Raw genomic sequence first — 288358 nt, 5'->3', positions numbered from 1 at the left:
TTCTTTTAGTGTTGTCAGTTCTATTTAGACATCATGATGCACATTGCCACAAGAGCCATGAGTAGTATAGCAATACAAAAGAGAAAATCCACAATTCTCCAGACACTGAAAAGGTAAAAATGTCATGTTGCTCGGGAAAAGGTTTCTGGAAGGTAAAACACAGTTATGATAAAATCTTAAGGGTGCTGCAGGATGCTGAAAGGCCTCAGTGGATATGGCTGGGGCCATATCCAGTAACACATGCTTTACTCTGCGTTACCCAGTTAAGGGCATGAGCACAAAAAACCCACTTAAGTCCTTTCAGATAAATCTAAACCACAAGGTTTTATCCAGTCTCAAATACACCATGCAGTCATATCTTACTACTTTTCCATGCTTTATTTGAGTTGAGTGGGTAACCTAGACCACTATACAGTTCACACAGTGAGCAAGCAAAGAGGCATTTAGTGTCTCCCCTCCAAATCTGACATGGGAACCAGCCAGCCCTTGTGGTGCCAGAGCAGCTGAGGCATGCAGATCTCAGAGCCCTGCTTTACTTGTGAAAACACAAGCCAGCGTGGCTGCAGGCTTTGCTCCTTTTATCCTTCCTTCTTCTCCCAAGGCCGGCCTAAGCAAAGGTGAAGGTTGGGGAAAAAAAAAGGCAAACAAAGCAAAACCAAAACCTCAGAAAATAACAGTCCCTGATAGAAATATATAGGGGAGAAATAAAAAGTGTCCTTTCCTGTGCTCTTAAGAAGTGCTCATTTCCAGCCTCTTACAGTTGTCCTTCGACAGGCAACTGGCAAAGCAGCAGATAGAAGGGACAGAATAAATCTGTCCTCCAGGAAAGTGGCATTCTGGGTCCTGCAGGTTCACTCTTCACCCTTTCCTTTTTATTTCCTCGGGGGCAGCAGCGAAGGTTGATGATGCCCTGGGCTCCTAGTTCATGGGCCACTGGCTTTTCCTTCTGTCCCCTGCTGGGCCTCTGTCATAATGAGAAGGAGCAGTTTTCAAGGGTAACATTTTACATGCCATAGCTGTCTTATTCTAGGTACAGGAAGGTCTGCACAAGAAATTACGCTGTGCACGCATGGCTAGGTAAGAATTTCAAATAGTAAAAGTGATAATAATAATAATAAAAAAATACCATTCCTAAAGTATTAATTTATTTCCAAAGAAAACCACACTGAAGTTTGGAGATGAAAATGAAATACACTCAAATTTCATAAGAAGTGTATGGTTAATTCCTTTTTTATGAAAATCAAATAACAAAGATTTGCAGATTATGCACGTCTTTCACTGACACCAGTTGGAATTATTACGTCAGTGCCTTTAGAAATCTTAAATCTGTAAAGAATGTTTAAATTCCAATTAAAGGAAATGCTAGCTATAGTTAATTAAATGTACTAGTAAAAAATTTTACTTAAAATATTTTTTATTCATCATTATATATTTTTGAATCTCATAAAACAGAATTAGTCATTTTGAAAGAAGACTAGTCACAAAATTGTCTGTTTCCTTTAAATGGTTTATTAGTTTTCTGAAATTTGCCACTGTATGGAATTATGTTATTTTCAGAAATAAGAAAATTACCATCTAACAGTCTTTTATAGTTTTGGGTTGGTTTGGTCTATTTTCTCTTTCCTTTTCTCCTCCAAGGCAAGAGAGGAAACAAAGGAAAAAAAAGAGGACAAATGGAAAGAATAGGAATCTGAAAATAATTTTTACAAATACTGACACCCTCCCCAAGTCAAATAGAAAAATGTTTTAATTTTGAGAACAAACTCATTAAAAAAATTCATATAAACAGTCCTCTGAACCTTCTCAAAAGATGTCAATAATTACATTTTTTGACATTTTTGTCGACAATATCATTAATATTAACAGTATTTTAGAAATATCACTAGTCTTTTCAATCAGCTTTCTGATCTTTTATGTGGATGTTATGAGAGAGACAGTATTGCAATTGCATGTTAGAACAAATGGGAAATTTATGAAATAATTATCATGCTTTCTACCTTTTTCTATTTTTTTGGCATATAAATACTGATAAATTGTTTTCCATATTTTTAAAAATATTTTAAAACATTACCAAAATTCATTCTTAATTTAACATTTGATGATTAAAAACCAATAAAAACAATGAATTCATTGCAAGAATTCCTGCATGGTGTTGAATGCCCACAACACATTAATATTGCAGATTATATCTGAAAAACAAGCTAAAGTCTGGGTGCCTCTTCAAACCTGTCAGAAATGAACCTTCATTCATTGTTAAAGGTTAAAATAAAACAGCCAGTGTAGTCCTGAGCTAAGCATATCAGAGCAAGAAGCAGAAGATCTGGATTCCAGACCCTTCCTCTCCAAGACTAGCATACTGTATTGTTTTTCCATGATTTATTTGTGTTGTGAGAGCTCCTAATGACCCCCTGGTGACAGAGAAAGAGAGAAGGATTTCTCTAAGACAGTGATGGCTCTGAAATCCCAGATCTTCTGAGTTCTTGTCCAGCATTCCACACTGTCTCTTTTAATTATTTGTGAAATGTTGATTTCCTGCTTCCACATACAGGATAATATTAAAACTGCAATTAAAGGCATTTAAAGAAGAAGATTAGAGAGGCATGTGTCCCAGGAAATGCCATGCTGGCTGGCAATTTTATATTCTCAGAGCAATCAGATCATTACACTGTTACAGATCTGCGTGTCCACCGTGAAATTGGTTTTCCAAACAGCCAGCCTTCCTTCCTTCCTTCTTTCCTTCCTTCCTTCCTTCCTTCCTTCCTTCCTTCCTTCCTTCCTTCCTTCCTTCCTTCCTTCCTTCCTTCCTTCCTTCCTTCCTTCCTTCCTTCCTTCCTTCCTTCCTTCCTTCCTTCCTTCCTTCCTTCCTTCCTTCCTTCCTTCCTTCCTTCCTTCCTTCCTTCCTTCCTTCCTTCCTTCCTTCCTCCATCCTCATTTTAATTTCTTTTCTTTTTTCTTTTTTTCAAATTTCAGCAGTGAATTCTCCCTTGTCACCCATTGTTTGTCCTTAATTTCCCCTATCACAGTCCATCAGCATCAGCCAGGGGTTTTGTCTCAATAAACAATTTCTGAAGTTAAGATTCAGGCTCTACTTTTAGCTTCCAACACTCTGTGATTTCCATTATGCATAAGATGCTCCAAGAGATGTTCTTGGAGGGAAAAGTCAGAGCAGTAAAAGGCTGCACAAAGCATTTCTGTGCACAGATTCACAGCCCAAAGAAATACCTGTGCAGCCATGACATGAAGATGCCATAGTGCACTCCTTCTGAGGACAGTCCCACTCTCTCCTAGTGGCTTTGGCTTTACTTCAGGGAAGGAGTAACCTCATGTTTTCTCATCCTGGCCTGGCTTCCCGGTACAGAGACACTCATAACTAATTACTGGGACTTCAATTCTTGCCTTGACCAGCTGTGTCAAAGCAACGATGCCATGGGCTCCCCTGTGCTCTAAGATCTATAATTCAACTTCCATATAAAACAAGTCAATATTGGACAAAAGAATGACATTTTAAAATCATAAAATAAGTAGCTTGGTATTTACCTAAGATGCTCTTTTCTTCACATAGTTTTATATAACATGTAGTGGTCTGTTTATACTTCTTTTTACATGAGTGGAATAATTCTCCTTCAGTTTCAGAAGATGCCTGTGCAAGTGAAGAAGCACAGTCATCAAGAAGAGACAGAAGAGGATGGGTAGCCTCTGGATACACTGAATTTGTTATGCTCTGAAAGAAGTTAGGACCCACATAACTTGTGGTTTTCTCTCTGGTTAAAATAGCATTTAAAAAAAAATTCCTTATTCAGGCAGTGTAAAAAATACCCAGAAGTTAACACTCCCTGCTTCACTGCACCAACTCACACTGGCCCTGTGCAGGTCAGCACAGTGGGAATCACTTCCAATCTTGCAGCAATAACTAAATTCAAACGCAGTTGGGGCTGCAGAAGCTGTGTGCAGCTCCTCAGAGGCTCAAGCACCCACGCTGTGCAGCCCCTGCTGGTGGGAGTAGATAGGTCTGCAGGATCAGCCTTTATGACTGCTTGCCAGAAAGTTCTGAAGATACCATTTCCTTTAGTGAGCTCGGTGAGCCAAGAAAAAGCAGGACAACTTTGCCTATGCTATGAGCTGGCCTTACTGCTGGGTGAGTGCCAGCATGACCACTTTTTCCACCTTTAAGTGAGGAAGGGTTAAAGAAAAACAACTGAGTTGATGTATATGGTGCGTGAAAATATCTCTTTACCAAAAATTGAAGAAAAAAAGGAGGCATTTATTAGTAAACAGAGTAATGACATCCACCCAAAGTTACCTAAAATTAATGTCAATGGGGAAGGAATTACCACGTGATGCAGTGCACCAGAGCAAAGGAAAACACATAGGTGTCAACCTGAAGTTAGTGAAGATTAGGGTTGGGGTTTTTTTCCTTCTCCTCCTGTCTTTTGCTGCTGATCTTTTTGTTTCATTTTGTTTATTTGTTGGCTGAGTTCTGCTGGTTTTCCATTCATTTATTTTCACTATTTTATCTTGAAGTTCAAATAGTTTGTTCTGGCCAACTAATTCTGAAAAGCTGCTACATGTTCGCTTTGATCATTATCTGACTCTCTCTTTTTCCTTCCAATTTTTTCTTTTAGCTGTTGAAATGCCACAACAGAGGATATTGTTTTGGAGTGTAAAAGGCATTGTTTTCTACAACTCCCGTTTCAAAGACCACTTGCTAAACAACACTGAGAACTCAAGCAGAGAGGAAAGAGAGATGGTATTTAGATGATTATTTTAAAGATTTGATCTTTCACAGTTACTCAAAACACAAGGCCAGACTATTCAATTAGGCACTAAGCCATTTTTCATGGCTTGCAAATTAATTATTGAAACTGGAACCTGTCACCAACTCCTCATCTCTCCAGACTTTTTTTGAGGATCCAGAACAAAGCTGAGTGATAGCGCCAGGATCACCAGATTGCTCTTGATGAGCCAAAAAAAGGAAGAAGGAGCAGAAACCTTCCATGTTTCTGAACTCACCCAAGCACTGGGGAAAGCATTTGCAGAGAGTAATCTACACTGGCCATGTGCAAGTCAAAATGGGTTTAAACTGAAAGAGGGCAGGTTTAGATTAGATATAGGATGAAATTCTTTACTGTGAGGGTGGTGAGGCACTGGAACAGATTGCCCAGAGAAGCTGTGGATGTCCCATCCTTGGGAGTGTTCAAGACCAGACTGGATGAGGCTTTGCTCTCATGGAAAGTTCTCTGTCCATGGCAGGATGATGGAACTAGATGATCTTTAAGATCCCTTCCAACCCAAGCCATTCCATGGTTACATGAAAAGTTACTGCAAAACTAGGCTAATCACTTCTCCAGCTACAGGACCACTGTAAACAGCAGCCATTTCTGCTGTGAACTATGTATCCTGATGGATAAGAAGGAATTTTCTAGGATATAGGAAACAAAGTTACTTTGTTTTTTATTTTGGTTTGGTTTGGTTTGGTTTGGTTTGGTTTGGTTTGGTTTGGTTTGGTTTGGTTTGGTTTGTGGGGTTATTGGAGGTTTGGTTGGTTGGTTTTTTTAGGGCTTTTTTATTGCTGCTCTTGTTTGGGTGCTTTGCTTGGTTATTTTTTTAATAGCTATCCTCCTCCTTCTCTGAAAGATGTGAGGAGTTTTCTGCTATATGGGCAAGCTTCCCACTGGCTGATTGGAACCTTTTAAATGGGCATCAGCTAGCACCACATTGCCCAGCTCAACAAATGCTGTGGCACACTGACAACCTTGAAATATTCCAATGGTCAGCATTTGCATTTGTACTGCCAGCATATCTCTGATCTGCACTACCATTCTGACCCCTCTTTCCTGTTCTTATGCACTGTGACTGACCTTCACAAAGATACAAATTCCAGTTTACTTCACTTCAAATGCAAGAGTGTGAGTCAGCCCCCTGAGGGAATAGCAAGGAATTCATTATAGCAACACAAGAGAAAGATGTGGAGGAAGTAATGTGTTTTCTTTACACAAAAGGGAAAAGGAATAGATGTGAGAGCATCAAGCAAAGCCCAAGAAATCTTGAGATGTAATCTGACATAGTGGCACAGAACTCAATTCTTATTGTCTGTAGGTGTATGGCCTTATTAAGGCTTAAAAAGTAAGCCAAGTCTTGTCTGATCCCTGCTGCAGCCTGCCAAGCAAAGCGGCTGCTTCCAGAAGTGGAAATCTTCATGATCAATATAAAACCACAAGAGGTATATCCACACTATTGTGGATGAGATCTTTCAGAAAAATAAAAAGCCAAGATTCCTGAGTCACAGAAAATAGAAAAGGGCAAGACCTATTCTGTTTTCTTCTCTACCCCACTATTGGTGTTGTCTTAGACATATCTGCCATGTGCTACATCAGCATGATTGCTCTTCAAAAGGTCCTAAGGAAAGAGGCTTCCAATGGAGTGCAAGACTCTCCTGAAACCAAATATCTGTTAAGGATCCCATTATCTTTTCCCCAAGGACAAGCTGTTGGCCTTGCTTCTCCTTCCAACCGAGTAAATAGCATTCTGATTATTCTAATTCTTTCCAAAGCTAATTTTCCACTTTCCTAGCCTCCTCTTCACTTCCAGTGATATAATGCCAGACAGTGCAACACTGAGCTAAAAATCTGTCCTGATCCACCAAAGGTATGGCTACATTTAGAAAAGTGTCTCACATGTGAGGTCCTTACCAATAAAATATACTATACAAGGGACATATTTTACTGCCATACACACAAAATACAGTTGAAAAAAGGTAAAGGAACTCTAAAAGTTGACAAGTAACATGAGTATATTTTTGTACTGGATCCAGTGAAGATGGATCCAAATTAATTTCAGCAGGAATCCAGAAGCCTGTATTAGTGCACAGAGCAACATATCCTCTGATGCCTTTGTTGATAGAAAAGTAGAAATCCTGTGGATTTCTAAAACTGTTTTATTCACTCATGACTGGACAGAAAGACCTAATTATTAGTAATTACTGCCTAGCTAATTTTGCTTACAATTTAAATGAAAATTAAATTTAAAAATATTTTCTGTTCTTAACATACTTGTATTAAAAAACCATATTTTTTTCTGTATAATTTTTAGCATAGTGGTTTTGTGATCCAGAATGTTTTGAGAAGTAATTGGAAATAGTTGCAGTCTTGCCCATTTTTACTATTTCCTGTATTTTTTTTTCCCTCTAAGCTACCATTTACCACTCACTTTTATTTTCTTCTCTAAGAATGCTTGCATGCAACTTGGAAATGCCTTTAAAAAAGAATAACCCACCAGCATAAAAAGTGCTAAACTGTGGCTAAAATTCTTGCATAGATAGATAGATAGATAGATAGATAGATAGAAGATATGGTGTATATTTTTGTTTCAGAAACATTCAGCAAGATTCACAAAAAAGTGCTAAATCCTCAGTACAGTGCACAGATGGAATTAATGGCAGTTACAAACTCTACTAAAATCTGGAAAAGACCAATATCCATTACCCAACTGGCCCAGAGTTCCTATTTCTCAGAAATTAGGTTGTTTCTTCCAAGCATGGGACTTGGATTAAACATTCTGCTGAAATTGTTTTAAATACTTTTCACTGTTTGTTTTTAAAACAGATGTTCTTTGATACGGCGGCTTCAGGAGGGTGCGGATTTTCACGTGTTCTGCAGATTGCAGCTCTGTTTTCCTGCAAAGCTCTTTCTATCAGTCACACAGTATCTCAACTTATTTACAAGCACTCAAGGAAATGGAAGAACATATTGAGTTATTTGGCAGCCAGCAGGACTCCACTCCTCAACAAAACAGAAACAGGTACCACAGAATAGAATTCATAAAATCAAATAAGGTAGAAATGGAAAAGACCTTCCTTACCTCATTGTGACAGCGCTAGCCACTTTCCCAAGCACTCACACTCCTGTGTTCTGCCCTAGTATTACCTGTTCCTGAGGACAAGTGTCCTGCCTGTAATGCTACAGCTGTTCAGCTTCTCAGATTTTGAACTGCTGGGAGTTGAGCAAACCTGCTAATGTTCAGATCTGGGCAAATCAGTCTTGACTTAAGTTTGATAAGGTTTTAATGCATAAAGATATGGTTCCACTGAAGTCTACACACCTGAACCTGCCACCCCTCTTCAGCTTCCCTCTTTATAGGAGACATGATTATTCTTTCCCTCTTTAGCTTGGTGCCTTGAGGTAAGCCCAGGAGTACAGGCCCAGAGATTGAGGTCCCTTCTCACCTGAGGCATGAGGATGGGAAGGAAAGCTGCCCCTTGCAGCTGGGGAGCAAAAAGAAAAAACCCAGAGCAAAGCCCAGAACAGCAAAGGGCTCATGTAGCCTAAAAGAGCCATGACACAGACCTCCATGTTTTATTATCTCCATGGTGTATGGGGGTAATGCTTCCCACTGTGAGTTGCCCCTGTAGCAATATTTTCTGGAAGCCACTCCTGAGGCTAAACTGGCATTACTGATACCTACAGAGCGCCTGACCTCTCAGCTGAAGCCATACAATGGGAGGTTATTTGTACTCTGGCACCACTGGTATGGACACAAGAATGATAGGAAGCAGCCTAGATAATTTCATTTTATATACACCACAGAACAAACAGCACATGCTTGCAGCTTTCAGAAGTCACTAGAGATCTGGGTCAGATTCAAATCAGCAACCTAGAGGTGAAAGTCTCTGTATCCCATTACCAAATCCTGAGACATCCAGTCCCCCATGCACATATTAATAGTTGATCATTATGAATTCCATGTTGGGATAATTAATTACCGCATCTGAACTCTGCCTTAGGAATTATTAGATCATTTGGGGCCTGTAATTTATTTTATTTAGCACTGTATGAAAACTGTTGCTTTTTTTTTTTAATCTCCTATACTTTAGGCTCTGAGAAGTACATAGTGTTTTCTGCAAAACGCAAACCACAAAACAAATATATCTCTTATTGGGCCTGGAGTAGTCCTACAGGATTTGTTAGCAGGCTCTGATGATAGACGTGAGCAGCCATGCATCCAGCTAATGAGCTGGCCCAAGGGATAAAGAACACACCAAGCCACTAGCAATGGATGTGGAAAAAGAGCCAGGGGAATGATAGAGCATGTTGCCAAATGATGAGTCTTAAAGGTGGCTTCCCATATGAAATTAAAGGTTTTTGCAAAAGCAAAATCTGTTTTTCTCACTCCAAAATAAATCAGATAGTCAGACACATTCACTTCTGAAATGAATGTTCTCTCTGACTCCATTATGTTCTTAACAAGATGAGCTCGCTTGTAGAGAGCCAAATCCTTCAGACGTGATTTAACCTGCACTTTTGGGAGGCTTTGGTAGGTGTTGTGTAATGAGTCCTGAATAAAGACACAGTTGAGGACTGCAGAAATTTTGGTCCTTTGTGGATAGGAGTTATAATTCCAAAGAAGCTGTAAGGAGCCTATTCTACACATAGAAAGGTAAGGAAAAATATCTCCTTTTTTTTTTTTTGTACAGACCCTGCTTGCTATTCTGTTCTTCGCTGCAGGGATTTGTCTTAGTTAGGTCAGAAATTCTCTTCAATCTGAGGGCCAGATTCTGCCCTTCAGTACATGTGTGGAATTTATTCCTTGAAATATATATTTTATTTCTAGTAGTGTAGACTAAAATGCTGTCTATTGATTTTTTTTTTTTTTTTTTTGCACACAGAATACTTTGTGTTGTTTTTACTTGTGTCAACAATTGGTAGGTATCTAAGTATAGAATAGAAAGTGTCTCAGGAGATGTAAAAATACAATCCAGGTTTGTTAACATTTGTAAGCATCTATAAGGTTCAACCTGGGCAAGATCTGTCTGCTTTACCCTAAATAATGCAGCTAATTTTATTTCCCAGAAAAGCCTCAGGAAAATAACTGCATGAAACACAAAACAAGTATACTGATAGTTTTGTTTTCTAATGATTTCTTTCTTCCATCTTCATTCAATCACCTGCTGGTAATTGACCCTGTAGTCCTAGAAAATTCCCATGAATCCTACAAGAAATGCACTGGCTTCTCTGAGCTTCAGCTTAGACAATACTTAGAAAACCTCTGGTTTGTGTCCTGCAAAGGGTACTGGAAGAGTATCTTAATTTTATCATAATTTTCTGTCTTTCGGTGTTCTCAGTACTCACCTCTACCTCAGCTTGCACTGGGTGTCAGCTGTGTGTGGTACATGCTGTGCACATTTGGCCTGTCAGGAAGGTTTGCAACTGTGAAAGAGAACCACAAAATCATGAACTTTTCAAATGCGTTTTTGAGAGGAAGTGGATGTGAGGTTTACACACTGTGGATCCACATGTGTGGGGGATCCCCAGAGTGCTGGAGTGGGGATGTCATTTCTTGTAGGGAGCAGTTTGTGCTCTCTGGGCAGACACGTGGGATTTTGGGTTTATTTTTTCCTGAAAGGCACTGCTGGAGATATTCTTCTCTGCTGTTATTTTTCCAGTGGGGAGTTTAAATTTCAGGGAACCTCTGTTTATTAAGCATCAAAATGACCTTGGTAGATTAGGGCACCAAGACACTAGCAGGAGAAATGCCTGGCAAAATACAGCATGCACACTTCAGTAAGATAATAGCAGTTTGATATACCTGAAACACCTTGGGATCTCTTCTGCAAACAATGAATCCATAGTCACCCAAAGCTGCTCAGCAACTCTGTCTCACACCATACCACTGATGGAAACTGAGGAGAGGGGAAGTTGCTCAGCTGTTGATTGGTGAGGCTTCCTTTGATGTGAGGGAGCTGCCTGATATGTCTGTGTGATGGGATTTATACAGCCTGGGTACCAAGTCAGTTACGTGACCACGGTTAGCACCTCTGAGACATCCCAATCGGTTGTGCAAGAGAGGAGTTATCCTCATTGCTACTGCTGAAAGCATGTTTCATGATCCATTCATCCCAGTCACATCCTCCTCAATTATTGATCCCATTTGTATCACATTTTTGATGTGTCTACACTTCCCCTTTTCCCCATATATAGTGTTCTAGACTTTTATACAGCATTAAGACCTCTCAAGAGCCTCTGGGATGACTTCAGGCTCCCTTTTGCAAAGCTTTTCAAAGACTAAGATGGCCTAACCTCAGGTGTGTCAGAAGTTTAGAGTACTTGTAGCCAAACCTCCTCTATATTCTTACAACCTGCAAAAAGCAAGCCTGAAATCAAAGAGAACAAATCTTAGTGCAGTTGTGTTGCTTTCTTTGAGCAAGCCTCATAGAAAAATTAGCTAACAAGGCCTTTTTGAGTTTTGTAACTCTCATGGCTATTTGTTACAGAACTGCAAAGCTCACAAGAGTTTTAGAACAGTATGAAAATTCACACTATATTCTCAGATCTAATTGCAGGAATCTATGACTGACATTTCAAAAGCTTCAGATTCATTCTTACATCATCTCAGAAACATGGTCCCACCCTGAAACCAATATTCTGAATATTCAGCCATCTTTTCCTCCCTTTTACTACCAAGCGCAATAACGTGGCTGCTCATCACCGTTGCTCCAGCTCAGGTGTATCAACTGTGCAGCACAGAAGCCATGGATGCTAACATAGCTTCCTTTGGGAAAGTAAAAACTTTATGAGCATGTGTGGGTTGGGGTAGGGAACTGGATGCCATGTTTTCTGAGATGGATATCCACTCTGAATCCCATCTCCCATTAATGTAGAGTTACATAAATTGATTTTTCAGACAGGATGACACTCCAGAGCAAGGTGACAGGCCAGAACAGTGGCTGGACAATAAGATACTTAGGGAAGATAGCACAGGCTTTATAGAGCTCCAGGGGAGAGTGCTGAATAATATTCTTCAAGCCAAAATCATCTCTAGGACATAAGCACTAAATTATGCTTCCACTTCCCATACTGACAGGTCTCTGGAATCTGCAGGAATTCCCTACTCCTCAAAGGATATCAGAGTGCACAGTATGCAGCTTTCAGGGATTGGCAACCTCACATTTGTGATCTCCTGTAATGAATTTTTACCCATCATGCCATAAGAATAAGGAAATAGAGCACTTGGAGACACTAAAACTATCAGCAGTTCCCTGCTCAGTGCCTGCACTGCTCCTTCGCCTTTAACTTTGCTAAACTGAAACAGTTTGTTGATTTATACACCAACTTGTGAGGAGATATTTCCAATTATTTTGGCATTCGTACCTTGGACAAGCTGTTCTCTCAAATCACCCTGGCACTTTACAGCCTGCACCGACTGGTATTTTGTATGACCCTGGCACTATTAGTCCAGCCTGGCTAGTGTTTCAATCCACCATGGCACTAATGATCTGGAAGTTGTTCTTGTTTTCCAGATTAATGAGTACCCTAAAAACCACTTAAAATTGGAAAAGAAAGAATGTTTTCAAAGGGGAAAAACAAGGCAAATTGGAGCTGCTCACTACCTCTTCATCATGTTCTTTCTTCATCTTCCTCCTCTGTAGCTGCTTATAGACACTAATAACAGTGGTGCTTCCATGGAGGAGTGGCATATGTCCAGTAGCTCAAGGTGCCCACCATAGACACCTGACCCCAAAAAAGCCCTGTGGTGACCCACAGGAGGGACAGCTCTCTGCCAGCAGGTTGCTATGAGCAAGGAGAAATGACTGAAAGGGGAAAGGCCTCATTCTGACTCTCATTGTGTGACATGGTTGAAGCTTCCAGGTCAAAATCCAGCTCAAGATGGGAGCTGCTTAACCAGCACTTCCTTCACCAGAAGATGAGAGCTGCACCCTCATGGTGCTGCCACCTCAGCTCAACCTCCCTCTTCCCTGATAGAACATGGAGGAGGAGCACAAGCCAGAGCAGAGCAAATGCTCAACCCACAATCCCAACGCCTGTAGTTGCTCCCAGCAGCCACAGGTTGGGAAAAGAGGCAGGCTCAGGCCAGTGTCTCTCAACACGTAGCTCACACAGTGAAGTTCCCTGAGCACCATCTCCCTTAGGAGGTGGTGGGGGATCTGCTTTGACTCTGGCCTTCACCACCCCAGGGTGGTCCACACAGGCAGGGATGGGGGAGTGCAGCAGACCAGGAGAGGGGATGATGCTGTGGGATCCTGTTGTTTTATTAGACATTTTACCTGTGTGAGAGGGGCTGGCTTTTAACTTTATTTCCAAAGGTCCTTAGCAGATCAAAGCTTTCACCTGACGTACATGCAAACACTGCCCAGATGTGATGGACATTCCTAAGTTTACTGCAAATTCCACCCTTTTGTTTCTTTATTGTGATTTGAACTGAGTTTGTTTCTTTATTGTGTTTGAACAGGGCCTTTCTTACTTATCTTTATCGAAACAAGCCCTATCCCACCCTTGATTTTAAAGGGAGAAAGAGAGAAGAGGGGGGGAGGGAGAGCGAGAGAGAAAGAGAGAATATCAGGCAGCCCCTGCAGAAAGGTTTTAGAAGATTTTACATCTCAGCATTTTTTAGCTTCACTATGCATTTTCCATTGTACCCTATTATTGGTTCAATATGTATACTATGTTATTTAAATGTAAGGGGGAAAATTGACTAGCAGTTATGGGAGAAGGCAGAGCTGTCACAACATATTCCTGCTAAGCCATGATTTGTTTTGTGTTCAGTCACACATTGTTTGGATTTCAGCTCTTATTTCAGTCCTGGCCTTAGGGTTTTCTGAGCAGCGTTGAAAGTCAGATACACAGAGTGCTGTACTGAATTTAGTATTCTGTATTTCTAACACAGAAGATGGAAGAAGAGGGCTTTGTAGATGGAGGGAGGGACATAGGACAAGTTTGTCCTTCATTATTTACAGATAGGTAATCAAAAATGAGTTTGAGCTGTACAGAACACGTGTGTGCATGTGTGTGTGTGTGTGTGTGTATAGAAATATATCTGGCATCCAGCAGGCTGACTCCCCTTCTTGGTTGTCTTGGTCCAGCCCCACAGCCAGAGCTGCTCAGGGAAACCCCTGTGCCCACAGTTCAGGCATGTAAGAGTGGGAGACCAGGAAGGACCCAGGCAATCTTGGTCTTCCCACCACAGAGCAGCTTCATCTGTCCTAGAAACACCTGGTCCTCACATGCTCTAGCCAGGTGTTAGAGACACAACTCAGATGCCAGAATCAGGATCTGAATATATACATATATATATATATACACACACACATATGTGTATATATATATATACACATACATACATTTTCACTATAAAGGTGTTCATCTGGCAAATCTGACTGGATGAACCATCCTAATGGCCAGATTTTTCTGGAGATTTTTATCCTTCTATACAGAAGAATATCCATCATTAACTCTACACAGACATGGACGGGCAGAGGAACACGAGCCAACCATGCAGTTACTGCCATCCTATGATGTTTACGAAATGCACTTCTATTTGGTCGTTATGTAAGTCATTCTCTGAATTCACAAACAAAACCATTCTTCAGAGCAGTGATGAGACAAAAATGTCAACCCAGCTGCCGCTTTCCTAAGGGATCTGTCACAATGTGTCGTCCTAATAGATAGACTATTTATTGTGCTATGTCTCTGTTCATAAAGAAAAGTGCTTGAAACATGAAGGAAAGGAAAATATGAAACTAATTTTTGGACAGAAGGGAGAAAATGTGGTGGGACCTCTCAGTACTCCTGTTCAGCTTTCACAATGGGGAATAGAGCATTAACTTTGGGAAGGGCACAGCAAGGTCTTCACCAAAAATGCTGTGATTGTGCCAAAATAAAGCTTTGTCTGATTTTAGAGCTTTCTTTTGTTCTAAGTACAAATTCAGTGTCTGCCACCTTCTTTATATAGTCATCACCCCATCTAGCAGCTAGTAATAATTGCAGAAAGAATATCCTAATATCTTCTGCCTCCTCCCATCCCACCGAGCATACACAAATGCTGAGCAAAAGACACTTTATTTCTGACATTTTTTGAAAAGCCAAAGCAATAATAGATGTAACTTAAATGTTCTTCTCTGGGTCTTTTTAGCTGTTGCCATTTAGACTTACTGCCAGCCTGCAAGGACATTGTCTCTAAGTGATTATTTTTTATTGCCAATGTCAATGAAACAGAATAGAGAGGAAAGAAGATGCTGTAGCAGTTACTAAATCTGCAGAGAATAATTTTTGTTGCTGGTGGCTTTACTTGTCTTTTAATATGACTTTATTCACGTGGCATGTTCCAGGGAACAAAAGTCTTTTGGAAAGAGAATGATCTGGAAATGTAGTCATAATATAACAGCAAGGTGACCTCCAAAGGTCCGTATGCCAGGGCATCAGTGTGAGGAAACTTGAGCCTCTGGAATAGCAGCAAAGAGCTTCCCAGCACTGTAGAGCACCATTCATAGCCTCACCTTGTGATTCTGATACTGGTGAAGCCAATTAAGACACGGGATACTTCCCAGAGGACTCAGAAGCTTGCACAGGTGGTCTCACCCTTGACCTTAATGGCCTCTGAATCAAATTTACAGGACTTTATTAATGTTGCAAAATTATTATTTCAGTCACAGAAATGTAAACTGATGTAAGGCTGAGAGAGTTTATCCAAATCTTATTCATCTCAATCTAGACTAAAGGATATTCCCAATAATAACAACTGCATTTTCATAGCATAAAATCACCTCACAAGGAAAATTTCAGTCAGGGAAAACAAAGAGGCTCCCATAAACAAAAGAATAATTTTGATATAGTAACTGATATCCAGTTAGGGTTCTTTATCAATTAGTTAGAAAAGCCTACTGGCAAAAAACCCACATATCTTCCTAACTTACAAGTGGATTTGGCATAGAAATTTTCCAAACCGCAATATATTTGTTTGTCTTAGTTACTTGAAGGAAAAATCCTGATCTGTAGAGGACAAGATTACCCTTATCTATCTTATGATTCAGAAATTAGGCAGAAACCCTTATAGTCAAAGACTGACTTCTGGGATTCTGTATCTGCATGCACCTGATGAGTAGAATCAAAAGTTACCAGTTTTGGTAGCTTCTTAGTCCAAACAAAATGGGGAACTACACTGACACATCACCACCACAACCCCTTACAAACCATGGTGCCTGCTGCTACCCCTGAAATGCAATGCGAAAACACCAAACTGGAAATCTTGCCCACGGGAAAGCTGAGACACTGGGGCAGGATGAGCAGAGCACTTTTCCTCCTGATGGATGTTCAAAAACCTTGATAGTGAAAAGACCCTGTATCACATCTTGCTCCTATGGCGAAGGTTTAATGTCTCAATTACTGTTCCTTTTATAATTTATAATGTTACACAAAACACTGATGAAGAGGATCTCATTGCATTTCTTCACATGAGAAGGATGCAAAGGCAGAGATCCAAAGACAAGTTAAACTGCAGAGGTGATTTTATGTTTATCAATCTTATCTCATTTTTCTGTAATGCAATTCATCCCACAGTACAATACAAAATTTGCTAAGGCAGCCTCCAAAGCCAAAGTCCCTCATCTGAAATACTTAGATTAGAGATCTGTTTTGGCCATTAATTTAGCTTTCATTGTAGGTCTCTTCAGCCTTTAAAAATGTTCTGTGGACTCTTTTAGGCCATCAAAAAGACACTTAGAACAGGCTTCACAGTGGACTGATAGGAGTCCACTGCAATGCAGTCATCTCTGCAGAGCAGTGAAGAGAAGCAACACATGGCATTTTGCACAGCTGAGTAGCAAAAAGTACTCCTCAAGGGCATCAGGGCAACCTCAGCTTTCAAACTACTGTAGGACCTCAGTGTGCACAGAGGGTGAAAAAAAATGATAGCAAAGCTGCTACTGGTTTAAGACAAAGAAAAATTTATCCAACATCAGCTCCATGCCATCTAAAAATCTTACAGCACAAATCATATATTATCTATATAACAGGAATAAAGACCTAATCTGATTTTGCTACAAACTAAGCCTATGTTTCCAGCTAATCAAAGTATTTCTAAGCTGGTCCTTAGATGTTAATATAATTCCTGCTGAAAAACACAGTGATTGCTCTGTTTTTGTAATACATTCATCCCAAGGTTCATTTGTCCATCTGTTAAGTACTTGCATATGTTTGTTTTAGGGGATCATATGTATGTGTGTAGGTGATGGGAGAATTTCTACAAGGAGTTTTATTGCTGCTGAAACAGGTAAACATATTTTCCTTAAAATCCTGGGCATGATTTATCAAAAAAGATTGTTTTGTTTACTAATGACTCCTCATAATAGCAGGGCTTGATGCTCATATTTTCCTTTTTCCAGACATAGCAAGGTCTAATTCAATTGCTGCAACCATCCAAGATAAAGTTTGTAGTAATGGATAAAAAAATCATAAGGTGATGAGTTAGTACATATTGATGAACTCTCAGTCCTGTGAGCTAGTTAATAATATCTCACCAACCTTGATAAAATTGGTTAGAAGAAAAAAAAAAATAAACACAGATGTTACTCTGGTTTGTGAATATTCTTACAAAGAAATCCAGTTCACAGGACAGCAACCACAATCTAAAACACAACAGTGATTCCAGGCTGACCTTAGTATTCCCCAGCTAAGTCCCGTGAAGGCCTCGGGGACACGTGCATGAATAGCTGAGCACAGTACTGAGGAGAGCAAGGGAAGGAGATCTACCCGCTCGAGCATAAGGAAAGGTCCTTGCTGCCCAGGAGACAGCAGGAAAGCTCTGCTCAGTCTTGAAGCAAATAGCATAGTTGCCACTAGAGAGATTGAGACAACTGTGGGAAGACAGTGGAAGGATGTGTCTGGCACAGATGACCACATTCTGGTTTTGAAGTTATTCTTCTTGCATGGGAAACTTTGTGCAATTTCAAGAGAAAACTCAGACCCTATAATATTGAGAACCACTTAGTAGCTACACACTTGTGCCAGCAGATGAGAAACTCATTCCTCCCTGTGCCTTGGGAAGAACTGCCTGAGCAAGTTGTCCAACTGTGCAGTCTGGCTTGCCACAGACACAGCTCTAGCTCTGCAGGGAGAGGATTCGATAAACTTTCCCTTGAAAAAAAATAGGGAGCTTCACAGGAAACCAAGAAAATGATCGGGAGCTTGGGAGTTGAATGGATGCAGCAGGAGTGGTCCTCTCCCCCTGGCAAGCGCAGGAAAGGAAGGGAGGGCAGGGAAGCTCTGTGATCCTCTCAGCAGCGCAGTGAATCTAAACTAACAAGCAAAGAAAAAATTCAATCAAAACACATGCTAGTGCCTGCATCATTATTGTCCTGAGCTACCTCATGCTTTGCCAAAAACCCTTTGCCCTCATCTCCAGGAGCTTTGTTCACACAGATAGAGTATAAATAAAATTCCTGGATAGACAAATATCCACATTGTCCTCAGGTGACTTTTAAAATACGCATTTTGTACAAAGAATCTAACATTTTTTAAAGCTTTTTGGACCCATTCCTTCTGCAAACATAGGATACCTACGATGCTTTGTAGTACAGTTAGCTTGGTTAATGTTTTTTCATAAGGAATTCTAGCAGGAACCACCATTACAGAAGGAACTTAGTTCTTTGAACTGCTCTAAATAATATAAGTTTCACTTTCATCCCAAGAAGTGTTAAGGATGCACAAAAACACACAGGGAATTTTGTGCTAGCACCACTGATTATATTACTTTCAAAAGAGAAATAAAATCTTACCCTGAAGCTCAGAATTATTAGAGTGAACAGCCAGAATCTATTATACTATAGAAATATCACACAGAGAGAATTCATGAAAGAATTCACCAGTCAACTTGCTATGGTACGAAGCTGTTCATTTTGTACACACTGTCTCGTTACTTACTTTCCTCCTTATTAATGAAGTAGTCATAATATGTGGGTAAATTAAAAGTCTTTCTGCTGTAACAGAGAAAAATATTCCATAATTCATCTGCTGGGTCTTAGCTGCACTGCAGTTCTGCAACAGATTTGAGCTGATGGAGGTGGAGGTTCCCAGTGTAAAGGTTGGCTCCTTCCTTCATGCCAGCATTAGCCCCACACAGCCGTGACATGAGCCAGATGGGGAAACTGTTCTAGACAAAAATCAATTTTCACCCCTGGTCTCCACTTGCTGGATTAACTTGGAGCAGGTCAGTTCCATCACCCATCTCCTGTCAGCACACAGGAACAGACAGCCAAGAAGGAGACTTCCATTGGAAGCCTACACATTGACAGTACTTTGACATCAAGGGACCATGAAATTCTACCATGACGGGAAAATCAACAAAAGGGGTTCCTCATACCAGGGCAGCCTGGAGAGCATCCAGTGGGCATCAGCACAGACATCCACTGCTCTTGTTACAATGTGCCACTGCTCTGGAGAGGTTGGACCAGGCCTTTCTACAGGACCAAAGTGCGCTCTAGTACCACTCCAAGCGCTGCTATGGTGCACTCTTTAGCACCATTAAAACCCCTTCATCCAGCCAGGACTATCGCCTCTTTGCACAGTGCCGTTAATGTTATTTTTTAATAAGTTGCATTAAAAATGTTACAGCTAACATGAAAGGCGTTTTACATCACTCCCTCTGGGCAGTCATGCCCCAAGGATTGTGTGTCACTCTTGCTCTGTCTGAGCTCCCCATCACATTTCAAAGGAACATTTTCATTAGTTCCTGGGTGACTCAGGAACCTAATTCATGTTTTAGAAGCAACTTGGGAACTAAAATTTCAGCTAAAATCCCAGGAAATCGACTCTCAGTTACTGACACTTTTGTGTGCATTCCCACATGGTTTTGTTCTTAATTTGTCTAGAATATAATAGAAGCAAATTAGGCACTAAGGAATTGTGCCTTATAGAGATGCTTGTATTCTTATGCAGACTATGTAAAAACAAAACAGGCTTCAAGTTTTGTATTCCTCAAGGAAAAATAAATCTGTGAGACCTCTAAGAAACCAATTGTCTTTTCCCAAGCTCTAAGACCCAAGAGCACTTGCTAGGCAGTAGTTCATGCCTTGGCTCCACATCTGGACAAGATGTACAGAGGCAGTTTCCAATTCTTCCTTTAAACAGTAAGGAAAGCCTGGCACTCCAGCTGAAAGGCAGCCCTGAAACACTCTGGTCTTCCCTTCAGGCAAGGCACATTACAGCTAACATCCCCTCAGAAACACAGATAAAGCTTTGGCAAAAGCAGGACAGAATTTGTTTTACAATTAGGCCAATTGCCTCTTCTCTTTCCCCTCTTTACAACTTGCCTTAGTTGAACATAAGAGTAAATCTTCCCATTGTCAGCTGTTTTAAAAATGCCCTTCTATGTTTTTCAGCCTGTTTGAGTTTTTTGTTAATTCTACCATCTTTGTATCTCATTGTTCAAAAATTTAGTATCTAAAGAAAAACACACAAAAACCCCCATCTGAAGCTGAAGCGTTCCTTCTTGCATGGTGGCTAAAAAAAAGTTAATTTTCCTTTTTTTCTTCTTCTTCTTCTTTCTTTTTATTTTTGGTAATGAGCATCAAGTATTCCAAAGGCTACTGAAGCCAGTGGAATTTTTTGCACCAGCTTTGATGGGTTCAGATCAGCCTCAGAGCACTTAAATTCATGTCATATTTTCAATTCTCTTCTGCTCAGGCTGTTTCTCATGTGGAGATGAGCTGAAATAGAAGTAAGCCCATTAACCATTCTTCTTCCAGACCTCCTCAATACAGTCAGAACTTTGTCATGATTTTAAATACCACATTTATGGCCCTGATCTACTTTTTTTATTATTACTTAACCTTTTGGATGTGCCTGAGTTCACACAGTCAGGGACCTGCTCTTCAAAGATAAACAAATTGTTGGAGAACTAAGCAATACAGGAAATTCACGTGCTTCACCACTGAATTAAAGGGTGGTAGGCCGAAAAAAGTCATTAGTTTTAGTGACCACAGTGGGTTTTATATAGAAGAAAGGTTTCATTCCCTAAATTGGCTCACATGTTATTGCTAATGAATGTCTAACAAAGATTCCTCTCTATAAAATGTGATCATTTTACACAGGAGATTTATCAGTCGAATTCTTGGAGAGATTGAGGCATTGGAGTCTTTTAAAAGTCCATTTTTTAAGTCTCTACTCCACATACTGCTTTTATGACCTAAAAAGCAAAGGGACTCCACATGCTGTAGGGTTCAATTGAAATTATTGTTGGAAGGTAGGAATACAACAGTAGGACTGTATTCATCACAAGAGTTACACTTTCTGTTGCTAGAGCTCAAGAAAAGTCCACAAGGATCAGAGTTGCAAGCCAGCTCTTTCATTTGCTCGTTCTTTGTGCCACACTTTGTCTCTCCCTCTCTGGCGTTAAGAGGGTCACTTGGTGCAGGCAGCGCTCACGCACGTTCACCCTGCTAAAACTTTTCTGGCAATTTGTTCAAAGGTTTCCATGTCTTGTTAAAATGCTAAGGCACGTACAGCCAGCCTGTTTTTCATAAGCAGGAGCTCACAGGGCTGTGAGGTGCACACTGGGGCACCTGTGGGAGGGGGGAATTCATATCACCCGCTTTTGGAATTTAGGGTGGGTGCAGATCCTGTGGTCAGGGCAGTCAGCTCCCTCCGTGTTCAGCAGAGAAAGCTGGGCACCTCTGGAGGGCAAGTCTCAGCATCTACATCAAATACTATTCCTTTAGCACAAAGTATAGGAAATCTTTTCCTTGACTGAAGATCTAATAAGCCTTTCAAAATCCCTTTGGCAGGCTGCATGACTACAAACCTTAGCACTATCCAACAATAATAAACACACACACAGAGAAGAGGAACCATGTGGCCACAAGCCATACGGAATGCAGCAGCAGGCCATATCAGACCTCCTGCTGTATGCTCTGTGCTGAGGCAAGAGAGGTATAAATACCTTGCTCTTCATGCAGTGTACCACAGCACTCTGGCAAAGGAGTCTTGGGTATTAACAAAAGGGCTGTGCTGCCATCGATAATGGCAGCAGAGTGAGAAAAGAGGAAAAGGAGTAGACAAAAGAAATCATGCTTCGGTGCCAAATATTTGTAGCTGTGCTCACTCAGGACTAGCAGCTCTGTACCTTCAAAGCTACCCTGGGGAAGGCAGCAGTTTGCAACTGCTGTAGTTATCAGGCAAAAGGCATTGGGTTTCTCTTCCATGGCACACTGAGATTTAAGTCTAATACATGTGCAGTTTTTAGCAGCAATCCCATCAGCCACCCATCCAACCCACAAGTCTTAACACATATTGTCATCATGCAGTTGTGTGGAAGAGAAGGGGGCACTGCCTAAGCACTGCCAGAAAGGGTCAGGCAATCTTTATAGAGATCAAATTAAAATGGGGCCAGCACAGCCCTGGTTAGGCAAGAACACCAGATGATAGCCCTGTAGGTCTCTTCCAGTGCTGCTCTGGTACATATGAGCTGTTGCTGAGGGGCAGCAGCTCCCACCTTACACCTCTTCATCCAGGTGAGCTCCTCCATTCCTCACTTGCTCTACAGCCCAGGTAAGGGGTACTGATCATGTGCAGGATGCCCAGCTGCACTCAAGGAGATTGGGAGAGGACATAGTCCTACCTACAAACATGAAGCCCCAGGAGCTAGCCAGAAAAGCACATGAAAGGTGACATGTGTGAAGCCTTTTAGATGGGCGTAATTCATAACAACTTTAGCTGAACCACCACCAGCAACTGAGAGGTGTTTAGGAGGACTGTGTGGCATGGAGGCACTCCAGCATAACCCAGCCTGCATCCTTCCTACCCTCCAGAGCAATACAGTCTTCTGCAGACTGACTCTGAGGAACTGCCTCCATGCTGTGCAGACTCCCAGACAGCACCCAGCTCCTGTCTGGGCACCAGACACAGACCAAAATTGTGCCACAACTTCTTGACTCAGCGGGATGGACAGCAGGAGACAGGGAAGAAAGATCTTGCAATGTGCACACATCACCTCCACACCTGCATTTCCTGATTTTTTTCTCCCCTCAATAATAGTACCTTTAACACTTTTGTTTGTTTTGACAGAAATGAACCATCTGTGTGTTAAACCAGAACACTTGATAAAAAAAAGAAGACAAAATCATTATCAAATCAAACAGTCTTCACCAAAATGACAGTCCTTTTTGCTTCTTGTTTGCCCTGTAAGTGTTGTTGGATACCATTAATGAGTCTTTGGATTACAGGAAGAGAGCAGGAGGCTCTCTTAACCTAGAGTGGGAGGCAGTTTAGTTTCAGAGACCTATTCCATCCTATATCCATTAAGGACATAAGACAGGAGAGAAAAGGGGCTGTTGCTCATGAGCACATTCTACACAGTTTTCTTTTTGAAACTTAATTTGTAATCATTATCTTGGCTCTCTCCCTCTCATTTAACCTCATCTGCCTGCCTTTAAATTCGTGGAACAGATTTGTACTGCCTTGGACTCCGTGCAATTGGCCGCTGCAATATCCTTGGACTTCTTTTTTTTTTTAATTTTTATAAAAACATTTGATACCATTAATCATATTGCCATATGTAATAAATTGGCTGCCTGTGGTACGTTGCCTCAAACTGTCACATGGTTCCAATCACAGCCCTGCCAACTGGTTGCTGGAAAGTCTGACTCTTCCTCTCCGGCGTGCCGATGGCAGGGCGCGCACGGCTCCGTCCCGCGTTAATGACCCGCAGCTGCCTCGCGGGGAGCACCAGGGCCAGGAGTTACAAGCACACACATGTTTGTAAGTGCTGCTGTACATAAGCAATAATCTTCCTGGTATCAAAGCCACATCGTTACGGAGTCAGCTTTCTGACAGCGTTTGCGAGGTTTGAAGGCTAATTCGGCGCATCTCTAATTTGCAGCTTAAGTATCTGCCAGAGTGAAAGGTGGAGGAGTGGGGGGAAGTATTAAATTTAGCTGTGTAAAATAATTCAGGGAACAAGAACACTGCTCCTGTGATTTGGCTTTTGCGACTGTCAGGGATCTTGTCAAGGCACAGCTGGAATGCTGTGGATTTATAAGAACAATAGAGTTATTGGGGGGAGGAGGTAGGGAGAAAGGAATAAAATGCTATTTGTAGCTCTTCAGCTAACGCTTTGACACACACTCTTTGGATCTTTCTAAGTAGGCATGGACAGACTGGTTTAAATAGACAAAACCCTCAAAACACCATAGCTCCTGATCCTTTACTGAAGATGGTCTTGCTTTTTTGCTCAGAGCAATGATGAAAAGTCCACCGACTGTAGAGAAAGGTTCAGAAAAACATAAGTAGTTTTGAATATTGTGAACTGTCTTTCTACATGTCAGCTGAATGTGGGGAAGGGAAAGGACACTACTGTAATGAAATAATTAATCATAAAATAGTTTGGCTTGGAAACAACCCTAGAGATCATTCAGTTCCAACTCCCGTGACAATGGGCAGGAACACCTCCTACTAGACCAAGTTGCTCAAAGCCCCATCCAACCTGACCTTGAACCCTTCAGTTGTGAGGCATCCACAACTTCTCTGGGAAACATGTTCCAGCACCTCTGCACACTCACTTAGCTAAGAATTTGTTCCTAGTATCTAATCTAAACATGCCATCTTTCAGTTTACAACCATTCCACCCTCTCCTCACCAATTTTTCTTGGAAAAAGTCACTCCAGCTCTCCTGCAGGCCTGCTTTAAGGTCTCCCCAGAACTTCCTCTTTTACTGGCTGAATAACCCCACTTCTCTGCTTGTCTTCATAGGAGAGGTGCTCCAGCCCTCTGATCCTCTTCATGGTCTCCTCTGAACTCACTCCAACAGGTCACAATAATTTATATTATTTTAGAGCCCCAGTCATGGATCAGGACCCCACTGAATTAATTATGATGGAACAGCAGGAAAAAGACAGCCTCTGCACTCAAGAGATTTTAGTCTGGTCTCCAAGTTCACTGAGATTGTTCTCCTCTCTCAAACCTCTCAATTTCTGCCAACTCTTAGTTGAAGAAAATACAGATACCTCTACAGATGTAGGCAAGGTATAAAAGAGCACCACTGGGACGCCCGTTTCCACAGATCTGGGTTTAATCAGACCCAGAAAAGGAAGCCAAATGGAGAAAAGAAAAAGAAAATATTTGAAGAGAGCAAACAGTCCTCTGGCATCCAGATACTCAAGTTCTCTTGGCTGGATCAAGGAAGGGTGCCATCTGTAGTGATGTAAAAGTTAAAATGTAGACAGACCATATACATGGAAGGCTGATGCATTCATATTCTAAGGGCTAGCCAGCTTTGCGCTACTTCGTTTTATCTATGAATCTATCTAGGGTGAATAATTAGAAAAATAAATCTTGCCATTTTATTACTGTGCCCATGTAATGAGCTGATGAGACTTTATAACCACCATGCTGGAAGAAAATGATGATTTAAAGCTCAGCAACATGGGAAACTCTGGACTCATGGGAGCTGCTACTCAGCACTGGACTTTGGTCCTGAACTTCTTGACTTCAGTCATATATACAAACAGGCAGATAAGTGTGAGCCAAATGCAAAATGAGTACAGGAATTCAAATTTTCAAAGAAAAAACATTTCCCTGCTGATCCATTTTTTTCAAGAGACAGATTTTTTTTTCCAAGCTGTTCCTCAGCTTTGCTTGTTCTATTTTTCTTAGAAGATATCTCAAGCTATTGCCTCACAGGCTTTTCTTTCCTCAAAAGTTACCACAAGAGGATTTTTCCTCAGAGGTCTTGATCTTTCAGACCTTTCTACCTGTGTTTAACTCAACGTGTGATAAAAATCCCAGTGGTAGAATCATTTGTGAAAAACAGACAAGTATGCACAAAAATGCTTACAGGATCTCAGATCCACAAGGCAAAACTAAATAGTTGTCAAATTGAAAATGCACAATACTGAATCATGCTGTCAAAAAGCTGACACCTCTACAATGCTTGGTATCTTACTACCTACTGGTGACATTTATGAGGGGGTTTTGTTTTATTAAAAAAAAATAAAACGTTTCACGAGCCTGAGAACTAAAGCTCTTGAAAGACTACATGAAACATTGCCAGGCTGACTTTCATGAACATATCACTTTTGAAATTTATATAATCAAGGGCATAATTTTAGAGGTGTCTGTAGATGCCTTACAGTATTTCAGCTATAAAAACAAGATAATAGTTTCAATTCTGCATCGTACCCTGCAGTACCTTCACAGAGCAGGCTTGTCAGGTGAATTGAGCTATGCATACTTCCAATACTGTTTTGGTGTAATATGGACCAAATAAAAGACACTATTAGCTTCATCTGGGGAAAATTTTCCATTTTTTGGTCTAGACACCTTAAAAGACCTGATGCAAAAGCTCCAAGTATTTCTGGAAATATCCAAGTAGAAAATAACACACATATCAAGAAGGAATAAGCAACTACTACTATGCTGCATAGCCCCAATGATTTTTTTTATCACATGCTTGACCACTGCTGCACAAGGTGGTCCCAAAGACTTGCCAAATGCCTTACTAACAGGTAAAGAAAAAAATCTCACTGTAATTAAGCATAGTCTTAAAAACAAACAAAAACCCCAAACCAACAAACCACACATGCAGGAAAAAAAACCCACAAAACTTAAAATTTTATGTGATTTACTCTACAAGGCTGCTCAGTTATAACTCAAAGGAGTGAGACTTAATTTGGGGCTCAAATGAAGAGGGAAGAAAGAACATTCACATTCACCTTTCCCAAAAACAAATGGGATTGCCATTCAGCTTTCAGTATTCTAACAGATGGCTAGAGAAGGGGAAAAAAAACCAAACAAACAAAACCCCAAAACTAAAACAAACAAACAACCCCACACCTCAAATTTACAGACTCTGCAATCTGCTCTGGCTAAAGCAGCAGCCCTTTCCCAGTTTGAACAATTGCATAAAGCAAAAGTTGTCTGATTCTCTTTAGTGCAGCTTTACACACATGTGATGTTTATCTCACATATATACAGCCTCCGGTGTGAAAGGAGGAGACTGACTCAAGGGTAGGCATACTAAGTAAAGTCAAGAATCCTTTAGAGGCCAGGTGTTTCATTTGTCAGTACATTTCATAAGAGCACAATTGTCAGCAGAACCTTCATAACATGGACTGTCTTTTTTTCCCTTTGACTGAGGGCAAACCTTAAAGCAGTCCACAGCCCTTCTCTCTGGTCACCAGCAACAGGATCTGAGGGGACAGCATGCAGTTATGTCAGGGGACATTTAGGTTATAGATACAAAAAAGGTTCTCTACCCAAAGCGTGCTTGAGCACTGGAACAGGCTCCCCAGGGAAGCGGTCACAGCATCAGCCTGACAGAGTTCAGGAAGCATTTGGACAATATCCTCTGGCACCTAGTATGATTTTTGGAGCCCATCTCTGCCAGGAGCTAGACTTCAATGATCCCCATGGATGAGGTTCCTGAAGTATAGCCATTTTCCAGTAACCATGCACTAGCATTTTACTGTTAGGCTAAGGTATATACGCCTAAAATTTAGCCCTTAACTAAATAAAGGAAAAATGTCTAAGCCAAAATTTCTCAGCTGAGAAATCCAGATCATTATTTTCAGCTACACACCATCTCAAAAAAATAACTGAAAAAATTAATAAGATCCTCAGAATATATTTTTTATTTTTTTTATTTTTAATTCATGTGACAAGTTAACAGCTAAAGGGTGTGAAACTTTTTAAGCAGGTTGTGCTCTAGCTATCTCACATTATCATACATAACTGCTTATATATGAATAATCAAATATATGCAGCAGAATACAATTTTTAGATTTAGATCAAGTTAAAGAAAAAACACACACCAAAAAAATTACCAAAGCCTCTAGGCCTCTATAGGGTAAATTAAAGCATTTAGTGAAAGGAAATACTGGCATAAACAAAGGCTTTGAATTTCAAATATCCTTCAAGAAGCTATTAAATAGAGACTCTACTGCTGAGAAATAAAAAAAAGCTTCATTTTGCCTCTATCTCTCAAAATTGCAAAAGAAATAGTCATTACATTAGCTTAGACTCAAAGTAATTTTACCATTTTTAATGCCTTATGATTACTAAAGGTTTTTAAGCTCCTGAAGAAGGTAGCAACACATATCAAGGAGACAAAACTGGAATGCAAATAACTTTCTAGCTGTCTATCAATCTAAGAGCAATATACTGAGTTTTACTCTGCTTGAACCTTCACGGCTTCTCTGCAGGCTTCAGCCTGTATTACAATAAACTCTGCACATGATGACAGGCATTTGCATCTCCACAGATTTGGCTCCCAAATCCAAAATGGATGTGCCAAAGCTCAGAACCCTCTCAAAAATCTTTCTACCGCATCATGAAAAGTCTGGGCAGAATATTGCTTTCGTCTGCTTAAGGGAACCAGGGAATACTCTCTGCTAAACTCCTGGGACCATCATCGCTCCTAACACCAGCCCGAGAGCTGGCTGCCCCAGTGTCCCCAGTGCTGCCATCATGGTCTTCATCCACTGAAAATAATTCCTCTCTTATCATGGAGGTCAAGCTGTCATCTTCATCTAGCTCACGTGGCAGCACATGGCTCCTGGAAGGATGGCCTTCTTCTTGCTCAGCCTCTGCACAAGCACAAGCACAGCCTCTGACCCAGCACCGAGGAGTTTCTGGCCTCACCCAGTATCCAGCAGCCCTAGCCATCATTCCCATCACATCTCCATCATCAGGCAGTGCAGGTCTCCGAGAGCTGCCACCGCTGCAGTGCCCGCTCACAGGTGGGGCATGACTGCTAAATTTGTAGACTGTGGGGGAAAGTAACGAGATTAGATCAAGCAGAACAAAATAAAGATCCAAAGCCAAGAAATAGCTTGTGTCTGATTGGCCTTACATTACCTAACCACTAAATATTTTAAAGGTGTCTCATACCACTTCCCCCCAGCCTCACCCTAAGCCTTTGAAATAAATTGTTTATCACAAGACTCAGCATCATTTTTCCAAGGTCAGAATTAAGAATTAACTGCACTCCACTTTGCTGGCCTCTACTATTGTGAAAACAGCCCTTCCTGTCTTCCAGTAAGGGCAGAGAAACCGCATGCTCTGTTTAACTAAGGCTGAAACTAAAGCCAGGGAAAATTACCACAATGTTCTTGGATTTCAGTGTTCTCCCAGCACCATACAAACCATTGCAATAGTCCTGCAATCCATCTAACATGCTAACTTTAACAGAAGACTAGAGGAAAAAAAAATTGAAGGAAGGTAAAAACCTAGCTACAAACCTTTCTTGAGCTTCAATATTTTATTTTGCCTTTCATTCAAGAGCTTAACTCATTTGATTTACTCTTGACTCCTTTTATCACCTCTGCCTCTTCCACACCCTCCACCCCTCCAATATACCTGTTCTTGGTTTCTCTTTCTTTGTGGTGTTTCTATCATCTCAGAAGTACTAATGAAAGGGAGTTTTGACCTTGAAATATTGCTACACAACCTTCCCTGACAATCTTTATCACGGCCCAGCTGTAGCCTTTGAAGAGGGTTTGTGTTATGCCATCAAACCTGCTCCCAGGCTACAGGAACTCCCACCACTCTGAACGGCAAGCACAGAAGGGAGTTTGGAGTTCTCCATGAACTGGCCCGGAATTTTGTCTCCTTATGAGAGGAGATCTGTGTGTATAAAAAAATCTCTGCAATTTAGAAGTAGGCTTCCTGTACATGTAAGCTGGCTGTAAGGCCTGGAAGCTAGCTGCCTACCTGTTATAACTAAAGCACCTGGCAGCATCCTTGTCTTGCAGTTCTGCTGCAAAGAAGCCTTTGGGTTCCTCAGGACAAGAGCCAGTAGGAAATTACTGTGCTCCTCCTTCTCTAACTCCAAGCCACACTGGGTGGGTACAAACCCAGTAGAGCCTACATGACATTTGCTCTTGGTGAGCTGCAGAGCCAGTCTGCACAGTGGGAGGGTAACACTGCTGAGGCTGGCAAGAAACTCCACTCACACCATAGGGAACCAGCATGAACTCCAAGCACTGTATAAAGATGCCTTGAGTTAAGTTTCAAAGCCAGACATTTGTCACATAAAAGAAGGAATTCTAGAGTAAGCCCTCTAAGATGATATTTCTCTGTTTTCTTTGTAAGTAAACAGGAGGTTTTAGCTCTTGGAGATGAGAGCCAGAGCAAGGACACAAAACAAAATTTTGTGCAGATCAATAAACAGTAGCTCTGAAAATGCCAACAAGACAGCCATAGTGGTATCACCTCTTTTACTTTTGAACCATTATTTTGAGGGAGCTTCCTATGTGAATACAGACAAGAGAAACGAGGAATAGCAATTGAAATTAAGCAGCACTTATCCCCCTCCTCAGCCAATACTACCATCCCTGTATCACAGATCACCTTGAAAGGTCCTAGGTTCATCTTCTGCTCGGGATGCAGTAGCTGCCTTTCTATGCCTTCTCCTCCGGGATCTAACTGGCCGAGGTCTGGCAGGCTGCTGGGTTTGGCTGTCTGCTGCAGCATCCTCCTCCCCAGGGGGACCCAGGGCTCTCAGGCTGCACTGTTGAGCCATTTGAATAGGGTCCACCTAAAGCTAAGGGTAAAGGTGAACAAACAGGGGACCTATCATGAAGTTACTGGTTTCACAAGAAAATGGGAAACAGAATCCAAGAGCTGTAAAAGCTCAAGTTTACCTCACACATTACAAAGTAGTCTCAGGGCTAATTCAACAGCAACAGCCCTTCCCTAGCATGACCAGACCTTACCTTGCAATTTAGCTCTACTTCTTTTTGAAAGGGCCCTCCTTCTTCTTCCTTGGTAGGAACACAGTGGTAACTCCACTGGTAGGGGAGGTGGAGAGGACTAGGGCTATAAGAAGCAAACAAACCACTGGAGGAGGAGCTAACACAGCACCTTCTCATTTGTAATCAGCAAAGCCTTTCCAGGCCTGATGAAATGAGAAGAGAAATGACAAAACCTGTCTATGATGTTTGGGTCTTAAAGGAGCACACCCTTGCAACGTTTCCTTGGTCATCAAAAAGGAAGGGTGAGCTTCTCCTTTGGCTAAGGTATGCTCAGCACAGGGACAAAAGAAGAATAAATAACTTTTGCTTCTTTGTAACATATAAGCATATTTTTCATACTATTTTCTAATATTTTCTTTCAGTTTTATTCTATGGAAGTGTCTGCCACAGTTACTGGAGTAGGTACTTCTTCCTCTCTTCCAGTGGCACTATTTCCCAGATCTTGTGAAAATACAGTCTTCTTTCTGGATTATGTGACCAGAAAGAAAGAAGGCTTCCCCCCCACCACCCCCCTGCCCCCAGAAGGGGACTTGTACAGCCCTCCCTCTTAGGTTCAACTAGCTCATAGATTTTCACTAGCTTAAGTGTTTCTTAGGCCTCTTCTAGCACCATATGCATTCCTCTGAGACCTTTTCACAACTCTTTGAGGACCACAACACTTCACCAAAAAAACCCTCAGGGCTATAGTGAAGAAGAAGAAAATTATTATTTGCACTGCCTTCCATACACTTGGTGATGTACAAAGAGAAGAGGCAGATCTAAAATAAAGGACTAAACCAAAGAAAGAATCATCTCTGAGTCACTTGTCACTTGGTGTTTGAAAGGGCAAAGTTGCTAATGTCTGTGCATGGCAGCCTGTCTTTCTGCACACCCCCAGGCTAGGAGATTGTCCAGAATGGATGAGGGTGGGTATGCTTCCCAAAAGTATTGAAAGCTTGATGAACTTCCTGTAGACATGGGCTGTTTTGGTATTTATGATTATAATTATCACCTTAAAACCAAACAATGCTGAGCCCTGGGTTAGAAATGCAACTGGACTGGTAAATCCTGTGTTTTGTCTTTGTCATATTTCAGAAGTAGCTAATTAAATGCAGAGTTACTAAATGAGTAGCAGCAGACCACAGAAAGCTCGTTTCATTTCTGGGCTCTGCTATGTACGTGTTCAGCAATAAAATGCTTTTTGCCCTCCCGACCTGTCAAAGGCAAGGGCATCGTATCATGAGTTAGTGCTGGGGGATGTGGGGGTGGGTAAGGAATGGTGGCCCAGAAGTTGAGGTGGACAAAGGCTTGATGATCCAGCTCATATGACCTAATAGACTGTGTCACTGCCTTTGGGAAATACAAGCCTCCTGACACATGCCCTTGGCTGGAAGGTCAGAATAGAAAAGGCCAAGCTCAGAAAATGAAGCCCTCCAGCTGAGAAAAATAATCCAACCATAGACTGGAGAAAGCTTTATTTTTTTTCCTCCAACTTTTTTTTTTTTTTCCAAATTTTCAGACTTGCTGTAGTGCACTTCACATCTGATTAAATTAGCCACATTGCATTATGCCATATCAAATGTGACATGTTGCAATGGAATGTGAACAGCATATAAAGATGTACTGGCACCACAGAGCTGCTACCTGCTTCTGACACATCACTCAGCAGCAGGTGAGGGAGGCATGCAAGGTCCAAATCCTTCCTTGTTATTTAGTAGTGCTTTTGCAGCAAAAAAGTAGTTTCTTGTATGGTTACTTAATTTTGCATCAAATTAGTAAACAGTTACTCCAAGAAACTTTTAACTACCCCACACCTGCTTGTGATAACACACAAGGAAGTATCTAATCAAGATTAAGCCCATCCCTTAAAAGCATACAAAGTATGCTAACTAGAAGTAGGGCAGCAAAGTGTAGAGCATGTAGACAATTGCAACCTACAGAGAACAGGGTAGAGGCATTATGTTATTGCTTGTGTACATACAGTTAATATTATTTTGGGGCTGCAGGAATCCCACCATGGGAAAACTCTAACATGTAGCTCACTGGCTGAGCACCTTATGTTAGGCTGATATCAGTGCAGCTCTTGTGGGGCTCTGCAATGAATTGAAACTATGACACCAATGAAGAGCACAAGGAAAACTTTAATATGATGGTCCACCTTTCTTATGGTAAATGCCTGCCCCTCCTGCATGGCAACATAGATCAAAGGATTAAAGGAAATCCATACTAATTTGATCTCAACCAGACTGCTACAAATGTACAGCCCAATTTGTATTCACCCTGGACTTGTTGTTTTATCTGGAGTTCTTGCAGGATAGGTTGGAAGAGACAGGAACAGTTTCAGCAAGAAGGTCTATTGAACCACTTGCCAAAAAGGTTCTAGCTCATGGCCGCTTTTCTTTCATGTTCCTACAAGTCAATACCAGTTTCCAGCATATACTGAATGACTGAGCCCTCCTATGAAATGACTACCTCAGCAGTCAGCAAAGCCAGTTCATTGGGTAATCCTAAAAGACCAGAAAGGGGAAGTCCTGGTACAGGACTGGCTATACAGCTTATTTCATATGTATCTAATGAAATATATTTTTTAAATCATGGAGAATTCACTTTGTACTAATCATCTGAGGATGTAAGTTTTTTAGTTACAATTATTAATTGCAACTTTTTTCTCTTTTGCAGTACTGTGATTTTTTTGGACAATCCTGGTAGCCCCTGGCTCAGAGGTTTTAGGGAGCCACAGCACAGCAGAAAGCTCTCCTCACTTGAACAAAGCTCCTGTGACTAAAAGGGTTCAATGCAGTGGGGACTCCCACAACTCAACACCATGAGACACTACGTGAAGCTGCAGAAGGACGATGGCCTGGCTGGGAGCTTTGGTAACTCAGTCTCAGCGAGTCTAATTGCAGAGCTCATGCTCTTTACCGTGTGTTCCCTGGGGAAGCTGCATCCTGATTCTTTCACAGCATTCATCTTTCTTGTTCTGGGAAGAGAATAACCAGATTCTGACAACTTCTGTGGTGCTTCTTTGACAGTGGAAATCCTTTCGCCTAAGGTGTCTGGGCACTGCACTGTCAGGTAAGAACACAGTTACAATATATCTGTGAGAGGAATAGTACACAGGCTAGAATCATGAAAGTTGTACTCAACCTCTTAGCCACATTTTGCGGTCTGCTTTTCAGACACTCATAACCAAAAGTGTTCAATCCACACATGAATGCAAATTGATGTTCTGAATTTTCTGATGACTTTGTTCAGTACTCTATTTCTCATAGTTTCCAGTGTTGCCTGAGGGCAGGTATCCCCAAAAAGTGCATGTCTGTCATGGTGCTTAATGAAAAAGGTTTTTGACTAATTAAAATCAGGACCATGGCTGTATACTTAAGAAGCTAACATACCAGAGTGCCTGAACACACAGACCTTGCTTGGGATAATCTCCATTGTAGGGGTTCACCAAGAAGCCAAGCCCACTGAACTATTCTAGTGTCTCTGCAGCAGACCTCTGAAAGCCTCATAGAAAAAGCTGCAGCTGACAAGGGATGCATTTGTCTTTGCTTTTCCGATTCCCTGAAATTGGCTAGTTTTGAATCTTTTCCAGTGTGTGATCCAGAAAGGGAGGACCAGTCCCATTCAGAGATTGTCCTGGCTTCCCTTTTCTGTCTTTCTCTGGGCCCTCTTTCTTCTCATTCAATTTGATACATATTGAGCAGATGAAATGAATGACAAAAGGCAACTGTGTTGTAATTAATGCACATCTGTAAAACCAGTGCCTGCATAGCTGACCTTTCCATTTCTGTATATTTGTCTGGGTATGAAAGAATCTGCCAACACAATTTCCATTGGCAATGATGTGTTTATGACTCTACCAAACTGTAACACTCTCTGTTTTCTGGTAGATGAATATAGTAAGAATGTTGGTGATTGTGAAACCAGGTCTGGATCTGAGGTAACCCAGCAGAGTGCTTCTTCAGAAGTTTGAATCAGTTCCAGGATAAGTAAGATGTGTTCTCAACATTCCCTGGATTCATCTGCTCAAGTAGTCCCTGTTCCAAATTTGAGAAATTTGAAAGAAATACATCAAGTACATGGTAATATACCTACAGCATGTCTGATGGAGATCAAAGGGCTGATGTTTGAAGGAGACTGATGGGTGCTGACTCCCAAAAGAGAATCCTTGGAGGAGGAAGCTGTGCACACCACAAAAGGTTCCTCAAGCTCAAGAGCATATCTCAGGTTGGTTCTGAATTAAAAACACTATGGTTTTCCTCTTAAGCTATGGAAGATCTTACTTGCCATATGTTATCATCAAAAATTAGTACCTTCCTACCACCCCTTACTGGCTACATCCATGGGTGGAATAAGTCCTATACAGAAACCTAGGCAGAACCTTTTCTGAAGCTTCAGGGATAGGATCATACATGGGTGTATGACCTGGTCTTTGGCTGGTAATGACTTCACATAAATGTGGCATTTGAGCAGCTGCAGTCTGGTTTGGGATTGCTATAATTTACACCACAGATGACGCTGGCTCCTATCCAGTCCAGGATCTGGGAGGACCACAGCCTTCGTACTCACTGATTGGCCCAGTAAAGATGGGGAAATTTGATGCTGCCCCAGCAGTAAAACCAGGATTTTAACTGCTTGTTCAGCCATTTGATTTGTCTGGAGACCTGGTATGTGTATCTCAGTGCTGGGGAATGTAGAGGAAGCACAATTTAATACTGAAGCCACTGGAGTGGAAAAGCTGTGATGTTGCCCTCCCTCTTCACCTACTCGGTTTAGTCTGATAAGCAAGGAGCATCCACAGTGCTTCCAGGAGCACATGTTCACACACAGATGTGATGATCACAGCATGGCCACTGGCGCAGCCAGAGCCATGTGTGCCCAGCCACCAACAAAACCCCTGTGCTGCAGAGGCACATTCTGGTGGGCACAATGGGAGCAGGAGCTTCTGCCTTTGCAGGAAGAGTGGGAGATTAAAAAAACCTGTGAATTAGGACTGCTATTGCCGCTATAAAAGGATTGGGAAACTACTTTTTGGTCACTCCCAAGCTTCATGGTTGCCACTGGAGGGCTCAGGTGAATGGGGAGAAGGAGGAGTTGTTATTAAGCCTAGTTAACATGAGACCTCAAATTTAGGAGTGCAGATATCTTGGGCTCTGTACAGGCAAGAAATAAGAGTCAGAGAGGGGCCTCTTCAGGAGCCATTTCAGGTCCGCTGAGATCTGAATGGCTGCACAAAGCTTTTCTCCCTGCCCTGGCTTCATGGAGACCTCATAGGCACCACCCTGGTGACTTGATCATTGCAGTTTAGGTGAATCCAGCTCTTCAAGCTCAGACACTCTCACAAGTTACTGCAGGGCTACAGGGGACTATTACGAAATAAACTCAGTGAATTGTGCTGCAAAAAGGCATCCAGACATCTCCCTGTGTACTTCTAGGGCTTGTCTCTTGTGGAGCTGCCTGCTGTCTTCCAGCCCCTGAGAGTCCCTTGAAAGACAGCAAAGGCTAGTGCCTGCTGTTCAGGGGCAAGGAAACAGAGACAAGGGGAGGTAAGGGTGGCACAGGGCCGCAGGGTGGGCCAGAGGAAGGTTTAGGATTAATGATTGTGATTGACTATTTGTTTATTCCTCACCCTAACTGGCAAAGGCTGTTCTGACTGTCATTCAGAACAGACAGAAGCGTAAGGCAGCAGGTTCTTTGTGAGTGGGGAAAAGAAGATGCCTGAGGGTCACCTTCAGCTCCTTAGAGATGCCATTGGTGAAATGAGCATGGTTAAGAGGCCACGTTCCTTGGTAGCCACCTAAGTGTAATCTGAGGAGCACCCAGGAGGGCTAGGGAGCTCCCAAACCAGGTGCCCACCCCAGATGAGCCCACAAGGTCCCTGATGCTCCAGCTCCTACAGGAAAGGAACCTGGGCATGTGTGAACCGGACTAGAAAGGAGCCAAACTCTGGCACAAGGCCTCAGCATCTTGACATAGCCTCTTTCCTGAGGAAGACAGAGGGAAGGAAGTCTGTCTCAGAAGACTTTTCCTCAGTGTTTAGTAGAGCCTCTTTACGCTGCCACTGAAGCCCAGCAGCCCCTCACCTGTTATTTTGCACCTCATACCCAGGCAGCAGGTAACAGCTTTGCTGGTAGATATGCAGCCAGCTTGTGAGGGTGTTTTCCAGTTATCCACTGCCAGGCATCATAGCAGAGTGCAAGCTAATCTGCTAGCTACTGACTTTGCATATACACAGACTTTGCTTTATACACAGCAAGTGAAAGGCACTTTCTGTGAACTCTGTAGCTCTTATACAACATTTTCAATTAATATCTGCTCACTCAAGTTAATAGATTTGTCCTACAATATTTACAAGACTGTATGGACTCTCTCATTTGACTAATTAACACATCTTTAAATTCCATTGACTAAAGCTTTTTGTTTTCTGGTGAGTAATATTTAATTTATCAGGCTTTAGATCCAGCTGTTTGGGGGGAGGAGTCATAGGCTTATTAAAACAGTCTTCAATATTCTGTCCTCTCATGGTAAGAAAATGTAGCAAGTCTTCTTGTACTGCATCATTTGGTATTGTGAAAGCTTCCATTTTATGTGTGCTTTCATTTTAATGGTGCCATTTCACTTTATATGAGGAAGCCAGGGTAACTGATTTTTCCAGAGTTGATGGTTCAGAGGACTACACCTTCATTCCAAGCCTGATTCTGCTTACAAGAAATACACAGCACCATGAAAACTGGCATTGCCTTTCTCCCAGGAGACCGAGCACTGCTTTGTGATGAAAATGATCCTTGCCTGAAGCCAACAGAAAAAAAAACAAGACAGGATAAAATCCTCTACCATCTAGCCACAGCTTCTGTCACCAGAATTGCTAAAGAACTGGAGGCACAGTCTTCCATACTGGAAAAGTTACTCACAGCCTTTACAAAATGAATATATTAGAAGCTGATGCCTTCAAAACAGAGCTCCACACCTCCATAGCTAGAAGGAAACTAGATCTGGTTTTCCTCACAATGACACCTCAGTATCAACCACACATTTGATTTTCTCAAAGTGCACTTGTGTGCTCTTCTTGGAGTGCCTGCTTCTCATGTCATCAGGCACAGACATCTGACTCTTTTTAATTCCTCACTTCAGCACCTCTGTGCTACAATTAAAGTTTATCCACAAGAATAGTCAATCAAAGTAGATAGCACAGATCTTTGTAAGAGGAGACCTTTGTTTTAAGGAGCAATAAAAACTTTGTTTTAAAAAAAACACACAAGTGGCATCTGATTTAGCAGCCTTTGAACTCAGCAGCCTGAGTGTGGAAGTTCAGGGTGCATGGCTATTTGTTCAGGTGGATACCACTGACACTTGGGGGTCATATTTTTCAGATTTTCTTTCCTATCATAACACTAGGAGATTTCTTTTTAAAAAAAGAAAAAAATACAGCTGATGCCATAGAAGGAGTGAAGAGGACAATCTATCACTCTAATCCTTGCAGGGGCTTTCATGTTTAAATCATTCAACATGGTAGTCTCAGAATCCTCAAGAAGACGTTTGAGTATCGATATTCAGTAGTAAGGGTATCCCTACTAGGCAAATTGAAGCAGATTTCTGCTTTTTCTTTCTGAAAAAAAAATCTGTTTCATAATGCTCCAAGTATTAGTTAAAAAGCAATAAGTACTAAGATGCTTACACATAAAGGTAAAAAGCAACAACAACACAGACTAGCTTACACTTTTTCATCATTTTATTTCTATAGTGAAATTTACTTTCCCACATGGAAAAATAAAGCAAATAGTAATATAGGTCCCTAAATGTACTTTTCATAATGACCTTATAATAAGCAAAGCTGGTGGCCTCACATGTTATATAGTTCTATTAAAACAAAAGTGCCTGCTTATTAACTCCCCCTACCCAGACATTTTTGCTGAAGTTCTCAATACCAGGTGTCTACCCACACTGACTGGTTTTAAAAAGCTTTTTTGCCAATTTTTTTTCAGCTATTTTCCAATCTACTTCAGAAAACCAGCAAGGGTATTGTTCTTCCCAAATTTAAAATTCTGGTAGTCTTAACTTTGAGGCTTTTGAAGGCCTTATGCTTTAAAACAGGGATCTGATATTTGGCACAATGTGACCTTTCCAATAGGAGGTGATTTACCATGCAAACCCTTCAAAACATGAAGCACCAAAATTCTGAAGTGTGAGATTTTAAGAGCTTCATCTCTCAAGCTCTGGTTCCCATTAGGCATGGTCCTGACAAAGATCAAACAGCATTTTCTCAAAGTTTTCAAATTCCTGGCATGGATAGGTTGGAGCTGGGTAGAGACTCAATGCAAGCTCGTGGGAGTTCTTTCATGCTCACAGTGGAGTCCCAGCAATCACCAGCAGCCTGGCTCAGTGATAGTTGTTCTCATGGGTCCTTTGTTTTGCTGTCTCATTGGAAATATCAGAACACTCAGAGCTGTTGAGAGCTCTAATAATGGCAGTCCTTTAAACAAAATTCTCTGCTTTGTATAGTAGACTAATAATACTTATTCTCCTATGCACACACCTTATATAGGACTTGTATGTACTCATAGGCACAGACGCACATGGGGTGTTCTAAAAGTTCAGATTCTTCGTGCCTCAAATTCAGGACTTGAACTTCTTGAATACTTTGGATCTTTATTTCTGTGGGCCTTAGTTCACCGCTCATAAAGACAACAGTCTTTCTTTATTTTATATCAGTCTTGTGAAGTTATTCTTCCTTATTGTTTCAGGCCATCTAGTTCTACAATGAGGTGTACCATAAACATGTCCGCAAAGAGATGAGGAATTCTGTCTTCTGAGCAGTATTTGAATCTTGTGAAATACATAAAACACATGACACACACCGAACAGCTGAGTTGTTCGCTCTTTCAAACGTTGAGTCCTGCAAAGATCCACTGGAAGAAATGGAATTTGGTCAGGTAACAAAGACTCTTACTTAAACATGACATTCATTCAAGGACAGTCTGAATTCTGGGTTTGAGATCTCAATACATGCTTGCTTATCCAGCTTCTTTTTTATCTTGTATTCTATAACATTCTTTTAATTTTGTTTGTGTGATACAATCTGAAGCAAGAAAGGATCACTTTGGCAAGCAAACACTACCATCCATCTGTATTGTAGAATTAATTTCATTTGTGTCTGCTGAAAACAAAGCATGGTGAATATACTTATTTTAAAGTGTGTCAGTGTAAAATGACATTTAACATAGAAGGTATCTTCAATTAAAAAGAAAAAAAAGTAGTGAATAAGGGAAGAAATGAACAAAAGAAACAGTATGCCCAAGAAAGTACTAATTTAGACTAGCAGAGAGCTGAGAAGAGCTATTGAACAATTTCATTATCACATCCTTTTCAAAGAAGGAAGGCTCCTGCTTTCCTATTTCACGATAATTGGATGAAGAAATGTGGGTGGGAGCACAATTCATTGCAGAATTTGATGAATTATTTACTAATTAAGGAGAGAAACAGGATAGTGTGAGCTATATTACTTTGATATGAATGTTCCTTTTACTATATTATTTATGCACATGCAATTGTTGCTTTTATTAACTAAGAGGTTAATCACTTGAATGGGATGCTTTGCATTCTTTACAATTACATACACCAGCAAATTGGCTAATTTTATGTGAAAAAAACAACCTAGCAATTTTTCTAGTACTTATCTGTATGGTGCAGTTTAATAACATTTTTGCACAGTGTAAAATGAATAACCCAGCTGGTCCTGTGCTTTGGCAGCAGCGCTGCACATTGCACCGTGGCACACACAGGCTCAGGAGCACTGCAGAGGTGATGACACACAGCTCCCCCAGGCTGGAAGATGAACCTGTGCATCCAGGCATCCTGTTCATGGGGCAGGCTTAGAATGACTTCAAAGGTGACTGCCTGGTATTTTTCTGCAGCTGGGAGTGCCATTTTGTTCTAGGAGCGTTGTATCTGTAGCAAACGGATCTCTGGCTAGACTGGGTGAAATTAAAACTGCCCTGCTCTATGTGTTACACCCTGATAGTGCAGGGGATGCAGAGAGCCCCTCCTGCACTCAGCCCTCCAGTTTCTGGGGCTGAAGGACTCATCCCTTGCGCTGCTGCAAAGCCTCAATGTCCCTGCATGCAGAGCACGGGTGCCATTAAACTGCCCACAGCCACACTGACACTGACAATCCCCTTGATGGTAACTCCTCTCTGCTGCTGTTCCACAGAAAGCACATCCAGGGCTTTGCAAACTGGTGCTGTTCAGTTAAGATCCAAATAATGGAAAATGTGCCTGGAGGAAAAGGATTTTTCATCCGGACATCTCTTCATATCTAGATCACCTCACCAGAACTCCAGAGCCCACACTGTAGCTGTCCACACCACTTAATTTTTTTTTTTTTTACACACATACAGATTGTTTAAAAAAAACCCCAAACATATGGTCTCCAGATAGAAACACCTACCCCTATTTAAAATATATAAAAATATGAAAGAATCTCTGTTTAGATTCCACATTTACATGTCCCACCCTTTCTTCCCTGATGCATATAAAGACATTGATATGTTAACATCATTTGTTAGTCATTAGAAAAGTAAGTAAAAGTACATGGTTTGGGTTGATGATGTAATGAGTTATTTAATGATTTTTACTGATTCAATGAAAAAGTATATCTTATTGTTCACTAGAGATGGGGGATGGGAAGTTAATATACATTTTGCTTTAGATATGAAGCATTTTGGGAACATTAATGGATTTTTTTTTTCAATTGTAACCACATGGGGTTTTATTAAATTTTAAAATGAAAAAAAATGCAGATGGGGCAGTTCAGCCATCTAGCTCACTTTTCACATCTTCATAACACACCAGAGTGCAGCCAAACCAAGCATTCATGACTGCAGCCCTGGGAAGGGATGGGGAAAGCCTGAGCCCTGCTGTGAAGGAGTCCATCCTCCAGTGCCAGGAATAGACTTTTTTTCCATTTATCAAACTCTTCCCTCCTCAAGAGAGCACAGGAACACTCTGACTGTTGTGCCTGTTCTGTGCAAGCATCCTCCTTTTACCATGCATTACTGGGACACAGCTGAACATGACCCAGGAGTCCTCAACAGTTGAATCCAGGAGAAAAAAACATTCTCTTAACTTGTCCAAGATGACTGAACTTCCCCAGCAATTGGCAGCTGCATTCTGAAGAGGACATGAGTCAAACATAACTATCCAACATACCCAGAAGGAAATTAAAGGGTGTAGAAATAATAATGACAGTAGGAGAAAAGCACAGTTTGTGTTCTCCAGTTGTCCAAGGAAGAAAGCATCCTTACAGCACAGAAGCATGAAAACTTCAGATCATTATCAGGTTTGGCAGACAAAATTCCCTTTCAGAATCAATTTCATTTGAAAATAGTTATTCCACAAAGACAAACAAACCACACACATAAATATAATAAATAAAAACATTCTTGTAAAAAGTAGTGGAAAACCTTCCATTTAATAATGTCAAAATATGCTGAGGAAAAACATAAGTATAATGACTATACCAGCCATCTATTTCATGGAGCTGTGGATGTGCAATTAAAAGAAGTTTTCCTAGTGAATTTTCTTTTACCTTACTGAAATATTTAATTTCAGGAAGATTAAATTAAAAACTCCATCAGCACTGACATCTTTCTCTTAAACAGCTCATTAACAATATGTTGACTTTTTTAATGGAAAATCCATCAATCAAAACTTTTTTACTTGCCCCTACCTTTCTGTTGTGGGAAGCAGCCCTTATGTGTGTAGATGCACAAAAGGCTGTGGGGGGTACTGGGACCCTCAGGAATGGGCACCATCAAGCCTGAGAATCAGGGGGGTCTTGTCCCCTCAGGCACCACTGCTGATTTGAGCACAAAGCTGGGCTGGGGGCAGCAGCAGGCTGACCTTTCCTTCCTGGAGCCTCAGCATGTGGTATCACAGCACAGAGGCTGGAAGTGGGGGGAAGGAATATGCTCATTCCAGGAGTACCCCCTCCTCCTCCCAGATAGGCACAGATTCTCCTAACACACTAATCCAGCCATGTAACTCTGGATTTGAGGGCTTATTGGACTCAAGGCATCCAGTCACAGCCTGAACCTGGAGAGAAGCTGAGTGCTGAGCAGGGCTGCTGACTTGTAGCAAAGGCAGACAAAAATGAGCACAGTGGTAGTGATATCTCAGCTTGAAGGAATATGCTGAACCAGCTTTGCACCTAATCTAGCTTGCCTCATCTTGAATAGAGGAGAGGTAAATAACCCAATGGGATGTGGCGCTCTAATATCAGGAAAACCAAGAAGTCACAGTTTTCTGCACACACTTAGATGTCATCTCATGTTTTTCCCTGTCTTTCCCAGCTTTAAGAGTTTTGCATTTGCTTGGGTGCTATGTGAAAGCTGCATTGGTCAAGTGAACCCATTGTGATGCTTCAATATGGCTGGACTAGCTGTATCTGCACTTTTAAAATGAAAATTTAATAACAGTCCATATGGTTATAATTAAAGAAAAATCCATTTACATCTTAAAATGCACACGTTTTATTGAAACCAGGCTACATAAACACATCTGGAACACAGCTTTAGATAAAAAGCATATGCAGGGTCTGATTCTGTCATTGCTTATGCTGGAGTAAGTAAAAATTTACACCATCAAAGTGAGTTGACAGGTGTAAGGCCAATGAGAGATCAGAATCTGACCTTGGGCCTTTCATTTCAACAAACAGAACACTGCCAAGTTTCACTTCAATCTTGCAGCTTGGAAGAGAGGGGAACCAAAAGTTTATAGCCCATATGAAGGATTATTGTATTACGAGTAACTGAAGTTTATAGAAAAGTTATTTCCAATGGTTAGACCTACAATTCCACTTTCCACAAAAGCAGACAGAAGAGCAGGCAGTAACTTCTCAGCTTTAGTAGGGTTTTTTAATTGAGAGGTCTGTACTCTAAGCAATGTCTAGCATGCACTGCTACAATTTGTCCATCTTCCATTCTACCTTCCTGAGTTTAAAAGAAATGTAAGAGCAAATAATTGTATCATATTTAATCAAGTGGACTCTCCATTTTTTCATGGGCTAACCTTCTCTTTCAGGGGTGCTCCACCCACAGAAAAAGGATCTGTAGAGCTAAAATGCATGAAGTCCTGAGTACTTGCAACATGTTCTGAAACAAATAGCTAATACAATCTCTCAGCTCTGCTCAGAACAGGACCACAGCAGTGACATACAACCAGACAGGAGGGTTCACTAACTTGGAATTGCAGGTATCTTGGGGTTAAATATGTTCCCTTCCAAGCAGAATTCCAAAAAAGTCAGCCAACCCATTATGGCAGGATGTTAAACGTGCAATGTATTGCATTATGGGGCACAAAGCACACTCAAGATAAATACAGTCCTTCTTATTTTTCTCATGTATCTGTTCCACCACATGCATCCAGCAGGGCAGTAAATTAAAAACACTTCAGCGAGGTAATGGTAGATAATTTATTCTGGTTTTACACACTGTTTTTAGCTTCCAGACATGGGAGGAATGACTCTCCTTTGCAGCCAACCTTAACTCTTTTCTAGTGGGATTCACTTCTCTATTGATCAGCAAGGGCTCAGGATCTATCTGGTAAGATACCAGATTTTTAATTTTGTAAGTAAAAATTAAAACCTTGTAATTCTGGGCTATGTGCTTCCAAGTGTGTGAGTATGTTATTGTGCTGAGACAGGCTTGCTCTGTGTCATGTTGTGACCAACAGGATGAACACGTGTACCTGCAACTTCATTTAATCCACTGTTACAATACCATAATTCCTAGGATAGAATGTGGCCATCAGCTAGCAGCCTATCACTCTATTATGAACACTTAAGAAAACACAGTACTTTATATTAAACACTGGAGTTGACTTTTAGTTTTGAAGGCATTCAGTTACTCAGAATAGAATAGAATTTGGTCCTGAGACAAAAGCTACCATCTTCACCTTTTGAAGCATGCCATGGGATCCTTAATGACCGCAGATGGTCGAGGCCTCAGCTTTATGTCTCATCTTAGAGAGACAGAACAGCCTTTATAGATCTAGATGCAACTAACTGCTGGCAAAAGCTGAAACTTTTACATTTAATGAAGCTGAGGATCTAAGAGCAAATAGCAACTATTGAACCTGTTATGGACAAACCCAGAGTCTGATTAAGTCCATGGAGCATTCACTCAAAAAAAAGCAGCCCGTTGTGGTTTGCATGTCAACTCTCCTTCACTGTTAAAGAAATCACTAAGTTCTCTGTGGTCTGTGGACACAAAAAAGGCATCTACTCTGTGTATTAGGACCACAGACTGTGCTTCCAGTGAAGCCTGCGAGCTGTGCTGGGAACAAACTCTCATAGGACTGAGTATCTCATCTGGATACTCACCTGAGAGAAAACACAGCTCAAAACAAGACATTTGGCTTTTGCAATGCAATTACCTTGATATTCTCATTAACACAGCAGAGCCTGCTCTAGGGGCCTTTCAGGATGGGAGGCGTAGCCTGGAAGCTCCAAGTGACAGATGATTTTTGAGAGCCCCTGTGCCAAAGGAGGAGTGTTTCCCCAGGGATTTGTGAATTACCTTTCAAGTTACCACAATAAGGCGTGTTATTTTAAAGAGCTTTAGAGGGCAGGACTGTATGGCAAGTCTGACAAAACACACAAATAATCCAGGGAAAATAATAAGGCTGTATTCTTCCAGCTTATCTTCCCTAAAAAAAAAAAACAGAATAACAACAACAAAAAAAAACATTGGCATCCAACTTTGGGATTTTGGGGGGTTATAATTCAGGGCATTAGGTCGGCTTAATTAGCAGGGCTTCTTCTGAATTGGGCCTGGATATATTGAATTTAGAGCCCCTGAACTTGTTCGGTTTGCAGGCCATTCTACAGCTCCCTGATGTTTTTGTGCTTTGCAGTCATTTTCTGCTGCTCTGCTGCCTAGCTCCACAATTAACTGGAATGTACAAACATTTCTCCTGGGTTTGACGGGAGCAGAGACCTGTCTGTGTGCTCAAGGTCATGTGAGAAGTTTCGGCAGGGTGCGCTGTCTGAAGCGACAGCCTCTTGACATCCCCCTTGCAACCCAGTGTGCTCATTCTAGAGGTTTTTTGACCATAGTTTGGCTGCTCTCAGTGTTTATTTTGGAGCTGGGAACTATACCCAAAAGGAGAGCGGTGTTTTTACTGCCCAGCGGGAGGCTGAGCCTGCAAATCGGATCTGATCTGACTCACCACTGTAGGAGAGAAAACAAGCACATCCTGAGCCTCCATCCAAGTGCACAGTCCTTACCTAAACCCCCAGCCCCAGGGAATTCCAAGAGCTGGAGTTTGGCAATCCTTGAGTCTCTAAAGCATTATCCAGAGACTTGTTCCCATGCAGTCACATTTTCAGTGAGGAGGCTTCCTATAGCAATAGAGGAAGATAAGGATCACTGTGATTTTCCATAATTCTATGTAGTTTGAAGTAAGGGGCTTTTTTAGTAAACCACTGTGTTCCTCTTCTTGTTCATTGTGTTTAAAATACAGTTCTGGTTTATAATATTTTTTAATTTTCCTAACACATGAAAGCATATATTGAGGGATGTAAGGTGTATGATGACTGATCTTGCTAGGAATCATCCATATCTAAGTCAGACCTGCAACAGAGCAAAATAGCTCCAGTGGAAGGCATTGATGCTGACTCACAGCAAAGGAACCACTCAGGGTTGTGCCTCATGGCTGTAAGGCCCTGACAGGCTGGGGGTGGGGTTAAATTAGAAAATCTCTGTCTTAACTCCTGTGCTGGCTGTTCTTTGTGCCAAAGCAGTTTCAAATCTGAATATGAAAATCACTATAAAATCTATAGTATATTGATACTGTTGGGCACAGATAATGTTGACTTTGAAAGCAAAGCCTATTCACTTTTCACCGTTGAGAAAAGTGATATTCAGAGAGGACTGAAATAGGGCTTAACTGAAGGTTACATGAAAGCTATGAAGGGGGCTCCAAGGGGAGTGCTACATTTTCCCCTCTGTTATGGACAAAGGGGAATGAAGGGAGCAGCAAGATTAGCAGGAAGTCATATTTAAAGCTGGAGACATAAGATAAAAACTTGTCTGAAAACCAAGTCTCTAGTCAGCAGTATTAATAAAATGCCAGGTTCCTTAAAAAACAAGACAGAGTTGCTAATTAAAAGAAAATTAAATTAAATCTTTGTTTTTATTGCAACATTTAGTCTTTTGCTCTTCTAAATATGGAAGCTCAAAAGTTTGCATGTCAGTGGACAATCTCTCCATCTACAGTTAAAAGGGTAGGTTGGTTCCAAGCTGTGATATGATAGACACATGTAATACTGTATAATATTGCACAGGGGCTATTTTATCTTTCTAAGAACCATACAGTACAATACTGAACCAGTTTTGCTAGTCCCTCTGATGGATACAAAGTGCAAAGTGGTATCCATATGGCCCTATGGAAGTATAACATCACATTTTTCTAGCTTATACAAGTTTAATGGCACTGAATTAGCATGGGCTGCCCTTTGGTGCTAATTCTTTCTGCACTCAGGGGGTTAAAGGAGCTTCATACTATCCAGATGTTCAGTGGCTCCTGCAAATGAAAGATTAGCAATTTTTGCAACTGCTGCTCTTTCTTCTGCTCCCTTTTTAAAGCTGATATTTTCCTTAAGAACTTGCTTAGTGTCTGAGTCAGAGGAATCTCTTCCCTCAGGTAAATCAATCAATAGGCTGCACAAGAAAAGGAACAAAATGTAGGGGAGGTAGGCCTGAGTTGTATTAATTTGTTTACAGGAATTGCCTTCCAGGGACCAATATATTCATCCCAGGGTTTCATTTTCCTCTGTGAAATAGGAATCAAACACAGCATTATTTCAGGGTATCAAAATAAAATAATAAAAAGTAGCTCAAAGTTCTTCAAAACTCCCCATATTTTAGTGTTAGTCAATAAGTGTGCCTATTAATTTTTCAGCTTAGACTATGGATAAATTATACAGGTACCAGAAATACAGCTCTTTATTCCCACCTTCCACCAACAAGGCATCCTGGAGAGAAATAGGAAAAGTAGCCAAAATTCATTTCAATAAACAAATACCAGCTTCATATCTTCTAAGCCTGTCTTTTGTATACATAGGTTTACTGAGGTTCCTGCTGCTGCAAGAGCTGCTCAAGCATGGAATAAGTAGAGTTCCAATGAGACAAAACCTTCTGCCTCATCTGGCATTTTAAAACTTGTTTTCTTGCTACAGCTCAGCTAGAATTTTTCTAACCTTAACAGAATTGCTAGATTTCACATCTTGCTCTAAAATGTTCTTTTCCAGTGCTCCCTTTATGGTAGGGGAAGCAATGAATTGTCTGTGGTAGAAAGTGATGTCGGATGTGTGTTACTAGCGCCGTGACTGTGCTCTGTAAAACCTCCCTAATGAAGACATGCACCAGGCTGCTCTTGATGCTTTCTCTGCCTTTTGTGAAGTCCAGACATGCATTATGCCTGGGAACAAGCTCCTTCTCATGTAGCTCCACCAGCTTTCACAAAGAAAACTAGGTTGAGATAGCTGCACCTTGTATTAGTTAAGCCGATTTGGGGCCATGCTGGTAACTAGTTATTTCAAGAAAGTACTGGCATAAACTTATGACTACTTGAATTAATTGATTATTTTATTTAAAAGGCACTGATGTGTTTGTTTGGTGTTGATCCTCAGCACACTGAGGGCACTTCCAACCTTTCCATACTCAGCCTCCCCCAGGGCCACCCCTAGGCATGCCCATTGCTCCACAACAGTGAGGATCCTGGATCATAATCCCCCAATCTACAAGGGGCAGAGAACAGTTTGGGAGCACTGAATAGGATAAGAGGAAAGAGGCACTTTGAGGGAAAAGTTCTCCCACAGCAGAGGACTCCACAGTTATGGACTTGCAATGATTCCAGCATAGCCCATCAGAGATGCACCACTGCAGCCTGAGACACAGACAGGCTGTAAATGGATCAGCACTGGCATGGCCATAAGCAGGCTGGGCCATGGTGCACATGAACCAGGTCACCACACACTTACCCAGCTTTGCTCCAGGAGTAGAGGTTATTGGCAGGGAGACAACTGTGCACTAGGGACTCAAAGCTACAGTGAAGAGTAGCTGCAAAACAAGGAAAGAGAGGGGGAGACAGAAAAGCAGAGGGAAGAAAATTGAAAAAAAAGGACCTTCAATCAATTTCACCAGTGTAAGGATGGAAGAGCTGATTCTCTAGGACTTCTCCTGAACTCTTGTCCCCTCTGAAACATCTTTACTATGTTAGTGGCTAGCTATGCTTATATATATATATATTGAAGAGATCCACAGAATTTTATTGTAATGTGCTCTGTTTAGCAGCAATGTTTGTTGCAGGTCAGATTTAGGATCAGGCATGGTCCAGCTGCAGACACTTGACCCTTGTAAGAAAATGTTTGATTTTAACTCTATATTCCCACTTAACAAATGTAAATTCTCAGCAAGAGGAGAGCTAAACCTTAGCATATTTCTTTCTCCTAACATGGTAGATCCTGAAAACTGCTTTTGTAAACCTCAGGCTTTGGGAAGGTGTAGGGAGCTCCAGTGACTGGTTAAGAGTCTCTTACCATTCCAGCAGACACAGCAATTTGTAGATGTGGCAGGAAAGAGTTACAGCAAAGGGGGCAGGGAGCAATGGAGAAAGTTAATGATCAGATCGAAGAATCCCACTCAAACTAATAGCATTACCTCTGTGTTTGTAAGACCTACAAACTCAATCAGAGCATAGCAAGTGGGAGAGTTCACTACCTGGCACCATAGCCTAATTTGGGAATTGTGCAGAGCAGTGATGAGAGGCAGGTATTTGGAGGGCACTGAATCAGCAGCGATGACAAACTCACCACAGAGACTTTGCTAATCTATCAGACCAGAGCTGTTGTTGGCCAAGCAGCTAGATCAAATCCAAAGCCCTGTAGGTTGTCCCCAGTAGAGTGAGAAAATCATTATGATCTACTATTTTGGATATAGTTCTTTTTATTTCACAGAAATACATGAAGCCTTGCTTCCCAGAGCATGGGCAGAGAACCAGACAACAGGAGCCTGTTTCACTTTTATGGCTCCTGGCTTCTTCCAGTCAGCATTCAGTCCCCAAACTCTCTCTCCAGGTAGCTGTTTTGTTTCAGGGCCACATTAGTAGTACTCTTGCATCTGTCTTGTTTTACTTCACTGACTCTTCCCTCAGTTGCTCTGGTCTTTCTGCTGTTTCTTGGAGACACTGAATTACAGACCAGCCTATGAGCCCATGGTTTGCTGTGCCAGCCACCAGGGACATAGATTGGTTTGCAGGTAATGTGGGGTTTCTGCAACTTCTACTTACTTTTTGTGTTGGGAAATGGTTCCTTTCTTGGGATCAGATTCCTGACACAACAAAAGTATATTTGTGGTTTTCTACAGCCATCGGAGAAGAAGGTGAAAGACTTGTCTCATCACCTGAAATTCAGCCAATCTTGTGAGAATAGTCTTAAAGTCTGCATGTTCACTAAATATTTTGCTTTTGCCAATTGTCCAATGAAACAACTCCCTCACCCTGCAGGAAGAAGTACTTGAACCTCAAGCCAGTGTCAAGGGATGACATCATATCCACCCCTACCTTGCAGGCTAAAATTCACTCTTGCAAATCAAGTATTTGCAAGAGTGAATGTTCCCTCTGAAAAACCAGATACAACACGAGCTCTGTCCCATAGAACAAACCTGTGCAATTCAGGAAATATCTTGGGACAATCAAGTTCTACAAGGAAGTCATGGTCACTGGAAAACATCACAGCTTCACCTCCTCCCCACTGCTTCTTTCCTCTGCACAATGGGGACACAGCTTTCTCTCTCTGGCACTCTCTGCCTTTTTATATCTCCCTTCTGCCACTCAGCTCAGCCATAATCCCACAGCACACCGTGTTCCTCGTATCTAGTTGGCTTCCTTGAGTCTGGCTGGCATTGGATCACACTGTCCAAGGCATAAAACAACATTGGTGGACACCTCAGGGCAGGAACAGCATCTCTGTCACATCACAGGAGTTACTGTAATTTAGGCAATAAAAATGAGAATACCTGTAAGAAAAGTCACCTTGGCTGTCCAGCTCCTTCTCCCCTTGAACTCCAGTGGCTTCTTGGCTTTTGAAATAATGTAGCACAGAAAGCTGGTCTCCCAGGCACTGAGTTTCTTCTGCTGGGCTCTAGCCAGCTGCTCTCTTTGCCTGCTTTCTCTCTTCATTGACAATTTATTGGCTGCCCTACACCTGCTTTTTTTTTTTCCTCTTAAATTTTCTCTTTTCTGGGCAATCCTTGTACTTGACTCAGCTGGCAGTATATTTCCTCAGTACTTGAGTGAGAGTGTGTCAGCTGCAAGGGGAAAGAAGAGACGTCCCTCACTGAACCTGCCATAGCCGTGCCTGTTAACATCAAAATACAGCGTGCTTGGGAAATGAAACTGCTCTTCCATTTCAGTGCTGCCTCCTGCTTGTACCTTTATACTTGGTTTATTTGGATCATCTCAGAAGGCTCTGGAGGATGGTCTCAAACATCCCTGACTCCCACCTCACCTCTCCTTGCTCTAGGCTCAAAGCTTAGTTTCCCTATTCCCCCTTCCAGTTGCTGTGCCCAGTGCCTCCCATGGGTATTCATTTCTATACTCAGCTTCTGAAAGCATGTTTAAAATCACTTTACATTTAAATTAGCTAAGGGCCTTAATGTTTGGTTTATGACTAAAGAGCAAGTGGGTTGTAACTCTTTCCTCTCCATTGAAATTTAACACCTAGATTAAGGAAGGCTGAAATTTTTCCCTCTCCAGCTCTGCCTTCATCCTTTCTCCCGGCAGGTCCTCATGTCTAGCAGTAGTAGGAATAAACAGCCTGTCCGTGCTTGGGACTAATCGGGACTGGCCACAGGATGTCACTATTACTCCACAAACATGTGGAGAGTGAGGTGTTTGTTTACAGAAGGCCAGGGTCTGAGCTTCAGTTGTCTGCAGCTCAGATTTCACCAGCCTGCTCAGCTCTGGGTTGGAACTTGAGGAGACACAGCCCGCCCGATGCTCCTCAGCAGAGCCACAATCTCGTGCAGAATTTGGCGAGGTGCATTAAGACACAACTTGCTTGTGCATGAGCATGTGCACACATCAGGTTCAGTTTGTCCTAACTTTACACAGGCCTTGGATTTCACCTTGGATATGGGACACAAATGCCTGAAGTGAGCCAAGGATTGCTTGTTTCAAGCCAAAATCACATTAAGCCTCTGAGTATCAAATGGTTCCCTGTAAAACCTTAAATCAGACCAGGTCCCCTCCAACTCAGACAAGGCTCGTAAAACTTGGGGTAAAATTCAGTTTCAAGTTCATAACAAAACCCAAAGGCAGGTTTCAGGTTTGCATTTGGATTTTGTTCTGAATGTTTGTGTAGCTCTGCTCAATGCAAGGTCACAGGCACTGGGTGGGGGAAAGGTTTTTTGAATGTTTCCATTCTCCAAAACAGAGATAAACACATGGCTGTGAGCTGGTGCAGCCATGGGGTGAAAATTAAAATGCAGCAATAGATAGAAATGTCCATTCAGGAGAAGTAAATCTTCATAAGTGGAGACAGAAACCAAACTAAGCAAAATGGTCAAAAGAAAACATCCCTGTCCTGGGAAGCTGACTATCAATGTGTCAGCATAAGGACTCTTACCTCTTCAACACCTTGTCCTTTCTTTCTTATTCCTTGAGATATATGAGCTGCTGTACCTCAGATCTGATGTCTTGGGGAACCTCCTGCCAAATCCCTTCCAGGCCAGTAAATTTTCTATTCACATCTTGCTCACAAAACACCCTAGGTTCACAAAAATATGTCTTCTGATTATGTATTATCCTTGATTGGTTGGGTTCTGAGAACTTATTCCATGTTTACACCTCATTGTATTGAATTCAAGTGGTTTGTGGTTAGTGGTACCATTTTTGTTCTGGGGAAACATTTTATTGTTTGCAAAAAAAACCCATGTGTATGTACAAATGCTATTATGCCCTTCACTTTGTGCCTTTTGTTTGCTACCTTTTTGGTAGCACTGGGCTTAATTTTTACCCTTTGGATAAGGAGGTAGGTAAAACACCAGGGGTAGTCATATCCTATTCCTCTATAAAACAGGATTGTTTTTCTCAGTATTGGTTCAGGAATGCCTGTTTTGCAGGGCTGGTGCCATGATGATGGGTAATAGGCAGCAGGTGACTCAGGTGGAAGGGAGACCTCTACAGAAGGTCATTTTAGACAGACCTGTCTTAAAATATCCTACCAGGGCAGACTTCATGAAGGTTAGGCACATTATTTTGGGAACCAGACTTCACTGGTTTGACCATGGTGGGCTAAGATCAGTTGAACAAAAACTATTAGAAAAATCTGGAAGAGTATTTCTTTAGTTCCTGTGGAGCAGAAATATAAAAATCTATAAAATTGGAGAGTTTCTACCTTATCAGAGGTGGAGAGTTTCCACATCTTATTTTGTGTTTGTCTTTTTCTGTAGCTTTAATGCCTCCTCACCAAGTCCCATGGGCTTTAACAATAAACCTCAGGCCTTGGCATTTGCTACATCTCAGTGTTTAACTTGAAAGACTCTTGACTGGGACTGTGCCTGGTTATCTGGTGCTTTTTGTGCTGTCTGCTGCCACCAAAAGATAGAAGGAAACATCATTCAACTAGAAGACTTCCCTTCCAATTCCAGCTTCCAGTAAAAAAAAACAACGGACCAGAAAGGTGACTGCTGCCTCTGGGAGGAACTACTACCCCAATCTGGCAGAACTACAACTGTCCACCTGAATTTGAGTGTGAGCAAGCTTCTGATATAACCTCCCCTCTCTCTGTTGCTTTCTGTGTCTGCTTAGGCACAGAAGTTGAGCTATCAAAACAGCAGCTACAGCAGGTGAGAAACCTCAAGCTAGGCTGGTCCAAAGGTACACAGTTAATGAGTTAAAGAAAGCAGCTGTTGATGCATTTAACAAGGTAGATAAGAGCTTTGTATTTCTCATGTTATTAAGTCTAGGAAAGAATTTGTAACATAGAACTGGCTGCCTGGGCTAGTTTCATTTGCACAGAAACAGCAGAAGTGGCATACCTTGCCCTTAGAGCTGGGTAAAAAACTAGCTGGCAAATACCTGTACTGAACTGCCATGGCTGCATTACTAACACCACTGGAAACAGACAGCTTAAAGCCAAATGGAATATGTCTCATGATCTGTCTTTTCATGTCCTCAGCCTACCTTGTCCTTGCTCCACAGAGGATGCAGTGCTACAGGTCCATACAAATGGCAGTTTCAGTACCCCCTGCTCCAGCACCAGTTTAGTGCTGACAGCAGGAGGGTTCCAGCTTCCACAGCACTCTTTCCAACCCTCCCTTCAGCTCATGGCACATCCCTACAGGGAGGTTGGTGCACAGCATGTGCTTATCCCACAGCACACATCCGTTATTCTCTGTGCAGATATGGAAGGTCAAGGTAGGCAGTATGAAGACATTTGGCACACAGGCCAGCTCATATTTCCACTGTTTAAGAAAATGAGTTGCAGACATACCTGTGGTTCAGGTAGTAAGGCAGATCTATGTCATGTCTCATTGTTATCAGACAGTAATAAATTATTCTGAAGCCGCTATCATGGGGTGAGGAGTTACATCACCTGATCAGATCAGAGCACCATCGGTGTAATCCACAAGCCCAGTAGACCAGGCTGCTCTATTTTTGTGTTTATCTCTCATTTTCTGATGCAAGTACTTCCTGCAACAAGAATGTTCATCTAAGACATGTAGTACCCAACTCTTTATCTAAGTTTTGCATTTAATGCCATGTCCCTTGTAACAGAGCTGTAGCTCTCAGAGTAACAAAGACATTTGGATGCATCCAACAACTCCATGCCCTTTCTGTCTGTCCAGTTGCACTGATGATTCCACCAACCCTGGATCAGACTCAGAAGTCATAATTTGCATTACTTACTTTTGTTATTCCTACGCACATCACACAAAGAGCTCAATGTACATCAGCATATCAAGATGCTTCTGAGGCCTTATTCCTCCAGAGGCAAGCATGGCAGTTCAGGTTAGAAATCCCTGCACTGAAGCCACCTGGGTAGAGCAGAGCTATAAAGAAAATTAGACTTGTATTCCTTCTGCAGTAATTGCTGAGCTACACTAGGTATTTTATGTTGTGCCTTTAGACATGTGCCATGATATTTGAGTTAAATATCTTCTTTCTTCTATTTTGTCTATTTTACACCTCTCTCTGTGTTTTACACCTTCAAACTTCCTATGGATACTAATGTGCATTTGTTTGTTTGCATCCTAGAGGTCAATAAGGAATAAGGACACCTGACCAATATGATACTCTCTGTCCTGTCTTTTTTGTCTTTGGGACAAGCAGAGCTGCTTTGAGGTACCAGAAGAAAGCACAGCAAGGATTTTTAGAATCAGGCTGAATGCACAAATGGTTAGAGTGCTTTCAGGTGGCATTTCAGCATGTAATGGTTGCATTGATTTTATTTAGTTTAGCCATTCAAATCACAAAATGGGTTAAATGCAAATGTAATAATTTTACGATGTATCCACTAGATGGTAGCCTATCCTTATCCTTGCCATTTCCCAATTCCATAAAGACATTTTATGCAATGACCAATGATCCATTCCATCTCAAGAAATCTCATTGTGTATATTCTTGCTCTCAAGAAGATACTTGTCCAGTGGAATGCAGCACATGAGCAGGGAAATGCACCTCATACAAATTCCTCCTTCTCAGAAATGCATTTGCCTACAGTCCCAGTTCAGATGTGGTGCAGGTTTTAGTGACTCTTAGGAAGTATTCAAGCAGCATAAAACTACATGATACTGGCATCTGCAGTTACTATTATTATTTCTATTCTATTATTTCTATCATTTCAAATTCTGAGCAGACATTCCCATTGGTCAAAAATGGCGTTCCTGCTTACACTGGCACCTAAAATTATGATATTTTCTAATCTTAAGAAGCCTTATCTAGGGCATGATTAGCCTTTTACTAAAGGTCAGATTCTGTACAGAAAGTCAAAGGGGTTTTTCTGCATAACATTTTGGAAAGAGGTAATCAATAGTGGGTCAATGTATAAGTCTTCCTCCAAGCCTTCCTGAAAAAGATCAGGATAATCATGAATTTTTGTGCCTCCTAAGCAAGATGCATTTCTTTGATCTATTTTTTGCTTAATACATATAAGAAAGGAGAGGGAGAAAGGGAGAAACATACATTATTAAGAAGTATCTTCCCTCTTCACAATGGTATCTGTGTATTAACAAAGATAAATACAATCACCGAGGACTTTAAAGAAGAATTGACAACAAAAATTACAGTGCTTTGTGCTGTGTGTGGCATAAACTGGTTGAAATAAAAGCATGCCACACAGCAGCTTTTCTGCTGTGCATGCCTCTAATCTCTGTCCTTGCAGCGCTGCCAGGTAGGAGGGCACAGAGAGCAGCAGGTGTTTGACAGATATTTTACTTTAATGGCATTATATCAACATGCCACAAAATGTCACACTTGCCTTTAATTAGCTGCACAAGCATTTTATGCTCGTATGTATATACATATATATACTGTATATACTTATAAATATAAATATATTTCCAGCAATTCCACTCCAAGCTGGTTTCAGCAGCCCCTGTAAGGGACTCCAGATGTGTCTGAAGAGCATACTCACCAAGGCAGTTGACAGACTCAGACACTGAGGTTGAAGGCATTCAGGTGAAAACCTGGGACAGAAGACATCTCAGAGAGCCAGCGTGAGCCCTGACTTCTGTCCAGCACAGGGAGGTGACCATCAACCATTGCAGTGTGGCACAGATTGCAGGCTATTCTTAGCCTCAAAAACACCCTGACTCGATGCAAGGATATTTCCAGTGCTTTTGTGTCTTGAACTTCTCTACTAAAACTTTTTAAAAAATAATAAAATTAACACAAGCCTGCTTGGCAGGATTCCTGTGTGCAGATCTGGAAGTACATTTACACCCTAAATTGTTTTTACTCAGCAACTGAAAATGCTTCCCTAGTTTCTGCATCTCATTTATATGATACACGGCAGTTAATAGAACACTTAGGAGAGTTATTAAAAATGCTCATTCCATACCATCTTTGCCATTTTTATATTATACCAAGGGGAGTGAAGCTCACTAATGCAATACTAAAGCCCTTCAGAGTTCTTACTACTGTACTTTTCCTGCTTGGTTCATGTACCATGAGTTCATATAATGTGGTCTGAAGGAAAAGGGAGGAAATATTAAAAGGAAAGTCTCCTCTGACTTACATTTGTGCTGGGTCATTCAGTCAAGACCAGGTAGAAAGGAAGCTGACCAGAAGCACATGGCATTTTTCAGCTTATTTTCAATCCATTATCACAGAGGAGCCACCAGCACTGCTGAGAGGCTCAGCTTTGGGCAGCCCTGGGTCTATGTTGGAGCTGGCTGGACCTGGGTCTGCCCCTCATGGCAGCAGCTCCTGGTCTCACCTCACAGAAACCAATCCTGCAGCTGCCCTGCTACCAAAACCTTGCTACATAAACCAAATGCATTTATTTCTTCATCATATCAAAAAAACCTCCACACACCTCTATATTTGGGATTATTATAGTGGCTCACCCTACCAGACTAAAAAGATGCCTCGTTGTTCTCCTCTGATGCAGGCCTTATTGCTATTGCTGGATAATTCACAGTCTGGAGGACTGTCTCCTTCCCCTCCTATATCCCCTGCTAGACATATCAAAATCCCAGAAGAAAATAAAATAGAAAAATGCAGCCAATTGCAAAATGTGCTCATCAGTTGTTAAATTTTAAGTGCTAATATCTGACACAAGAAAATGCAGGGCTGTGTGGTGTGATCTCAGGCATTTTGTACTGGCACAGGGAGAATGCAAACACGCTGATGTTTAAGGAGAAGTCCCCAAGCAGCACTGTTGATCATTTAATGTAAAGATCTGCTCAGAATTTAATTGCCATTAAATGAAAAATAGGTGAGAACTATCCTGATTTTTAAAGAGAGAAAAAGAAAGTAGAGATTACACAGTCCCACAATAAGCATCAATAATGCTCATGCTGCAGCTACAGCATTTTGTACACCCAGTTTTGGAAAGGATACAACAGAGGCAGGAAACAAGATGAATAGGAGCCTGATATCATTTTGGTATGAAAGGAACCAAAGAGAATGGGACAGTTTAGCACAGAGAAATGAATGGGAATAGGCAAACTGCTGTACTTAGTGTGTTATAAAGCAGGAAAATGAGATGCTCATAGTTATCACAGACTACATTGAATTATTCTGAAAACCTGGTAAAAGTGAATACCTTCTACATACCCTGCAACTAGTTTTGTTGTATCAGATAATGTCAGTCTTAAGCCCTAGTATGATCCAAAAGAAGATGCTTCAGAAAGTCCAGCTCCTGATCTGAATCTGAATTTTATAGCTATAATTTTATAGAATGAACTTGAACGTATCTGTTAAAAATGTATCTGTCAAAACAGAATGTATCTGTTTGCCTTGTCAAAAAGTGAATATATGTTGCAGAAATAAGCATTCACAAATGACATCTGTATTTCATGTTTATCTGCTTCTCTGCACTATACATGAAGGTCACAGTTCCCACTTAACACGGCAACACTTATCAAAGTCTGGAAAGAGAATGCCATTTCAAAGGAAACATTTTCTCTCTTGACAGTTACAGTAGCTATAGAGCAAGCTGTAAATAGTTCAAGACTTATTTGCCTAAGAAAGTCCTTAGGAGTAGAACCTGTTCTTTAAATTAATATCTTATTTAATCCAAAATGTAGAAGGGTCATCAAGGCCAACCCTGTTAGGGAGGAGCAGCAGCAGCGGCAGTGCAGGGTGGACAGCTGCATCCCCATGCTCAGTGGATGCCATTGGTCACACCCAGGAGAGCCCACACCAACGAAAATCTTCACCTTTTTAAGACAGAAGGCGCTTCCTCGTGTGACCTTCCAGCCCAGTGCTGGTGTGCTAGCAGCACTGCACAGGAACACCCTCCCAGCAGAGTAAATTGCCAAAGGTGGAATGCACCCAGTGGCTTGGATTACTGATCCATGCAGTCGGGCAAAAGCAAATCCCCAGGGCAGATGAGCTGAGATCTATGAGGCATTCAGACTGGGTCAGGATGGTTTATTGGTAAGGCAGGTCAGTCAACTTGAAATTCATTTTGATTTGCACTCTCTTAAACACTTTACATTCAGACAGGTGTTAGCTCCATAAGCAGAAGGTGAGTTTCATTTATTAAAAATAATTTGCAAAGTATATTCCTGCAACATGAAAGCTTGAAAGAAACTAATTTCTACCCTAGTCCTTAGATATAGAAGCTTTCACCAGTTGTTCATATAGTATGAAGGGCAAACTCCAGCATCACTGGCAAGAGGATTTTTAAGGTAGCTTTTGATCCTTGGGGGGGCTAATGATCATTAAATAATGACATATAAACCCAAACCACATTGTGCTGAATAATCTTTCTGCAACCAGGCAGTTACATTCACATAACATAGTGATGTGACTCATTGATTACATTATAGGCTAAGCCACAGCTATTTAATTAATTTCTGTTGAAGTCTACTGGGTAATTTGCTGAGGAGTGCTCTGCAGGAAGCACTTTGACAGCTACTATATGTTGACTTCAGGGCTGATAACTCTGATAGTGACCAGCAGCGGTTCCCCAGGAGACTGGGATGATGTAAGAACATCCAGGACTTCTTCAGGACATCTCATGCCTTGGGGCAATCTGGGTGAGATTTACTCATGGCCCAAATCAAATTGAAAATCTGCTGTTGGGGTATCTCTGGTTTCAGCACTCACATCTTCTGCCTCCAGTGGCTCCTCACATTCCCTGCTTGTCTGTTTCTCTTCACATGCTTTCCTCACTTCCTGTTCCCCCCAAAGTGTGGAAGTGCTACTCCATAGAGCACCTTGTTATATACATTCCCATGCTACAGGTGAGGAGGTGCTGCCCTACACTGAAGGTCCATAAGCATGGGCAAGCGCCTTGACTCTATTGATTGCAGCAAGATTTATTAACCAAAGCTGTCAAAAAATCCATGCAGGGTTTTTGTGCTGCAGCTATTTGTGCCGAAATCCCACATTTGGATCATCCAGTCACAGCCTTCAAACCTTTCAGGAGTTTTCATTAGAATTGCCTACATCTTCAGTTTTAATTTCAATAAGAGCCTGGAAGGGCTGCCCTTGAGCACTGTACTCCTGACAGAGCTGAGCAGCTTGGCACCAGTTTCGTGCATCCACCTGGCTGTTTCTCATGGAGCAGACATCCATCCCCACCTCACCTTTTTGTGTGACTCAACTTTAAAAGTGGTCTGAGTGCCAGTCAGCGAGGTGAATACTTCATAAAGGCCACTGGAAGAACAGTGTGGTTAGTAAGGGTACCTGTGCTACCCTGTGCCACTTTTCCAAGATGTTATCACAGGGAGACAGAGGAGTAATCTATCCCTTCCTCTGCTGGAGAAACCTTGGAAGCAGCCTGGAAACAACTCTGTGATGGCAGAGGGATGGAGGACAGGAGAACTCTTTTCCTCCGGCAAAAGTTGTCTCGGTGTGGGTAACTATGTATGAAATAGGTCTCAGAGAGAAAGAAAATCATAATTTTAGGTATCATTCAGTGAGGGATTGCTTCAGGATGTTCTTCCAGCAAAAAACCTCACTAGTTGAATGTTTGGATAAGATGCATCCCGTGGAAAAGGCAACATTAAGTTGCCTAAAGGCAGCATGGGGAAGGAACAGATATGCACACCACCATGCACAGGGTACTGCACCACGTGGTAAAAATGACCATTCAAATCATCTAAGGCAGCCAAGGAAATGGCAGACAGATTATCCCCAGGGATCTGAGCAGGACAGTGTCTGTGCTGCACAAGAGGGAGGAGGCTCTCACTGGTCTGTAGAGAGGTTCCAGTGCTCCATTGCAGGGGAGAGTTGAGGGTTTGGACCTGTTACGTGTGAATTTTTTTTTTGTGGCACAAAGTAGTGTTCCTACATCCTGGAGGGGGTTGGACACCTCCCTGGCACCTCTTGAACAGTGAACAGCTCTGCTGGGCCACTGCTAACCCCATTCTGCCCCTGGGGAAGCGTGGGACACCAAACCCAGGGCTGCACACCTAATCCAGACCTAAGGACTGGGGGTGCTAAGGAAAAGCATGTTAGTGGAGTGAGAGCCCTGCTGTGCTTGCCAGCAGGAGCTCAGCTGCTTTGCACCCTCCCTGGGAGATATTTGGATAGTAAAATGACCTACAGGTTCTGAAAATTGGTGTTTGGGCTGAAAGCTGTGTGCTTGAATCCTGAGGAGCTTCCCATGTCCTGAACATGCAGAAAGTCTGCGGTGGAGCTGGGGATTTATCCTGAATCTCAAGCTGGAATGACTGAACCACTTTTCTTCCTTCTCAACTCACTGGAGACAAGAGTTTCAGACTCTTGTCATTTAAGTGTTTCAGACTCTTGTCATTGTCAAATGAGTTTCAGACTTGTCATTTAGTGCTCAGGCAGCCCCTGAGTTGTCATAGATTTAATTCAGGTACACCGATAGTCCACAGAATAAATTGCATCAACAATCTAGGGCTACTGAGGGAAGGTAGCTGCCATTTTTTCATGTTTTTATACATGAAAAAAAGATACAAAATTACAAAAAAAAACTTAGGTAAATTTCTTCTCCATTCTTTAGGAGAAAAAAGAAAAAAAGTCAATTTTTATCTGTCAAGTTTTCCTTCTTGACTTTTAATGTGATTTTAAATGGATTATGCAGACTTCATCCCAAGCATGCAATGATTCCTCTGTCAATGATCAACTTACAGCCAGGGCATTTAATCAGGAACTTTTAATATACATTCATATTTAAATACATAAATAAATAATCTCAGAAGCAGCAGAACTCAGTATTAGTAGCTGAAATACACTTGCATATTTCTGAAGTTCACAGTCCCGTTGCCTGAGGAAAGAGCAAGAGAGTGTGAAACATTTTAAAGCAGCTGAGAAATACTGAATTGGTTGGAAAAGCTGCCTCTCCCCCTTTGGTACCAGCTCGTGCTGTGACAGCATCCAGCAGAGCCTGGCTTTGGTACCAGAATGGCATTAAAATGTGATTGCTACAAAGGTGACCAGCTTGACATATGGACTTACATTGTGGGGATTTTTTTCCTTAGGACACAAAAGAAAAGAGGAACCCTTAACTGAAGCAAGCTGAAATGAAGAGGCCATGGTCCATGGTCTAGGCCAGCTTGGAAGAAAGATCATGACTAAAAGCCATGTGGTGTGAGAGGCCCCCTTTTATTTTCACTTTTCACCAGCTACATAATGACTAGTTAAATCCTCATGGGGGAAATGAACACATAGATTTTTTATTTTTTTTCTGGCAGCTGAAGTGAAATTTTATTGATTTGACAGATTTTCAGATAAATCACATACAGATCTAGAATGCAAGATTGACAAAAACTACAGTTTGAAAGAAACTCAAACAACTCCATCAATAGCAACTGATAGAGCTGAATATCCAGAGGGAATGTATAAAGTGATAAAAAGCTTTTGCGGGGAGCAGGTGGAGGCTGCAGAAGATTGCAAGATTGCCTTGCATTTATCACATGGAAGGAACATGTGATAAACGTAGATTTCAAAATGCCTCTAGATTTGATTGTGCACAGAAGTCAGCTGGAACAAAGAATTGGAGCATTTCTAAAATTTAAATATTTTATTTCAGCAACAAGTATTTGCTTGTCTGTCCAAAAGGGAGAAGTGGAGTGGCACAAGATTGCCTATAAATATTTGGAAGAGAGTCTGAAAATAAGTTCTTGGGGTGTCAGTATGGAGATTTGTAAGTTTTGTATGATACTGTGGCAGGCCCAGCCGAGGAGGCACAGTGGAAGGGAGAAGATAGGTCCTACATGGAAGAGCTTACACTGACCAGCTGGGTTTGAGACTCGTTTTTCTTTGCTATTTGGCCTCATAATGTCTATAAATGCATGAACAAATTCCTATTCCTATTACTAACAAGTTCCTGTTACTATTATCAGAACAGTTCCATAATTTACTCTTTGATCTACAATTCTCACTTCATGACTGCTCCAAGAAACGATTCTGAGGTGGAGCAGCAGGCAGAGTCCCTCACAGAGTGCTTCCTCCCTGGAGCAGGAAGTGTGTGACTGGAAGCCAGAGCCAGCTCCCCAGTCTGCTTCCCAGGGCAGACAGTTTAAACAGACCTTGTGCATGAAAACAAACAACAGTTTTAGGAAGCTGAAAGTAGATCACGTCTCTCAGTTCATTAGCTCTAGTCCACAGCTCTCTCAGATACTACTGCTTGAAAAGCCCTTCCAGAAGCTCATCAAGCGCCATCTTCCAGTCTGGTAGGATTTTTTACTTCATTGTTAAAGAGCTGATCCAGGACCTATTTTTACTAAAACCCTTTTTTTTTTATGTGTATGTGCTTAACTCCCTCCCAGCTTTCATTTTCTGATCATGAGAAAGTCAAAATCTTCCAGTCTTCTCTATTGCAAAGAGCTCCCACACTCTTCATGCCTTCATAGTACCAGTTCACAAGATGTTTTTTGGGCTGAGTTCATTCTTCTTGAATTGGAATGACCCAAAATGTGTGCAACATTGAAGTTTAAAACCTTTTCACTATTTATAAGAACTTGTTAATAAATAGCAGTTTACCCAACTGATGATTTGACAGGGAAGACAAGATATGCTCTCAGCTCCCAAAGGCTCTTGAGTCATTTCTTGCTCTAAAAAACACAACCAAGAATATATGGCAAGACCATTGGTGTGTAAATAATTACAACACCCTCACTGCTGAGCCTTTGAATTTGCATTTTTTGGCTAGGCTGATTGCTCATTGAAAAGGGAATATATGGGCTTATTTCTGGAGAGGTTATGTATTCAGTGACAGTTCTGAACTTGTGGATACATTCCCTTGATCTCTTCTTAGTTTAACCTGTAAACAGATTAGTTTTCTATTATGATCATGTTTGATTATCTGTCAATATATGTATCAGATAGTTTGTTCAACAGTATACTGACCATGAAAAACTATGAATTATGTCCATATTTTTTAGGATAATATTAATTAGCCTTCATGGTAAATTAAGACCTTCTGTCCAGTAGTGCCACACTGACACTTCCTCAAACATAGTATTAACTTACAAGTGATAAGACAGAAATGCTGTCCATCTAGTGTGTGGTCTCTAAGCAGGGAACCAGACAACAAATTACTCCAAGCTTGCTTGTGTATGATATAAATGATGCTTTTACCCTTCAATTGCTTTTTCATGTGTATTCTCTTCTTGCTTTCTCTCCTTCCATTTTGAGATGACTGGGGCAAAAGAAATGAGAAATGAGAAGCAAGTAATTTGGCCCAATAGCTGTTTAACTGTGGGGCAAAACTGTCAGTATGGGGACCCAAGAGCCACACTATTCATCTCTCATTTTATGTAGCACATTTTTTCTGTTTTCATTTTGGTTTAGTCTGATTCAAAGCACCAAAATACTAAGATCTGGCATAAGCCACAATTTCCCCTTTTCAATCAGCAACAAGTCCCTTTTTCTCTAAAAATATGCAGTTGGATATTTTTATAATTTTCTGCCAAACTTTTTGTTATTTTGGATTGTGGTTTTTCATGAGTAAATAATTTGGGGCACATTGGGCTTCTCCTTCTTCCTTCTTGAAATACTGTGAAAGCTTGTTGACATTTTGGAGTAAAGTAGCAAAAAGTGTTAAGCAACAGTAGCTTATTACACAGATTTTACTTAATTTACTTGAAATCTTCCCCTGGATTTGTTCACCTAATTGGTAACATGTGAATCTATCTTATTACACATTTTCTTTTTGCCATTAGGCATGGAATACTTTTTGACAGTCACTGTCACACAGGGTAGCATTTGTATAGAGTAAATGGAGGCCTAGCAATTGCATATCGTCCTCTACCCCAGAGAAACAAAAAAATGGTGATTCCTGATGCACACAGATGCTTTTTATCTTCAGGGAAATACCAAGCAACTCTCTTTGCACCAGCCTCTGATGCTGTTAATGTTCATAATTACTATATATTTTCATAATAGCATATTAAGTTTTTTTCTTCTTTATTAGCATTTTCATTAGCCTTTGTTTACTTCCTTAAATGAACCCAAGTTCATTTTAGTTTGCTTCCTTGCTTTCTTAACTTTTTCTCATACTAGTAATTACCAACAAGTTGCTTTATTTTAGGCTGGAATGTTAACAGCCTCGAGCTAAGTTCTCTTTAGGGCTGGAACCTATTTAAGCAGGTCCTGCACTTGACTCTCAACACATTGCTACAGGCTGGGGGGACAGTGGCTGGAAAGCTGGCAGCCAAAAAGGACCTGGGGGTGCTAGTCAACAGCTGGCTGAACATGAGACAGTGAGTGCCCAGGTGGCCAAGAAAGCCAGTGGCATTCCTGTATCAGGAATAGTGTGGCCAGCAGGACCAGGGCAGTGATTGTCCCCCTGTACTCATCACGGGTGAGGCCACCTTGAATCCTGTGTTCAGTTTTGGACCCCTAACTACAAGAAAGATCTTGAGATGCTGGAGTGTGTCCAGAGAAGGCAGTGGAGCTGGTGGAGGGTTTGGTGTACAAGTCTGATGAGGAGAGGCTGAGGGAGCTGGGTTTGTTTGGTTTGGAGAAAAGAAGGCTCAGCGAGGACCTTATCACTCTCTACAACCACCTGAAAGGAGATTGTAGCCAGGTGGGAGCGGTCTCTTCTCCCATGTGTTAAGTCACAAGGGAAGAAGGAATGGTCTCAGGTTGTGCCAGGGGAGGTTTGGATTGGATATTAGAAAAAATTTCTTCTCAGGAAGGTTTGTTGAGCATTGGAACAGGTTGTCCAGGGAAGTGGTTGAGTCATCACACCTGGATGTACTTAAAATACATGTAGCTCTTGGGAACATGCTTCAGAGGTGGACTTGGCAGTGCTTGGTTAACAGTTGGACTTGATGATCTTAGAGGTATTTTCCCAACCTAAATTATTCTATGATCCAAAGTCTTGGCTGAGTGGTACCACCTCTCTGTGAATCTAGAAGGGCCAGAGGTTCAGGGGTTGTAAAGTATGTGTGTCATTTGCCAGGGTCAGGCACACAGCAACAGGTAAAAGTTCCTGCACTTGCTCCTGCATGTTCAAAGTTTATATCTGCACAAAAGGCTGTTTGGTCTCAGAACATGTACCTGATCGTGTCTAGACTTTGTTGTTTATAAAAAGAAAACTAAAGAGTGAAAATAACCTCTTCCTTCTGAGGCATCTAAATGTAGGATGAATTTAGGTCATTTTCTTTACATCATCAAGACATATCCAGTGGTATATCAGATGTGCCACGCACACACCTTGTGAAAGCCTCAAGAGTTAATGCAAACCCAGGAGCTTACACATGAAAGCAGTGGGAACATTCAGAAAGACAATGTTTCAGCCTATCAGTCTTGATAAAGGCCACGATGGGTAAAAATGTCAGCTTTATGTGTGTTCCAGCCACTCTCAATCAATCTACTTTCGTATGTAGGTTACTGAGTGTGTCTTTCCCAAAGCCTTGAAGGCTTTAAATCTTGTGCCCAGAGTGATGCCATTATATTCATGATAAAATTGATCCGGGCAGACATCAACTTTCATTTTCATGGTACCAGACTGGTGGGATTGTACTTTTCAGCTCAATGGTTCTAGAAATTCACGTTGCAGTGGTGATGTATTGAGTTGATTCTCCTTTGCTTTATATATCACTAACACTGCACTGGGGAAGTGATTTTTTTTTCCTTTCTGCCCACATTTGGCATGATGTAACTGAATTGCTCAAAACCAGGGAAATTTAATAATCTTTCCACAAGGTCTTACAGTGAATGCAATTAGGGTGTTCTAATTCAACCATTGTATTATTAAATGTGCTGAAATGGATTCAGTGATGAAATGAAATGATAAAAATTGCATTTTAAGGCCTGGTGTGTAGTATGCCTTCCCTGTTTCCTTGTTTATCCCCACATTTGGTTCTGTCCCTTTTTTACTCTTGGAAGTTCCACCACCTCTTCCATAGCCTCTACTGCTGTCATGAGCTATATTTGTCTCTCATCTTAGAAATACTTTTTTGTCTCCTCATCTTTTCTCACTCTCTCTTAACACTTGCACCTCTTGTTCATCTCAAGCAGACTTCATCTGCAAGTTGTCCTGTCTTTGGCCTCTTCACCAGCAGTAACTTGCCAAATCCTCAAACAGTAGCACAGCCCTGGGCATCACAAAAGTGAACTGCAGACAAAATCACTAAATGTCTTCAGTGCACAAGAGAAAATGGAAGGAATCCTGCAAGCAGTTAAGAATGTCTGTTCAAGGGAGCAGACACCAGGTTCAAGCACAGTGTTGTCCAGTGTGGTGGTTACTTTTCACACCAAGCAGCATGCCAGAGTGGACAAGGCAAAGAGCAGCTCTCAACACTATCACAGGTCTCAAAACTCCCTGGGCATCTTCAGGCCATCAAACATTTTGGATTTATATCCATCTGCTTGTTAGACATTGAAATAACCTTTCCTGTGACATACTCTGTTCTTGAAGAATTTACCCACAGATTTAAACCTTCACAGATCCATAGGGTGTCATCAATGAGTGCTGTCATGTGCAATTCCATTCTCTGTTACAGATTCCTTCTCAAAAAAGGTATTTCATTTAAAATAATTTTGTAATTTAGCAATTAATTCTGTTTTAAAAGTTTAATTTTTCAACTTTCCTGGAGTATTTTATAGATGTAAACACCCACCTCCATATTTATATGATAGTGTCATAGCATCTTCATGCATCCATGATACCTAAAATTATTATCTTTGCTGCAAGGAGAATAGCATTCACCTTAAATCCTTGAGGCATTGAGAACATTTCCAGGGGATGCCTTTCAGTTTCTGCAGAACCCTGCTGCTTCCATCTCTATCAAAGTCTGTGACAGTTCTCCTGAGGATTTGCTTCTGCAGAAACACAGGTGTTAATTCTCAGCAACTCTGCATGTACAACCTGCTGTGAAAATTACAGAAACTCAGAGCTGTTCTAATTTTTTCTGTGCTTCTCACTGCCTCTGAGGGAGCAGCTCTCCAGCATCGTCCCATTTCTTCTCCCTGTTTCCTTCCCTGATGTCTCTTGGACTTTACAAGGGAAATAGAAGTCATAAGGATGAGTATCTACCAAAAGCAGGGAGTCTCTGAGTGCAACAGCCACATCATACTGTGAAGATCCACTGCCAATAAAGCCCCTCAACCTAAGCAAGTTAATACAAAGATTCCCTAGAGTAACAGAGTCTCAAGTCCATTTCTTCACAGAAATAATTATTTAATCAGCTCAGGAAAGTGTGAGTAAATGTTGATCTTCAATTCTGAAAGGGTAAAACGGAAAATTCCTTTCCTTATTGAACAATGTTTTAGCTATCCGTGCAGATCTCTTATGCTTGTCTGAAACATAGAGGAAGATTAGAATGTTATAAACATTTCTCATATTAAACATTTCCACTAGCTGTGTACTGGGGTGTCATAGCTAAACTTTTCCAGGCTAAGTCCATAATTTAAATAACACTGGAATATCAAAACAAAACAAGCTTTCCTTCCCAGGACCACAGGATGCCTGAAAGTGTAGATCCAAACTCATAGTTCCAAGAAGCTTAAGTGTGGCCATGTTATTGGTTAAAAGTGGAGTTTTTCTCATGTCACTCCCTAAGTCTGGTGGCTGCTTAGATGCTATCTAATAGACAGAATTATTTGAGTGGGAAACCATTGCATCAGGGGTACAGAGAGCATTATCTGTCATACTTGAAACAAGTCTATTGACAGGCTTTTCAGGCTATTCCAAATTAATACTGTTCAAATTAAGGGCTTTCTGCTAATTTATTGGTAGGAATATTCTGATCATTCATATACCAGACTCCATGCTGATGCTTTCAACACACACACCCTTCCCATTCTCTGGGATCTCCACCTCTATTTCACTTCTAAAGTATCAGTTTTCCTTCTGCTAGTGCTTTCCTTTATCCTGTTTTCCTTCAAAATTCTTTTTCCTTCCCTTGTTCTTTTCTTTCTTAACCTATTGAAACAGATATTTAACTAACATGACATTTACCTCTGCCATGGCATGTATCTTCATGGTGGTCTGCATCCCTTCCCAATACTATCTGGATTGTTTTTGTAGATTTATGGCATAGACTTTATTCTACTGTCTGGACAGTGTTACAATAAGGCCTGATTTTAAAGTTGCTCCTTTTGATTATAGATAATTATTATTCATAGTTAAGCATATTGAAATTTCCAGAACATTCCTTCTTACTAATCCAAAGACGACTGAAGCTAGAGGAAGGACTTCTGCTGATGTGAATGGTCCTTACTTTAGACCTGGGCACACTGCTTGGTATAGTTCAAAATGAAAACTCAACACTTGGGAAGTTAATGTGTACTAAATCAAATCTTTTGAGGATGAGTCATGGCTATACTCAGTTCTGCTCAGTGACATTTAATAATAGTGTTACAGATTTCCCAAAGTAGCCTTTTATATCTGCATAAAAATGTAAAGGAGCAAATACTGAACCAGCTTGTTGCATAACGAAGAGGGCAGAAATTGTACAGCTTTTACCACTGTGATTCTTTTATCCCCTTTCAATTTAACATTCAGAGTTGGTGCTTCTGAAATAGAAAGAAGTTTTCTTAAGGGATAACAACACCGCAGGGCTTGGAATTACACAACTGCATGAGAATATTGAGAAGGCTGCATACATCTTCCTCCCAGACAAACACTTCCAAGTAACCACCACTGGTAACCCAACATAGTCCCCCAGCCCATCTCAATGTGAATATGGTTTCCAGAAAGCACTGGTTCATGCAGCACTGTTGCAATAAAAATATTTATTTATAGACTTCTAATAGTTTCTCTGCCACAGTTGCAAATTCTGACTTCATCCTTGTGCCTCACTAGGGTATTATTTGCTTGTGGAGGAAGTACAGAAATACAAGGAAAAACAACCCATTAAATACAAAAAAAAATCTATTGGATTTCATCACTTGGTGTGTACTACTTTGTGGCTTTCCAAAGGATGATGTAAAGCATCAAACCACAGTTGTCTTATATATCCTGCAAATTCTGGGATTTCAGATGGTCTTGTAGGTGCTAACTTCTCCCAAAATCATGACCTCCTCTTGGAAGATAAGTTTTGCTGAGTACCCTGAAGTAAGCTCCACTGGGAGATAGAGCTCATTTGGCATTTTGTGGGTTTTGTGTTGGCCACTGCGCACAGAAGTCTCTCTGCCCAATCAAGCTCTGAGAAAAAAGACTTGAGAAAGGCTCCCAAACATTTGCTATATGAAAGAGCTCAAAAGTGAGATGATTTTTTTTTTCTTTTTTTTCAGCACAGGGGAAAAGCAGGAGGTGGATGGGCACAATGTAGGGAGATGTTTTATAGTGCTAGAGTGCTGGAGTCAGAGCAACTCCACAATTTAGGAAAGCAGTAAGACAAAAATTCACAATGAAGCACGATCTAACAAGTTCACATGAGACTGACTACATCACTACAGACATAATGATCACCAGACCACTGGTGAATATATGGTGACTGTACACAAACATCAGGAGTCTTACAGTGAAGATGGATGAGCTGAAATGCCAGGTTTGAAATGGAAGTATCCTTAGAGTCACACCTATTATTTAGGAGAACAAAGATGATCAGTGACCCATTGTAATGCTATGATTCAAAGGAAACACATCAAGTCAACAAGTTCATTCAGTTTTTAAAGTACAAGGGAATATAGGATTAAATAATCACCTTAGAAATAATTTGTGACGTGGCTTGGAATTCCACACACATTAAGCAGTGCAGATCTTTAGTCTTCCACATCCCACTGAGGAAGGGAGATAAACAAATCTGGGAAAGCACACAATGATCAGATACTCCTACGTGCTGCATCTCTGTGTCAGCTGTAACACAAGGGCTGTTTTTTAGACACAGGAAACAACTCCTCGGATTAGCTAGTCTGACCATTTGCAAGAAGAGGTGTAAACTGTAGTTTCACTTGGTTTTAAGTAGGACTTTAAAAGAAGGTTCAAGACACAGCTGTGACCCTATAATAGTGACTGTAATGCATTGAGATTCAGCGTCTTTTCAGAGGGAAAAATTTCTAAAGATCACACTAAGTAACACTTGATTTTTAAAAGTAGAGCTAGAGAAACATCAGCAAATATTTTAAAGCAAAATAAAGAGGGCTTCTATAATATAAAGTGTGCTTTTGCTGTTGTGGGAGGTGTCTAAGGACTACACATCAGAACCTCAGGTTAAAGATATATTATTCCAAAAGATTCAAACATGCCAGTACAGATAAATGTTAGAGTAAAGGAGGTTATTCAAAGTAAAAAGGCATTTTTCAAAAAAAAAGGGGAATTCATGCATAGGTGAAGAAACTGATAAGAATATGAACATTTAAATTTATAATATTCATCAAAAATTTATATATTTTCATGCTAAGATATACTAACGAAAGCAAGAAAGACTGAGAAGCATCTGCCTCTATAAAGAGGCAAAAAGAAAGAAAAAGGAAAAAAGCAAAAAGGCCTAGAAGAAAGTTGGTGGGATCAAAACTCATCAAAGGGAAACACATTGCAAATTCTACCCAACTTATTTGTATTAGCATGCACATCAGAAGCTAGGAAGTTTTCACACCTCACACATGGGGAATGAGCTTGAAAAATGTATTAAAAGAAAAGTATCGGTGATGATGTTTCAGGGAAAATTAGTAATTCAAATCACAACAAATCAGGAGGTAGGATTATTTTTAACCCAAAAGCTCTGAAAGGACTCAAATATGATCACCACCAAATTTAGCTTGAATCTTAGTTTATCTGCCAGTCCTGTTTTGTAACACAGGACTGAAAAATGGCAGCCATGACACAGTCTTTAGGAAAACTTTGCAAGGGTGATTTTCAAAAACTACAGAGCAGTAAGACTTACTCTGGAACCAGGAAAATACCTACAGCCATAGTAAAGAGGGGAATTGACAGACATGAGGCTAAGCCAATTGTGGAAAAGGTCAGCACCTGTTTAGTCTTCCTGAATCTATTTTGGAGAAGGCAGTAACTCACCAGTAAGTGGTGGTCAGTTCACTTAGTAGGGTTTATTCATGACTACAAAGTACTCTCAGACTTCCAGCTCACAAACCCACTAGGCTTTGATGGAAGATGGATATCTTTTCTGCTTTCATAAGATATCACATGAGGATTTCCCAAGGGTCTCAGTGATATCCCTGTCTCCACCAAAGCAAATAGGACTCTTGTTAGAAGCAGGATGAGGCTGGGAATTTTTAAGCATTTTCTGTTCTGTTTATGCATCTGCAGTGGCACATCTTTCCTCCTTCATTTATTATCTTTCTTGAGTTCCTTTTAATGAGTTATTTTTATTTGAATTCTATTTTTCTGTTGTTTATCACCCCAAGTGCCTCTGCAGGAGAGTGGGGCATACTGTTTCCTTTGTAAATTAAGTATTAATTACATGATTAATTATTATTATGTGCAGTTCCCTGGAAGGTCTTATACAAAGACGGTTAAAATGCATAAATTCTCCAAGGTATGTCTGCAGAGTAATTATGGACTTCACGCTTATACAAAGCTATTGATTTTTCTCATGTATTCTAGTCTATAATACCATATTCTGTTCCAAGTAGACACTATTTTACTATGTCCTTCCTCTTTATGATCAAGTTTTGTATAAAATTTTATGAAAATGGTAAAAAAAGGAAGCTGCACAATTTCTCACATATAGACAGAAATTTGTTTCCTGAAAAAAAAAACCTGTTCCCTTGGGAAGCTGGGAAATTGTATTTAACCTTTGTTTTCATTGCTTGCCCTATATTTCCATTTTGCTTTCACACTGCTATGACATTAATGAACCTTGCAGGCAGAGAAAGGATTTGCACTCATTGGTGAACTCATAAGAAACATTGCAAGTATTTTTAAGCAAGCTCTGCTTTGGCAGTGGTTATACCACAACAGCAGCTTGGGTCCATGGGGGGCTTACGTTCTAATTTATTTCGGAGGCACTTGTGACCCTTTTGGATTTTTGGGCCTCCCACTTTTCCTTCAGAAGCTGAAGAGCAGCAGCTGCATGTTGGAGGGTCAGTACAGCCCTCCCTGGGCTCAGGGATACCCTGCACTCACCCCACTCACCCCACTTCTGGGGGTTCACAGCACTTAAGAGGAACATCCCTCAGAACATTTTCTTCCATTCAGTAAAGATATGAAGGTAGAGGCTTCTGAAAACCCCAGAAAGACAGAGATTAAGTGATTGTCATGAAAACTCACAGTGAAAGAGGGGTACAGACAACATGGACTGGAGACCCTTCTCCATGGGGCTTCTCCAATATGGCAGGCCACATTCCTGAAGACCACAGACACAGAAAATGGGGCTTCCTGTGCCAGGGAGGGTTTACCTGCATCTTCCTTCTGTCTGACTCAGGAACAGTTCTCTTCCTTCTCCTCCTGATCCTCACATGATGGTGGTGAGGGGGGGGTGGATTTTAGTTAAAAGGTTCAATTTGAGAGAGAAATTCATATTCTCAGCAGTACTGGAAGTTTATCTAATCCTATCAATCCTCGCTGCTACTGTCATAACAGATGTTCACCAGCAATAATCTAAACAATACAAAAACACACAACATCCCCTCCCTAGGGAGAGGGGTGTTCTGATTTGTAGATTAGATTTTTTTAAGACAAATTGTCATCAATTTCTCTAAAAATGATCTGGTTTGACAGCATGAAAGTAGAGAATAGTCTCTTCCTCATGCAAGAGTATGAGTGTCATTTGCCCCATCCATAACAATTAGGCCTCCATCCTAGAAGAAGTCCATCTGCTTCTATGTCAGATTAAATAATCTGACATTGAACATTTTTCTAAAGCACCTCAGTCCCATTTGTCAATTGGAGCCTTTGTGTGATTCTTGTAGGCACATCAGGAGCCATATTAAAACCTTCTTCTGCCCCTCCTGTGGTCCAGGCTACGGACAAGTGACAACACAGTGATGGACAAGCACATGCTTGTAAATGTTGTTGGTACTGTTATTTTATTTTGTGTACAGTTTCTTTTATTAAAAAGCTTTTGTACAATCCTTGGTTGTGCAGAAACAACCTTTGATTAAGTTGATAATTTATTGCAAATCATGTAACTAATCTTCTCCACAGTTATTTGTGTATGGTTACAAGCAAAATAATGAATTACCTTATTAATAGTGTGGTGAGAACAGGACTGTCTGAGTTACCCTAGTGGTCCAGGGATCAGTATCCACCTCTGATCAGGTTCAGATGTAGATTTTGTACAGGCATTAATACCTGTGTCATATAAGCCTCAAGACTGTTTCTGTCTCGAATATGAGGCTGAGGAAAGTGAATGTCTGTGCCTATACCTGCACTCCCACTGAGACAAGGTAGAAGGAGAGAGCCAAGGGTGCACTTTCCTCCTGACAGATAGGATTACCACTGCCAGGCATCAGCCAGTGCTGAAATGGGGTACAACGGGCAAGAGCAACCCTCTCTAGAATGATGAAATAGCACAATACAGCTGCCACCACAAAGTTTGCAAGACCCATTAGAGAGATGGAAAAACACGGGCAGAGAGGAACCAAGTAAGCCATACTTTGGGTACTCGGCACACCAAGTAACCATCACTTGGAGGAATTGTCTCCAGTTGATATACTTGTGCAACTAGAGTTCTGAACAGGAAATCATGCAGGGAGCCAGGGCAAAAGCAAAACTTCTTCCTTCCAAGCAGCTTTGACACATAAATGTGAGTGCTGCTGGAGTTGGACACCTTCAGTATACAGCTCACTCTGTCCACCAGAGACAGTGTAGGGAAGGAGGGTGGCAAGAGAGGTGAGCACCAGGGCTCAAGTGTCAAGCCACCTGCCCTCACTTGCCTTCATCCCTAGATTTGAGGCACTCTCCCAGTACACATCCTTCAGTAGCACATGAAGCCAAAACACCGTCCCAAAACATGCAGGTGTGCTGAAAACAGTTGCCAAAGGCAGAAAGTGGCAGGAGAGGGAAGGTACTGCAGGCATTGCAACGAGGGAGCAGGGTGTGCGCTAAGTGACAGCAGCAATACCTCCACTGCCCTTCCATGGGGCTGAAGAGATCATCCTTAGCTCCCAAAGCTGGCAGTGAGACAGCCCAGACCCCTGCCCCACCTCTGCCCCTCGTGTCAGATGACCCCCCACACTGCAATGCCACCCAATAGCTCGGCCATGTCCTGGCTCCCACCACCACCTCAGCTGCACATCCAGGAACAGCCGCAGCCAGTGGTAAATAGCGGCTGTAAAGCAGGGATGTTCACGGACTCAAACTTTAAGTTCTGTCCCTAAAATGAATTGGGAGCATCTGGCTGTTTTGCTGTTGGTGGGTAATGATGCAGCCCCGTCGCAAGCCCAGATGTGATTCTACATTCCTGCAGCTGTTCTGGTGGGAGTTTCAACACCCGAAACATCTGCTATTGGGAATCAGAGGCACGATACTTACATGATCTTTTAGGGCTGTTATTTTTGTATGTTTGCAGTTTTGTTTTTTCCCTTCCTTTGGAAAATACATTCTATTTATGTAACATCGCTTCCTGTTCGCCCAGTAGTGACCACTCCCCCCGAGAGGGTATCCCCACATTCTACACATCTGCAGCGTTGTGCATGAAAAGCAACGGATTCACGTGTCACATATGAGGTTTATGGGGACTGAAGCTGCAGAACACTATGGTCTGTCATGTAAATATATATGTAGGGAGCTGCTAAAATGAAATCATTACTGTCTGCTGTATAAATATGTATCTAGACCATCTTAATAATACAGAAATGTCCATCTATCAGGTAATTGCATACTTAGCCTGTGGGAGAAAATGCTGTTTTGACATCCAGTAGTTACTTAAATCCATTTAAAAAAAAAAAATCAAGGCAAAAGAGATGAGAACCCCATACCATGACTTTACAAAGACAATTAAGGGAAGATTAAAGCTTTCAGGAGAAAGCAAATTCTGAGGTGTGGGGAGGTGGTAAAGCCTTATAATGCCCAGATTTATCTACTAAATTTTATAAGGAAAAAAACCCACCATCTGACTGGGACCTCTAAATACCAGGATTAATCCTGAATGAAAGCTCATTATTATATTACTCAAAGCCATTAGAAACAGACTTTCTAATGGAAATGCTGACTTTGCACTGTAACACGAGCAGTCGTTATTATAATTTCTTATTTCCTGTTACCATGGACAGTTAATACACTGGAAAGAAACAGAGGTCCTGGAAAATTTATACAAGAAATCATGTCATGCCACTTCTTACAGTGCTGTTAATTACAGTTTGGTTCCCGCTGCGCGACTTGGCGCAGGTTTGCCAATCCCCTGCATCTGGAAGTCATCCCTTGCCTTCCTGCTTCAGGAAGTTGTTCCTACACCTTTTAGATGCTGCAGAGGACGTGCTACCAAGTCTTCTGTGTGCTGATCAATGCCCACAAAAGTAGGAATCATTGTGCCTCTGGTCCTCATGTTATTGTAGAGAAGAGAGGGGCAGGGAGGCCATGGTGAGGGTTGGAGGGCTGGCGGGAGAGTCTATCCCACCAACCCAGGGTAGAGAGGAAAAAGCCAAAACAGGTGGTAAGAGAAGCTGAGGACACCAAGGACAAGGAGGCAGGGGCAGCAAAATCTTGGGGGCAAGTGTCAAGGAATAGAAAATGGAAAGGTTGGTCAGAAAAGGAAGGCAGGAAGGCAGTCTGGAAAACTGCTGCCCTCTGAAACATTGCCTTATTCATGCACTGCACAATGGGGATGTCTGGAGAAGAGCCACCTCTGGACAGGGTAAGGGCTCCTGGGACAAACTGGGAAGCCTTGAATTATCCACCCCAGCATAGGGAAGCAATGAGGTAATGGAGCTGAATAGGGAGACAGAGGAGTGGAGGCAAAGGCACATTAAAGACACCAAGCAGAAATATTATCTTCTTTTGCAGTATGGGACAAAGCCCCCATTTCACTTTTTCAGGTTTTCTTTGGATTGTTTTCAAGCAAGGCACCCTGGGTTGCTTGCTACCTCTCGAGCAAGGAAACTCCAGCAAAGCAAGCCCAGCTCCTCACTTTGGCATCTCAGTCAGCAGTAATTTATATTGCTGTTCCTCCTTAATAAAATCCATTGTGCACTCCAAAAGAGTAACTAGGACACTTAGTTTTTATTCCACATGCATCTCATTTGTCTTCAGCAGGTTCTTCCATAATCTCATCATTATTGCAATCACCCTCTGAGGACAGCTGACTTGCATTAATCAGCTAGGCCTCTCATCCCTCACTAGATTCTTTACAGTTTTACCGTGCCCTTGGGCATCCTAACTTTACTTGAAAAATTAATAAACCTCCCCTCTCTTATCTTACCTTATTAATGTCTGTCTTTGTAACCCATTATCCCTGCATCTCTTCAGTGACCATTTGAGGATGTGGTTACCACCAAAGGATTGTGCCCTGGTGAGGCAGCACACGAGAGTGCCCTACATAATTGAAAAAAAAAAAGAAAGAAAAAGAAAAAAAAAGGAGGAGTGGAGGTGACGAGAGAAAGAAGGAAAAGGACCATGAAAACTGTAAACCAACAATATTGTTTACAAGGGAGTATAAAAATATGGGAGATGCTAACACAATATAGATTATTCAGATTCTTCAAAGAGTTCTTTTGCCTTATTCCTCATGTCATATAAGCAGCCTCTTCAGTCCCTTCTGCAGTCCCTTCATGCATACCTCAGCTCCCACCCATCCCTTCCTGCTCCCCTTCCCTCTCACGCACCCTATTAAATCTGACTCACTCATTCTGGATGTTTTGAAATCCTGGTACATTAATCACTTGTGTTTGCACACACTTTATGTGGGTTGTTGGTCATGGTCTGTAGTTATACTGGCTGTCTCCCTTGCTTACTTAAAAGTACAATCCAATTGAAAATAAAGATTTTGCAGGTTTGCTCGTTTCACACAGCGATAGCAGCTGGTAAGTGTCTTTTGCAATTCATCAGAGGCCTCCCAGACCACCTGCTCTTGGCATCCTGCAAACAGCTGGCTCTGTGTAAGTACCATAAGCTATTATCTTATTTAATAAATAATGAAATAAAGGAAGAAAGCAGGACAAAACCACGTCTTTGTAAATAACACACATTCGTGACTAGCCATTTCTCCTGTTTCGGGGATGAAGAAAATCAAGTTAGGGTCTTTTGCTGGCTTTAGCAGTACCTTAGCATAGAAGATTGAGATAAATCAACACCAATACATAGGGCTCTGTATTTTCTTTCTTTCTTTCTTTTTGAAACCTGCTCTATTTCTGAAAAGGCCATAGGGAGCTTTTATGAAACTTCAGCTAATGTCACCAGATGTCCCACTATTGAGAGGTGACTCTTGGTCTTTGAAAGACTGCCCCACTTAGATTTTTTTTTTTTTTAATGAACTTTTGTCCTCTCTTTCTGGTCCCAAGAGTAGATACGAGGTCACTTTCTCTTCCCCAATGCTCTTCAGCCCATGAGGCTGCTGCCAGGTGTCCTCCAGGCTGGGGGAAGAGCTGCCAGCTTGTCCATCAGGAGACAGGCTGGAGCTAAGTTCAGAAAGGCCATGAGCTGCTGGAGCTGGAGCATGAAACACATCCCTGTGGCTGGGAAGCAGCTTCAGAGCTGAGAAGGAGGAAGTAGATGATGGGGGAATACAGTGCCAAAGTATTCCCTCTGAAGACAAATAAAGGTTTTAATAGGAAAATGCTGCATTTTGGGCACAAAGCCTGTATCTCATAAGGATTTTTATTTTTTAATCTATGAATTCTGCGAGGCGCATCTAACAGATTTCTTGCTCTGCAAACAAAGGCAATAAATAAATGCAATCTGTTGAATGAATGATTTATATCAACACAATTTAAATTTAGGGTCTGATTTATCTTATTTTTTTAAATGGCCTCCTGTTTTATGTTTGCCATAAACCGAGGATGCGAGAGGTGGCAGTCGGAGACTTGACTGCCTGAGCAGAGGAGAAAACTGGGAAGTTCAGACGGTTTGCAGACACAGAGCCACTCTTTCTCCTGCAGAGGAAATCCTTGCTCTGCAGGCTGCCTCATTCCCTTTAATGGCAGTCCTCCTGTAGGATGGTATTAATCACTGCAAGAAAAGACGTCTGACCCCAGCTCCTGCTATTGCAAGTGAGGATTGGGAGAGGAGTATTTAAAAGCCTGCTTTTAACTTCCTGTTAAAAAAAAAAAAAAAAACAACAAATTGTGATGGTTTTCAGGACAATTATTTCCTCCCCCTTGTCTTGCAACCACCCTGTGATATTTGCTACTGAAACTATAGCCCAAGGTACCATTCCCTTTCCTGAAATCAGATGGAGCAGCTGGCTCCAAAAGTGGGGTGGAAGAGAAGGATCCCTAGTTTGATCCCATATCTCCCAGGCAGTATGGCTGCACCAACAATGGGATATTTCAGTTTGCTGCCCTCATAGATCAGTGGTGAGTTAATACCTTCCTGACATGGCACCCAGCCAGGAGGGGGTGAGACAGGTACTCTGCTTCAGAGAGATGTCTGTGATGGGTCCCTTAAAATCCTGTGGCTGACAGGGCCAAGCCATACACTTCTAGTGAAACATTTAAATATCCCAGGAAGCATGACAAATGTTCATGACATCCATGCAAGTTTTTCTGTTTCACGGCAACCTTCCTGCCCTTTCTGGTCTCTCCCTTCTCTTGCTTTCAAGAGAAGTCAGCTCCAGAGACCAAGCCACAGTAAACAAAAAAACCAGCCAAGCATGACCTCTCCTTTTGGGTGATGCTGGGGACAAACAGCCACAAAGGAAGCCTTGAAAAAAACTCTGGTGTGAGCAGCACCAGCGGCTGGTTTCTGCTGATGCTTTTCTGGACTGATTTCCAAGCCTGAAACATGGCAGATCATCTCTTTGGACCATTGCTATTCCAGCAGCAGGGCAGCTCATTCAGGGAGCATGGTTTTATGAAGGGAACTACTCAGCCCAGCCTCTGCAGGTAGTGTTTTCCTGTTAAAATGGAAGTAAAGGAGCAGTGGGATTTGACAAGTGATGAGCAGTTAGGCTTCTTTGATGAATCTGGTGAGGTCTCAGGAGAAAAATAGCACGGTGGGTGGCAGCACTTCTGTGGGTGTCAATGGGGTCTGCAGGGGGTGGAGTGAAAGATCTAAGTCAGTCTCAGACACTGAATGTTTTGTGGCTCCTCTCTTGTGGCATTTATGTACTTTTAACACTATGAAGATGAATCCTACTGAACAGCATGTGGTATCTTGTGCTTGCACTGAGCTGGAGCCTGAAGCAAAAGCCTAGACCTAAATGTTCCTCCATTCTGTGTATGAGATTTTCTTTATGCCCTATATCTTCCAGCTTTTTCTCTTTTTGCCACTAAGCATTTTCTGAAACTTGTGGCTAGAAGCTATAGTTTTTATGATATTTTTAGTACACTGCAATGGTTGTTTAAAGTGCACCTTATAAAACTGCAGTCCTCAGCCAGCTCCCTATAAACTGGTTCTGTTTTACATCAGCCAGCTTCAAACTTTCCTTGCCATTTTTCACCCTCCCCTTTTAATAACAAGGCAATCTATAGCAACCATTTCTCTTGCATGTGGTGATGCAGCCTACTCAGAATTCAAGACAGGAGGCTTTTACTTTCCTTTATTATTTCACCAAGACTGAAATCCTCCAGATACTATTTTCATTTTTAAGAGCAGCCTGGGTAAACACTGAAGATGGAATTAAGAATTTTGCTCGTGACAGAAAGGAGCTTGAGTAAAATGAGCATGGGATGTAGCATAACCTAGCCAGGAACTGAAAAAAAACTAGTGATTCATTATGAGCACAGGCTCAGGTCTATCATAACTTCATAACTCGAGCTCCAAACATCCTGAAACACATGGGCAGTTCAAATCTCATTTCTGGTCTGGCCAAATCTGTGGTTGAACTGGTCTTTCAATATTAATTTTGAGGAGTTTGGCTTTGCAGCCAGCAGATTTTGTTTTTCTGTAGAGAACAATGATGGCCATTGCTGAGAGGGTATGAGCTTTGGTTTACATCTGCTCTTCAACAGCAAGGATATTTCTTTGAGGGATAAGTGAGCAACCATAAGACCTGCAGTACCATATTCTTCCTGATGATGTTGACTACTTTTTTTTCCATCAGGACAGAACTACAGCAAGTGTCATCTCCTGTATGATACTGATGCCTCTAATTAAGATGTTACAATATTCTATTGGAGACTGCCTGGAGTACTCAGCCAAGAGCAGAGCACCACTGCAGCAGGCACATGGCATATATATGTAATAAGAAACTTAATGCTGTGAAAAAATATCCATCAGTGAATCCCATTCATCACTTGTGTGCCAGCCTCAGTGGGACTTGTTTTCTGCTTGGATGGGGAACACATGCTTTCAAAACCTCATTAGGGACTAGACCGGGGATGCCAGAAAGAAAGTATTTTTACTCTTTCTATCATGGCTATTATTGTTATTTTCTTTCAGTGTTATTTTTGCTGAGGGAATGGAGTACCAAACTCTCACTTGTGGAAGTTACTGCCAGTCTCTTCTTATTACCAGATTCCACTCCAGCCCTTCAGTGCTTGTTTGTCTTTCTCCAAGTATCGTCATGCACATGGCAACATGTTTTTCAAGCTGCCTGCATCTGCCATTGAAATTCCCATACTTTAGTTAAAAACTAAAAGTAAATGGAGGATGTGGAGTATCAATGGGAGGTAGCACTCAAGCTGATGGTGCAGCAGTGTTAATTACACAATACTTTTATTGAGCAACTCACTGGTAATTCTTACTGCTATTCCTCCTTAATAAGATCCATTGTGCACCATAAAATAGTAACTAGGACACAGTTTGTATTCCACATGCATCTCATATCTCTTTAGCAGGTTCTTCCATATCCATAATCTCATCATTATTACTATTACCCTCAGAAGACAGTTGACTTGCATTAATCAGACAGGCAGCCATTCCCTTGCCAGATTTTCTGCAGTTTTATTGTACTTTTGGACATTTTAATTAACTTGAAAAATTAATTAAAAATCTTACCTTATTAATATCTCCTACCTTCCCCCTACTCAGTAATCCATTATCACTGTTTATCATCACTGACCATTCAATTCCAGAATGGTCTTGTAATGGGAGAGCACAGCAGAATGCCCAGATAATGCTGAAATGATGGGGTGACTCTGAGACATCTTAAAGTGCTCGATTCTGTCTTTTACTTAAAGTACACAAAGTACTTAAAGGCTGTCAGAGAAGCGAAACCAAATGGCTACAGCTCATTAAAGACAATTCCAATTCCTTCCCACTCACAATCCATCACTAATGCTCAGATCTTTCTTCCATGCTAGTACAGCTGGTTGGAGGTTGCCAAAGAATGGATTGAAGGAAATGAAACAAAAGCCAACTCTTTCAGAGATGGCCATGACACATCCCTGAAACGTGGTCACCAACCATACTAGTTTCAGTTTTACAATGTTCTTTATGAAAAAAAGAAAATTAAACAGAGAGCTATAGAAATTAATAAGGACTCCATGGAAATTACTCTTAAAACATATGCAGTTTAATAGAGAAAAAAACCTTTCTACTGGTATTTTTAAAATACGCTGCAGAACTCTGTAAAGAGCAGTTGCCTCAACATGAAATTCTTTAGGGTAGTTTAAAGTTCACAAGAGGTTGCAATTTTTTGTACAGAAAATAAAGTGCTTGTCAGAAAGGGTATTTTTTGTACACTTTTGTCTTTTGTACCACGCTTCCATCAATTGCCCAGCACTATTAATATGATTAAATCATGATTACAGTGGCATGAGCAGTTCCAGTGGGCCAGCTAGACTAACAGCGAAGAGCACACCATGCCACGAGGGTGCACAGGCTTGTCCTCAACACTTCTGTTGGAGGTGCCAGCTGGGATCTCACCACAGCTCTTCAGCTCATACACAGGATGATGCCCAGACTGAAAGATCTGGAAATAAACCAGCAGATTTTTGATTCAGTGCATCATTATTTTTAATTGCCTCTTTTCAGTGACCTTCCAACCGTATGTCAGTGGAGTCACAACAAATTACCTCAACTTTAAAGCTTACTCAATGTTGTATCTTGATGTCTGTTAAGAAGGGCCAAGACGCACCTGAGCCAGTTCCTCCAGTTTTAGGGGGAGTCCTCCAGCTGCTGAAGTGATAGATGATCACTTACCTTGGAATAGCTCATCTCCCTTTTCCCTGGGAAGGAGAAAGACAGCACCTGTTACTTTAGTCATCTACATAGGGTCATCTATAGGGAAAATTAAGAAATAAAACCAGGTTCCTACAAACATCACTTTTGATGCTGAACATCCTTCACAAAGAAATGGAGCCTGTTGGAAACCTGGTGAGATTCAAGCTTTACTTTCCTAACAGTAAGGGAAGCTTGTCCCATGGTAAAAGAGTTTGGCTCATGGCTTAGGAGATGTAGGTTAAATTCCACTCATGGGTATCCTGTGCATGCAAATAATTTTGATATTGCCTGTCATGTTGCTCACCTGTAGTCAGAGCCATGTAAGCAGCTCTAACTAACACTACTGCTCGAGGGAGAGAACTGACAGCAGGGGGAAAGTGAACTGATTATTGAAAATGTAAACCAAAAAGAAGATAATTGTTCCAAACAGATAAAATATAAATACTCTGAGCAAGTACAGCACACCTGCAAGTCCTTCCAAACAGGACAATTCCAAGAGCTCTCTGTAAATGACAATGATCCAAGAAAGAGATACCCCAACTGCCAGTGGTCTTACTCATTCTGAAAACAAGGAATTTGGGGTTTAATTCCTGTCACAGTTTCACACACAAAGACATTCACCCACTTTTCATCCAAGTAAATACTCACTACCAGAAGACAAAGGAGTGACCAGTATGGCTCAATTCCTAACAAAAAGCACTTTGAGATATTTTAAAGCCACACATCCTACCACAGCCAGGAGAGCTGCTTCTGAATTATTTAGTAACCTTAGGCCTTCCAAAAGAAGAAGAAACCCATTGCCTGGTTTCATGGGACTTAGATGAAGTTGTGTATGTAGGAGTATTAGATATTTATTCACCATGGACTTTGATAAATAATTTACAGTTCAACTGCAACTAATAAGTTAGCTGAATGGTGAAATCTCTTCAGTATGCAAATAGAAATAGAAACTCTGTCGACTGCCCAGGTGAGGACACAAATTCTTCCAAGGAAACTGCATTTTGTAAAAATCAGCCAGGTAGCCAGAAAACTTCATGGCAGGGGACAAAAGTATTCTGCTTCATAGTTATCATTGGACCCAGTCTTACCTGGTGTATGGTAAAATACAAGAATTACTAACATAAGCCTGGACCACTGGATCAGATGGGCCCTCTGCTCAGTACCACAATTCTCCCCACACAGAGGTGTCAGAGAGACAAAGAAAGTGTCTTGTTCTTACACTGAGCGAGTGAAAAATGTGTGAATCCTGCTCCAAACTCAGTCAGAGCACTTCCAGCCATGAGTGCAGAAGGGAAGGGAGTTCTCCACTAACGCTGCTCAATGGACAGAGGCAGTTTATGCACAATCCTAAATAGTGCATTTAGGATTTCTCATTCTTTTTAAATAGATAGTCCAGAGGCCTTCCTTAAACCCCCTGTCCTGCTCTCCCTTTGAACTAACCCCATTTACACTCTCAGTTGCCTGTGCACATTGTCAAGCAATAGTGACATCAAGTGGCCTGATCGCCAGCATTTTTGCTTCCCTGCTCATCCCGAGGGCAGATATTGATCGCCATCAATCCTTTGTGTAAACAGATCTGAAATAAATCCAGTATCAGACATTTATCCTGTGGAGGGTATTGCTCATCAACTTGATTTAAGTTATGTTTATATGTGAGTAAAGTGTGATTTACAAGACACCTTCCAACTTTTCACTGTATGGTAGTTTAAAAGTTCTCTATCAGAAATATAGCTGTATAATCCTGACAGTAAGAAGATTAAGAGCCACCCTCTCTCATCTGATATATAGCACAAGTAGAGCAATGCAGCAGGAATGAGGATTATTTATTGTTTGAATTCCATGAGTGCCTAATGTCCACCAGCAGAGATCAGGGCTATGTTGTGATAGACACTGCAAACACATGAGGAAAAAGGTTCCAGCACCAAAAGAGCTTGGAGTCTCCCCGATGAGAAATGAGAAAGGTAGAAGCAGTCAGAAGGTGGGAAAGCACAAATCTATGAAGAGGCAAAAGCAACATAGTACTGTAGTCCTGCCCCAACAGGTTCTGAAGAACAAGGAGGCACAAAACCCTCTTGTATGGTGATGCAAACCCTGAAGATATGATGGCAGTTGTGATGGCAAAACCATCACTGTTGGATGGAACATCTTCCTTCATGCTCTTTCATCAGTAACTGTGATGTTTTATGTGAAGTATATTTAACCACACTTTCAGGGGTTTCAGAAACCTTTGGGTTTGGGCAGCAGTGGACAAGGTGAAAAGCAAGTTGGGCAAAGTGATAAATATCACGAACATACTAGCTTTAACCTAGTAATGGCAAGCATGAGATTATGGAAGACACAGGGGAACTTGAGTAAAAAAATTAATAAGGGTGGTAAGAAGGAAAATGGCTCATGGTCAGGGATGCTTTTGCCTCTCACATTAAAGGTGGTGGCCACAGCCATATGATAGCACAGCCTCTCTCATCTGACTGCAGCTGTCCAACCTCCAAACTGGTCACCAGGCACATACCTGGATCCCTGGTTGCCAGAGGGGCTTGAGGCCTCTGCAATGCACCTTCAAAGATACTGATAGGCATGCTGGTTAACTGGCACCTGACACTGGTTCCTCATCTGGTGTTAAAATCACACCTTGCTGTGGAGGTGTATCCACGGGAGCACTTTGTTCCTTTGCACCAGAAGCACAATACGAGAGAGCTGGATTTCCTGCTAGGGGAAAGTTTAGGGAGCCAGGTTGACTATGGACTTGTCCCATATTTCCTTCTGTTTCCTGACATCTGAATAGCCAGATTCCCATTTCCTTACCCCCATATTGAGAAGTTACCAGGTTTGCATAGCAGTGTCTACTGGTAGAGCCCATGTATGGGAACTCAAGGCCCCAGGTCCAGATAAGAAGTGTCTCACGGAACACAGCAACAAGCTGCACATCCAGAGTGACATGTATGTTATTCACCATGTGTGCTCCAACACTCATTAGTCTCCTGTTTAACTAGAGTTATTCAAGTAAGGAGTAGTGACAATACCATATGACTTGTGTGAACACACACACTGTGAATAATGAATAGTGGATATCCAAAGTGAACCTCTCACTGGACTGAAAATGCTTCATACAAGCTGTTTAACAAATACTTATAACAAATACTTATTAACAAATATTTCCATTGACAGAAATTGGACGTTCTCAAGGAATAACTGATGCATGCACAGAAGAAAAAAACACACATCACTGGCCCTGCAACTTACTCAATTTACTCACTGTCAATAATCTCAGTAGGCTCTACTTTCCTGCAGCTATGGGAATCCTCCCTTGGATCCACAAGAGGAGGAAATACAGCTTTATATTTTTACACACTATTCTTTTTTGTTGGTGTTATGGCTTTTTGTAGTATTCTAGACAGTGGTAGTACTGAAATAATTTCCTCTGACAGCAAACTGTTATATGGAGGCACAGCAGAAAAGTAGGACAACATTGCAGCCACACAGGGGCTCTTTCACCTTTTCAGGCTTCAAAGGGAGGGATGTTCCTCCCAGTAGCAAGCTGCTCAAGTAGGATGCAGGGACTATGCAAAATGAATGGAGACTCCTGGGCACAGACTTGTTCTATCATTCAAGTCTGTTAGGGGATGACATTTACTCTGGCTTTCTCATGTTAGGTTGTCATATCACGTTGAATTCAGTACTTGACCCCAAAATGAGTAGTGGCAGAATCAGAATGGTGAGACAGCTAACAACGAAGATTACATGAGCTGGAAATTATCTCTTATGAAGAAAAAAAAATTTAAGAAAATAAAACAAGCTATATCTCTTGATTTTTATCACAGGTAGGCTGAGCAGATACTCACAGAATATGTATGAATGCATAGCAGCTTGAAAACTGCCCCAAACATCTTAGGAGCTGCTTAGGAGAAACTATTGTGTAAGACTTCCGAAGCAATCAAAACCATAGCATGGTCTGAAATGGTTGCACCTTTTACATTGTGTTCTACCACAAAGTGCTACAAGCCTTGAATTAAATCACAGAGACACAAGCTGAAAGTGAGCACCTGTAGCCACAGCTTGATCCTAATGTAAAGTTTACCTCACCTCACCAGAATGATCCAGGATAGTGCTATAAACCAAATTTTCACATCCTCTGCCGTCTGGCATAGCACAGAGCATGATCCTTGGAAAATATATAACCTAGCAGAAATAGAAATATATAGACCCAGAGTGCCAAAAGAATTTTCCCTTTGCAATCAGGATCAACTTTCATTCTTAACACACCTCTTTGGTCCATTTAATTTCATATTGCTCTGTTTTGTTTTCTGCACAGGAGCCATGGGTAGTGCTGCAGATAGAGGGGGAAAATCCCTGGGCTGTGTTAAAAAAATTCCAGATGTAAAGCAAAATGGATTAATACACTTTTCTACAAAGTGGTAAAATGAAAACACATCTGATGGACTTCCACACAGTTTGCCTCAGGCAAAGAGCATTCCATTAAAATAAAAATACATTTGGTTAGAGCAAATTAAATGTTCCCAAGAAGGAATAGTTTGAGGTCAAAGGTGAAGCCACTTTACTTGCACACATGTTTTCAATCTATTTGACCTCTGTGATTAGCAAAGCTCAGATGCGCAAAGGGGAAGAAGCTTAAAAGAGATCGGGAAGAATAAAAAAGTAAAATACAAAGAAATGTATAAAAGATATGCATAGTATAGTTGTAAACTCTCCATACTAAAAGAGGAAAAGTTGTGAGGAGTTTTCTGTGATCCTGCTCTGGGTGATATAGGACCTGGAAGATCTTGACCATATTGCAGAACGATGTTTCTTCTCATCAACTGGGACAGAAAGAATGACTCTTAAGCTGTTGTGGCAGGGGTTTGCGTGCCTATTGGTGAATGGTCATAAAAAGACTCTAGGGAAGTGGATCAAAAAGAAGAAAAAGAGCAAGTGAAAGACTTTCTGTTGAGCCAGTGCTCCATTTCATGCACACTTCCCAATGAATGTGTTCCGGCTTCTCTCGGGCATGAAAATTTTTGAGGCAGGATTTTGTCCAATAAACCAGGGGACTGGGGCAATCAGGCAGAGGACAGAACACTGATGCTTTGCTGGGTAGCAGCTTTTAACACAATTTTTGCTGTGGCTTAAATCCACAAGGGATGAGCAATACATGTCCTACCTCCTTTATGAGACCAACATAATAAAGTCTTTACTCCAGCAGTCTGGAGTGTCTCCTTGGCAGACAGAGGGGACAGGTTGAGCAGGAGCAGGGAGAATGGGATTGTGTGTTTTGCCTCAGCTCCCTCCCTTCTCTCCTCTAACCTCTAACAGGCACCATGAGACAGAATCTTCATCAGCACAAGGTGAATGCTCACCTATGTCCAAAGCGGAGCAAAAAAGCCAAACCAGCCTTAGCTAAGGTTTTCCTGGGGTTTGCTCCCTTCAGCTTTTATAGCCCATAATGCTACTAACTACAGACCCTTTTATTGCCAGCCATGGATTTACATATCCTGCTAACATTGCCTGTTCCCTGCCCTGCTGGCCAGCATTTAACTGATCATCCCAACTAGCTGTCCCCTGCAGCTCATGCTTGAGAGAGGAGCCTCTCACTGAAGGCTGTGCTTTGCAGGTGAGCCTTAGTCATGTCAACAAGAATGGATTTTGCTCCACATTCCCAATAGAAGGCTGTCACATGAGCATGGACTGGAAGACCACAGATCTTTTGGACAAACTAGACTCACCCAAAAGCCATTGTATTATTAGATTGCTGTTTCAAACCCAGTCAATTCAGGTACTTCAACTTATCTCTTTGCTGTGGGTTAGCAAATCCTTTAGCCCCTCTCCATCTGTGGCAGCTGTGTTACTGCCTGTATTGCTGCAGAAAAGAAAGGTGCAACCAGGTCTTTCCCTGGTTGTTACTGCGGATTGATCCGTGCAGAGTGCTGCAGCTGCAGCTTGCAGCCCTGGGGGCTCACTACCCACCCGCACTCTCGGCACCAGCGTGGCTGCTGCATCTGCTCTGCAGGGCCCCAGGCTCAGCTGGGGGGCTTGGGGCTCATCTGGGCTTGGAAGGCTTGAGAGGCATTTCCACAGGGACTTTCAGCATCCTTTCTTCTCCTCGGCTGCTGTAAAGCAGCAGATAACCACAAATGCATTTTTCAAAAGGAGAGTGTGTCTGCACCTCCACTAACTCCTGATCAAGAACAGGAGCTCTGTGTTTGCCACAAATTTGTCTCTCACTGCTCCTGAAATCCCAAAGCCAGTGTGAATGATAGGACCTGAGTAAAAGTCAACTTTACTGGTTATATATTGGTTAAAATCAGATGAAAATCTGGAAGGCAGGGTTCAGAATATGCACAACATTCTAATGTGTGCTTCAGCTGCAAATCAATCCCAAATTTCTGACCAAAATTAATCTTGCTTTGAGTCAGTCCCAAAGCTCACACCCCAGAGCTTTGGGGCAGTGGGGATCTTGAAATCAGGCTTGAATCATCAGCAAGATCAATGCTATTTACACCTTACTCGATGGCAGCAACACATCCAAAAGGGATTTGCTACACCTCTCGGAGTAGCCAGGATCTGGGAGGTCAGCCTTTTTATTAACAGGCAAGTCTGTGCCATGTGAGGAACAGCAGAATTTACACTTGCCATCTGCAAAATGAATTGCATGTTCCAGGCATCTGCAGCTTCATAAATTATAACACAGTGTCAACAGTGCACCTGTGAGGAGATTTTAGACAACAGCAGCAAAGAAACTGCCAGTGCTCCAAGGGGATGCACAGGCAGGAACGCTGGGAAGACATTTGGCTGCTGCCTCCTTCAGCTTGCCCGAGCTTTTCCCTCCTGCATGCCCAGCCGCCAGCAGATTTGCACCACCAAGAGTCACAGAGAGTGCACACTTTTATCAGCCTTTTAAACGCCAGGCTCCTTTCTGTAATTAGGTGTGGGGATGAGGCTCTACTTGGCCTTCCTCTGTGGTCTCCCCCCTGAGCAGGAGTGGTGAGGGGCCCTTGGGGGAGAGGGGGCAGGCAGGGGGCCGGGGGCTGGGGTTTTGCATATGAGATTAAGGAATGAAGATCCCGTTCATTTCGCTTTTATCTGTCTTTATGCCGTAGCGCTGAAGTCTCTGCTTTCCCTGTGTTATATTCAGCGAGCAGAGTGACTCATCTGCAAGCGCAAATTACCTTGCTAAAGTATTCTTAGGAGAAATAATTAGCCACAAGCACCTCCTCTCCAGCCTCCTGTATGTGCCTCCGGGGACTGGGGCGCTTGACATAAATCATTTAGTCCCGAGCCCTAGCACACACCTTTCCCAAAGGAGTCCATAATTGGCAAAGTAGTTGCCAACCGGGTTTAAAGTGATTTGAAATTGTTTTCCATACAGCCTTGCTGATAGCAAAAGGTTTCCCCCTTTCCTCAAGCATGAGTTACAGTAACATGATTGGATGTAACCCGTTATTCAGTTCAAGCTGTGATTCTGATACAGTATAGACAATATAAATTCCCCAGAGCTCTGTGAGGCCACCTCAATGGTCCATTTAAGTCCAATTCAATTAGGCTCACTATAGTTCTTAGGATTTCTTAGGTATGTTTGCAGCAGCCTTGGGGTTTGAATGTGAGAACAGTATTCATCTAGGAGTTTTAAATTAGGTCTCAGGTGTCATCATTCTAAATGAATTATTACAGTGGTGTGTTCATGCCATTACAGGTAAGGTTATGTTAGTATCTCCACTCAGCCATATTAATGCATCGAGGGCTGGAGCTTGGTATGTAAGGTCCTTGCCTTACAGTGTCTGTTTTAACCTCTTCCTCAAAATAATCACTGAGCTGTGTTTAAAATACATGTAAATAGGTTGTTTACTTTCATTTTCTGACTGGTTCTCAGCAATGCGAGTTAGGAGGTGCTGCTAAACCCGCAGCACTGCCAAGTGCACTTCCCTCCACAGAGAGCTGGGGGAAAGGGGCCCTGCCCAGCCTCACTCATCCTCACTGGCTATGGCAAATAGGTGTGCAGAGAGGAATGGAGTGCCAGGATGGGCAAAGTAACAGGGAAAGGACTGCAAACCTTGCTCCTGCCTTTCTTTCAGCTGTTGAGTTTGCTTTATTTTCCTAGCCACAGCCTTGTGGGGAGGGAAATTTGAAGATGTGCTTCATTTTGCTTTCCCCAGCTTTTCTCCATTTGTGTCCACATCTGATCTCCCTCTGGTTTTAATGCTTCTCTCAGTGCTTTCAGGAATGAGTGTGGTGAGGGAAGGGAAGCACTTCAGCAGCCCAAATGGCCCCTCCATATTTCATGTCTACAGATGTACACCATTTGGCTCCTATAACAAGGCAATGCAAATACCAGCTATGTAGATGAAGCATACTTCAAAGAAGGAAAAAAGAAGAAGCAGAGAAGATGATTAATTTTTAGCAGGGAACTCCAAAAGCCTAAACTGGCATTCGGATTGAATCCTGAGACTAGATTTAAAGGTCAAAGATAACATGTCTTTTTTGGCCTGTATGTCGAAATTATGTTCGTTGTTTTACTCTGGTCCCATCTAGTGGCTCCAAGAGAAAGTGAGAGACCTTCACTCTGTTGCTGTATTAACTGGAAGAGCCACAGTCCCACTAAGGCAAAACAGAGAAGGGGCAGGGGATATTTCACAGGTGGAGACCTGAGAAACAAAGCAATCTGTTGGCCTTTACATAGTTTCACACTGGCTGTCAGGTCTCCTGGATCCAAGCCTCCTGAGACCCATGCAGTACTTTCTAGAAGAGTATCCTACTTCTCAGAGCCATAACCTTTTATGATTGTTTTTATCGTAGAAATTTCACTTAGTTTATCTCCACTCTGATTTGCTACATCTTGCCCCTATGCTCCTGGGAGAAACATGTCAATATTTTGCCTGTGTTATGTAGAGGAATAGTCAGAAGAAAAGACTCCAAATCTTTCCTCTGCTCTCTGTCATATCTTTGCTAGGGCAGACTGTAGCCCTAAGGTCCTTCCAAGATCAAATAAATGCCTCCAGGAAGAAAAGATCAAAGGAGAAAAAAGCTTAAGAAGTCACTAGTCTGGGTATTTCCTTCTATTAGAGTGGCCCATCATGATTCAAGCAGTCTCCTGGGTTACAAAAATTATGGGGCAAAACACATTTCTCTGGGGACAGAGGCCCCCAGGTGAGAGAGAGCATCTGCAGGGCTAATCCACACAGGCAGGACTCACTTTTCTCACAGCCATCTAGAAGGGAGTCAGACCTCACCCAGAGGCCCAGTAGCAAGATGAGTACCAATTATTTCCCAGATTGTCAGCAGGGCCTGTGGGCAGTGCAGCACTGCCACAAGCTTCTGGGCATCTCACAGCCAGGATTTGGCTGAGCACAGAGACATGGGATCCATGGAGGTCACTGTTCCTCCAAAGGCATTTGGGGCATACGCTGAGGGATGGCTTTGCTGTTTCTGGACCTGAGCTGGGATATCCTGACTGCCTCATTATGCCATAGGAGTTTCTCTGGGGAATTAACACTAACTGGGGAATGCCTGCATTGTGCATAGATGACCACTTAACCAAATATATTAGGTCAACTGCTAGGTGCTGGATGTTTTCATTCATTTTCTTGTTGCCAGATTCAATTTTAATAGTAAGTTTTGTCTCTTCATTTTTCCTTGGCATCACCCTCACTTCTTTCAATACTGCTACTATTAAAGTGCAATCAAGGTCACTTCAGAGTGTCACTCCTGGGACTGTCCTTTGTTTGCAGATACCCAAGGGAATTAGATCCAAATGACTTAGTCACATATGCAAATATCTTATTGAGTCAAAGCTTCAGTGAAAGGGAATGTGATAAAAATAAATATCTCCTAAGGATCAAGGTTGATTTGCAACTTCTTACCTTGTTTACCAGAACTTTTTTTTCTGGGAAAGCCTATGACTTTCTGAAGTTTTATTTAAGTAATTAATTATCCAGATGTATTTTCTTTCCATTTAACTAAATTCTCTTGCTAGAAACACTTTTGGAAGTTTAATCAATGAAGACTTAGTGGGAAAACAACAGTTGCCCTCTTATCTTAAGAAAGGTAGGACAATTCACAGAAGAAAAGTCTTGACATCCCTGCAGAGCTAACCTAAAGCCAGACTGGCAACTGGAAGAAAAATCCTTCCATAAAATACAAATGCTCAAGAGCTCTCTTTTGGACTCTCAGATCTAGGAACTAGTCTTCATCCATAAGGAGCTTCTGTTTAACACAAGTATTGGAGAGGAGGAAAAGAAGAGTAAAATTCCTTTGCCTTTGTCTCTCTGCTTGCCCAGCCTTACAGTCTGCTCTGGCCTAAATGCTCTAAACAAAGAAGTATTCACAGGTTTCCCTAACATTGTACTGTCTGCAACCATCCTCTCTGGACAGACTCATTGTTCTGGGCTCACTGGTGTTTGTCAAATGTTGTTTGCATTGGGAGCACCTGAGGACACTTCCCAGCTCCCTGGCTGGGCAGCCCAGTTGCACCCAGCTGCTCATCTGGGCAAGAGCAGTCACACGCTGCTTTCCACACGCCCTGCCTGCCCCAGGAAGTGAGTGCAGGCTGGGGACGATGTGCTTTTCCTGGCTCCCTTCCTGGCATCCTGCAGCTCGGCCCTGATGCTCTGCAGGTCCACAAGATGCAGCCTTCCCATCCTGGCTGGACTCCCACTGCCCTCAGACCTTTGTATGCAGAGAAGAGATTAACTCTTCACTGCCAGGGGAGTGAGGCAGTGAAAGAGATTGCCCAGAGAACTTGTGGATGCTCCATCCTTGGAAGTATTCAAGACCAGGTTGAATGGGGCTTTGAGCAACCTGGGCTGGTGGAAGGTGTCCCTGCCCATGGCAGGGGGTTGGAACTGGATGATCTTAAAGATCCTTCCAACACCATTCTATGATTCTATGAGTCCATGAAGTGAGCAGCCACAGGAAATGTCAAAGACACTCTAAAGCTACTGCTGGGGGATCCTAATTTCATCACTGTTTCCTTCCATCCTCAATAAGTAGCTACCACAAACAATGAACAGCACCGACACCCAGAGCATCCCTACCTCACCCTCCCAGAATCCATATGGACGTTTTGCCCGAGACGGGGCTGCTGGGAGCCACTCAAAGCAGCAGATCCCGCAGTGGGTGTGAAAATCCGTGTTCTGCCACCCCATAGCTACCATCGCTCCTCCGCCCGTGGCTTTCGGAGGGTTTCCGCGGAACAACAGTGACATCCAGTGGCTGCATCCACCCGACCGAACCATGGGATTCCTGCTGAGGATGCCCTGCCCTCATTATGGGAAAAAACCGGCGTGCAGAGAGAGACCTGCCGGGCTGGGGAGAGCGCAGCCCTAAGGGACGCACAGGGCTCGCTTTCCAGCCGCAAACCTGTGCGCTCCTGAAGGCAGCTGGAGAGTCGCAGGTCAGTCAGGGCAAATCAGAAAGTGCCCGACGAATGAGGGCAGAAAGACTTTTGTGAGGGGGAGACAGTATTTCTGAAGGGGAAGTGGCCACTAGCCCCCCAAAACCACAAAAGAGATGGGGACTAGCCTCACATGAGTGAAATTGTCCTGGAGGTGTTTTTCCATCTCCTTGTTTCAAACCTCACAATTGTGCCTGTAAATTGTCCAGCTACAGTAAAGGGACTTAAAAAAAAAGGCAAATGCTGTGATTCTCCTGATATCTGCCCATCACCGGAACCTTGGCTCCAAAATAGTGAGTACAGGGAAACTGGCAAAATCAAAGGGTCAGTGATGCTGCAACCTCTCCAACTTTTTTCCCCCAACAGTCCAACTTTAGTGTAAATGATGACAAGAGCTACCCTTAAAAATCCAACCTGAGGCTAAGTCTGCACTGGAAACCTCTATCTCTGGAACCACATTGGTTTAAGCAGTGACATTTTTATTCCTGTTTTTTATTCCTGGTAAATCCCTAGAGCAGGATTAGCTGTACTAGCAAAAGTTCCTGTGAAGGAGTGATGGCAGGCGAGTTAACAGGCAGCAGTCTCAGCTCAGGAGCAGTGCCTGGGGCAGCCCCAGCTCAGCCTCGGTGGCCTTTCCTCCTGACCCTCCTCCCTCGGAAGCTCAGCCCGTGAGCTGTGGCTGTGCTGCTGGGCTGCACCAGCTCTGCTCTCCTGCGGCAAAGAGACCCTTCATCATCACCCTTGCCTGTAAGATCCCTCATACAGCAGCAGCCCAGCATTTCCAAGATTATGCATTTACTGGTAATAGAACTGATTACAAGTGCTGCAAGGTAATTTGCCATGACTCCTACACCAATCTTTCCTCTCACAAGATCTACAATAGTAAAAAATACTCAGTAGGTGGAAAAAATGCCATCATAAAGGAGGGAGAAGGGCTCTGTGCACCTGAGTCATTCTTTGTGCATTAAAGATGAAGGACTGGAGTAACTACATGAGAAGCCACTTCCCAATTTCATTATCCCTGGCTGCACTGTAGATATCATAGCTCTAACACTTAAATATGTTACATGGATGCTCAGGGAGGAATCCATGACCTATGAATGTTGAGAAGTGGTTTCTTGGTCCCTGACAGGAAAAAAATCCCAAATAATTAATTAAGGTAAATAGTAGCTTTATTTCTAGCTATCCCAGTTGCTCCAGGGACATTCAGGACTGCCAGTGAATTGGAAAACAAATCAATAACTAATTGAGAAGTAAACATTTGCTGTTACAGGTCAAGCCCTGTAACCTCAAGCCACAGAGAGAGAACCCTCTTCTTTAAATTTTCAGTGTCTCAGGCAGGTTTAAGGCATTGACAGGACTTTAGTAGACCACCTCGACCTTACACATGGTAGATTTCAGAGAGGACAGAAACTCTACAGATCTCCTGCTAGAGCCCCTCACAACAGTGCCTGGGACACCCTCCTTGCTCCAGCCCTGCTCCTGTCTCCTAAGGATCACTTTCTTTCTAGAAATACTGGAAGAGGTTTCCTCAATGGCAGCAAACATTTTGGGGATGCCATGGGCACATGGGCAGAGCTGAACCCATCCTGTATGAGACAGCACCAGGACAGGTGCCTCTTCCAGAGGCAACCCTCCTTGCAGGGAATACATGCCACTGATCTCATGACAATAAAATGACTTCTTACCACTGCCACTGTCATAGGATGGGCAGGCAGAGGGATGTGTCCCTGACCTCATCATGGAGCTACTGCCATTGCAGAGCACCCACAACTGTTCCGTGTGTGGAGGCTGGAGAGAAGGAGAACAGACTCTGCTTTTCCCCCCTCACACAGCAGCTGCAGTAAAAGCTGGACCGACCCGGTCTGTAAGAAAAAACTTTCTCACACAATTTGCTCGTGTAACAGTGTTGGCTACTGCTGCTGTAGGAGGCTTCCCCCAAGCCTAACAGGGAGAAGCCCATGGGAGAGCAGCTGCTGTGAGATGTGCAGCAGCTCCAGTGAGGGGCCCGGCCAGCCACAGTGGTGGGAACGCGCCAGGACTCCTGGAGCCGGGGTACAGCTGTCAGCAAAGATCTGGGTGCCAAAATCACACCAGCACCTCATTAACCTGCAGAGGCAGCTCTGTGCAGCACAGGAGGCAGGCATGGCCGAGGAGGAAGAGGCCAGGCTGCTGCTCGGGTGTCAGAGCACAGGCAGTAATTGACAGCTACATGCTGGCAGGCAGCAGTGAAGGAGAAATCTGTGTACTTGTCCTCCCAACATGAGGGAAGAGCCGCGTGGTTCTCTAACAACCCCATTTCGGCATCCTCTTCCTTTTCGTGTGTGTAATAGCTACCAGCAGCATCTCCTGTCAATTGCTGACAAAGGATCCCACCTGGCACTGTGCAGATGCTGCCTCATGAACAACGGGCCACCAGGAGAGAAGGTGAGCATTGGAAGATTTATAGGAATCAAATTCTTCTTTGTTAAAGGGAAAAAATGTGGGCGGCAAGAACAAAAAGGATGAGAATAGCAAAAAAAAAAAAAAGACAGGGAGGAAAACCTGCTGTGAGGAAATACAAGAGAAATAAACTTACAGTAAAGAAGTCAGACTGGTGTGGTGCGTTTGGTCCCCTCTTTTTGGTCCTCTCTTTTGCTTTTAACCTGTGTCAGGATTTTCAGACATGGATACTACCTTCAGATGGAGGTCTGAATTTGCACAGATAGTTCCTTCAATTCCTACAATTCTTCTAACTCATAAGGTTTCCAAGTAGTTGTCATTTACCTGCCTCCAGGAAGGGCCAGTAGGTAAGAGAAAAGATCCATGCAATGATATTTTACCCAGGTACTTCTCAATCCTTCCTTTGTATCAGTGTAAGTTCCAAAGGTGCTTTTCCTTGCCTCTAAATGTCAGTCAGTGGGGATGTCAGGTAGCACCATATCTATGACCACAGGCACTACTCTACAATTTGTCTTCATTTTTCACCTTTTTTGTTTTGTGGAGGCACAGCTTCTCTTGCTCACCTGGCAAACTGAGTCATCTGACATTACATTTGCACTTTCCCAGAGGCCAGCAGGCTTCAGCTACCAAGCCATGATCATCCAGCCTCCCCCTATGGACTTAATATGCTAATTTATACCTACAATCAAGCATCTGTGATACCATTTGTGCTGCAGATACTGTGGGGGGAATTGATGGTTATTCAGATCTTGTGTTAACTGAGGAAAAACTGATTTATTTCCCCACTGAGTGGAGCAGTTACTAAAACCAGTGTGGATGAACTCTGCTTTTTCAGTGTGCCTTGGCTGCATGCTAATAGTTTGGAGTCTAGGTGACTCATTCATTGGAGAAACTTTGCTCCCTGAATTATTCACTTATTCAGCCTACTAAGCCAGATAATAGGAGATGGCAGAACCTTTCCTCATCTCTCAGAGGGTATATTAATATCCTTTAAACATTCATACTCTGCCCAAATATATACATTTCAAGACTTTTTGCCTTATTTTTGCCTGTGTTCTTGATATTCTTTTATTCTAACTTCACCCGTGCCATGCACATATGGCTGGGAATAGAGCCATACTTCCACACAAAGAAATAAGACAGATTCCCTTTTTCACACAGGCATTTTACATGTGAAGATGTTCAACATTTATCACTTTTGAGGGGACACACCACTGCCCTCTTTCCAGTCCTATAGTCATTGTCTATATCTGAAGTCACTTCAAGTCTAAAAAAAATTTTAAACCAGAAACAACTCTATACATGTGAATTAATCATCATTTACATACGTTACAGTAGTTTTTCTCTGAGATAAAATCCAAGATACACATTATTTCTTGAGCATATTCAAAACAGATTTCATTACATCTTTCTAGCTGTCTACCTTTTCACTTACACTGCTCTCCATTTCAAATTCACCTTCTCCCCTAAAGTTCTTTGCTGTACCAGGTCCAGGCTCCCCAGCTGCAGACCCCTTCTGCCTGCTCTCATTTTCCTAAGGGCCCTGCTTCTCTGTCTGCTTTACTTCCCACACAAGCTACAAGAAGCAGATGAACCTACTACTCCCTCCTCTTTCCTTTTCACAACTTCTTCTGTGCTGATCCCTCCTCCTGGAGCACAACCTCCCCACCACAACACTGGTCACTCACCGTGTCCCCAGGCTGTTCCCAGCTCCTCCAGCAAGGATGAATCACCAAAATCAAGGCATCATGGAGATCCAAGCCCCAGAGGTGAGCAAGGTACTGGAAGGCCCTGCATGCTGGCAGGGATTTTAGCGTTGCTATTGCCCTTGTCTATAATTCACCACATAATTGTTTAACGTGGTAAATTCTGTTAATGAGGAACGATACTGAGCCCAACAACAGGCAGACAAGATAGGTGTGATCCACCATCCTAGATCCACCATCCTAGATCCCCCTTCAAGACTCATTTCTTCCAGAATCTCTGAAGTCTGGTAAGGAGTCGCAGATGGCTGAGATGCTTTTAATGTACTACTTTTATTTCATTCTGTTGCCTATCAAGGCTGGTAACTCCTTTTCAGGCAAGGACCAGATCACTCTGTGGTTATAAAGCACCTAGCACAGATAAATCTCAGTGCAGCTTGTCTGTCAGCCTCCAGTTATGCAAATCATGATAATATCTGATTGCATGCCTCTCCATTTGTCCCTCTCTTGGGGCTTCCAATACGAGAAAGTCAATCAGGCACCAGGTCATCCTGTGCATTGTCTATTGCAACAGACTCCTCTCCCAAGTTCCTCTACAAAATTAATATAACTTGATAATATGTAGAAAGTCTTCACTCAGACTTCCTTTTTTTACCATTTATTCTTACAATAGAAACTTAGCAAGGTCACATGTAATGGTAATAATAATGGGATTAAGGGTAATTTTGAACATATATAAGGACAGCTTCTGATCACAATAAGGTGAAACACCTCTTTTCTCCTGCTGAGGCTATTTGCTCTGAGTCATTATTTATCTCTGGCTCTTCACAACCCTGCTGTGCTAATACTGTTTCAACAGAGATTTTTAACATTAATGAAGGCACTATGTTAGATTTTAACCAACTGATTGTTGTATTCTGCATAGCTGAACCTTATTTTTCCCCTTCACTTTTTTTCAGGCAAAGCATTACATTTCATTTCAACTAAGTTGGTTTCTGAATAGACCAGATTTAAATATCTGCAAATTTGCTAGCATTTTCTTCACCTAGGGATAATAAAGCAGCACATGAAAGCCATGTTTCTGAAGTTCAGTGCTGAACAACACACTGGAAAAAAAATAATGTGGTCAGTAATGGGTGAAAGAAATGACATGGTGAGTGCTATTTTAAGAAGAATTAACATTTTTGAGGATAATAGGAAACCCACAGGGGCTGAGTGTGGCCTGTGGATATGAGCATGGGAGAGAACCAAAGCAATTCCTTCTTGCACAGCCAATAAGAAATGCCCTAGGCATAGAATACCCTTGGTGTGTGGTTGCACCTTGTAGGGTCAAGAAGCAGCAAAAATCCAATGCATACAGACACTGGCAGAATCTAAAAGAAGAAAAAAAAAAGTCTTGGAGATATCCAGAGTTCTATGGGTCCATTGTACTGTACTATCTATGCCATCCCTTTGCAGCAGATGAATAAAGAAAGAAGAGAGTTAAATTTCCTGGCATCTATTTTAACACATCTTCCATTCTGGGACCTTAATTATATCCAGGTGGTGTCCAGGTGCAGTTGTCTGGACTATCTCCACTGGGCACATTTGCTTGTAGAATAGTCTGGTTAGAGGCTTTTTTGTTTTAGAAAAATGTGTTCTCCTGGCCATTCATTATGGGCTCACACTCTTCCCAAATTTTCCCTATCTCCCCAAACTGAAAAATAGCTAATCAAAGCCATAAATAAAAGAAACCCACTTTGACAACTGAGAACACTTCTAACTAAGTTTATACAATACATTGAGCCTCACTCATTTTTCCAAAATCCACAGCAGGGGCATATTTTAAAGAGTGCAGTATTATTTCTGAGATGAATACAGTCTGGGTTTTTTTCTTTTTGTTCTTGAGAACACCGAATTTCACCATGAAATCTAAAAAATACCCTGGACTTTATGAAGCAGTATTATGAGAAGAAAGAAAGTCATAACAATAAAAAAATAAAAAATTGATGGCACCAACATACAAGTAGAGCTTGAGGACAAAAAAAAAAATAAAAGAAACAATATTTTTGGGAGGCAGAAGCTTTTTCCAATGTTCAGATACTAAATTTCACCACCAGATTTGGCTCTACCCTACGATCTCAGAGCTACGTGCTGTCAGAAATGTCATTATGGCAAACTGTGACAACCCAGATGTGGGTTAGCAAACAAATGCTTTTAATGGTAATATGGTCTGACATTAGCATTAACTGAGATGATCAACAAGTATCCTCATCCTCAGCAACCCTCATTCAGAAGATCACAGTCTGGACTTAATTTGGTTCATATCTGAGGTACAGTAAAAGAGAGATGATTAAAGAAAATATCTTTTAAGGCATTATTACAAACTGTTTCAGCTTAAATTAAATAGGAAACACAGGAAAAGAAGTTTTATAAGTAAAGTCATTAACTTGAAAGAACAAAAGTGCAGGTAAGGCAGCCAAACTAAATATTAAATATAAAGAAAATGTTCTGCTTCCCTAAGACAAAGGTGACCAGCATGCTAGAATAGGAGAGATGAGATAATATCCTGCCTTAAATTAGAAAAGCTTTGCCACAAGATTTTTCAAGTCTGTTAGCAAGTCTCTGGTAAAGTAATAAGGTTGTGGACAGTGCCATTGGACTGGGGAACAAGGGTATGACCTCAAATAAAGAAGGTGAAAAAATTGACCCATATTTACAGGTCTATTAGAACCACTTGAATAGCTAGCTAGGCTTTAAAATAGTGTTCTGTGGGGAGTCTAATTAATGATGCAGAGGTAAAAGCAATATGGGATAAAATGCAACATGGGTTTACTAAAGGTAGACCTTGCCAGACTCACTTAATTTCGTTTTTTGAAAAGAGAACTATGAGGGCAGCAGGGGAGGTATTTCCAGGAAAAATAGGGAAGCATTCATGTCTTTGTATGAGGCCCAGGTGATACCATATGGAAAACTGCTACAATCCTGGTCACCCATGTTTCAGGGAGATACCTTCCAGCTGGAAGAGGCACGGAGAGGTCAGTGGGAAGGTTAGGAAAATAGATGTGAGGTGTCTGGCTGTTCAGCCTAACAAAGGGTGGCTGACGGGGGATGTGTCTGCAAACAGAGACGTAGCTAAAATAAAGAGCACTGGGACAGAATGTATACTACAATGTGGTCAGAAGTAAATTCAGGCTGGAAGGAAAACAACCTGCAAAATTTTGCAGCTCAAGCAAAGGTTTCCAACAAGAGTTGAGACACAGAAAGCTAACTACAACTCAGACTGAGCTGCAGGTATGTGAGAAAGGATGGCCCAACAAAGTGACCAGTGTCACTTTGAAGACTCTCAATGAAGATTTCCTCAGTTCCCACTCAATGATTTCAGGCAATTGCTATGGTTTTACATAAAACACATGCTCTGAACTAACTTTCAAACCAACTTATTCAAATTAGTTCATGTTAACAAACTAGCAAAAAACTAGCGTTGCTATTAATTTAGCTAGTAGCAGGAGCTGCTGCTGGCTGTTGACAGGATCCTCCTGGCCATTGAAAAGTCCTTGTCTCGTTTTGATGGGGCAGGGTGTGATGAGGAGGTGAGTGGCACACTATCGTTGATCCCATTTTGCTGCCTCAGAAACATTCCCCTCCAGTTGAAATCTGTCTTGCTTTAGAAGCCTTCCACACAGGAAAACAACTGTGGTTTGTAGCACTCTACTTCCTCTGCTTTTACTTCCTCGGAGAATCAGAACTGACACACAGAAAGAAACTACTAAAAAAAAAAAAAAGTGAAACTTGTTAACTTGTTTACACATTTAAAGTGTTCTCTCTTGAGCTAAATGACCTTCACAGGTCACCTCCAACCAAAATTATTCTGCAGTTCTGTGAAGTGGTGCTACAGGCTTTGTCAGCCTCTTTTCCCAGCTGACCCCTGCCCATGGAAGCTGGAAACAGTTTGGAGCAGAAAGGCTCCATTCAATGCCAGATACAGTCTATCTACAAGAATGGCGCTGCAAGACCAAGCCATGAGAAAACTGCTCACAGCATCCCCAAACTCATGAATGTTTGAGGGACAAAACACTAAACTTTCGGTAACAGTAATTTCAGTGACATTGAAAACTTTGAGAGGGACATAATAATGTGTAACTGAGTCAGATTTGAAACCTGCTGGATTTGACACAAACTCTGCTGCATGAGGAAGGCTTAATATTTTTTTTTAATGCCTGAAGGATGGCCTGCAAATCTGCAGCTAAGCTGCGTTAAGGGTTTAAAGACCATTTATTATTTTCTACTGATCTAAAATCCTTAAATCACCTTAAACTCTTAGCTCACCTAAGATCTTAAAATAGAAGAACTTAAGCTCCCTGTGTCACTGTATCAAGCATTAATCTGATCAATATTTATTAAACTTATGCAGATAAAAGTCTAGGCTTTACATTATTAAAAAGTTGTGAGGTTTTAGAACAGTCATGACTAAATGTGGCTCTCAGCCAACTTTGCTAAGGCAATGTGCATTCATGTGAACGTTCACACTTCAGAGACAGTTTATTCTCTGTATTGCGGACACCCCTTCAGTTTGGGGACTCCTCTTTCTTATTTATGAGGTAGGGGGCCACTATAATAAAGAATAATCAAACAATACCATACCAGTTTTGTCTGTATGACTGAGGAATGCATCCCACAATATTTAAAGTTTGTATGGATAACTGCACTCCATCATTTTGTTGTCCTTCAGTGGAGTTTTAGTGGCACATTGCACAATAACCACACATATTGTGAAACATAAATAGGCTTGCAGCTACTATTTTGATGTATTTTTCAGATCTTAGAGAATCAGTAAGGTTGGAACAGACCTCCAAGATCATTAAGTCCAACCCTTGACCAAAAAATATCATGTCCACTAAAGCATACCCCAAAGTGCCACATCTTCCCTCTTTTTTTTGTACACTTCTAGGGATGGTGACTGCACCACTTCCCTGGTGAGCCTTTTATCATGCTTAATCTCTCTTTCAGTGAAGAATTTGTTCCTAATATCCAACCTGAACCTCCCCTGGTGCAAATGGAGGACATCTTCCCTCATTCCATCCTTTGTTGCCTGGAAAAAGAGGCCAACACCCACATTGCCACTGTCTCCTTCCAGGTAGCAATACGGTCTCCCCTCAGCCTCTTTTCTCTTCCCTCACTTCCAGAGAAACTTAACTTTCCCTACTCAGTGTTATGTAGTCTTTAACTTCCTTCTATCACATCTTTTGTTGTAAATTAAGGGTAGTTTTGCTTTTTCTTTCTGTTCCCTTAATGAAACCGCACAGATGGAAAGGTAACTAACTTTGCTTTCCCCAGCACCAAGGACACATCCAGAGCAGTAAAGATGAGAGTAATAAATAAAAAGGAAAGAAAAGAGGTTTTAAATGACTAGCAGCTCTTGTTACTGGAGCTGTGAACATTACAGTGGAGAGGGAATTAATGGCTCAGAAGAGAAAATGGGCTGCAGCATCTTCATATACCCCCAAAACTGTAGGGGCGATGGGGCAGCCTAAGGAGCCAGCCAAAATGTGTGCTCAGACAAAGGTTTTCCATGCTGGCCCTCATCTCTGCTTCACCCTTCCAGCAAGCAATTCAACCACATTCACCCTTGATCAGTAAATAAACAAATTATGGTCTGGAAACCACCTGTGACAAGATCCATAGCTTGATTTGAGGTATTAAAGATGAGTAAATACCTTTTGGCTATAAATTGCAGCAGGAATAAAGCAAAAGTTTTCAGGTGATTTTTTTTCTTCAAATCCTGACATTTAGAGACTAAAAAAAAAAGAATCAGAAGACATTGCCCAGCTTGGAACACACAAGCCCGAGGAAGATCATAAGTTAGATAAACCTGCCCTCGATGTTTGTCATTATTTGCAAAGATAATTTAGAATTGGAGACCCTGCAGGCTGGGTCATCCAGGTGCCTGTGCTCAGGGTAGCCAGCTCTGGAAAGCTGCTTCCTTTGGTTCTCTGTTGCCCACCTCACACCTCTGCCCTCCTCTCTCCAGGGCAGGGCATGGCTTTCAAATTCACCTCACAGCTGTGGAGCTGTGGAGCTTTTTGCCTCTAAGAAAAGCTAAATTGGAGGCTAAGTGCCCTGACTGTCAGCAAAGCACAGCTGATAGCAAGAGCCACCAGGCAGCCACTTCTCTTTGCAGGCTGCTGCCCCACCTCAGGCTCAGCTGGAAGCCCTTCAGGTGCCACAGAGGCAGCTTCCCTTTCAATTAATATATCTGAACTGGGAAGAGCCATGGAGAGGCAGGAATTATGCAGGGCAGTCAAAGGGGACAAGGCAAAGGCTAATGGCCTGAAGCAAGAAAGAAAGACAGTCCAAGATGAAAAGATCTTAGCAGCAAGGTCTGCCAGGAAGCACCCACAAGAACTCTTAGAATGGTTATCTTTGCTTTGGGAGGATCAGGGGAAGGAAGGAGAGGATGCAAAGGCTTCAAGTCCAAGAAATAAACAAACACACTCTAGGAATACTAATCACTACAGAGAGACTTCATGTTGCTCCACTGTGAGTGAGATAATACCCTCTCCACAACCTGGCCAGAAACCTGTAACATTTTCAGCAGCACAAAAGTTCAGCTCACAGTTTTCCCTCTCTGCAAAGCCAACATGTCAAAAATGAGGGGAAAAAAGCCCATTTTTTAAATGGGCAATCTAGTAAACTACACCCATGTTACTAGCATCCTTTTTTAAGGATCTAGCAAATTTGGAGGGAAAAAGAAAGACTCTATTTAAACTCTCAGAGCTTTTCCAGCCCAGAAATGGATATAACATAGCACTGAATTTCACTTGTCCCTCTGCTGGTTCCCTTTCTCATTAGAAATACATCCAAAGAAATCTGTTACAGCTCTCTATGGTAATTGATTCACTCAAACACTTTATAACATTTGAAAAACTATGTGAAATGAGACATCCAAATATGGCTCAGGGTCTTTACCAAAACCAGAGATGTATTTTGTCTGTTTGCTGTCTTAGTAGGCAACTACTGCTCCTCACATCCCCATTTGGTTCAAATTTCCTACTTGTGCAGATATGCCATCCCACCAAGGAGCAACAAAAACTCTGACTTCACAAGAAATAACTTGCACAAAAGCCAGGGCCTAAGCTCTGGGCATAGGAAGAATCTTGGAAAGATATGAAATCACCACTTTGCTTCAATTTTGGCATAAGCTGTTCTTTCTTCAGTCTCTTATATGCCCAGAATCAAGCAGCAAGGAAGACATAAATCTGAATGCTAGATGGGAAAAATATTTTAAAAAATAATACTGCCATTCCTTATCATGAAAAAACTTACAAGCATTTACATACAGGTTCTTAAAGCAGTCTAATTCCAGTACCTCCAGCATGGTAAAGAGGAGGAATACAACACCAGGTGCAAGGCTGTAAGAGGGGCTGCCAGTGCAGCGTCAGAGGCCAGTGCAATTTGCTCTCATTATACCTGATGTATATTAATGAAAAAATTATATTGTGACATTAAATAGTGTGAACAACCCAGCAACAGAGCACAGAGAGAAACAGTGCATCAGTATGATACCACAAAAGTCAGGTGGTGAGTTAACCTGAGATGGCATTAGTAGAACAAGCTGAAAACTGATCGATGTATATACACCAGAAATTATTACAGAAATAGAATACAAATAATATAAACTTCAGAGGCTATATCCATTAACTTCCTTGGCTTTATTCCAGAAACTAATTTGGCTTATGTCCTGTAAAGAAGGCATTTGCACTGACATACTGTCTTTGTCTATACCTGAGGATTGACTCTGCTTACAGTCATTTTTCAAAAGCAGCAGAACCAGCTGAATGTAAATGTCCCAGCAGGTAACTCCACAAATTTCAACAGTTACAAACAGTTTCCTGTGTACAAAAGGTTCAAGACAGAGTTCAAATTGCTCAGATCTGTAGAATGTCAGGGAAAGCATTAGAACCAAGGTCTGTCTTACTGGGGAAGTTTTCCATCCTCAAAAACTCTGCTGAGCTGATCCCCTTGAAGTTGTCCACTGTACAGATCCAGCAAAAGCCTTCCCCTTGTTCTTGTTTGTCACAACTTGGCTTTCTTGGTAAGTCCCCAATGACTTTAGCAAAGCTAAAACTCTGATCCATAGGAAATGGCTGAGAAACATAACCAAGTATTCATATCCAAAGCTGCAGCTTCATTGGTAGTTGAAGATAGCCCAAAAGTAAGCTGCTGACAAAGGGCAGCAAAAAGGGTATGAGAGATGGACTTTAGCATCAACCCACGAGTAGAATAGCTTAAATAGCTTAACAAGAAAAAAACCTTCATATGTCAGAAGAGAGGGGACTTTTTTTCTGACAAGCCAATGCTGAGGACCCGCTCTCAGCTCACTGTGACTCTCCCTCCTTTTCCATGGGTGACATAAGGCTGTGATTCAAATTCTGAGCACAGGATGATTTCTATGCAGAGCAACTTAGAAAGAAGTTCTGTGCTGACTTATGATTATCTGTGTGACTAAAGTCTTCCTTTCTTTGCCAAGGTGATAAGCCCTTCCCCTAATCTTTCTGCAGCAGAGTAAATATTAGATGTAATACAGCAGATCTGGTGGCAGTTTTAGCAGAAAGGTGCTAGCAGAAAGGTGTCATATCATGTAGGATTGTGCACATAAATGGCACCTTTTGAAAAACCCACGGATTTACAAGGTTTAAAGAAACCGTGTAGCACCAGTGACACCTGCAGGAACATGCTGGTTGGAACAGCAACAGGAAAAAAATGCCGAAATGAGGCTTCTCTGAGAAGCTATTGTAAGGATGTACCCACAGTGCCTGCCTTCCAGGCATACGAAAGCCTACTCGGGAATATTTAAGATAAAAATTTTGGGCAGAGTTGTTTAGCAAGGAGAGAAAGTAAACTAACAAGTATACACACAAGAGAAGATCAGAGCACTGTGCCAACATTTAAAGGCAAGAAAATTTGATCCAGCTTGAAGTATAGTAGCTAGATCACCAAAAAAAGGGGCTAGAAGGGGAAAGTCTTCAGAGAACAATACCTATTGATTACCAGTGACATACTAAAATCTGCTTTTTCTACTTCCCTGTTTGCACAGTAAAAAATTGAATTTCACCTCATTACATGATGCTGTTCCACTTTTGCCACACAAAAATCCAGCCACTCCACTTTATGCCAGTTTACTCTATTTACACTAGGAAAGCTGCTTCTAATGCACTTCATTAACACCGCTGCTAAAACATTGTGTTTAAAATAGATGCCTGCAAGTTGAAAACAAAATCAAAGGAAAAACGGAAAGGAAAAAATCCTGTTCTGGATTAATTTTTTGTGTTTCTTGGCTTAAAATCTCTTTTATGTTTTGTGAAAAATCTGTGTCAATATGACTGGGGAACTGTTGAGCAAGGCACAGAGAAATATGTGTCAGCAGATCTATCGATACTACACAGTATGGAGGAACATGAACTACCTGTTGCAAAATGGGAAATCTGGTAATACAGGAAATACAAAAAATGTGGTGAGTCTGCAAGGAAAAGGAATGCAGCACTGAATGATACAAGTGAAGGGAAGATTGATAAAATGATAAAATATTAGGATAGCACTGGTAAAAATAAAAAAAAAAGGTAAAGAGTTGGATCTGGAATTTTTTGGAGGAAGAAGGCAAGAGATCCTTTGCAGGCAGAACTGAGAACTCCTAAGGAGTCCTTGATCAGATTAGATATGACCCACTGGTGTGGTTTCTTTCTGAGAGATGAGTGATAAGACACACTATGCTGCTGTGGATGGCTTCAGTTCCCCAGGTATGGCCGGGGCAGAACATGGCAAAACACAAGGTGACAAGCTGGGTCCAAGGCCAATCTCAGCAGTCGAGTTAAGACTTCAAAAAATGCGGAAGACAGTGCTCAGAACAGCCTAAAAGCATTCATGTATCTCAGGAGAGGACCAGCCCAGTTTAATGATGCTCTTAGGCCCAAGGCTGATGTAAGGAGTGGAGGTCCAGGGGAGGTCAAGCCATGGCAGTTAAGTCCTATTGGGTGCCCACAAGGCCCTCACACAGAGTAAGACTTAATTGCTCTTGACTTAGCTTTCTCAGCAACAGGTGCTGCATGACTTCTTTTTGTCAGAGCCCAAATAAGATTTTTTTCATGAAGGACTAAGGTGATGTTCATGAATGAAACTAAAAAGGCACCTCTCCAAGGTCCAGACAAATTCCTCCTAAAAAGCATGGCACTGTATTTTACCCAACTTTTGATTTTGGTCTTAGGTGCACATCTGAATTTTGGGTTGTTTTATGGTTTTATCAGTCCAAGGGAGGAGTGAAATCTGCATCTGATGATGGTATCAGATTTTCCCTCTAACCATCAGCCTTACTGATGCCTTTCATCGCATGGGTCCCAGCCAGGGCTTGCAGGACCTGCACTGACCATGGGCTCAGAGCAGGCATAGGAAGAACCTCATGCCATCAGCATGAAAGCATCCCTTAGGTCAGTAATGCAGATTACTTGTGCAACTCCCACAAGGACTCACTGTCCACAAGAGTCTTCTTTGTCTAAACCCTTCCCCTGGCAATTCCAAGTGTTTACACAGCCTGGATGAAAGGCAAGGGGTACAAGGTACAGAGATCTTGTGAGACCCCACCTGGAGTTCAGTATCCAGCTCTGGGGTCCCCGACATAAGAAGGATATTGACCTGTTGAAGTAGGTCCAGAGGAGTGATACAAAGATGATCAGAGGACTGGAACACGTTTCCTATGAAGACAGGCTGAGTGAGTTGGGGTTGTTCAGCCTGGAGAAGGTTGTTCAGCTCCAGAGAGACCATGAAACAGACTACCAGTACCTAAAGGGGGCTACAAGAGAGCTGGAGACAGACTTTTTATAAGGGCATGTGGTGATAGGACAAGAAACAATGGCTTTAAACTGAAAGAGGGCAGGTTTAGGTTAGATATTTGGAATAAATTCAGGGGTGGTGAGGCACTGACATGGGTTGTCCGGAGAAGTTGGGGATGACCCATCCCATCCCTGGGAGTGTTCAAGGCCAGGTTGGATGGGGCTTTGAGCAACCCAGTCTAGTGGAAGTTGTCCCTACCCATGTACAGATGATCTTAAAGGTCCCTTCCAACCCAAACCATAGCATCAATGCTATGATTGTGGGCCTTTCTCTGCTGGAAATAATATCTCCATCAGAAGAATAAAGAGACTAATCTAGCCCCTCACCTAAACAAAGTCCATTTTGCTCTCCCACCAGCTTCTTTCTGACTACTCTATCCTACTAACAGTAGCTCAGGAAAAGTGAGGGAGACAAGACCGACTAGATTCACAACTTATTTCCCAGTACAGTTGCAAAAGCTGACAAAAGTAAGCCAGAGGTAATACTGGTATGTCTGCCCACACCTCTAAAACCAAGTTTGTACCTAGAAGCACAGTCCTGTTGGAGTGTTTATTCTGACAACTTCTAACATGTCAACTCAGCCCAGATGGAGGCAGAATCAGGTGTTTCACTGCCCCTCAGAGCACCTAAGCCTGTCCTCCATATCTTGTATCAACTAACCTTAATTTGCCTTTCCTTGGCTTTGCAGAGGGCCCTGCTGCAGCATTCATAAGACTTTGGTCAGTTTATAAATAAATCTCTGTTGATGCCAGCACTCAGCTCTTGTAGCCTGTACCAAAGAGCTGTGGCAGAGACCAGGCTGGTGCGAGAAGAAAGCAAAAGATGTGAGCAAGGAAGAGGAAGAACAGAAAAAAACATAACACATCATAGATATAAGATTATGTGTTCTTATCTACATATGGAAATAGCTAAATTTCAAAAATATCTTTTTGATAAGCTAACCAGAATGAAATCTTTAAGTCTGTATTGCTGACACAGTCAAAAAGTATGTCTTGTAAACTTTAAGGAGGATTTGCTCTAAAAGCTGACACAGAAGGATCTGTTTGCACGTGCTCAATGCTACTGACTTTACAAGTTGTATTTTAAAAGAATGACAAAATCTTTGCAGGTGCAGGACTGATACATGCTGCACTTAAAGAAAACAGGTGGGTGTAGTGGCTCTTGTGTTTTGTGTTCTGACATGCTTTGGAGATGCACAAATGCTGACTTCTAGCAGTAATTACAAGCCCAACTCACTGGCCAAAATCTTAAAACAAATGCAAAAAGCTGCTCTTCAAAGTTGTTTGTATTGAATATTAGAGTTTTCATCTCATATTTGAGAGACATTACTTTTTACATTGCTGAATACATGTTTAATTTGTTTAAGTAGAAGAGTATAAATTATCATATAGCATAACAAAACATATAATGGTGATTAAATAGTCGTTCAGCCTAGAACATTCAGAAAGCTGTTAAGTAAAATATACTAATATACTATATGAATATACACCAAAAAAAACCCAGAAGATAAAATGGACACCAAATACCTCTCACATTTCTTTAGTTTTCATTATTCCATTTATTTCCTAGACTTATACTTACTGACCATGTGATGAAAAGAAATTATTTACATTTTAAAGTTACACCTGTTTATTTATTAAGGAAGTTAATACCTGGTAATTCCAGAGCCATGCAAGTAAATAGTCCTTAACAGTATGGAAAGTGTGTATTGAAAGAAGATCACCTCCAAGCTGTCTCAGCTCTCACCACACATACTACAGGCAGCATCCAGGCCAGCCATTTTCCTGACTCATGCAGAAAAACAAACACAGCCTTACACAGTGTGTAAGAAATATACCATTTATCACAGCCTCCAGCTGGGGGCTTGTAACAGAAACAGAATTGGATTTTTCCCCCCAAGGAGTAAGAACAAACACTTCTCTTTCTATGATCTCTCAAAACTATGTCTGAAGAAGGCTGGTTTCTTGCAGAATAGTTGGACATCCACATAAATGCTTTACACACCTGAATTCTCTACTGCTTGCATCTGAACAAAGATAGTGAGCAATGCCCTTCTGCAGAGAACACATATATCCAGGTTTTTGAAAGTAGCTCCTATTTGCTTCTGATGGCCAAAAACCTTTAGTGAAAGGAATTAATCCTGCTATGTGCCTGGCAACAAAAATCATAACTTCATTGCGTGTTTCATATAGACAAAAATCAGGTTCTGAATGCAAATTGTTCAAAATAAATAGAACAGAGAAGATAGTAACTTTAGAACACTATTGACCCTAAGAGTAATATACAACTTTATTGTGTTTTTTACTTTATTATCACCTGTGAATACAAATATAAGAGGTACTGCAATTGAAGATAACATTTTCAGCAATCAAAATTAAGATAATGTGGATAGACTACTTGGGAAAGTCAGACAGAGGCAATAGCCTTTAACTGACCAATTCAAATAGCTGGGAAAAGTACCCAAACCTTGGCCATGCACATTTGTCTGCAGGAGGACATTTCACAGAAGGCTTATTTAAATTCTCCAACTAGTTTAATCTCCTGGAAAAGACAAAATCTAATTTCAAACAGTGGCTATCTACATCCTTCATCCAGCTCCTCTTGGACCTCTAAAAAGAACCTGATCTCAATGTTGCAAACTTTTTGGGACATAGGATTTTCAGAAAAGACATTCGAAATTTAACATGACAGAGAGGATAAAGAAATGGGTTCAATGAAGAATTGATCCACAAAAGCCAAAAGGTTGCTTCATACAGGAAGTTATGGACACAAGTTCCCTGGCAGGGCCCACGGATAATCATTAATAAAGAGTATGGGGCCCAGCAAATGGCAAACACACAGACAATTATGGCAAGAGACTTCGCTATTTTCTTGTCCCATTGCAGTTTTGATCTGGTCTTTGCACAGAAAGAAACAGAAAAGTCATTTCCTGGGGTTACAAAATTGTCTGTGGATGGAGATGAGCAGTCAGTTCCCAAAGACTCTTTCTTTGATCTCATGGAAGAAGAAACACTGTCCTCTGCTTCTGATGAAGGAGATGATGCCCCTGGCCTTGGCAAGCCACAGAACCTCCAGGACAGGCTGCTGCTCCTGGGAGGCTCACAGTCCTGCACGCTGCCGCGCCGCTGCCGCCGCTGGATGTTGTGGAAGATGTGCATGTTGAAGTAGGTCACCAGGAGCAGGGGCACAAAGAACTCCAGGGTGGATGCACACAGGAGGAAGTACCAGTTGTGGAAGAACTCGGCGTAGCACTGATCCACCGGCACCACGCTGTGTCCGGCCACATGCTCCCAAAACAGGATGGCTGGGCAGTACAGGAGGAAGGCAAGTAGCCAGATGGCCACCATCTTGATGGCAGGGTTGGATGTTATTCCCTGCTGGGCTCTGTAAGATACCTGTGAGGGGAAAAAAACCATTAAAAGTTCAGACTTGTTGAGACCCATTTTGGGACTAAGAGAGCAGCCAGAGACGAACTCAAGAGGTGCTTGGTAACACAGAGATGTGGCTCTGCTGATCAGCTGAAGCTCACCCAAGCACGTTCATTTCATTGATGCTGACAGAGCTTAGGGTTGTCTCTCTACAAGTTAATGTCACTGTAATATTAGGGTCCTGACACTGCTAATGTCAGGGTCCGGGTCCAGGGGATGAAACATGGTCATCCATCAGTGCCTAGTAATTTGGTATGCCTTGTTTGAGACACTTATGGTCTGAAGTGCCAGAGGAATTAGCACTTTATAGCTGTTGGGCAGCATGAATCCCACTCACTGGAAACTGCACTGCTTTTTACAGCATTTTACAAACAAATAACAGTATGTATCACGGTGCTCAACAAAAAAGGTGGCACATAGATCTATACCTATAAGAAAATTACTTGCTAGAAAATTCATAAGGATGAAGGAATAGATACCACACCTGCACCACAGCCCTTAGCTGATGAAACTAAAAAAATCACCCATTTTCTTCCTTCTACATCCACTCCAGAGCCAGTACATATTTTCCACTATATGTTGCAGAACATATAGATACAATGTGGCTCACATCCTGATTCATCCCTTTCACAGGAGGAATGTGTAATTCTACAAGCTTAAACATCCAATTGATAACAAAAGTTTGAGTTACTGTCACTAGAACTATCATACAAATGTCCATAGGTCATAATTGCATTTGTAGAGGTGCTGTGAATTTTGCAATTCGTAAATGCTGTGTCTTTGGCTTTCCAGCGTAAAGTTTCTTACACACCAAAAACTTTGGTGTTTGATTTCCAAGATTTTTTCCTTGAATAATAAATAAAAATAAGATAAATAAATAAATGAATAAAATAAAATAAAATAAAATAAAATAAAATAAAATAAAATAAAATAAAATAAGAAGGCAGTTACATGAAGTTAAATTAATTACCACAAATAAGACTGAAATTCTATTGCATGAAGTTTTGTTGACAGTCTCATACACAGAAAAGAGCTGGAACCTTTAGTTCTCTGTGACATTCCTTGCCACCTGAGCTAACAGTGGCTGGTGAGAAATGCTAGCCTCCACCCCTGGCATGGCCCAAGACATAAAGCTCACACCAGGTATGCAGGATTCTCTGCAGAAAGCAGAGACAGAATGTGTCTGAGATTTGGGATTCTTCTCCAGACACAAAGAGGAGTTTATTGCTGCATATCTAGAGGCAGTGATTGCAGTCTGCCCTTTTTTCCACTTTCTGCCTGTTTGCTCTTGCTCCTGGTCTTATCCAGAATCAGTTTTGACCACATCTCAGGTCTAGACACCCTCCCCAGTGTCCTTTATTTTACTGCCCTAGCTCCACTGTATTTAACTTTCATGCCTGATTTTAGGTCCAAACCCAAATCCAGTTTACTCTGAATTTCCTCTTTCCCTGCCCTGTTTTTACCAGTCAGCTTCCTTACCCTTTTTACTCCCTAGACTACTTTTCCTCAGGCAGTAACATGACAGCAGCTTGCAACAGAAATTGTTAGAAAACTCCTGGTTGACTGGCTCTGCAGTGAAGCATGCCCAATGTAGAACATTCACCCCATCTGGCTACAAAATATCTAATAATCACCACATGCCAGTGTATTTTTGAGGGGTATTATCTTCATTAAATTTGGGCTTATACTCATCAGCATGGCAAGAGTTGGTGAACATAACCATCCAAGGAAAAAAATCAGAGAAGCTCTAAACAGGTTACTTACAGCTTTAGTAACTGACAGGAAACGGTCATAGCTGATAAGAACAATGTTAAACACTGAAGCTGTGCAGAGGAGATAGTCCATGACCAGCCAGAGCTTGCAGATGCCTCTTCCCAAGTGCCATTTCCCTGTCAGGCTGTAAGGGATGTAGAGGGGCATGCAGAACACACCTGCAGACAGCAACCACAAAAACACCATGAGGTTCATAGGGACTGCAAACTCCTGGAAGAAGAGAGACACACTGTTTTGGTATCTGGGTTAAAAAAATCAACAAATCTATTAAGGTGAGTATGTAATTTATATACATAAGTTCTTAAATTCTCATTAAATCTGATGGTGACTTTCTATGACTTAGATCTTAGTGTGATTTATGTATGCTGATTGCTGAGAATAAACTGAAAGCAATTCAGCAAAGAAGGATTTACTGAGAAAGAAAATCCAAGTTTAACCAACTTAGACTCTAAAGGTATAAAATTAGTGCTGCAGCATATATGCACTGTGGTTGCATTCTGATAGGTAACCTCATTTTGTTTCCTCTATTCTTTCATCTGTATTAGAATTTTCCCTCAAACACATCTGCAGGTGTTGCCAATGGCAGTTATTCCTGCAAAATTGGTTAGCATTTGTAAACTGAAGACAACATATTGGGCAGTCTGTGTGGTGTTCTACCAGAGATAGAGCAGACACAGCAGAAGTATGAACCTCTCATTTTTAAGAATCTCATGCTTCTTCTCTACTTGAGAATAACTCCAGAACTATTTTGGTTTGTTAAATTTGTGTTTTGTCCAAAAGACTTTCCAGTGAAGTACTTCATTAAGAAAATCATGTTTGTGTTTTATTTTTAAGCAAGCAACTTCTTCATTTAACACTAACAGTATTTCAGAAGTGTGGTACAATAGCTGATTCTATGTTCCTGAAAATGCTGATCTACCAGAGACAAATAGAAAATTATATATTGCATCAAGATCCATTTAAAACTCTCCAGAATACTCCTTTCTTGACAAGTCCATCAAGATCTTAGAAGTTACTAAACATATCCAGGGTGATGTGGTCTACTGACAATAAAACTCTGGGCAATGAGCTGCCGGACTGTTATCAACAGGGAAATGCTCACAGCACTTTCAATACTGATGGCTTATTTTAACATATTCCTTAAATACAAGCAGCATCACTGTGGTACTAAATGCTCATTTTTCATGGTTGCTGATAACAGCTAATGTTCTCATGAACTTCAATTGGATCGATGTTTGGCACCATGTCAAAAAGTAATGACTGCTTCTAGCTATACATATAAATATAGAGGCAAACCCCAGGTTTGATATTTGAAGCTCTTCTTACTTTTACTAATTGGTGGATGTAAAAGACATGAGTCACATCTCCATAAATATTCCAGACTTTTAATAAATTTAAAAAAAAACAACCAACCCCACCACAATTTCAGAAAATAAAGCACTTCCTGCCAATATCAGAGACAAAATCTTAGATTTACAATCTGTATAGGCCAATCTAATACTGATGGCAATCATTTCCTCTTGGCTGATTTAAGAATGCATGAGGCACCAGCCTCAAAGAACAGATGCTGAAGGTAGATATTTAACTCTTTTTACTGAACTATGAGATATGAGGAGAAACAGACTTTTGCAGAAGACCTGAGCAATGAAATAGCAGCTCCAGCAAATAGTCTGCCTTAGCAGGAAAGCAAAGGCTTCATCATATGCATCATTTTCTGCTCCATGGGGCAAGTCCCAGAATAAGGCAACACATGTTATAAATGGCATAAATGAAGGAAAACCTTAAAGGCTAAACTAATACACTTCCCCTACACAGCACTGACAAAGGAACAGCATTTTGTGGGGATGGTATTGTCAGAAGTGCAGTATGTCTGTGGCCACAATTTCCTTTCTCACAGTGCATACTGGTGTCTGTGACTATCCTGAAGAAAAAGCCTTTGTGTGCAGAAGTACCTCCTCGCCAGCCTCAAGTCAAGACATTTTCTGGCACATCTGCCACAGAACTATGGTTTTTCAGGATTTCTCTGCCACATGGGCTGTTTCCCTGGCTTCAGCCATGGAGGAGTGCCTGCAAAAGACATTCACTCCACCGTCACCTCACTTGGCATCACCAGCCAGGACTGGATCCATGGCAGCTCCAGCAACAAACTCCCTGGAGTTCTGCAGTGACGCTATGGGAAGAGGGGACCAATTAGGAATATAGATGAGGGATGCCAGCAGGGTGTCAAACTGGTATCAAACAACCCATCAGATCATAGCCTGTGTTAGGCTGAAGCCAGTAAAAAGTCCTGGTGATAAAGTGTCTTGCTGTAGTGTAATAACATTCATAAACCATTTGTACTATGCAGAGAAGCAATTAATTTACCTGGATGTATCACACATAGCTGTCAAATATGTGTCAGCTGTTCTGACGTGTGTGATGAACACCTTATATTTGGAAAGACAATGGTAAATCATAAACTGCAGCAAACAACCTCTTCAAGAAGTATTCACATATAATAGTCACTCCTTTTTTTTTGAAGCAACATTAAAAGTATTTGTATGAAAAATAATGCATTTCTCATTATAACGTATTTTGAGACATATTGGCTATTAAAACACTTCATGCAGCTTCCACCATTCCCCATCGTTTCCCCAGACTCAGCTGGGAAATAGTTCTCTCAGAAGAAAACACATAGAAAACAAACACCAGTGCTTCTCCTAAGAGTCCTACAGCACAATTGGCACGTGGCTCCACAGCTCTCACTTACCCACTGCAAAGTCAGAAACAGCAAGATTCAGAAAGAAATAGTTACTCCGATGCCTGAGGTTCCTGTCCATGATGAAAGCAAGGATCACCAGCATGTTGCCAAGGATGGTCAGCAGACACAGCAACACCATGAGGAAAGCCAGCAGCACCAACACACCCAGGGAGAGCTCGGAGCTCGGCGACTGGATGGCCCAAGTCTCGTTACGCGTCTCAGCCACGTGCGGAATTTCGGCGGTGCTGTTGTGCATGGTGGGTGTCCAGGTCAGGTCAGTCTGGGAAGGAAGTTGTGTCTGCCAAAGTTATCCAAAAGGTTGAGACAAGTCTATTAACAGACTGGGCTTAATACTGAAACATAAAAAGAAAATATTCACAATATCAAAAAAATGGAACACAAGAACTCAAGACCCTGGGCTCTCTGACATTTCTTGATTTGAATGCACCTACTGGCCTTAGAAAAGACACCTCACAATTAGTTTCTTTCCTGGACATGGAACAACTCTTCTCACAGTCAAGCAGTTTGCATATGTGCAATGTGTGAGTGGTTTTGCGCATCAAATTGTGCTGAAGCCATATCTCATTTTCATCTCCACAGTGGTGAACAGGATTAAAATTATTACAATTGTATTTCCCTTACAGTGAAATGTAGACACTTTTGCACTTGCTGCTATACCACTTTTTAAATTTTACAGTTAATAAAAGAGATATATTTCTTAGTGTTGCTGCTTAAAGAGCATTTGTAATACAGGTCCATACAGCAGAAGCATCACCAATACCTCTTCAGCTCACCCTAACCAGAAGTTCTGGGCAGAACAAACCAAATACTTGGACTTTGGAGGTCTTTATGGTGTGGCACACCTAATCCTGCGCCTTCCAAGTAATCCTAGATATGCTCTAACTCCATGAAGTACCAAGCCTTTAGCCCTTTTCAGGTGTGAGAAAAGACACCCCCTCCTCATCACAACTCCATGGTGGCAGTGCACAGAATTTGGTAGGCCATGACTGTGGCTGATGCTCACTGACTCTATAGCACCATAGCACACTGAGTGACCAGCATTTCAAGCTGCAGCCATAATGCCAGGTACTTGGGAAGATACAGGGCAAGAAACAAGGAAAGAGAGGGTGGGCAAAATGTGGGGAGGAAAGATGCAGTGCTCTGCTACTATATAGAGGAACAAAAGGAATTTTGTTGTAAAGAGTCATTAAAGCAAAAAGTGTAGCATGACAGAAAAAAAAGAGACCTCACGAACGGCAAAATGTGGCAACGAGACACAGCTGCCTCAGATGTGTGTGCATAGCTGCAGCCTGGGAAGCAAAGGGGAAGTACTAGATCTTCCTGTGCAGTCACCAAGCCACACTTGACATGGGTGACATTATGGTGAGAGCACATTGCAGAGCTCAGGATAAGGGAGGTGATGAAGCCTTCTTTAAGCAATTCAAGGAAGCTTCTGATCACAAAACCTGCTTCTTATTTAGGACTTTAGCATTTATGGCATCTGCTGGAAGTGCAACACATCAGGTGCTAGCAGAACAAGGTTCCTGGAGGCTGTCAGGGGGAACTTTCAGACACAAGTCCTGCATGAGCTAATGGGGGTGATGCACAGCTGAAACACCTGCTCAGTGGTAAAGAGGAGCTGCGTGGGGATGTGCTGTCAGTGCCAGACTCAGACGAAGTGATGATGAGGTAGTGGAACCCAAGATCCTAAAGGGGATGAGGAAGGAGAGCAGCAGTGCTGACCATGGGCTCCAGGTGAGCAGATTTAGGAAAGTGTTAGTGGGAATCCCATGGGAGCAGATCCAAAAGACAAGGAGCTCAAGGAAGCTGCAGGCCTCTAAGGACAGCAACCTCCATGCATAAGAATAGTCTATCCCTGGTCTCAAGAAAACAAGCAGATGTATTATGACAGTGGCTAACCCTGGAGACTACAATGTGAAAAGGCAACACAAAAGAGTTTGAAGGAGGGACAGAACACAAAGGAGATATTCAGAAATGTTGTCTGGCCACATGAGAATGATGTTAGGAAAACAAAATCTTGCCTATAGCTGATGTTTGTAAAGGACATCAAGGACAATATGAAGAACTTCAGCCACTCCATTAACAGCAAAATGGTGAATAATAAAAATATTGGTAGCTTGCTGGGTGGGACCAGTAATCCAGTGACAGCAGGTGCAGATAAGGCTGAGGTACCCAGTGCTTCCTTAGCTTCATTCCTCACTAACTAGGTCTCCCTTTCTCTAAGCTTAGTGAATGAGTTCAAGGATGAGAACTGTCATGAGCAGGTAAGAATAAAGCAGGATTACTTGAGGGGACTTGACGCATAAAAGTCCATGGAACTATCCACTGTGCTATCAAGAGAACCAGATACCACCTTTGCAAGGCCACTTTCTGTCCTCTCAGAATGGTCTTGGAGATAAAGGGAGATTCCCAACAACTGAAGAAAGGCAAATGTTGCAATGATTTTCAAATGCTGCCACAAGGACAAAAGGTCAGATTGTCTTTAGTCCTTGGGAAAATAATGGAGTGAGTCCCCTTGAAAGGTATTTCTGAGGATCTGGGGGAGGAGATGGTGACTGGGAACAGTCAGCATGGACTTACCAAGGGTAAATCATGCCTGAGCAACTTGGTTGTCTTCTTTGATAAAATTACTGGACTAGTGGACAAGGGGAATGTAATCATTTGCTTTTGTAACTAGGAAATAAATCAAATGTTGAAGTTTTAATCATAGCTCTGTCTGACACTCAGGGGGAAATCTATGTGGTATTTCTTTTGGAAAATAAAGGACATGGACATTAGGAGAACCATTAGGGTTCAATGTTTGCTTCAGAAATAAACAAAAAAAAGATAACACAATTTCTTTCAACATGTACTTTTATTTATTGAGTGGTTTTTTTCTTTTAAATCTGAGAGGGTCAGATTAGAAAAAAACTGGTGTGGTTTGAGTTGAAGCCCACAAAGTTGAAGCTCATATAAGCTACTGTCACCATGTATTTAGAAGGCCTACTGAACATCTGCAAAGACAGAAGAAAATTCAAGGACATGACATAGTGAAATGGATGAGTGACTGGTTAGAGAGATTTCGGTTAGAAAACCCTTTGTCAAGAAACATCCACTTGAATGGGGGCATAAGAACAAATGCTGAATAAGTATCTTACCATAACCCTGAAAAATATCTGATTTGTGATTTACAAAGGAGAATATTTATGATGCCACCCTGACCAAGACAGGGTGGGCACAGCAACCCAGTGCTTGACTTACCCTGGAAGCACTAAGCAAAATTTTCAACAACAAATTCATCTAATACAAAGGAGTGTTGAGAGAAAACAGTTTGAACACTGTGTGTGTAAAACAGACTCTAAAAAACACTGATCTCTAGTAGCTTCACCATGCTATGTTGTTTCAAGTTCACTCCAGATTGTGCTGCCTGGCAAATTCCCTGACTAACTAGTTTTCCAGCATTGCAAAACATGGATTATCTAGTTTATCTAGTCAATAATTTGGTAGGTTATTTTTCCAAAATGAACCATACATTCTTTAAGCACAAAATGCAAACTGAATTTTTATATTAAAAGCATAGGGATAGAAAGCAGACAACCCAAATACATTTCTATCTTGGGCCCATCTTCAGTTTGTCTATTTAACAGATGTTTAGTACACCAGCTCTTCTATAAATGTTTTAACTCTGTGTGTGTGTGTTTAGATTTTTTTAAGCATCACAGAAAAACAAACCCCACAAAATCTATGCCAGCACCACAGCTCATGACAGTAAAAACAGCTGTGCTGAATCAATGACCTCCTCCTGAAGCTGCACCTCTCTTAGCCATCAGGCTCACAATCCATAACATGATCCACGTGAGGCAAGGAAGCATAGCAAGAATGAATGGTGAAAGATAATCTTCCAGCAGTGTGAAAACTGGCAAGAGAAGTCTTCAGTTCCAGACCTCTGAACAGAAAGACATTCTAGCTCTTCAAAGCCATCAACTTTTGTGCTATAATTAGGCTGCTTCCATGCATTTGAATTGTGTTTGCAAAGGAGTACTTTGTTATGGCAACACTCCTACAGCCAATTTCAAATTAGATCAAAAACTGTTTAAATTCACTACTGCTCTTCATTGTTCTGTGCATCAGATTTCTCTTTCCATATTTCATACATTATTATATTTATAAACAAAGAGGAATAAAATTACACAAAAGGAGAGAAAAAATGTAGCCAGTGACTCTCACTTACCCATCCATGAAAGCCTTCTGGGGAGTTGCAACACTCAACACATGGTAAGAAAGTTTGGCACATGGAATGGGGTGTAATCAAGCTCCATTGCTTCCTCCAAGACCTCTATTCACTCCTTTCAGCACTGGACATTTGTTTGTTAAGAACTGCTTAAGATATCTCTGTATCAGCTTCCAGACCTCTGTAAACTTCATTCTCAAGCAGTGAATATGGCCCTTGCTCCCTAATTGAAAAAATCAAGTTTGATATTTGTTCTGTGGCAGAGAAAATCCATATAATGTCACAGTAACAGGACACAAAGCACTGATCTAGTATAAAAATCACTCTGTCAGATCAAATTTGTTCCAGACATTTTGATGGAATATCTTTGCACTTGCAAAGCTTTATACTCTAGAGGCTATTGTCTATTTTTGCACAGACAGCCAAAATCATAAATCCAGTATGAACTTAGCACTGCTTACTCTGCTAATTCAACAGGAATGTGAACACGTGCCCAAGCCTGGCCGATCTTTCAGGTAATCACATAGTGCACAGATCTGGCACTAAATGTCATTTAAGATGACCAAAGGGGCAGCCACTGTCAGGTGAAAAAACAGTATGGGTGACAAGACATGGGTGACAAGACTAACAGCCATTTGTGTCTGACACTTTTGATAACCAGTCTCAAAATTCTCATAGCATGGAAAATTTCATTCTCTGAAAATCATTCAGAATTACTAACTTACATGTACTTTGTCCTGCAATGCCAGGTATGAGCTACATTAAAACTTGAAAAGGACAGATATGGCAGGTTAGGCAACCCATTCACTTGTGTATTGTTCACTGTAGGGATTATAACAAGGAGAGGGCACTCTCTTGTCTTCATAATAGTTTATGAAATGAAAATATACTGCTTCTGTGAGTATTTTTACAATCTTTTAAAAATGTAGTAGTATTGCTTCTTCACTGATACCTTTATATTCATAAATAGAACATAAATTTTAATTCAACACATACATGAGCAGGTATCTCCCTCCAGTGACTCTCTATGGAGACAGGAAGAGCAGAGCTCTTTCACAGTGCCAGCTCTATGTATTAAACAAAGGAAAGAAAAAAGAAAAGAGAAAGAAAAAAAATATACCTCACACTCACAAACCAAGAGGACATCCAGCGAAGCTTATTATTCTTTCAATGCACTAGAGGATAATTAATCTAGGACCATACCAGTAAAACCAAAAATGAGATCCTGAAAATTAGCAATATCAGGGCAACTACATAACTCTGCTGCACTCTTAAACAATGTCAAAGAAAACATTTAGTAAATAAATGTTTTCTTTCTCTATTAATGCCAACGATACATATGAAAAGGTATCACTCAATAACAGAGGAGCCTTATCTGTAAGACATTCCTTTTACCCCTCTAAATAGAAGGCGTGTTACCAGATCTCAATGCTGCAAACTTTTTGGGACATAAGATCTTCAGAAAAGCCATTCGAAACCTCATATGACAGAGAGGATAAAGAAATGGGTTCAAAGAGGAATTGATCCACAAAAGCCAAAAGGTTGCTTCATAGAGGGACTTATGGATGCACTTTCCTTGGCAGGCCCCATGGATAATCATTAATAAAGAGTATGGGGCCCAGCAAATGGCAAACACACAGACAATTATGGCAAGAGACTTCGCTATTTTCTTGTCCTGTTGCAGTTTTGATCCAGATCTTGAACAGAAAGAAGCAGAAAAGTTCCTTTTGAGAGCCGTAGAACTGGTTTCTGTTCGAGATGGACCATTAGCCACCGCTACTGGTCTCCATGACCTCGTTAGTGATGAAACACTGTCCTCTGCTTCTGATGAAGGAGATGATGCCCCTGGCCTTGGCAAGCCACAGAACCTCCAGGACAGGCTGCTGCTCCTGGGAGGCTCACAGTCCTGCACGCTGCCGCGCCGCTGCCGCCGCTGGATGTTGTGGAAGATGTGCACGTTGAAGTAGGTCACCAGGAGCAGGGGCACAAAGAACTCCAGGGTGGATGCACACAGGAGGAAGTACCAGTTGTGGAAGAACTCGGCGTAGCACTGATCCACCGGCACCACGCTGTGTCCGGCCACGTGCTCCCAAAACAGGATGGCTGGGCAGTACAGGAGGAAGGCAAGTAGCCAGATGGCCACCATCTTGATGGCAGGGTTGGATGTTATTCCCTGCTGGGCTCTGTAAGATACCTGTGAGGGGAAAAGGACATGTCACATATTCAGACAACATTTTGGGAGAAATTATCTCAAAAAAACATGCGTAATCAAGCCAAAAATAGTATTTGTTCTGTATTTCCCCAGATACCTAGAATGTCCTCACTATGTAAGGTTCTGAAAAACTGCTAGTCTTGTTCTCCTTACGTTGCAGCCCTGTGATTTATTTTAATACTGGACATAGGAGAGGAGCAGAAATTATGATGGCTAAATTTTCATTTGGCTTCCAGGTATGAAAGGACATAGCTTGTTTCCACCAAGAGTAAAGCAGCAATAAGGAATTGGTAAGAAATTGGTTTATGATTCATCAGCCCAGTCTCAGCAGAGAGTGAAAGCAGCTGTGGGAGTTCCTACATGCCCAGCAAAAGAAGAAGCCTTCTATATTAGACAGGTTGCCATGTGAGACTGCAAACACCAGACAATATAATTTCTCATACTGTTTCCTCTTGCCATAGCAGAAAAATCCCAGATATATACTATAACACCCCCAGACTTATTGAATCACTCTATTTTAATGTTAGCCTTACCTTGTAAACAGTTCATTCCACTACTGAATATCTTGATGCTTTTATGTCTACCCAGACAGCACATTAAGAATTAAAATAAAATCATCCAGGGTTAGGAAATACAAGAGCTAAGCCCACCCTGTAATAGCTCATTCATACTCTTGGTCCCCTCCATCTTTCATACCATAAGAAGATAAGTTAATGAAGAGCTGGATAATTTTATTTCCTCTATACTGTTCAACATTTGGCATCTCAGGCTTTCCTCAGAACTGCCGCCTTTCTCATCAGCTTCCTATACTGTTCATTAGAAAAGCATCTGCATGATACACAAGTAATAATGAATGGCACCCTCACAGCCACACAGCACACAAAGGGCATTGTCCCTATTTCACCAGCAAGTATCAGAGCAGTAGCTCAGGGTTACGCACATTGGTTTGGATTCTCTGTTTTAAATATGTGTAGCCTGAAGATTCAGACTCCTCTATATCTTAAAGCATCGTATTAACTCCATGCACAGCTCCAGGTCTGCAGTAATGAATTTGCCACTCTGTGCAAGACAAGCAGCTCAATTTAGAGGCAGAAAACAGGAAGCTGGGCACAGCTTCACAAATTATTAAGTCTGGAGTGACTGGAACCTGACCACAGGCTAGCTTTGCAGCAGAGGTAGAGGTAGCTCCCAAGTCTATGAGGAAGCATGGTGTCTTTTCTTTGCATAACAGCCCTGTTACACGTTCCTAGAGTCACTCCATCCTAATGCCCTAAAGAAGAAAACCGGAATGTGATCATGTAAATGAAGACCATCAGCAATGGCACAAGAACATGGATCTCAACTAGGTTACAGAGGCCCTTTTAATTTACATTATTCTTATTCTGAGCTCTGCAGCTTCGTTAATGTCTTAAATACAGGGATTCTTATACTTTTCAGCTTAAAAAAACCCAAAAAGCCAAAAACCAAAACCAACAAACTAGCAAAAACCAACTGTAAAAAACCACACCACTAGGGAAGAAGAGAAAGTGATTAGGTATTGCATCAGCATCTCCCAAATGAGAACCTCCCAGTCTAATATGAAACATGTCATTGAAGCAAGCAGGCTCATCAGCCAGGAGAAGAGAAGGCTTTGGGGTGACCTGACTGCAGCCTTCCAGGATCTAAAGGGCAAGCAGAGATAGGACAAGGGGCAATGGCTTTAAACCAAAAGAGAGTAGGTACAAGATATTAGAAAGAAATTCTTTACTGTGAGGATGGTGAGGCACTGGAACAGGCTGACCAGAGACATTGTAGATGCCCCATCCCTGAAAGAGTTCAAGGCCAGGCTGGATGGAGCTCTGAGCAACCTGGTCTAGTGGAAGGTGCCCTTGCCCATGGCAGGGAGTTGGAACCAGATAATCTTTAAGGTCTCTTCCAAACCATTCTCAGATTCTATGACCAAGCACCAAGCAGAGCTTAGAAATGGTGAATGATAATATTTCTTACTTGATTCCTTGGATATCTTCTGAAACAAAAGAATGACAACGTTCAAGAAACATCTCTTACCTCTCCACATATTTTGATTCATTCTTCTTTTTGCTTCAAGGGATCAGTTTCCACTCAACTGCTCATTGTCAGCATATGTCAATCACCCCCTGCAGTAATTCAGATCCCCTCTGATCTTCACTCAGTCCATCTCATTGTCTCTCCAAATGCTCTTCTTACAATATCTATCCAAGCCTAAGCACATCCTTGACTCAACCTAGTTTTCATCACCACCAACTCTTCTAATGGCCAAAGCCCAAGTTCTCCACATGCCTGCTGTCTCTTTCCCACCTGAACCTTCCCATCTCCTGCGTAGTGTAATTAAATAACTTCTAGTGCAGGTGGCACAAAGGTAACATTGAAATCATAGCAAGGCAATGTCCTAAGTCCTAATGCAACATTGAAGCACCTGTCATTTTTATATTAAAAAATGGTACCAATAACAAAGCACCATTTAGCTCAAAGTTCCAACTGTGAAACGCTCTGAGTTTTATAGAAATCTCAACATATATAAAGCAATAAATAGAAATGCTAGCCTTACAGCTTTTGTAACTGACAGGAAACGGTCGTAGCTGATAAGGACGATGTTAAACACTGATGCTGTGCAGAGGAGATAGTCCATGACCAGCCAGAGCTTGCACAGGCTCCTTCCCAAGTGCCATGTCCCTGTCAGGGCGTAAGGGATGTACAACGGCATACAGAACACACCTGTGAAAAGACACCAAATGCACTGCATGAGAGCAGAGAAGTATCTGATAAAAGATTGATCAATACTGGCTGGAATTGCCACATAGATGGCTTTGTATTACCCTGCAACCAAAGAACCTTTACTACAAACTAGGTACTAGTCACATTCTTATAATTAATACCCCTCTGAAAGGTGTATCATATTTATTATGTATCATTTTTACCTCTCCAATTAACACCACCTGCTAAAAGAAGGAGCAGCTGACTACTCTCCCTGCTGAAGTAAACATTCTTCTGTGCTATCTGCTGAAATTCAAACAAACAAAAACATCTTTCCCCCAATGAAATCCACTGTTTTCTATAACAAATTGCCATGTTTCTATCCTCTTAGAAGCATAGGTGTCAAAAAATGTTTCAGAAGTTAACTTCTTACAGAAATACGAGTTTTGGACTAATTTTAAAAACTATATGATCAAAAGGCTGACAAGAACAGCATAGTTAATTAAATGCACCCAGCCTAACCTTTCGCCTCATCTTAAATCTTGATAATAACCACTTTTCAGGGGTGAGCTGATAGGATATTATCTATGGGAACTCAACAGACTGTGGGAACACATGAGTGACCCACCCACACCCACTGCTACCTAAATTTAGGCTGCTAAATCCAAATGTTGTGAAAGTGCCAATATGACCTCATTTTTAATGGATTTTGAGGTGATCATCCTACACAGAATCACAACACAGCCTTGGGAGGCTGAAGAAGAACTAACAGTGCAGTCAACTGGGATGCAGAAATGCAGTGAACAGCATCAAGGCTGCAACAAAATGGAATCACTGCATTTACAGTGCAATTAGCATCACATCTTTTGAGTAAAACATTATAGATTTTAACATTCACATCAGGAAAAAAAATTTGGTTTGAACTTTAGATTTACTACTTAATAGTGTGTACTCCTGTAACAGAGTATCTTGAGAGTTTCCATTTCCATAAAAATCTTCCTGTTCTTCTCCTTGTACTAAGAATCAAGAGATCTCTATTCAAACCCAGCTAGAGGACTGAAGCACAGAGACAAGGAAAAAATTGCTGAATGTCAAAAGCAGCTAGATTAGATATGTTAAAAGAATAAGCAAATGATTCTGCAAGCTTTTAGCAATTTAGATCAAGTAAGTAAGGATAATTTAGGCATACCCCAAATCTAAATTATATAGCTACAAAAATACAAATCAGTTTGACTCTAAAGTCAAACTAAGACAAAGGCATACCTTTTAACAAAATTTATAATTAAAAACTAGACATTCAGGTAAACATTAATATCACAAAACAAAAAATTATGGAAAGTAGGTAATGCCAAGTAAGTTGTATTTTCTTCTTTGGCAGAGAAGTTATTTACTTTGTAGTTCTCAGCTAGAGCTGGTGTTTGTTCAGTATGATGCCAGATGGTGAATCAGACGACAGAATGCCAGTTTGTCCACTGGTTTTCTGCTCACTGCTCTGTTTTTTGACAGTGCACTGTAACTGGAGAGCAGGCAGCAAGAGCTCTGTAGCACGGCAAAGGAGAAATAAGCTGGAAGAAAACATCAAGCATATGCAGGGAGGTATCAAAACATTCTGCAAGGAGATATGGACATCACAAGGATAGGACTATAAGAAGCTGTGCCCCTGACAGAACTTCTGGCACTGGCAAAAAAAGTTTTTAAAAAAAGTTTCTTCTGCTCTTTTACTATACTTCTTAAAAGTGTACTTAAAAAAATTTTTTGTGATATGACAAGTCAGAATACAGATTTCATTAAACAGCCAAAACTATTTAAAACCATCATTCTACACACACAATAATTTAACCAAGGCTTTTTGCAAAAACACCCAACAATTCACAGAATATTGCAATAGTTCAGTCTCCAACTGAACATCACACTACTGTTTTAATTGTACTTTTTCTCAGTACAAGTTTCAAAACTAAATGTGTCCCTATGTATAAATATACATGTAGCATCAAACTTCTTAGAAATTGCTTTATTTGTAATTTTTTATTTGCCTATACAAACACATATTCCTAAGTTATTACTCTACATAGAGCATGTACAGCAAAATGCTTAAAAATAGCATTCATCGCTATTTAGTCACAAACGTTAGGCGATGATCTGTATTGTGTGATAGCAGACTGAAAGAGAAGATATTGATCATGTATGCAAGAGCTGCCAGACAATATAAGCTGTATTTGATTAGACTATCTAAATTTCAGCCAAAACTCTTCACAAACAGCTCCCATTCTTTGTTATCCATGTATTCCCATAGTAGTATTTTATCCTGAAACGCTAAACAAAGCATCCTTTATTTTCTAAAAAATAATAGCCTGCTAAAACACTTCATGCAGCTTCCACCATTCCCCATCCTTCCCCCAGACTCAGCTGGGAAATAGTTCTCTCAGAAGAAAACACACAGAAAACAAACACCAGTGCTTCTCCTAAGAGTCCTACAGCACAATTGGCACATGGCTCCACAGCTCTCACTTACCCACTGCAAAGTCAGAAACAGCAAGATTCAGAAAGAAATAGTTACTCCGATGCCTGAGGTTCCTGTCCATGATGAAAGCAAGGATCACCAGCATGTTGCCAAGGATGGTCAGCAGACACAGCAACACCATGAGGAAAGCCAGCAGCACCAACACACCCAGGGAGAACTCGGAGCTCGGCGACTGGATGGGCCAAGTCTCGTTACGCGTCTCAGCCGCGTGCGGAATTTCGGCGGTGCTGTTGTGCATGGTGGGTGTCCAGGTCAGGTCAGTCTGGGAAGAAAATTGTGTCTGGCAAAGTTTTCCAAAAGGTTGAGATTCATAAGGAGTTAAAATAGGATGGGTCAAAAATCCAATAAGCACCCAAAAAAATTTTTCTCAGGAGGGGAAAACATAAAAAGCTTTTGATACTGGATAAATATAGTTTTCCTAAGGTTCTCTTAAAGCAGAACTCCAGCAGAGTTCTTGTTAAGAAATATACTGCTTTTTCATGCTCGTATTTTAAAATGCAAGTTCTTCTTTAAGCAACATGATCCTTATCTATGGAGGTCAGGAGGGCTGATTTGAGGTTCCCCTCTTGCTTCCCTCCCTCCCTTCCTGATGTGTTTTGCTTGCTAGCATTATATACGACTTTTTCTAATTTTTTTTCTCCAACCTGTGTACATATCATAATGAGAATTTAAACTACTTTTAAATTTCATCTATCCTTGTTTATCTGACATTGTTGCAATTCAGCAAGCCGTTGGTCCCTCCCTATTTATAAATTGATACTTTTTGCTGAGGAAAGGCATGGTCGACTTCCTTGTTGCTGTTCTCCTTTTTGTGCACTCTGCGGCTGAAAACTGATACGATGTAAATAAGTATACATACAGTGACTTACCAGAGCAGTTACCTGCAATGATCCAATCCTCAGGGATAAGTTCAAAACTCTCACTGAAATCAGTTTCAAAACTCTTAGCAGCAGCTTCAGCAACACATCACCGGCTGCTGTTTCCCCAGAACCCAGGAACTAAATACAGACTCCCTGAATGAGAATGAGAGTTTGGCAATTAACTTTAACAGGATGAGCTTTTCTTTCTACACTGCTGGGAAAAACCATGTGCCTTCCACAAATTCTTATATTTTGTATGAGTAATGACGCCACTTGCAGATAGCTGTAAGTATTCTACAGTTGTAAAAATCTGATCATTTTTATCATGGGTTCTAAAAACACTTTGCTGTCTAATTTTAAATGCTTAAATTTGAAAAACGTTGGCTGTCATGTCTTTGCTTCGGTTGTGGGAACAAATTCATAGCATTGCCAAGGCTTTTACTGAATGTTTGAATGTCAGTAGTACAAAAATGCAAAACTTTATTATCCATGCAAATATCTTCATAGCATGTGCATCCATCACTGGTTTAGCTTTATTTCGTGTCCAGGTACTGCAGAAAACACACTGTGGCACTATTACTAAGTAATACCAGTGGCTTTTCTTCTGCTAGCCATACTGAAGCCCCAAAACAAAATTCAGCAGTTTCACTGTTGTTCATGAGAGCCAGCTGACCTTGCCACATAGCTTAAATCTCAGAGTGCTTTCCTGGAGTATATAGCTGCCTAATTGTATTCCCCCTCCCCCCCTCAAAATTTATTATTGGATCTTAGATCTAACTTGATTTCTTGAAGTCTTAAATACCCAATTCCTCCACACCATGCTTGGAAAGCCTGTGTGTTGCAAGGCATCTACACATATGAAGTGAAGTTCGATAGGAGATCAACTTCATGAGCTTTTAGCAGAATTTTTCTGTGCGTGTGGCTATGACAAGGATTCAATCAGTCTAGAACATGTCTAGCTAGAAAAATTGAAGTAGCTACTAAACTACTTCCATGTTTTACTGAAATAGACATGCTAGGAAATAAATGTATAGCAAAGATGAACACTCCAAAAGGATTCACAAGTAAATGTCTCATCTTTATCATCCTTCTTTCCCCCACATTAAACACATACTGAACAGTAGAACTACCACCCTGAATTACCTGCAATATGAAGAAATTACTAACACTCCAGAATTGGTATTCTGCTGTAAGAAAAACAATTATTTTCTCTTTTAAAAGTTAAGATTTTAAGAATGCGACTTTTCGTATTTAAGCATGGAAGATTTCCAGACGCATGCAGAACATTTAGAGGAAATGACTGACACTGAAACCACCAAGCAGTTCTTCAGAAGATACTCAGCTAATGAAATACCCCAATCAGAGAGCAGATATCTTAGTCTACTCATTTATGTTTGCGACACAAAGAAAAAAAAAATCATTCTGATACTACCTTGTGGGAAACTCTAATGCTGTAACGACTAACCTGTGTTCAGCTGTACTCTTGATTCATTTTCAGAATAATAAAACCAAACCAGGAAAGTAAAAAGATATTAAAACAGAGTGGCCAAAAAGATAAAAGCCACTATCCACCCTTTCCTGGTAATATTTTGAGTTTTGTTGACATATTTTTATGACAGGCAATTGTACTTTGGCTATAAATTAATTCTATCATCCTTTTCTTTTTTTCTTTTGCCAGGTAATGAAATTTGTAACTCTTCCACAAGTGAGCACTATGTCTTAAAAACCTTACAGTACTTGATAACAAAAATGGTTAAAACTGCTGCTTCAGTTTAGCATTAAAAATAATGTCCCAGAAGAATTTTTAAAGTTAAGAGTCGTTGTCAGACAAGACATTTTTGTAATTTCTTTGTCTTGTATCTACTTCTTAGAATAAAGAACTTAGGAAATGCTTGCAAACAAAACCAGGAAGGGACTGTAACTTCTCTAAACAAAAGTGTCCACAAGACAGTTAGACAGTACTTCATGCTCTCTCTGAAAGAAATTGTGTGAAAAAAAAAATGCATTTCCACTCTGATGATCCATTTTCAGACTTTTTAAAGGACAGGGGATTCATCTTTCTCACCGACTGTATGGTCTATTTCACTGGTTCCTATAATTATGCAACATGAAATTCTAATATTTTCAACAGGCTCCTGGTGTGCCAACCATCACAGAACAATCCTCAAAGAAATTCTGTAGCAGTTTCATCACATTTCTTAGCTCATTGCCCATGTTCAGTCTTCTATATGTCACCAAGCAACCCCTGTCTAGCATCTGATCAGGAACTGCACAGGCAGGACCAGGCACCCCAAACACCACACTTGACCCCAAGCCTTCCTTTCACAAAAGAGTATCTAAAACTCTCTAAGTGACCTGGTATATGAATTGCTCTACTCCCACTCTCAGTACAACAAACTACAGAATTCAATTATTAATACAAGACATATATTTGAGTCCAGGAATGGAGAAGATGAGAAATCCACGTTTTCAATTAGTCAGTTGTTTGGTGGGAAGGGGTGGGATGGAGCAATGGTTACAGATGCTGCACTGTCCTCACAACAAGGAGCTTACATGTGTAAGAAACAGAAAATTTTTGTCTAAGCTCTACTTCAGAACAGCAGAAAAAATCACAAAACAAGGTGAAAATATATCTATGGCTTTACTGAATTCTCTTCTGAATACAACACGTACATTCTATAAGATAAAGCAATAAGGTCCAGGGTTTTTTTGTATAAATATGTGCAAAAATTTTAAAGTTTTTTAAAAATAAATTAGTGTTCTGTTTTCTTTTTGTTGTCCTTCCTTATCTTTTTGCTCTTTCCAGCTTGTCTAGATGATTCTTCCTGAAATGAAAAACATGCATTGCAAAATTTTAAAAATATTTTGTAAACCACAAGTATCCTCCCAATGTTACCCATGGGAATTATTTTTAACATGAACAGTATTCCCAGTTCACAGAGATTTACGAAAATTTGGACATGTTTATCCATTCACACAGGTTGTATTACTTATCTTCTGGCTTCATCTAACAGTGTTAAGTTCACATGCAAATGCCTCCATTCTGGAGGGACGAGACATACCGTGGATGGTACATAGTCGTACTCTACAAGTACATTTCTTGCACAATTGTTTATATGCTTGAAACGATCTGGTCCCAAGAGAATACCTCCATACCAGCGGGACACCACAACTAACACATTGTGGACGTTCAAAATCTGTGAATAATAGAAAGCAATAGAAGTTGTTATCTTTTAATTGATCCTAGTTTACTGCTGACACCAATTTGAAACACAGAAAAGGTCTACTATCTTTTATTTTTAAAAATTACTGAGTTACATTTTTTATCCTTTGGTATGATTAGTTATTACCCTGTCACTAAGCTGATTGTCTATTCACATTTTTGAAGTGGTGGTGGATGAGGCTAATAACAGCCAGGCTAAAGGCATTATACATATGGATATACAAAATGCCTCAAGCTAGTGTTGTTAATATCTGCATGTTAACAACCATTAATCATCTCTGTTAAGGAGAAAAAAAACAGACATCTGACTAATCTGAACAATACTTTCAGAGAGTCAATCGTTGTTTATGAAAACAGGAATATTCTTAGAATTTTAAAATTCTAAAAAGGACTAGGGCCATGTTCTGTGACAGGAATTTTCTACTCTACATTTATGTATTTGCCATAAAGTATATGCATAACAACTCCTAGCAGTAAACAGGATGGTACTAATCCAAAATACAGTTTCTTGTAACCAGAAAGTGCTATTTTGAAATGCTGGTCTGATCTGAAACAAGATTAATTTCTATTAAAAAAAAAACCCTCCCAAAACAACAACAACAACAACAACAACAATAAAAAACCCTACAAGTTCAGCAATAATAAATGTTTTAAATTACCTAATTTTCATACACATATGTCATAAGAGCTCAAAACAAAAAAATCTACAAGATCTATGAACATCCAGAAATCAGCCCATAAACTACTTTAATCTTTTCCTATGGCTGAAAATTGAACTTTTCTTATCCTTAGCTTACTATTCTTCCAGAATGGAAATATTCCCAGTAACTAGGATTACAGATGGAGAATGATAATCCTCATAATTTACATACATTCACATTTGAAAGTGACATTCATGTCATGTTCTAAATGGGATTTTTATGGAATATTAAGTGCCTAGACAACTTTCAAAAGTGTGCACTAACATGCTGAAAAAAAGCTGATTATCTCAGAACAAATTGAGGCACAGTAACTGCTAAATTGTAGCTTTACATTATTTTCATAACAGTAATGTCTTCACACTTAGCATATATACTTGCATATATTACATAACCTAAGTTTGTTTATTTATTTAACCTTCCCAAGTCTGTTTTGAGTTATTTTAGAAGTCTGAAAAAGTTCAAAATTAAAAATGTCAAAATGTTTCTCTCAACTGCATTTTTTTTTTCAGAAAAATAAAAAGGGAAACATGGGTGGGGGAAGAAAAGCTTCCAGGAATAAGAGTGCAACTTATTAAGCAGAAGAATATTCAAGCAAAAAAAGGACAGGAAAATAAAACTCCTGTTGTGAAGGGAACATCAATCTAAAACAAAAATAAATATTTTGTCTGTTCACACAGCTAAATGACTTGAGGTACAGCATTAAGATGCACACAGCTGTCTCATGTAGTTGTGCTACTTTAATTATGGTTTTACTAGGGCTTGCATTATGAACCAAATTTACCAATCTCAACTCACTCACATTTAGTAGCACCTTTGCCAAATCTTATTTCAACACTTGAAGACTAAAATATATGTGAATATGAGGGCTATGGACCCAGAACAGAAAACAGCACAACAAAACAGACTAAATTATCAAACAACTTAGCTCCTTCATTCCTTTTGTATCTGAAGTTCTACGCTGCAAGTTCATATATTGGTGTCTCACTATTATGCCTACTCAAGGGAACCACATGAAAGGTTGTGCACAGGTCAGCTGTTATATGGTGACAGTCAGCTTTTCCCAGTACTCATTCTCTGTGTACCTTACACCACACAGGAAGCACAGCATTTAAAACTTAGTTATCTTTTAACCCATTTAAACTGTTACTGCCACCTATGAAACATCATTTTTTGCTATGATCTGAGACTTGAAAGTGCTACAGTCTGTGTATCTCCTTTCACCTTGAGAAAGCAATCATCTGGCTGACTGCTAGGAGAGCAAAAATCAAAATAGTCTTCTACAAGCTTATTTACATTATAGTGATTTTTAAAATCAATATAAATTCAAGATTTCCAAAAGCCAGAGATTAATTTCTACAACCTGCATGAGATGGAGAAGACGTCCACCTGCTGCTGTCTCTCCATCATCTTCACAATCCTGTAGGAATGCCTGCTTATCTTCACAGTATATTCTATAAAAGAAAAAAAAAAACCCCATAAAATAGATTTTAAAATGTCAATCAATGAGTATTTCTACATGATTAATGAAGTCTTATATCTTTCATACACGTGTGCATCAATTCTAATTCTCTATTATACATATTTACATGAAAACAGGATGAGGCACAGGGTAAACCACAAGTGTTTATCTGTACAGTAGAACAAGTTTTGAGAAGCTTTTACACAGACTTTAGCTAGTTCTGGTAAACTCCAGTCACTATCAGTTTAAAGTCCCTAAACAGAAAAATACCCAGGTTTTTAGCCTAATAATTGCACCTAGCTGAAACCAACTCTACCAGATATAGATTCAAATAATGGTATTCCCCTAGAAGTAAAAGTTGGACAAAAATATTATTAATAATTAATTATGTCTGTATTTCAGCAGCAACATGAAACTATGACTGAAATTTGCCCTTGTATTCTCCATGTCATCTCCCTCCTCAGGGGGCACTGCAGTAAACTTTTGGGTGTATTGTTTCATAAAGAAGACAGCTGCCCAGGCCTAATTTTCCATAAGTCATGCTCAGAGGTCTACTGACAAGTAAGTTGATTTGTTACCAACTTACTTCCTAACTTCTGAACTTAGTTACAGGTGACACAATGAGAAAGAGGCTTCTAGTACTAGATGAAAAAGAGGAAGCAGTAAGTATGTGCCTGTTCCTTTTTTTTCTTTGGTTTTTTTTAAGTGGATTTGGGTAATATGAGTGAAGGAAGCCAGATCATCATCTCTGAGAACAGAAACACTCTCTTTACCGAAACTTTTTACTTAGGTAGAAGCTTTTACTTTTTGGTAAAATAAGCTTTCACTTGCTCTCATTTCATGTTTCCTTAGGATCACAGCAGGACGTGTGGGCATGAATGGATAAGTACCTGTGCATGGTTTTTTAGATGACTGATTCCTACAGCTCCTCCCTTTTATTGTCACTTACATTCCTCAGAAAACCTACACTGGTTGGAGAAACCTACACTGGACTGAGACCAATTCATTTCACATAAACTATGTTCAGAAAAGTTGCCAGAGGCAGGTGACTGCCAAACTCATTTTTACCTGTTTCTCATAATCCCTGAAGTTTCTTGTATTTCAGCTGAAACTTCATATGCCAGATGTCTGCATCAGGCTTTCTGATTCGACTCTTATTTCAACTGAACATTTTCAGCTATTTCTAAATATAAGGTTGGGGGAAAAAAGAAGTTACTTCACCCAAATAAAAACACATTTAATTCAGGATGATGTAGCATTTCCATGCTCAGACATACTACAAAAGTATACTAACACACGTTCAGATCCACTTTTTTTTCTATTCCTAATGCTGCTTCACTGTCTTATTTCCTACTCTATGTTCTACTTTCTTGACCTCAAATTCAAAATAACACCTGCAACACCAACCATACAAATAAGAAACCTACTCCCTAAAGCAAGAAATTTCTTTAATAGCAAGAAATTTAATAGGAAGGAATTTCTTTCTCATGTCCTGCACTCATTTGTGAAAGAACACTAAAAAGAAAAATGAAAAATATTTGTATCTCACCTGTATGCATAGATGTTGTGGGTAGCACTTGCAATTTTCTTGTTCTCATATAATTTTTCAAGAACTCTTTTAACCTATAAAAAACAACAGAAAAAACCTTCCTTTTATAACAGAGCTTTCATACATCCCTCTCAATATCACTGCTAAACAAACATTTCTCTAATACTACAATTAAACAATTTTATGCTTTGACATAAAATGTTTGTTAACTCAAGAAGCAGCTTCTCAGTATTCTCATACTTGTTTTAAACAATTTTCCTGGGATACTGAAAACAGCTTGTCTCTTCAATTTCTACATTGTGTATATTTATATTATTGCTCAAGATGTAGAAGTGTCAAATTGCCATAAGATCCAGAAAATATTTTTAGTCAGTATTCAGTATCAACTGCACCTGCTTACTTTTTTCAACAATAAAGTTAAGGTGGAAAAGAACATAATATACATATTTCCACTAGACACTGCTTTTACTTATTTCACAAAAATATGATGTTTAGAAAGCCCTACTACATTTCAAGTTTTTCCTTTTCCCTCAAACATGATATTTTTCAGTTTCCACTTCACAGAAATAAAGTAAAAACAAAAACCATCCTACTAGGAGTCTGAAAGTGTCAGTATTTCCCAGAAAACAGATATTCCCATCATATCTATGATCTCTTTGCTCTTAAGTACCAAATTCAAAACATTTACCAATATCAGCTCATCATATGTTTCTAAGTAAACAAGCTGGCAATTGTTCAACCCTTTCCAATGGTCTAGCAAAAAGAAGAGCTTTTGATTAAGACATCATTTTAGTGCATACTACAAAACATTACTGAAGTTGAGAAAGCTTGGGAAAACATGCCCGGCAAGTAAACTGCCTTCCGTACAAAAACAAATGCCTCAGAGGAGTAATCAACAGACATATTTAATATCGGCCCTAGCTATATTGTGCTATTTCCAACTCTTCTTGAAGAAATCAACTGACAAAAATCACCTCAAATAAAAGATATCTCAATTAAAAAAACCCTATTATTAATGGAGAATATTGCTTCAGACATTTATCTTCTTTGAACACTTCTACTTTGAACACTGAAGGAAGACAACTCATTTTACTTAATACACTTTCATAAACATGGACAGTATGTTAAAACAATAAGTTTCAATCCAGGAACTTAAAGGACAATTCATATGAAATGATCATCGCCTTTGACATTACTTATTTCCCAGCTACCTGGTTCCTGGAACTTTAAAGATTAATTTTTGTGCTACAGCTGCCTCTTCTTTAAGTGAGTCTTTAACATATAGATAGATAGATAGATAGATAGATAGATAGATAGATAGATAGATAGATAGATAGATAGACAGATTATATATATATAATAAATGAACTCTGTTACTTTAGAAAGGGAAGAAATGGAAATCATTGGCTTAATGTATCTTTTTCATTTTAAAATACTCTCACCCCTTTGTCATGATTTGTGAGTAAGATTGTTCCTAAACACACAAAACTCCATGAATATACAATGTATGTGAACTTGAAAGGTCAAAGTGCTCCAGAAAGGATGCTGGGATTTAGAGACCAATTCTTATGTCCATGTTAGGCAAATTATTGAGGGGGAAGAAAAAACAAAACAAAACAAAACACAGATGGCTTCAAACATTACAGCTTTTGTACAGAGAAATCAGCCTAAAAACACTATCAACCTGTCAGTGTTTTGTAATAGCCACTGAGTATGTAGTTGACCTAGCTTACATGGAACTTCAAGAAGCACTTGACAAGATCTCTCACCAAAAATTCTTTTAAAAAACCCTAAAATTGCATAAAAAAGAGAAAAATCCTCTCAAGGTTTAGCTCTGAGTTAATAAAAGAACAGTAGTTTCCCCACTAAAAGGGGATGATCAAAGGAGGCTGATGGTAACAGATGAAAAGTAATGTACAAAAGAAGCTCCAAACCCCTCTCAATTAGGTCATGATAAAGATTTACTTATGCACAATCCAAGTGTGCTTTTCAACAGAATTCCTTTCTGAAGGAGGGAAGATGTATATAAATCCATTTTATGTGTTAGCTTTTCCAGCTAACACAGGATAGACTTGGTAACTTTCAAACATCTTATGATAAACTTGACAACATCCAGAAGTCAAATTGCAGCGTTCTTATTCTCCTCCATCTAATGCACAGAGTGGTGAAGAATAGCAGGAACAGAAGTAAAAGCAAAAGTGAGAAACCAATGACTACTCAGACAGTACTAGCACAGAAAGATGCACAGACAGACCAACATATCTGGCAAATCCCAAATATTCCAGTAATACTTTGTCAAGCTCAAGGTACAGGCAAAAAGAGAAGAACTGATCTCTACTAACTTGTCTGGTTGTCACCACTGGAGCCAAATGTGCCTGGAAAGTGCTCCTTCGATCTGTGATTGGGTTTCCATGATGTATGGGGGGCAGTTCTTCATCTATGGGTCACAAACAAGGGAGTGTTTCTTTTCTTTTAAGAGGACAGAAACAATGCTTGGGGCTACAAAAGTAAAGAATGTCTCAACTTTAAGAAAAGGGACTTATTAAAGTGAAGTGTAGAAAATAATGTACAAACCCACCAATAATATATTGCATTTTTTAATGACTGTTATTAAATGTTATTGTAATTCTATTGTCACTAATTTTATCCTAAAGCTGAGTAGAAGACCAGAATCTTCAGGTCTCATTTAAATTATTTCAACAGAATTAACAGAGTGTATTTTTTACCTTCCTGAATTTCAGATGTCATAAAATTTAACATTTTAGTTTGATCCTCCTGAGTGGGCTGATAGTCTAGAAGAAAATCATCTCCATCATCTTCATCAACTTCTTCAGTGGTTTTCTTAATATCTGGTTCTATTAAGATACAAGTAGTAGAATTTATTATGCATTTTTTGAAAGACAAGCAAAACAAAATTTCAAACTCTTCTTCTCAAAAGTCTCTGTCTTCTCAGTTCAAAACAGTTTGACATGAAAAATTATTAAATGCAGAATAGCAACATTAATTACAAGAAAACCCAAAGTACTAAGCCCAGTATTAAGTTAAAAATTCCTGAGAATGAAAAATTAAATACTCATAATATAGGATCTTTCCATAAGACCTTCTGTTTCAATAGTAAGTAACAGTATTTCTAATTAAAAAAAGAACAATAGTGTTTACTATTTCCATTAAACATTCAAAATGCTATCTTTAATCTGAATTTAGGGATCAAATTAAGCTGATCTTTCACAGAAACTCCAGCCATTTACTGATCATTTGGGGCAAAATGTAGAGCTGTTGCTCAGTGCTACTTCATGAGAATATAAAATTATTAGATAAAAAATTATTAGATTTGAAACATCTCTCTCAACACGCTTCAAGTATTCTGGGATTCCAAAAATCCTGTTTTCCTTCATTCATAGAATGTCCAAAAAATAACAGTCAATAACAAAGGAGGAAATATACAGGGTTTTGACATCTGTATTTAGAGCCAAATTAATATATCACAGTTTCATTCCAATTTAGAGGGCTATGATGTGCTTATGATGCAGGTTTTATAATATATGTATTTTCCATGAAAAAACAGAAGGGTAATAAAGCACATTCAAAGATGGAAGCCATAAGGTTGTGGCCAAAATACCCAAACTTCCAATATTGTCAGTAAAATTTTCACTTCTCAGCATCCACTTTTAGTCACATCAGTGAATAATGACTTCTCCAATGTCTGTGATGTAGCAACAAAATGCATAGTTTATCAAAAGACTAACACTAGACCTTACCATGAAACCACACTGAAAATGATTTTTTTTTTTTTCTTCAGACTTTTATTTCTCATAGGACAAAGGTAACACCCCTGACAGAGAAAAGTAGTTCAGTTTCCTTTTACCACAGTGCATGCACACATCACTCACACATTTCATAGCAGTTTAGCATTTTAATGCACAAAACCTCCCACCATTTTTTGAAACAACAACTGTGAGTTTACACAAACTCTGTAAGAATAAGAGCAGAAGAATCACTGCAGCTCTACTGATTATGTACTTCTTATCCCAATACATTAAAATGAATGGAAGGACAGAAAAGTACAACGATGGAATACTTGGTCATTTGTCTGCATAGTATACTGAAGTTATCTTCTCTTGAATCCCAATACTCCAACAGTGCACTCAACACCAGAAATTAATTACTGGTATGAATAATCCTTTGCAGAATGGAGGGCAAAACATAATGTACCTGTGGGCAGCACTGTCCTTTCAAGCAAATAATTTCATTCCTGAGAGAACTGCGAACCTTGTTCCAGTTCAGGGGCCACCCCCACCTACTGCTTTTTAAAAAGGGACACTGCCACTGTAAAACAGTAAGCCCTGACACAGGAGACTGTTCTCTGATATTTAGATCCAATTCAAAAGTGGGCCTAAAGTAACTTTTACTGAAATCTTACTTTGCAGTGAAAGAAGAAGGAAAATAAAAGCCCCATGTATTTTCTGAATACCTGGATCTGAAGACTGTGCCTTTTCTACCAGAACTTCTCGTATCTTCTCCACCCACAAATACAGTATACTTTCACCAAGGTTCTGTCTGGAAGTAAAAGGTCATGGTAAATGAAGAATCACTTTTGCAAATTTCACTTGGAAAGTACATAAAATAATATACAAATTTCAGACACACAGAAATGGAACATAAGCTAGTGAGATAAAGAGGCTTGTGTGAAGTTCTGTCTCAGTAGCTCACTGGGTGAAAAACTTATCAGTGGACTGTGATAGTAGGTCAGTGGAGCGTTGGAATGAAACACTACAGTTTGGGTAATAGGCAGTGCTATAGGACAGGAGATAAAGATTTAGGCCTAGGAGGCTTCACTCAGGGGGCACAGGTGTGTATTGAGGTTCTGAAGGAGAATGGGATGAACACATTTTATATACGCATGTTAGGAGTTAATAAATGCTTCCTTTATGTGCAGCAGGACCCAAACAACTCAAAACATATTTCAAATGGTTAAAATGGTTATGAACTGTGCATGTCTGTCTAAGAAACAAAACCAAAGATTTAGGGCCATAGATATCTTATGGTTTCTCATTAATTTTATTCTTACTGCCACCATCTGGGCACCAGGTAAGTAACAAAAGTACATATTTAAACTCTGCTTAATGTATACAGCACTACTGCTGGAAACAATCAAATTCAAATAAGCATACATATTTTAAGAAAAAATATTCAAGAAAAAACAAGGATTTTATGAATTTGTAGCTCTCACTTCAAAATCCAGACTGACTCCAGAACAATTCAACATCCTGATTTCACACAGCTTATTGTACAGAAGCACTGCTTTAACATCAGAAAACTTTTTTTTTAGCGATGGAGAGAGACTAGAAGAAGAATAAAATTTCCCCATTTTAAAAAGTAAACAGCAATTTGTCCAACTATTGCCCAATGACAGTTTCTGAATAGTTGTAAATTACTTTGTGTCTCCTAAAACAGACTTGTGATCTATTAATATCCATTTTTTCCATAGTAACTGACAGTATAGTTCATGTTGGTTTAGATTGCAGAACTACACAACTTAGATCCCTAGAGACTAGAAACCTGGTCAAACACAACATAAATGATGCAGAGCATCTCTGTTCATCTGACAATCATTTAGACATTGAATTGATAAAAGGTTTTCACAAATACTGTGCACATCAGTGATTACTCCAGGTTTTCAAACTGATTAAAATGATCTAAAGTATATATATGGCCTAAAATACAAACACTTTCACTTCCTGCTGAACAAACAGAAGCGAGAGCAGACCAGCGAGAACTCTGACCAGCAGCTGATAGAGAGAGAAGGGAGCTGAACCAGCACAATTTGACAGCCTACAGGATTGCACAGGGGGAATAAAAAAGGAACCAGCAGCTCTACCTGTGGTAGAGACTCCATCAAATCCTTTGAATCTGGACAGCATTAAGGACAACCTCTGTCCTTTTTGCTCCACTGAACAACTGTGGTGAATATGATCACACAGAACTTTTCACTTAAAATCCTTGTGCATTTTTAACACTTCAAATTAAATTTTACTTGCTTAAATGATCTGTTGCTTAATTAACTAAGAAACCAGTTAATAAAAGTAAAAAACCCTTATGGAAGCTAAGTGGTCTCTTCCTTATGGCATTAAAAAACCATTTCTTATGCAAGATGCTCAGATTTCACTGTCTGGGGCATGATTGTGCTTTCTTATGTTTTCACTTCATTTATTTTATATAATCTCTGAGATCTAAAAGAAATAAATAAACCATATAAAATTACTACATTTCCACCCCCCTTTCACAGCAATTCAAAATCATGCAATTTGAGTATTTCTAAATGCTGTTTATTCTCATGCATCCATTATGCCCTGTATTATGTGTTAGCTGCCCACTGTGATGATAAACTGTCCACAATGCTCCAGATTCCAGTTAAGAGATCCTGCATGTGTTTATTTTAAAACCTAGCTATCCCTTAACTTTTAAGAAAAACTGGTATTCCACTTATGCTCTAAGACAACCAAATGTTTTCACATTCTGTGTTTTAACATTCAAGTGCAGAACAGATAGAAATTGAAAATACATTGTCTCTTTTTACTATATTCCACAGTCTCAAACTTACAAATATATTTCTTCCAAGCTATTTGCTAGTTCTGTATAGTCTTGTCCTCGAAGCCAAGGAGCACTAGAATGAAAAGAAATGCAATGAAAATTGTGCTATATGCTGCTTCCGACATTCCCAAATAAATGTGATGAACACCTTGAAAATATAACTTTGCCAACCATCAAGATTCCAGCTGCAAACATCTTGGAAAAAGCAGGATAAAGAATAAAATATCCTTGCTGGAAACATCCCCCATTGCTGGTATACTTTAATTCAAGGAGTATTTTAACTAAACTTCCACTTACAGGTAAACAATTAACAGTGGCAACTCATCAAACACAAATGTTTGCAAGAAAACATCACCTACTTTAGTTGATAAATAGGTGGCTCTGCAGTTGGATATCCTGGTGGCAAAATCACCTGAAATAAAATCAGGATACGTATTCACTGCACTACCTTCAGCTAGATGAGCTTTACTGAAGGACTCCGATGTCATGCACCAGCACCACATTAGCGTTACAAATGAAGAAAGCAGTTGGATATGTTATCACAGAATTACAAGAAACACTGAATATCTGCATTTAAAACTCCAATAGTGGTAATGCATACAATTATATTTTATGGGGCAATTCATATGGATGCAAAATAAAGTACAGAAAAAAACTGAAAGAAGCTGCACACATGGTTACTGGACTTAAAAAAGTGGTACCACATTTCCCTAAGTAGACACTTCCATGTTTCTTACACTAAGTAAACTTACTGCTTTCAGTTCTGAAACATAAAGTAAGGAGTTGGATCAATTAAGTTGATCCAAATTTCCTTTTGTCTCAACACTTTCCAGAAAGCAAATCTAGATGCAACTGCAGTAGATTCACTGAGGCACAAAGTCCTCAGTGTAAAAGTATTTCAGAAATTAGTCTTCGGTGAAATACACTGAAATGCTTTGGTTAGGTGTGGAATTAGGATATGCAATTACTGAATATGTCACAAGCGCACCAATGTGTTACATGAAGAATCACTGAAAATCTTATCACAGACTTCAATCCAAAAGCTTCTGAATCATCTGATTCAGATAATAAACCATATTTAAAGGGTTTCATCTGCATCAGTCTAACTGAAAAATTTGTGCTAAACTTCTTACCACCACTATACCTGCAAACAGAGGGTCCATTTTGGTTGATCCAGGCAGTCACTAATCTTAATGCAATATATTTTTTCATCTTCATCAACAACACACCAATCATCACCATAGATCGATGAAAGGGCTTCAATTTCATCTATCTAAAACAACGAAAAAAAGCAAAATTAAATATCCCCCCCATAAAACCAACACAACTCTGTGTGGCAATCATATTTTCATCTTTTTAAAGTCTTTCTCTTCTACAACTCATTGACAGATGTGACAAGATTCACTTCACAGGAAGGCCCTAAGTATTGGGGATCCAGTCCTGATTCACAAGACTTCAGGTGCACCAGGGGAGGTTTAAATTGGACCTTAGGAAGAATTTCTTCACAGAAGGGGTGATTAGACATTAGAATGGGCTGCCCAGGGAGGTGGTGGAGTCACTGTGCCCAGAGGTATTGCAGGAAAGACTGGATGTGGCACTCAGTGCCCTGGTCTGGTTGACACGGTGGTGTTCAGCCACAGGTTGGACTCGATGATCTCAGAGTATTTTCCAACCTAACTGATCCTGTGATTTTGTAAGTAACCTTTGCTCAGTTCTCACACAGACACAACAGCTTTTGAATTTCTCTGGATAATCCCGTCACCTTAGCAGTGACAAGGCGAGCAAAGTGACAGGGAGCAGGTGCCAACACGCTCCCTGCAGCTCCCAGTCGGGCGCTGCTCCTGGCTGGATGGGTCGGACCCCGGCAGGGCAAAGACCCCGAGGGTTCGGCACTAAGCTCGTCCTGAGGAGGAGCGGATACTCAGCAAATTCCCATAAAGAAAAACCAGGGAAGTGCCTTTTACCTAGAAAAGAAACACCTGAAGTGTGGCGGTGCAGGCGCCACAGCGGGCACGGAGCCGCTCGGGGGCCGGGGCTCACCAGGAGCCCCCTGAAGTCACCGCTCTCCCCGCGGCCCCCTCCGCCGCTCACCTGCTGCTGGGCCCTCTCCGTGTCACTCGCCGCCATCGGAGCCGAGGGAGAGAGGAGGAGGAAGGGAAGGAGCAGGAGGAAGGGAAGGAGAAGCAAGGAAAAGCGCCGGGCAGCCGCGCCGTGTGCGCAGCCGTGGCGGTGACGCTGCGGCTCCTTCCTTCCGCCGCAGGGACAGCGGGAGCGGACGGATCCCGCGCTCCTGCCTCGCGTTACCGTGCATCCTTTGTATCCGTCTTGGAACTTTTCCCGTGTTCCCTACATCCTGTTGTTAAATAAAAGTGTGCAAGCCGTTCTGTTTCACTGAGGATTTTACTGACGCAGCCGTTTTCACCTTGCGTTTATGGCACTCGGGATGCAACGATTGACATAACGACAACATTTCCTTTAAAGATTATTTAAAGAGTAACAGTGTTTCAAGCAGTTTTCATTACCGTTCTAGAAATCCATTTCTTCTGTTTAAGCTCGGGAAGTTTAAGGCATCTCTTTTAGAGACGGCACTGATCAGTAAAGATCTTTTTGTGTGCAAAGCATGGATTTCACCGTTTTTGCAGTTTTTGTAATTTATGGGTTTTTCCAATGTAATTTTATACTGACACAGTTGGGAAGAATTCAAGGTAAACTTCACTTTGCCTTTCTGGAAAACTTAGAGAATTTGCACTTAGAGAATTCGGAGAACAGGATTAGAGTTCAGAACGATTGTGACAATCAGGCGAAACAGACAAAACAAAACTAAAACAAAATAACAACTTACAGAAAAAAACCCAAACAACCCTGGATGCTCCTGAATATGGACAATACTAGCACTGTATTATCAACTACATCCATTGTGGATGGAGAGCTACTGATTGCACAGCAGTTCTGCAGAAATTATTTCAGAGTTAGAGTGAATCCAAGACCATCTTTGTCTTCGGTGTCACAAACAGAGTTGGTTTAATTATTTTTGAAAAGATAATAAAAAGAATACATACCTAGTCTCAGAACATGACAAAAATGCATATTTTATCAGACAAAGTCACGTATTCCAGTTAATTTTAAAAGAGAGAGAGAAAGAAATGTAGACAGACAGTGAGCCTATTGTTTAATCAATTAACTTCTGACCAAAGCATAACTGAAAGCTTTAATCCATAAGGACCTAGAAAAGATACTGCTCCATCTGTTCATCCCAATAGTAAATTGCCTTATAAATCTAAATAGGGAACTATGACAAGACTTAAACTTTCACACAACAATCTCTGTATGATGCTTGTGCTTTATAAGTTGCTAGTTTTGACTTAGCTGAACAAGTGACTTTACATTACTATACACATTTTTTATTATTAAATTACTCTAAAATGTTATTGCTATTTTTATGAGTGTTTCTCTAAATCACATAAAAGCATTGATATGAAAGACTTCAGCAATCTGCTATTGGGCCAGGAAGAAAATGTACCAGATAAGGAGGCACAGAGAATAAAGCACAAAAACTGTATGGACTGTAGACATCTCTGACAGATTTCAGAGGACTCACTAATTTCCTTTCATTGTCATTTATATTTGTGACAAGTCTTAGTAAATAGAAATGGAGATAAATGTGGCTAATGAATCTCCAGCATGTTGAGAGGTACTAAATTGATAACAGAGTATCTGAACTGATATGGTGCACAGGACTATTTACCAGATAATTTCTCTTTGTGTGTCTGAAACATTCTACTAAAGCAGATATGAAATACATATCCACAGCTTTCAAACAAAGGATAACAGCACAGTGGAGTTTTCCAAACTATTTGGGGAATTCTAAAAGAATATAACTGAACCTCACTGTTCTTTATGGTGAGGCATCTCCCAAAATTATATTCTTCATAGTAATGCATTAATTTTAATTTTGATATTTAAAATGGTTACCAAGTCTAACCTTGGTCCATCAGTTCACAAAGACTGCTTTGTGAACCACAGATAGCAAAGAAAACCATTTAAAGCTCAAATCAAATCAATTAAGCCAAAGAAACCACAGGATACCTCAAGAAACCACCTGAGCTTGCTTCAGTGCTGCTTTGAGGTCAGGGAGCAGCCCAAATTGCTACCTTGAATTCAAATTCTTTTTTCTGTCTTGTCAGGGCACTGGGTAATTACTTGTTTCTTTGTGCAACTGGAATCTAATACTAGAGCATGAAAAGCCTAAATGAGATACAAATAACAGTCATTCAATCAGGAGTGAATCACAAATAAGTGAAAAACACAGAACTAAGAAATACAGAAGAATTAAAGTTTGAGTAAAATATCCATAACCCCACTTTATTTTGCATACAACAGTTGAAACAACATGATGTATTTTCAACTCCTCTTTTACAATAAAAAAAGGAAGATTGAGAAGAAATAAGGACAATGTCATGTCATGTCATGTACTAATGATTAATCCCCTCAGTTCTGGACCCTGATTTTGGGCAGTATTTTCTTCCACTGAAACTATTCCATTAGTGTCTTAAGAATAGCTCAAGGAGAGCATTTTGCTACAGTTACTTACCAACAAAACACAAAATTTTCTCTAATGCTCCAATTCCACTCTACATTCAATAGAAATCTCATTCTGTAATAGAAATCTTAATTGGGCCATCCAATAATGAGCATTTATCCATTTGAGGATAAAGTAGTTCAGCTGATTTCAGTTCCACAGTGATGTATTTTGCTAGTTTGTGGTCTAAACTGACATAAATTAGCTGTATGGTTCATAGATATAAACTCCACATGCAGCTGATTTCTCATTTTGGAACTAAAACCAAACCAAACTGGTTCAGTCACAAGAAAAACAAAGTGCATTAAATAAGCCTTGTTCTTGTCCTAAAACTACATGTCTGGTAAGATTAAGGAGAAGCATATGTACAGGTGATTTAACACCTTGGTTAGAAATGTTTCTTCTCATTTAGCCACAACCCAGTTTTTGTGCTGGCTACAGCAGGTTTCAATTGCCTTCTGCAGAGCTACAGAAATCCAGAAGCTTTTCTATGAAGTAACTACTAGCAGGTTTTAGGAGCCTCTGAGAGGAGACCAGCAGTGAATTCTCACTTTTTCTCCTGCCATACCTGCATTCAGATAAAAACAGGCCTGTCAAAAATAAACTTTTCTCTGTTATAGGAATATTTTCCCTGCTACAGGATACCTCAAGAAACCACCTGAGCTTGCTTCAGTGCTGCTTTGAGCAGCAAAAAGCATTTCTCAGCTCAGGAGGCAATCCAACTCACACCATCCACAAATTATATGGTTATTGCCTTCAAAGTATGAAAGAAACTTCAGCAACAGACTAGTAACTGCAAGAATTCCTATTGCAGGCAGTTCAGAACAACATGAACATTTGCTTTGATCACTCACTGGCAGTTGCTCATGGTAATCCAGAGAGATCCACAAGAATCCCATCTGAGAGCATCAGCACATTAATTAATTATCCTGTGTTTTGCCAGCCTAGTAAATAAAATCTGTATGGAAATGCAGCAAGGACCTGTGCTTGCTGCACTGCTTTTCAGAGTTGGGGAGCAGTTTCCTCAAGAAGTGAACCAGGGGTGCAAGAAAGCTGCTAAGGAACAAATTTTTAGGACTGCTGGTGAGCTAACAGAGTCATTTAACATGTTACTGCGTGAAAACAAACATGCAACCCATCACATATAGTTTACTATTTCCACTTCTCATTTCTCTGTGTGCACTCTGTTCCCCAGTCATACATCTCAAATTTGACCAGTATGCTCTAGTCTGAAGAGGAAGAACACAAAGTGTCAGTGCAATAAAGGTTGTCCCATCACAGAGAGGATATAAAAAATACTATACTGTGAAAATCACAAACAAAACAGTTCAGTGATTCTGTGCAAGGCTGTTTGCCAGTGTGTTCAGCCCTAAGATGGGACGTGTTTCATGCTTTCTGAATCATTAATTTCAGCAGGTTATCTGAAAAGGAATGACATGAAAACCAAACCAAAACAAAAGAGAACAAAACCTCGATATCAGCAACACTCTCTTTCTCATTTCCACACTTCAAAGTCCAAAATGCACTGCAGCATTATTAATCTGGGATGTGCAAGGAGGCAAAACATGGGTGAAAAATAGACACTCTTTGGAGATGATGGAAGCAGGGAAAGTGTAGTGATCCTGGCCAAGAGAGCCCTGTACATCCAGGAGTCAGTGATTCGCAGTATAGTTAAGTGGAGCAGGCCCAGGTCTGTGCTGTGCTGCCTCTGGGCCTGGGTTGTGGTGCACAAAACCTTTGGAAGTGGGACCAGCTTCACTAGCTCCTTGGCACAGAGTGCAGGTGATTAGAACAACTGCATGGCCTTGCCCTTATCTAGAAGCATACAAGGAGTAAAGCTCTCTTGTGAACATCCTTCATGGTATAGCTGCTTTCTTGTAGGAAAACTAAAATACTGCAACCAAAGAGGAGCCTTTCTCCAGAGATGGAATGGCAGCCTGCTAAAGGAGAAGTCCATCCAGGATTAATCATGGACATCATGGCTTCTGATTTACTTGTTATCTCTGTTGGCCTTTCCTTTTCTTTTTAAATAATTAAATTTATTAAATTATTTGTTTTCTTACTCAGATTCAGAGAAAAACCCTGCACTAACTGGCTGAAGAGTGAAACTGAACTGTAAACTCTGTGTTGCATTGCAATGGGTTATAGAGTAGGTGGGTGACAATACCTCTACTTCATCATAAAACTTGTAAGAAATATGTGCTGATAATATAGATATTTTAATTTTGTATTCATGTACGCAAAATAAATACAAAAATAGGGAAACGTTTTATTGTGAGGTTGCTTAAAGCATTTATGGCATTGTGAAAGATGGCCCAAAGTGAGAAGCAGAAGGAAGAAATAAAGGAAAAGCTATATAAGGATGACACAGCTACTGCTTTGAAAGTAAGGGCAGCAACTTGAAGCTCTGCTCCTAAGAAAAGAAAGCCAATGTGATCCTTCCCTGAAGCCTCTCAGATGTTATATATTTATTACTAAAGCATCACTGGAAGCAGATCTCTTTAGTAAGACAAACTAATTAAAAGTAACAAAAGGCAGTAGAAGTTCAAATATGATACATTTGTATTATCTGCAGGCATGAAACTGTTCCTTTTCTTCTTTTTTCTATATCTTTCTTCAAAGATTAAAAATACAGGTAGCTATAGACAATACAGAAAAATGAAACTTCATGAAGCCTCATTATTTATGCATGAAGACTTTCAGAAAAATTGTTCAGGTCTAAACTTGCCCCCTTTTGGAACAGAAGTTTCATCCTAATCTTTTGTGATAGTTTGTCACGGCACCTGTTGCTCCAGCCCTGCCTCTTCAGTGCTCCTTCAGCGTATGACACAGACTTGGTCATCTCACAACACTGCAAAGCTCCTCTGCTCCCTTAGTAAATTGTTGCAGGATTTCAGAGGCACTGTGGGAGTTTTCAATATGCAAAACCCCTCTCACGTGCTAAAGGCAGAAAAACAAGGTATCAGTTCTTCAGCTGAAAGGTGTAGTGGAGAATAAATAAGGGTAGGACAAACAGAGGGGAAGGAGACGTGGACGAAAGGGCCTTGAAAAAAAAGCGAGTACTTCACTTTCTGTCGCTAGTAGCACCCAATTTCTCTTTTAGTTTGCTTTTGGCTGTGCTGCTCTTAGAAGCAGTGTGTGCTGACAATCTTCTTTCACCTGCACCACGGAAGTCGCTACCAAAGCGACTTCCAAAGAGACCCTGTTTTCCCCTCTGTCGATGCAACATTCTCGTAGTGAGGCCGGTTTGTCCCCCGTGTCTCTGAGCGCCTCTCGGTGTCTGTCCCCCGTGTCTCTGAGCGCCTCTCGGTGTCCGTCCCCGCCGCGTCCCGCCCCAGGCGGGGGCGCTCCCCGGGCAGAGCGGAGCCCAGCCCGCGCACCCGAGCGGCGGCGAAGGCACTCGCAGGATAGTGGCACTCGCAGGATAGTTGGGGTTGGTAGGCACCTCTGGAGATCATCTGGTCCAAACCCCTGCCAAGACTGAGTCACCCAGGGCAGGTGACACAGGAACGCGTCCAGGTGAGTTCGTCATGTCTCCAGAGAGGGAGAATACCCGGGCATCTGTTCCAGTGCTCAGACGCTCTCAACGTAAAGTTCTTCCTAATGGTGAGGTGGAACTTTGCGTGTTTTTGTTTATGGCCATTGCTCCTCGTCCTGTCACTGGGCACTGCTAAAACGTGTGTGACACCAAACCGCAGCGGGCACAGGTACCGCGGGATCGCAGGGGTGTCACTGTCCCTGCCTGGGAAGAGCGGCCGCCGCCGGCTGCGCCCGGTGCAGGCCCCTTTCTCTCAGAGGGCCGGAGGGGCGGGCGCAGCGCCCTGGACGGGACCCTACTTTCGGCTTTTCGGGCGGGCTGCGGCGAGATATCGGCCCCCGGGGCCGGCCCCCGCGCTGGCGCCGGTCTCGGTCACGGGGGCGGTGCGGCGGTCAGGCGGGCGGAGCCGTGTCCCGTCCCGCCCCGCCGGGAGCCCGCGCCGCCCGCCCTGCGCGGCGGGGGGAGCTGCCGGGGCGCCGCTGCCGGTCACATGTAACCGCGCCCGGTGCGCGTAGCGCGGCGCGGGGCGGCGGCAGCTGCTCGCGGAGCGAGGCGAGGCCGGCAGTGGGCCAGCCCGCCCGCCCGGGGCGGGTTTGCTTCCGCGGCGGGGACGCGGGGCCGGCGGGGGATGCGCTGCTCTCCCGCGGCGGCGTTGGCTTTGTTGCTGTCGTGGCCGCCTCTCCCCCGCAGCCGGCGGGAGCGTGTTCGGGGGTGTCGCTGTTGCCCCCCAGGGGTCCGTTGTGCGGGCTGAGGGGGCGGCCCCAAGCCAGGCTCGGCTCGAGGCACGAAGCGGAGGCGGCCTTGGAGGGGGGGGCCGGGGTGGTCTCTCGCCCTTGGGAAGCAGTGTCCTCGCTTGCTGCTGTGTGTGGGTGTTCCTTCCTCCTCCTGTTCCCGCTGTTCCCCTCCCTGGAACGGGCGCGGCGCTGGCCGGTGCCCGCAGGTCTGAGCGCACCTTTCCCCGCAGGCAAGGAGCGCAGCTGCTGCGACGCGCCTGGCTCCCCTTAAAAAGTGTTTAATTCCCGGGACCTGAACGAGCCGCTCGATTCCAGGCGGGCGTAGGGAACTCCGGCGGTCCTGCTGAAGTTCTCACTGCTTGGGACTGTGCCTGCCTGCTGATCCGGGTGAGATCTCGCACAAACTGTGGGTAAGCTTAATTCGGAGCGCCTGGGCTGAAAGAAAGTCTTTGATCTACCAGAAATGAAATATGTGCGGAAAACATCCAGGAGATGTCCAAGAACGAGGATTAGTTTAAGTGGTGGTGCTACTTGGGAGTGGTGCTGAATAGGTGTGTTGTTGCAGATGTGTTAATTGCTATTAAACAAACAGTATCTTGATTTTAGAGAGGTGCTGCTTTCACAGGGGGGCTGTGTCATAGAAGCATGACCAGCGTCTAACTTCTACAACCCTTTACTCAAAGACTGAAACAAGTATTTTTAGATAACATCACTCATGCTTCTAGTACAGCCACTCTTCTTGGAGCAGCTCCTGTCAGTACAGTGTGTTGTGTGGGTTTGTGGACAGGTTCTGTCTGTTTGTGCAGTTTAGTGCATTTTGCCCGCCTTCTTTGCAAGCATCACATCATAACTTGTGCGTGCTGGGACACGTAAGAAATCTTCCTGAGCACGTATCAGCTTCTCCTACAGGAATCTAATTTTTATTGCTAGCGGAAGATCGATTGAAATACTAGATGATGTTGTGCTTTTTGCCAGCCTTACTGTTTGTCATGAGGAGAAAACTTCCTATGCAACCCATGGCCACTGCCTTGGAGCCTTTAATTTGGCCAGTGCTAGTGCTGTTTCTCCTGCTTTTCCAGCTGTATGTGAGTGAAACACACTCATATTCTCCTTAGTATATATTGTCATTGTTCTGGGTTGTGTACATAGCTAGAGGATTCAGCAGGAGAAGAAACCAAAGTAAAAGCAAGTGGGTCTTACAAGTAGTGCTGCCTCATAGTCATAAGTGGCACTTCAGATCTTTGTAGGTCACTTTGAGAAAAGCAGCTTTTTTTTTTTTTTTTGCTTGGACTTTATCCTAGCAGTTGGGTAAAGTTGGTGGTTTGTATATAGTTGGTTGGTCTTTTGTGTTGAAGTATTCTGCAAAGCTCCCTTAAGCAGGCATGCAGGCAGAATGGTAACCTGTGTTCTCTATGTTGGAAGCAGCCCCTGTGTGAATATAGACTCTCTAGTAGCGTGACAGAATCACTCTGGCACAGGTCTCATCAAAGAAGATAAAAGCAGAGCATCTCAATGCTATTTTTTATACCTTCTTAAAGGATAAGATTAAATTAGCAGTCAAGTACTGTTGTGGTAGTCCTGATGAGTTCAACAGAAGTGCCTTGCAGTCACATCTCAGCTGCAGAGGGGATGCTGAATAATGTTCTGTGGTGTTGTTCTGTCATGATGTGCCAGTGATTGTGGGGACTGCCATGTAAGCCTTTCAAGGGCACAAGGCTTAAATAGGGGCCATAAAAAGCAGTTTACCTATATCAGCTGATTGATGGAATGAGGTAATGATGGCAGCAGAGCTGAATGAAAGATGTGTTCTCTTTTTAGTGGCCAGTAGATTTGCATAGAGGCAGCACAATCCATATAGATGTAAGGCTCATAATTCAAACTAAACTATTAAGTTTCTCCCTCAGTGCTGATGGCCCGGATTGGTGCCTTAAAACTGGTGGGTGGGGATTTTAGAGCTCTTCGTGATGGGTCATTGGGCCAAATAAACTCCTGTCTGTGCAGGAGTATAGTTGTACAAAGTACAGCTGCAAGTGCACACCACCTGAGTGCCTGTGCATTGATTTGTTTCCATACTCTAAGCTTGTCACTCAAACTTCTGTTGGTGGTTTCTCATCTCCATTACAGAGCAAATCCTATTGCTTAAAACAGTTTACAACAGTATAAAAGGTTCTGTTAAGAGTCTCTTTGCTGCCAGCTTTATCTAGGCATGTCATTTAGCTTATTAGCTGAAGCTGTATGTTCTTTATCATTTGTCTGATGGGTAACTGCATGCAGATGCACTTTCCAGCCCCAATTGTAGAAACACTTTCACGTGAGTGATCCTTCTGTGATTAGTAGCCAGACTGTAATTATTCTGCGTCATTGCATGCTGCAGGCTTAGAAAGTGTATTTGAAATTGGAGGCTTGGCCTGAACAGCAAGGTCTTTGAGGACTAAGCCAGTGAAGCAGGCAGACCATGTTACTATGCATGTTACTCTATTGCTAATGTTTGCTTTAAGAGTACAAACAAATCAGTGATTTTAACCTTACAGCTATTCAGTGGTAGAAAAAGTATGCAAGTTATTTTATGTAGTGGTTGAACTTTCTGTGTATTTTGATCTGTTTAAGATTCTGCTCATGCGCATAACAGGCCTTGCTGTGCATGCAAGAGTTGTTTGCTTGAATCAGCGTCTTGGTTTCTTTCCCAAACAGTCTTTTCTTCCTTCTTGTCAATATCAAATGGAAACAGCAGGTTGTTAGTGCGTTGAAAGTGCATTGCTATTCGTACCTGCTAAGTATGTGGGATGCTGACAAACGATACAGGGTAATGATAGGAGACTGTTTCTCATCTGAGACATGGCTAAAGCAATACTGGGTGGGAGGGGGTGAAAATGAATGATGGGCTTTGCTTTTTTTCTTCTCCCCTTCCCCCCCCAATGATGGCTAGCAAAAGCCAGCAAAATGAGTCTAACTGTCCTCTTATCTTTGGTTTGTGTGATTCTCAGTGCTGCATTCTGTGTCCCGCTGAAACTGTATCACTCAGCTTCAGAGATAGTATTACAGGCTGATAGTACATTAACATACATGATTTTGATCATTCTCTAGACACTGCTAGAACTGATTCACAGAGGAAAATTATACCTGCCCCAGTAACAATAAACTGTGCTGTGTTGCCTCCATAACTGGATTGATTGCTGTTTAAAGGAGAAAGTAGCTTCAGGGCTTGAAGGACTGTTAGAAGAACTAGTACTGTTTTGTTTTGTTTTCTGGTAGAACTGAAAAGCATGCATGAGCAAGAGTGCTGACTAACTGCTTCTGGAGAAGGCATTTGTATCCTATGTCTGTGATAGATTGCAGGTGACTGATCCAGTCTGTTCTTCTGAAATATGCTAGAAAGGGCTTGCTTAGGCTATCAAATTCTTTGAAGACAGAGTCTCTCTGCCTTTGCTGATTGAGGAAAAGGTAGGGAAACCTTTTTGCTGTGTTGTTAGCTCTTTGGCAGTCTGTCCTGTTCTAATTTCTGCCTCAGTCTTGAATATTGCAGGATCTGCCACTGTTACAGGCTTTTTGTTCCTTACCCAGTGTTCTCACTGTCTCTTTTCTTGCTGAGTGGCTTCTTATCTTACCATAGTCAAAGAGCTCCCTGCATCTATTTAAGCTGTGAGTGTGTGTGGTGCAATCAAGCTGCCTGTCCAGAGCAGCAGAGTGTAAACAGTTTGTGGGACCATTCAAAACCTCTGCTAGTATAGGAAAGCTACCTATGTGAGGCCAGTAATCATTAACTGACTGCAGGATCTGGTAAACCTAGTGTGTTGGGTGAATATACTAAACTGGAGACACTACATTTGGACAGGGTCTCTTGTTTTCCTATTGTATCAACAGCAATAAATTGTCTATAGCAGCAGTCTTTTGAAGCTGTTTTTAACATAGTTCCTTGATGCCACTTAAAAGCAGTGTATTTAAATAGGGAAATGCTGTATCTAGGTCTAGTTGAATCATAGAATAAGCTGAGTTTGAAGGGACCCATCAGGATCACCGAGTCCAGGTCCTGGTGCTTTGCAGGATGCCCCATGAGTCACACCATGTGCCTGAGAGCATTGTCTTCTTGACTTCTTGAACTGTCAGGTTTAGAGCTGTGCCTGCTTTTCTGGGGAACCAGTTCCAGTGCTCAGCCACCCTCTGGGCGAAAAACTTTCTTGATACCCAACCTAAATCTCCCCTGACTCAGCTTCACGCTTTTTCCCCAAGTCCTGTTACTGGACACAAGAGGGAAAAGATTGGTACCTGCCCCTCCACTTTCCCCCATAAGAATGTGGAAGACTGCAGCAAGATCTCCCTTCAGTCTCCTCTTCTTCAGGCTGAGCAAACCAAATGACCTCAGCCTCCCTTCATATAGCTTCCCCTCCAGATATTTCAGCATCTTCATTGCTCTCCTTTGGATACTCTCTAATAGCTTAATTCCTTTTTTATATTGTGGTGCCCAAAACTGCACCCAGCACTTGAAGTGAGACTGTCCCAGTGCAGAGCAGGATAATCCTCTCCCTTGCCTGGCTGGTGGTGCTCTGCCTGATGCCCCCCAGCACACAGTTGGCTCTCCTGGCTGCCTGGGCACTGCTGACTTTTGTTCAGCTTGGCATTGACCAGGACCCACCCCCAGGTCCCTTTCTGCCCTGGTACTCTCCAACATCTCACTCCCCAGTCCACATCCAGGGTTGCCCTGTCCCAGATGCAGAGTCCAGCACTTGCACTTGTTAAGCTTCATACATGAAGCTTACATGATAGCTGTTATAATAGCATTAAAAAAAAAAGTCAAACCAACTTCAGATTGTGATTTCAGAGTGGAAAAAGATTGGTTAAGACATCACTTAGTAACTGTATTCTTTAACAGACCTGGTAAGTAGCAGTATTGCTTACCCAAAGATCTAAGGCTCCCCATCTAGTAGAGAGCTGTAAAATAGTCATGTTAAAAGGTTTTGTTTTCTCCCTTCTTTGGAAGACATAAATACCTCTTTTTTTTCCTTTGCAGTTCAAGTGCAATGGTAGGATTAGAATTAATTAGTGATCTTTTAGAGTTGTGTTTTAACTTCCTTATATTGTGCTATTGTGTTTCTTAAGGATAAAGTCAAATCTACAAAGTTGTCTTGAGTCCCCCATTCCCCTTCAAGTGAAGGTTGCAGGGCCTCAGATACCCAGGCTCAAGAGATGATAGTGCTAATCACTGATGGGTATCTGACATCTCCATGCAAAGACATTCTGTTCCCCAGGGCTGGCAGCCAAAATAATTGTCAATTAATGCTCAGGTAATACTTGGGTTAATGGATGTACATAGTTACTTTCTTTTTTTTTTCACTCCTGTTGCCTTTGGGAACCTGAAGGGATAAGGGTGAAAGCCTTGTAAGGAAAAGCAAATGCTTACTGGTTATGCTTGTAGCAAAGCTTGCCTTGTTTGTGGCATAGAGTTTCAACTCTCAAGCCTACCTTAGAACCTAGAAAACAGGAGAAGCAACAAAACATGGGTATTTGGTTATTTAACTGCTTTGTATGTGGAATTTTAATGTTTCTTAGTAGCCTGAGTGCTGGGCTGTTGCAACAGCTTGGGCATTAAGTGTGTGCCACAGAGAGAATAGTTATCTTTCTCATACCAGGGTTAGTATTAAATAACAGCTAAAAGTGACGTAATTTTAAGCCATAACTTACAGCAGTAGAACCAATTGCAAAATCTCTTCTTTTGTGTATTTTATCAGAGATGACAACAGAAGCAGAACAGCAGCTTCTCCATGATGCTAGAAATGGAAATGCTGAAGAAGTTAAACAGCTGTTGGATACCTTGGACAAAGGAGAAATAAGCCTTGATATCAACTGTAAAGGTTAGTAGCCTTCCTCAAATGTTTGTAATCTTGCTGTTGAAGTCACATGTAGTGAAACTGATAGTGGTAGTATAATCTTGCTTTCTTTGGAGTGCCCAATAGAGTAATAAAAACCTACTTAAACAACTTTTACACTGTGACTTAAGGGCGTATTTGCATAGGGGAGAGATAATAATAAAAGAGTATGGATAGTTGCAGTGTACAGAAAAACTCAGCATAATTCATAGACACTGGAAGTGTCAACAAGACAAAGAATCAGTACCTCTTTTTGCCTGTGTTCATGCTTATGCCAACTTTGAAGCTTTAGAATACTAAACAAAACAGATTGTGGTGCCTGGGGATTGTTTAGGGAGGTAAGTAGCTTTCATCAGAGCTGCAGAGAACATTAGATCAGGTCAGCCATTTGTGCTCTGCTAAGTGTAGGGGTTTATTATTTTGGGGTTTTTTAGACCCATATTTTGTTATCACACAGTAGAACTGTTATATTTCTTGCCACTTGCAAAAATGTTTGGGACAAATGTTTACATCTTAATTCTGGTAGAATACTAGGTTACTTGGGAAAAGGAACTAAGACTGCTCTTCTGCTCTTTGTCTGGGTCTTTGGCCATCACTGATGAAGTTTTGCTCATGTGCAGCTAACAGAGGTGTGGCTCAGCAGCTTGCTTGCTGTGCATTAAAACTTCAAACTGGGACTAGATTTGCAAGCTTGCTAGCCATTGCAGACTACCTTACTTCTTTGTTATTTTAGTAGTCTTTGTAATTTTAGTATTTATATTTCTTTTTATTTACATGAGTTTGTTTCTGGTTGCTTCCAAGATGTGGGTGTAAATCTCACTCTTTCTACCCAGGCTGGTATTCCATTGTTTGTCATTTAACTGTTTAGCAGCACTGAGAGGAAAGTGCTGCGGAGGGAGAGGGAAGAGATCCACTGTGCTTCCTCTCAACCATAACAGAAGGGAACACCTTGCTCTAAAGGGCAGGGATTCCTATTACCTGAACAAGCTCTATCTCTTTCTCAAGTCTCATTCTCAATCATTAGCTTACTTAGAATTTTGTTTGACTACTCAGCCATGTTTGTGTTTTCTCAATGGTTAATGTGCTCACCTCAGAAAAGAAGTTGAGAAACCCAAGCTCTTTCTACTTCATCTTTGGGGAGCTAGTTCATAATTTAAAGGGGAACCAAACATACTTTGATGAAGCTGAAAACTTCCACCCTCAGAAGTATATCCTTGGTAAATATTCAGTATGTGTAGTGCCTAAACAATTGGAATAAAAGTACCTTAAGATTCATGCAACAGTGCCCATAAATAAGTTCCTGAAGTCTCCTCTGCTTAGAAGAGGTTTCAGAGTGTCTCTGATGTGTTCTTACACATAATCTGAAGTCAAGAATGCTTAATGAAATGGCATACTCTGCTGTTTATTATATCAAGCAAATGGGTCTTTGGTCAGAAAGTCTGCAGCATAGGAGAGAGTCAGGTAATGAAGTGAAAGATGGTGCTTATCTGTTTTTTTAGTTTAGAAGTACATGCCAGCTGGTTAATACTTGCTTGCTAACGGGAGGTCTGGGAAGCTAGAGGAAATGTGCTTGTGATATTATATTTAACCTAAACTAGTTCCATATATGGATTTTGTTCACTGTGAAATCTCTGCTTTTGAAGTTTCAATTCTTCTAAATGTCTGAGGACTCAGAAGTGTAATTAGTGTTATTTGGGGGAACTGCTCTAGTTGTATGAAACTTCAGAGTTAAATCTCTGTTCTTCTGTAGTCATTTTTCAGAGACCGACTTGTTTCACTTTGCTCTCATAGAGTGTTCCATTGGAAACAGTCTAAGACAAATTCAGGCCAAACAGCCTCTGCTGTATAACTGGCCCTGGCATTCTGCCTCCTCACTAGCTAAACCACTGTGTTTTGCTACAAGTTCTGATCTGTTGAGTATCACCAGATAGTTAATCATCAGTTTGTTATGCAATTACTAAAGTACACACTGTAGACTGTAACTATCTTCCTTCTCTTCCTGACAGCCTCTTGTGCTTCTGTCATTGTGTTGGATAATAGATGTCCCTAGAAAGTCAGGGTATAGGGAATGTCTTCAGTGCTGTAGTAGCAGTTCCTTCAGGATTTCTGATACAGCAGTGCCACTTGGCTTGGAATAAAGTACTTCTGGAGCAGGTGGGAGGCTACACTGCAGGTGCAAACTTCCTGCAGGATGTGCCTTGGTAGCCCTAAGTTTGACAGGTTGATGTGTCTGGGTGTCAAAGCCTGTCTTTGACATCTTCTCCTTGTCTTTTCAGAGGGGAGCTACATCTGAGGCTGTGTGTGCTGTATCTTCATAAGTGTCAAATCTGATAACAGTGACCCTAAACATCACAATTTCTACCAAAGTGAAGGAAAAGAAAATAAATTTAGGCTTCCTGTACTTGCTCAGCTGTGACTGTATTCTACCCAGTTGTGCTTGCAGATAAGCAGGATTTGCTTGAGGGAAATTCAGCCAAATTATCTGAACTTCTCTTTTTGGGTTCCTCAGTTCACTGGTTTAGAAAGAAGGAATCTACTTTAAAACAGTACCAAAGCCAGGTTTCATCCAAAATAATTGTGTTTTCTAAGGCCATCTCTTGTTGGCTCATTCTTCTTAAATACAAGAAAACAGGGTATCTAGGAATTTTCAATGTAAAAACTCCATAAGGTAAGGGTAATGGTCAGTAGTGTGTTATGGTAAAATTAACATTTGAATCACTGCACAGTGGCCTAGCAGCCCACAGCTGGAAAGTAGCTGCCTACGTTGTCTCCATTCTCTAAGCAAATGCTAACACTTGGGACTTAGAGTTAAGTGGCATTAAACCAAAGAGCTGTGTGTAAGAGGGAAAGGAATTATGGTTTTTGTTGGAATTACACTGTTTCTCCTTTCCTATCCTTGCATTCTCCCTCGTGTAATGCTGTCATGGTTTAAAATAATAATAAAGTATAAATACTTGTGGTCACTTTGAAGAGAAGTAACACCTCAAAAGCTTAAGAAATAAATGGTCAGCTAACATCAGAAATGCAGACGTTCAAAGTGAATGCAGAACAAGGGCCTGTTCTTACTTTATTCAGTAAGAACTATAAATCTGGACAGATTCCTGGTTATTTTTTTAATGACTGAATTCCTTGGCAGCATCGCTGCCTTGTCAGTGCTGTTAACTAATAAATGTTTTGACCTAATTGTATGAATTCAGTGCAACTCAGATCTCTTTTGTATTCTTTGAATGAACATTACTCCCTGCTGGACTGAGGGATGAGTGATGTCCCTTTAGTATGTTATCCAACATAACTAGCCCCCCCAGAGTTAGTGGTTCACACAGGATTTATCTTCTGTGATATTTTGGCCCATCAGTAACGTAGGGTAGGAGCTCTGTTGTAGGCCATACTGTAACGAGGGAAAGATCTAAATCTGGGATTGGAAACAAGAGTTGAGAAGAAAGAGAATCAAATTGCAAAAGAAATTGTCAATAAAGGGCAGAAATGTTTGCTGGAAACAGTTATAAGAAATGGGAAAATATTTCAGCTCTGAACTACGTTCTAATGTTAATTTTTATTATGAAAGCAAGAGAGATGATGAACTTTGAAGATGAGCAGTTTATTTTCCTTGTGCTTGTGGCTTGTTTTCTCAGGGCAAACGTATGTTGTGCATGTTCCATGCCTCAGTACTTGAGCTTATGTGACAGGGGAAAACTTAATGGTGGCAGTGATTTCAAAACAATTTCTACTGCCTTATTTTCAGTTTTCTTCCAAGTACAAAATGATAGCTTTTAGGTGACGCTGTAATGCTGTGGGTGTATTGCTTAGTTAAAAGCAAGGTACACGTTTCTTTTGCTTGATACAGTTGAGTGTTGCAGTTGGAAAGTAAAGTGAGTTGTTAACTTTAGTAATCTTTAATGCTTTAATATCTTGCTTTTAAAGAAATTATTGTAGGAAAATTGTTGAACTTCATACAGCCAGTCTTTCAGGTCATGTTTTAAATGCTCTTTAAAGTATAAATCATATTTTCCTTTACATGTTCATTTCTGTGCCAGCTTCCTATCTGTGCTTTATAATTCTGCAACTTAGAGCTGTAGATGATACATGAGTTCTACGGTGCATAAAGATTTCAAAGCATATTACTTAGTGAGGCTGTCTTTATTAAAACTGAGTAAAGCACAAGGCAACAAAAAAAAACTGACAACAAAAAGCCTCAACATTAGGCCATTCCACCTATTTCATTTTGAATCCTTTGTTTGAAAGGATTGTTGAAAGGGTTGTCTTACCTGTCATTCGTGTGAAGAAAATAAAATTGTGCAAACCAAAGAGTGTTTTGATAAACAAGAGAAAAATGTGCTTGCATGTGCCATTTTCATAGTGAATGAGGAATGAAAGTAACTGAAGCTACTTGCTAGTATTGAAAGGTATTACATGCAAAGAACAGTTTTATTCTCAGTAAGGTGACAAGACTTTTCTCTTTCAGAAGGTTGTGGGGTTTTTTTGTTTGGGTTTTTGGGGTTGATTTTGTTGGGTTTGTTAGGGTTTCTTTTGAGTTTTGTTTTTTTTTTTTTTTTTTAGATTTGAATTCAGCTTTTTCAAACTGCCTCCTGATTTAGTAATTTAAATAATGAGTAGTATGGATGCTTCCAGCCTCTTTGTTCCTCTGCTGCTGTGAGAATGGTCATCCATGACAACCTCCAAGCACATGACAGTATCTCTTTTGTACTATGTGATCAAAACTTAATTTGCCTGTTTTGTCTTTTAGGCAGAAGTAAGTCTAATATGGGTTGGACACCTCTTCACCTTGCTTGCTACTTTGGACATGCTGTTGTGGTAGAGGATTTGCTGAAGGTATTGTCTGTTATCCTCTCTGTGTAAGGCTAGAAGCAGTTAGTGTTTGTTCAGGTTTTTGAGATAGAAGAGACGAAGCTTTGCAGAGAGGCAGAGGCACCCCTACAGTTTATCTACATGTAACATAGACATAACTGATTGTTGTGACATTAAGATAGGCCTGGTTTAGAAGGACCCAAAATAGTGACAGTGGAAGTCTATACAGTAGCATACAGCCCTTACTCTGAGCAGTTTTTACAATTATTGGTACTTAACTGGTTTTCTCTTGGAGTGTAACTATCTGCATGTAGGAACTAAAGATGTGCAATGTATAGGTATTCACTTGTGAAAGCTCAGGTTTTTTTTAAAGCTTAGTGTGTATCTGTGTATAATAAGCCAGCATGTGATACTAGTAATGCAATGACTTCAACAGTTTGATTAGTTTACTGTTGTACCTAAAGTGCTTAAGTTTAGGCAATTTCAGTTACCAAGCTGTAGAAAAATCTAAAGTGTCTCAAATACAAAAAATGCTGTGTTATCTAATTCTATATTGTGCATACAAATATGCACAGAATTTTGTGCAAAGTAGCCTGTATGTGTTTCTTTCAGGCACAGGCTAATACAGTTGTACTCATTATTTCTTTCTAACATCTTTGAAATAATGAATTGCGTGATGAATTCTGGAACTATGGACTTGTGTTATCAAAACTGATGTGTTAGTATTTGCATAACAACAGCAAATGCAGTGACTATGTGGTTTCTGACTGAATTTTCTTTGGTTTTGCTCTCAGGATAGCTTCAACCAACCTTAACTATATTAGACCCTCTTTCATATTTGAAACATTTTGCTGGACAGCAGGAGTATGATAAACAGGCTCAAGTGCAAAACTAATCTAAACTGGGTTTTTATTAAGAATAAAAGCTGCCAGCATAATCCAGACTTTAAAGGAGGAAACAAACTTGAGATTTCTTTGAGAAATTCTTCTCTAGCCTATACACTTGCTTAGTAAATAAAGCCATTTTCAATTCAAGCAGGCTATTTAAAGGAGAAGGTAAAGTAATGCACTTAATGCATTTATCAAGCATCCAGCTTCAAGAGTTGGAAAAGTATAGAGTATAGAAGTACAAATACTTTTAGTTCTTTTGATAGGGCTCTTGAAATGGTATTAGTTAAAGAACAAAGTGAGAAATAAGTGAGGCTGTGCACTTTTGAAAGCTAGGCATGTAAGTGTGTATGTACTTGTGCAAAGAGCAAGTGAAGGAGGCATTATCAGGAACAGAGCTCTGGAACTATAGTCAGGTTCATCAGTTAACTTGAGCCAAGCAGCAATGACCTGGCTAAATCATGTGATCTAAACATATGTGATGAAGTTAAGTATGCCCTGCCCTCTCTTTGACCCTTTGAGAGGTTAGGTAGAGTGGTGTAGAAGAAATACTTAATGAAAGAAGGATAGGATTTCTTGGTTTCTTGGAAGAGTGCCTGTGCAATGTGGCAAACACTCCTCCTTTCAGATAAAAGGCATGGGATGGAGAAAGTGTGTGACAAAAGGAAGGGCGATTTAACAGGAAGACCTACAAAACCCCAAACAACCCAAGCTAAACAAAAACCAAGACAACAACAGCCCCCACCCCTTGTTTTAAACTTACTTTCCATATACTCTCTTCTTAAAAGTCTTAGATATGCCTGGAAAAATGCAGGGGGCTTTTCCTTTTTGAAGCAATTGAGAGAATGTTGGCTATGAATCTTAGATACGTACTTTATCCTTGTTTCCAGGATAACTGTATTACAGTTCCGGTCTGATTTACCACGAAGTCTACATTAGTGTCCTGTCTCCCCTTCCCCCCTGGCAGAGGAAATAGCCATGTAGCTCTTGTTGGAAGGATATTCAGATGTCTGTTGGTCTTGCTGTTTAGGCAGGTGCAGATGTAAATGTGCTGAATGACATGGGGGACACTCCGCTCCATCGTGCAGCTTTCACAGGCCGCAAGGTAAAGTATGGTGCCTTTTTAAAGCCTCACTTGTAGAATTATTAAGAAAGTGCTAGCAATAAGATCACTTCTAAAAGATGTTTTTACAGAGTCTAAAAATGACTTATTGTCTGTTTTGGTACAGTGTGTTCAGAAGGATTAGGCACATTGCCTAGCTTGCATAACTGTCCAAAAAAAAAAAAAAACCACAGAGAGAAACCACATTGTTTTTATCTTAGTAGCTTCTGGAGGGGAAAGAAATCTCTTAAATTAGGACGCACAGGCCCATTTGGTGTCTGGAAGTGTTGTTTCTTCATAGTTAATTAGAACTAAAGAGCTTTTTGTAGGCCTCTATAATGTGACACTAGTTTGATTCCCCCCCCCGCCCCCCCCACTCCCCACCATTGCCACCATCATTCCAAAACTACTACTACCTCTATGGATAATATCTTGGCCCTTCAGAAGGAGAGACTGTTTTGTCAAAAGAGCCAGTTGTACAATTTTTATCTGTCCAAATCAGCATTCACACCAGGTACACCAGCTTTTCAGAGTCAGTCTGTTCAGCTTTACCTCCTGTTGATTCCTTCAGCTGACTGATGGGACAGAAAATGTTGCAGTCAGTCTCACTCTTCAATCTCTCTAAAACATCCCTTCCTGTTTTCATAAGAAACCAGCAGTGGTGAGAAGCTGTTGGTTGCAAAGCTCATTTTACAGGATGTCAATAGCTGGAAAGCCTGATTGTGGCCTTGCAGTTACACAGACAGATAAGCAGTGGTTTTCAAATTGTTTTTCAGGAGGTGGTGATGTTACTCTTGCAGCATAATGCTGATCCTTCTATTGTTAACGGCAGTGGAGAGACTGCAAAAGAAGTTACCTATGACAAAGACATAAGGAATATGTTGGAAGGTAACTTTAATAGGTCAAAGTTTGTTTTGGGTTTTTTTTAAATATGTGTGCATTCTAAAAGCTGCTATTTTTCCTGCAAGTTACAGAAGCTCATTTGAATTTTGTTTTAAAATTTGGTTATTAGAAAGAAAACAGTCATGGTTTTTGGTTCTTGTCTGCAGTACTGACAAGTGGGGTTTTTTTTGGGACTTGAGAGTCAAGTATTATGAATACAAATAGCGTTGTTCAGGTTACTATTTCAGTCCTGCTGGGGCAGTCCTTGCTACAGATTTGAATGGTACGTGGGCAGTCAAAGCCTTGGCTCACTGGAAGAGACAAAACTCAAGAACAGTAAGTGACTTTGTGTCAAACAAATCATTAGAGAGCAAAATTCCCAACAGTTTGCGAAGGTGACCCAGTTGTGGATCAGATAGGACCTGCTGTTGCAGTCTTAGACATTGTGTCAAAAGGCATAAAAAATAAAAACACTTCCCCTTGTTTCCTTCATGGCCTCACAGGTGTCAGAGATGAGGCAGATGGTGTCCAAATACTAATCTAGTCCACTGATAATAGTTTTGGAGAGTTAGAAACTTTTGCTTCCTGGTATTACTATGTAGTACTCTTAAATACTGATGGAGCTCTGTGTCCACTACCACAGACTGCCTATAAGAAGTGATCTCTCTTCTGATTCTACATGCAAACGCACAAATAACTCCTTTCCACTGCTCATCTGCTGAATCATTAGAGAATAATAAGATTTTGGTAAGGTGATGAGAAGAGTAGAAGAGAAGCTGAAAAAAACATAGGGAAGATATGAGATGAGGGTGTTGCATAGTTCCCATTTTCCCTTCTGCAGGGAGTGGGCTTCGTTCTAAGTGTTGAAATAATAATAATATATATGTATATGTGTATACAAACTTGCACATCTTATCAGATTTTTTGTGCTTTGAACATATTTTTGCTCTGTCACAGACTTTTCTGAGTAAATATTCTATTTATACCTGTCCCAATTAAATAATACTGGAAACATTTGCTTCTCTAGGCTTGTTTTGCTATACTGCTACTGTTTGCTATACAAACAGCATTGTTTGAATGCTGTACTTTATATGTACTTTACTGAGAATGACTTTTTTTTTTTTTTTTAAGCAGTGGAAAGGACACAAGAAAGGAAACTGGAAGAACTCCTCTTAGGAGCAGCAAGAGAGGGGGAAACAGGGAAACTGACTGCCTTGGTAAGAATTCAAGTCAAGTCATTCAATCCATTATGCTAATGTAACAAAATATAACTTTGTGCTTTGCATTTCAAAGGCTGTGACTTTGGAATATTAGTGCTGTGCCCTGTGTTATATTGGTAAGGTGCTGAACCCTCTTTGTTGGAGGTTGCAAAACCAACAGTTTCCAACTTCTTTCATGTTTTTAAATCCTTTAGATAGAGTTAGCTAGTTAGTTGTAAACAGCAGTGTAATGGTTCATGGTCTGCTGAGATAAGCTTATTATGTTATTGTAGATACTTTAATGTCATGGATGTCTAGATTTTCACCACAGTGTGGTCTGTCTTTAATCTTGAAAGTAAGTGCTTTCTCATTAGCATCCATTGTAGTTTTTAATGGATAGTTGTCTGCACAGCACAGTTTCATGCTGAGCAGAAATTGAAAAACTGTGTATTTTTGTGTGTGCACACTCATAGTAATCCCAGATGAACGGTGTGATGGCCTGGTAAGGCTGTGGCAGAAGTAGATCACAGAAAGACTGGAGGGTGCCTCTGGATGTGATCCAGTCCTGCTTCTGTTTGCAGAGTAGAATGAACTAGACCAGGTTGCTCAGGAACAAATCCAGCTGGGTTTTGAAGCAGAGTCCCAATGCTTGAACTCACACTTTTTAAAGTCCTGAAGAGTGTCCTTGGAAGTAAGACATGGAGTATGGAATGGTTTTTACCTACTTAGTACCTTTAGTAATGCCTTTTCAGGCATCAAAATTCACAAATGTGAGATTTGTATATTGAGATACTTGATGTTCTTTATTTTTCTGCCTGGAAGCCAGAAGTGACCATCTCTTCACAATTTACTTCCCCCACTCTAAATTTTTTTTCTTATTGCCCAAAGCACTTTGTCTTTCTAACTCCTTTCATGGTAACTCCTGTTAAATCTTTGGTCATCCTTGTAATTCTTATTTGGAGATTTTGTACTGTCCTCTTTGAAACTGAGAGAGAACCAGAGCTGTACACAGCACCTAAGATGTAGAAAAATATGCATTAAAAAAAAAGCATTAATACACTGCACAGTTGTACTAATTGTAATGAATACACTGACATAAGTGATCTGTTCTTGATTCTGATAATTTTAATACTTGTTACATGTCTGCTGACTAATCCTTAAGCTGATGTGAAAATAAAATCAGGAAAAAAGTGACTCCTTCTAGAAATCTGTCATTAAAAAATTCTGCTTTCTTTCATGTGGCATGTTACTATGCATGAGCATGTAATTCTCCCTGTGAACATTGTAATTTCTAAGTGTTTTTCTTTTAAAAAATATTTTTATATTTTTAATATTTATTTTATTTATTTTTAATAATTTTGATATTTCTTTTATTTCTTTTTAATATTTATTTTATTTTTTATATTTGCTATCTTTGAGCTCTGTATATGTGAAGACAGCTGTATATTGACTTCTAAAACTTTTCATAGTATTGTCATGTTTTTGACCTGGAGTCGGTTTTAAGTCAGTCCTTAACAGGTGTTCCTTGGAATACACTTACAGCTCAATGGTGTAAACCCCTTTGACTTTCCTACCCTTAGGTTAATACCTGTGTGAAGAATTTGTGTAGCTCTTCAGAACTGCCCTTTAGCTCCAAAATTCACCATATTTTACCTACTGATTGTTCAGGCATTTTTGCTCCTACTTAAATTTTTTTATTAGCAGACTATGATGCTCTTGGAACTTTAGCTGCTTATATCCACTTTTACTGTGACACCTAACACCACAACATGTTATTTACTAGAAGTTAGATCTTCAGCAGCTGAATCTTAACCCAGGCTCCTTAAGTCTACTTGAGGCAAAGCCAGTGTGTTCTTCCTGTGAGTTCCCAAAAATGTACTGTACATTTCCTGAACTGACTGGAGAGATTTTATCTGAATGAGTTGATGCATGAAGCTTTCTTCCAAATATTCCCTTGTAACATGGCATAAGGTGCTGAAAGCACAGGCATGTGGCTTAAAATCTATGTAGGCAAGAAGTCAGAAGAGGAAGTAAATGTAAAACAGCTGGTTGGAAAGAGCTAAAGCTTAGGAATCCTCAGGAATGCAAGTATTTGACTAGAGTGTTAATGAGGATATGCTTCCACAAACTCCCTCTTTTTGACTTTTGTTCTCTTACCAGTTGATCTGTAAACAGCAGCTTATATAAGGGATAAGCAGTTTATCCCTTCTAGGACTACTTCTGAGATACATAAAAAGTAGTTGCTGTTGATGTTGAATTGTGGCCATGGGAATTCTGTTATTTTTTTGTAATTTTGTCTAAGATAGCATATGCCTAATGTGAGTACTTAAACTGAGTTTCTCAAAAGTTGTCATGCACTGGTGACTCTGGTCTCCTAAGGCTGCTTATCAGTAACTTAGCCTTTCTAGTAAGGCACTCCCATTTGGCTTGTGTGCTTAAGTGGCTGGTAGTGCATGAAATGGTTTGGGCTGGAAGGGACCTCTACAGATCATTCAGTCCAGCCCTCATGTATGCATCCAGTAGCCACATATTTGAGTAGAAGTGTAGAGATGTTTTCTGGTGGTTAGCAGTCTCATGCTTCATGACTCTTCTCTTTGAAGGGGCTAGTTTTCAAAACATTTACGTTGTGTGCAAGTAAAACTCAGTTTGGGTTGGGTTTTTTTCCCCCTTGGTTACATAGCTACTTTTATTTTAATAGATTTAAGAATGCAGCAAAACTGTTTGTATAACAGATTGCCTATCCTAGGAGCTCTAAATGGCCTAGGATATCTGGCATTGAGACTGGCAGATCTGCCACCCTTCAGTACAGAGTTCTTTCTCTCTGAAGCAGGGCGGCTGCACAATTTTTTTCTGGATCAGCACTGGCCTGTGCTAACTTCTGCCTGGGAGTCTTCTATGAAGAACAGCAGATGAACAGCAGATTTTTGACAGTAGAGCTGGGCAGGGCCATTCTAGCATATAAATGACTGGACTGCAGTACTATGCAACTTTCCCTGGCACTGTGCAGTTGAGCAGAAAAATGTGTCCATATTGTACAGCAGAGGTGGAAGGGGTATAGCAAGCAAAACACTGAAGTTCCTTACTCTAGCTGAATGTCTTGTTTGATTGTTGCACTCCTTGCCCTTGTCATAACACTTGCTAAATGCCCTCTTTTTTGCCAGATCTATACTAAAGCAACGTAGTTAGGAACAGCTAATTTTCAAAAGAGAAAATATGGCATCTGGAGAGGGGGGAAAACTGATAAGTAAGCAGAACTTTGTTTTTTTTCCAGTTAAACAAGCGCAAGCCACCTGATATCAACTGTACAGATCAGATGGGGAACACGCCCTTGCACTGTGCAGCATACCGTGCTCATAAGCACTGTGCATTGAAACTTCTAAAAAATGGAGCAGATCCTAAAATAAAAAACAAAAATGGTGAGTACCAAATGGAAAGTATGTTAAATGTTAAAAGGAGACACAAATTCAACATCTTCTGCAAGCTGTGTTACTTACTACGCAGTGTTCAGGGAAAATCTTAGAGTGCTTTACAAGCTTTGTGCCCCTAATAAAGGAAGGCCAACAGTGACTAAATTGCAAGAGGCTGGAGAACTGTAGCAAAATACTTATTGTGTGTGCTTTTATTTTCCAAGCTTACCCCTATCTGGAAAATTTACTGACTGTCTTAACAGTAAAATGTGCCTGGCTTTTGTTTTCTTGATGCTAAACACTGAACACAGGTAACAAAAAAAAAAAAACAAGATTGAAAATGTGCCTGAGATAAAGTGACTTCTCAGAAGGAGGCCTCTAATGAAACCACAAAGAGGAAAACTTGATGCAGATGCTATGCAAACTGTGTTCTTGTCCTTTGTTTAAAGATGCCTCTGTCTTGCTGTTTGTGAGTGTCCTAAACTGGTTTTTATAGCTGGAAGCTAAAACCAAATTTAAATCAGTAAGGGCAAAGGGCTCTCTGTGGTTAGTAGAACTCTGACAAGCAGTGCAGTGCCTTAAAGTTCAATACCTTTTTAGTCTTCTGCCCTAGAGGAGTTGATGTTCCCAATTATAAGTAAGTGTAGATGCTTGAAGGCCAAACTGATGGGTAATGAGTGTCAAATTATTTTAAAGTACATCTAAGTTTATTTGCATCAAATTCTCATGCCTTGTCTTGTTACTAAACAGATCAGACACCCCTTGATCTAGCCCAAGGTGCAGAAATGAAACTGATACTGGCAGGTAAAACTGGAAAGGTAGGAACTTTTGTATCAATTTAAAATGCCAAGGCTGTCTAGTTGAAGCTGTTCCTATATGAGCTTTAATTTCTGTGCAGGTTATCAACAAACCCCTGAGGCGATATGAAGGTCTCCTGTGGAAGGTATGGCTTATTTCCCTTTCTAAAATAGCTTGTAAGATTTCAAAATATGTCCTTTTTCTATATTTCAGTGATAACTGATGAATGAAAGGATTTTTGAATAGTAATTTTGCCTAATATTTATAGATGGGCTGGCTGAGTGGAGCAGCTACCAGATTCATGGTACTGTGATCTTAACCTCAGTCACCAAAATCTTTATTTCTTGGTAATCTTTGTGGCAAAGCTGCACTGTGATAAGGCTTTGTTCCTTTTGTGTGGGCAAAATGCTTTTTCTTTCCTCAATAGATGACTTTGATAATCTCTGACTGATACATTTGTCTTTAAGAAACTGTGACTAATATTTTGCCATCATCTTCTGAAAATTTTAAAACTTAGTGGGAAGATGGCATTCAAAGAATTTAAAGCTCATTTTGCTGTGTTGCTCAAGTGAATCTAAGGTCTACACGAGTGTTTAATTCTTTGCTTAATGATATCTTTAAAGTTTTCTTCAGTGTAAATTTTCCTATAATACAGTTGTAATATAAGGAACTGTTCATAAAAAAGAACTGTGTGCTAGAGCTTGATAATGATAAAATGTTGTCGTTGGAGATGTCAGTGTGTTTTGTTTCTCATTTGATTTAATAAAATAGAATTGTGTGGTGACCAACAATTCCTGTAATATTAAAAAATACAACACTTTAATATTTCAGTCCTTACTGAATAGCAGGTTTAACTTTTATCTTTAGGTGGTTCCAAAAACAAGAGTAGTGATGCAATTGTAAAATACTCGCAGGTTGCAGTGATCATCAGGATATGAAGAACCTAAAAGGTTTTTGTAATGTTTACTAGTTTTAAGTGTTAAGGAAGCTTCTCTGCCTGACCATGCAGGAGTCACTCTGTCCATCACACTTCTTCCATCAGAGACTTTTAATTGCTGGGACTGAAGCCCCTCTGCAGCTGGTGTCTCCAGGGAGTTTACAGGTGCCCAGCTTAGCTCCCTAAACTCCCTACACTCAGACAAGGTTTCCTTACCAGCTTGACCCTTGGTTTCCTATAGCTGACTGTCAGATGTCTGGATCCTTACTTTAATCATTGTGCAATAACAAGATAGCAGCTTGAGCTGGTGCCTCTGAGGAGGTACCCAAACGAAGGAGCCCCTGGGTTTTTCAGCCCTTGCAGTCTAAGTGTGTGAAAGTCTGGAGTCTTCCTGCTGAGTCCTCAGCTCCTGACACCACAAAGTCCTTGTGGCTTCGGCTAAGCCAAGGGTCATTGCCTTGGCTTCATGGTCTCTTGCCTCAGGCTCCTACCACCCAGAGCTCAGTTCTGCAGCTCACACTGCAGCTGCATACTGAGCTCTCTGTACTAAAAGTATTCTGTTGAGCTTACCTAGCCTTTTTTTTTCCTCTTTTAGAGCTCTCGATTTTTTGGTTGGAAGCTCTACTGGATAGTTCTAGAACATGGAGTGCTTTCCTGGTATCGGAGACAGTAAGTTCTGTGATTAAATTTCTGAACATCAGTTTAAATAATTCCTGTCTTCTTCACTAAATCTCTTCTTCTTTCAAAGAGCTGATGCAGTGAATAATGATCATCGTCAGGGGTGCAAGCATCTAACACAAGCTGTCTGCACGGTAGGAATGTGTTGTAACTACTGAGTTGTTTTTTTATGTTCCATTGTATTCCATTCCTGGTTAATGAAAACTTCTGCTGGATTGGTAACCCTGATCTTTGTTATAAAACAGGGAGAAAGCTTGTGGTGTTGAAAGAAATGCTTGTTCCTGTCCAGCAAAGTGTTCTTTTATGTAAAGTAGCCATAAAGCTCCCTCACTGCTTTCTAAAGCATTGAAGATTTAGACACACAAGGTATCCTGAAAGCAGACCGGGTCAGTTTGAAACATGTGATCTGGAATAGCCAAAGCTCCAGTTCCTCTTTAGCTGTCTCTGGCTGCTTGTGACAGATTGCATAACTTAAGCTGATCTCAGTTGAAAGACTAAAAAGTCTTGAAGGTGATGTTTGGAAAACTTCCCTGATTTCTGTTATGCTTGTGGGACTCCATCTTGGAAGGGGTGAACAGCGAAAACAAAGGCCAGGTGTCATTTATAATGCCCAGCAAGATGAAGTGTTTAAGAAAAATGCATTTAAGATAATTTCTATAACTGCCCTATCCTAGTTTTGCACCACAAGTTCAGTTAAACTGCACTTATATATGCACTCATATTGTATGGAAAAGTGACTTGCTTTTCAGTGTCTACAAATTCCTTAATATTGGTGATCTTGAACCGTTGCTGAGGTTTTGTCTGAATCAAGTGGTGCAAATAAATGCAAATATGATATTTAACCATAAGAACCTCTATGTTGCTATTAATAACATAATTACACACTTTGGAAAACTGTTCTGACCAAGGTTTTTATAAATTACAATTACTTGGATCAAAGCTGCGGCAAAAACTACTGAGTTAAGCATAATTTTATACTTTGCATACACTTCTTTTTTTTTCTGGCTGATTCATTATACTAATTTTGTTTTTTCTCCACTTTGCTCTAGGTAAAATCAACAGACAGTTGCTTCTTTTCTGTCAGGTGTTTTGATGACACTGTTCATCGTTTCAAGATTCCAAAAAATAACCTTCCTTCTCAAACAAGAGAGGTAATAATGACTCTTTATCAAAGGCATTAAAATATAGTAACTTCCATAATTAATAATTTGCATACTACTTGGATGCATTAGTAGCAGCGTATTTCATATTTTGATCGTCAGGACTTGGTAACATTGCTGCGGATATTAAATCTTTTAGCGTGGTTACAGATTAAACAGCAAAAAATCAGCCCATTGTAATTACTTCTTCTTTAAAATAAGTGCTACCTTGTTTTCCAGCTCTGTGCCCGCATTATGTGCCCATTATCTAACTTCCTGTTCTTCATTCACTTCTCTGTGTGGTAAATTTCTGTTGGAACCTCCTTCTGTTGAGTTTTCATAGTTCATTATCCCAAACAAAAGATGCTTAATGGTACAGTCTACTCTTAACCATACTCCCAGATGATCTAATAAACTGTATTTTCTCAAAAGGTGGCTCTGAAACAGTTTTGGGGCTATTTGTAGTACATTCACTGTTGTGCTTCTGCAGGTGTACTAACTAGAAATGGAGTTTGGGTGGAGGCAACTGAAGTTCTGTGTCCAGTTTTGGGCTTCTCACAGCACGAGAGATACAAACATACTAAAGAGAACCTAACAAAGGGCCATGGAGGTGATTGAAGGGATCAGAGCATCACTTTTACTAGGAAAAGCTGAGAGAGCTAGGACTGCTCAGTCTGGAGAAGGGGAGGCTCAGGGAAATTTACCTATGTTTGTAAATGCCTGAGGAGAGGTGCTAAGGGGGACAGAGCCAGGCTCTTTTCAATGGTGCCAGGTGACAGGACCAGAGGCAATGGGCACAAACTGAAGCAGAGGGATTTCTCTCTGAACATAAGAAAAAAGTGTGAGGGTGGCCATGCCCTGGCACAGGGGGCCCACAGGAGTTGTGGAATATCCATCCTTGAAGATTTTCAAAAGCCAGTTGGATGTCCTGGTCAACCCAGCTCTAAGTGGGCCTTCTTGAGCAGAGGGGTTGAACTAGATGGCCTTCAGAGGTCCCTGCCAGCCTCAGGCACTCTGTGATCCAATGAACAGGAGAAGAATCTACCTCTTAATTATAAGAGTGCTTGAGGTTTTGTGCGCAAAGTTTGTCACGCATAAGAAAGCAGACTTTGTCACAGGGACCTTGCTCTCTGAACAGAAACCCAAAGATGCAAAATATATTCCCTATGGTCTTTTAATTAATAAGATTTTTTAATGTGACCTTGAATAGACTGAGGCATGGGTTACATTTGTGCTTAAGGGTTAATAATAAGTTAAGTCTGTGGTACTCTGCCTACAGAGTATTTCATCTGCAATACATGTTACATTTTCTAGCAAACCATATTTTGCCTATTGAGACGTCTCATTTTACTAATGGCTATCTTATTTATATAAAGAGAAAAATTTGTTGTTCTGCTTACATGATCCTTTGTTTTGGGGATGACCTTTGAAAAGTTTATTAGCTCTGTTTTTTCCTTTCCAGAGTTGGCTAGAAGCAATAGAGGACCACTCTGCATATAGCACTCACTACTGCACACAGGAACAGCTAAGTAGTGATGATGAAGATGATGCAGTATCTGTTACAGACCTACAGGACACTCTAAAAGTATGTACTGAATACTTGACCTGGCTCATGCATTTGGGCAGTTGTAGATTAGCCTTGTTTTGTGTTAAAATACTTCAATATACCTTTGACTAAAAGTGATGATTCTTCCCATGGATGCACTTGTGTTTGCACTGCTTGCTGTCATGTATTCCTGCTCAGACTATGTGGCTAAGATGACATGTTTATCATAGCTAGAGGGCTGTGATTTCACTTTTGCCAGCACTACTGTAAGATAGAAAACTGCTTGAGAGTTTCAGCCAGGAGAGGGAGCCTTGTGTACTCGGCTTGTTATCCTCCAGTCCCGGTGTCACCAAAGCTAACCCACATCGAGTTCTGCCTCTACAGAACAGGCAATGAAGTGTTTTAGAAACGATCTTTTATCTCCTCAGATCACATCAGATGCATTGTATAGTGACTGCTCATATCTGCAATGGAATTGAGTAGTCTTTGGTAATTCTAACATTGGTAATTCAGCCTGTGATTCTTGCTTTTTGCTATATGTGTACTGCTAAAACCTTCTATTTTAATGGAAGGTTGATGCTGCAGTGCAAAAATCTTCATGTGGCTAAACTCCAAGCAGCTTGTACCATTCCTTTTAGTACAAGAACATGAAGTAGCTCATGGCACAGCAGAGGTGGGAGGATAACTGGCACTGGCAGTCCCTAGCAGCCTACAGAGTATGGTATTATTTAATAGATAACAGTGCACTTGAAGCCCAGAAGACCAGCTGCATCCTGGGTCACATCAAAAGCAGAGTTGCCAGTAGGGCAAGGGGGCAATTCTGCCCCCCTCTTCTGCCTTCATGAGATCCTCACCTGGAGTGCTGCATCCAGCTCTGGGTCCTCAGCACAAGAAAGATGTGAGCATGTTAGAGCAGGTCCAGAGGAGGGACACAAAGGTGACCACCAGGAATGAATAAACACCTCTCCTTTGAAGACAGGCTGAGAGAGCTGGAGAAGCAAAGGCTTTAGGGAGACCTCACTGTGGCCTTAATGGTGGCTTATGAAAAGAGAGGGAGTGACTTTTTACACAGGCCAACTGTGTAGTAGTGATTACACACTAGATGTAGTTGTGATAGTATAAGTAGGAAGAGGAGAGATTTCGTTTAGATATTGGGGAGAAATTCTTTACTGTGACGATGGTGAGGTGCTGGAACAGGTTGCCCGGAGAAGCTGTGGATGCCCCATCCCTGGAAGTGGTCAAGGTCAGGTGGGATGGGGCTCTGAGCAGCCTGGGCTAGTGGAAGGTGTGGATGGCCAGGGGCTGGAGCTAGATGATCCTTAAGGTCCTTTCCAACCCAAGCCATTCTATGGTTTTATGATAACTGTCTCCAGGTTTGAATGCGGGCTTGAAATGTGATCTTGGGGCTGGTTTCTGCATGTCACTATACTTGCCATTTATCAGTTAACCTATGAATGTGCTTATTTTGTCCTTAAGTTTCTAAAAGAATAAGCACTTGCTCTTCCCAGATTTTTAAACTGCTCAGTAAAGAATGAGGTGAATAGCAAAAGTGGCACATACAACAAATTTGGCTGGGGTTGACTTGCTACATTAAATTAAAGAAAATTTAGTCAGTGATAAGATGTTCATAAATACTCTGTTTGCTTTTGTGTCTTGAAGGTAGTGTAAGTAATTTGCTTCAGTTTTAATATATCAGTCTCTGGGCTGTCCAAATTTTAAAATTTCACTATAATAAAGTAAACATACACTTTCCTTAGAACAAGGTACTTCTGAATTAGCTATCCTTGTTTTTTTCAGAAAGCACAAGTGTGCCAACAAAGACTCAGTAAAGAGGTTTCAGACTTCCTTGCAATGGTTAAATCTTTGGATGCTACAAAAGGTAAAGCTGATTAATTTAAAATGTAGTTTGTTACCAAGAAACTAATTTTTTCTTTTTAACAGGATGCTTTTATTTCCCCAAAATCAAATTTTCAGGAGCTTGAAAATGGAGGACAATTTTCCCCATGAAAAAAGATTCAAATAAAGTAGCATTACAGTAATTGCTAACAATTAAGATTTCAGATTTGGAGAAACAACTAAGAAGTATGCTGATTGAAAGAAATTTTATTAGCAGCTGTAAATGCAGTGAAACTGCTTCTAGCTGTAGTCCTTATTGAATAGTATCATAAAAATATAGCACAGGGGTCTGCTTTCAAGGGTTTTTTTTTTTTTAAAATCTGTGGTTGGTAGCTTGTTGTAGTGCATAAGTGTCTCTTCACAGGTACAAAGAGCAGTGAAATCACAAAACTATACAGAGAACTGGAGGCATGATATGATGGGACATATTCCACAGATTTTGCTATGACTTTTATGCCAGATTTGAACTTCTCAGGTTTCATTTCAAGTTATAATTCTTAACACGTACTTAGATTTTTGCAGCATAACTGCTAAAATATATCACGGGCATCAAGATGCTAGAGATTTGTCCTTGTTTTATTAAATGCCTTAAACATGTAGAGAAGTTGTTCATGTATTAAACACACAAAGGAATTTTGTAAGAACATCTAACTGTTGGTCCTTTGGACCTGAGTCCTAGTTATATATTGTGGCTAAAATTTTGTAGCTCAGATTAGAGAACAGTTGTTTGTCTATACAGATCCCTAGTCTGTAGTAGAATACTAGTTTTGAGAATTAAAAATGTATTTCATCCCTGTGCCTTTCCAAAAGAAGGCTAAAAATACAGCTTTTTCTCCACATGCTAATGAGGTAAGTTACTCTGTGATGTTACACTGTCTTTTTCATAAACTGAATTTTTACCAGATTTTTATTTCACAAGGCTAAGGGACATTTCATAATGTATATGTCTTATTGTGAAGCCTTTGTAATTACTGTTACAGTAAAACAGATTTTTTCACAAAAAACCCCAGTTTGAAAATTAGTAAAAGGTGGATAAATTCCCTTTGGTAGCTATAGAGGCAGTTTCCCTGATTCTGTAGAAAAAGTGAGGTTCTTTTTTAAAGAAGAAAAACATTTTTTAAAGGAAATACACAACTTAAACAACCAATACCCATAGTAAAGCAAAAGCAGATTCCATTCCTAGAAACTACTAGTCTTGGCCAATAGCAGTAATAAGTTCCTGTTTTCCTTCCAAGGGATGTTTGTAACTTGCTAGGTCAGTGAACTGTTTCTGGAATCATGTGCAACTTCTGTAGGTTGCAGCAGAGAGAACTGCTCTAGTTCTCCCATTGTTGTGGTATTTTTAAAGTATTTGAATCCTCTGGCTCCAGAAGAATGCAAATTTCTGAGTTAGAAACCCTTCTTTGTGGAGTTTTCCCTAAATTGGTTTGAGTAATATAAAAATGGCTATGTTGGCACCTGGTGTTTGAAATTCTCTCCCTGTTTCAACATGCTATTCTGAGTCCAGAGACTTGGCATGCCGTTCTGAATCTTTGAGACTTATGCATCTTGTATATTACAAATAAAGATGTCTCCTGCACTCAGTGTGCTGCCCCTCCTTCTAGAGGCACTAGCTGTTCTTAGCAGCTGCTGGAAGAGTCAGTTTGAGTCAGTGGTGAGCTCTGGTTTCAGAGACCACAATTAGTGTGTGGAAATGTACTGTATCTTGTCTGGCATAAGCAGTATAAGTTGAAAAATAAACTCAGGTACTGTCACTGATGGACCTCTTAATCTTCAATGGTGTGACATCAGCTTGAAGCACCTGGGTTACTAAATGGTGTCAACTGATCCTGGAGTCTACAGGCACTAAATGTTGCAATTATTTTAATTTCAACAACTATGCTTCCTGAGAAAATTACTTACTTGATTTCCAAGGAATTGCTGCACATCAGAAAACTTCACAGGTTGACTCCAATCATTTCTACCAGCTGATTGAGTTATGATTTCCTGCTGGTTCTAGACATGCAGTTCCTTCTGTAAATGGTCATAGAAGTCAGGATGTGACATGACAAGCTGTACTACTTACACGAGTCCATGAAAATAAAGTCTTCCCCTTTAATTGTTCAGTGTACTTGTAGTTACAATTCAATCTATTTTTCTCAAACCTAAATTTTCAGCTGCACTGAGCACTGTGGTAAGCTCTTTCTCTTCTATGTAATACATGGCAGAAGGCAAAAAAATCTACATTTTGCACTTCTATTTATAGTAAACCAGTGCAGAATCCTTTTTATTTAAATTCTGTCACCTGAAGCTTTAAAATGTAGAAAGTGGTTAAAAGGAGTTTGTTGCTAGTTCCTTTCCCACTGTCCTGCTGCCATGGCTTACTGCCTCTACTTTCTAAACCATGCTGAAAGAGAAACTCAATCTATTCTTGTGCCTCTTATACCAGTAGGGAAAGGATGCAAAAAAAACCCTCCCACAGATCTTGCAATGCACCAGCCTTCCTGTAACATGTGAATGTTATGTCTGTATTACTTAGAGGAAAAAATAATTACAAGAATCCTGACATTTACAATGTCCTTCTAACATTACTAATATTTTTGTGCTTTCAGGAATATCTTCTCCCCTCCTGCAGAAAGTTGATGTGGTCTCTGAAGTATCCCAGGAAACGTGTGAGGCTCTGGCTGAGTGCCTTAACCTGTTCACAAAGCAAGAAGGGGTATGTGTTGTGCTGCTTGGGGCTATAAAGGGTTTAACAGCTTAGCATATTTGTCTAGTTCCCTGTTTACCTGTTACAAAAATAAATACACAAACCCATACCACTTCATGTTGCTGATAAGCTGTCCTTTTGCATACTGAATGAGACAAAAAATTAATCTTCTAGAGAAAGACTAGGTATATGCCTTTGCAAAAGGATGTCTTAGTATTTGGGTGTTCAGAAAAGAGACATTTTGGTTACAAGCTATTGCTTGCAATGTTCAAACTGAATGCTTGAATTCAATAAAGCTGTTGCTTTGCTGATTTGAAGGTCAAAATATTGAGAAAATTAGGTTTTGGATTTTTTTTTTTTAGTTTCTGCTAGCTAACTGAAGTGTTGAACAATATTGCTTCTGAATTTGTTTTCAGACCATGTGCTTGGTGGGTGTGCAAATGCTATTTGTTGAACTTCTGGCTTTCCCAGTAACAAATATCTTGTATAGTGTTAAACATAATGCAAACACTTCAATTTGGGAATATATGTCAAATTCACTAGTTCCTAGAGTAGGAGAGCTGGTATTTTTCTTCCTTCTTGACAATACTCTAGTACCATGGAATAAGCTTGTCTTCCTGTACTGTGGTAACTGTAATCCCTGGGTTAGGCTCTTACTCTACTGACTTCAGTAAGCTGTGTTCCAGAATGAGGTTTGTGTTGGTGCTGCTTGTCTTCCAGTTATTTAACAGTGAGCTACAAACACTGGCTCCATTGTCTAGGTTTGGTTTTTTTTTCATTCCTTTCCAAGTCCTTTGTTTCCAGTCACGAGTCTTTTAGACTTACTTAAGTTCTAGCAGAGTGGAACAACCATTGCTTTTTTTTTCACATTGAGTTTTTTCCTTAAGAAAGTCTGATATTAAAGTTGCCAGCTTCACTTGCGGATGAGGGGGAAATTGTTACAACAGTGGGTGTATAGTGTTAGTTAGTATTCCTTAATTGTGTTGGCATCTTGCTTCAAGCCAGACTAAAATAGCTTTCCAGAGTGGTGTATGGCAAAACATATGGTGAAATTGTAATGTCACCTTACTTGAACTTGAATAGTCTCTGTAGGTGTAATAGAGGCCTTATTTTAATCTGGAAGCACATAGATTTGGGCACAGAGGGATAGGCTGAGGTGTGAACTTGTTTTTCCACCATAGCTAGTGAAATCAGTTGGTCATGACAGGGAGAAGATATGATCCTGGAGAATTTTTTTTTCTTGGTATTTTTAAACTTCAAACTACTAAGTTCAGAAATATAGTGCAGGCTTTTTAAAATGCCATAATCTCTTCCTAAGACTTGCAGCTTTCCAAGAAGCTGCACTCATTGATCATTACTGTTCTTAAACCCACAGCATTTGGCTTTGTTGTCCGTTATAAGTCAGGGCCCTGGTTTTTTGCTGCTCAGGGTTGATTTCAAGACTGTAGCTTTGTTGGCATTTGAAAAGCAATATATTTATAACCTTGCAGTCGTATTGTGCATGTCCCATGAAATCCAGTTATCTCTAAAATTAATGTTTTCTCAAGCCTGGTGCCTTTCTATCTTTCCTCTTTAAGGAGAATTCTTTTTCCCTCTAATTTAAATTGTCAGCATACCAGAAGCTACTGCTTGACTTATGAGGAGAGGCTCCTCACTTCAGTAAGGATAACCACAGTGAACGCACTTTATGCTCTCTAGAGGAAACTTTATTTAGTGTTACTTATCACTGTGCTTTGGCAATTGTAGCATAATCGCGCAGTCCGCAGATGAAACTGCTAACGCAGCACTAAACCAGCCAGCTTCAGCCGTCTTCCACTTGCGCTAGAAATGGTGCATGAATCTCCGATCGCTCCGTCTGCCCGCCGCTTCTCCTTCCCCGCGGTGCCGCCGTGCGGGGCTCGGCGTGCGCGGCGGGGCGGGGGCGCTCCGGGCGGCCGCGGGGAGCGCGGCGCGGTGCGGGCTCCGTGCGGCCGCGGGGGCCCCGCGCCGGGAAAGGCGTGACCTCCCCGCTCCGCACGGCGGGAGCGGCTGTGACGCCGCAGAGCCGGGAGCGGGGGGCGGGGGGAGCTTCCAGAAATAACCCACTGCGGCGGGACTCCGTGCGGGGCGGCCCCGCACGGCTCGGGAGCCCGCACAGCCCGCGGGCCGCCCCGGGAGCCGCGGCGGTGAGCGCCGGGCAGCGCCCGAGCCCGGCGGCGGGGCGGGGGCGCGGCAGGGGCGGGCGCGCTCCCTCTGTCAGGCCATTTTTAGCCGGGCTGGGAGCCGGCGTGGCCGCCCCGCCGTTTGGGGCTGGTTTCCTGCTCCTTCTCCTCCTGCGCCGCCGCCCCGCGCCCGGAGGAGCCCGGCGGGAGCGGCGTTGAGCGGAGCCGCGCCCCGACTACGCGGGGCGGCCGCGACTTCCCCGCCCCGCCCTGCGCCGCGCCGGGGCGGCCGCGGAGCCCGCGGCGTGTGGTGCAAGGTGAAGGGGCCGCCCGCGGCGTGTGCCCGCCCGGCAGGTGCTGCCGCCGCTGCTGCTACAGCCGGGGCGGCTTCCCTCGGAACGGCGCTGCTCAGAATCGTCCCGCGGTATGTCACGTTCGTGATGGGCTGGGGGCTGCTCTCTGTGCCTCTGTTTCCTTCTTGACATTGGGATGAACCCGTCAGTGTCAAACAAATGCGAGCACAGATACTTTTTGCCAAATAGTTAAAACATGCGAAGGGAAAAGGGAATGTAACTTGGTTGCTTTAATCTGAGTACATACTGGGGCGTTGGTGTCGGAGCCAGCCTGCACAACTTGAAACGTTTTCTGCAGTGACTTTGGCACAAGGTTAGTAAGTAGTGTTTCAAAGCAGGATTTGCCTTGGACTATTTCTAGCAAATATCAGAACCTACAAACCACATGCAGTTTGATTCTAGTAGTTTTTGCATCCTGAGTTATTTTATGTAGTTGTAGGAGGAGTTGAACTTAAGGTTCTTTTCACAGTATTCTCTCTGCTAGATTTTCTGAATGAGTTTAAAATTCATCTCTAGTACTTGAATTACCTGTACTGAAGCAGTGTGAAATTGATAGAAAAAAATTATTTATTTAAAGAAATTGGCTTTTCCTCTTTTTTGCCTTGCTTCTTCACTAACCAGTGCTTAGGTAAAGTGTGTAGATGAGTATCTTGACTCTTAAGTTTCACTTTTACCATCAAGGGTTATATGTAACAGTAAATTAAGAGCTGCATGAGTGTAGAACGTGTAGTAGTTGTAAGCTGGTTTCATTTGTAGTCTGTTTGTGGCTTTGATCTTCAGCCTTTGCAGTTGTCATTCTTTCCAGTTTGTTTTTGTCTTAAAAAGGGGACTTGTTTACAAGCTGGTGAAAAGCCTTAGCTGATGAGATAAGGAATACAGGAAAGGTTTCTTCACTTTTTGCATTAAATGAGTTGTATATTTCAGCTATAAAGAATTTGCCATAACAAATTAAGCTTGTCACTTCCACAAAAACTTTTTAATGTCAATATACTGTGGGTCATAGTCCTTGAACTTAGTTATCTTTACCATGGCGTAATGTGCTATCTCTTGTATGTACATCCTGTAAATAAAAAATGTGCACACAGTTCAACTGGTAAATACCAGTCTCTGGAAGATCAGTGCACTGCCTTAGTTTATTTCAGATTTCTTGGAAACATAATTGAATGTTAGATGTGTCTCTGTGTGTTCTTGTGAGTGAATGCTTGCATGCTCTCTGGCATATAAATAGTTGTCTTTAATATATTTCTGATTTGTCTTCTGGGAGACAGGTATGAGTATGGCTGTTATCACTTAAACCTCCTTCCTACCTTACTGTGTTGTGAATGAAGAAGGTGCCTGTAGGCTATGTCCAGATGACTCCTTAATGAGAAATTTTATTATCTGTTTCTTTGTGGGGGTGCAGATGAGAAGAGAAGTGATGAGAACCTGCAGTCAAGGGAGAAATGCTGATAAAGGCACCCTGTGCAAATCTGCTAGAGAAGTCCTGGCATCCATCAGCAGTCCTTTTCTTCCATCTGGCAATATCATCAGCTACATTAACCTCTATAAGGTCTTGGGAGCCTCTGGTGTGTGTGGGAGGGAGAGATGAAGAGGGGTGAGGGACTGAAATAAAATCAGAGAGCTAAAAAAAAGGTTAATGATAAGATTTCTGAGTTAGGTCTAGTAAGGGGATCATGTATTGGTTGGCTTCTGAACTAGACCTAGAACCATAGAATCCATACTCCCTCAGCTGATAAAACCATTGCCTTTGTTTTTCTGATCTTTTCTCTTTGTGTTTTGAAACAAGTAGCTAGCCCTATTTTTTAATTTTTATTCCTTTCAATCACTGGAGCACAGAGGAACTAATGTTGTCCATTCTGTTCAGCTCTTGCTGAAAGTAGCAGAGATCGAGGGAAAACCTCAGTGTGTCAAGGCCTGTAGGCAATGCCCTGAACAACTGGAATGCTGTTCAGGTTGTGTGCTTGTGGAAAGGAGAACAGTTTTCAGACAGCTGATGATTGGACTGAACACAGCAAGAGCTGTTTGGTGTTGAGAGAATCAAGGTGTACCTACATCAAGAAAACCTTTATTTGCTCTTGGTCAGTAACTGACTTGATCCTGTTTCTTCCCTTCTCCTCCAAATGAGTGGAAGTGTACTAGGAGCACCTAGTGCAGCTTGAATCTTGTTTGAAGGTTACAAGTTCATTGGAAGCTTCTCTATGCTCAGATGGGGTCCCTAGTAAAGAATGGTATTTTTCCCTTATGCAAGGAGCATAGGATATAAAATGTTGGGGAATGCTGTATAGGCAGGGTGTATAAGAGAACAAAGCTACTGACAGGAAAGTCATTTGGTTTTTTTCTCCTGCTAGAATGTTGACAGTTCTTTGATTTGTGCTATACTAATTTTTGGGTTCTCTATATGCACATTTTTCATCTGGGCTAAAGCTCTATTGTGAAGATATTAAAGTTGGAGTAACCTGATAGTGAGATATTTGTGAATGGCATAGTGTTCTTCCTTTGAAAGCATTACTTTCTACCAGTGTACTGCAGCCTTGCAGGTATAAAGCCAACTACAGATCTGTGAAGACAATGTCCTTACCAGTAGAGGCAGGAGTTTAGCAAGTCCAAAGTATCTCAGAGGTGGGGGAGTTAAAGAGCATAACTTCTTTTTTCTGAGATTTCCCTAGAGCAGCCAAGATTCAATAGGTCACCAGAGTGGGAAGTGAAGCTAAGCAGCAGCCTTAGACAGAAGCTTTTTAAAATAAGAAATACTGAGTCTCCATTCAGGGGAAAGATAAGTAAATATTACTGCTGTTCTTTTATGAAAGGGTATTATGTGTGTTGACAGAGTGCTTTTTTTGAAGCATTTGATAGGTTTTGAAGCAGTTGGTAAGATCCTTGGGCAAGTGCTATATTGGAAAGGCTTCTGGGTGAAAGATAGTTCTGGCTCACAAAAGGATGCTCAGATGTTACTATAGGGTAAAAGGCAAGTGCTTCTAGTCTTTCTAATACTGCAGGGTCCCAACTCTAGAGACTTTTTTGGTGGGTTTGGGGGTTTTTTTGTTTTCTTATTAGTTTGTTTTCTTCAAGATTGCTGATACAACATATCACCACCTGCAAGAAGGAGGTTGACTTTGAAGTGTACAAAGTGACATACTGACTTGTAGTGACACAGAGACTCTTACTGACCTGTAGCTCAAAGAGTCTGCATGGAAGCTGGTCAGACAGCTTGTCTGAAGGCATTCCCTGCTACTCACTTTGTAGCCCAGCTGGAAGCCCACTGCTAAGCTGTTCTTGCACTTCCCACAGTGGTTAATGCTTGGCCCATAGATGTGTTTTTTGTTGGCGTTTGTTGTTAAGCAGCCTTGTGTAAACTAACTTGGAATCCATTCATGGGCCTCTGGGGAAACACAGTGTAAAAACATACTGGTTTGAAATGAGACTCCTCCTTAATGTGCTTCTGCAGCTCCTGCTCTGAGGTTTACTTCTAAGGTCTTGTGTACCACTTGTTTGAGTACTTAATTTTTAATGCTGAGAAAACAGTCTTAGCTGAGGCTGCAGGGGGAAAAAACTGAGCAGCAATCAAGTTTAATGGAATAGTTCTTGATAGAGTAAGCTTCTCAAATATGAATTAGGAATTCTGTTTTCTATGAATGTATTTGTGAAATTATGCCCTTGTCTCCCAGCTAATGGAGACAAACAGAAAAAGAAATGTATAAGATGGATATTTTCTCAAAGTGTTTTCACTACTTAATGCTATGAGAATATTGTTTGTTTTTTTCTCCTGCTTAGAAAACAAACTGGAGTGAGAAGGGTACACACTTCTATTCCTCTGATGTCATTGTGATGTATCATGGCATGTAAAACTGATCAGCTTGTTTTCCATGATCTGGTTTAATTTGTACCTGATGTGTTTTGGAAGAATGGTTGAAGAGCAGAGTTCTAAAAACTTGTTTGCTCCCAGCCAACCAGTGTATTATCAGTTAAGGACTGGTAACAGTTCAGGAAAAAAATTAGGCCCCAAAAAATCCCAGGAGGCTGAACCTCTATCCATATCAGCATATCTGTTAACTTTGTTTGCTGGGATTTTGCTTGGCAAGTGTGTTAGTTAATTGACTGCAGTCACAATCTGGCTGAGTGGTCTGTTTTTGTGTCTCAGCTGCATAAAACATCAGAACACCAAACTGGATAACTGTGGTCAAAAGCATTTACTAATTCTCTGAAGAGGTATCTTTCTTCTTGACCTCTCTTTCTTGAAACTTGATTTATGAAAAATTAATATATAAGAAAATAAGGCCTCTTGTTCTATGTAAGTCTGATAAAAGCTATTTTGTGAGAGTAATAATTAAAAATAATAATTTCTACACATATGAAAAACCAATTTCATGTAGTCTATCCAGTACTGGATAGTAACACATGCTTTTGGGGGAGACAGAACATTTAACTTTATTATGCATGTATTGTGTGTGAAGCTGTTTTAAAAGCAGTGTTTCTGGGCAGCGTAAGTTACTTAAGGCTTTGTGTCACTTAACAGTTGTTCCATCATCCTAAATTTGTCATGTAGTGAGATTTTTGTATATTTTAGTTTTATTGGTTTCCTTAAACATCAGTGATGCCAGATCTGTTGCCTTATAGGCTAATAAGCTGTCCATGTGTAGCCTGTCCTTGAATAAAGGAGATTGACTGAATCTAAACTTACTTTTCTGATGTTCTTTCTCATTTTTTTAGTTGGCTTATTTTAGTCACTTTGGTTCCATGAAATACAGGGGTCTTCTAGCTATGAAGTAAAAATAAAAAAGGGATGATTTCCATTTAGACAGTATTAGCATTTATGGGGAGGGTGTGTTGTCCATTGTGTTTTGTTTATAACCTAAACTTCACCAGGTCACAGTCATGGTATTTCAACCAGAACTGCTTTTTGCACTTTTTTTTTTATTCTGACTTATTAGAGCTGATACCATTTTTATAATCAGGGTAAGCAATTGTGGAGTTTGATCTCTTGTCTGTTTTTTTTTATCTTGTGTCCAAATATGTACTTGTTGGCCTCCCTCTCACCACCCCCTAGAAAGCCAGTGACTTTAAAAGCTTTATTTGTTTTAATATTAGTATTCAGAAATGTGTTATCTCTGCTTGCCCTGCTGTCCACTGATGAAATGCCTCAGTATAATGCTAGCTGCTGAGTCACTGACAATATCACTAGAATTGGTAAATGGACTGTGTTTAGAAAGCATTTACACCCTGAAAATAAATCACTGGTGTTGAAGTTTTCCTTGAAGGTACATGCCAAGCCTGTTCATAAAGGAATGTTAGTAAACTCCTTCTCTACATTGCTTGTATTGTTCTTAACGTCACTCTCCTTGAAATGCAGCAATAATACACTTTAATAATAAATGCTTTCAGTGTTATGTATAAATGGGAAATACAGGCCTATGCTCTCCAGGTTGGTTGATTAGCACACACAAAACAAATTATGCTCCATTTATAGGGAACTGAATGTTACTGCAAATAAATGGTAAGATAGAGCTCCTCTTACAAACAGAGTGTATCCATTTGTTGTGGACATCCTGATGAGTCCTGTATAAAGATGATGCCTGGCTTTCTAAGCACAGCCCTCATCTGAACATCTTGTCTTTGGGAGTGACACCTGTGATGTGCTTACCTGGCTTGCATAGCTTCATGTTAAGCCATTTGTAAGATAAATGGACTCAGGAGGAATGTTTTCCCTCCTCTCATGCTTGTCAGGGCTACATTATCAATGTTAAAATATGGACATCAATGCAATAACTCTTGGATCCAGCTGTGTTTTCTCTTTTGAATGTGATTATCTCAGTAAGATGTGGTACTCTGATGCTGTAGAGTCAGCTAGCTGGACTTTGGAGATGAGGACTGATGCTGTCTTGTGATACAGTCTCCTAGGTGTGCTAGGAGACTTTGAGAATGGCTTTAGAGCATGCCTATTTGAAGGGGTCTGCAGTGTACTTTCATAATGTAGGGGTACTTTTTAACATAGAAGTAGATTGCAAACTTTTTCATTGGCTTCAAGGAGTTTTATGTTGCCAAAGCTACACAGCTTCCACAACAAAATCTTGTTCAAATATGTTTGACCTTTAAATAGGAATACGGCTTCTTGTTAGTCTTGAAATATAATAGTGGTGCTGTTGCACATCCCTTTTTTTTTGAGTCAAAAACTATGGTGAGAGAACAAAACTACTCTAATCTTCTCTGGAAATATTCAGTGTAAGTGGTCAGAGTATCAGCCTCCAGGTCTTGTGCAGGGCTGCAGCAGCAGAAAAGCATCTGCAGGAACTTGATGGTTTTCCCCTGATAGACATAAACTTATAGGACACCCATAAACAAGGCTTTGATCATTGTGGTGAGGACAAATCTTGAGTTGTCAAGATAGTAGTATACCTCCTCTAGGTAATGTGGTAATCCATGTTTGTCAGTAGTTTATACCTTTTTGGAAATGCCAATATTATTAATTGTGGATGTGTCCTGTGCTATGCATCCAAATTGAATTGTGTGTTTTTCCAGTGAAACACCTTGCTGCAAGGTCAGACAAATCAAATTGAGGTTAAAATGAGCTGGCTGTTTTAGACAGCTGGAAACCTTAGACAGCAGGCATCTGTGCCTATGGATAGCAGAAATCTAGTTTTGTCTGACCTGAATCTCCTTCACCTCTGAAGCGACATTTTCGACTAAGGCCTAAACCCTAATTTCACAGAAGAGCAAAATGGAAATGGTTGAGGTTGGAAGGGACCTCTGGAGGTCCTCTGGTCCACGCCCCTGCTCAATCAAGGCAACCTGGAGCTGGTTGCTCGGGACCATGTCCAGATGACTTTTGAGTATCTCCAAGAATAAAAGCTCTATAACCTCTGTGGGAATCCTGTGTCAGTGCTCTGTCACCATCACAGTGAAAATAAGACATTTTGACAATCATAGAGGATTTCCTGCCTTTCAACTTGTGCTCACTTTTTTTCTCTCCTGCCACTGGGCAGTACTGAGAGGAGCCAGGCTTCAGCTGTTTTCTCATCCTCCCTTCAGGTATGTATATAGATGAGATTTGCCCTGAGCCCCCTCTTCTCTAGTTTGAACAGTCCTTTGAAATACAAATACTTAAGGGGCAGTCCAGTACAGTAGTGTTAGAAAATTTCAAGGAACCATATGTCCAAGATCAGCTGATAATATGTGGTCAGTGCTTTTCTACGATTGTCTTTGTTTACACATGCAATTTAATGAATCTAAAAAATGATATGTCATTCTAGACTGTCAGATTCTGTTTCAGCTTGTAGTGGGGAGAATTTAGAAGTTTAATCTGGGGTCACTTCTTCCTCTGAACTATAGATGCTGCTGGATTCCATATAGGAGAGTAGTAAATAGAAGACTTAACAGTAAATAACTTTGCTGCAATGTTCTTGAAAAAAATTTTTAAAAACTCAAACACAACAACAGTATAAAGTCTCTATCACATAAGGGCAAAAGTGTTTGAGATCATTCATAAGGAGAAAGGATCTGTTCCACTAATGAGAGCATTTGGATTATCTAGTTCTGCACTGAATTTCCGTATTCCAGAGCATATTTATCTGTCTGCTGTAACTGCTGGACAAATGTCTGCATGACTTACTCTAATTTCAGGAAATGTCTTATTAACCTACCCAGGGCCTGGCTGAAGTCTGCTGGCTGTTGCCTGCTTAGGAGTAAGGACAAAAACAGTGTCTCAGAGGAAAATCATTCCTTAGAAGGGGCAATCTTCTTAATGCTCCAAGTCTTATAAAATCTGAAGTAGAAGTGGGATTTTTGCATCTGTATTGGTCTTTGAAGTCTGGATATTTAATATTGGAAATGTGGGAAGAACGTGTTCTGGACTATAGCAGAAACAGCAAAGAATGCTTTCCAAGGTGGATTTTATTTTGAGATAAGAACTCCAGCATTGCATTGTAAAACTCACTGTTGATTTCTGGCCTATGTAACATTTTTTCACATCAATTTGGTTAGTATCCAAAATAAAATAAAAACTGGCAAGTGAGACATCTGAGTTTTTCAGAAATGCAGAACAACTGTACAGGCATGCATGTTTGTTTTGGAATTTCTTCTTAAAAAACCTGTCAGACTTAATGAATGATGAATAATTAACAAGATTCCCAATGCAGAGCTTGTACAACAGATAGCCAGCTTCAAAAGTGTTAATTTTTTTTTAATAGGAAGCTGTTTTCACTCTGAGTCAACAACTGAGTCCAGCAGCACTAGTAAGCCAGTAAGAGCCAACAAAAACATGGCAAAAACGTGACATTTGCTTCAAAAGAGAAAACATTGCATGCATTTGCCATAGTCCAGTTGGGAAGAAGTGTGGGGGAGAGATTACAAAGGGGTTGATCAAAGTAATCAGTGGTGTATATGGAAGAATACTTAAGGGAAGTAGTTAGATCAAAACTGCCTTAAGATCTATTTTCAAAACAGTCCTTAAGAATAAAAAGAAAATGTTTCCTGTATGCATTCTTAAGAGCACTTACATCTTAAAATCTGGTCTCTCTGTGAGACAAGCAAACTTCAAAGATGTCCAGCCTTTCAAAAGGAGAAGACAAAAAATTGTCTCTACTGGATCTGAAAGCACGCAGCAGTATGGTGTTCTGGTTCTGTTGGCATCAGTATAATAGATCAGCTTCAATGAGGCCTTTAGTTTGAGGAAAGTTACTTGTGGCATATTCCTCTGAGAACATAAACTCACTTAAACTCACTGGGGCAGCAAAATATCCTTGGGGTGTGGTTTTTCTTGGTAATCGTGTAAGTCTGCAGCTCAAAGCGTGCTTCCCAAATGCGTGCATCGCTCAGATGTCATTGACTCCCAGCTTGTTTTGGCATTAGTACTGGCAAGAGTGAATGGCAGCAATATTTAATTTCAGCATTACTCAGAATAGAAACAATACTTCACAGAAAATGACAAAATCAGAAGGTTTTTTCTTTGAAGTCCTGATATTTGACTAATCAGTATTATAGTACTGGAACTCAAGTAGGGACAGAATGGGCTCTGGAGACTGGCAACTTCTGCAGCTCTCAAACCTAAGTAGACCTCATGACATTTATCAGATTACAGTTAAATCGTTAAAGTAAAATGGGAAAAACAAATACATTTGAGAGGAAGACTTGGAATTGCCATTGAGTCTCACTTTAGAAACAGGCCAGAAAGAGCTTTTTTAGGTCTTGACTGTGCAGAAACACTTTGAAGAAAGCAGTTTCTCTGATAGAAAAGTTTAAATCCAAGATTTTAAGCCAAAACCAACTTTCTAATCTGCAATCAGCTATTAGTCTCTGCAGTTTGCTCATGTGCTCTTAGACAGGTTCCTGGCTGGGAACTGCGACATTCTCCACTGGTTAAAATTGCAGTGCTTCAGCAGCCTCTGAATAAACAGACTTTGACATAGCCAAATGTGGAAACAGGAGAGGGGAAGGAAGGCAGCAAGGTCCGTGTTGAGGAGGAAGTGTTAGCGTCTTAAGAGGGAAAGGTGGGAGGCAAACAGTCCTTGTCCCTAGCATGTGGCTAGTTCAGAAACTGTTATTCCCAACAGTTTTGAATTATGAGTTTTTATATTAGATATGTATGCTGGGAGAAGGCTGCTGCGTGCTCTCAGCATCTCTGGCTTTGCTCTTGAATATCAGTTCTCTTACAGCCTAAATGTCTGCCTGAGTTCACATGATCCTGCCAAAGTAAGAGTTCCTTCTGTGCGGATAGCATGGCTTTTGCTTCCACTGGTGCTTCTGCTGTATTTTTCTAAGTTTTATGATCATACCTGATCCTTTCCTTCATCAGCAGAGTTTAATTATATTAATAAATCAAATATAGGGAGATACTACAACTCTGTGCTCAGAAGAATGAAATGACCATTCCAAATCAGCCCTGCTAAACTCGTCCTCTTGAACTTTGATGTGAATGTTCGTGGTTGACTAACAATGAACTCTTGTGTTCATCTGGGGAATGACTGAGGCAGTCGTATGACTTGTTCTACAAAGTCTTTGCTTTCCTCTATAGACTTCGAGTTGGGATGTAAGAGACCAGATTACCAGGACTTTAAATTGGTATGTATGGGGTTTGGTTGTGTGTATGTGGGTCTTTCAGCCTTTGTACAAAAAGAAACTGTATTGGTGATGTTTTCTGTATATGGGTCTGAAAGCAAGCCAGCTGTTATGTTTGCCTCCAGGTGTGTTTTCTCTTTTGAATATGATGATCTCAGTAAGATGTGGTACTCTGATGCTGTAGAGTCAGCTGGCTGGACTTTGGAGATGAAGACTGATGCTGTCTTGTGATACAGTAAATAACCATTTGCCTATCACCAGTGAGCTCAGCTTACCTCCTTGATTAAGTGATCACATCTTGTTTTGCTTTTCAGTAGTTGCAGTAGCAGTAGTTTAAGTCACTTTCACTTTCTATCTATGCTGGATTTAGGTGTGATAGATCTCTGAAGCTGGGTAACTGACAGGCTTATGGCACAGAGAGGGGGAAAACCTGAGCAAGAAGTAATGGCTAAAGTAAATCATGACCTATTTTGGATCAGTCTTCTGTTCCCTGGGAAAAGCCCAGGCTGTGTTGAAGTTTATAGGAGCTGGTTTACTCCAGCAAATGAAGAGTTAGGATGCAAGACTTTAACATATGTTTACATAGCAGACATTTGTCACAAGTCCCTTGTGCTTGATGGTGCTGGGGAGTAGTGAGTCAGCAAGAGGTTCTTTGTAGAAGGGCTTGTGTATAAACAGATCAGAACTCTGAAAGGTTTGTGTAAAATATTTACATGCTTTAGGAATCTGGGGATGTCTTCATGAAATTGATTGCATCTGTTTGGGAACACTCTGTTGTTGCTTTAATGTGTGCTGTCACACTTGCAGTTTTTTGATGTGCCCTAGGAGTATTCATAAGTCACTCATTCCTTTATCTAGTGCCTCAAATACCTGAGGCATACTTGCAAAGCAGCATTCTGAAACTAGAACTGTTCCTGCTTTTTGGGGTGGAAGATTAAGAGAAAAGCATGATTATACATATTCATATCATATACTGATGTGTGCTTAGTTAGAGTTAAGTCCCATGAGAAGAGGTAAAAATCAATCCTTTTCTAAAATTTGTTTTCTTTCTGGGAAGCATCTGGGAAGTATTGAAGTTCAATTATGGTTAAAACTATGAGAACTTTTGGAGTGAGTTCTCCTTGAGAACAACTGGTTTCAGTTTTCACTTCAGTAGCAGCTTAAGCAGCAATTTGGTACTATTCCAGGTAGCAGAAAGTCTTAACAGCACTTTTCTTAGAAGTCTGTCCTGTAGAACTAGTGCTGCAGTAGCATGCTTTGAAGTTAGCTAGCAAAGTATATAGAACTGTTCCATTTCTAAACAGATACACCTCAAGGAAAAGAATCAGTCTTCATATTTCTACCTTTGTTCAAGACACAGAGGCAGGCCTGGCTCTTTATAAAACTTTTTAGTTCTCATTCTACATTAATAGATTTACTCAGCACTAGTTCAAACTGGACATCACAAAGGACTGGCTAATGCAAGAAGGCACTAGCAATAGGGACTGTATTGTACTAACAGCAAAATTACAATTGTGCTTGTTAGAATAGACAAACTGTGTACATATCAAACTCTGCATCGAGGTTGTGATTTCCACTCTTTGCCTTACATTTTTGGTAGGGGTTTTCGTTTGGTATGAAAATCACAGAAGGGACAGAGTTCTTGCTTTGGACTCCCAGTGATTTCTGTGACGAGTTTTCTGTAGTGCAATGTGTTACAATGCAGTGCTCTGTAAGTTCTGTCTTTCAGTATAGTATGTCCTGTTGGAGAAGCTGACCCTGGAAACTATCAGCTTCAGATGAATAGATGTAGTGTGAAACAAATGGCAGGTTTGAATTGTTTTACTTTATTACAGAAAACATCAGGAGATGTTCACATAAAAATGCTAGTTCTACTATAGCAGTGTTTTTCTAATTCCTTGGTTATGTCTTAATTTCCAGCCATGTGTTAGTCTAGCCCCTACCCTCCAGCTGAAACTTGCACCTCATTTCTGTGCTTTGTGGCAAATATCCTATCAGAAACGACATTTTGGGGGGAAAGGAATTTCTGTGGCAGTTGGACAAGGCCATTCATTTTGAAAAGCAAGCCCTCCCTTCTGAGGCATCAGAGCCGTTGGTGAGGCGGTGTCACGGGCAGCTCTCCCGTGCTCAGCTTACTGCAGAGCAGGGTTGGTACACAGTGTTCTGACATTCCAGCAGAGTCTGTCTTCAGATCCCCTCATGGTTTCTCTGTGAAAGAGGAGGTACTTCCTTTCAGCACAACTCTGAAGTCTGTGTTTTGGGCAGTTGCTCCTAGCACTGAAGTTGAGTGCCTGAAAATAAAATTCAGCTAAATCACACTGCGGTGTTGTGAAATCTGTCTTTTTTCTCAATCCAGGAGAAGTAGGATCTAAAGGTATGCTGTCTTTTAATTTGCTGTTCGAATGTTGAAAGCATGTAGCACTGCATATTATTGAGGTGTCTGTATTTGTTTTGTGCCTTGCTCGCTGTATGTTTGGTTTAGTGCTTATTTGCAGCTGCAGTAGCATGTTGCTGAGATGATCAGTTATTAGCTGAGCATAGAGTGGTGTGATCCTTTCCAACCCCACAGAAGTGCCACTGTTGTTGTGCATTAATTTAAATTAAAGGCATCCAGCACCAAACAAAGCAAGTATTTTGTGTATTGTTCTAAGATGTCTTCAGGATGGACAGAGAGGCCTTGGTTACAGGCTGTGCTGATATAGTTCAAGACTTTACCCTTTAAAAAAGAAAAAAGGGAATAAAAAAGAGTGGTTTGGTGCTTGTTACCGGTCTCCCACCTACCTAAGTAAGACTGAGGGTACAGAATGGAGTGGGACTGGTGTATGTTACACACAGATAAGCTTTTTGATATTTTGGAATAAGCATATGAAGTTTCTGCCAGTAGTACACAATGAAGAAATTAACTTCTAAACTTTGCTCTTGTGCTTAGCAGGATTTCAGATAACATGGAACGGCAATAGGAGTATCTGCAAATAGTTTGTTACTTTCCTTTAACAAAAGAAAGGGCAGTTTGATTGCTAAAATAACTCACTTCTACCATTTAAACTTGCAATGTGGTGTTCACAGCAGCAAATTTTACTGTAGTGTTTACAGGAATGTTATATAGGAAGCTGTTGGAAGCAGATTTCTATTCAATTAAACCAAAAGTGAAACTGGTTACCAGACCGTGGATATCAAACATCTTCAGCTGGAGAAGTATGTTTTTAAAAGTGAATTGTTGCACTGACCTAGATACACTGACAGAGAACCACCAAGACTTCAGTCTGAGGTTATAGCTGTGTCTATAGCTGTAAGGATAGTGATGGAGTGATTGTTTGCTTCTGTGAGACAAGGATAGATAGCTTCCATCAGAAATAGGAAATCTGAAGTTTGACTGTAATACCATTCTCTTTGGAGATGGAAGCAGGACTGATCTAAAGTGTCCTTGTCTAACGGTGTGAGTACAAGCCCAGCTTTATTGATAACTATTTGCTGTTGTTCAGAACAGCTCCTGACAGGGATAAGGTACAAGGCCTGGTCAGCTGGGCATTGGGAACTCAGCTGGCCTCATGCTGGGTTCACTTGAGCACTCAGTGCCACTTTCTGCATAAAGCTCAGAGGAAAGCTGATAATGCTGCTGGTGGCATGGGAATTGTGGGCACCAGTGACAGGAGTCTAATAGGTGGCAGCCATTCCATGGTTGGAAGATAAGGAGGTGAACCCAATAAGATTTGCCATCTGTCTCTCAGCTCAGGCACCACCATGAAAGGTACAGAAACCATGGCTGTATTACAAGCCGTACCTTATTCAGGCTGTCAATGAAATGATTCTTCCAATACTTCCTCTCACTCAGGCTGGATTTCCAGAACTGTGTGTATACAGGTATCTGCATCATTTTGGTGTGATATTTACTGCATTACATGAATATTTCTGTCAGTTCATAAAATGATTTAGTATTCAGCTGATGCAACTTCACAAAATCAGGTGATACTTCACTGAAGAATACTGGTCTCTCTGCATCCAGTTTAATAGACTGAAATGCTTCTCAACTTTGTTTTATGCTCTTCTTCCTGCTTATTACATGAATCCTACACTTTTTGTGTTAAAAACAAATTTTAAAACTAGTCTGTAAGTTCCTTCTGTAATCTTGCAGATTTTTTTGTCTTGGGCCACTGAAGAAAGACACAATGGGAAAGAAACAGCTTCTGCAAAAGGGATAAAACTGAAATGCCATCTCCAAAAGTGGTTGGTGGGGTAGCAAGGTGGAGGGACTAATTCACCTCAGAATCCTGTTCATTGACCATGTCCTGTGAATGAGAAATAGAGCATGGCAAAATTATGCAAAATTGCAATCTGCTGCTTACATTTTGGGAAAACCTATCACTCAGTTGGTCAGTTACATTGTTCAATAAACTTATGCTCTGAAAGCAGCACCAATCTGTCTGCAGTGTTTCATGTTAAACTGGGAAGAGAGTGTGTGTGATTCTGAGAAAACAAAACAGCATCGTCCCTTTACATTCAATTTATGCAAGTAGGTTTTAGGAGGTGAACTTCGTCACTTTGACTTTTATTATTGGCAAAATGGAAGTGTCTCCTAAATCTGCTTGGTGTTTAAAAAAAAAATCTGCTTATTTCAAGCAAGGTTCTTTCTCCTGTGTTGTTGAGTACGTCAGGGTTGTGCTAGCTTTATCTCTCCCAGCATTGCTTCTCTACAGGCACAATCAATAACATAAGGGTAGTAGAACCATTTTTAAAATCTTTTTTCGTTCTCATGTTGATGCTGTGAAACTGTTTTGGTGCTTAAGGATGTGGTGTTGTTGCAGTATTTCCTGACAACAGCCCTCAAGGAATGACTAATGTAGAGGTGCCAGGCTGCAGAGATTGGTAGGGCAATCTCTGGACTCTGTCTGAATGTGTGTGTCCATCCCATAACCTCCATACTGTTAAAAAAAATGCTATATTATAACTTTCCATCTCAAGCCCCTAGATATTGATTAGGGTTGCTTTAAATCCAGTTTATTCAGTTATGAATGAACATCCCAACAATTGCAAGCAATAAAATTAAGTGGGTTTTCTTTATTCCTTAGCTTCTGGCTAGCACCCTATTGCTTATGGAACAGATGAAAAGTTTGGGTTTTTGTTGTACTAGTGAGTTTCTGGCAACAAGGAGGTCTGGGAGCACACAGAAAAGTGAACCTTACTGTAAAGCTGGAAATTGATTTTACAAAAAGAGAATTTATTTGTAGTACGCCTTCTGCAATTCTGAATAGCACTACATTATGATAGGACAGAGGAACCTTAAGGTCAAGAAAATACGTTTTTGGAGCAGGTGTGATCTCAGGCCTGTGTGTGTTGTTGCTTCTTTAGTCACACAACTGTGACTAAAGGATGGTGAAAGGGTCCAGGTTTTTAGATTGTTTCAATTTTCCTTCAATTTGCTGTAAGTTTTAGATAAAGATTTAAATCACTCAAATCCCTTACCAAAGCATTATAGCATAATGGCATCTAATTCAATCCTACAAATACAGTATTATTGCAAATAGCATTTTCATAACTGATTTTACTTTGCTGTTTAATAAGAATGAAAAGTACCATTTTATTTTCAGTCCTCTATCCTCCCTGAATCAGGAGACCAAAATACTGATGCTGTTTCTCTAAGCTGGTGGTTCCATAACTGTTTGACAGCATACCAAATGTATTTAGCAGAAACTGCCTAATAACAGATCTTTTGCAATGGCATGTCTGATTTGTATGAAACATTGTAGTAATTGGCTTCATTGGTACTGTCAGAGTGAACTTTAAATGAAAGTGACAGTAACTAGTCCAGACTTTTTTCATTTTGTTCAGGGTAAAACTATTAGACAGTAAGTGACTTACTGCTTTTTCTGCTTTCAATTAGCAACCCAATTTTATACTCTTTTAATTATCATTTAATTGGATTCCCCCCTTATACTCAGAGCCTGGCAGCCAAAACAGCTGATTTAGTATTTGGCACAACTGAGAGGGTGAAAATTTCTTCTATAAATCTTTCTCTAGAGGATATGTTTCCACCAGCATAGAAGCTCTTTTCTGGAAGTGGTAAATCTCTTTTAATATCTCCTTACTAGCTCCTTTTGTGCTCAGCTCTGAATCCACTGTTTGAGAAGTGGTTATAACTGAGGGGGCTGAAGCCTCCAAAGTAAAGCTTTAATGTAAACTGTAACCAGAGAGGACATATGAACAGTTCTTAAATTAGATTCAAAAAGGTAATGTTGGTATATGTGTAAGTTGTCCCTGTAACTGTTCCAAGAGATTAATTGTCATGTCCTTGCATGTTCTTAGTGGAGGGGGAATTAGTGTTGTAAACTGACCTTTGAGAGTAAACTAGAGGACAAGACAGGTTGGGGATGCTTTTGAAAAGGGACTGGAAGGGAGAAAGGGAAAGACTCAATGGTTTAGGGACTGAAGGAGAGGTAGCACACTGAAGCCTAGTTGGGCTGGGAGAGGTGGCCATTTCTGAGCCTTCAGTCACAGCCCTTTCCCCTCTGCTGGCAGGCACAGAAGGCAGGGAGGCACCAGCAAAAAAAAAAAAAAGAGGAAATAGGAAGGACATGTTGCTTTCCCATTAGTAGTACTGAACTCAAAACATGGATAACATCATCTGCCCTGGAGCCCATTGCATGTTTGGGTTTTAAAAAAGGTCCACTGTCTGGTGGCTGGACTTCTCTTTTTGTTAACTTCTGGCTCCTTGGTAAACTGTTTGGGGAGTTCAGAGGGAGGGCTGCTTATATCAACGTTAAGTCGGTTACCAGAGGAATCTCTTTCTTAACCTCGTTCTGTAATCTTCAGGGTTAAATGTTTTCAGCTCATAGTTCAGTTGTAGTTATTTGTAGCTGGCATTCACATTTGCTCTGTAATTCAATTTAGATGATGCTGCTTGGCCTAAATTGGAGCAGACTAGTAGAAGGAGCTTGGTGCGTGTAGAAACTGATCACTGACTCCGTAGTTAAGGTCATCCAAGTAGAGCTGTAAATATTTCCTCTCAGTTTTAGGGTATAGTTATCTGGCTTGAATTCACTTACAGAATTGTGATTGATACTTACGTCAGATCTTACGTGTCAGATTTTTCAGCTACTAAAAATGCTGACTAACAATCTTATTGTCATCACACAAGTACTGTAATATTCTCATTAATCCATGTGGTTTCAGTTCCAGCTGTTTGCTAGTTATTTATTCATTAGAGTCTATTTTCTGAATAGCTTCCAGCTACACATTCTTCAGAGAGATGAGATTTTATTCATACATGTATCTACTTATAGGTGAGGAATTTGAAACTGGAGCATGAGCAGGAGAAAAACAAGATCTTGTCAGAAGCATTAGAGACACTCGCTACCGAGCACCATGAACTAGAGCAGTCTCTGGTTAAGGGATCTCCGCCTCTCAGCATCCTCAGTGAAGAGCAGTTCTATGATGCTGTTTCAGGTAAGTGGTGATGTCCAGGATGTGAGTGTGTAGACAACATGTGTGTAGTGAATGCCTTGGGAGCAGGTGGGGTGGGGGAAGAAGGTGGAAGCAGTCTAACTGTAAGTGAAATCTCTGCCTTTATAACACGGACCTGATTTTAGGAGTAAGCTTGATGTGTTTTATGAGCAGGGCTGTAAAAATTTGCCAGAGCTCACCTGTAGAATTGTATTGCTTCATCTTAGTGTGACCAAAGGTTAGAAAACCACAGGACAGAAATGAAAGGTCTGATTGCTTGGGAGTCTACACCCCTTTTTTAAATAGCAAAACATAAGCCTCCTATTTTGGGAGGGATAACTGTATCTTATAGCCTTCTGACTTGCTTTGTCCGTGGTGGTGTGTGCTTTTTCATTTGTTATATTGTTAAGACTAAGAGTATAAAAATCCCTAATTTTTAGGGATAATGGTATTAAGAAAGGCTTGTTCTATTTCAGTTTTGTATACCTGAAGTGTTAAACGTGAAAGAAAAGGATGAATCAAAATCCCGCACGCATTTCTTAAATGTCTTTTCTTTCCTTATTTGTTCTTCAGTTTAGTATCTTTCATAATTTCATATGCAGGACATGCCAATAGTAGTTTTGGAAGATTCTGAACTGCCTGAAATGATTGCAACATGCATTTGTATAGAGAAGCTGTACATAGTGCATGCAGCTCAGCAGTAGCTCTAACTGGGTGATCCGGCAGCACATGCCTGTCTACAACTACAAAGGATCTGGAAAAGCTTGAGGGTGAACATAATCTAACTGTAGCAGACAATTGGGTTGTGATGGCAAACTTCACTAGCAAGGATGGGGTTACTTTTTCTGTGAACTGAACTGTCTGATGCTTCTGACAGATGAGAAAAGCAGTGTTCCCAGACTCCTTGTAGGTGTTCTGCAGTGAGAAACTTAAGCCGTGAAAAAACAGGCAAAGGAAGTCTATGCACAGGAACACAGTGAATCAACTTTGTGAAGGAGACTTTGCTGTTTGGCCCAGCAGCAGATTTATCAAGCCTTCAAGTACAAGAGACTGAGGAGCACTAAAACAGGTTCTTCCTCTGGAACCAAAGGAACAATTCTTCTGAAAGACCTCAGGCTTTTTTGATTGTCAACAAAGCAGAGAACAGTTCTTTATCTGATGCAGTTGGAATGTAGTCTCTCCAGCTGGGCTTGCCTTGTGCATATGAGAGAATATTAAGCTTTAAAGAGCTGCGAGTTGACACATCTCATAACTGACCTGATCTCTAAATACTGTTGAGTGAAAGGGTTCAAAGCCACCTCTCCTGTTTTCAGAGGTGGTAGTTTAGTCCTTGCAAGCTACAAACAAATTGTGTTAAGTGGATTTGTAAAATTGTGAAACTTGCTGAGTGCATATGTATACAAACATACCTAAAGAAACCCAAACATGATTTCTTTCTCCTTTGGGAGAAGTTACGTGACATAATTCATTTTAATTGCATTTTAAATAATTTTCTGAGACAGACTTACTTTCTTGGCTGTCTGTCAATTTAATCAGTCTGGTGTTAGAGTCTCTTCTCTAGGTTGTTCACATTTAGTGCTTTGCAGAGATTAAGGTCCTTTCTGTTTCTGAAGGGGGCGGGGATGGGGAGGCGGCTAGAAAAAGGGAAATGTGATGTATTTTCCTGACTGCTGAATACATGTTACCACTTTCACTTTAGGCATGAATGGAATTAGTTTTTTGTTGGTATGGTTTGAGGAGAGGTTTTTTGTGTTTTTGGAAATCTCAATTGCTGCATCTGTCTACAAAGCTTTTGCTTAACCTGATTTGCAAACTGATAGTGTCAAATTATATTGATTTTGGACCAATAGCCATATTTATGAATTACCTTTCTAAGTAGTGTAGGAGATTGAGCAAACACCAATGTATTTTAACAGGGTGATATAACAAGTTATAATGTCTGTCAGTGGGAAAATGCCACTACTTAGAGTATTTTTTCTGTCAGGATGCCATCTTTTTTCTGCTTGCAGTTCTATGAATTTTTAAATCCCTGCTGTAGGAGTAAGTTTAGAAGTGAGAGTGTTGCATAAGTAGGCTTGCACTTTGAGCTGAGGAATTGTTAGTTTTGACTTGACAGGTTGAAAGAAGATGCCACTGCTGCTTTATTTCTTTCTTTCTTTAATTTTTTAAAAATAATTTTTTGTTTATTCTCAACATAAGTATCACTAATGGGGCAATTCAGAGCAATTTTCAAGCAGGTTTTTGAGGAAGAGGTGTATCAAAAAGGCTATAGTCAATGCAGCAACTACTTGTCCCCATTTGCCATGCTCTGGTTCACATTGTAGAAAATTCCAATTGCTCTTGAATGAAGCTGAATCAGAAGATACAGTCCAGCTCCTATTGGAGCTCAATCCATGGCAGCAGAGTAAGAGCAGATCTGAAGAGAACAGCACTAGAAACGTATCTGGTTTGATTGTCAAGTCCTCAGCACCATCTGTTCCTCTTGCAAATCTGCTCCAGCCTGAGCCATGCTACCTGCTAGTGTTGGCATAGACTGAATTGTTCACTGTTAAAGTCTGTGGTGTGTGGTTCTGTTTGTAGAAATTGTGGCCAGAGTTACAGAAATATCCTCTTCCTTTTCCAAAACTGGAGTGAGGAAAATGTTTGCAGTGTGGTAAGATTGCTTACTGGAGTTGAAGTTTATCTTCTGAAGTCTCCTTTCTTTGTATCTTTAAGTGATATGCTGTTGTCAGTACTTTTTGACTATTGCAGTAATTCCTAAATCCCTCCAAAGAGAGAGAAATTAAAGGAAGAACCTAGAGAAAATGCCAGTTATTTGTTTTACCAAAGCACAGTATCCAGTGTTAAGAAGAGCAAAGTTAAGGGTGTTATTAATCTGAACTCTGACAGCCATAGGTCAGTTAACAGCGCTTCCCAGTGCGCTGATCCACTCATCATGGGCGTGGTGGAAATGTGTAATTAAACTCGATACCACACAGAGTGCTGCCGCTCTCACTTTCAGGATTGAATGCTTAACATGTGTCAAACTCTTCTATGTTTAAAGCAGGGTGGGGTGGAACAGGAGGGCTCTGGGAAGGGAAGGAGCACTGAACAAGTAGCAAAATTCAAGAAGACCAATGCCGTCTCCTAGAGAGGTGGAGAAGTGATTAGCGATTAGCTTTGATTAATACAGACCAGGAGCATATGAAAATGGAATAGGAATGCTGAGATCATCCACAAGGCTGAAAAATGGCTAAGCACATCAAGAATTAAAGGGTAAAGGTACTTGATTTTTGCCTTTCAGATAAGATACCCTTCTCATTTGCAAATTGTGTACCCAGTTTGGGAAGAATGTAGATCTTCCTTTGTTTTTATCTTTTAAACAGGTTTTATCTGAGAAGTGGGGTTTTTTTGCAAACAGGATTTTTGTGTGTGTTGAGAGGGTTACTGATGGCTTTGCATAGATGCAATCTTGCAATAAAAGTAGTTATTTAGCTAAGGAATATTTAGGTAAACTGAAGCTAATCTGTCATAGTGTAGCTTCTGCTGGTATCTAGCACTACTGGGTGCTGTATTTATAAATAACTGTCCTAAATGGTACAATGAGTAGCAGACTACATCCCTTGTTGTTTCCTAGTTTGTCTACAGTAATCAGATCACTTAAAAGTAAAAATGATACAAAAAGCAAACAAACCTCTTGCCCTTCCTTCCATGTTTAGAGTAGTTTGTCAAGTGGCTTTTTTTGAATGTGTACCAAAAATACTTCACAGCCTCTGTGAGAACACTGCTGCCTGTCACTTCTTGCCTTGAATAGAATTAAAAGAATGAACTCGGGCATCTCAGAGGGATAGAAAACACCTGGTCAGAACTGAAACCCAACAGTGCCAATGGTTAAACACAATATTTCTCAGGTTTATTTATTAATCAAAAACATTGGCCAGACTTTCCTATCTGCATCTGAAAACTTACCAGTTGTAGCAATAGGAAATGAAGTCCCTTGAGTTAAATTTCTGTCATTGCTTCTGCTGTTTCCCTGTGCTCTCCCACTTTCGCAAAATGTAGCTGGTGTTTGGACTGTTACTCTTTCAGGTTTTCTGAGCTGGAGAGCTTCCTAGTCAGCCTGGTCTTGTCTCAGAGATCACTTTAAAATTTTGGCTTCTGTACAGGGACTCTTATTCCTTCTCCCCCCTCCTCAGCCCACAACCCCTTAAGTTCAATTAAAAAAAAAAACCTTCATTTTCTCCTAGTCATCTGTTTGACAGCTGCTCTGTAGAAACTTGTGAATATAAATCTTTTTTTGCAGTGACGGGGGAGTATGCAAATCTTAATTCAGAAAAGAGTTCGCTGCAAGTGCACAGGGAAAAGCTCAGTTTGAGTTGCCTGTTGATCTGTGCTCACAGTACAGTACTAGGCTTGTTCACTCTGACACCCTAACAATCTCTCAAGGCTTGCTAAATTTGTTGGGTTAAAGGAGGTGGCTGAGGTTAAGGGATTGGAGACTGAGATCTTTGATGGCAGGAGCTGTTGTAGATGTACTTTCTCTGTTTCTCAGGAAAATGGGTGAGGTTTCTCTAGGGAGCAGTTTCTTATAACAGCTGTGTTTCATTCTTCTACTGTTTCTTCTTGTATAGCATGGTATTCTTGCATTAGGTAAGGCTCATGCCCTGGGGAAGGCTGTCTGGTCAGTGTCTACAGCTCTGGAGAGGTTTGCAGGTGCAGAGCCTCAGTCCAGCAGAATCCTCTCTTGGCACTATAAGGCCAGCATGAGAACTGAATGTGTATGGTATTTAAAAAGCTTTGTTATACTGAGAATCACATCCAAGAGTGACAGACAGTTCTGGTGAAGCTTATCTGCTCTTGCCTTTCTGCTCTGGAGTCCTGGGTCTGTTGCAGAGACTCAGATTGAAGGAATTTGCACACTGTGACTCTAGTCTGAAAGCAAGACAGTCCTGGATGGTACAAGAGAAGAAAGGACCCTACAGGAGCCAGACTTTCCTTTATGTTACTGAGTTGGCTTCATGCTTTTCTTGGCATGATAACTGTTGAGCAGCTCTTTCAAAAGAGAGGTGGAGTACATACTTCAAGGAGCTTTATAGCTTGTTGTGTGGTCAGAAAGCTGAGGCCCCAGTTGGGTCACACTCCTAGAGTCTCTTCCTCTGCAGTATTTGGATGTACAGGAAAACTCCGTCTTCCTGGTTACCTGGGTTTAGGATCCCTGGACAAATCTGTATTTTATGTAACAAACTTGTCTCAAGTAAAAATGCTTTTCCTTACCCTACTTGTTAAATATAGTACCCACCAAACTAATGCTTTGATATGTTATGTCATAACTTGGCACAGAACTAGACTGACAAATTTGGGGAAAATTGTGAGAAGATTCTCTGGAGTGCCAGTCCACTTCTTTAACATATCCTGAGCACCAGCTGGCAGTTCTTTTCATTCCCTAGCAACTCGCTTAATTTCAGAACTGTCTTGATGAAGATAGGCATGGATGTTTTAAGTGAAAAATCTCATTTATGCTTCTAGATCTCTCTCTCTAGAAGAGATGGAGACGTTGTGACACAGCCCATCCATTTATCAGGATTCTGTCTTGTTCCTGACCCTTATGTGATCTGGATGTGGTAGAAAGTCCTCCCTATCTATATGTATGTATGTATATACACACACTCTTCAGCAAAGCAATATACAATTTACATGTTCTGGAGAAGCTACTGGCATAGCTTTTTAAAGACAAAACAAGAAAGCACCTGGCAGTAGACAGCTGTGAGCGAGATATTCTTTTGGACTCTGTGCTACTTCAGCAGATTTTGATTACTGGTTTTGAATTAGAACGAGTGTGTGAGAGAATGGCTAATTTTGCAATTATTTCTCTGGGGTTTTGCAGCCAAGAGCAACAGCATATGCTGGAAGCAGTAGATAGCAGGAATAGCATCTACTGTAGATTGGGTGTACATTTTTCAGGAACAGTGAGGCTTGCATTAAGCTGTTTGCCATTCAGTGCGGTACCTGATTTCTGCTAAAGAATTTTTCAAATGAGATAGAAGTTGATGTCTTGAGTTTTTCCCTCACTTCCTGGAACTTGCAATTGGATAAGCCTTAGGTAATCTTGTCAGGTTTGAAAGAAAACCTATTCCAAAAATACAGCCTTTGCCAGGAAATTTGTACCTTCTGATTTGGGGCAAGACTGTTCTCCAGAGCTGGACAAACACTACCTGACCAAAACACTGGTTGGAAAAGAAGGTTTTGTTGTTGATGTTTGGTTTAGTTTGAGATGTGATATAAATTGTACTATTAACCTGCCTTTCACAGAACGAAGTTTATCTTGTTGATTGGTGAGCTTATCACTTAGACTTTGCTGGGACCTACGTAGTTGGTGTTATCTATATGATATATCCTTCTGTTCTTTGATACTTGTTCAGTGAGTTGGGAAGTGAAGGTTGGTGAACAGCACTGACAGTCTTAAGAACTTACACCTAACTGAAGAAGGAGTCACTACTCAAGGTACCTGTTTGTTCAGTACTGGCATCTGTATGGCACTGGCACTTGTCCTAGGCAAGGTCTAGTAGCTTCAGTTTAATAAATATGCCAGATTTTGGCTCAGTTTGGTAGAGGATTTTTAATGTACTGTGGTCTTGCTTATTGTGCAATTTCTTTATGTCTAGATGCTGGGCTGCAGCAGTCTCTGGCAGTACTAGTTACTTACCAAATGGATGCTGTCATCAGGACACAGTAGGCTACTTAGGTTTCAGTTTTGTACAAGGCGGGGAGATCTGACTGAAGCCTAGCACAGGCGGTAGATTCATTAACATGCACCTGTTCTTTTGCAGATTCAGAATCTGAAAAATCATTAAGTGGGTTTGAAACAGCAGCAGCCTACTCCTTAGAGGACAGCATGGATTCAAAAGATACAATAACTTCAAGCATGTCCGAAGAAAAGGTGTGTGGCAGTGGGGAGTCGCTGTCAAATGGAATCAAAAAACACAGGTAGGATGTTGTCCATTCTTGAAGTTCTATAATGTTCATTAATGGTGAGAGACCACAGGATTCTCTGAAAAACTAATTTTAAAACTTTGTTAGGGATGACTGACAAGTAATTGGTTGTGCTATGATTTTATAAAGACTGTTTTTCCAAGGTGTGTTCCTTTGCATCTTAATGATCCAATCTAAATAAGTAAAAAGAAAATATAATGTGCTGTTTAAAAATGGACACACTTGTTTTTTATTAGATCTTATTGAAATCTATGTGGATTTTAATTCCTTCATTTATCTTTAATGACCTGTACCTTCTATTGCCTCTTTAATTTCGAGTTATTTGATCCTTCTGTTGGTATCAGGAATGAATGAAAAATATTGCTAGCCTGGCATCAGAAACTCAAATGTGAACAAAGGGAGTCTTATTCTAAAAGTCTCATCCATGTTTTATGTGCTTATTTTGCGTTGTCAAATGATCCATTTTTGTTTGTTTCCTTGCCGATAAAGGAGGACAATAGGTCTGGAGTTAATGAGATGTAACAGACACCACTATTCTCCAGTTTCAGTGAAAGGGCAATATAACATTTGTGCTACAAATAAAGCCAGACTTCAGCATGTTTCAAAGAGACTATTCTGGAAGTGTTTTGGATGTACAGGATGATGATGAGGACACCACATTTCTGTAAAACCAGGAAAATAATATTTAATTTTACAGAAGGCAGCTAGATAGGCTTTAGTTACTTGGTGTCTTGGTAGTTAAGACTTCACTTCAACTTGCTATTGAAGTGAGTTGGTAGCATCAGACCTAATATTTCAAGGGTTGACCTGTGCATGTCTCATACTAGACAAAGACTGAAGTAAATGAGAGCTTGGGTGGAGTAATGAGTGTTTTGGAGAGATAACATAAACCAGCTGACTAAGCATGCTGTTTTGCTCTTGTGCTGTTTGCAATGTGGTATTTATGGCCCTGGCTAAGTGCCTTCCCTAATCAGAGCAGGAAGTTTGGGAGTGGGGGAGGAAGCAGTAGGTGAAGGTGGACATCTGAATTGCCTTCACTGCCTTGGAAACTGTGAGGAGAGAGGATGCAGTACATAATGAACATGAAAATGATGGTGCATGTTGTATTGTATTGAATTGAGGAATTCAAACAGGAATTACTTTTCCATTTACTTTAAAAAATTACTTTGCAACTTCTTGTGATGCTGCACAGTGCTGTCAGAACTGCAGGGAACAGGTGACTGGAGGAGCATTTCAGAGCTCCTGATTTTATGAAGAGTAATGAAAAGTAATAAACAAATACATGTGCCTCAGTTGTTTCTCTGAGCTGCCTGTCTTCTAGTAGTAAAGAGAGCCTAGGATGTTGGAGTAAAATGGGTGCATAAATTTGCTAATAATTTACTGCTAAAGAAAAGTGGAAACTTCTTTGAATCTATTTTGCATTTAGATAAGAACGTATGGCCTTATTTTATGTGACTAAATGGCTATAGACTATATGGCTGTATTTTATGGGATTAAATGACTATAACAACATTATAGATTAAGCTGTAATGTTAGGCTTTTTTACCTGGCACTTTGGTGTCACACTGGGAGTTGTCCCCAAATATATTGATGCAAACTCTTTCTCCCCAGAAGCTCAGACAATTTAAACTTCACCTCCAAGAGAACCTTCTCAGGGGCTGTGAGATGTGTGGTATTTTTAGCCTCTTTTCTGAGGCTGTTGGTAGTAGCCACGTTTGGCCTGGTACAGCATCTGTTTCATGTGACCTCAGAGCTGTGTTACCTGCCTGGAGCTGCTGGCTCCAATTTGTGCCTGTTTTGTCAGGAGGCTGGTTCTAACTGTGTGCATGTGGTCAAATAGGCACTGCCTGCTTTGCCACCTGGGGCCATTTCAGAGCAAAAGCTGTAACCTCTTGATGCTAGGAAAAGTGAGGGATTCAGAATGTTTTAACATCACTTAAATCCATCCTTACACCCTTGAATTTGCTCATAACTTTTACTTTTTTTAACTTCTATTTGTGTTAACCACATGGAAACAAGTCCCTTAGAAAATAGACCATATTAATTTTTTTTGCTTAAAATCTTGATACCCTCAGATGAGTAGAGGATCTGTGCCTTTAGGTTGCACATGAGATTACCTGACACTGTTCAGCCCACAGTTTAAATAAGATTTTCTGTCTTCATCTAGACAACCTGAGCTTTAAAGTGCACCTAAATATTATTTGAGTAGTTGAGAGTTTTCCACAGAGAAGTGGAGGTTGGTTTTTGCTTGGCAGGGGTAGCATACATGCTTTAGGTTTGGAAATGTAGGAATAAATCTGTTGGTTCCAAGGAATTAAAAGTGTTGGGAAGTACATCTACAAATAGGTGAAGCCAGTACCACATATAATCTGCATGTTTATTCTAGGGAGTTATTTTTGTTGTTGTTGTTTTGGGATTTTTTTTGTTTTGGTGGGGGTTTTTTATTTGTTTGTTGGTTTGGTTTGAATTTTTTATGTAGTGTGCGTCCTGCTGATTTTTCACAGAGTTGAGAGTAGACCTAATTTTTGTTACACTTCTTGGGAGAGGATTTGAGAGACAGAGTAGTACAGTAAATAATCAGGAAGCAAATAACTTCTTTTTAAGAGGGGAATTTTTTCATCTGAGCCAAACTTAAAAAAAAAAAAAGGCAAAAAACCCTCCACCCCTCAGAAAAGTCCAAGCAAACCCCCAAAAACTCCAGTGCATAAAAATGTTCTGTATAAAGTGCCAACATTTTATATCCACTTGTCACTGCTGTTTTCCTCTTGTTGCTGAATTTTGTTGTCAGCTTTCCCTTTGGTCCCTGCACTGGGGGCCTTGCAGAATGCAAACATGTTGGTGTTCAGTTTCATGGGAGCCAGGAGACTGTTTGTTCAGGTTGGCATGAAAAGCAAGCTAAACGTGCCTTTTTCACTCCATATGTTTCCTTCCCCACAAGATGATTCCTGTAGCAGTTGATGTGTAATAGCTAATGCTTTGGGCAAGTGTTTTTTGCTTAAGTAAAGGATCCTAAATAAATCTCATCTGTCTGCTGCACAGAAATTCCAGCAGATGTTTTTGTCACTTAAAGCTAAAATTAACTTCCCGAGTTGTTTTTGAAACTGACATCTGGAGAGGAATTTTTGTATTCAAAAATAATTTGTTTAATCACAGGGAGTATGTCAAGGTTAGTAGGCCTCAAGTCTTGGCTGCCTGTCATTTGTCCACATGTCCTTACTTGTCCCTGGGATCTTTCTTGGTGGCTTAAAACTGCTTTGTTCTTTCAGTGTGTGTGTGTGTTCTAGAGGGAGGAGAGAACTGACTCCCACAGCAGATTTGACTGATATAGGCAACAAATACGGATAAGTGGCTGAAACTGAATGCCAACCTTCAAATTGAACAAAAAAGCAGGTTAACTTTAATGAAAATTTAAGTTTTAGTATGTAAGGAAAGCAATTTCTTTTTATACTTCAGCAAACTAAGGGTTAATGTGTTTAACATGCAGAAGGACTTACTAAAACACAAGTACCCACTTTGCTGAGTGCCTGCATTAAAGGATACACAGGAAAAACAAGTTAACATTACAGGTGAAGATAAGACTGAGTAGTTGGTGGACACTGTCCTCTCCTGGACATATGTATCAAAACATCCACAGAAGTATTTTATACTTAATATTATTCAGGATGATCTTTTTCACAAAACATTTGTGTCTCAGTGAAAAGTCAGAATGGAGAGTGAGTGGTGGTATGTTGGTCAAGTAAAATAAATCCTCCTACCCACTCATCCTCTGCAGGGGAGCTGAGTAAAACAAGTTGGTGTTGGGCTTGTAGCTACTTGCTAACACTGTAGTGTGCTACCATGAGGAGATCAGACATACAACTGGGTTTTTGATGGGATAGGGCTTGTTTGATTTTAAGGAACATTTCTTGGTTTTGTTCTTTCTGAAAACTGAAGCATCAGCCCTGGTAAAGGTGTTCCGGTGGCAGATAAGTAGGGGAGGTAGCACAGCAAGTGGGGCTACTGAAACAAACAATATAGCCTGAGTATTTTTTTTTCTAAAGGCAGTGTTTCTATTTATCAGAAAGGTGGGGTGGAGAAGGAAGGTACAGACTCTTCACACTCTCTGAAAAAGATTGCTTTAGCTACCTTGAGCAGAGACAAGACAACTTTGGTTAGGATAGCAACACAATAATTTGGAGTTAACTAAACTTTGAAACTTCAATAGTTCATGCAGTTTGAGTAAGCTCTAGGTAATTTTTATTTATTGATAAGAACAGAAAAATTGTGAATTTTGCTTGTTGGCAATAGCATCATGATCCAAAAATGGATTTGTGTTGTCAAAGGACAAAGGACTTATGACCAATACTTATGCCTTTCCAGAAGTAAATTGGATTAACAGTTGAGCTGGTCAGTAGCAGTGAGAAAACTGAACAAACTGAGTGCTTGATTTCCCATGAGGCTGAGAAACGCACGCTGTGTTTTCAGCCTAAATGCTGGTCCTTGAAAGTGTGCTTATGACTTGTTTTGGGATATGTCAGCCCCCTGTAAAAGAGGCTGCTCCATTTGCCCTACTTTAATGATGCTGCTTTTTTCTCTTGTTCCTGAGGGCTGGTTTTAATATAGCCCATAAGTGTTGTGGTCCTTCATTGTCAGTGTAAAGGTGACTAGCAGAAAAACCCCAAAACAAACACACTGTTTTAACCCTCATATCTGTTCAGATATAGTGGATGTACTTTTGTACCTATTCAGTTAACTTCCACTTTCTCACAAAGACACAACTAAATATCTTAGTAGTGCCATTGTGAAAACTGTTTTGATGACATTCTCTTCTGTTGGTGTTATGCAAAATTCATGGTTCTGGTTTTGGAGAAATTCATGTTTCTTTGCAGGTAAAACAGTTTAAGTGCTTCAAAGTAGCACTGTCATTGCCCCAGGGATTTTAATTTAAAAATTGGGAAACTGTTACTTTCATAAATTAGCATTTGCATTTCTTAGTCATGGTCAGTATTGGAAAACTTTTCTTACTTCTGCTTTTTTCCACTCTTCTTTTCCACAGAACAAGCTTACCATCTCCAATGTTTTCCAGAAATGACTTCAGTATCTGGAGTATCTTAAGAAAATGCATTGGCATGGTAGGTAATCAGAAAGCTATGATAAAAAATGGGGAGTGATTGTTTTCTTTGAGGTCCAAATGAAAACTTTCTTGGGAGAAGAGGTCTTTTGTATGTGTTTTTCGTTTGTTTATGGTTGGTTTGTTTGTTTTAGGTTGTTTTTTTTAATTGCTTACTGCTTATGCTTTATTAATTTGCTGCTTTATTTATGCTTAATTTGCTTTATGCTTTGCCTTCTTAACTTAAGCAGGTAGGAACTAGTCAGAGCAATATGCTTTCAGTAAAAGTGTCTTGACTTGAGCCTTTTAAGTACTTTGCTGGATTTTTTTAAATTTATTTTGACTGTGGAAAAAACAAAACAACCCCAGAAAAACAACCACTTTGATTTTGCTTTTGTCCCTTCCCCTTAGTATCTGAGTCTTCCCCCTTCCATGGTGTTACTGATCAGATGGTGGCCAGATCAGAGTTAGCTCGTTGGCACCTAATCTGCTTCCAGCTAGGTGTGAATTGAGAGGAGCTCTTCTCTCCATTAGATCCTACAATAGGCTGGAAATACTTGCTGCTGATAAACCTCTGTCAGTCTCTAACAGTAGTCTACAGAAGGGAAAGTTTGTGGGTTTAGTTGCTGTTGTTTTCTCCTCCTCCCCTTGGTTGTAGTTAGGAGCAGCATCAAGCAATGAGGTGTGGAAATGCTGGGGAATGCCTGCATCAGCAGCTCCAAGTCTCCCGAGTTGATGTGAAGTGTCTGAGGCTTCTCCCAGTGTCTTTAGTGGAAAAGTGTTACAAAATACAAAGAACAGATTGAAAGCCTGCCTTGCATAAGGTATGTGCAGGAAAAAAAGGGTCTAAATTCTGCAGAGAAGTTGTAGTTGTGGGGGGCAGCAGAACTTGTAGTGGCTTGTACCAAAGCATCCTCCAGGGCTCCTGGTGCCAGGTGCTGCTGTTATGGCTCAGGACGGTGCTGTTTGCCTCACCCTTGGCCAGCAGTCACACTTACAGCCTTTTAAAAATTTGCTGCTGCAGGCAGTTTAAACCATTGCTGTGTTATGCATTCGGAGGGCAAGCGTTTTAAAAATGGAGAGAGAGAACAGACAGCATCCAAACTGTAGGGCTTCCTTTAAATTCTTATTCCTGTTGCAAACTCTCTTTTTTCTTCAGAATACAAAATCCCTCTTTTTACTCTTGTACCATCATGTTTCCCTCTTCTTTCTTATTCTCCTCCCCCCAGTTGCCCACCTGCCTCCAAAAAAAGATAATATGTTTAAGTAATTAGATGACCTATGGTCTGTATCTATTTATGGAATAATAAATAACTTAGTCTTTAAAAGGGTCCTTAATACTTCTTTCCATTGTTTCATCTCACCTTCTTAATGCTTTCATTGATAGGAAGTTTGATGCTTGGTTTTCTTTTTGTTTTAAAAGTAGCCTTAACGCCAGCACAGCTCTGCTTATCGAGCTCATAAGGGTTTTGTCCTTTCCAGTATTAGCAGAGCCAGGTCAAGCACATTGCATTAGCACTAAGAGCATCATTTATTTTTGTAATAAGCCAATTACACTTGGGTTACTGCTGGTCAGGGTATCTAATCATTCAGTTTGTAACAGGAATTTCATTTGTGCATCAGGAGTTGTCGAAGATCACAATGCCAGTTATATTCAACGAGCCCCTGAGCTTCCTGCAGCGCCTCACGGAGTACATGGAGCACACGTACCTCATCCACAAAGCCAGCTCGCTTTCCAGCACCACCGAGAGGATGCAGGTGTGTTGGCTTTGCTAGTTCATGTGAGCTCTTGCTCAGTGTTGTGGGATTTTTCTTCCTTGGCCTCATTGTAGGAGGAACTCCTGTAACTTGCTGCATGTTGAGTTCTCTTATCCATTTACTAGTTTTGTTTGTTGTCCTGGTTTTCACAGGGATAAAGTTCAGTTTCTTTATAGAAGCTGGTAAGGTGCTTTATTTTGGATTTAGAATGAGAATAATGCTGGTAACACACTGATGTTTTAGTTGTGCCTAAGCTGTGTTTACAGTAATTTAAAGACTTTCTGCTCCTTGTGTGCTGCCCCACCAGTAAGGACAGAAGAAGCAGGGATGGGGGCAGAGCTGGGACAGCTGGCCCCAACTGTCCAGAGGGGTATTCCATACCATATGGTGTCAAGCTCAGGACATAAACTAAGGGAAAGCTGTCTGGGGGCTGCTGCTCAGGATCTGATGGGCCATCAGTCCCTGGGTGGTGAGCCATTGTGCTCTGCATTACTTGTGATGGTTGTGATTATTTTATCATTATTGTTTTCCCTTGCTTTTCTGCCCTATTAAGATGCCTTTATCTTAACCCACTGATTTCACCTTTTTTATCCCCCATCCCATTTGTGCCACGGAGAAGCTGAGTGAGCAAATGTGTGGTGGGTTAAACTGCAACAATGGCACCCCACAAGGAGCAGAGCTTGAAGGGTTGAGATAACAATGGATCTGACCAGAGCACAATAAAGCAAATTTGTTATAAGCATTTATGATATTAGTTTGGTAGTCTCCGGTTGCAATGTTGATTTATTTGCTGCTGTGAATATTCTCGGAGCTGGGTTATGCAACATCTAACTTGCCGTATATGTTCCCTGCTGCACTGTTTTTATCACCTCTGGGGGCTGGGTTAAGGTTAGCATTTTGTTGTACTTTGTAACACTGTCTTATGATTCCTGGTGGTGAGTCTGAGCTGGCACTAGTACTCAGCATTGCCAGCATTTCCACACCTTGGGAGCCATCTATAGGAAACCATTCATAGTTACACCTTTTGCCTTTTCTCGACAGAGAGCCAATCCATGTAGGAGATAGCTTCTTCCATCATCCTCTTCTCCTCCAGGCTAATTAACTCTTGAGAATTTTCAATATCATCGGGATATCAAATCCACTTGTTCCTTTGCTGTATCTCATGAATGTGTTTCCAGTCTTGTTTACAGTAAAACAACTATTTGGGGTTACGACCCAGAGATCTGCCCCAGGGCTGGAAAGCTATGAGTGGCAGGGTGTGTGGGATAGTCTGGGCAAGCACTAGGATAGTGGGTATTCCAATATCTTGAAATTTCACTCCTAAGCAAGTGCAGAATCCTGAGAAATTAAAAAAGTGTTTGGAAAAAGTATGCTGTCACCCTGGCAATTCTATAGTGACAGAAATCACTGCAAGGTGCTGTGGCCTGGCCCTGGCCTAATGAGCTCTGTTCAGTACATTCAGTTCCCTCAAGGAGAAGAGAAGGCCTCCAGATCTGACAATAAAACAAGAGCCACTGGAGCTACTCCGACTCCTGTGTCTGGCACCACTGCTGAACCTAAGAACCAACCTGTGCTGGTGTCAGTCACCCCTATACACAAGAGGAAGTGTCAGAAGCAAAAATCAGCTCATTTAGTAAGGGACAAAGGGGTTTCTTCCAAGAGGGAGCAGGAGAAAGATGTAGAGAAAACAGGCTATTCTGAAACAGGGCTGTAATGAGAGAACAGGAGAAAGAGGAGAGATAGCTGCTGACTGGAGAGGAGGAAGATGAAGGATTCATACATGAGGCAGTACCACACAATCCCTATCTCTGAATGAGCTGTGAGATACACAAAAAGGTTTCGGCTGTCGTCCAGGTGAACATGTTGTCTGTCACCAGCCTGCTCCAGTGTTGGGGTAATAAGAGAGCCAGTAGTCTGGAACTGGAGGATAAGGAAGCCAATCAGGTAGGATCCCTTTTTAGGAACTGAGACAGTGACAGAGGGATTGGAAAAGTGACACAAGTCACTGTGGAGGTGACTCATGTCAGGTGTGAAGGGAAGATATTCCTTCAAGGGCGATGTTATACGTCACCCAGACAAGTGATGCACCTTGGAGAAAGGTATCAGTACCTGAGGGAAGTAGCCCTGCTGGAGGTGATTTATGATGCCCTGGACAAAAAGGGGCAGAGGTGCACAGTAAGTCCTGGACAAGAAGTATCCAGAGGTGCACAGTAAGTCAGGTGCATGTGACCCATGTGGTGGAAGTTTGTACAGAACCAGAACTGTCACAGTTTAAGCCAGCAGGCAGCTTCCATACCAGACAGCCACTGACTCACCCTGATTCCCCCCATGGGGATGGGGGATAGAACTGGTAAGGGGGGGAAGGAGAAGAAATAATAATTTGAATAATAAAAACAAGTGATGTACAGTGCAGTCATGCACTGCCCACTGACCAGTGCCCAGGCAGTTTTCAAGCAGCAGGAGCCCCTGGCCAGGTTCCTTTCCCCTCTAGGTTATTTATATACTGAACATGATGTCATATGGCATGGAATATCCCCTTGGTCAATGTGTCAGCTCTCCCAGCTGTGTCCCCTCACAATTTCTTGTTCCCCTCAGCCTGGTGGGGTGGTATAATAAGTTGAAAAGTCCTTGGCTTTGTTGCTAGTCATTGCTTAGCAACAATTAAAACATCAGTGAATTATCAGCATTATTCTCATTCTAAATCCAAAACAACACTGTACCAGCTACTAGGGAGAAAATCATCTCTATCCCAGCAGAAACCAGGACACCAGTCTAGGAAAGTATTTTGATATTCTGTAAGATCATGGCTACTGTTGGTTAACTGTGTGACCTTACTCTTCTGAGCAGTGTGTGGCTGCATTTGCTGTGTCTGCTGTAGCCTCGCAATGGGAACGTACTGGGAAGCCTTTCAACCCATTGCTTGGAGAGACCTATGAACTGATCAGGTAATGAACAGAGCTGCACTGGAGGGGGGTATTCCATGGCAGAGATGTTTCATTGATCTGTTAGCTGGCTTGCAGACTGCACTTCAGCTCGTAAGCTTCCAACAGCTGCTGTAGGTGCATGCACTGTGTGTTGATGTTCACCAATTGACCTTTCAGTGAAGAGAAACTACTTAACTTTTCAATTCAGAGCAGGCAAATGAAATTTGCCAGGTTTAAAAGCAAGTTTTAGCTACAAAAATTAATTTTCCCCCAAAATCTTATGAATGAAAAATGTGCATGGTACATAAGAGAGTGTACAGGAGTGTTCAGAGTACCTAATAAGCAGCATGAGTCTATTACTGTGTAGCTGTACCTAAGGCAGATTTTTCTTTCAATTAATGTTTTGACCTGTGTTTAGGTGAAGATTTAAGAAAGAGATCAATATCAAAAGTAGCTATATTGACTCATCAGATCTGGTAGTTCTTGTTTCTTTTTTATATTAAGTCCTTAGTTATTTAGGATGAGGATGTTCTATGTTTTAGTTGATCTTTTCAGTTTAACCTAGGCTTTTAATTATGTCTTGCACTGAGTACAGCAACTATGCATGGATCCAACTATCCCTTTCACCTCAGGAAAACCAACCACAACTTGATATGCAGGTATATGGTTTGGTTATCTTTATTTTGCAGAGATGATCTTGGATTTAGACTTCTCTCAGAGCAAGTCAGCCATCATCCACCAATAAGTGCTTTCTATGCTGAAGGCTTAAATAATGATTTTGTGTTTCATGGATCAATTTATCCTAAACTCAAATTCTGGGGCAAGAGTGTGGAAGCAGAACCAAAAGGCACGATGACTTTGGAGCTTCTTGAGTAAGTGGATCAGTAATAATTGAAGGGGTACACTGCCTCATCCTTGATGATTAGAATGAATTAGTCTCAGTCTTAGGAATGGAGGTGTCCAGTACCCACATCCTAAAGCCTGGGGGCAGATCACTTTGTGGGGAGGAGGGGAGGGGAAGATGAAAAGAACTACCGTTGTTTCCCCATGCATGCTGCTAATAGCACCAGTGGGGACCTGGGCCTGGATGTTCTCCAAGTGCCTGGACATCAGTTCTGCTAAAGCCAGCATGCCTGAGTCCTGTTGGCTTTCCTCGTATCTTTCCATGTTAACAGTGATTGCACCAAAGTGACTGTTTTAAGGAGCTGGTAAAATCAGTAGCAATAGTAGTTAATAAACTTCCTGGGTTTACTGATTTATTGCCATGCCCATTTCAAGACTTGGAATGATGATGGCTTATTGAAGGACAGACATCCTGTACACGGATACAGTATTTTAATTTTTATTCCCTTCCTTTAGGCACAACGAAGCCTACACATGGACAAACCCTACTTGCTGTGTGCATAACATTATTGTGGGCAAACTTTGGATTGAGCAGTATGGAAATGTGGAAATAACTAACCATAAGTAAGTTAGGAGTGTGAGCACTTTCACTTCCTGCAAGTTTGAAAAGGAAAAGCATTTGGAAGTAATTAGTGCTCTCTTGTTCTGCCTTTAGAACTGGTGAAAAATGTGTACTAAGCTTCAAGCCCTGTGGCCTCTTTGGGAAGGAACTGCACAAAGTTGAAGGCTACATTCAGGACAAAAGGTAACAGCTTAATTCCAAATGGGAAACAAATGACTGCCCTTGGTTCTGAGGGGAGCTGTGGAATTGAATGCCTTTAACAGAGTCTGTCAAGGGCAAGAACCTGCAACAGCAGGGTTATGAATTCTGCACTTCCAGTAATGGAGTTTTAAAGTTCACCTCAAAAGTTCTTCTTTCACATATTTTTGTCTGAAATGAGGAAATAAATCTCTTTAAGCTCCTTTGTAAACTTAGTCTGCTTTTTTTGACAGCAAAAAGAAACTCTGTGCATTGTATGGGAAGTGGACTGAGTGTTTGTACAGTGTTGACCCAGCTACATTCGAAGCTTACAAGAAAAATGACAAGAAAAATACAGAAGAGAAGAAAAGCAGTAAACAGGTATTAATCATGTTAAGAGTTGAGATCTCAAAAGCATGATAAGACAGCTAAATATTTTAGTAGCATTTAAGAGCATTACAATTTCCTTCACTTACCTTCTCTTTCCTGGCAGGATACAAAATGGATTGGATAAGTACCAGTATTAAGGGATGAAATGCTTTTTTTTGTCTTGAATTGATATTCAAACTTCCCAAAACTTGGTATGATTGAAATACTGTCTAGTCATTACCTGCTTCTTCCTCCAAAGTTACATGGAGGAAATAACATATGCATTACTTGGGCCATTTCTGGGCCATATTCTAGTGGGAGGATTTTGATTCTTAGAAGCAGGACAGATTAGTTTCTTAACTTGATGGAAGATCATATTTTCCAGCTTTTATAAGGATTTTTTATTGCTTTCTATTAAATTTTCACAACTGTAAAAGTGCTGGCAATTTTTAATTTTTTTTTCCCAATTGATTTTTTTCTCTTGTGAAAAAAACCTCATTCATAATTCTTCCAAACTTCTGATTAGCAGTAAGCTTTTTGTTTAGGGTGAATGGTGATGGTGACAACACACAACCTGGTGAAGAGCAGTCACTTGGATAGTAGTTTAAACAGGGATTGTTCCCCTTTGGTGACTGCAGCCTTTTTTTTTTTTTTTTTTTTGTTTGTTTGGGTGTTGATAATTTTTGAAGAAACTTATGAAGAAAAGAGATGGAGAACTCTGACAGCACTTGTGCCTGTGCAGGTTAAGATTGTTGCTGTATCTGAGCTTGCTCCAGTGCTTGTCATCAGGAGAGTGGTAAAGCACTGAGGATTGCTGCTTCTCTGGGAGTCTGACCTGGAGAACTCTAGGGAGAAGGAATAAAGAAAAACACACCCTGTGTGTTTGTTCAGCTGCCTGTTTGCATTTTCCAACAATGTTCAAGATGATCATTGCTTTTCACTCTGAAATGCAGCATCCTGTTGCATAAAGCTCAAGCTGCAGTGTTGCTCTGACTCTAGGAAAATGCTTTTCCTACTTAATTACCAGAACTCTTTCTATGTAGAAAAGGGTTTGTATGAACTGGGCTAGGTATGAACCAGGTAGTCTGTGCTGAATATGTACTCCCACTGTCCCTTGTGCCTGAGGAGCTGGTATATTCTATGGTTTTGGGGCATTTAGGTAAGCCAAGTCTCATGTATAATGTCTGGATGTGGTTTGTCCCTTCATGGTAGGGAAGGATTCATTCAGGCATGAAGGCACATGGCTTTTTAAACTTCTCAGTAGAATTTCCAGATTTATGTAGTTGTTTTCCAGATATTACTTCTGCTACTTAGTGCTACATTGCTACCAATCAAGAAGTGCTTCTGCCTTCCTTGAGGGAACCTGTTCAGATGAGAGATCAGAGGGGAAAATAATTTTTCAGGGATCTAGACAAAGCCTTCATGTATGCAAAGGTGATATTTTACTAACATCAGAAGAGTTATAGTAGACCCACAGTTAGGCCAGGATGGTTCTGCTCTGAATGAACTGCAGTCTTTTTTTAATTGAGATGAAGCATTTTATACAGAATTTTCAATGCAAATACATGGAAGAGAATAATGTAGGCAACAGCAATTGCCCTTATACATGCCTCATTTAGAGACACCTCATTTTAGAGGTTTTGCTTTGGCAGGTCTGTTAACTATCCTCACAGCAATATGCTGAATACTTGAGTAGCATTGAGCATAAAACATGGATCATTGTGGCAGGAGCACATGAAAATCTACATTTTACCTATTTCTCTGTAGTTCTTAAGCTACTTTAAAGTCTTGTATTCAACAATGCAGAAATTGCATTGTGCATTGTAGCCTTTCTATAAAAGGCTTGGAGTTTGGCAGTGTGATATTGAATTGTCTTTGTTTTGATACAAGGATAATTTTCTGATGTGTTCTGCTTCAAATTCTCAATTTCTGAAGGATTGATCAGGATAATTTAAAGAACAGAATGACGGGTTGCCAGCACAGTTCAGATACAGTCAACTAAAAGCCCTGTTTGTCTTCCTAAGAACTGAGGGGCTGAACCTGGTCTGCACATTATTCTCCTGACTTTCACTATTAAAGCTCAGTGAAGCAGAATCTTTACTACTACTTCTGATTTTCTTGGAAGTACAACACGTGAATCATCTCAGAGGACAGCTGAGTGCATGTTGGGTACTGGATGTTTTCAGTATTATCTGATGCAACCATGGCCTAGCAAAGCCTATTAGCAGCAGGATTAAAGCTGCTGGCCTGTAGCCAAACATTTAAAGCATTAGTTGCCTTTAAGTTTGGTGTTAATCTCCGATGATCTCTGAAACATGCTGCTGTTTTTAGCTGTGATTGTGACACCAGGTTTTCTTGGGAGAGCCTTATTCACTGTCCAGCATGGCTTTAGTTTGATCTTCCAGCATCCACTTCTGTGGTGGAATTAATGTCAGCAGCATCAGAGCCCAGCTGCTTTAAAGCTGTGTGTAAAATGGGAAATGGTTTAGATCTAGTTCAGGTCATACCTACACTGGGATCACCAATTACTCTCCTGCCCCAGTAACCCTCTGTGGAGTTTTTTACTTTCAGGGAAAAGTCCTGTGCCTACAGCTGCCTCAAGGTTGTATGTGTCACCCTTCATACCCTTTCCAGAAGCTGTAGCTAATTTAGGATATTAATTTCACATTGCAGTTTGCCATTTCAGTGCTGCAGTGGTTAATGCAAAGGAAGTTTCTGCTGGGCACAGAGCAGTAGAAAGGGCTTTTTGTTGTGCACAAACTGGGCACCATCTGCACTATGTGCTGGCGTTTCTTTGTTGTGGAAGGATGAGAAATGTGGCTTTCATTCTTCACCTTTAATGAAGCACAAGTGAAGTTAAGTATCAGGCATGAAAATGCTTGTACTTGAGGAAATAGGACATCTCTGAGGCGGAGAAATTGACATTTCTTAGCGCTTGAACATCCAGCTTGCATCTACAAAGATGTTGATGCAAGAAACTGTTGGTAGTGTTCAACTACCAACAGTTTTAGGAGGGAATTGGGAGTATGTGTGCTATGTTAATGCCTCAATCCTTGACAAGAAAAGTTTCTTTGCTGAAATTACTCACCTTTAGTCAAGGAAATAATTTTCTGTAAGTTCCAGTATTGGAATGATTGGGTGTAAATGGTTCATGACTTCAAAGCACCGTTCTTTTCTTTGTGTGCTGCCTTTAGGTGGGCAATACCGAGGAATCAGATGAGATGCCATTGCCTGACTCTGAGAGTGTGTATGTTATTCCTGGAAGTGTTTTGCTATGGAAGATAACTCCAAGACCTCCAAATTCAGCGCAGGTCAGCTATGCTTCTCCTTATTGAAAGTGTGTGCTATCCTGTTACTCTGTATGGTTTACACAAAGCACATCCATTTGCTGTCTTTGTTTGGATTTGCCTGTTTATTGCAACAAGCCTCCCCACCACAACTGTAACTTTCTAATGTGGGGTTGGAAGGATAATTGCCAAAGACATCAATCTAGGATCAGTGGAATTTCTCTGGAAAATGGGATGCTTCATGTAGATAGTGGCATGGGGCCTTTCCCCACCTCTTCTCTCCACTCTGCTTCCCCACTGAGGCACCAGCCTTGTAAGAAATCACACTGAAGGGTTTTATTAGAGGCCAGACATTTCCAAGGACAGACCTGCATGGCACAAGTTGGTGTGGGAAGGGCTGTGAAGCTGGAGAACCACTAGGCAGAATACAAGGGTATTATGTGCAGCTGAGAAGACAAATAATTGGTACAGAAAAGATGCCCCCACTGCATTAATCTAGGGGGACATCTCTCTATGGAGATAGAGAAAATACTAGTAGGACTGGAAAAAGAAGATAAGAGAGAAATAGTGCACTGAGTAATTGGATGCTGGCCTCCTTAAGCAGAAACAGAAAGGATCACCTACACTGCCTGTAGGTGATCCAAAACAGTGCAGTTTTGTTGGTATCTTGAGCAATCCTATATTGACTGATTAAGTAATACAAAAGCACTTGGATGTTTGTTTTTAGACAGCAGTTTCCTTTTGTATTAACACAGTAGCTAGAGGTGTCATAAGGTCACCTTTCATCTTTGTCTCTGAATTTCAGATGTATAATTTTACAAGCTTTGCTATGGCTTTGAATGAGTTGGACAAAGAAATGGAGAGTGTCATTCCCAAAACTGACTGCCGGCTACGACCAGATATCAGAGCTATGGAAAATGGAGAAATAGGTAACTTCAGTTATGGGCAAAGGGGGTTTTGTTTTTTCTTAAAACTGAGGGACTGAGAAAACAGTCGTTAGATGAACAGCCAGATGAAGTATCTCCCCATGCATTCCTCCATGCTGCCAGGCAGTAAGTCTTTAACACAACCTTCTGCAGGCTGTGTTGAGCTTCGGGTGTCACCCACCTGCACAGGGGATGGTTGGGATGGAGGTGATCTTCTTCATAGTCACCCATATCTGCTGCTGTGGTTTAGACTGGTGACCAAAGCAGTGTTGATTAACAATATCTGCATAGTGTTAAGGAAATACTCGTGAACTTTTCAGTTTGTCTGTTTCCATCAGCCTGATGCAGAGGAAGTGTTTTGTTGTGCCAGTTCTGAGAAATGCAGTCAAAACTATTAAAGTGAAACTATTAAAGTGAAATGCCAAAAAATACACTTGATAATACACAAAATTATACTTCACTGGGAGTTGAACACTCTGCTGTCCTAGAAGAGTGAGTTAGAAGTACATGATGGGACTTTCAGTGAATAGGAGCAGTGTGCTTTTAGACTAACATTAAAGCAGGATGGCAAGCTTTGTAGACTAACAGTATGGGGGCTGGTGTTTTCTCTGGCTTGCTAATTGATTGGGTAAGTCATGAACCTGATTTGGTTTCAGCTGTATAACAAGGCAAAAACTATGACACTTCTGGTAAGTAGTCTGAGATCTAGCAATAAAAACCAGTGTCATGGTGTAACACAGTGCAGTTGTGCAGTTTTCTTTCTTTTTACTCAGAAGCTGATAACCATTTCTTTGAGGCTTTTACAATAGATCAGTGAATTCCCACAACCACTCTCTCCTGCCTGCTCAACTGTTTTGTGGCCAGGATGATGGATATATTTGGTTCAGAACATCCCCAGTAATTTGTCTGTGTAAATTTAAAGAGCAAATAACTATGCTGTTAGCAACAGACCATATTCCTTCATGATAGACTAGCAGCATGAAGTTTGAATTGCAGCTGGTAATACACACTGGGTTAGTAGCTGACAGGGAATGGCTGGTAGAAATAGTTAAGAAAATCATTCTTGGAAAACTTGTGTATGAAATGCTTTTAGAGGATTCAGGAAAGTGAGATTGACTTTCATCTAATCTGCTTCTGAGTCTGACTTACTCCTCAGACCTTCTGATCATCCTTTCTTGGCAAAGAGAAGCAACTGCTCTGCTTGTTTGGGATGCTGCATTAGTGCATTACAAAAAAAAATGAAGGGATGCTGCAGAGACAATTCTTTTTAATATGGAAATGAGTATTCCATACTTCTGGTGATGAGGAACTAGACACTAGTAGCAACTTAACTCAAAACTCAACAAGAAGCAGGTGGCCAGATTTCTGAAATAAATTGATCATATATTCAGTTTTCCTACTGAAATAAATTCTACGTATGCCACCTCCCTTAGCTCACATTTGCTATCATGTAGACATATTTCCATAGTCCTCAGGCCATGGATAAATATATATTTAGCAGTCTTAAAGACCAGGATGCCACTGGCTGATCCTTTGCAAACGCTGGCTTGCCTTTGCTCTTAGACAAAACCAGTAAAGTAACCTTCATGTTCTGTAGATGGCTTTTTAAATGGACATTTTCTACTACTGCCCTTATTTATTTTCTGGGTCAGATGAAGTAATGTCCCTGTCTTATATATTATGCTTTAATATCTTCTGTATTTTTCTGTATTTTTATTCCTTCAAGATCTGGCTAGTGAAGAAAAGAAGAGGCTAGAGGAAAAACAGAGGACTGCCCGCAAAAATCGTTCCAAGTCAGAGGAAGACTGGAAGACGAGGTTGGTGCCCTTGCCTCTGTGTGTGTGTAGTTACATAAAGGCTTTGAACATTCAAGCTAGGTGACAGTCTCCACTGGTGACATGCAGTGAGTGTTGTGCCAGCATGAAGAGCAGACAGCAGCAGCAGGTCTGCAGTGCTGCCGTTGTGTTTGCAGACTCGCTCCCAGCGGGATGTAGCGCTTCCAGAGGGAAGCGCCAGGCTTGCTCTGGTTCCTTCTCTCACTGCTTGCACACCCATATGCAAACACAAACTGTTGTCTTCTCTGAGCACTTCTTGCTTCTGGCATGACAAAGATGTTACCTCTGACGGCTGCTGGTAAGGACTGTTGTTGCTGGTTAGTTTTAATTGCCTCAAATTTGCATGCCTGGCCAAAGAGAAGAGGAGATGCTCCCTCCTTGTGAGCTTGCCCATGACTTCTCAGCCCCGTTGCTCTGTGCTGACAATGCTGTGTTCTCACAGTTTATCACCCAGTTATCCAAGACCCTGCCTTCTTATGGAGGGGGCCCCTAACTACAAAAGAGGAGCTAAGGGGAAGTTAGCATACAAGGGACCTGCCAGGATGTTTTGGGGATTTTTTGGGGGTTTTCTTTAAACTATGAGGAGTCAGCTGGGAGCTCTTACACACAAGCAAGAAGAAACTGTGAAAATGTGACCAGATGAATCAAGTTTGACCAGGCAAAGTCTATTTAAAAGCATAGTAGTGAGTTGGCATTATCCTCTCAGAAAAAACAATAGTAGTGCTAAACTTTAAATAAGCAAGGTTCTTCTCTTCTGTATTATTAATACAGTCAGACACTCTGGATTAAATATCTTTAAAATATTTGTAACAATAAATGACTTTTTTTTTTTTTTTTTTCTTTTTTTTTTTAAATGAAGTCACCCATCATCCCAAAATCCCAGGTTTGGACATGTCTGCCTTTGTCTTTTTCCTATGCCTGCTCTCCTGAAGTGTTTGGGTTTGTTTGCATAGAGACTGATGGAGAATAACATCTTTGTAAAGCTTCTAAGTGCTGGACAGCCTTGCACCTTTCACTTCCTTTCCTGAATTCAGAGTGCTTCTAGCTCTCACCAGGTATTTTCAAACCTGGGATAGTTACATAGTATTCTTCCAGGTGCCTGAAGTAGCTTAAATATAGCTTAAAGCACCTGAAGCTGGAAATTGGGGAATTCCCATGGAGCTGTGGTTTTTGGGTTATATAATTAGCACAGATGCCATTCACAAGGTTCTGCAACTGCTGTTGTGCAGATTGTGTAAACCTGTTCAGCACGAATCTGGGATATCCTTTAAGAACTCTTTGCTTTCCAGGATGTTTCTAAAGCTTTGGCAGAAAATTCCTGGTGTCTGATCTCTTTAGCAGGAATGCCAGGTGTGGCTGCCTATAAAGGATGAATGTTAAGTTTAAGGAGAGTTGTGCTATGGGGGTAAAAGTGCATGCTGTGAAGAAGTGTCCTACCCATCTGTAGGTCTTATTCTGCTGTGCATATGAACAGAGCTCAGATCTAAACTGCTGCCATTTCCTTGCCACAGAAAAACAGGCTTCTTGTCTTGTCTGGTAGAATTCCTCCTTCCTAAGACAATTCTCCAAAGTGCACAGTAATTTTTTTTTTTAATATATAATTTTATTATTCTGAATCCACTTTACAAGTGAGGTCTTGGTGTTTCTCAAGAGGTGATTAATGTTGAACACTTACTATTTTAGATGCTGACCAGTAATCTTAAGTCTTGAGTAAAAATATTTAATTCAGTTTTGAAATACAGCAGTGGTCTGTTAATTTTGGTGAAGCCTGTCCCATCTTCCCCACATCACTGACTGATTTAGGTCTTACAGGTCTCTCAGGCTTAGTTCTTCCCACTGCCTTTCTCCTTCCTATTGAAGTAGGTGGATACTGGAGGAGGGGCACTCTGTCCTGACCTGTGCAAGTGTTGAGGACACACTAATGAGCTGTGGGCTGGCTAGAATTTCTTAATCTGAGAGGTGAGGTCACTGTGCTTATAGCCCTGTCTCACGGCAAGTGTTTGGCTTTAGCTCTGGAATGAGCTGCTGTCACCAATGAAATGGACAGTTAAGCCAATCCAGACACTTCTTATTTGGGAATAGCTGACTCCTCCTGTGGGAGGAGAAGCAGGAGTGAGCTGTGTACAGTACTAGGGGTGAATGACTTCTGTTGACTTTTTTGTTGCATTTCTTCCAGCACAGCTCTCTCAAGTCCTTTGAGCCAAGCAAGACTTGCCTGTTAGCTGCCCTGCTTTGTAACACAACCCTGCAGTACTGGTGGCCTTTGGGTTTTTACCTTTTAAAGAGATCAAGTCAGATGTGGTTCAAATGTGCTTTTACTCTTCTGAAACATTGCTGGAGAAGGGAAGAGCAGAGTTAAACAGGCTGCCTTGCACACAGATCATTTACTTAAGTGAGTGTGGTCACTATAGTGAGTCACAGAAACAACTGGTTTCTGTGGTCAGTGAGAGGTGAAAGGAAGCTGTGGAGCACATTACCACAGAAACAGCTTCTACCAAGCTGGCTCATGCCATAAGTGTGGCTTGGCAAAATACAGAAGGAAGTCAAAATGCTTGAGGTCTGGTACTGTGTGCTGTTGAGGCACAAGATTGAGTAACTGGGCCAAACAGAAAGTGGCATTCACTGTGTGCTATATGGTGCCTCCAGATTAAGCAGGAGGAGAGAAGAAAGGAAAGAAAGCAGGTGCTCAACATCAGTGTTTCTATTAATAACAAGCTTAGTAAAAGCTTGCAAGTAGCTCCATGCAGATGGAATCAGCTTTCTGGGCATTGAGATTGAGTCTCCTGCTGCCAACAGTGTTAACACAACAGTTAACTTGTAATAATCCAGAACTGCTCCTGCAGCCTGTGGGTGATGTTTCATCCTCATTGAGGGTAGCTGGCACACTTGTTCTGAGTTACCTGCTGGTCAAACCGAAGGGAAGGAAGCTAATGCACAGGCAGTGGGAACAAGGACGAGTCACCTGTGAAGAACAGAGATTAGTTATATAGGGATGGGGTAAGGAAGGCCAAGGCAAAGCTGGAACTTGGCAAAGCATTGAAAAAAAAAATAACACAAAGGGCTTCTACGTATAGGTTATTCAGAAAAGAAAGGTCAAAGATGGTGATGGTTTTTAAGGTGTTTTCCAGCCCAGGTCACTCTACAATTCTATGAAGAAGTGCATTGCAAAACAAGGCTTTAAAAAAACAAGGGGTAATTTAGATCCAGGGATATAATATTGTTTTCAGGACTGCAGTGGTTGTGGTGTTTACATGTCTTGCAAAAACTTACTCCTTGTGCATGCCAGAATGGTTTTTCAAAACTGCTTTGAAATAAAGCTGTATCTGTCCTTTTTTTTTTAAGCAGTAATCTTGGCAGCTTCAAATGGCAAAACACTGGTGTCAGTAATTCCATCTCAGAGACGTTTAAGTAGTGTTGCAAATGGGAAAATGTAATCACTGAAGATGACTTTAAACTCACAAATTTAAAACCAAGAGGACTCCTGCAACAATTATTTTGTGCTGTGTATTTTATACCATCTGCTGAAGATGCAGCAAAGTAGTTCTAAACTTGTACAAGTGAATCTTAATAGCTTCACTAACATGCTGTGTGTTTCCTTGCAGATGGTTCCACCAAGGCCCCAATCCCCACACTGGTACACAGGACTGGCTTTACTCTGGCAACTACTGGGACAGAAACTACTTTAATTTACCTGATATTTATTAAAATGCAGTAAGGAGCCTCTGACTGATACAAATAAGTCTTAATCTGTTTTAATGTTTTCCCTTGTTCTACTTATCTCCTGAAAATACTGACATGTTATCAAACAGAATATTAAGCATCTCTGCAATAAATCTGGTGGTACATGATCTGCAGTCCTAAAGGTAGGGGAATAACTTTTCTGGCTGATGGTGGATCCTGCCTGGACAAAGTTGCTGTGGTTTCAAGCTGCCCTGAGTACACCTATATTAGGTTGTGGTGTATGAGGAATAGAACACCTTCAGCTGTTCTGTGAATACTTTATTTTGTAGATAACATTGGCACAAGTAAAACTGGTTTTATTTATTGTGACATGGGAATGTTTAAAAAGCACACAAAGTAATTGCAATATTCTATTCTTAAATGAAGAAAAGGCTGTCACTTCTGTAAAGATGTAATTTTTCATAAAGTGACTTTTCTTTTACTAAACTAATTCCCTTGAAGCCTGAGCTCTGCTCAGGAGATTCCAGAAGTGTTCCCATCTCTGGAGCAGTAATGCAGTTATTCAAACATTACTCAGAGGTTATTTATTCAATGTTTTGTGCAGTGTGTTTTGAATTTTGCTCTCCTGTTTTGCTACCAACCTTATGATTTAAGGAATTAAGAGCCATTTAAATATCTACAGATTTGATTTGAACTGCACACTAGTAACAGGTTTTAAAAGAATCTGTTTCATGCACTAGAAGTTCCGGTGCCCAGCACCACTGCAAGAACCTAATCAGTCCAGGAATGACCTGGTGGAATATGGCAGGGGGACAGGACTGTGTCTGTACTGTGCAAACTCCCTGCAAGGAAGTCTTGTGCATTTCAAAGGTAGTACAGCACCTCAGTGAGGCCTCCTGTGCACAGCTGCTTTACCCCTTTTCAGTGGGGTGCATTCAATCTTCGTCTGTTTATACTGAACTGTGTACAGAGCTTCTAGAGGGCAAGCTGCTCTTTGTACAGTATTTTAACTGCTGTCTGGAGGTTAGTGTTAATTGAATAATTTAATTGCTACTAAATAAAGGCTTCAAAACTTCTTGCATCTAGTCTAAAGTGAGTGGTGTTCAACAGTACTGACCCCTTCTGAGCAAGCTTCATCCAAAACCTGCTGTAGTGAGGACAGGTACTGTTTCTCTGTGCTCCATCGACCTCTCTTCTCCATAAGCAAGGAAGAGTTTCTTTCTAGGGGGTGGGGAGGGCTGGGGAACTGAGAGCTTCCTGCAGCTTGAGCTTTAAGTGGACTACTGAAACTGTTAATAAGGCAATGAGATGCTTTCTATTTTTATTCTAGGCACTTCTCACATTACCCAGGTCCTGATGCTGAGACATATTTGCATAGATAAGGGAAAGCTTTTTCCTTGGCACCTTTTCCTGTGAGGGGCCAACTCTCACAGTGACCAGTAGATGCAGGATTTTAGTACCTATCTGCAGGAAGCCTCTACTTGGGCCAGAGCTTATGTCTGGACTGCTGTGCAGCTTCCAGGTGTGAGTCTGAGATCTGGAGAAGTAGCCTGGCTGTTGGGCCAGTGCAGGTCACACAGCACTGAACACTGAGTGCCAAGGAAAGCACAACATTTAGTTCCTGCCTCCTCCCCATGTCAGCACAGTGAGAGGCTGGGTGGCTCCTCACTGGAACAGCTCCAGCAGATGTGGCAGTGGGCACAGTTCACACAAGGATAACACTGGGGATGTTCAACATGGGAATGCAGTTCTAATTGCTGGTGGGTTTTTTTGAACATTTGCTTAACATTATTTGATTTATTGCAATGTAAACTCCATCCATCCTGACCATTTCCTGAAGTGCAAACAGCCTCCCTTCTCTACCTGTTTAAAAATTAACATTAACTCAGTAGGTAAGTGTGGAAGAACTATAGATGCTACCTCAATGCACTCCAAGGGGAGGGTATTTTGCCCCACTCTGAATATTACACAAACACTAAAAGTTCAGGCTACAGGCAAAAGGATACGTATAAATATGAGGCTAAAATTGTGGTTCTTTGAGACTAAAATCAGAGCAGGACTTGCAAACAGTAACAAGCAGAGGAAAGCAGTGTGGGTGTGTTATATAGGACAACTAGTTTAAGCAATCATCTCTATTTTATTTTGAAAAGGGATAAATTAAGTTTCTAGTAGCAAAATCCAAACAGCAGCATGTTCCTATGTGGGAAGTAAGCATTGTTTTTCAGTACCCTGCTCTGGGTATGGAGTCTGATCTAATGGTGGCCTGAACAAAAAGTGGAGAATTTCCCAGCTTAATTTTTCTAGCATCACATAATTTGGAGCAGGTATTTGTGACAGCTGACCATGTTGTTAATCTTCTCCCCTGGAAAAGCTGAGGAGTGCCCAGGAATAAGGACCCCCACCTCCAGCAGGACAAAGGCTTCATGGTAATTTTCCCCTTGTCTCAACTAAGTTACACAACAGAAGGTCCATACATTAGAGTGTATGCATGTCCCAGGCACCTGAGGCTAAAAAGACACAAACAGCTGTGGGAATCAGGAGCAGTTAGTTCCAGTCATATTGTAAATCTTTATGTCTTAAACAAACACACCTAGACCTAGGGAAAGCAAGCATGATACAGAAGGGAGCTGGGACAGCAAACACCATTTGTTATGTGAGTGACAAACACCTGCAACCTAAAAAAATAAAAATGAAAAAATAAAATGTTGTCAGAGCAGAGGCTATTTTGTCCAGTATTTCTGAAACTGAAGTTTGACAAACTTTCCTAAAAGTTTAGGTTTTTTTACAAAAAGCCACTGTTAATCTAGAACTCTACCTAAGCTCAACTCTCCTTTACAAAAGGCTCTGCTGTTCCAGGGAGAGGGGAGGCAGGACAGCCCCAGGCTGGAGGATTTCTCCAGCTGGGCAAGGGCTGAGCTGGGCACATGCCACCACAGGGAAGAGATGCTGGTGAAGGCCTCACCTAGAAAGATGGGCACCAGCTCTTCTGCTCTTTGTGGAAGGATGGCTGCAGAAACTCACCAAGTCCAGCAACCACAGGCAACCACCACCATTTTTTTTCTAAGTGAAAAAACTTAGGTCACTGCTGGAATAATCAATCTTTCAGTCAAGGAGAATCAAAACTAGGGCTCCAACTGGCCACTAGCTCCTCTCCTTAGCCACAGGACACAGGGATTACATCTAAGGTCCCCAACACCTGCTTCAGAAAATACAGGTTTTCAGCAAGATCATTTTGCATTAATGGGCACTTTGCCATCACTCTTACCTGCCCTCAGGAGTACAGTCCTGGCCAGAGTCCCATTTCTTGGACCAAAAGGCAGTGAAATGTAACACAAGCATTTTGGCCAGATAGACAGTGTTGGTCCAGTAGTTTCTTAGAAGTCACCTCTAACCCTGCATTGCACTGACAAGAGGTGACCTTCCATTTACTTACCACTAAGCTGTAGAGCTGGAAGCTGGAAATGGGAAGGTGACATAAATGCCCAAACTTTCTTACCTGACAAAACAAACTTGCTCAGTTTGATTCCAGTTGTGCTGTAGATTCTGCTCTCTCAGGATGCCAAATAAATCATCATCAGATGGACCTAAGGTTGTAGTACTTGAGGCCTGGCCTGCATTTAATGGCTGCTTCATCTTTAACAGATAATTTGTTTGGTCCACAAACAGAATTACTCTGAAAACTGCTCTATAAAAGATGGAATCTCTGCATCCATCATCAATTCATCATCCCAACACAATGCTACAACCTCACAGGTTGAGGTAACTAACCTTGGTTTCACTGCAGAAAGCTGCAACCTGTAATGGATCATTAGGAGCAGGTGATGGTGGAGGTGAAAGGTGATCATTCTCTGTAAAACCAGCACAGTAGCAGAGGAGAAGGCAAGTCTTTCAATTCATCATCACAGCTCAGCGCTGAGCTGCTTTCCGAATGACATCAGAAATTATGAGAGACATTATTCAAAGCATTAGAGCTAAATCCTCTCTGAAAAAACATTATTCTCCCTGCCAGCCCAAGCCAAGTCAGGCCCATTTATAACCTGTCACTATTGGGCAATGCCACAGAAAGGAAGGGCTGCCTTGCAGCTGTGCAATCCAGTTAGCTCCCTACTGGAGCATGAGTCCCAAATCCTATACTGGCACTGTGGGTGGGAGACTCCAGAGGAAATGGAAATCTTGCTGCCAGCCCAGGTGCTGTGAGTGTCACTGCCTGGGTGCCTCCTGAATGGCTGGACAGGGATGTTTCCTTAACACAGGTATTCAGGTGACAATTCTCAATTATGCAGCCACTCTCTCCTCATATTTGAAAAGGCACAGCAGTCAGGCAAAGCCCCCAGTGACTGGAGAAAATGGAGTATCACATCTGTTTTTTAAAAAAGGTGGTGAGGACTGTAGGAGCTACCAGCCCATCAGCCTTACCTCTGTGCCTGGTAAAGCTGTGGTACAGATCATCCCAGAAGATACATCAAAACATATGGAAGATGGAGAGGTGGTTAAGGACAGCCAACACAAGCTGCAGCTTCTCCAAGGGCAAATAGTACCAGACTGATCTAGTGGCCTTGGATGATGGAGTGACTGCATTAGTGGACAAGGGATGAGCTACAGATGTCATCTACCTGGACTTCTGGAAGGTCTTTAACAGTCCCTCCCAACATTCTGGCTTCTAAATTGGAGATACATGGGTTTGATGGATAAGGAAGTGGCTAGAAGGGTGGAAACAAACCAGCAGTAAGTGGATCCTCAAAGGTCTGTACTGGGACCAAAACTATTGGTAACAAGTCTGTAGCAGACTTGTTATTGTCTCTTCAATGACAGCAGGATCAAGTGTGCCCTCAGCACTTTTGCACATGCAACCAAGCTGAGTGTGGTGCAGTTGATTTACCAAAGGGAAGAGATGCCATCCAAAGGGACCTGGACAGGCTTGAGGACTGGGCCCAAACAAGCTTCATGAAGTTCAGCCAAGGCCAAGTGCAAGATCTTGCACCTGCCCACAGCATTCACACATTCCCATGAGCTGCTGCATTTTCCCCCTCCCCACAGTACCATGAAACCTGCTCCTGCTTTCTGCCACTGACCTGCCTAATGCCCAGCACAGGCAGAACCCTTCTAAGCAAGTGCCTTTGCCAAAACCTGTTTTCCTCACTAGACATTTCTTCCTGGGCAATTCTTCCCCTCAGCCTCAGGCTATGATGCCATCACACAATCTAATGCTGCAACTTGCAGAAAGCAGAAAGGCTGCAGCCACATCCCACCCCTGTGGTGCACAGACCACCCCCTGCTTCCTGCCTGGCCTTTTAACACAGGTGACATACAAAACCCAAGGGATTTGAACAAACTGCAAAATATGGCACTTGAGAAGCAATTAATTGTTCTTTGGTGGCTTCTGGCAGGGGCTCAGAGGACACAGCTGGAGACTGTAACTTCTTCAGCCACACCCCAAGAGAAAACAGGTTATTCCTTCATAAAGGCTTTGTTTGTACTGCAGAATCTTATGATTGCAAGGGCAAACCCTGAAACAAACCTCACCTGCCCAGGTGATCAGGGTGGGTGGCATTTGCTTCCCAGCACACATTATTAGTAGGTACACAGAAGATCATTTTCTGTTCCAATACAACAAGCACAAGAAAGGTCACTGTGTAGTGCTGTATTTTCAAGGTTACCACTGTATTTTGGAGGACTGTAAAGACAGAAAGATCACAGGGGCAAGGCATGATCAGGAGTCTACTGAGGGATAAAAACTTTAAACACAAACATTGCTGCAGATCAGCCTTCATTATAGATGGAAAACCATCATCTACCTACCTGCTCTTACATTCTTGGGTTTCTGCATCTCTACACAAACCTGAGGGGAACTCCAGCAGTACTGAAGATTTCAAACTCACTGGTGCTAAAGCATTTAGAAAATCTGTAACAGCTTCTTTTTAAAAGTAACATACTTGCAGCAGAACTCTGCTAATTTTGACTGACTTTCCAGTTCATTCACAGGAAAGTATGCTAATGTATACTCACCACAAAATGCTTCTTGAATCCTTCATAATTTCTCAAGAAAACTTCTCACATTATCTTTTCAGTCCTGGAGAGTGACAACACAGATGATAATATTTAAAATGCTAAATATTCGTATTTTATGACTTGTGAAACTAGGAAGAAGAGCTTCCTATAGAAAGAATCTTTCCAGAATATATATATGAGAAGTAAAAAATGCATCATTTTTGGAGTAGGGAGAGCAATCCAAAGTCTAGATTTCTGTACTGAGAACACATGGAAGCACATGCCTTGATAAAGGTATTACACACACCTGAGTGCAAAGGTAGCCATGATTACTTTGTAATCATCCTCAGTAATACAGAGCAGAGGAGAACTTGCACATTTGCTTCTCTGGAAAACTTTCAGAACTCTAGGTTTGCAAAGCTCTGCACAGCAAAAGCTTCAAAGATGCTTAAGTACAGATGTCATAAACCACAGAAAAATGTATTACCAGAAGTGACAGAACTGAAGCATAAACCTCCATAAATATTTGAAAGGCTGCAGGACCTAAGATAAAATTGTGTGTGTCTGAAACTAAAGAGCAGCTATAGGAAAAAATATGTCTGGAAACTAATTCACTGTGCTGGGACTTAAATGCTGGTTTTGGAATCCATCAAGAGCAACCTACCAGGTACTTTACCAACACACATCACCCTTTGGCCCCATAGGGAAGGGCCTGTCAGCCCATGAGCAGCCTGCCCAGCTGAGGTCATTGCCTTGTCCTACCACCTTTTACCCCTTTGCAAAAGTAACAGCTTCCAGACAATGTTGAAATCTAAGAGCCTGAGCAGAAGTTCAGCAAATCAAGGTCCCAGATAAGCTTTATTTTTCTACCAGAAAAGGGATCAGGTCATTGATTAACTGGGAACAAGTCTATGTCCCAGCAGTACAACTATCTTTTCTCAATATAATAAACATACTGCTTTTAGTGAAAGACTGGGAGGTCGTTATTACAAAAATTATTCTGCTTAGCAAATTCTGACAATCTCTTTCTCCCTTCCTTCTCAAATCCTCAAGTCAAACAAGTCATTTTTTTTCCTTTTAATCTCTTCCCTTCTCCCACCTGGGCATGTCCTCTAGATAAGCACAGCTTGCCAGAAATGCCTGAAGAACACTGACCAACAGCCAGTCTTGCTGAGCTTAACAGATTACTTGACTGGAACACCATCATGGAACAGGTGACATCAAAAGACAAGCAGCATTTTGGAAAAACCAGCAATGGAAAAATTAGGGCTAACAGTAAGACAGCTGCACATGAAGTCCCCATGGCTGACTCTCACTGGTGGTTAAAACACAGGGAGTTCAGTAGATTATGGAGATCTTGGGCTATTGTGTAAAGGGGTTCTGAGCAGAGGCAGGGAAGAATTATAGTAGGTGCAACTAACATGCACATATCCCTGATAACCTGTGGTGAGTCCAGCTGTGGGGTCCAAACACACATCAAAAAAGTAATCAGATATAAAAATAATTCAGCATTTAATTCTGGAAAGGTTGCCTCAAGTTCAATTTCTGTGTGGTAGGAAATGGGTGGGGAAGAGGCCAGGTGAGCAGAAACACTCTTCACCATCTCCTAACAATGGCACACTTTTGTGACTTGTTCAAGTCTATTACTGCTAAATTTCATTTTCCTTGCGCTCTAGGCTGCCTGCAAAGTTTCTGACAGATGCCACTGGCTTCCCAACTTAAAATAAAAAGATAAGCATAAATTTACTCAAGATTAGCTTTACAATGTTTGTCTGGGGTTGCATAACTTCTAATGAAAGTGTTTTCTACCACTGTTGGTGTTTCATAATGATTGCTGGAAAGGGAAGTTGAGTGCTGTACTCTGCTTCCACCCCACTGCAAGGTTTGATCAGGCCTACATCAACCTAACACGTGCTCAGACTTCAGCAGGTACGGAGCAGCTCTTAAACACAAGTACAATCAATTGTTAGAAAGGCAATCACAGTGTTGCAAACTGAAAAGCAATTCAGTACAGCATCTGGGGAATTTTATTTAGGAATAAAGCATAACTAGAATATGAAACAAGCATTCAAAGTCAGAGAAGAAATTTTGTGCTTGCTTTAGAGTAAATTAGAAACACTTCTCAAAGGTGTAGGAATGCAACAAATACAACTGTGTGTGGTACTTTTTCTTCAGTAATGAACAAGTGAATTTGATATCTTAAAAATGTACCTTAAACTTCATTCGCTCTATGGTTGAGCTCAACATGAAGTAACTCACTTGCTAATCCAGGAGACTGTAATTATACTGGAAGAAAAAATGCTGGAGGTAATTGCTGACTAGAAAACTTTGTTACAGAGTCACTTAACATCCCAAGAGTTTTCCCAGTACTTGGTATCATCTTGTTCAGGAGGCCACTAATTAGAAATCAAACTCAAGAAGCAAAGGAACAAAATTCATGTCCACATTTCTTTTAATTTTACTCAGAAATATAAAAGTGCAAGTTCTGTAAATTAACAACATTTACAGTACATCACAATAAATATGCCACCTGGTGACATCTAAAAATTCTAGTTATTTATCTGAAATGAGTTGTACTGAGATAAAAACTGCATCAACATCAACAAAAAATACCTGTCCCAGTAAAGATGGCCTTAATATATTACTTAGCAAGATGCATATTCCATTATTGCTATTAGACCATGCCTCCGAGTTCCACAGTATAAAAACTTACTAGTTTACACAAAAGACCATTGATTTTTTTTTTCTCATCACAGGCACAATCTAACATAAAAAATAATTTTGCCATATACAGTGTAGGAGGGTCTCCTACAAGGAGGGGGGAGGGAAAAAGTAACTAATACAGAAACATACAGTTGTGATGATTTGCTAAGCCCACAGGAAAGCTGCACTTTGCACAGAGTTATTGAACTGTTACATGAACATATAATGTCTTTCTATACCCACTCCTGGCCTGGTGAGAACAGACCTTTTAATAAATTTACTACAATTTTCTAGCTACCTCCAAGTATGCAGACTCTAAATATCCCAACAAAAATTGCATGCAGGTGCTTTGTGTCCTGAACAGCCAAGTCTCACATCATATTTAAGGAGTGTATTTAAAAAGAATTTTGCCAGTAGCTGCACCATTCCCAGCTATTTACCCAGAACAGACTGTCTGATTGAAAAACATTAAAAGTCAGATAGGACAAAATAAGATTTCAAGTACATTAAAGCCCATTTTTAAAATAATTATTTGAACTCTAAGCAGTCACTATATACATATACAATATATCATTTTCTAGTCAATATTTATTTGGATTGACCAAATAAGGTTGAACACCCATTTATGACTCAGTATTACTGTCAAAGTGGAATAAAAAAATCCCAGTGTACTACCTGTAACACACCTAGATTATACAAAAATAAAACTGCTTTATAAAGAGTTCCTCCTCTCCTTCAGGAACTGCAACAGAAGTGTTAAACTGCTCTAGGAATGCCTTTCATAGCAGAACTATGTCTTTCTAGAGAGAAATAAAAGTGTCTCAACCATTTCATTTGGCCTACCAAACAGGACATTACTTCTCTCCTCCACATCAGTCTTGCTTTAGATGTAACCTCAAAAGCAAATCAATGAAGGTTAGGTGTGGGCAAAGTCTAGAACTTTGGCAACATGCTCTACAAAAAGGTAAGAAGAAACAAAAAAAGCTTAAGCTAAGGAACTGTTTAAGGCAACCTGACCAAAGTAAAGATAAGGCTTTTGGATAACTATTTCCAAGGATATCCAGTTTTCTTAGCTTTGCAAAGTAACACAATTCAACTAACTTTATGGTCAGATTTCCATTCATAAGCTTCTGCTTCTTTAAAAAAATATTTACCTTCCTAGAATATAATATTAGCTGAATATAAAACATAAGGAAATACTACACATTAAGGACAAAAGTAAAAAAAAGCTACAGATAAGCACACTGATGGCCAAGTATTAGAAATTATATGGTCATGACAAAAGTTTTAGGCTCTCTGAGGTATTTCAATAACTTGACATCACAGGCTTGAAATACTGCACAGAGACTGAAGGTATTGTAATATTGATGTAACTGCCAAAGCAGTTTTGTGGGTTGGCATTTTTTTTGGTTGTGGATTTTTTAAATACCTTTAAAGGTCACTGCTGTAAGGATCCAGCAGCTTGAATGAAAAACATGTAAAATCTTAATATGATATTCAGAATGTAAGAGCCAAAATAAGAACTGCCCAAGCAGTAGCTGCATGTCAAAGGATTTGTCTGGAACGTACCAGAAGCAAAGAACTTAAATATTGACATCATTGATATCACAAATATGAGCTGGGTTGGTAGGAAAGGGATAAAGAACAAAAGGGGGTGAGAAGTTTAAAATTCACCATTAGCCATCATGAGGTAACTGGCAAAAGCCACTAAAAAGTAAGATTTGCTTTTTGTGGCTGAACAGTTTTCCTCCTCTTCCTATGTGCTGGCTAATACCTGGAGAAAAAGGAATATTCTGACCACTTCCAACCTCAACATTTATACCAACTACTTATGTTGCATTATTCTAATTAAACCAAAAGTGTTCCTCCTGGCAAATTTTACATGAAGACCTGTTTTAAAAGGTAAAAATCAACCTTGCCAATGTTGTTGAAGTAAATAATGTGCTTATTTAGGCTCACCCACAGAATTACAAGTAATTGTGTTCAGCTTGGTTTGAACAAAATAAAAAATGAAGAGTTAAAAACACAAGGTCACTTAACCTTCTTCCTGGTTGATTTACCTTTAGTTAAAATTGTAATGTTTTTACTCAGCCATACTAGGAAAGTGTCTCTGGCACAAGTGGTTTTCAGAAGAAAAGCTGGACTTCCCAACAGCTCTTTCTTCTGCTTCATCCTAAAGTGCAGGAACTGTGGGAAAGGATAGCAAGCCTTCCTGATGGTCACTGTGGAACCACTTCCCTTAGAGAGGCTAAGGCTGCGTGTATGCGGACGTGCAATCTGTTCTCAAAGTCATAGCCAGTAAATTCCTCCTGGGAGAACAAAACAAGGAAAAAACCCCAAACATACACCTATTAGCCTCCTTCACTTCAGGATATGCAGATAATTTTGCTATTAAAATCATGTTACAAAAGTGTCCAAAGAAAAGAGGTGAGCTGGCGACTGCATGTTGCAATATCCTCATATTACCCACAGCAAGGGAATTATTACAGAAATTCTAAGTTGGTAAAGAGGGCAGATTGAAACTCATATAGTTGAAGAGCACCTGAGGGGTTCTACTAATCCAAAAGCTCCAGAAAATCCCAACAGGCCCAAGGCAGGAACCAGATGGAACACACAAGGAATGGAGAATTGTAATTTTCAAAATTTCTGTAGCCAATTGTTGCTTGAAAAACTTATCAAGGTTCTAACACTTGCAGGAGCTGTCAGTGATGTGGGCTCTGTGTGATGGCTGACCTAGCAGCACAAACCCATGGAGTACACATAAATGTGTACCGTGCACATTAATGCACATCCACATGACAGGAGTTGTAGATTACAGATGAGGGACACCACCACTTAACATCCACTCCCCCTTCCCCAAACCCCTGGAAACACAACCTCCCAAATGCCCTTTCATTTTAGACAATTAAACTAGAAAATGCCTTAGTTTTTACCTTGGCTTGGAGGAGTAAGGTTTTGCCTCTTGGCACAGTCTACAAAAAGACAAACATTGCATTGGAAACACATCACAAATGTTACAGAATATACTTTAAGTAAATGAGCTGGTGAGATGGAGTAGCATCTCTACCTTTGAAAAAGGTACTGAGCAGACAAAACCCTCTCAAATTAGGAAACTGGAAATACTAATGAGGCACCCAGGAGAAGCACTTTTATGTATTTCTAGTCCTCTACAGAAAAGGTGAAATTAAAGAAACTACAAAGTCCTATTCCCTTCTCTTTCTTAACCATTATGGAGCTCTAGCACAACACCCCAGCTACTAAATGAAATTTTGTATAAACAGGAGTCACTCACCTCTAGTTCCAGCTCTTGCTTTCCCCCACCCCATCCCACTTTGTTGAAGTCAAGCATCATTTCCCTCCTCATTTTCTCAGTGCCACGAGAGGGAGTCTCCTCCACATCCTTCATACACTAAACACTACCACAGCTCCTCCAGCTGAGGCTGGTTCAGCCCTCAAACACCCTACATGGGGCACATTCAGCTACTGTGTGCACACACTGCATGTAAAGCAGGAGGAAGGAAGGACTGCTCTCATGTTCTTCAAGTCTTAACATGCCTTCACTACCCACATTTTTGAGGTTTCTTTTAGAGACACTTGAGGTGATCAAATTTAAACATGAACGCGGAAAGAAAGAAAGGCAGCAGGAACTGTTATGGAACTCAGACCTTCCTTCCAGGCTCCAAAGCCCAGCTCTAAGTCTTAGGGCAGAAGGGTTTTCAAAAAGAAAATTAGTTTAAAAAGCATTTTATAGTTCTGTCCTTTGTCATGATAATTTTCTTTATTGAAAGTTTTTCCTCTCCTTCTCCCTTTAAGGAGAAGGCTCAACCCTAACTAAATGTGACAACAGCAAAACCAACTGAAAACAGAATCTTAAGAATATGAAATACTTTCAGCTCACTACTTCATAGACCACATACAGTGAAGGGGAGGTTCAAGTGACTACCCTGTGACCACTTCCCCCCTAACCTGCCATCTGATTAACAACAGAAGGTGGCATAAACTCCAAGGACTGGGGTTACACATTTGAGGAGAGAAATGGCACCAAGAGTGCTGCACAAGCTGCTCTGGTTTAAGATTCTCTGAGGTAGGGTATGTGCAAAGACCTGAACAATTAAATGTACTGTCAGCCAAGCCATTTGGGTAATCTGAAAGGGAGGTGGATTATTTTCTTCCACATCCTGAAGAACAAAACCCTCACTACTCAGGGTGGAAGTCAAAATGCCCACACAAACAGCTTTAATGGAATTTAAATGACTAAAAAGCCACTTGCTATTTCAGGAAGGTATCAAATTCTGTTTGGAGAGGATAAGTACAGGTGAACTTTGAATGGCATCCAACAGGATATTAAATAGGTAAGAAAAGGACCCTAGGCATCTACCACACTAAATACCACCTGCAGACAAGAAATCCCTGCCTACCCAAGGCATTCTGGTGAGGCCTTTGTTGCCACCAGCATCAGGAACACTCTCAATAGTACAAAACTAAGACACTGTGACATAAAACTCATTGCATTTCTTGGACTGAATCCCCATTCCCCACAAAGTTGTAGGTTTCTTTATGGTAGGTATAAAACATATTTTTAAAACTTCATATGCACAGTCACCTACAAACTTTGTTTCATTCTTTGCATACTGGTATGTTGACTCCTTCCACTACTTTTGTAAGTGTAAAAATAGGTCATGCTATTACCTCTGGATTGTCCAACAGGATACAGCCAAGTTCATAGCAAGCATATGGCTGGACATACAAGTTGCTTTGACGGCAGAGTTCATCTTTAGCAGCTCGCTGAAAGTACTGTAAAAATGAAAAGAAAAAAAGAAAACAAAGGTGGCAGAGGTACATTAAAATTGACTGGCCATTACTTCCAAACAATGCAGTAGCACCATTCAACTTCAATCTGTAGAAATTAGCCAAAACTAAAATGAGAATATATTAAAAATTTACAATGGTGTAAATTCCTAGATGTTTTTACCAATACTACTGTATCAAGACAAAACTATTAGTTTGGATTTTTACCAAGTATTATAGTGACTGATTCAAGAGGTTTTCCAACTTAACATTTAAAAAAATATTAGCTCTAACAAGAAACTGTGACATCAAAGATGAAGGTATTCTCTCAGATTATTTAAGGTATGTGAGAGAGAAATGGGGCAGGGGGAAGGAGGGTTTAAAGTCAGCATCTTGCTACTTATATGAATAACATTCTATTTTGGGGAGGAAAAAGGAGAGTTGTAACTACAGTTCAAAACCTGGAGTGGTGGCAAAATTGTTCTTTGGTATGTGATAATAATCAAACTCCTCTCTCTAACATGTCCAGAGAAGAAGCAGCAAATCTGTGCCTTCAAAAGGTCAATCTCTAAGACACTTTAAAAAAAAATTAATTTTCTTTGATGGACAAAGTACATCTAGCAGAGAAAAAAACTTTTATTCTTCCCAGCTTCCCCTTAACTCTTGTTACTACAAACCACTTTACTGCCATGTTCATTCAACAAAGCCAATTACTTTCACAGCACAGAATATAATGAAGACATGCTAAATCAGAAAATTTTAAAAGAAATTCTGTTCGAATTCACAAACCAGAATGATCAGTGGCACTAAAAAACTAATGACTTGCTGAACACTCCTACTGAAAAGTATTCACTATTTTTAAAAGAACTGTTTATAAAATAGGAATAATGGAGGAAATCATCATTTAGCTACTTACCTGAACAGCATCTTCAGAATTTCCTAAACATTTGTGTATGGCACCAAGAAGCAAATTCCTCAAACCAGCAGCTGATGAATCATCCACATCATGACAAGCTTAATGAAAAGATTCCAGTAAACAAGGTGGATTGAAATACTTTTTTAGACAAGAACTGTGATTTACATTGCCTTTTAGTCTGATATTAAATTTTGCCAGAAAAAGCAGATGCTAGTAACATTAATAGAAAGACAAGTAAGTTGTTTTCTTTTAAATACAACCCATTCTGTATGAACCTCATCAAGAAATTTATCACTCCTGAGAGCAGTTCTAACAGGAATGAATGGGTTGAAGTCAAAGGCAGTTGGTGTGTTCTTCTCAAGAAGAGGATTGATCTCTACTGGTCTTTGAAATATCCACTAAAAGGTATACTTAAAAAAAAAAATCATCTCATTCTGGTGTTACAGGACACTGGTTAGTCCCACATATTGAAAGAAAAATACACAGTCCAAGTTAGAAGGAACACAGGGCAAGCAATTCAAACAAACCTGAGTTTTTCTAAACTGAAGCCAAGTGACAGATGCACAAAAAATTTGTACTGGACTCAGGAACCCAGTCTAGAGTGTTTTGGCACCACAATTCTCAGTGATGATGGGAGGATAAGGTAATTTGCCAGACCTTAGCTGGTCCACAATCTGGGGACAGACTGTGTCTCAGCTGAGTAGCGTGCTCTGTTTCCAGGAAAAACTGAATCACAATGCATGGAACCCTTTCTAAATGAATCAGACTCCATTTTGATCAAGCTTATCAGTGCCAGCTCTGCTAAATCAAGGTGAGCTCCACGAGGAGCCATTTCCCCTTGTCCACACCAGCACCTCCAGGAAGGAGAGTACAGGGCTATTCATCTCATAACTGCTGTGTCTGGAGCAGTGCAGCTCCTTAAAACATTTTGCCTCAAAGTATAAACCCTGCCAGATCTTAACCAGCTCTCTATTCACAACACAAATAATCCACAATCCTAAGAAGCCACCTATGGATAGATAACTATAAGGTGGCTTCATGGAGTATTTGCATTGTCAGTTCTTGTGTGGATTACAAGTCTCAAGTTATTTGGCATTTTACTTACAGAGATACAAGTGGATACAAATTAATTCCTTTGAATTCTAGCCCTGAGGAAAAGCCTGGAAATTCACCCCAACAAATTACAATCCAATTGTTCATGACAAGAGAAAACAAATGTGGGAAAAAACCTGTTATTCATGCTTTTGAAATACACATAAGGTGCAGAAATAACATTCACTGTACAGAAAACTTTCAACCAGGGATGGCTGATGCAGATATATTTGTCAGTGTCAAACTCACAAGCAATGTATCTCTGAATTTGAAGCCATACTGCTATTTCACATTAAAATGTGAACCACTGACTGGAAGCTTACACAAGGGAGACCTACACTGCCACTGAGTGTGCAGGAGAGAATACAAACTCCTTACACCCTCTAAAGCTGACCATTCTGAAGGCAAATGACAGCAAAAAAAAAAGCCCTCAAATTTATTTTGATGTAAGTAAATCTGATTTTAAAGCCTACCATTACCTTTGTGACTAGACAACTAGGAATCTGACTATAATCCACAGCAATCATGCAATTTAAATGGACGAGTTATCTCAAATTAAAACTGGAACAAACACCCCAACTAGTCCTGACTCTTGACTTCGAGACTGGAGTTTTCTAGCATAACGTGAAAATTGTGTATAATCCCCAAAATTCCACAATTAAAAAAAAAAAAAAAAAAAAAAGGGCAACCCGTGGCAGACAATTTTAGTTTTATTTTCTAAATGAGCAAGTAATAATCAGAGGATTTTAGAATGGTTTGGGTTGGAAGGTACCTTAAAAACCATCTAGTTCCAGCCCCCTGCCATAGGCAGGAATACCTTTCACTGGACCAGGTTACACAGAGCCTTGTCCAGCCTGGAACACTCCCAGAGATGGGACATTCACAGCTTCCCTGGGCAATCTGCTCCAGTGCCTCACCACCCTCACAGTAATTTCTTCTTAATATCTAATCTAAATCTGCCTTCCTTCTGTTTAAATCTATTCCCTTGTGTCCTGTCACTCCTGCCCTTACAAAAAGTCCCTCCCCAGCTCTCTTGCAGGTCCCCTTTAAGAACTGAAAGGTTCTCTAAGGACTGCCTGAAGGCTGCTCTTCTCCAGCTTGAACATCCTAAACCCTCTCAGCCTGACCTCATAGGAGAGGTACTCCAGCCCTCTGATAATCTGTGTGTCCCTCCTCTGGACCCACTCCAACAAGTCCATGGTGGAGCGGGTCCAGAGGAGGGACACACAGATTATCAGAGGGCTGGAGCACCCCAGATCTGGACACAGCACTCCAGGTGGGATCTCACCAGAGCAGAGCAGAGGGGCAGAACCACCTTCCTGGACCTGCTGGCCACAGTCCTTCTGATGCAGCCAATGGGCTGCCAATGCAGGTTAGGTTGAGCTTCTCTTCAACCAGCTTGAAACTGTTTGCAGAATGCCAACAAGAGTGATTGCTGGATGGAGTAAGAAGCACTGAACACTTCATAATACACACTGCTACAAGAAGCTTCACATGACAGACACCCAAAGTCAGCTGGAGACTAAGGAAGAGGCAACCACTCACCACTAAGAGGGTCTCAGGACAAAGAGAACACCTATCACGTCATAGATAACCTCACAAGCTAACTATTTCCTCTTAGAAGAAAATTGACATGCAGGAATGAATACATTGTTTTAATTTTTTTTCTATTTTGTTGCTAGGTTTAAACGAGTTACATTTTGCTTAGTGACTTGGAACAGTAACTATCATGCTACTGTTTCATTTTAAACAATGATTAGCAAACAGCTATATGCAGCAGGCAGTTACAACTTCTCCCAAAAACCTGTAAAAATGAAGCATTAGGCAGAATCATAATGGGTCACTATTCTTTTGTTACTCACCTGTATTTTGCTATGACACATGCACACAAGTTAAAATGTCCATGCTACTGCAATTAGCTACTCCACACAACAGCACAAAATCATACATCTCATTTTAAAATGTAAATAAATAAATCAAGGAGCCGTACATACCTTGACTCATATGCTGTAAGTTCGAGAGGGAACAGTTTGGAAGGGCTTTCCATAAGTATAACACTTCAATGGATGCCAGGACACAGAGCTCTTTGGTTGGTATTTGTTTCCTAAATCTATCTGCCTGCAAAGTGCAAGAAAGAAGGAAGGGAGATTCATAATTTTTTTCTTTAGAGGGAACATGATATTTACAAACAATATATCACAAACACTAATTTTAACTGTTTTAAACAGTCACGCAACAATTTTATGAAATAAAGTCAGTGGTAACTTTGCCTAAAGATTTTATGACTAAAAATTAAAATCTTGCAACTAATTTAAGAGCTTACATATTCATCAAAATTAAAACCTCCTTGTATGCAGCCTGACTGGGTTTTACTGTATTTCACAGTCCCAACACAAACTGACTGGATGCTGAGACAGTACCATCTGCAAGATAACCAGTTGAGAGCTATTTCCTAGACAACTCCTAGCTCTCAAAAAACAACTAAGGCTATCACAAAACAAGACAAGATAAAAAGGAGTAAGAAAGGCAAAGCCAGAAGGAAAATTACCAAAGCAACTACATTATCATGTATTTTTATCTGTAATAATTACTTTGCTTGTAGAGTGAATAGCTAATTCACACTTCCTTTGTTAGGTCCTTCAAATGATACTATTATTTTTCCACACTGTTCCTTCCCATAAATTCTACAGAAGCAGGACAGCAGAAAAGAGATGCATGCTGCTAAAGAAAATACTGAACTAAATACTGAACTGTCATCAGTGTACTAAAACAAGTCAGCCTATGCAAAAACTAACCTTTTTCACTGAAAATTGTTCAATCTGATTGTTTTTTCTCTTGAAAAGCTTCTGAACTTCCTTGAACACATTCTGAGCACCATTGACATCACCAGTGGCTCCCTGACACACTGCAAGGAGTGTCAGAAACAAAAATACATTAACAGAAACAAAAATACATTAACAGTACTGGGATATGAAACAGGAAAAATTAGGATGAGCTACCATATGGTCAGAGAGAAAAACCTCCACACACTCACTTCCAGAAAGTTATCTAGACTGAAGATTTGACCAGCATGGTAATCTCAACTCCCCCAGGTACCCTCTGTGTTCATTAAAAAGTCAGTACTATTTTTTACATCCATTAAAGGAAGTAATGCCACCAAGCTTGTGAAGTGGTAATAATTCTATCAGCATGGAGAGGGGTGTACAGACAGGCAGGTACATGTATGAGCATGCAAGTGTTGATTATGGAAACAAACACAATTGTCCAAGTCAAGCCTGGCACAAAGCTGCATGTGCAGCAGGCAGTGTGGAAGGCACTACATGCACCAGCAAGTTTCCCAAGAGAAAACAGTGCCAAAACCTTACCACATCACTGACTTACCATTTCCCCAACAGCCTGGATTTACTCACCTGCTGTTAAATAAGCATAGTAGCACTGGGACCACCTGGATTCATTTTTAAGCCTTTCGAAGGATTCAAAGGCGTCTTTGAAGTTCATCTCTATCATGCTGCACCAACCTAAAAGCAACACTGATTTAACTTCAGGGGAAGTACAGTAATTCAAACTTGGTGTCAACATGATTGAAACACACAGTTCTGTTGTGTTTGTTTTGTTATGAGAGCTGGAGCGCGTTTAACAACTATAAAAGTAACTGGAAAATTAAAAACAAAAACAAATGACATACGTTTAAAATCTGATTTAAATTTACTGGGACATTTTGAATTAGAAGATTCCATAGGAAATAATTAATCCACGTCTCAGAGCAGGAACAAAAACATATACCAAAACCTCTCAGTTTTAAAATTTAAATACTACATTTTGTAGACTGATGAAACTTAGACAGCTACTACTTTTTCCATTAGTATTTTCTACTATGACAAGATCCCATTTAAAGCTTGAAGCAACCTATCTTCTCCACTATAAAGACTTGTATGCAAATTAATACCATATATCATATCCTGCTATTGACAGAAGGAAATAAACAAGAAATACAGACACTGTGAACTCTGAAGCCTCAAAACTGATTAGTTTTTGGCACAGAAATGATGAATCCATAGACAAGTCAGATGAATTTATTTCTAATTTTAAATCAAACTCAGTAGGCTAACAGTTTGCCCTTGATTCCACAGTCTACTCTCTGATTTTGCATCACCTTGTACTTGCAGATAATTTTACAATGAAAAAGTGCTGAATTCTACTTGTCTAAACAAGTAGAATTCAGTAAACCATAATTTACCCAAGACAAAGGCCAGTAATCTAAAACCTTTTTTAAAAATCCTAGTAAGAAGTCTCCAGTTTGTTTACTGAAGCTGCCAATGAAAACTTGAATGTGAGCTATTTATGGTGTAAACACATCCAACATACCTATTTCATATAAGCAGACATGTTGAATCTCCCTTTGGTCTGTTGCAAGTTCCAAAGCAGTATGAAATGAGGTCAAGGCACTATTAATTTGACACTAACAAAGGTGAAAGAAAAAGAAAAAAATCAGACACCTGAAATTTAAAATGAGTTGGATAATTTAATATTGATAAAGAAAAATTCGTATTTCTTCTAATAGGAAGTTAATAAAAACTAGAGTAGAGGAGTTTAATAGTGTAATAGCAGCCAGGTCAGATCATGCCTCCACCTTCAACGTTTAAAATCAGTGACTATATTCCTCCTATGTGCTATTAAGTCCAAAATTCATTGGGTTTGTGCAGTAACCTTTTAAGTAACCTCACTTCTACTTTTACTAGTCAATCCATCTTTAAAAATCATATTTTTAACATCTGCTAATGAAGTTTGGCTTTCTGCACAAGAGGATACCTTTAGTGTTTGATTTCATTTATTTTGAACTTTTCACCTCTTCCCATACACCTCAGAAACCCCTTCAAGCAACAATTAATAGAGAATTCATAAATGCTGTATGACACATAAGAAGATAAAAAAGCATATGAGAGAAAAAGCATTTTGATAAAATCATTGGCTAACAACAGCTTAGTAAAAAGAGCTGACATTTTCCTAAGAACTAGAATGACAGCTCTTTTGACTACCTGGTTTTCCCAGTCTGGGATGGGACTTCTCCTATCAATCATTATGGGGGGGAACAAAAAATCACTATTTAAGTAAACATACTATATATTCCAATATAGCCTATACCAGCCTTAATACTGTTCCTGTATTTATCACATACATTTATTATACTTTATACAACAGAAGAATTTTTAAGCCCCACTCTGCTGACTAAGCATGTGAGCAAATGAAACCCTTGAAAATGCAAACTCACCATCTATGCCAACATAACTGAATTAAAAAATTCCTACAAAAATCTACAGCATGGTAGCTTAAGACCAGGCATACACAGAGCTCTGAAATTATTGTATTAGGTTTTCTCCTTTGTCTCATCAGGGAAAACTGGTTTAGTTGCTAAGGAATGATTTAACTGAAAATAATACACATTGCATCAAGACAACACAACTGCCTGCACAGGGAGCCACAGCTGTATCAATACAAACACTGTACACTTGGAAAGTATAACAGTGATTGAAATAGGATGCTTGTTGGCAAGGCAGACAAATATACAACACAGAAAGACAGGTGAGTTATTTGTGCTCTCAGAATTGTTAGGGAGCCTGAGCCAGATGCACTTTGCTCACTCCTGTACCAGCACATTCTCTCCACTACACATGACTCCACTGACACTGCATCACCCCAACACACCTTCCCAGAAAGTAACTGCTATGGGCCCAGTCTTAGAGAAAAGATAAAATAAAAGAACATCACTTTAGAACTTTATTTCTGTGCTAGGAACTCAAAAGCTTTGCTTCTGAATCTATGTCTTCAACACTTCTGAGGAAAATAACAAAAAAGAAAAAAAATGTAAATACTTAGTTCTCTTCAAAGATACACTGCCTTCTAAACCCCTAACCATTCTGAAATGGAAATCACTTATTCCATACAATGACTACTGGCAATCAACTCATTGTCTGCAATGCTGTACACCTCCTGGAGCAGCACAGGAAATACCAACCACCTTGCAATATTCAAGTCCAGTTTGTTGGATATTCAAATCTTCTATAACCCACCTCTCTAACTCTGAATCTCTCACATGTTTTGACATCTGCCTAAGTTCTCCTTCAGCATCAAGCTTATTTAAGTATGTTTCAGAGACATTCATTAATAATTGAAGTTTCAATCATCTCCAGGGATTGCAGCAACATCCTGGAATATGAATTACTACTCTTGGTGTTAATTCTTAAATTAATTACTTTCTGTTTACTGCTTAAAAGAGCAAACAAAAATAATTACAACATCCTAAGAGTCGGCAAGTGCAACATCCTGGCTGCACCTGAAATTGATGCTCTTGAGATTTATAAATACATATACACACACTTGTAATTCTTTCAGTAGGTATCACTGACATCTCTTTTGGACATAATACAAAGACAAAAAAAGACCAACCTATAAAATATGTAGTATACAGAACTACAAGACCATAAAGAGGATTAATAAATCTAATGTGAGAAGAAGCCTAGTCTTACATTTCTGGACTTCAAATTAAAACTAAAAGCACCCCAACCCAACAACTAAGCATCAATAGAGCTTACCAAGACAATGTGGCTTGCAAGACAGCATGCATTTATTTCCCAGAGCTGTTCTGAAATCTCAGGACCCTTTCCTTCTCTATTCTCAATCACCACTCTGAATTCATAAAGCTTTTAAGAAGTCATGCTCAGAAATAGGGAAAAATTAAAAATCAACTTCTGAAAGCTAATAATTTACACCAGAGGACGTTATATGGATGTTCCAAAGCCTGTATTTTCTATTCCTTAACACACTAAAACCTATTTTTCCTTAGACGAGTCACAAAATCAAACTAGAATAAAATTAGGACATTTGTATTTTATAGGAACAAGTAACTAGAAAAGTCAGCACAATTCCTGAAAATAAACCTTGATATTATGCATGCTCTGCAATTTTTTTTTACTTTAGACACTACCGTGATTTTCTTCCAGAAAGTTCATTTAGGACTTCTCAATGCTTGTTATTACTCTTGTCCTCAGTCTGCTTTTCTGTACCATACCCTCTCACCCCTAAATAAGAATGATGGTGCTGATGCCATAACACCTACAAAAGGTAACTAACAAGCAAGAGGTGCTTGTAGGCATTACATTTAAGCACATGTTACCACTACACATTTTCTGCAGCCTGCTCATCAACCAAACTTCTTCAGCACACCTGAAAGTACCACTGGTGCCCTGCCTGTCACCTGGAGTATTTGGTACTTTTTCCTTCAGACTATTTACCTGCACCTACCCCAATGGAAAATGTGAATCAAGCCTCAGAACCTGAGGGGTTTCTTTGCAGTTTTGCAGCCAGAGATTTCCTGTTGTTTATATATTACATATATTTTGAGGCTGGAATATGTGCCACATAATCACAAATCGAGCACAGAAATGTCCATAAAAGCAGCCTTAGTAAATTATGCAAAAGTCAGTAAAAATACTATTTTTAATACACAGTCTCTTAACCTACTCCTTGGAAAGAAAAAAGACATTTGATCAACCTAGGAATGCAACCTTTAACTTTCTGGTGCACTTTCATTCCAGTCTTTCCAGGATCTTCCTTTCCTTTCCCTTAACTTGCCCAATTCAAAAGTCTCCAAATGCTTTCAGACTTTTCTCTTGAAAATGTGAATCTGGGAAAAAAAAGCTGATAGATAATCTGCTCCACATTTATCACACCTGTAAGGCTACTTCTTCAAAAACTGAAGTCCGCTAAGGGTTTTACTGACTAATATCCATTCCTGCTTTTTGGGGCACAAAGCATTATTCAGTCCCATGCTGTTCATTTGTCTTTTATAGACAGGAAGGTTTCACAGAGACAGTGCTTTCTCCTTGACTGCCTTCCTTGGCAATTTTCTCCTTTGTCAGATTTGTGTCTCACTGTCCAGTCCTGAATTACTGCTCCTGCCTTTTGAACAGTTTCCCTGTCTCCAAGGGTCCATGGGCTGAACTGTGCTCCTTACTGCTTTTTTCCATAGAAAAGAAAAGACACATACATACAGTATGAAGGCTTCCTAATGGAAGCTGAATATACCATCAGCTGAAGGCTACAAAAAATGTATGCAGGATCACAAGAAAAACATTTGATGGACTGAGTACTAGCAGGCCCTAAATATAAACCCTACAACCACAAATGAAACACACAAGGTCTTCTGAGTAACATCAGAAGGGGCCTTTTATTCACCTGTACTATAATACTGTGTCACAGAACTGTTAAAAGATGTAAAAGAAGGACTCTATATATAAGCTTCAGCTCAAGGTATACTTTTAAGTGCATATAGGTTAAAATACAATTCTGGTAAGCCACCTGGAATAATATCCCATGCCCACTGGAAAGAATTTAAACCTAACTGCACTAACAGTTTCAAGGAAGGCCAAACAATTTCCTAGGCTTTGCAGGAGCTCTCCTCACCCACCTTAGAAATGAGGAGGAAATTACAACTCAGCATATTAGCCTGTAATGTCAGAGTTTCTGTGCACTTCTAGTTCAGAATCACAGAATTGTTTAGGTTTAAAGAGACCTCCAAGATCAGCCCAACCTTTGACCAATCACCACCTTGTCAACTAAACCACAGCACTAAAAACCACATCCAGTCATTTCTTGAATACCTTCGGACAGTGATCCCACCACCTCTCTGCACAGTTTGTTCCAATGCTAAACAACCCCTTCTGTGAATAAATTACTCCTGATCTCCCACTTGAACCTCTCCTAGCTCACTTGAGGCCATGTCCCTTCATCCTATTGCTCACTGCCTGGGAAAAGGGATAAATCCCCAGCTGGCTACACCCTCCTTTCAGGCAGCGGTTGAGAGTGATAAGGTCACCCCTGAGCCTCCCCTACTCCAGACTAAACAATCCCAGCTCCCTCAGCTGCTCCCCGCAAAGACTTGCTCCAGACCCTTCACTACTTGTGCTGCCCTTCTTTGGACACACCAACAACCTCAATATCTGCCTTGAATTGAGGGGCCCAGGACTGGACAGTACTTGAGGTGAGGCCTCACCAGTGCCCCCAGACAGAGGACACAGTCACTGACCCTGCCAGACACACTAATATGCTGTGGATGCTTGTAAGACCAGATTCAGCACACATATAAGCACAAATGTGTTGTGCAGAACCCAGTGCAGCTCCCCATACCATTGCCACCAGTCACATTCCTTCCTTCGTAATTATGCCAACAGCATCTAAGCAAATTAAGCTGGAAAAGTCCTACTAAAATCCAGAAGAGCCCAAGACACTTAAACTGGAACATTCAGACACAGCAAAACCTCTGTGACTGAGCACGACTTGGACCAAAGAAATGATGGGGGAAGGGGGAAGAGGCTGCTGAATGGAAAAGCACTCATGAAAACACACACATGAATAGCAAAGGGACATTTTAATTCCTGTCAGCAATGAAAAAGCTTTCTGCTGACTAAGGGCATGGCTACATAGCATAATGCACAGCATTCTGCCTGCCTGAGTTAACTAACTTATTTAACATGGCCACGCTGTCTCCACTCACTTGGGGATAAACTTCACCATCCCCATACAGTATCTGGAGTGTATTATACAGTGCATTAATGCAGTGCAGTATCATAGACTGCATTAAATAATGCAGTAAGATTACATTTTAACAACTCTCATTTGAAATATTACAGTTCTCCAGAAAGGGACTGACCACACAAAACTGACACTTATCCCAAATACATCCTCTTTCTTTACACATACACTCAATTTATTAACAACTTATGTTTAGACTTTTGCTGTAATTTGCCCTGAAAGTCAGAAGAATCATCTGAATTTTATTCCTCATTACATTAAAATGCAAAGCTATAACCTGCATTCATTGTGTAGTTATCCCCAAAAAATTTGATTTTTACCATAAGAATGGAATAGGCATATAAATGAATAAAACCCACTAAGGTCTCTCAGGCAACAGCAATACTTTCCCAAGAGCGACAACTTGCCTGTGAGAATATAGTTCCCAAAATGCACCACTGCTTTCAAAAAGACAGCAAAAAAAAAAAAAAAAAAAGAAAAACAACATTCAAATCCCATGTAGGAATATGCCTGCAAATCTGAAAGGGCACTGAAGCCTGTTCCTCTGCTCTGTTACTACCTCTCTGGAAATACTGAGTACATCTGAAAGACTTAGCTGAAAATCTAGCAAAGAATGAACACCAATATCAACATCTCAATTAGCTCTTGTAATTATAATGTTGACATGAAGGGTTTGAACATTCTGGGCTTCTGCTTTTGTGTTAGGTTTTCTGGTTCATGTAATTGGTCAGAAAATATTCTCATCTGATAAAAGCAGCGGCTAGGAGTTGAGTAGTACCTCAAACAGATTCTTAGAGAATAATTCAGCCAAAATCCACAAGGCTGCTGCAGTGTTTGAATAATGCTTTGCAATAGCATTCACAAACACATTTTCAGTGAATACATTTCTGCTCAGGTCAAAGTTCACCCTTAGTAACAGAAAACATCCTGGTGTGACCTCTGAAAAGCAAAGTAGTTATTTAAGGGAAACTACTGCAGAGAATTAGCTGTATATGAACAATGCATAAAACAGAGAGGAAGATAAATACTATGTACTCAGCAGATAATACTCAATTTTAGCTTGACAAGCAAAACTGAAATAGCTCAAGAAATCTGAGTGGCCAAATGCACTTCCTTTAGCACAGAGTTGCAGAAGTATCAAGTAGCTGAAAAATAATTTCAAAATGTCCTTAATTCAGATAGATGCAGTGGGAGAGCAAGGTCTGCATGTGAACTTGAAACTAGGAAGAACTTAATCCAATCTTTCTTATCTTCCCATGTACCTGCATCTTTAGTCACAATCTGCTGAAGCTTGCACAGTTCATTCACATCAGAAAAACGTAAGGAACAATCAGGAGGAAAAATCAGTCTAAAGGATGAAAATGTGCAATACCTCTAATCGCTGTATCCTTCCCTTGAAGAACATGAACAGAGAAGAATTTGGATATGCAGATTCTTTTTTGGCAAGAATTTCTTTTGCCTCCTTCAATCCTGCCTTGTTATCACTTCCATCAAGGGCAAAAAAGGGACGAACAACTGTGTGGTACCACAACAGAGCTAATCTAAAAGAAATGTAAGAGTAAAAAGGATTACAGCTTGTAAACAGAAATTTAAGGATAACATTCTACACAGACAAACTTTTAAATTATTCTGGAAGACAAAGATAGATATGAATCTTGTATTATAAAATCTGGCTTTATGCTTTAAACACAATACTACTGCCATACATCAATGTACTCCTAAACTGCACCTGAACATACAATTCAGAGCACATTACACAAAGGCAAAGAAACAACTGAGCTCATAGCATGAAAGCAGTTGAGCCTTTAGATCTCAGTAGATTTTAAAAAAGAAAAACCCACATTAATACTTTGAAAACTAATTCTTTACTAGAGAGGGAAACAAAAAAGCCAAACAAAAAAATCCCAAAGCAAACAACCCCAAAACCAAACAACCAAAAAAGCCCTGACAAAAATCAACAAAAAACCCTGAACACACATCAGCAGATACTCCTGAAATCAATGTGAAAAAGAAATACATCCTGTGTTCAGAAGGGTAGATATTTACATGACCTACATCACTCCTGGAAACAAAGGCAGAGCACAAAGATTTCTGACTATCTGAAGGAGGAAACATTCCCCAAATATATCATTTTTCTCCTCCAGAAAGGAGAAAGATCAACAGGAATATTTAATCCTAAGCTTTCTGAAACAAACAGAATCCCAATTTTTCTCCTGAAGCAGAAGAGACTTCAGCTCTACTGTCATGTTTCAAAATTGACACCTGATGGTACCTGCAGTAGTCCAGTAATAAAAGCAATAATTTTTAGATAATGGAATAACAAAGCCATTTATGAGGGCAGTTTAAATTAGGTCTGGCCAATCCTTCAGCTCTTGAAAAGACGTGAGCATAGTATGAAGTCTTGGGAAAAAGAATACACAAAAAACACTCCCTTAAAAATACTATAATGAACATCTCATTTTACTGAAACAAAAAAAAAATTAAAACAACTGAAAATGTTTTGTGTTAGTAGTAAGGAAAAATGGCTAAATGAGACCAGTGACTCATAGTAAGTAGTATGCTCTCCACAGCAGAGAATGTAACTGAGGTAAATTCACAGAGCCTTCAGGAGGAGCTTTTGTTTACTCTGCTGGCATTTAAATTACAGGACATTAGAACTGCAGGTACTGAAGAATACGGCAAAATACTGACCCAAACCCCAAATACATGTAAATAATTAACAGCAGAGATCTCATACATTAGTGAGTGATGAATTTACTAAACCATGGTATGTTAAACAACAAACTACCAGTTTATTTTACCTGCTGTTGTTTCCTTTAAAGCAACATGACTTTTTGGTTTTGACTTTTTCCCAGTTACTTACTTTTAGTACTAAGTTATCTACCAAAGCATTTCAATATAGCTACTCACGTAGCTAAAGGGGCCTTCATGTCCTTACTTTCACTTGCATACATCAGTGAGGAAAGCCCCTGTAGGCGGTCTCCAGGAAAACCCAGCAGGTTGATGATTTTGAGCAGGTTTGGGGGCACCATGGATATGCAAAGATGAAAAAGTCCATATCCAAAGCTAACAGCACCTTTCAGTCTGTTTAGCGAATCCTCCGTTACACCTTCTGCAGCAATATGATTATCATTTGCAGCATCAGAAGTCAAGGATTCCTGAGTTGTTTTCTTCTGATATATTTCCTGAAGTGTATTAATGTCCGTATAGCACTTATTGTAAATTTTCCAGGCTTTTCGGAGTATCCACCCACCTTTTATGTATGCTAAAAAAAAAAAACCAAGGAAGAAAGAAAGAAAGAAAGAAATACTTTCAGGACATATTTCAGAAGTGGAACATCCTAAGAAATAAATTCTATTTTCCAAGCCCAAGCTCTCTCTATTTGCAACAACTTAGTGTATACAGGATTTTGTAATAGCTACTGCTCCCTCAGAGAGGTCTTGCACAGTGGGCATTATGAAGTTCAGTGTGTACAACCACAGACTTTACAGCAGCACACAACACAGAGGCAGCTCCGGTCAGCGACGCGGCAATACAGCTGTCAGAGAGAAAGAAAGCAATCAAAGAACTTCATGCTGGATTTTGCTCCACTGCAGGGTGCAGATGAAACAGCTGCCTAGCAAACAGAGAGAAGCACAACTCAGAAGAGATTACACCACCTCTCTTAAGCCCAAATTGTGTTAAAACACAGTTGACGGGAAAATACAAAGAAAAGCCTTTTCCTTTGGGTTAGACAGTAAGATTTTCAATATCGTCCCTTCCGTGCCCTTTGCATGAACACAGTGCCCTACAATTAACGAAAAGAAAACCCACACAAAAATTACATGGTTTTAAAGTAGAGTTCAGTTGCCTAACTTCCTCAATTTCAAAAGCAATGTGGATATCTGAATTTCCCTAGAAATCTGGTCTTGAGCATTCTTGTTTGAGAACGACAGCATTCTCAGCCTGTGATCTTTACAGCAGGGTAAAGAAAGGCCTGACATCAAAAGAGGAAGATTGCTTTACACAGCAATCATCTTTGTTATAAGCACACCCTCTAATAATGCTAAGTGTTAAACATGAAACGAATGGGGAATATCCTTGCACACATCAGCTGTAAAAACAGACACCAGCATTTTGGCTGTGACAGGGCCCTGAGAGTGAGGAACTGCAGTGACAAAGACTAACTAAAAATATAACAAAAACATGTTTTAAGCAGCAGTGTTCTAAACAAATATAGCCAGATTTGCAAAGATCAGTGTTATAACTAATGCCAGAATTAGACCATAACAGGTGGGGTGTGTCAAAGTAAAGCAAGATGCTATTAATACCAAACAACCCTATAAAAGCCTTTGATGCCTTTGACAAAACCCCTCCCAAATCACAAATAAAGCCCAACATTTCTAGAGAAAGTAACATCACAGACTAGACTGCCTCTTTTTGGATTCTTGCTATACAAAGAGGGCATGAAGTTAGTTTGATAGTCTTAAAAAACTGTACTGAAAAAGACTGTAAAATTTGAATTCTCAGTTATGACAGAAGGGTTCTGTCAACATGAACTTGGAAGTATTTAAAAAAACAATGAATCCTCTCTCTTGAGATGAGTATTAAAGCATTAGAATAAAAAATGAACCCCCCAATCTTGATTCAGTTGCATTACAAGACAAACATGACTCCAATTTTAAGCAATTAGGTCACTTTTTGGCTGCACAGAGTGCCTTAAAAGTTATGTGGTTCACCACAAGATGAATGCTCACACAACTATGCACAGCAGAGTAGCACACAGGTAATAAGAAAAACCCACATTTTACCTATCCTACATATAATGATTCTGCCCAGAGCTAACCACTGTATTCCAATGCAAGCATGAAATGGAAAAGATGTGGTATGGTGGAAAAAAAAGTACAGTTTTACACTTTGCTTCCATTGGTGTGCTGTCATTAACAGTTCCCTAACACAGCATAACCATAATTTATATTATATTGATATACCAATATAAAATAATCTAACAAATTAAAACAAGGAATTTCTGACTTTTTAGATATAAAAGTTAAATCCAGCCAAATCACTGAGTTGATTTCCCAACCTGAAAGTAGTCAGACCCATGACAGCCATGGTAAATACTAAGAGAAGGTAGTTCAGTATTGCCAGGAGAAGCTAATGTCATTTGGTCTGCCAACAACTTTATGATGAAACTATTTCTAATACATCCACGAGGGTGGAAAAGAAAATATAAAATGTGTGAAGCATGTGAGAAACCAACTTGCGTGGCATCATATGCTACTTGTCAAACTGTTCCAGGAAGAAAAACACAAGGAATTTTTCTCTCATCCACTGATCAGAAATATTTATCTCCTGGGGTTTTTCCATGAAATTACATTCATTTCAATAATCTGGTTGCTATTTCTGTGCAGAAATATGATAAAAACAAAAAATGTATATACATAAACAGAAAGATAATATACTTTAAAACACAAAATAATGGATAAAATAGCTCAGCAATGTCAGTAATCAGCAGTCACTGAGGTAGCATTTAGCTGCTTGGAATTTTAACTAAAGACTACAGGTGTATTTTTTGCTCAGTAGAATAACCCAAATATACAGCATGTTCTGCAATTCTCTACTACCCACTTCAGTTCTCTGAGCTGCAGACAAGAGAGAAAGGGAACAGACACCACCTTCAGTTACAGCATCCAACCCAGTTATGCAGCTGCAGAATACATACTGAAACAAGGGAAAAAAGCTTCAAGAGCTAGGGAAAAAATAACCACCACAAACAAAAACCCAGAACTGCATCAAAAATAGCAAGAAAACTCTTCTGCAGCACAACACGTAAAGTAGACAGAAATATCTCCTGAATTTCTGCTGACAAGAACCAAACATATTCTTGATGCCATAGCTTGGAATAAAACAAGTCTGCACATCACAGAATGCATTATATCCTTGACTGAAAATTTAAAGTGCTATTTTAAATAATCTGAATGTTATTTCGCCATTTCCTTGCAGCTGATCAGGAGAGTTTGGTCTGTCTGCCATCTCTTGGTCTTCATTGATTTGGTAGAAACCTGAGATATGCTTCCACTTACTATATGACCTTGACCAAAGTTTCTATAAACTTACAGATAGAAGCATGTTTTAAGATTGTGCAAGAGATGCAGGAATGTAAGAAAACATCAGAAACAGTTCTGCAGTTGAAAGGAAGGGTTTGTATCCAACACGACACGACTACCCTCTTTGGCATGCAAGGATGCACTCTGGTGACCAGAGAGTAAGAACTGATTCAGCAGTTCCATGTTCAGCACATTCATTTAAAATTGCTTTCATTGGCACTTTGTCACCTCCCTGAATTGTCATGAACAGAATACATATGGAACATCAGGATTTTCCCAGTGGCCTGGATTTAATAGCCCCTTTTATCTTGCAGGCCACAAAGCACACAGATGTACCCATCTCCATCCCAACTTCTCCAACACCTCTATGATAACAAGCAAACTTGTCTAAGGAGAACCAATTGAATATATTTATTGGTATGAAAAAAGAAAAAAAGCCCTAATTTGCAGCAATCCATCTCATTTTTCACCACTACCTACACAAAGGTGGAATACCTCTGTAAGTGTACCAGTCTTGGAATGTTTCAAATGGAACTGTGCTTATAAAACAATTATTTTTACTGAAAGCCATATGGTTATTTTATCATCAAGTTTTATAAAAAAGACATGCTAAAATATATCTAAATATGAAAGCCACAGCACACCTGATAACTCTTGTTTTACAAACGAGAGCACAGCCAAGTAGACTTGACAGTCTGCTACAATTATTTGTCTTTGTAGACGATCTATCATGGATAGAGTAGATTTTCGTCCATCAACCTGTTTGGAACATACAAACACAAAGCACAGTAAAATATTAATGAAGATAATACACAATACTTGTTTAAATCTGAGAAATTAAAAAAATCCAAAATTAACTGCAAGTGGTAGTATTGCTACTAAAATAGCTCAGCATTTTGAAGTTCAAAACTACACTAAAATTTCTCAGACAGATTATCAAGCAAAATCCTACTTAACAGAGAAATTTTACACATACACTACCACTTATTTTCTCCAAGGTTCTACAAATTGGCATAACAGATTTAAATTTTATTTAATTATTACTAAATGCATAAGACATGCAATTAAGAGATATTAGACAGGAAGAGCACAGAAAAGGGTGTATGACAAGTGGCAGGGTAAATACAGCGCCTCTTAAGAGGAGAGAGTTAAGTATGACAGGTTAACCACTTTTCACCTAGCAAACTAAACACTGAAGAGAAATGGCTTTTTTTTCTGCTGTGTCACACTTGGCAGCCTGCTCACTGGATGCTTCTATACAACTACTTTAACTTGTTCTGAATCTCCATGCTTTATTCTTTCTTTATTATTTAGAATGAAAAATCTAAAAAAGGAAGGAAAATTCCCTAGGAATATGCCTGGCTCACAGCAATCTGCAGCCTCAACATCACAACTTTTGAACATTACGAGAGCATGGATGAATTAAAGTTAGCCTGAATTAGACAGACTACCAGCTTCCTGAAATAATTTTAGTAGGTTACAAATTTGCATGTGCAGGAAACAATTACTAGCATCAGCAAAACCTAACACTTTAGAAGACACTTCACTCACCTGAGACTAAGTATTTTAGAACAAATAGGAAATACAAGTAAAATATTTGACTGAATTTCCAAATTTATTAATAATCTCAATGGCTCTTCACATAACTAAAATCATCTTTTCAATATACAAATAGGACAGAAAGGAAGTTTCCAGAAAAAATTATTTAATACACAAATTATGTTCTTACATTCTTTTTAATTTTATTCTTGATTGTTTCTATAACTCCAGCTTCTTCACTTTCACAAAGTTTCTCTGTAGCCTTTAAGTCATCACATGCCAGTTGCATTTTCTCCTCTTCAAATGTCATCATGGCATTCTATTAAAAAACAAGCACATTTGAATGATAAAAACCACAAATACTTTTATTTCTACAAAAGCTGTAGGATAGTAAAAATTTTCATAAAAACCGGACAATAAAACTTTTTAACCTGAAGTCGTAATATACATACATCAGTGCAAACACTTCTTAGCACATAAACATCACACTAGAAAGTTTAGATCTTTACCAAGATTTCAAGACAATGAACTCAGAACAAACTAAGGGAAAACCTTCATCTTAGACCTTTATATACAGTCAAACTGAATGCACCATCAGATTACTTTAAGGAGAAGAAAAACTCCTATACATTCATTTTTAATTTTTGTTATGTAAGGCATGGTTTGCATCTCTGCAAGTATCTGTTTTTATTCATTCACATAAAAAACAGGCCTTCAAAGTCAGTAACAACAAGCAGCTATTAAATTCTTCAAAATAATAGCCACAGTCCCTCCACAGGCAAGAAGAAAAAGAAACCACATCTGACTCCAACTACTGCTGAAACAACTGAAAAAAATTTCAGGACAAGTAACGTCTTTTCTTGGAGCTTATTAAACAAAAGCTCTGAATGACACAGGCACACCAAGTGCTATTGCTATATTTAGAACAGCAGCTAAGCAAGATACTTTCAAGATCCTCTGATGCTGCACTGGTTCAGCACATCAATTCAGATAAGCAAGCCTGAGAGATTCTCTCTTTCCCCTCTCCTCCACACCAACTTAAAAGGAAGCATATGCCCCAGGAGGTTTCCTAACCAGTGTATTTTTCCATATTGCATACTAGAGAGAATTCATATTTATTTCATTCACACATCATGTATTTCTGGCATATTATAGTAAATTCTGTAAATTTTTCAAAATAGTATTACCATAGATAATTTCTGGTGAGATCTAAGATAAGCAGCAAAGTCAGAATAAAGACAGTCTAAAAAACAAGATCCAAACACTTTCTAATACACCTGCTCAGTTTTTATACATGGCATTATAATTCCTTGTAAGTTATATAAAAAAAAGCATTTAACAAACTGACTTTTTAGTAAATCCATCTTCTCAGTTCTCATCTATCCAAAATGGAAGCAACGTGAATGGATTGAATTAACAACTTTCACCCAGAAGTACAGATGGAGAAATCTTCAATAGCAAAAGTTACCAGAAAAACAGGCATTCATGAGTTTTATTTTAATCAAATAAATAAATAACTCCACTGCTCACTTAAGAGAACTTTTTATTATGGCTCTGTTAATGGAACACATAAATATTTAATACATTTAAGCTGAATAGCAGAACCTTTACTTTCTATTTAAACCACATGGGTAAACAAGCTTTACATAGCATAATGCCTCATTCTCCAGCTATGTTTAACCTATAAATTTGGAAAAAAATAGTCTCAGAAAAAGAAAAAAAATTAGAGTATTATGAACACATGTATGCACATACAGCCATGAGATGTATATTCTCTGCTCTCATCTACTCACCAAAAAACTGACAAAACTGGCTCCAAAACTCATTAATGGGCTATGGTTTCTGTAAACAAAACAAAAAATAGTTACTATATTTGTACATATTTCCTGTAATAAAGACCCATATTGAATTCCTTAGGTTTAGCTTGCACGTTTGTAAGTAAGTCTTGATGGGTATTTTGTATCAAGTAACAAAGATATCTGCAAAACATAATGGAAACAGAAAACCAAAAGCTTCATATATCTTACTATACTGAATATATCTTACAAAAATAACTTTTCGGTATTACAGTGCAGCATATTTTAATTACATATTTTAAGAGAAACCACTGCCATCAAAATACATTCAGTTCAGGTCAAAAGAAAAAGCTACAAAACATTAAAAATCTGCCAATTCTACTCTCTTCTTGTAATTCACCACTACGATTTTGTCCTAGAAAACCAATGGTAACTGGTTCTATTAAGAGAGTCCCATTTCCAACTGTTTCTATGAATTTAAGTCAACCTATCCACTAAAAAAATGTGTCTACTACATAATGAAGTTGTTGTAATACAAGGTTCTTAAAAGGCTTATAGTTTTGTAGCTGTTTTGTTTCAAGCTCAGAATCCATATCTTTCTACCCTGTGTGGATCAGCTGTAAGATGTTTCAACCTATACTGTTCACAGGGCTTTTCCCAAGAGTGAAATCACAGCTAGATCAAAAAATTCAGGCAACCAAAACCATGGTGATACATCAGACACATTTCATGAGGCTACAGTAATGCCACACAGAAGGCACTTAAAAAAAAAAAATAAAACATCAGGACCTCAGTGGTACACCAGTGATTCAGTGATTCACATTGTTCAGTGGTGGGCTGCCAGGTTATATAAAAACAGACTTCCAGGATCTAAGAAGTATAATTTGGGCTAAAGAAACATATACTGCTACAGTAAAGCACCCAATTTGTGTTCAACTTTATTCTACAAGCATTATATTAAAGCAGAGTTTTAAAATAGGAGAGATATTTGAAAAACACAGAGAAAGAATTGCATTGCTAAAACACAAATTTCCAGTAGCGAACCTGTATTATACAATACAAGAGTAGTTTGGCTGTTTGGTGTTTTGTTTTTTTAAAAGAAGCAATGTTTCCTCCACACACACCTTTTCTCACTTTTGATTTAGCATAAATATCTAAAAGCAAGACCATGAACAAGAATAATGAGAAAGAAAAACAGGGAAGACAAGCAAAGCATGTTGTAACAGGAAAAACCTTCCCTTTTTATACACACTGCTCAATTCTGTATATACACCTAAATGTAAGACCAATACAACTTGTCACATTTTCCCATTCTTCTTTCCAAAGTAAAAATAGGTTGAGTACTTCCCCCTTTGATAGCAGGCAACAAAGAACAGCTGCCAGCAAATGTCTCTGCTTCTCAGTACCTGGACTGTGTTCTCCCAGCAGCTGTGTTCCACAGGGCAGCAGCAATCAGCCACACAAACTGCACTTGCTGCAGCTGGCACTTCCAGCATGAACCCCTGCTCCAGAGGGCACATGGCTCCCTCATAATCCCCTTCTCAACCCATGAGGTATGTGGGACCGTCCAGCAGCCAGTCTTACCACCATACTCCCAGCACAACCTTCACCACACATTCCAAGGTCACACCTGCATTATCAACACCCAACTGATCTAAAACTGCAGAAGAGATCAGCACAACACCACACAGATCGTTTTTATGTCTGTAAGTACAAAGCTGCTTTTACATCACATTTCAAAGAAGCTCAGAAATAAAGCAAACGTTTCGTTTTTGTGTTTCCTCAGACCCACTTACACAGAACACAAGCAGTTCTGGGGGGTTAAAAAACATCAATGTTAAAAACTGAGACAGTTAACTATAGTTGAGAGCCAGCTGTTCTTTAAAGAGTGCAAAATATACTGAAGCAATGAAAATTTGCCCAAGTATTCCAATGTATATTTGTCTGAGTACAGCTGAGTTTCTTCCCCAAGTACATACTTAACTTTTTCATCTGACCTTTCAAAACTGCTTCCACACTTGCACTCTTGACACTCACTGCTACTTCTGTTCCCAATTCAACCCCCATGATCAAAGATGAAACAACAAAAAAATCAAGAGCCACTTTATTATTCCATTCTGAAATTATCAGTAGCTATAATACATGAGGTAAATGTCACAGATCAGTTCTTTTTAACTTTCACTTACTCAATCTATAAAAAGCATTGCCATTACAGCACATATGGGCTGCAGCACAAAAGGACCCTGAAGCAAGGAAACATGATGCATAATATTATCCTGTGTCTGGAGATGGTTCTGTTGAGACCATTAAGTTTGGCAATCAAAATATCAAAACTTTACTGTAGGAGTCCCCCACACAGAGTTTGTGTCATCACTAAGGAAAATCAGGAACACTACTAGCACATTCCTACATAGTCACTGGGTAGAAATTATAACTGCAGCTTTATGGGAGATCATTTAGGAAGGTAATTTCAGTGCTTGAAATACAATTTTAAATAATAACCATGTTATGTGCTCAGTCTTTGTAAGTATTATGTTGACTGATAAACTCTTCAACAGGTTAAGGTCATCTTTTCGTTGACAGCTAGGAAAAGTTTCAAATGGCACAGTACTGTCCCAGTAAAAACTGAGGTGTGACTAATGATGACAGTAGGTTTCTGGGAAAAACACAATCCCACAGAAAGCTCAAGCTCCTTGTAAGTGACCTTCAGCTTCAGACATGAAGCTTCATCCTATTTGACAGACAACTCTAAAGTTGTTAAGAAACAAAAAAATGAGGTAGCACTTGAGAAGATATTAACAGCAAACCAAGGGCTGCATCAATGCTCACAGGAGCTATGGAACCGAATACAAATTAACACTGGGACACTGCACTACCCAAGTTGTCCTCATGACTTTGAAAGCAAAAGCCTCCTTTAAGTAAAGAAAAATCTCAAGACTTTTAATTAGCTCAAAGATGAAAGGAAAAAAAAAAATCAGTCTCCAGACATATTTTGTAAAACACAGTTTGCACTTCACCTGGGAAACTAGGACTCAGAAGATATCTGTTTTATAAGAAAATATGTTATTAACACCATTACTGCAAGATACCACAGTGAAAGGTCCAATAAGTTGGCATGTGTAACTAACTTAAATCAAAAACTTAAGAGCACTGAAGTAGAACTTTCTTCCAGACATATAAACTAGCGTTACACAAGACATGGCTTCTCCCAAAAAACCCTGACTGATTTGCCTCATTTCATAGCATATATTTAAGGTATTAACTCACTTTCAGAGGAAAGGTGTCCACTATGCCCCATTTGCACACATGATGATAACATTCAGGGGTTTTAAGCTTTGGTTTAATAAAGCTGACATAATACAGCCCAGTTTCATGATTAAAAAATACATCTGAACTGAAGCACATAAAAACAAACAAACAAAAAAATCAATTACTTCTCAATATTTTCTTTTTTTTTTCCCTACAGCTATTTCCAAGACAGTATTTCACTTCTTCACATCAGCTTCTAAAACTACTACAGGTTTAAATTCAGAGCAATGTAATTAATTTGCCAACACTTCCTCACTGTTTTTCTAGTCATAGCTACTTTAACCACAGTCCATCAAGAATTCCAGCCATCATGCTGAGAGTGATGCTCAGGTTGAAACAAAACTAATTAATTCTGTCCACAAAGTAAAAGAATAAAGCAAAATGGCATAATTCATCTAAGTTCACAGATAAATATAGAAGCAGGAAGTGAATATTTTAAAACAAGGCATAAAATATGTAAATAGAAAGGTAAGGAATTTACTGCAACAACATACAAATCCTTTGGTCATTATTCCATCACAGATTATTTTAAAATGTGTTCTAGAAATTGTTTGTGAGACTACAAACATGACAGAGACATGTATGTACACCTCTCATCCAATACTGGTAAATGAAATACCCATGGTAATAAAAGTGTTATGGAAGCATTACAGTATTATATCACATTGAGAACTGCAAATATCAGATCTAGGTTTAGTTTACATTTCATAATCATCCCAAATTTGTTTTGTTAAACGAACCCTCAGCATACATTTCTATTTTTACTAGGAATATACAACCAGAAGATAAATTCAGGAATATAAAAATAATTCTGTGGCCCTGCTCTATCCAGTTTTTATCCGATTTGTTTTGTCCTCCTGCAAATTAATGGGAGATTGTTTTGCTCTAACTTCAGGTTGTGAACTTTAGATACACAACATCAAAACACTGAAGATTAGGAGAAGAATTTTCAATTGTATGTTTAATTTGAAAACTACTTACAAAGGTGACAGACAAGCTAGTTATATCAGCAGATTTGTACTAACTCTCCACTTGCACTCTCTAAATCTGTCAGAATTGGGGACTTAAGCAAAACCTTTTTTTTCCAACCTGACCAAAAGCACTTTCCATGACCAACTACAGCAGCTTAACTGACATCATGTAACTTCTTTAATACCTTGAAAATCCTGAAGTAGATTAAAACAAAAATGTATCTATCCTATCACAACAGCCTGAAATATTTTCCCAGAAGCAGCAGATCAATGAGTGGGTGCACTAACATGAGTAAAAAGTCTTTAAAGCATTTGCATTTTTCACAGAATTAATTTAGGAAGATCTGCTTACTATCACACCTCTTCTGCCATCTCCAAACCTGACTTCTAACCTCTGAGTTATAAACCCAGATTTTAGTTTAGTTTTCTGTCATCTTCCCTTGGACTTCTAGCAACCAGATACTGCTTCATATTCTACCATTTTCTCTGGCAACACCACCTGTCTCTGTCAAGAAGTCCACAAAAGTGATCATCTCTTCATACCCAGCTCCTTGAATATTTAAACTGCAGAATACTTAAAATATTTCTAATCTATCCAAATAGCCAGAAAACTGATGCTGGTTTGATGTGCATCGTTATTACTATTACTCTGCCTGGCACTGAGCAATGAAATCTTGTCTCACTGGGGTACACATTTAGAATACTGCTATTAAAAATCACTTCCCTTACAAATAACTCCCTTTTCTATACATCCATCTAGCAGCTGCTCTCTGCCTATGGCTGCAACAAACAAAAGCACACAGGGTTGCTAGCAGGGCACTCACGATTTATTCTCACGCTGCCAATCCAGATGCTATCATCCTTTGCCCAACCAAGTGACGTCAGCTCCTGCTCTGCTGCCCTTATCTTTAGAGAAGCTGCTGCAGCATCTACTAAATCACTTCAGTTTTGCTCTTAGGGTTCCTTTGCTGAGGTATATAAGCAAGAATTTCAGCAGTGGTTAGACAGCCCATACATGGGTCATAATCCACCTACTGATCAATGTTGGTTTAATGTCACCTTGCCTCAACTTGCATTTGGGTCAAAAGTATTTTGGGCCACAGAACATTTTAAGTTGGTAATATGAGGTTCAAATGCCTATTCATAATGGACTTCTGGTCCATGACTAAGTTTGTGTGTCTGTAAATATACATGATGTAGCACGTTACCTTTAAATTAATTTCAGGTTTTTTAAGCAGCCATAGTAAGCTTTTCCCCATTTGCACCAGCTTCCAGTTCTCCACATTCTGCTTTACCCTGGCAGGCTGAACATGATGTCTTTCTATACTAGCCCCATTCTTTAAACCTTTACACATTTTGTCTTATAATCACATTTCTCTATATAATCTTCAATTTTTGCTGTGGATATGACCTTACTGTATACATTTTACTTGTCATTTTGTACCATTTATCTTTCCATTAGGAAATTTTTCCAGCCTTCTCAGATGTTAAAATCATTCACACAGAGTCAAATTTCTCTTGGGTAGGAGACAGAAGATTGTTGGATTTCTCGTGAGATAATAGCCCTGATCTTATGATTTATGCCCTGGCAGCCAGGAGGGCCAACCATGTGTCCTGGGGTGTATCAGGCACAGAGTTGTCATCCAGTCAAAGAAAGTAATTGTCTGCTCTGCCCTGGGGCAGCCTCAGCTCAGGTTCTGTGCAGTTTTAGGTGCCACAATGTAAGTAAGGCACAAGGCCATCAGAGAGCATCCAAAGGGGGGCCACAAAGGTGGCGGTGAAGGGCATTGAGGGGAAGGCCTATCAGTGGCTGAGGTCACTTGGCTTCTGCAGACTGGAGTAGACAGAGAGAAGACCTCACTGCAGCCTACAACTTGAGGGGAAGAGGAGGGGCAGACACTGATCTCTTCTCCCTCAAGACCAGCAACAGGCCTCAAGGGAATGGCACAAAGCTGCATCAGGGGAGGTTTAGGTTAGGTATAGGAAAAGGTTTTTCACCCAGAGGGTGCTCGAGCACTGAAACAGGCTCCTCAGGGAAAGGGTCACAGCACCAAGCCTGACAGAGTTCAAAAAGTCTTTTTGGACAATGATCACAGGCACATAGGGTAATTCTTGGAGTTGTCCTCTGCAGGGCCAGGAGTTCAACTCATTGATCCTGATGAGTCCCTTCTAACTCAGGATACTCTATGATTTGACAATTTACATTGTGAGTCAACATTCAGTGAAAAAACTCCTGGCTTTATTTAACACAGTCTTCTCTTAGCTGGAGGAAGTTTTTTAATAATTTTTGAATTGCAAATGCTCTTAAGAAGTGAAGAATCAGCAAAAAAATAAGTTCTTTTGACAGTTTCTTTCCTTCTTATATGTCTAGAAATCCACAAAGCTACAAGGGGAAAAAGAATATTCCAGCTCAGCATTCCTTCTAGCTGTCAGGGTGGTTCAGCAAACCAGTACTATCCTGATGCTTGAGGGCTCCATCTTCATTGTCTATGTCCTTGGTTAACCTCCATACCTCTTACAGTTTCCATAGACACTCAAAAGTTTAAACTGATGAGAACTAGGACAGAGTCAGCACTGTTCAAGCTGAATACAAAGATGGATATCTGACAGTTTCAAATATGAGTTAGCACTGAAGGAACCTAGTATGGCTACAAGCACTAAGGACAGTGGTGCTGTCTAGTAAAGATCTACAAAAATACCACATCCACTGGTATTTGATTCATGATCAGAACGTCATCACCACCAGCAGGTAAAGGATCTGGACTTAGAAAAAAATAAACTCGTGAAAAAGCATATGCAGATATACATGCTACACGTAGATGATTTTTCAAACCCTACTATCTTCCCTCAAGTATAATTTAAAACAACAATACTCCCAAACAACACCTGACAAATCATTAAGTGCTTTAGTGTGATAGTCAATGCAGCTCCAACTACATGTTGTATCTGGCACACAACTGAATATTCGTCTTCTTCAGATCCTCTATAGATGTGTACATGAGCTGTAACCACTGGAAGACAAAACACCACTCTCCCAAGTCCAACACAGAAATCATGATTCTGCAGCACATAACTTCAAAGTACCACCACTTTTAATAGGCAAGACTTTACTGGTGTGGATATGCATATGAAACACAGCTGCAATTCCAAGCCCGGTTTACTCAAGGACTGCGTTATGATCAGCTTTCAAATGTAACTGACTTTAGGCTCAGCAGACGGCTTTCTTTTGACAGTTTCTTTCTTATATGCTTAGAAATCCTCAAAGCTACAAGAGGAAAAAGGACACTCCGGTTCAATACTCAATACTTTCTGGAAGATGCAAAAATGCAGAAGAGCAAAGAAAAATACATACTGCCTGTTTTAGAGACAAGGTTGCCTATTGTCCCATAAAGACAAAGGCATTAATTTGAATTCTTCACAAGATCTTTCAGGTGGCAAATTAATTTAAAATTTAAGTAAAAAAAAGCAGAATCAAAACCAGCAGTTTCTAAGAAACGGTTTTAGGTAGCTTAAGTGATGTGGCTACTGAAATGGAAGTTTTGCTGAGTACCTCCATTCTTCACTTCTACAATTCATTAGTAACTTCTGAAAGGAGCTAAACTACCTGCATAGGCAGTAGTTTAGAATTAACACTTTCTACAAGAAAGGTCACCTGAAATACAGACAACACACACCCATATCTAGTTTAAAAAGCTGCATGCCATCAGACATGTTTGACATCTAGTACCACTAATTACAAACACTGATATTACATTATGGAGAGCTTCCAAACGCTCCTCGTTTGGCTTACCAGCCCCATCAGAATGGGTTCTATTGCATCATTCCAAGCAGACACCTAACTCCAAAAACATATTCATTAAGAATGCGTGCAAGCAAACATATATAGCACTGATTAAGTCCTTGCAAAAAGAACACATTCAAGACAAGCACAGAACCAAAAACTCTTGGGAAAAACAAGTGGTCCTCACTGCAAATGTCTCCAGAATTCAGGTTTATAGGAAGTTGAGCTTAACTTGCTGCATCTTCTCCCCTGTATGAAATCCAAATTTTCATACAGTTAATCTGCAATTCAGTAAGGGTTTATTAGTTCACAGCAAGAGGAAAGCTGCTACAAATTTTGGGATGAAGGACAAAGTTTTTAATTACTCTGAAAATCTTCAGCCCAAGAGAGCAATTATCAATTTATGAACCATGAACTATTAATCTTACGAAGGGATTCGTATCTACTCCTTGCAGGGAGTGTTTAAAAGCCACAATCAGAAAGTACACTGAACTCAAAAGGCATTTCTTGATAAAATCAAACAAAGAAAAGCCTGCAGCTGGCAAAAAAGATTGGCAGGTTTCTGCATTTAAAATATCTTTAGTAATAAAACCTTCTAGATAACCAAGAGAAGTTTGCAGAAGAAATCATTATTCACCCTGTCAAGGGAGGATTAAACTGCATTTTGAGAACAGGAATCTTAACAATTTTACTCCCTAGAACTCCTTTAAAGTGTAAGAAGCATCACATACCTAGAATCCCCAGACTACTTCCAGATTCAGACTACTGAGAGAAAGCAATGGCAGAGCAGAAGCGAAAGTAGGAGAGGAAACCACACTGAGTGTTCCTTAACTGGCACCTTAAAAAAATTACACAACACAAAAGCAGGCAACCAAAACCAACAGGTTCCTTAGATACACAGAACAACTGAGGGCTTCAAAAGAAAAATACTCAAGAAGTAACTCATAGGGTGCAACTTCGCATGACATAGACATGGCAATTACAGACAGGGTTTAGTGGTGTTCTTGGCAGTGCGGGCTCAAGAGGTGGACTTCATGCCTATGCATGTGAGGAATGCAGAATTGGACCTTGCTTGTCACCTGCAATATTCCAGTTAGTCCTACACAACAGCATTTTGTGTAACATAGTAGTATATACTGGAGACAAAAATGACACATTTAATATTAACCTGTTGCAGGTACACAAAGTGTTATTCCGTTGTTGCTGTTTTTAAGCAAAATGTTCTTACTGTGTCTCAATCCCTGCACTCCACTTCCAACCATCCTTTCTGTAAACAAGATTTAAATACATAAGTACATCATCACTATGAAGTTCTATTTTAAGTCAACCAAAGTCTTTTTTAATCATACAGACAACAGCATAGTGCATATTAATTATTTAGAACGTATGCACAATTACAGCAGCTCAAGCTCGAGTGGAAGACATTAGTCCTAAGAAAAGGAGCAAGGACAGGTAGGGGCAACCTTTTCTTTAAGCCTGACTTACACAGCTGCACTAATGCCGCTCCTGCCAGATGCCTACTTAATGCAGAAACGTAGACATGATGTATGTGGGGATTATGAACATAATCTTACAGCCCGAAGAGAATCACAGCAGCACTCACAGACCTTTTGCTGCTATCTATTTTGTGTGCTGAAGACCACGTCAGACCACACACGAGCATCGGAGCGAAAACCCCCCAGGACACATCTCCAGCCACACGTGAGTGTTTACACATACACGACAACCAAATGCAGACAGCACTACCGAGGGACCCCTGCTCAGCCCTTCTCCACCCCTCCAACGACCATACACCCCCCACATCATCCCCGAGCCCCTTTGGCCAAGAAGGCCAAAAGAACTCTGGGATGCATTAGGGAGAGCAGTGCCAGAGATTGAGGGATGTGATCCTACCCCTCTACTCAGCCCTGATAAAGTCAAGGCACATCTCAAGTGCCCTGTTGCAGCTCTCTGAGTACAACGGAGCTATGGAGCTCCTAAAGCGGGTCCAGCAGAGGGCAACGAGGATGACTGGGGGACTGGAACACCTCCCTTAGGAGGACAGCCTGAGGGAGTTGTGCCTCTTCAGCCTTGAGAAGAGATGACTGAGAGAGGACCTCGTCAATGTGTATAAAATTGACCCATCGAAAGGGAAGGTGTTAAGAGGATAGAGCCAGGCTCTCCTCGGTGGTTCTAAGCAGTAGGACATGAGGCAATGGGCAGAAACTGATGCACAGGAAGTTCCACCTGAACATGAAGCGGAGCTTTTTTACTGTGTGGGTGGGTGACCCTGCATGGGAACAGACTGCTCTGAGAGCTTGTCGAGTCTCTCTCATTGGAGATATTCAAGAACGATCTGAGGACAATCTTGTGACATGTGCTCTAAGATGACCCTGTTTGAGCTGGGTGGTTGGACCCACTGCGGCCCCTTCCAACCTGACCCACTCTGTGATTCTGTGAAACACGCGTGTCCCTTCCCCATGAGAGCGCTGACCGAGGCAGTGACCAGCAGCACCGACCCTTCCCGCTCTGAGGGGCCGGGCAGGGCGAGGCTGCCCGCTCCAGGGCCCCCTGCGCGCCCCCCGGCCCCGCCGCCCGCTCACCGCCCGCCCGCGGGGGCGGAGGGGCCGCGCCGCGGCAAGGGGCCCGGCGAGCGGGCGGCGGAGGGGCGGCCGGGACTGACCTGTATTTCTTGAAGAGCTGGTCGGACTCGCGGAAGCCGTTGTTCAGCAGCATGTTAATGCCGGCCAGCGCCAGCTCCGAATCCTCGATGGGCAACGGCGCTTCCCCGTCCTCCCGCTGCTCCGAGCCGGCCATGACGATGAGGAGGCAGCGGGACCCAGCCGACTCTCCCCTACCTTACTACCTACGTACCTACCTACGTACCCAAGTGCCTACCCGCCCACCCCTTCCCGAGCAGCCCGGTGCCGCCAAGGCGTGCCTGCGGGACGAGCCGGGAGCGCCCGGTGCTCGCGGAGGCGCGAACTCAGGGTGCCGCTGCCGCAGCCGCTCCGCATCCGCAACCGCGCCGAAAGCGGCGGCGTCTGCCCCGCGCCCCAGCGCGCAGGCGCCGCCACGAGGCCGCGCAGGCGCGGGACCGGCGCCGCGTGAGGGGCCGGGGGCGCAGCGGCCGCCGTGGGGCTCCTCCTGTGGCGGGGCTGCGCTGACGGCCCTGCCCGCGGAGCGTTCAGCCGCATTTCGCGGAATCACAGCCTGTCTTGGTTTGGGAGGGATCCACGGGGGTCTTCGAGTTCATCTCCTATCCCTGCATAGCCATCCCAGAAATCTCACTATGCGCTTGAGGGCATTGTCCAAAGGCTTCTTGAACTGTGGCAGGCTTGGTGCTGTGACCGCTTCCTTGGAGAGCCTGTTCCAGTACTCAAACACACATTCTGGGTGAAGAACCTTTTCACAAAATCACAGAATGAACTAGGCTGGAAAAGACCTTTGAGATCATTAAGTCCAACCTATGATCCAACACCTCATAAACTAAACTATAGCGCTGTGTCCAGTCTTTTTTTAAACAAATCCAAGGACGGCGGTGACTCCCTCACCTCCCTGGGCAGAGGGTTCCAGTGCCCAATCACTCTTTCAGTGAAGAATTTTTCATTATAATATCCAACCTAAACCTCCCCTGATACAGGTTCATTCCCTCGAGTCCTGTCACTGGTCACCACAGAGAAAGAGATCATTCATTATCTGCCCCTCTGCTTCCCTTCACGAGGATGTTCAAGACTGCAATGAGGCCACCCCTGAGTCTCCTCCAGGCTGAACAAGCGAAGTGATTTCAGCTGCTCTTCATATGGTTTCTCCTTCAGACCCTTCACCATCTTCATTGCCCTCCTTCCAACACTCTCTAATAGCTTAATGTCTTTCTTACATTGTGGCACCCAAAACGGCCCCCAACACTCAAGGTGAGGCTGCCCCAATGCAGAGCGGAGCAGGACAATCCCCTCCCTTGCCTGGCTGGCCATGCTGTGCCCGATGCCCCCAGGACGTGGCTGGCCCTCCTGGCTGCGAGGGCACTGCTGCCCCTGCCTCCCTGTGCCACCCTTCCCTCCCCATCCTCACACCTCACCTTGCTTTGCTATCAGGCGCCACACAGGCCAAGATGGCTGCTACCCATCCTCCTGCCCTCCACAGTCCTGTGGCTTCTTGCAAAATCCACTGTGGTTTTTAATGGATGGGTTGTAGCAGCTGGGGCTGCAGCCAGCCCTAGAGTGTGAAGAGAAGTCCAAAGTCCTCCTCTGACAAATAACATGGCTTTCTATTTCCAGAGAATTGATTTTTCTTTTTTCTTTTATTTTATTAGTGGTTTTATTCAGTGACTGCAGTCACTAGAACAGAGAGTAAATGTTTCTCTTTCATACAATGGTAACTTTGTGACCTCCCCAGTGCAAGTCTGGGAAACAAAGGTTTCTAGGAATTTGCTCCCTGTCTCTTGACACATACCTTCATGATTAGCAATGTGAACTTACGTGTCATGCTGACAGCAAAAATCAGCATTTGTGAGTTTGGTTCAGATACAAGCTAGTCTGGCAGGCATTTCCAAGCACAGGATGGGTGAGAAAGTACACTTGGGTAAATATATCCATTCCAACCCAGAATGGCCAAGTACCTGGACACTGAAAATACACCCATGTTGTTTCCATCCTTCTTTTCAAGAAGAGGCTTTCTTTGCTGTGCTTAAATTTAGGTGCATAGAAGGCTAATACCAACAACCTGGTCTTGCTTCCTGACGGCTAGAAGAGTGCTACAGCTGCTCTTGAGAAAAATTTAGGACTCAACCTTCGCCCACCTCCCCTTGGTAGCATACAAAAGAATGGTACCAAACACTACTTTTAGTAGCAACCCCTTTTCCCTGTCAAGAAAAACGTCTGTCTTCCTGTGAATCAAGTTGCCATATTTCCGTACATGCCTTGTCGGAATTGCTACCACCCCCTCGGGAAATACTTTGTACCAATAACTTCTTGAAATAACAGTTCTTGGAAGGTGTGGATTGTCTAATGCCAGGAGGCTTCTGCAATCTGTCAGGTGTGAATCGCATCCTTTGGCTGATTGTCAGCCTCTCTGTTAAACACTCCTCTCTGTCCAGCAGGGCTGGACATTCAGGGGGTGTTTAAAGAGGACACATCTTTAGTTACAGTGCACAGCTCCAAAACAGCATGATCTGCACAGCCTAGAAATCCTAAAGGGCTAAAAAGTCAGCACAGCATGACTAGGGAACAGCGTGCTCTCCAGTGATTTTGCAGGTTATTTGTGAAATTTGGACTCCAGAAATGCAAGCAGCCTCAATAAAAGGAAATTTCAGGTTGCAGTTGCATTGCCCTTATTCCTTATTCTCACAGGTTGCAGTGTTTCAAGACACTGCATTCCAAATGAAAACAATTACTCCTGCAATATTATCTGCCAAGCAGGATTCATGGGCAGGGGTTCATGGTGGAGCAGTTTATTATATCCTTCCCCTTTGTCAGATGTAATCAATCAAGAGGCAATGAATCTTCTTGTGGATTCCCTGAAAACTTGTCATAGGCTAACTCCTACCTCCACATACTATTTCTGAGGAGCAGCAAAGAGCCAAGTCCTTTTTGCAACACCTACTCCATTTCTCCAATGCTACACTCTTATTTCCTTGCCCCTCTGTTTGAGTAATAGCATGGCAGGGCTGTGTGCTTCCTGCAGGTTTGGGTCCCATGCACAAGAAGCTAGAATTCTTCTGAGATCTTCTTTCTAGTACCCAGTTGCTCCAGACCTTGCTGAGGGCTGGCACTGATAATTTCTCTTCTGTAACAAATGCTTTTATAACCACCCAGTGGCTAGCTATTAATTTTCAAACTCAAGATGTGAATAGCTGAATCAACAGAAACACAGTTATAAGTGTACAGAAAAAAAAACAAAACGTCAGAATGAAACTGCCCTTTAGCTGTTCAAGTAGACAAGTAACATGTGGAACACACTTTCCTTAATGAAGAAGTTGACACCTGCAGTTTGACTTCATCAGCTGAGCAGCAGCAGTTTTATAGTGCCCATGTTGTTGTGATCTGCACTGTAACTTTGTTTTCCTGTGGAATTGGATTGGAAGTCAGCAGAGCTGTAGGTCTCCCTGCTGTGTAACAGCAGATGAGGTCTTGTGATGGGTTACAATTAGTTTGATTCACATGGAGGATGTGATATGATGATTCATCCTGCTAAAAATGGCCAAGGGAGCAAGAAAACCACAGTGAACAGGACTACATGGATGATTTGTATGTGCCAATCAAAGCTTACATTGACTTTGCAGTCTAACAATGCTCTAAGCATCTTTCTTGAGGTTTTTTGTGTTTGTTTGTTTTTTAAATTCCTGGTAGCATGCTATCATCAGCAAAATAGGGCAGTCATCATCAACAATTTCAGCAGAGGGGTCAGTCGGTGGCTAGCTTTCCCCTCACCTCAGAGCTCCCTGCAGGGCAGTGCTGAATAACCTGTGCTGCTGTGGCCTGTTACCTCTCATGAAAAAAGGTTGAGGCAACTGATTTGTAATTATTCAAGGACAGTGAAGTTACTGGTGAGCAAGAATTGTACTTTCAATAAATTAACTGGCCTGAAATTTCCAAGACCTTTACTCTAGCTTCCCAGAAGCTGCTAGATAATGGAAGTGGTTACAATATTCATAACCCCTACATAACTGTGGTGGTGTTACAACCCCTTTGCACAACACTGCTGTTGTAGTTCAGGATAGCCTGTACCTTTGAATACTCAACTGCTCTTCCCTTTGACAAGCTTTCCAAGTTTCTGCCCTGTCTTTGAGCTTCTGACAGGGAGAAGTCTGGTTAGTCATCACACACTGGTCCCTGAGTAAAAACTATTGATGTTTTTCCTCCACAGTCTAACTGGAATTTAGCCGTACTCATAAACAACAGAGAATAGCAGAAGTTAAAGTAGCAGGAAAAAATTATTACAGAAACACATATTGATTTATCCAAAGCCCCAAAGAGAAAAGAGTTAAAACCAAGGGCAGGCCTATATACATATTTTCTTTAATATAATTTTCATAGTCTGTAATTTAGGTCCCACATATTTCAGGGCTCTTCTCCACTGTGTCTGGATGCAGCAACCTAACCCCTTGTTTCTGTCTCAGAGTGCCCTAAATCTGATTTTGCTGGGTTTCCCTTTACCTATATTGTTCCAAAACTCTACCTCTGTCCTGGAATACCTCAATAAGCCTGTACAATTTGCAGTTTTTAAGATGGTGATGAAATTTCAGCAGTTGATTTAGAATACTTGACAATCAGCATTTAAGTTTGAATCACTGCTCATTTCAGTAGAGAAAAGAAAAATCCTTCAGGATGGAATTAACTTTTTTTTTTTTTTCAGAAAATGTGACTGTGTATGAATGTAACATGCTGGAAATAATTACTAAAGTCATAAAGACATCTCCCACACTTTTTGAATCTCAGACACAAACCTGGAGAATCTGCTTCTGTAATTTTGAGCTCCTTTTTGAGGATTTGCTGTTCTAGTGCAATATCAGATGCAGTCCCATTGTTGGCTATGAAGGGGTGTTGCAATCCAGAGTACAGTCATCTTCTCCAAACCATCAGAGGGGGCTTATCTGTGTCAGTGACTGCCAGTAATGGCTAGTGAATGTATAAATGGGAGGATCTTCCCTTTCTGAATATAGGAAGAAAAAAAAAATAAGTTCACAAGTACATTTCTAAGGAAATGTACTTTTAAAGTGGCTAAAGTCACTTACTCTTGTGCTTTGTGCCTCACACTGTACCTCTGATCTTGAACAATAAAGATGCCTGTCTATTGTGTCTGGTCACTTAAATATTTATGAGTGGTGAGCTCTGCATCGGTTATCATCATGCATTTTCCATACAGCACAGCAACTAAGCAATACTACAAAGCCAAGCTAATCTTCAGAGCTGGCTCTTGACATTTCCTGATTAACATGCACTGTCCTTCTGAGGGCTAAACCCTGCCTGAGGACACACACATGAAAAGATTTGTCTGTTCTGTCAATAGAAAAGGAATATGCATACATACCCTGCTGAAACAGAACAGGCTCAATGAGTCTCTTCATCCAAAGTACTCCAAGAGTACTGAAAATTAGTCCTTTGACCCTTTTTTTTTAATTAAAGAGAGTTACTGTAATAACTGTAACTCTGCAATAACTAATTACTGTAATAATAAGAATAACCAATATTTTTTTGCAGTGGACCTTACTTCAGAATCAACTACTCCTTCCTCTCACAAGCTTTCTGTTGTCTCTGCCTTTTTTTTTTTTTTTCAAGAAGCCTTTTGTGTAGGGTGAGCTATCAGATAGAAGGTGACTGACCCTTTAGTCCTGGTCTCTTGAGCAATGATTTGTGACTGCTCTCATTTAGTCTGTAACACAGACTGTGCTGTGTCACTTCTGCACGGAGCAATGACAGAGATGGCTGGGTCAGAGCAGGTAAAGTTCTTGGAAGTTCAAAAAGGAGAATGAAAGATGAGACAGAGCAAGTAAGGGCAATTTTTTTTTCATATTTGTTGTATTGGATAATGTTTATTTTTATCCACACATTGGTGCTCTGGACCCAATGTATAATCAGTCATATGTTGGGATAAACTGATGTTCAGTCACACAGAGTTATTTTTACTGAAGCATATAAAGGTGTATAATTTTTGCTATATAAAGAATGCTAAATAACAGAGCTTTTTAGTGTTGGAATTTTTTATCCCAGAATGTGCTAATGGCCAAACATATGCACACAGTTCCGGAGAAAACAAAGGAATACACAAGTATTAAATACTAACAGCTGCTCTGTTCAGGCAGCAGACACATGCTGTCCTGTTTTATAAAAATTAATTGGAAAGACTTCCACTCAAAATAATCATGCCACTTGAATTTTTAAGAGCCAATTCAAAATGTTTTACTTTCAGAGGAATGACTTCCTACAGAGTTCAGATCTACATTTGGTTATAAAAATACCTGCTCTGTATTGCCCACAGCAGGAAATTCAAAGGCCAAAGGGATCACCAGAAATCCACCAGTTCTAGCCCAGTCCTTTCCGGAGAGTCAGAACAAATTCATTTAAATGGTAAAGAAAAATCTTTTTCTGAATGTCGTTGAAATACTTTGAGTACGGAGAGCCTGTAGATTATTTCCCTCATGTTCTTGCTCCAGTGTACAAAGAAAACAATTATATGAACCTTTCTTATAGAAGCAAGGGGTTAGTGGCAAATTAAAACAGGTGAGCTTAATGGTTTTGTGTATGGAAGGTGAGATAGGATGTCTTGCCCAAACTGGTGCATATAAACATTATTTGTCCCTTGTTTCTACATTATGGGCTCTTGATTGAGGCCCAGTTAGTCTTTCAATTTTTACAACAAATAGCAGCTTTGACCTTTCACAAGCAGGTCATACATTTAAAACCTCTAATCATTTTTGCTGATCTACTTTGGAGGGCCCTCCAGTTTTCCTGCATTGTTTATTTCTGCATGAAGCCACTTTACAGACCAATTGCATTTGTGAAGGATTTTTTTCTATTTGTTCCTCTATATACATGCACATATATCTAGCTATATTGTCAACAAATCATTTATCCAGATAGTGAGGAAGTTCCTTTGTACTTTCAAGCTTGTGGTGAGAAGCAAGTAATCAGCAAGGCCATGGATAACCTGTGGCAAAGATATCAGCCTCAATAAACACCCTTTGTGTTACTGCTCTCCCCAGTCCTTGTCACTTACAGTAATCAAAACCTCTTGTAAAACGTATTTTGAATTGTTTGGAACATAATAAAGATAACATGTTTCTAAGGCATATTTTTCTTTCACAATTTTAGCAGTAAATATTTTCTCACAGGTGTCAAGCAGCTTGATGCCTAATGTGATTTGAAGTGAGACTATTTAAAGAACACTTGTCAGCAACATTTTGTACTTTTCTACTTCCATTTGGGACATTTGGCTTTATATGTGTTCTATAGTTAGCATTTCAACAATTTTCACTTTCTTCTTTCTGTAGTCCTTTGCCACAGAAATGGAAAGGCCATTCTGCAGAATTGAGCTGCAGAGGCTTTATTTTGGATGTTAGGCATCACTTTTGTGTTTCAGTTTTGAAATCTACATTTCTTTCCCCTCTTTTTGTTCCTAGAGTGGGGAATCTCTTGTTTAAAATTCTAGTGACAAAAATGTCAGCAGACCCCTCTGGTGACAGGTTTCTTCCTAACATGAAACACAAGTTTATGTAGCCAGATTGTCCAGGTAATCATTTAGAGGAGACTAAGACCTAGCTTTACTCTCCTTGCTTTGAAAGATCATCACAACTGCAATGCCCAGTAGTTGAGGTAAACAGAAAGGAGGGCATGAGAAACAAAGGCCTGGTGGGCTGATGGTTGGGTACAACCCATGAAGGCAGACGAGAACTCAGCAGGAGGTTATGAAGCAGCCGTGGCAGAGTTGTGAATCTCCCACTCCTGGCATTAGTAAAAACTGCAAACAACGAATTCTGGTGCAGATGTCCCTTTTGGCCTGTTTTCACATCTTCTGTACATTTTTAGATGGGAGTACTACTTCACGGTCTAAGAAACCACTGTCTCCTGACAGCCATATGTCAGTCACATACGAAGGAATTTGCTTCACCAGTGCCTTTCAGCAAGCTGCTTAAATTGTCCACGCATTGGTTCTCATATCTGTTGATGGGATTGTAATACCCAATAATTTCATGCATCAACATTAGTGGCTATGCTACATCAAGATGTTTGGTGACCTACAACGGCCTCACACCAAAGCATTTTGACTTTCTGTCACTGGAATAGACCAAGCAGGACATGTTCATTGGAGCAGCTCTGTCAGCAGTGTACATACCTATAAAGATGGTGAGCCCCTTCCCTTGCATTTACACCTACTTAGCTACTGATGCCTTTGTCCCAAATTATTTCACTTCCTTATGTTTTGGGAGTTTAATCATGTCTTCTGGAGCACACTGCTCTGTTCTTTACAAAACTCTTCTCTGAGGCTTGCACACATAGAGGTGGCAATTGGCTTTTAAAAGAAACAGTATGATCTGCAGCGTTTATCAAAAGTCAGAAAAAAACCTAGAAACCATATTGAGAGACAGATGCTACCTCAGATATCAAAGTTTTTATTTCTGGATACTAGCTTTTCATCTGTGAAATGTGTTTTGGTCTGACAGCTTTTGCTGCTCACTCAAGAAAATAACTAGCTGTACCATTTAATTTAGAGAATTTAATTTGCAAGAAAAGCCATAGTGTCTATTTGTATAAACCTGAAGTGAAGGACTCATCTTCTTTTAAGGGTGTACTCAGGCAGTATGTTTATTTAGATACATTCAGGTTACAGCATTATCTGGACACAACAGCTAAATAAAGCCACATGCTTAAATAATCTTCATTCTAGTCTTTGCCTTAATTGTGGTTGTTCTATAGTCATGAACATTAATTTAAGTGAATGAGATGCCAGTTTATATGAATGGAGGATTCTTCACATTTTGATGTGAAGACGTAAAAAGTCTGCTTTACAGTTTTACACTGTAAAGTCTCTTGTCATTTGTTGAGATTATTTTCTGTAGCCAACATTTAAAGAGAATTTAAGAGACTGTGAGCTGTTGCTTGACCAACTAGACTTTGTGCTGACAGTTCTGTAATGAAATGAGCAACCCAGGAATGCATGTGTTACCTCCTGGTACTTAATGAAATAAGCAGCATGCAGCTGAGTTCCTATTCACTACAATATGAAGTGATTTCTCTTTTTGCTTACCATTAGGTTTTCCATTCTTCCACTTACTTCTGGAAACTCGGGCCATTTATTTGATATACATATTCTTTATAAATTAATTTATAATATGTTCCTATTTGGGCACTTGTTAATCAAGGTATGTGAGTTGGGAAACACTCTTGACAATTATAGATTCCTCGAAGTAGTGACTACCAGAATCTGTTCCCACTACAGGAAGTGGCAGCTCTGCAAGGAAAACTGCATTGCAGATAAAGGGAGACATCAAAGTCAAGATTCTGAGTGTGTGTAATGGTAACCACAGGAGCAATTTACAAATCTTAACTTGCAACAAGATTTTTATTAAAGTAACATTTTAATATCAAATTTAATAACCCTCCTCTTTTTAGAAGTGTATTTGGATTCTGAAAGCACTCCTGCCTTTCTGAAAGCACAGTGCCTTTTAAAACCATACATTGGGTGACTTATCCCGTACTGACTCACAGTTAATTGTTCTACAAACACATTTCATGAGGCTGAGAGCTACGTACAAGGCAAGTACCTTAAACTGAGTTGCAGAATTTTAGCCATTATGAGCAATGCATGGCAATAACCAGGATAATACAGTGCGAAAAGCTGTGCTTTTACTGCAGGCCATTTCTTCAGAGCTCATTTACCAGGCACAGCAAAAGGAGAAACAATCTTCTATTTTTTCAGTACACTTCCCCATTTTTCAGTTCATTAGCATTTTTTCTCAGATGCTATTTTCTACTGCAATTCATCCAGCAAGCATTCCTCTGGTTTCCTTTCCATTCCTTTCATTTTGCACTCACTCCTTTCATTTTGCACTCTTGCACTCACCTATTTTTAGAGGGGTTGTACGTATACAAGCACATATAAATACGCCTTCTATCTCACATCTCTTTACTTTATGTGCCTTTCATTTGGGTTCAACCTACGTTTTCTTCTTAGATTCTCAAGCTTCAAATCTTACAAAGCACAGAAAAAAGTAGTTCATCATATGGAGATGCCAGAAGATAACGATGCTATGTCTGGGTGACTCAGTATTGAAAAGGATGAGTGACAAAAGCATTTATAATGTCAAATTTTCCCTGTAATTGGAAGGAGGAGATAATTTCCTGTGGCTTGTTCTTTTCTTCTCTGTGGCCTGCTGACAATACCACACAATGATGTTTTTATAGTTGGGTCATAAGGTGGGCTGAGTATTCCTAAGGACTAAAGTATAATAAAGTGCTGCATCCATCCTCAGGGGTTTCTTGCTTGGAGCCCAGAGCTAGGTTGGCTGCTGCCATGTGCATTTACAGCATATGTTTGAGATGGTATCCTCAAATTTTGTTTGAGGATGACTAACCCTCCTCCACTGATTACAGATAGATAGCCTAGAGTATACAACCAATTTTTGTCCACCTGAAGCTGTGAGATGAGTAACCACACTGCTCCACAAATGCTATGGGTCTTACTCAAGTCAAGTGGATGCTACCAGTGCTACTGGCTAATTTTGTATGCACCCAAGTCTGTCTAGCCATTCCATTTGCTTAAAATCAAATAGGTCCATGTATTTTGTAACTTTCTGTGGGTTCCCAAATGAAAAATAATGAGTTCACCTATCCTTATTGTAAAAGCCTTAACATTTTCGTCTGGATTTGGTGGTGGAATGTGCTCCTGTAAGCACAGCTATGCATGAAATGCAGATGCATATGACAGTGTTATAGTGCTTTATGGTGCTAACCAAGGTTGTTTTGTTCATTGCTGTTAGAGGGCATTCACAAAAAACCTCATTGGTGTTGCCCACTGAAACACAGGAGATTCATGTTCTCCATATAGAAGCAAAATTTTGTTTTCCAACAGATCTCTATGCCTTAATCTCTATGCCTTAATTCTGAAACTGCAGTTTTGTTTTCAAATTACTACTTGATGCAAACACTTTCTGCAATTTTTGCAAATTTGTTATAGCTGAGAATGCCTACATTTTATTTACACAGAAGTAAATCCAATGGAAACATGGCATATTATACCCAAGATTTCAAACATGCACAGGAATTCCCCAGCAGAGAGAATGACATAGGCTCTTACCTCAACAAAAGCCTTGATCAGGCAGCTGGGTCATACAATGAGCAAATGCAAAGAGCCACATGGAATAATCACTGTTGTCCAGATTGTGAAGCCATTCCATTGAATCTAATCCCTGCTTGAGGCACAGGGGTCTCTTTGATCACACTCCAGCCCTTTCTTCAACTTCAGCCTGTCCCAGCTGAAGCCCACACTATTACTACACTCCATTTTAGCATATAGATAAATTAAAAGATATGATACCAGAGCCTGAAATTTAGGAATTTGCAATGCAGCCTTTGGTTTTCAAAAAATTAGAAAATTGCTCTGTAAATTACTCTAAAGTGTGTCTCCTAGTTGCAGCACTCAGCAGCTTCTATTTTACCTGTCTAGAAAATTTGACTCTATCACAGGAGAAATGAGGACACCTGTTCGAGGCAACAAAATGCTATCTATGGTTTCATTGCCAGGGGAATCTATAACTGAAAAGACAGGCATAGGATAAATGTATTTACTTGGTAGGATAAGATGTTATAAAATGCCCTTCACGGCCCTGGGGTGGAGGCTATAGGGCAAATGTAAACTTCTTCCTAGCTGCAGCAAGCAGGGAAGCAGTATTTGCCTTGGGCAACTGCAGAGAGGCAAGAGTCAACCACACAAAACATCAGCAGTCAGAAGTGACTCTCTAGAGCTCAGTTTCCTCAGATCTAAGAGGAGAAACTAGGAATGAAATCTGCTTATAGTCTCAGCAGCGCTGGGATGTAAGCACGGATGTTTTGATTTGGGTCACCGCATCATGTCTTATGCAGAAAGCCGTTTCTACTGGAAATTGATAGATCAGAGGAAGTTCATCCTATTCAAAGTTACATTGAAGGGTTTAAGCTCAGCTGCACGACTGTCTTCACAAATAAAAAGGAGGCCAGCACTCAGTGCCTCTCAGAGATGCACACGTGAGAGGGCCCTCTGAGGGAACAGAAGAATAGGCAGGAAGGGGTGTGCAAAGCTATCTTAAGACTAATTGCTGTTTGCAGCTGCAGATAGACACGTGCTTAATTATCTGCTATATGCATGCAAATTTGGTTGCTGTTACTATCCTCCAGATGTTCCCTTCCATTATACTGAGTACAACAAACAAAAGAAAAAGGGTCAGAGAGCAAAATAAAAAGGGCCAGGAGTGGCAGCTTCGTGATGTTTTCCCTCCTGGCATATACTTGGCCTGGCTGACCATTTTCCCGAGCTCCCGATTGCAGACAGAGATTTGTAAGCTCACAGACTGAGCATCTGGTCAGGAAAGAGAGGAAGCCTGAGAAAAACCTCTCCCCTCAGCCCTAGGGAAGGGGTGCAGGCAGCCACTCAGCCCCACAGCCCTCCCCTGGGCTGAGAAGAGGTTGGGACACCCTGGATGCCGCACAGGAGCAGCCCAGAAGGGCAGTATTGAGTCTGGGGTTCAAGGGGTCAGGGCCTGTGTTCCTTGTTGTAACCACATAAATTGTCCACACTAAACCACAATAAAATTGTCCAGTCAAATTAACAACAGTTTCTAACAGCTTCTCTGCTGTAGACAGTTCCCTTGGCAGGGGTTAGTACTCTCTGAGCAAGGCTTGCTTTTTCCTGCATTACTTTTCTTCTTCAACTATAAGATCTTTCTATCCATCCTCTAGGCTTGTATCTTGTTTTTAAGCATTTTTTTTGCACTGATAAAAAACCCCTATTTTTTCAGAGAAAGCGAGCTGTAACATTCCTAGTTTTAACTCTTTGCAGCAAAGTCCTTTTTACAAGGTCTCTGAGTTGTGTCCCCAACATTTAGAACACACAAAGCTACACAAACACAACTAGACCCTCTTCTTCTATCTGCTTAAATCCAGGAACAATAGAGTAATGTTGATTTATTCTGCTCAGGCACCTGGCCTTTATTCTGTTTGATGGCATGCAGTGTCTCTTTGAAAAATTTAACCTTTTCATTCCATTTTAATTAAATAACAGTAATGACCAGTAGTGGTTTCGGGGTGTCTGTTTCAAATTAAATTTGTGCTGAGCATATTTGTCATGTTGATTCGTTTCATCTTTTATGATAAATGCAATATACATAGATTCAGGGATCAAATGTCCTCTTAAGTGGCTCTGCTTTGGGAACATTACCTTCCTTTACCATGCCAATATCAAGTTACAAGAATCTCACTAAATACAATGATCAGTCCGAAATTTAGTACTATTCTTATGCATGCAGGAATAATGAAATTGCTGGAGGAGTTTTCTTTCCTTTTGGCCTGGTAAAGGCATAGTAGGATGACTGCAGCTACTTTTGATTTTGAGCAGCATAGGAAACAGCTGAGCCACAGTGGGGTCTTTGGCATCCAGGTTGAATGGCTCACAGCAGGCATTCTGAGACCTCCCAGCACTGCCTTCACCACTGACACTCCTCAGGGAGCATGGTTTATCTGCCTGGTGTCCTTGCTGCCACTCTTCTTGCTGATGCAAATACCCTTTGCGTTTGTGTAAAGTTTCCATTTATGTATATTTGCATTAGATGGATTATCTTAGGTTTTATGGAGACCATGTCCTGCCCTTTATTACATAACAAACAGATTTAATCTGCAGTAACAATTCTCTATAAACCTTGGCAATATTTTAGAATACATTTTTTTATGACCAGTAGGTAAGATTTACTGCATGTTTTAATAAGGTGTATGAACCAAAGTCCTGTGAACTGGTTCAATCTTTCCACTAAGCCCCTGAACTTTGGATTATGCCTATGTGTTTCCCTGGAGAATTGCTCAGAATGTTTTTAGCTTCTTTACTGCTTAGGTTAATGGCCCTGGGGACATGTCATTACCTTTGATTTAAATGTGTGCAGAAAAGGGAAAGTTAGGACTTTATTACTGATCTCACACCTTGTTCTCAGGTAAATTTTATTAGCTGAAGCCCTTGACCTCACTGCAGGAGTCAGTGCCTGGGCATATTACTGGTTCTCTAGGTTTGTAGTATTAGGACAGCAATTCTGATCAGAAAGAAATCAGGATCCAGCATTAAGATCTATGGTAGGTGCTGTTGCCCAACTATACAACTCCTCTATTAAGTAACAGCTCATGCTGATAGATTTTGGCTTATTATACTAATAATTAACCTTGTTAATTAAAACTGTGTCAGCAAGAGCTGGCTGGCCACAAAATCATTTATTTCTCTATCCTTTAAAATGTTTTTTTTTTTTGTTATGTCTTCAGGCATCAAAAAATGATCTGAACAATTCTTTCTGGATTGAAACTCTAATAGTTCTTTTCCATATTGTCTCAGTTTTGGCTAGGACAAAGTTAATTTTTAGCAGTAGCTGAGGGAGCATGGCTCAAGGGGCATGGCAGGAAGTTATTCCATACCACCTCAGGTCATTGCCGGAGCAGGGGTAAGGGACTCTGGCTTCTGTGGGAGAGGACAGGGCTTCTGGTTAAAAAAACCATGGCAGCATTGTCTGCCATGGTTCATTGTCTTAGGGGTCTCTGGTGAGTATCTTTGTACATGAATCACCCTCTCTTTGAATTATTTGAATAATACTGTCATTATTCATATTGTTGCTATTACTGTTCATTTACTTATCTGTTGTTTCCATTAAATTGTTCTTTTCTCAACCTGTGATCTTCACCTTTTGTGCCCTAATTCTCAATTTCCTCTGCTGGACCAGGAAGGGGCAGGGGAAAGGAGGAGTGGGCAAGTGTCAGTGTGGTTTGGGAGAGTCTCAGTAGGTGCACTGAA

At 40.6% G+C, this 288358-nt stretch overlaps 5 protein-coding genes across 11 annotated transcripts; 1 reads left to right on the top strand and 4 right to left on the bottom strand.

Annotated features, from left to right (window-relative positions):
- Positions 1-110701: 110701 nt before the first annotated feature.
- On the bottom strand, positions 110702-121421 carry LOC118699447 (histamine H3 receptor-like). 2 transcript variants are annotated; one of them, XM_036403472.1, is made up of 4 exons: positions 121345-121421; positions 117123-117411; positions 114365-114531; positions 110702-112567 (listed from the first exon to the last, which is right to left on the bottom strand). In XM_036403472.1, the coding sequence occupies exons 1-4, from the start codon at positions 121405-121407 to the stop codon at positions 111782-111784; spliced, it is 1305 nt and encodes a 434-aa protein (XP_036259365.1). In that variant the 5' UTR covers positions 121408-121421; the 3' UTR covers positions 110702-111781. The 2 variants fall into 2 exon arrangements, with proteins under 2 accessions (XP_036259365.1, XP_036259381.1); XM_036403488.1 differs by having other exon boundaries at positions 117123-117466; positions 121345-121409.
- Positions 119970-129148, bottom strand: LOC118699481 (histamine H3 receptor). The gene is made up of 3 exons (XM_036403518.1): positions 128781-129148; positions 126123-126289; positions 119970-123538 (listed from the first exon to the last, which is right to left on the bottom strand). The coding sequence occupies exons 1-3, from the start codon at positions 129025-129027 to the stop codon at positions 122744-122746; spliced, it is 1209 nt and encodes a 402-aa protein (XP_036259411.1). The 5' UTR covers positions 129028-129148; the 3' UTR covers positions 119970-122743.
- A 3123-nt stretch (positions 129149-132271) lies between these two features.
- On the bottom strand, positions 132272-145371 carry IMPACT (impact RWD domain protein). Of its 3 annotated transcripts, XM_036403501.2 has the most exons (11): positions 145264-145371; positions 144317-144445; positions 143532-143584; positions 143183-143245; positions 141053-141138; positions 139308-139436; positions 138924-139018; positions 136582-136655; positions 134934-135024; positions 132712-132846; positions 132272-132474 (listed from the first exon to the last, which is right to left on the bottom strand). In XM_036403501.2, the coding sequence occupies exons 1-11, from the start codon at positions 145297-145299 to the stop codon at positions 132403-132405; spliced, it is 963 nt and encodes a 320-aa protein (XP_036259394.1). In that variant the 5' UTR covers positions 145300-145371; the 3' UTR covers positions 132272-132402. The 3 variants fall into 3 exon arrangements, with proteins under 3 accessions (XP_036259394.1, XP_054370614.1, XP_054370615.1); XM_054514639.1 differs by lacking the exon at positions 145264-145371 and having other exon boundaries at positions 144306-144432; XM_054514640.1 differs by lacking the exons at positions 143532-143584; positions 145264-145371 and having other exon boundaries at positions 144317-144400.
- A 6691-nt stretch (positions 145372-152062) lies between these two features.
- OSBPL1A (oxysterol binding protein like 1A) lies at positions 152063-229389 on the top strand. Of its 4 annotated transcripts, none has more exons than XM_036404641.2 (29): positions 152063-152154; positions 152254-152433; positions 157747-157869; positions 162629-162714; positions 164608-164682; positions 165456-165567; positions 166696-166778; positions 170032-170176; positions 170918-170985; positions 171066-171110; positions 172498-172571; positions 172651-172714; positions 173630-173731; positions 175182-175304; positions 177063-177144; positions 179753-179859; positions 199669-199831; positions 206635-206791; positions 211833-211908; positions 213510-213644; positions 216492-216589; positions 217258-217440; positions 217928-218035; positions 218127-218216; positions 218465-218591; positions 221774-221890; positions 222672-222795; positions 224519-224609; positions 228230-229389. In XM_036404641.2, the coding sequence occupies exons 3-29, from the start codon at positions 157749-157751 to the stop codon at positions 228330-228332; spliced, it is 2859 nt and encodes a 952-aa protein (XP_036260534.1). In that variant the 5' UTR covers positions 152063-152154; positions 152254-152433; positions 157747-157748; the 3' UTR covers positions 228333-229389. The 4 variants fall into 4 exon arrangements, with proteins under 4 accessions (XP_036260534.1, XP_036260533.1, XP_036260546.1 ...); XM_036404640.2 differs by having other exon boundaries at positions 166693-166778; XM_036404653.2 differs by lacking the exons at positions 152063-152154; positions 152254-152433; positions 157747-157869; ... (11 more) ...; positions 177063-177144; positions 179753-179859 and adding an exon at positions 182093-182415.
- Positions 229390-236730: 7341 nt separating this feature from the next.
- Positions 236731-273863, bottom strand: TTC39C (tetratricopeptide repeat domain 39C). The gene is made up of 14 exons (XM_036378691.1): positions 273531-273863; positions 262805-262853; positions 261202-261330; positions 260117-260231; positions 256294-256648; positions 254756-254924; positions 248161-248254; positions 247206-247313; positions 246591-246700; positions 245790-245913; positions 242704-242801; positions 241689-241793; positions 239933-239971; positions 236731-239308 (listed from the first exon to the last, which is right to left on the bottom strand). Exons 1-14 carry the CDS (start codon positions 273662-273664, stop codon positions 239219-239221), a joined length of 1719 nt encoding a protein of 572 aa, XP_036234584.1. The 5' UTR covers positions 273665-273863; the 3' UTR covers positions 236731-239218.
- Positions 273864-288358: the final 14495 nt, after the last annotated feature.

Source organism: Molothrus ater, chromosome 1 (assembly GCF_012460135.2).
Source record: "Molothrus ater isolate BHLD 08-10-18 breed brown headed cowbird chromosome 1, BPBGC_Mater_1.1, whole genome shotgun sequence".
Classification (NCBI taxonomy): domain Eukaryota; kingdom Metazoa; phylum Chordata; class Aves; order Passeriformes; family Icteridae; genus Molothrus; species Molothrus ater.
The sequence above is the reverse complement of the archived record's forward strand: the minus strand, read 5'-3'. Positions and strand labels throughout refer to the sequence as shown.

Bases quoted from the DNA above. Each gene is read 5' to 3' on its own strand.
- OSBPL1A (XM_036404640.2), top strand. From the start codon at position 157,749: ATGACAACAGAAGCAGAACAGCAGCTTCTCCATGATGCTAGAAATGGA. The intron at 206,792-211,832 runs GTAGGATGTTGT...TCTTTTCCACAG, and splicing joins AATGGAATCAAAAAACACAG to AACAAGCTTACCATCTCCAA. The intron at 218,036-218,126 runs GTAAGTTAGGAG...TTCTGCCTTTAG, and splicing joins GTGGAAATAACTAACCATAA to AACTGGTGAAAAATGTGTAC.
- IMPACT (XM_036403501.2), bottom strand. From the start codon at position 145,299: ATGGCGGCGAGTGACACGGAGAGGGCCCAGCAGCAG. The intron at 143,246-143,531 runs GTAGGTGATGTT...TTTTCATTCTAG, and splicing joins CCACCTATTTATCAACTAAA to TGCTCCTTGGCTTCGAGGAC. The intron at 132,847-134,933 runs GTTGTAGAAATT...TATTATTCACAG, and splicing joins GTCTTCTCCATCTCATGCAG to ATTTTGAACGTCCACAATGT.
- TTC39C (XM_036378691.1), bottom strand. From the start codon at position 273,664: ATGGCCGGCTCGGAGCAGCGGGAGGACGGGGAAGCGCCGTTGCCCATC. The intron at 248,255-254,755 runs GTATTGCACATT...CACCTTTGTTAG, and splicing joins GAAGGATACAGCGATTAGAG to TGTCAAATTAATAGTGCCTT. The intron at 245,914-246,590 runs GTTAGTTTTTGC...TGCACTTTGCAG, and splicing joins AACAATTTTCAGTGAAAAAG to GCAGATAGATTTAGGAAACA.
- LOC118699481 (XM_036403518.1), bottom strand. From the start codon at position 129,027: ATGCACAACAGCACCGCCGAAATTCCGCACGCGGCTGAGACGCGTAAC. The intron at 126,290-128,780 runs GTAAGTGAGAGC...GTCTTTTCACAG, and splicing joins TGTTTCTGACTTTGCAGTGG to GTGTGTTCTGTATGCCGTTG. The intron at 123,539-126,122 runs GTAAGGCTAGCA...TTCCCCTCACAG, and splicing joins TCCTGTCAGTTACAAAAGCT to GTATCTTACAGAGCCCAGCA.
- LOC118699447 (XM_036403472.1), bottom strand. From the start codon at position 121,407: ATGTGCCAAACTTTCTTACCATGTGTTGAGTGTTGCAACTCCCCAGAA. The intron at 117,412-121,344 runs GTAAGTGAGAGT...TAACTTTGGCAG, and splicing joins CAGAAGGCTTTCATGGATGG to ACACAACTTCCTTCCCAGAC. The intron at 112,568-114,364 runs GTAAGTAACCTG...TTCCCCTCACAG, and splicing joins TCCTGTCAGTTACTAAAGCT to GTATCTTACAGAGCCCAGCA.